Source organism: Rana temporaria, chromosome 5 (assembly GCF_905171775.1).
Source record: "Rana temporaria chromosome 5, aRanTem1.1, whole genome shotgun sequence".
Classification (NCBI taxonomy): Eukaryota; Metazoa; Chordata; class Amphibia; order Anura; family Ranidae; genus Rana; species Rana temporaria.
In genome coordinates, this window is record NC_053493.1 from 305348414 (window position 1) to 305608071 (window position 259658).

Here is a 259658-nt window from a genome sequence, read left to right on the forward strand (position 1 = left end):
TATGAGAGCGTCTTGTAGCGTCCTACACAAGTCGGTCCGACTTTAAAAAATGCTCCCTGTACTACTTTTGGTCCTACATTGATCCTACTTCAGGCCCATTGAATATCATTGAAGTCGGACCAAAGTAGGAGCCTGTTCATGAAAGTAGGATGGATGTAGGACCAATGTAGGATCAATGTAGGACCAATGTAGCAGAGCAAAGTAGGATGAAAGTAGTGTAGTAGTGTGAACCCAGCCTGAGGCTGGGTTCACACTACTACACTACTTTCATCCTACTTTGCTCTGCTACATTGGTCCTACACTGATCCTACATTGGTCCTACATTGATCCTACATTGGTCCTACATCCATCCTACTTTCATGAACAGGATACTACTTTGATCCGACTTTGTGATAGTCTGACTTGTTCTTTGACCAATCAAAACAATCCCAGAGTGAGATAAATTCCTTTTACTGCTGCTGTAATCACAAGTCGGATGTCAAAAGTCGGATGGTTAGGACAAGGCTCCTACTTTGGTCCGACTTCAATGATATTCAATGGGCTGAAGTAGGATCAATGTAGGACCAAAGTAGTACACCTTAGGCTGGGTTCACACTTGTCCGACAACGGTCCTACATTGGGAGCTCATGTAGCATGACGTGTGAAAATCAATGTTTCCCTATGAGAGCCGTCTTAACTGGTCCTACACAAGTCGGTCCGACTTTGAAAATGCTCCCTGTACTACTTTGGTCCTACATTGATCCTACTTCAGCCCATTGAATATCATTGAAGTAGGACCAAAGTAGGAGCCTTTTCCTAACCATCCGACTTTTGACATCCGACTTGTGATTACAGCAGCAGTAAAAGGAATTTATCTCACTCTGGGATTGTTTTGATTGGTCAAAGAACAAGTCAGACTATCACAAAGTCGGATCAAAGTAGTATCCTGTTCATGAAAGTAGGATGGATGTAGGACCAATGTAGGATAAATGTAGGACCAATGTAGGATCAGTGTAGGACCAATGTAGCAGAGCAAAGTAGGATGAAAGTAGTGTAGTAGTGTGAACCCAGCCTTAGGCTGGGTTCACACTACTACACTACTTTCATCCTACTTTGCTCTGTGTTCAATGTTTCCCTATGAGAGCGTCTTGTAGCGTCCTACACAAGTCGGTCCGACTTTGAAAATGCTCCCTGTACTACTTTTGGTCCTACATTGATCCTACTTCAGGCCCATTGAATATCATTGAAGTCGGACCAAAGTAGTATCCTGTTCATGAAAGTAGGATGGATGTAGGACCAATGTAGGATAAATGTAGGACCAATGTAGCAGAGCAAAGTAGGATGAAAGTAGTGTAGTAGTGTGAACCCAGCCTAAGGCCCAAGAAATCTGTTTGGGTCCAGAGTGGTGTTTCCAGGGGCTACAAGCTTGAGTTTTGTACACATGGAATAGGCCAGGTCAGTCATTGCCCCCCCCCCCTTCTATCAGGAGTCCTTTTGGCCTCTGTGGACATCAGAGATGCTTACTTATGCTGTATGCAATTTTCGGTTAAAGAACCAGTTCATGAAAACCCTGTCAGCCAATGGATGGTTCAGACTCTGAAAAGATTTGGATGGATCCTCAAGCTTTGGAATCCATCACTGGACACAACTAATTTATTGGAGTACATGGGCCTGATATTGGATATGGTGCTGTCCAGGATCTTTCTCCACTAGGACAACCTTCTGTCTCTCCATTCAAGTGCTAATACCCTTCGGTCCCATCATCAGCCTTCAATTTGTACCTGCACGAGGATCTTGGGCCTGATGGTGGCCTCTTTCAAAGCAGTACCATACACCAAGTGTTAACCCAGAACATTGCAGCTTAACATTCTAGCTGCTTAGGACAAACAAACTCAGTCCTTAGACCCTCTTCCTAGAGTGGTCGGTTTTTAATTCAGTGCTTGAGTTAGGGAAACTCTTTTTTCCTAAATATGTGGAAAATTTCACATGATGGATGTCAGCCTGTTGGTATAAGAAGTCCAGGATGCCTTCTCAGTGCAGGGAACTTAGTTGGAGGAGGAAGCTTGACTTCCCATCAACATCCTGAAACTCATGGCAATTTAGTTGTCCCTGCAATGCTCAACTGTGCGTTCTACCAATTTAAATATAGTTTGACAATGTCACAATAGTGCTTCTCAATCGCTTCTCAATAACATGGCCATTGAAATGCAGGTATTAAGGGATTTGAGCCTATTAAATTTGGTCATCCCTACGATCATAAAGTCTAGGATGTTGTCTCCCTGCAAAGTCTACCATTGCAGCTGGAGGACCTCCTTTGTGCTGTGCAAATCTAGGAAATAGCACCCTAGTAAGTACTCCATGAGGCACATCCTGTTCTTTCTTTGGACTGGTCTGGACCAAAATCTGGCCTTAATTATCATTTAGGGGAAAATCTCAGCCTTGGCTGTTCTGTTTCAAAGATTGTTGGCCTCTCGCTACTTGGATAAGGCTTTTGTGCAGGGTGTTGCATACATTGTTCCCCCTTAGTGATAGTGATAGTCCCCTTTCTGATCTGATTTTTTTCTATTTGCTTTCATGCTTTGTGTGGTCTTATCATGTAAAGAGCCTATCCCAGTGTTTGACAAGAATAAAGTTGTTCTATGGCCCAAGCCCCCCTTTCTCCCTAAGGAAGGCGGTTTTCTCCTTCCACCTTAACTCGTACATTATCCTTCTCTTCTTATGTCCAGTTCAGAAACATCCCAAGGAAGTTTCTCTCCACTGTCTCAACACGGTATGTGCTGTGAGGATCTGCTTCTCGGCTACGATCTCGTTTCTAAAAATCTGATTTTCTCTTTGTCCTTTTTGAAGGTTCCTTTAGGGAGTCCCTGCTTCTTGGTGCACCATTGCTAGGTGGATTAAACAGGTCATCATTTGAGCCTATGAAAGAGTTAGGGTGCACTCTACTAGCTCTGTTAGTATTTTGTGGTCTTTTCAGTATCAGGCATTGGTTTCTCAGGTTTGCAAGGCTGACACTTGGTCTTCTATTCACACCTCTGCTAAATGTTACCAGGTGGATGTTTAGGCCTCCTCTGGTGCCAATGTCATGTATAGTGAGCTACAAATAGCACTGAGTTTTGTCAAGCCCTTCCTTAAACTGTTGTTACTTGAACCTGTAAGCATTTGTTTGCTGGAGGTGTGGCTTGGAGTCCATGAGAGTGGCTGCTTGATCCCATAGCTCCGGCTTCATACAACTATCCTGCAGGCATCCTGCCCTCGATCCTCTACCAAAAGGCACTGTTTTGCTCCTAAGGATGGTGGGCACCCGGTCCAGGCATGATGCTGAACAAATACGGGCCCCCTGAGCTCCAATCCGTGGTGGAGAAACTGGCCCAGATTAAGAGACAAGATGCCACCGATCCTCCAGCAGTGCACGAGGCCCACTCCATCTGCAGCACAGTAATCTTATCAGGGGGTGAGTGGCTCTGTTTCTGCTGTTTTCCGCACTCAGGCTGTACCCTCTGAATCCTTTGAATCCCTGGCCTACTCAGAGGACTCTGCATCCCCGACCCCCCCCCCCCCCTCCACTGCTGAGCCTACCCTGGCTGAGATCCTGGTAGCCATTAAGGATGTTAAGTTTTCCCTCACTATACAGATGGAGAGTATCCATATTGATTTCTCCCAAAGCTCACTTTTGCTCCATTGTTTTTTTTTTATCCCCTCACCCCCAGGTATTATTAGCTTTCTTCCATTTTTTCAGCGGAGGTCACTTTTGCACTATTGACAAATCTGATGGGAGCCCTTAACAGCAATACCCTTTGAACTGCTTACAGATTATCACTATTGTGCCCCCTGCACTTATCCCTGTGTGTGCCTTTTAGTCTCAGTTTTCTTTCAGATTCCATAACATTTGTGAGCCCATATGGAACTGCCACTTCCCCCGGTACCAGTAGGTGGTGAGGCCACAGGGCATCTTACTCCCTCTCAAGACTGTTGCTGAGGGGTGTATGTTTTTGTTTCGGGATCCAATGCTCACTGTGTTGGGGTTAGTAGAGCAGGGGGGGTGGGTGGGATGTGGTAGGGATGTTTAATTTGGCGGTCTTCTCGCAGGTTCTAGATGCTGAGAATGGCTGGCCTCTTTGGTGTTTGGTTGGTAAGTTTGCTCCTATGAAACATTGCCTTTTGCTGCTGCTGCATTCCTCTTATAGACAGTATCATGGTAAATATTATCTGTGGTATGCTGCATTGTATTCAATTTTTCCAACTTCTCCCGCAGGGTCTCGATTTTGGTGCCGAAGTCCCTCCCGACTGAGACTTTGCTTGTGAGGTCAGATCCTGCGGGTCGATTTGTTATACTTACCCTCTGCATAGCTTCCATAATTCTTACGCTAGTGAACATCTATATTCCTCCACCGTTTTCTCCAGAGGTTCTCTCCCATCTGTCGCTAATGTTACTATCCAGATCCCCAGGTCCCCTGCTCTTTGTAGGCGATTTCAATGCTGTACTCGACCCTACGGTGGTCCACTTGTGGGGTGGGGGCAGGTTCTACCCCTCCTTTGTTGACTGGACCCAGGTATTTGCCCTTACGGAGCTGTGGTGTTGAAAGCATCCGGATGACAGACAGTTTTCCTGTCATTCGGACTGATTCCATACTATGTATCGCATAGATATGGCATTCGCCCCGGTGGATGTACTCCCACTGGTTCATTCAAGTACGTACCTGCCCAGAGGGATTTTGGATCATGCCCCTTTGCTGGTGGGTCTCCTCTTCCTGTCAAAAACGGGCCCTCGGGTCTGGAGATGGAATTCCCACTGGCTTGAGGATGAGATTGTATAGACAGAGTGCCAGAAGGAACGAATACTGGAGACTGAACCAGGGTACCACTGGATTCGGCAATGCCCAGGATGCTTCCAAGGCAGTGCTGAGAGGTACCTTAATGTCAATTACTGGTATCCTGCGTAAAAATAACCAGCAGCGCACTGAGGAACTAGAACAGGCTTTGGGGAAGGCAGAGGCTGAGTACTCTAAACAGCCTTCTGCGACCACGTTGGCCCCATGGCTTCATAGTCGCAGGGAATACGAACTTTGTTTACTAGATCTCACTAAAAAACGTATGCTCGATGTCACACAGAAGACCTTTGAACATGGCAACAAAGCTGGTCGCCTACTCGCATATCTTACCAGATCTGACTGTGCCCCTATCTCTATCCCCAGGATATTAGTTTTAGGGAATACGATTAGTGATGTCCCTCAGGATATAGCAGAGGCCTTTCTCTCTTTTTATCAGGACCTTTATACCTCCAGAGCTGACTACTCAGAGACACAACTTGATGATTATTTAGGCCAAGTATCACTCCCTCGATTGACGGACCAGGTTCGGGGGGGAATTGGATGAGCCGCTGTCTGTGGAAGAACTTTCACTTGCGATTTCACAGATGCCGGCTTGTAAGACACCAGGTTTGGACGGGTTTCCAGTAGAATGGTATAAGCAATTTCAACAACTCCTTGGCCCTATTTTGCTCAAAATGTATACTGCGGCATTGAAGAAAGGAGTACTTCCCCTTTCAATGAGGGAGGCGCTAATTATCTTACTTCTTAAACCTAGAAGATATCCGCTGAAATGCGACTCCTATTGGCCGATATATCTTATCAATGTCGATACCAAAATTCCGGCTAAGGCTATGGCAAATCGTCTGAACAGGGTGATTGCTAGGTTGGTGGGGAGTGATCAGGGTGGTTTCATACCGGGTCGATTGACCAGGATGAACATTCGCAGATTGTTCCACAACTTGACGTTTACGCATGACTGTCCGCCAACCCGGGTTGTGGTGTCCCTAGACACCTGCAAGGCCTTTGACAGTGTGGAATGGCCATACCTGTTTTGGGTCTTGCAGTTGTATGGCTTTGGCCCCCGGCTGATAGCCTGGATCCGACTCCTCTATACCATGTCACTCGCCTGTATTCGCATTAACTCACAGAATACTGATGCTTTTCAGATTAACTGGGGAACCAGACAGGGCTGCCCTTTATTGCCCCTTCTGTTTGCCCTGGCCATGGAGCCCCTTGCTATTCGGATCCGTAATTCCCCACTCCTTCGTGGATTGCCCATAAATGGTATAGAGGAGTGGATTTCTCTATGCGGAAGATACACTGGTTTACTTGACAGACTCTCAGGACTCGCTCACTAACTTGTTAACCACAGTGACTACCTTTGGGGACTTCTCCGGATTCCGAGTGAATTGGGAGAAAGCCACCTTCTTCCCCATAGACCATACTTTTACTCCTTGGGGAGATGCAGTCTAGAATACTGCAGTCACTGAGAAGCAATTGATGTCAGCTGTGATGTATTTCAGTTATCTTGCAAACCTGGCCTTATAGTGGGTCCTGCAAGACAGGGTTGATGACCACTGCCCTAGACAACTCGCTGGTGACTCCTGACCTAGAAAAACTCTTGCGATCCTCGGACCGAACTAAACTTATCTCTACTTATTACTTAGCTCTGGCGGTGGATTCCAACCCTAGATTTAAGGCGTCACAACGAAAATGGGACTCCCTGGATATCTCTATGACGGAGGATGACTGGTCCGAATTCTGTGACACTTTTAAGGCTTCTGTTATATTCTCCAGGGACAGGATAATCCAAATAAAAATCTTCCACCAATCGCACCTAACCCCGGTTAAGATGCACAAAATGGGCATATTATCCTTGGCTGAGTGCTTTCGGGATGTGGACATACTGCTGACTTCATATATTGCTTTTGGAGTTGCCCCATAGTGAGGGATTTTTGGAGGAGTGTAGGCTCCTTTCTCTCTTCAGTGCTGGGGCTTATCAACATATTCAACCCCAAGAATTGGCTCCTAGGGGTCTTTGGTGATCTCACTGTTCCCTCCCAGGTCAAATGGTTACTCCTATATTTTTATGCTAAAAAATCAATTTTATTGACTTGGAGGGGAGCAGCAACCCCAACAAGGGGACTGTGGTAGAAATTGGTTAACAAAGCCCTCCCACTTTACAAACTCACCTTTGAGATCCGCAAGAGGAAGAAAACATTTCATAACATCTGGGTCAGGTGGCTGGCTAGCTCCCTGACCCTGTCCCCTATACTGCCATGAAGGGAATAGACCAGTCGCAACATACCTTATACCATATTAACACTTGTATGCAGTTTCACAGGCTAGGATTATCCTACTTGTATACTTTGAGTGATGTACTTTGTCTTTCTATTATACTGTTTAAACGGATGTGCAGATCTTCTTTTGTTTAGACTGATGTAGGAGCAAGCTGTATGTTTTGATTTGTATGTGACGAACCTTGCTAGGTCCTGTCGCACTGTTTTTGTCTGTGTGTTAAAAAAATCCAATAAAAATATCTTAAAAAAAAAAAAAAGCATTTGTTTGCTGTCCACCCCCTGGGACATTTCCAACCCATCTCTCCACCTCCACCAATCGGGAAACGCTTTACACTTACTCAGTGACTGCAAAGTGTTCTCTGATCGTCACAAACACAAAAAATCTCCTGTGCTTAGGAGTGGGCCCGTACAATGTCAGTAGGCTATACTTCCATCCTCGCTTGTATGGATAAACCTTGTCTTGCTGCCCTCTTAACACTGGGGGAGTCTGGAACAACTGGAACCACAAAAAGAAAGAGAGAATGCACAGACCTAGTGCATTATCCTAAAACCATTGCTTTATTAATATAAAAAGTGGTAAGTGTTATACTCACAAGATGACAAATTTAAAGCAGGGGTTCACCCCAACAAAAAAAATGTTAACATTACATTTAGCATACTAAGCATAGTAAGGGCATTTACTTTCGGCAGGTCTTTTTTTTTTTCTCCGTACATACCTTTTATATTCTGATTTTGTCCAGGGCTTCCGGGTTCCGATGACTGCGGGACTGGGCGTTCCTATCCTTCGGTTCGATGATTGACGGCTTGTGAAACAGGTCCCCTGTCGCACAACGCGCGTCACCAGATTTCCGGAAATAGCCGAGCTGCAAAAAGTCGGCACTATACGGCGCCTGCGCAGTCAGCTCTACACAGCGGGCGCAGGCGCCTTATAGTGCTGACTCGCAACTCGGCTATTTCCGGAAATCTGGTGATTTTTTTTATTAAAGGACTTGTCCCAAGCTGTGTGTGTGTGTGTTTTTTTTACCATTTTGTCACTTTTTTGGCTGAAATGGTATGGGTACAATGTACCCCTTACCAATTCACATGGGGGGGGGGCGGGATCTGGGGGTCCCCTTTGTAAAAGGGGGCTTCCAGATTCCGATAAGCCCCCCGCCCGCAGACCCCCACAACCACTGAGGGGTTGTGGAGATGAGGCCCTTGTCCCCATCAACATGGGGACATCTTCCCCATGTTAAGGGCATGTGGCCAGGTATGGTTCAGGAGGGGGGGCGCTCTCTCACCCCCCTCTTTTTCTGTGGCCTGCCAGGTTGCCTGTTCGGATAAGGGTCTGGTATGGATTTTTGGGGGAAAGAGCTTGATATGAAATTTTGGGGGGACCCGCACGCATTTTTATTTCCGGGGTTCCCCTTAATATTCATACCAGACCCAAAGGGCCTGGTAATAGACTGGGGGGGGGGGGACCCATGCCATTCTTTTCAATTACTTTTATCTGTATTGCCGGGACCCGACAATTCATTATAGCCGCAAGTTATTTTAAATGACTTTTTTACCTTTAGAAATGTCATTTTGTGCAGGGACTGTTATAAACACGGGAAACATGCGCTACTTTACAGTCATACAATAGACACCCCCCCCCGGTATGAAATTTAAAGGAATATTTCACTTTTATTGTTTCACTTTAAGAATTATTAAAATCACTGCTCCCGAAAAAACGTTTTTAAAACTTTTTTTTTGCATTGATACAGACCCAGGTCTCCAAACACTTGTTATGACAATAACTTGCATAATAACCTTTAAAATTTGCACTTTTGATTTCTCCCATAGACTTTTAAAGGGTGTTCTGTGGCTTTCGAATTTGCTGCGAACACCCCAAATTTTTTGCTATTCGGCGAACGAGCAAATAGCCAATGTTCGAGTCGAACTTATGTTCAACCCAAACATAAAGCTCATCCCTAATGTGCAACATCTAAATCTATTAGCCTGATGAGAACTGGAGTGAGTTCTGGTGATGTCACTACTGTCCTGCTTGTTGTTCCCTTGCTGGACTGGACGCTGTACCTGAGGCCAGGATCTCTCCATTTTTCTGGATCCATGCTTCCCCCATCTCCTCTGCAGCTTCTTGAATCTTACCCCACCAGTCACCAATGGGAAAGGAGACACAATGCAGCGCCTTCTGAGCGTAGCAGGTGTATTTAATATTGGAAATTTTTGTTAAAACATATAGATAACCTACTCACATGTCTGATGTAGGTAAAAGTCGGCCGGATGTAAAGTCGGCAGCAACAGCAGCACACAGTGGAGACCTGTACCGCGCACTTCAGTTCCGAGGGCGCCTTTGGTTCCTATCGCCGCTGCAGTACGGACCAGGACAAACGTATGCCAGCATGAGGACTCGTCTTCTCCGGGACCCCCGCGGATGAAACCTGTACAATTGATTATGCTTTTACCTACATCAGACATGTGAGTAGGTTATCTATATGTTTTAACAAAAATTTCCAATATTAAATACACCTGCTACGCTCAGAAGGCGCTGCATTGTGTCTCCTTTTTTGTTGTTCTACAGATTGCTTCATCTGTCAGCTGGCAGCCATCTAAGCAAGGCATCTTTTGGTTATTTAGTGCTGTGGACATTTTATGGATGGACTATAGTAATTCCATATGAGCACTATATTTCACTTTTGGATACTAACTCAAAACTTGTTTGAGAGTTCTATAGTTCCCATCTCCTATCCTTTGTTTATTGTTTAAAGAGACATTTATAGGGAGTGCGCTTGATATTATGTTTTTTGTCCAGTCACCAATGGGGCAGCTCTAATATAAAACAGGGAATCTTTGCTTCTCCGCTAAGATGATCATGACCACAAAGAGATGTGGTGTGAAACATACCATGATATGTCTTTAATGGGGGAAAATAATCATCTGCAAGGAGCCTACAGCTAATACTTATACTGCAGTTTAGTTCTTTGTCCCCTTCTTCCCTATTTTTTTTTTTTTAGGTACAACTTCCAGGTACAACTTCCACAATGCAGGTCTTCTTTTATTTAGAAGCTTGGGTGTTGGGTGTCATAAGCCTAGAGGGAAAAACACCTTCTCTGTTAAGCTGCATAATTTGTTTTAATTTCTCCCATTTTTTTCCAAAGCTTTGCAGCAAAGGGTAAATAAAATTTCATGTTAAATTGTTTGTGAGGTAGGCAAAATTCACCCTGTGTTCTGGCACAAGATTAGAGCAGGATTTAGATGTTCTTAATTGTAGCTATTACTGCACTGGGCTAAGAGGCTGGTGTGAGGCAAAGCAGAGCGTTTTCTTCCTCAGGCAATGTTAAAAAAGCCAATTAAAATCCGGAACACATACAATTAGCTCTGGTGGAGGCCGAACAGGGCCATATGAGCAGCAATGTAAATAATCTCAAATAACTAAAGTGACAAGAGGGCAGTATTAATTCAGTCAAGTGGCATTTTGTCCTTGGGTAACTGCCAGTAAGACTGGTTCATTCTAGCAGATCAATCTGCAGCATGAATTAACCAGTGTAAATCTAGTCTAATAGGAATTCTTACATCATACGACAGTAATCTTACCAATTCTCTTTCATGCATTGCCAGGGATATAGACAGTAGTTAGAAACACATACAGTTGTGCTCACAAGTTTACATAACCTGACAGAATTTATGATTTCTTGGCCATTTTCAGAGAATATGAATAACACAAAAACTTTTCTTTCACTCATGGTTAGTGTTTGGCTGGAGCCATTTATTGTCAATCAACTGTGTTTACTCTTTTTAAATCATAATGGCACAAGAAACTACCCAAATGACCCTGATGAAAAGTTTACACCCTAGTTCTTAATATTGTGTATTGCGCCCTTTATAACATCAATGACAGCTTGAAGTATTTGTGGATGAGGCCCTTTATCTTCTCTCATGGTAAAGCTGCCCATTCCTCTTGGCAAAAGCCTCCAGTTCCTGTAAATTCTTGGGCGGTCTTGCATGACCTGCATGTTTGAGATCTCCCCAGAGTGGCTCAATGATATTGACGTCAGAGACTGAGATGGCCATTGCAGAACCTTCACTTTATTCTGCTGTAGCCAATGACAGGTCAACTTGGCCTTGTGTTTTGGATCATTGTCATGTTGGAATGTCCAAGAGCCTCCCATGCGCAGCTTGCTGGCTGATGAATGCAAATGTTCCTCCAGTATTTTTTGATAACATATTGCATTCATCTTGCCATCAATTTTGACGAGTTTTCCACATGCCCAAAACATCAGCAACCCATCTTCGTGTTTCACAGTAGGAATGGTGTACCTTTTTATCATAGGCCTTGTTGACACCTCTCCAAATGAAGCGTTTATGGTTGTTGGCAAAAAGCTAAATTTTGGTCTCATCACTCCAAATGACTTTGTGCCAGAAGGTTTGAGGCTTGTCTCTGTGCTGTTTGGCGTATTGTAAGCGGGATACTTTGTGGCATTTGTGTAATAATGGCTTTTTTATGGCAACTCGACCATGCAGTGCCTCCTTATTGTGCATCTTGAAACAGCCACACCACATGTTTTCAGAATGTCCTGTATTTCACCTAAAGATATTTGTGGGTTTTTCTTTGCATCTCAAACTATTTTCCTGGCAGTTGTGGCTGAAATTTTAGTTGCTCTACCTGACCGTGGTTTGGTTTCAATAGAAACCCTCATTTTCCACTTTTTGATTAAAGTTTGAACACTGCTGATTGGCATTCTCAATTCCTTGGATATCTTTTTATATCCCTTTCCTGTTTTATACAGTTCAACTACATTTTCCCGCAGGTCCTTTGACATTTTTTTGCTTTTCCCATGACTCAGAATCCAGAAACATCAGTGCAGCACTGGATGAAAGATGCAAGGGTCTGTCAGGAGCCCCGAAAGGTATTGACCTTTTATACACACACACTAATTACAAGCAAACAGATCACAAGTGAGGATGGTTACCTTTAATAGCCATTCCAACCCCTTTGTGTCAACTTGTGTACATGTTATTGGTGCCAAAATCACCAGGGTATGTAAACCTTTGATCAGTGTCATTTGGGTAGTTTCTGTTGTCATTATGATTTAAAAAGACTAAACACAGTTGATTGATAAAAAAAAAAAATGGTTTCAACCAAACACTAACCATGAGTGAAAGAAAAGTTTTTGTGTTATCAATCATATTCTCTGAAAAATGTCCAAGACATCATAAATTCTGCCAGGGTATGTAAACTTATGAGCACAACTGTAGAATTTGCTACCTATCATTCTATATGTTAGTTTAAACACTAAAATCTCATCTAAGCTTTAAGGTGTTATTGTAATTTTCAATAAGCTAAAATCTGCAGCTTTATTAAAATAATACCTGATGATCCTGAAGGTACTGAAGGGACTTGCTCAGGCAATTGTTTCCCAATTGTTTGTAATGGGATTTAGGCTGTTTATTATCATTATTAAACATTTTTAAGTGTACATCTAATGTGCTTTTTATCATTGTGATGATCTATTTCTATATCTTTTCTGGATGTTGCAAGGCACAGTAGCGTTCAGTGTAATTGTGGAACTTGTGCTTTTTTCCCTTATGACAAGTGAAAGTTGGGGTACAGCTGAGCAACATTTTATTTGAACCTGGGTGAATATGTTCCATTACTGGTTTGTTGTTGCAGTATTTTTACAATGAGGGGGTACATCTGTTAACTATCTTACCTGTTATATAATTTTCGTATAATAGTCTGAACACTGCATAAAACATTGTATGCAAACAAGTTAATTATTTCAAAAGCATTAATGAATGCCTAGAAAAAAACAGATAAACATCATTTAGTGGCACCCTTTAGGCATATAAGAGATAAACTGGCATACATTAGTGAATGCTAAATTTAAACAAAATGTGTTTTAACTGAAAATTAGATGGGCATGATACAAATAGATCTCCTGTCAGCTAGTCGGATAGGCATTGCAGAGAAGGGAGACGCTTCATACATTTGTTTATACATAATTATAGGGACAATGTATGGAGGCAGGGATCGCTTGGTGTTACCCACTGATTTGGAGCTTCATTGAAGGCTCTGGATAGCTCCTGTCCCGAAACTATGGCCCTCCAGTTGCTCAGGAACTACAATTCCCATCATGCTTAGTCATATCTGTGAATGTCAGTTTTGCAATGCCTCATGGGATGTGTAGTTCTGCAACAGCTGGAGGGCCTTAGTTTGGAGATCCCTGTTCTACAGCATGATTACGGTCACATTCGACTATTGGAACTCAGTTGCCATTACCTATCTGTTTAAATACAACTTGTAACTTCAAATCCAGATTGACATTGGGCCGGCGTCCATCTGCACTCCCACTCTGACAGTTGCCTCACCTACTCTCCTCATGGGATCTCTCCATCTGAGTAAAAACAATTTATGACCATACTTACCTCTATCCTATACCCCTGACAAAGGTGTTCAACCAGAAACGCGTCGGTACCGAGGATTATTATCTACTGGAGAGTATTATTGTCATTCCATATAAATTGTTGTATTTTGTTTTCTGTTGTTTTTGTCACATGTACACGTTGTTAAACGCTTGACGTTTTTTTAATACTGATCATTTTGTCTGATCTGTAATTTTTATGTAATAATAAAAAAAAAAAATTCATAACATATCAGTGTATGTGGCCTTTAAAGTCCCATTGAAGGGGGATTTTTCCTTTATATATATATATATATATATATATATATATATATATATATATATATATATATATATATATCCCTAGGTTCTATATATCCCAGGGATGTGGCTCCTACACTGTTAAAACCTGATATGGTGAAACCCACATTTTTCTCTCCATATAGAGTTAGAGACCTTTTTGACACATATGAATAATAATAATAATAATAATAATAATTATGGCCTTAAATTTACAGCTGCGTCTAGTCTGGAGACAATCAATTATTTGGATCTCACTTTAGTTAAAAACAAGAATAGAATTGGCACCGAAACCGTTTTTAAGGTAACAGATAGAAATGGTTTTGTGCCAACCACCAGTTTCCATCACCCACAATGGCTAGGAGCGGCCCCCAAAGGCCAATACATGCGAGTCTGGTGCAATTGTGATAATCTAATTGATTTTCACACACAAGCAGAAATACTTATCAACATATTTCAGGAGAAAGGGTACTCTCACAATACCCTTATCAAAATCAAAAATCAAGTTCTCAATATGGATAGGGAATCATTACTGACCACTGTGGCAGAGCAAGGCTCTGTCCCTATGAAAATGGGGTTAAAGTGGACACAGAGTAGAGCTACAAAGCGTAAATTTGAAACAGAGAAAACTGCTCTGGCAGTTTTCTCAGATCTTGCTATTTCTGCATGGGGCTCTGTTGTTTGGAGATCCTTTAGAGTATTAGGTGGGACGGGATCTCTAACCCTGTGTCTGGGTCTTGTGGACAGCCAGCAGGGTGTGTGCCCAGGTGCACACAGCCCATATAACGAGGGGCTGGTGAGAGCAGAAGGGGAAGGAAGGTGGAGTTGGAGCAGTGGCTGGTGGGGGAGAGTCTCTGTGTGAGGATAGATGCTGTGTGTATTAAGAAGTTCAAAGCTGTGTGTGTTGAAGGGCTTCAAGCTGTGTGCATCCAAGGAGCCAGAAGCTGTGTGCTTTGATGGGCTTGAAGCTGTGTGCATTTAAGGAGCCCAAAGACTGTATGCACCCAAGACCGTGGGCCTGGAAGATCTGGTGGTTTGAGGGACCAGTACCTATAGCAGTAGTGCTGTTGAAGAGTAGCCAGGTGGGCTTGCATTTTCAGTTATGTTTGAATGATGTCTAAACCCCTGTGTGGGATTCCTAAGTGGACTTTTGTATTTTTTTCATTTAATAAACGTGGGCTCCCAGGCCCTTAACTATAAATGCATTTCTGGACTCACTACATAAAAATGCATCTATCACTGAGCTGAACAATCCGATATGTCACACCACTAAGACAAAAGTCCCCTTCCGAGGAGATGTAGCCTTTGTCTCAGGCTTTCATTTTTTACATTTTGGCCTATCTTGCCAAAAGACAAAGACCTCCAAACTACACTACCTGCTAGACCAAAATGTATTTATAGGAGAGCACTGGGACTGAGGAACATCATTGCACCCAATGTCCCAGACCCTCCTAAAAAGCCCCTTACTTTTCTTGATGGCTCAGGTTTTCACTATTGCACACGGTGTAAAGCATGCTGCACCACAAAAAGACTGGGAAAGAAAATCAGTAAGTTTCAATCTAATGTCACCCAACAAGAGTACACTATTAAACCTCTGATAACCTGCTATTCCAAATATGTGACATATGTGTTGGAGTGCCCTTGTTTCCTTCAATATGTGGGCAGGACCACACATGAACTAAGGGTATGAATCAATGAACATGTGGCAAATATCTCCAAAGGTTTTTTGAATCACAGTGTTTCAAGACATTTCTATCTGTGCCACAATCGAGATCCCCCTACTTACTTTTTATGGAATAGATAGAATCACCCAACATTGGAGAGGCACTGACCTTAAAAAAGCTATCTCCCAAAATGAAACCCAGTGGCTGTATCGTTTGAATACAATGGGCCCCAGGGATTAAATATTGAATTAGATTTAAATTGTTTCCCGACCAATGATTAATTCCAGTCAAATTAGTCTTCCACCATTTTCATTTTAGTTTTTTGTTTGTAGACATTTCCCCTAATGGAGTGACATATATATGGAGTTGGCAATTGTTATTCATGTTATTCCATGATATATTTTATGAATCCAGTATACTATGCAGAAAATTTGATGCATAATCCTTTTTCATTGCCATTGCGGTAATGGATTAGTAAAGCAATCCAATCAGCTGGCGGGATCATGTCAGATGTTGATTTGGATCCGCTGGCCGGGATACAGTATTTGGAAGGAAGGGTGTTAATGGTTATTAAAGCTAAACTGTGGGCGCTCATCACATTTGTGAGTGGCCCCAGGTCCATTAATCAGGTACTCCAAATGCCAGCTTGTTACATGTTAGGTCAACTTTCAGTGTGGCTATGTTTTATTGACCTGATAGCTTCCTGCCCAATAAATGACCACTTCCCTTTAGCTTCCTGTTGATTGCCAAATGGAAAATGCGGCCTCATCAATTAACAGGTACTGTATGTAAGGGACAGTAATAGTATTGAGACCAGAAAGCTGTGTAGTCAAATGTCAAGAATTTCAGGTAGTCCAGGGATAAACTGAGCCAGTAAACAAGGTAGCTGGTCCTAGGGTCTGTGTTGAAGGGCTTCAATTAACAAAAGCAGAGTGCATTTAAAGAAGTTGTAAAGGAAAAATGTTTTTGCCTAAAATTAATGTCTGCAAGGTAGACATACAGAATAGTGTAATGATTCTGTTAAAAAACGAGTAAATACCTATTAAATTCCTTCATCTATATCACCTCCGGCGTTCTAGTTTCCGTTCTCTCATTCACTTCCTGGTTTGCGGCGCTTGTTCATGTAAGAACTACATTTCCCAGTATGCATTGCGGCATGACCAGTAATTCACACCTCCTTGAAGTCTCTAACACGTAGAGAGCGTCCTTCCGCACAGATGTAGTTCCCAGGAGGGGGTGATCACGTCACTGACCACTGCAGTAAAGCCTCCCTTCACGGTGGTGAGTAGCAATCAGACAAGCAATAAGTGAACAGAACAGAGAAGAAATAGAGCAACTTCTGAGCAAAAACGAACAATGAGGAAGTGAAAAGAGGAATTTCTGCAGGTAAAGGATGCTTATTATGAAAAAAATGTTTTTCCTTTACAACCCCTTTAACATTGGTTTGAAATTATTCCGAGATCATTCAGGTTTGTTTTTTTGCAGGCACAGTTGACTGGCATTTGTCATGCCTCTGTTGCTTTTGTATTCCCATAGACCTGTAGGAGGAGGGAACCAAAAAATGAACCAAAGCCCATTGACACAGCCCCCTGTGGAGCTGAGGTCAATGTAGAAGGCAAAAAGTGGCCACGTTACCTTTTTTCAGTTTTGGTGAGCATTAGCAACTTCAAGCCTAATTTATGGTTTCCAAAACAAATATAGAAATAAAATCAATGGGCTAGATTCAGAGAGAATTTACGCCGGCGTATCTATAGATACGCCACGTAAATTCAAATCTGCGCCGGCGTATCTTCTTTCTGTATTCAGAAAGCAAGATACGCCGACATTAGCCTAAGATACGACTGGCATAAGTCTCTTACGCCGTTGTATCTTAGGGTGCATTCTCATGCTGGGCGCTAGGTGGCTCTCCCATAGTTTTCGGCGTAGATTATGCAAATTACCTAGTTACGCCGATTCACAAACGTACGTGCGCCCGGCGGTAGTTCTTTACGTTGTTTGTGTAAGTCGTTTTCTGTGTAACGTTGCTCCTGCTATTAGGAGGCGCAGCCAATGTTAAGTATGGACGTCGTTCCCGCTTCGAAATTTGAATTTTTTACGTTGTTTGCGTAAGTCGTTCGCGAATAGGACTGGACGTAATTTACGTTCACGTTGAAATTAATACGTCGTTGCGGCGTACTTGAGAGCAATGGACACTGGGATATGTACACGGACAGTGCATGCGCCGTTCGTAAAACACGTCAATCACGTCAGGTCATAACACATTAGCATAAAACACGCCCCCCCTTCCACATTTGAATTACGCGGGCTTACGCAGGCCCCATTTACGGTACGCCGCCACAACTTACGGAGCAAGTGCTTTGTGAATACTGCATTTGCTCCTGTAAGTTGCGTCGGCGTAGCGTAAATACAATACGCTGCGCCGCCGTAACTAGGCGCGCAGGTACCTGAATCTACCCCAATGTGTTTTATGTCTTCTGTCTTTTTTTTTTTCTAAAGCTTCCCCAGCAGAAACATCCACATTCAGCAGGAAGCTGCACATAAAGACCACTGTGCTATTGGTAAAGCTGGCCATACACATTTTTGAAAGAATATTTGTATGAATAATCTGTACATCTGAACATTAATTCTAAAATCCTGAGTAGATTCTCCCTTGACTTTTTGTTATTCTTTTACATTTGAATTTGGAATAAATGTAATTTCCCCAATGAAGATAATGTTCACAGGTAGAAATTCATTTGTGCAAAATTTTCTATCCTCCTTCGAATTTTCTTGTCACTATGATTAAAAATCGAACAAACATTCTAATAACAAAAAAATCGAACTAAATTCTACCATTGGAAGGCAGCTTAGGGCCTCATGTAGACAGGACGTTAAAAACGCAGCTTTAAGAGGCATTTTGTCAAATTTAACGACTGCTAAGGTGTAATGTATTACATTTCTGTCTCTGAATTTAGATATGCTTTAAAGACCCTCCCGAATGCTTTAAATGCTGTATTCCATTGAAAGATTTTTTTTAATATCTATATTGATTATTCCAGACATTCAGAGCTGTCTTGTGCAACATGCCCTGTGTTGTCTAATTAGCCCTATAACTATCTTGGTAAAAAGGAATTATAAATAGGTGTGGGTTCTAATAGTTCAGCAAAATAAATCTGGGAGGGCTGACACTACTTGGTCCACAAAAGTGCTTTGTGTTTTCAGCCCACAACAGGCTCATTGAAATTATTCGATCTACCATACCGCATTGCATTATACGATATGGTGTCATATAGTGCGATGACGTGTGCATTTTTCCTCCTACAAAAAGGAGGTTGCTTTATTATTTTTTTCAGTTTTTTTCGTTGTATTATGATTTTTGTACATTGCTTTCAATATGATGTTTTGTATTGTGGTAATTGTTTATTATTAATTTTTCAACAACTGAAATTTTAATAGCATTACCCAAGCTACTCATCTGTGAATTTTTTCATATTGGAAGCAAAGAATGGAACACAGGGATCCAATCACATCTGTTTTGAATGAATTATGTTAAGTGACCATGTGATATATCTTTTTGTATATTATTGTGTTGGTGATTGCATTCTGAATGGTTTAAAAATGAAGACCACCAGCAGTGTAAACCGCTTCACCGTTTTCCCATCATTGCTTTTTTTCTCATAATTTTATCTCCTCAAAATGTTCTACTTTTACATTATAGGAGTGCTGCCATCCTATTTTTGTGTATCCATCTCCTGTAATGTGTTTGCAGTCTCTGACCATCTCTTATATCATGTCCACTCAGTCTCTGCCCATCTCCTGCATCATGGCCGCACAGTCTCTGACCATCTCCTGTATCATGTCTGCACAGTCTCTGAACATCTCTTGTATCATGTTCTCCCAGTCTCAGACCATCTCCTGTATCATATCCACAGTCTCAGACCATCTCCTTTATCATGTCTGCACAGTCTCTGAACATCTCTTGTATCATGTTCTCCCAGTCTCTGACCATCTCCTGTATTATATCCGCACAGTCTCTGATCATCTTCTGTATCATGGCCACACAGTCCCTGAACATCTCTTGTATCATATTTTCCCAGTCTCTGACCATCTCCTGTATTATATCCGCACAGTCTCTGATCATCTTCTCTATCATGGCCACACAGTCCCTGACCATCTCCTGTATCATGTCTGCAGTCTCTGGGGCAAGCCTACAAAGGAGTCAAGAGTGTGAGTGCTGCCAGGACATGGGTCATGGCAGGATTTAGACGTGCGTGAAATGCAGAGAGGAGAATATAGGATGAAACCAGAGCCGCCAAGCTGGAGCCCAGAGAAGACCGTCTGACTGAACCCTGCATGGTGCTCCTGAGAGGAAGGTCAGTGACGGGGCTGCAAGGCCAGTCTCAGGGGGGATCACTGATGTAAAGGAGAGTGAATATGGTAAGGTATCAGGACCCCCCTTAACTTACTGCATTAACTCTGCAGAAAGTGGTCTGTGGTCACCAGAGTCCCTCCACATCATAGTTCCCATTCCCCTTGCACTGTAAGGAGGGATCCTGCAGACTCTGATGTAAGGGGGAACACTGTGCTGGCTAGGTTACATTAACCTGATCTTTATGTAAATGTAGAAATATGTTATTTGACTTTTGTTGCTAGTAACAGCCGCACACATTATATATGTTTGTGTGCGTGTAATTATATATATATATATATATATATATATACACACATATACATACATATATACACACACCCTCCCTATGTTTAAGGATCTTTCATTTAACCACTTAAGACCCAGACCATTATGCAAACCTGGCCAGTTTTTGCGATTCGGCACTGCGTCGCTTTAACCGACAATTGCGCGGTCGGTTAAAGCTATGTGGCTCCCAAACACAATTGGCGTCCTTTTTTTCCCACAAATAGAGCTTTCTTTTGGTGGTATTTGATCACCTCTGCAGTTTTTATTTTTTGCGCTATAAGCAAAAATTTTTAAAAAAATTCAATATTTTTTACTTTTTGCTATAATAAATATCCCCAAAAAATATATTAAAAAAAACGTTTTTTCCCTCAATACGCCAATACGTAATCTTCTACATATTTTTGGTAAAAAAAAAAAAAAAATCGCAATAAGAGTTTGATTGGTTTGCGCAAAAGTTATAGTGTTTACAAAATAGGGGATCATTTTATGGCATATTTATTAATATTTTTTTTTACTAGGTAATAGCCAGCGATCAGCGATTTGTTACGTGACTGCGACATTATGGCGGACACATCGGACACATTTTTGGGACCATTGTCATTTTCACAGCGAGAAGTGCTATAAAAATGCACTGATTACTGTAAAAATGACAATGGCAGTGAATGAGTTAACCACTAGTGGGCGCTAAGGGGTTAAGTGTGCCCTAAGGGAGTGATTCTTACTGTAGGGGGGCGTGGCGTCACTGATCGTCGTTCCCTATATCAGGGAACAGGCGATCAGTGTCACTGCCACACAGAAGAACGGGGAAGGTGTGTTTACCCACATCTCTCCCCGTTTTTCAGCTCCTGTGACTGATCGCGGGACACCGGCGGCGATCGGGGGTGCGGTCACAGAGCTTCGGACAAGGTTGCGTGCGCGCGCGACCCACGCCTGGGCTCTTAAAGGCAACGTATCTGTACGTGCCTGTGCCATTCTGCCGACGTATGTCCTTAAGTGGTTAAGAAGAATTGATTAAAGAGAATTAAAGAAACTGAATTCATAGTTCAAAGGATTTAAGGCTCTTAATATATGCAATTTATACAGTTATTTTCTATCACTTGAATTATTTTTCCCATTATGGGCGTGAGTGGGGCCTCATGCCCAAGTTTTGCCTAAGGCCTCACAAAGTTTAGAGCCGCCTCTGCCTAGGTTCTAACTGAAAAGACACTCTGGGAGTTTTGACTGCATTACATGGTTAAATTAAGTTGAGTGGGTGTTGGCAAAAAAATCTGAGGATACTACATGTATACTGCCAAGACACCCGCTTCCTACACAAAGAGGAATCTTTGCAGCAAAATCCAATGACTGCATATTTGACTTCAGTTTGCGTTAAAAATCGCAACTCAGCTGCCAATTTTTATCTCCTCCAAACCACAAGTGTAAACTAGATCTAAAGATGAGATCCAATGAAGTTTTCATAGTGTTCACCCCCAAGTATAAAGGCATAATTTTTTTCTTTTTCGTTTTCGATAGAGGGAATAGGGATTAGAACACTTGTCAGCTTTTGTTTCCATCTGTTCCACTGGTAAAGAGATTCACCCTCTCTATTTGTCCTTTTTACCATTATTATTGAAAGTGAAAGAAAACTCAAATTTTTGGGTTGTCCCCAGAAAAGTAGTACAGGGGAAAGCTTCCAATGGGGACACTAGTTCTGGTGATCTGGGGTCCCCAAAGAATTCCCTTATTTTTTTGAGATTTTTCTCCCTCTCTTCCTGTTTGGCTATGGGACAGGAAGTAAAGGTAAATCTCTGCAATAGGACACAGATGGCGGAAAAAAAACAACTGATGGGTTATAACCCTCCATTGCTCTATCCAAAATGGAAAAAAAAATAAAAAAATTTGCCCATAGATTCACTTTAAAGTACAGTATATCTAACCCCAATAACAATTTTATATATATCAAAGCTTACCAGTCCTTAGGTGTGCGGCTGTGTTAGTACATTAACTGGGGTGAAAACACTGTTACTCTATAGATACAGTACAATAAGGTCAGAAAGTGTTTTCAACCGATAAATCTGCCAGAAACAGAGGGGGGCTCGAATAAGGAAATCTTTACAGCCATAACATCTAATGACCAAGGCCAAGTTCACCTTTACAGAAAAAAAATATGCATTTATTATATTTTTCTACAGGAGCCTTTAAAGCATTGCACTCACGATCTGTGGATCGCTGGTGCAATGTCAAGCTCCTGTAAACATGTCCTCCGGCTTTCTGGCCCATACCTCTGTACAGGCTCTCTGTTTGAAAGCTTGAGGAAGTGTCAGAGGATTACGAGGGCACTCGTCGGCGCCCTCACAGTTCATTGAGAACTACAAGCCAACTACTGTGGTGGAAGATGGGACTAGTTTCTTCATTCAACGATTTTAAATGTGACAGCGACTGCACGAGAGAAGTACTCCTTCCACTGTCACAGGGAAAGGAATGAGGGGGGTTAGAGGGGCAGTTGCTGGAACATGTTACACCCTAAACATGGAAAAAAGAAATGATCCTGGACTGTCGCACTCTGATAGGCTATGAATAAGCATCTATCTATGATGTGAAACATGTCAGCTTTTTTGTCCCCTGTGTCCACTTTCTACCATTGATTGCAGTGTTGCATGAATTTTTGGATGTCACACAGCTTTGGATTTTATCCTTTATTTTTGTTTAAATAAATCGCCTATCAGAGTGCGGCAGTCCAGGATCCTTTCTTTTTTCCACAGATCAGCGCAGAGTCTGCACATGTCAGTACTACAAGTCGGGAGCACAGTATAGGTCGCAGGGCTTGGAGCGGTACTCTTTTCCATTGTACCCTAAACATGGGTGTATAATGTTTCAATGGTTAACTTCGCCTTTAAATTTTTGTTTTTGGGTTTAGATATGCTTTAAATTGGGTGGCACTGCTAAACAGATAATTTGTGGTCTCAGGGACACAGCCAAAGTTATGAGTAGGGTATAACCTAGAACTGATAGAAAAAGATAACAGCCTATCAGAATTTCATCACCATGTTTACTAAAAATTATGTATTCCAAATATGATCCCATTAAAAATTCCAAAGGCATAACTTATGAGCAGATTACAAATGGAAGCAGTGTAAAAACAAAGAGGTCTGTAAGGTGAGGAACAGCTTGACAATAGATACACAACCATAGACAATTATACAGCTGTATGAATCTAAAATGTGTATATTTTAGTTGCCAAAACACTTCCCAAGTCTTTGTACACATGAAAATGAAAAAGTGAATTCGAGATTTAAGCACGCACATAAAATAACCAGGTCACTTTCTTGACATAAAGCAAGATTTGGGGAAGATTAATAAATATGAATAACATGGCACAGATCTCCACTTAGTATGAATACAGTATTGTTTCAAAGTGCACCAACCAATATCTGCTTGTACTTTACTGAAAGTGCTTGAAGTTCACAAAGCTGGAAAAAGGCAGACTTAGGAGGGATACTAATAAGAAAATGCTGATGAATAAGAGTGATGTTACCCACAGCAACCATTTAACAATCTATTTAATAATCTGATCAATCTTGCCATTGGCTCTATAGACAACTTATAGTGATTTCTCTGATCTCAAGACTCCAATTTTAGGAAAGTAGCTGTTATGTTACTAGGGTAGGAAAAATACAAGGGGTCTTCAAAAAGTTTCCGCAGGGTTTTATATTTATTAGAGTTTAAAAAAAAAGTGCGGAAATCTTTTTGACGAAACCTTGTAATTTTGTCTTTAGTTTTTGGAACACACATTTACTTTTTTTTTGGTTCAAACCAGCCTTCACGTGCACAGCACATGCAGCTGACAATAATTATACATCAATATGAAAAGCAGCAATACTACCTGCAACCTAAAGGCCGGTACACACGATAAGAAAATCGGAAGTAACATTTCGTATGACGAACGATCGGCCGATTATTTGATCGTTGCTTGCGACAGACGATTTTTTGGGCTATAAAACCCTGAAGGTGCAGGTTAAAACATTTTCATCGTACATCAATACAACATCCGAGTTAGTACCATTTTCGGGCAAAAAATTAAATATACATTACAAAACTCAACACATTACATTACTTCCAGAGTTCTATTCCATCATATGAGAATTTTCATAAGTTGAGTAACCTCTTCACTTCCAATAGGAGACTAGCATGCAACAAAATATGGACGATTATTCATCCGAAAATCTGATCGTGTGTACAAGGCTTTAGGCTCCGTTCACACCTATGTTTTTAATGCTTTTTGCAGAAACGCACTATATTACCATGGTTTCCTAAAGTACACACTCACATCTTTGCTTCTTTTTTTTTTAAGCTGCTGCGTTTTTGGAAAGAGTCAGGGACTTTGTTAAACACACAAAAAAAGGTGCATTTTTGGTTCAAGAGACTTCAATGAAGAAGCTGCAGAAAAGCATGTACTGTAGTGTGTTTTTGCTGGGAATTGTGTTTATTAATCCACCACCCAACAACAAATTGGCCAAAAAAAAAAAAGCATACAAAAATGCAAATTGCATCAAAAACCCACAAAAAAAAATGTGTAAAGAATGTGTGTGCAAAAAAAGTGCAAAATGCACCACAAAAAAGCACTGCAGAAACTGATCAAAGGGAAATTGTGTAGGTGTGAGCCAAGCCTTACCTTTTTTTTAAGGAATATTCAATTAAGGCAATACTGCAAGTCACATCACCAGTGCACATATACCCTTTGTAGGTACATGCCCAACTCACAGTGGAGACCTGGCTTCTTTTTAGGTGATGCGTACCAGCTGATGGCCCTTACTGCAAGCAAAACAGAATAGGAAAAATAGTCGGAATATGAACCAGTGTATTACAGGTAAAAAGAGCAATGTCTTATCTGAAGCAGCTAATTGTCTTCCATGTCTCTTGCTACTTTCAAATGGTTATAGGCTGATCCCACTAGGTTACCGCACATTACTGCTCTTTGTGTGGAACTGTTAATGAACCAGAAAGTGCTTCAGCCACCAAGTGCTTGCCTCCGACATAGAGATCTACAAAAAGGAGTGCAACACTGGCAAATTAAAAACAAAAAATTGTGTGCGCCAATTGTACCAGGTATATAAAATATGATGCAATATTCCATAAATAACCTCTTCTACATCTACAGCTTAGATCAACAATGTGTACAGAATGTGAGTGAGAATAGAAGACAAGCTCATATCTGGCAATATGATTTGTAGAAAACACAGGAAGGAAGCCCTTGAATGAGGGGGAAAGGGGGACTCTTATTAACACCATTATACACACAGTGTGCAAAAGGACTGCTCATTTGTTCTTGGAAAAGCTTAGTAATCCGTTTATCTCTGGATATTTGGAACAATGATGTGTGCACACAACATTTACTAAAGGCAAATAGACTCTGCAAGTTTAGTTGCTCCAAAGCTCAGTAATCAAAGCCCCGTACACACAATCGGACCTAAATTCACATCGGAATTCCGACAGAGGAAAAGAGAACATGTTCTCTATGTAAACTCTGATGGAATTACTCCGATGGGGCATACACATGGTCGGAACGTCCGATGGGAAAAATGGAAATGCCGATCGTGTGTACGGAGCTTAAAGGGTCACTAAAGGAATTTTTTTTTTTAGCTAAATAGCTTCCTTTACCTTACTGCAGTCCAGGTTTCATGTCCTCATTGTTCATTTTTGCTTTGATGTTGCTGTAATTCCTCTCTGTTCTGGACACTTCCTGGTTGTCTGTTTCCTGATCACCACAGTACTGGGAGATTTCTCACTGTGGTGACTAATCAAGGAGGTGTGATTACTGTGTGTCAGCACCAATCCAGTTTCGTTTTACAAAGCATCACTGCCCTCTATTGGCTCTTTGTCTCTGTACATCAGAGAACCAGGAAACAACAGCAAAAACAAAACTAAACTGTAGGTACATTAAAGGATTGGTTTTTATCTATTTGTAATCATTTTTAAAGGGAATCAGTTAACTATTATGTCTCTATACCCTGTAAACAGTCATTTCAGCTAAAAAAATGTTTTCCTTTAGTGACCCTTTAAGTAAACAGAAGTTCTGCTGACTTCCATCATCCAATCATGTGCAAGCACAAATGCTGTTTGTTTCCATTTTCCTTGCACGTGAGTGGGTATTCTTTGCAAAGTGAAGCTTTACCTCATTTACTAAGTTCAGGAGCAACTACACTTTGCAAAGTGCACAGTCTTTTTGCCTTTAGTAAATCAATTCCTATGTGTTTAAAGTCAACCAGCTGCCTACACACTGCGACTGATTTATGAAAGCTGCAGAAAAAAAAGCCCAAAAATAACCATATTCCAAGTTTCATTTTTCCAGTGCATGCTATAAGACAAGTAGGAAAAATGATGCCGTTTTCTACAGGCATAAATGGAAATTGTTCCTGTTCTCATAAGTCCACCCTACAGCATAAGATATTTATAAAAGTGGTGCAGAGTAAATCAGGCACTTAAAGCGGACCTTCAGCCATTTTTTGCATCTTTCCATCTATAAAATATGTTCTGCCCTTGTTGTTTTAACTTTAGATAGTAAATCTGCCAGTATAAATCCCTTATACAGCCCACTTCCTCTTTCTTGTCTGTAAAAAGTCCTAGGCTTATGACATCATGCACAGTGAGTTTGCCAGGAAGGGAGGAGGAGTCATACAAGGGCCAATGAGAGCTGCAGGGCTGGAGGTGTGCCTCTGTGTAAATCCAGGAAGTTAACAGGCAGCTGCTTCAGCTGCCCACAGTTAAAATGGCTGCAGCCAGACTTAGTGGAGGGAGATTCCTGCATCATTTTTGGCAGGTGCAGAATCATTGTATATAAAAAATAATATGCAAAGTGGTTGAAGGGAAGCTTCAGAATGGCGAAGATGATTTTATTACAAATAACTCTTTAACCACTTAAGGACCGTCGCACGCACTTTTACGTTAACAGAATGGCACGGCTGTAAAAATGGGACGTGTGTGTATATATACACGTCACCTTTAATTTGCCCGCCGTGCGACCCCGTCACAAGCTCCGTGACCGCGCCCGCAGACTCTATGTCCACCGGTGTCCCACAATCGGGTCACAGAGCTAAAGAACGGGGAGATGTTAGTGTATATACATCTCCCCGTTCTGCCTAGTGACATGTCACTGATCGTCTGTTCCCTGTCATCGGGAAAAGCGATCAGTGACGTGTCACGGCAAGCCACGCCCCCTAACACTTAGAATCACTCACTAGGTCACACTTAACCCTTCAGCTCCCACTACAGGTTAACCCCTTCACTGCCAGTGTAATTTTTACAGTAATCAGTGCATTTTATAGCACGATCGCTGTAAAAATGACAATGGTCCCAAAATGGTGTCAAAAGTGTCTGATGTGTCCGCCAAAATGTCGCAGTCTCAATAAAAATCGCTGATCGCCGCCATTACTAGTAAAAAAAAAAAAATATTAATAAAAATGCCACAAAACTATCCCCTATTTTGTAGACGCTATAACTTTTGTGCAAACTAATCAATTAACGCTTATTGCGATTTTTTTTTTACCCAAAATATGTAGAAAACATATCGACCTAAACTGAGGAAAACATTTTTGATATATTTTTTGGGGATATTTATTATAGCAAAAGGTATAAATTATTGCTTCAAATTGTCGCTCTATTTTTGTTTATAACGCAAAAAATAAAAACCGCTGAGGTGATCAAATACCACCAAAAGAAAGCTCTATTTGTGGGAAAAAAGGACATCAATTTTGTTTGGGAGCCACATCGCACGTGCAATTGTCAGTTAAAGCGACGCAGTGCTGAATCGCAAAAAGTGGCCTGGTCTTTGGCCAGCGAAATGGTCCGGGGCTGAGGTGGTTAACCAGTTCAGATCTAGCTGCAAGTCATTCATATACAGCAGGGATAAGCAATTAGCGGACCTCCAGCTGTTGCCAAACTACAAGTCCCATCATGCCTCTGCCTCTGGGTGTCATGCTTGATGCTTTCAGAGTCTCGCTATGCCTCATGGGACTTGTAGTTTGGCAACATCTGGAGGTCCGCTAATTGCTTATCCCTGATATACAGTATATTTTTCCCAATTTTATATTTCATTTTTGAACTTCTGCACCTCCAGGGGCTCATTTACATTGGCAAGGTCATTTATAGAGCATTTCTAAATGCAAATAAATGCATGTTTTTAAATGGTATAGTTTAACACTGTGCGTTCACCTGTATTTAGTGCGTTCAGTTTAGCTGTGTTTAGAGAAAATGGAATGCTGTGCATCCTGAGGCTGAATGCATCCAAGTGCATTTAAAAGAAGATCCTGATTTGGGTATATTTTGTTTGCTCCCCAGATAATAGATTCTGCCTTAAAAAAAAAAAACTCTAGAAGCCAGTGATTGTAGCCAAGTTGGTAATCAATGAAGTTTCTGCATAAATTTGTAACAGACTTTTTTCCTACACCAAACGGCTGTATATTAAAAATTGGTGGAAATCAGTAAATCCTGAGCGCCACAGAAGGGAGTACAAAGGCAGCTACAAGCACATGTTAAATTACAAATGTTCCTTTTAGCACTTGGCTAGGCAAATTTGTACAGATGTTGGGAGCCAGTGTAACTATATACCAACCTCTAGGAACATGTTACACCACCTAAATTAAAGGGGTGGTTCCCCCTAAAACAAATTTCTAACAATACATTCGTAAGACCCGTTACACTGCGGGTAGGCTGGCTTTTGTTTTTTTAGTACATACCTCGATATCGGCGTTTCGTCCCTTGGCGGTGGGCGTTCCTAGTTGATTGACGTTCCTCCGACGGGCGCATACTGCGTGTCACGACTTTCCGACAGAAGCCGAACGTCATTGCGCAGGCGCCGTATAGAGTCGGCTCTATACAGCGCCTGCGCAGCGACGTTCGGCTTCTTTCGGAAAGTCGTGACGTCATGTATGTGCCCGTCGGAGGAACGTCAATCAACTAGGAACGCCCCCCGCCAAGAGATGAAACGCCGATATCGAGGTATGTACTAAAAAAACAAAACAAAAGCCAGCCTACCTGCAGTGTAACGGGTCTTACGAATGTATTGTTAGAAATTTGTTTTAGGGGGAACCACCCCAGTAAGCTGTAAACCAACAGTGGACAGTGAGTGCAGCATGTCCTGGGTCTCGGAGTGCCTTATAGTAAGTAGTGGATACCAATGAGCCAGCTTGGAATGGTACATTGGATAAAACATTTTAAATAAATGAACTATTCTTCTGCAAAAATATAAAACAATATAGCAGAATATGCGACATGCAACTGGGAAATGCACATAGTTCTCATATCTACCAACCTTTTATTTACAAAACTTTTCAGACTACATCTGCGGGAGAACTGTGGGCTTGAAATTGCCAGCCTCTATGTTATCAGTGCCTGAAATATTAAATGATGGTATTGCCCTACGGCTACCAATCAACTTTCAGATTCCAGTCCAGGTTTGAATCTGGCCTGACGTTGGCAGCTAAGGAGCCACAGAAACCGTATAAATCACTGGCAGAGCGCTAAACCAAATATATATTTAAAAAAAAGTTTACCAACATTGTCAAAAAGTTTAGCAAAAATCTATGAATTTCGGCAATGTTTGTGTTGACCTGGGGGGTATGAAAGGTAAGGGATGAAGAATGACTGGCTGAGAGCTCCTGCTTGGGGACTACTGCTATAGAGTGACACAAAGATGTTTTTTCTTTTCTTTTCCACACTTAACAAATGGGTTCAACATGAAAGTAGAACTTAGGCTGGCTGTGCAGGGGAAGCCAGTGATTAATCGCTAGTGGTTACAGCAGCCACTTGCAATAATTGGACACAAATCTAGTTGTACCCAAGGTGATCGATTAATCAACTTCTTACATTCAGCCTGCCCATTAATGGTTCAAAGCCTGGCCGGTTCCTGCTGAACCAGCAGAAATTCGAACCGTGTATGGCCGGTCTAAAGGAAAAACGTTTTTTGGAAAAAGTTAGGGAGGGTTATAAATAGAGGTGCACCGAATGGAAATTTTGGTACCGAAAATGCAGGATGCACTTGGCCAAAAAACAAAATTGACAGTTTAAAAAATAAATAAATAATAATAATAATAATAAAAAAAAAATATTTGTATATATATAAATCGACTTTTTTATCACCATCATAAAATTAAATGCAGGTGAATTTATGGTCAGCAATCATTGCCATTTATTGTCAGAAATTATTATTAGCGGAAGAAAAGCTCAAGAAAAATGTATCCCTTTACATTCTAATGTGTGTCTTCAGAATGGTCTGTTGTGCTTCTTTTGTTATATTAAAAATCCAGCTTGCTGCATTTTTGGTCAGTTAAAAAAACTGCACCAGAAATGCACTGAAAACGCAGCAAGAGCATAAAAAAAGCAACCTGGGCACGTGTGTTATTGATGTGGTTTTTGAGTCACATGACCTATGAAAAACACACCATAAGCACAGTTAAATTGCAGAAAAATCGGGACTAAAATCACGTGCGTTTTCGGTGCATTTCCAGCCAAAAATTTGCAGCCAATATGTTTTGAAAATTCAGTGCATCTCTAGTTATAAACCCTGCCAGTCTATTTGCCATCTGTGTCCTTTTGGGGAGAGTTCCCCTTACTTCCTCTCTCAAGTGAGGGAAACCTGGGGTGTCACCAGATCTAGTGCCCCCTACTGGAAGATTTCCTCTATTACTGTTCTGATGTCAACCCGATTTGGGGATTTTCTTTCACTTTCAGTGATAACAGTAAACAGGACAAATATAGAGGATGAATCTCCCGCATGAGGACACAGCTCAGCAATAAAAACGGACAGGTGTTCTATTCCCTCTCCACTCTGTCCAAAACTAAAAAGAAAAAGTTACATTTTAACTTGTCAGCCAACTTTTTACACACATTCCGGGGGAAAACGTTTAGTCACTTTATAGTGGGCAAAGAAGACCCATCAGAAATACAGCAGTTCCAGCTTCGAAGTGCTAAGCATTAAATCTTCCATACGCAGCCTGATTAGAGAACCTTTTTTTTTTTGCTTTTAGAGAAAAAGGTTTCACAACCTCACCATAAAGATCAGATACAGATCAAAATATTGTTCCAGCTAAATTAATGTGTATGCCAACCCAAAACATTTTTTAGGTCTAGATAATAGTATGTAAGGATTACTACTCTGAGGGACTCCATTAGAAAGATTACCACCAACGTGCCAACATTTTCTGCAGACAGGAGGGAGGAAAATTCTGCAACAGAAATCCAAAATCAGGGGTTCTAGTCTTTCCCATGCTACTAAAAAGTGTGACATTTCTGTCTGTGTTTCTATTGAAGAGTTCCCATCATTGCCTGGTAAAAGGTAGTCAGCAGGGCAGTAAGTGAGGGGAAATCTCGCATGTCCCCGGTTAGCAGAACCAAAACCCAACACAAGTTCTAATCTTTCCCCGTGCTATTCAAAAGTTTTGGCTTGACCTACACTTTAAATGAGCTTAAAAAAGTACAAATATATTAACCACCTGTACATTGCCAATAATCATTTCTACCTTAGGAAACCCAGAAATACAAATAAGAACATCTACAAAGACTGGAAATTAAACATTTTCACTCATTATTAAATAATTGGGTATTTTACTGCTTTGTGTATGTCCGGGATAATAAAACCCCAAACACACTCAGTACTTCTCTGAAAAGCATGCACAAACCCTTATGCGTTTTGTCTGTTGATCCTCCCAGAAATCCAGTGGGCTCCTAGCTTCCTTTAATGAGCTGCCTCTGCTGCACTCAATCCCAAGCAGTGCGGTGTCAGCCTTGCTGACGTTCCTCTCCGCTGAACTACAAAGCTCTCCTCCTCTCATCTTCATAGCACATAGGGGAGGAATTCCTAGTGTAACAAGAGAGAACTCAGGCATTCTGGCAGGATCAGCAGGTATAGTTGTGGCAAGAGATGGAACATGGGGAACTGTGCATTTATTGCAGAGATGCACTTTTTTTACTTTGCCTAGACATACACTTTAAACAAGTGAGTAATTGCAGTAAAATGCCAACAATGCCCACAGTTGTTTGCTTTATATACCCATGGTAGTCTCCTGGCATTGTGGAATGTAAAGCCAGTAAACATAATGGGCCTGTTTATAAAAGATAACACATGGAAATTTGGGGTGTTGCCCATAGCAGCCAATTAGATTCCAGCTATCATGTTTCCATTACCAGATGGAAAATAAAAAGCAGACGTCACATTAGCTTCTATGTGTGGCATCACAGTCTTTTGTTCTAAGTTCATACAGTTCTCAGGCTACTATGACACTGTTCTGTTTTAAATGCAGCAGAAAATGAATATAGTGGTTTTTCTTTGCCATGAGCCTCTCAAATCTTAGAAGGATATTTTCTGTGGCTAAATCTCTGTAATGCAAAGAATAAAAACATGAACATAAAACTTATGGTATATTATCTAATGTACAGCATCAGTTGTGAATAATGTGTAGTTATTACAGTACCCTTTCATAATGTTATGGGCTATTTTTTTTTTTTTATTATTATTTCTACATTTTTATGTCCTGTAGTAGCCGTCCTGCTGTGTGTTCCTGATGTTGCTGTGTAAATAACAGCATTTGATGTCTTTTGAGGTGACGGAAATGTCTTAGTATCTGCGTTGATTCTGGAACCTGTGTCCCAGATGCACAGAAATTGTCCCATTTTGCATAAGAAAAGTGTCTCTGCTCAGTCTAAGGGCTCCTGCTTTATTCGAATAACAGAAGAAGGTGCGCGTGATGTCCTTTTCAGTTCTCGTCTCAGTACATATTCACTAAACTGAGAAGAGTCAACTCCTCCACCGCAGGAGCCCACAATCTCAAATCCTCGCTGCTGCAACCTTTCCAGCACCTGCAAGTGAAAAGAGAGAAAAGTACTATAGTTTTATACCACAAAATCACCATCACAAAGATAGAAATAATTTTGTTATGTTTTGGTTTTAAAGTAGAGCTCCATGTTTACAATGACTTTAAAGCGGAAGTTCACCTAAGAAGGGAAGTTCCACTTTTCCTCCTCCCCCTCCTCTCCCACCTTTGGATGTTTTTATTCTGGGAGTGGGTACCTATTTATAAGAGGAACCTTCTCCCACTTCTGTGGAAGTCCACCCCCACACCTCCAGGAACCTCCTGGGGCACATCACCATCCCAGGAAGGGGTCATTCAGGAAGTGCAGCATGACTTGTCCATGCGCAGTAGGGTGCCGCGGTTGTGAAGCCACAGGAAGTAACAGCTGGCTTGTCACAAGCTAGAAGGTGGCACCAGGAACCTGAGGACTGGTGAAGTACTGGCCTGGATGGTGGATAAAGCTGATCCCTGGGCTAGTAATTGTCTTTTAATTAAATGTCAGCAGCTACAGATATTTTTTTTTACTGATCTGAGCTCCTCTTTAAATAGTTTCTTTAATTTAAGCTGGCCCAAAATAACTATTTCCATTACTAACTGATTTGACTGTTTTGTCTGCTGTACTATACTGTGGTAGCTTCTGCAGCAATACGGGTGACTTTGTGCCTACTGCTAAACCAAATCGAGGCAGCCTAAAAGCTTCTTAGCCATTCAGGGGGAGCCTTGCATTTTTATTAATGAATACAAGGCTTCCTCTGATTAGCTGAGGTAGCAATCGTAACATCGTCCACCTGTCCCTCCACCTCGGCCAATCAGAGCAAGACTTGTATTTACAGATAAACTTTAAAGGGGCTGTAAAGATACAATTTTTTTCCCTAAATAGCTTCCTTTACCTCAGTGCAGTCCTCCTTCACTTACCTCATCCTTCCATTTTGCTTTTAAATGACCTTATTTCTTCTGAGAAATCCTCACTTCCTGTTCTTCTGTCTGTAACTCCACACAGTAATGCAAGGCTTTCTCCCTGGTGTGGAGTGTCGTGCTCGCCCCCTCCCTTGGACTAAAGGAGAGTCAGAATGCTTTCTACATTGCAGATAGAGAAAGGAGCTGTGTGTTAGTGGGCATCCTGACTCTCCTGTAGTCCAAGGGAGGGGGCGAGCATGACACTCCACACCAGGGAGAAAGCCTTGCATTACTGTGTGGAGTTACAGACAGAAGAACAGGAAGTGAGGATTTCTCAGAAGAAAGAAGGACATTTAAAACCAAAATTGAAGGATGAGGTAAGTGAAGGACTACACTAAGGTAAAGGAAGCTATTTAGGGGGAAAAATTGTACCTTTACAACCCCTTTAATGGAAGCAAGTGTAAACCTGTGAATTACACTATGGCAGCTTGCCCCTAGCACCCTTGTAGTCTCTTCTATGTCACTCTTCACTGAGGGCCAAAAAGACACCCAGCATCCTGCAGAAAGCGAAATGTGTCATGTTCATTTCTCTTTTAACCTGGCACATTATAGTTTCTGTAGAATGCTGAATGTCCCTCTTGACCATCATAAGCTCCATTTATTGTTCACAATCAGTGCAACATTTCGAAGCACTAAGCCCCGTCAAAACTGTGACACTGTACCATGCAGGTCTCCCGCAGACCTGTCAGTGTATCTGTGTGCCTGTACATCATACAACCAAGCATACACAATGACAGGAAGACTCAATGAACTACCACAGTGCTCCACAGCCAAAGGCTGTCGGGACTGTAGTTTTGCATTCACAGAGGTTTTTTTTAAACTGTGACCGCTAGCCTGCATAATTACACATATGCTCAGAATGTGGGGAAAAACAATTTGATTTAAACATTCCCAAGTATCATATCTGCAAAAAAGGGTGTATTTGGTGGATTTTGGAGGCATTTTAGGGCCATTTTTCTTCATACTCCCCTAAATTTGACATACAGATCCTGTGATGTACTAAAGGCAAGTTTGAATTGTCAGCAGACTTGGGTCTAACCTGCACAAATGTTTAAAAGTGTACCAATGACTTAGAATGGAGAAAGATGTATAGACCCTTGTTAACCACCGAAAGCAAATTATAAGACATACAACTCCTTAAATATTCATGGCTAAATGGATATTTATATTTTCTTACCTGAACAGAGTTGAGGTGGCAGTATCCATTGAGTGGAAATCTAATAACATGTGTGGAGTCATGGTTCCAGCCCGCATTGACAGAATTACACATCACGTCACCAATTTCAGGAAAAACTTCCTCTATTAGAGACTTTTCTCCACTCAGTGTAATCCTTTCTCCAAGATCCGGAGCCACCCTGACGACCAGACACTCGCAAGGCCTGGAGAAACGGCATGCCTCTCTGTCCTGCTTCCATCGCTCCAACTCCAGAAGCATTGGCTGAAGCTGGAAGTACTTGGCTTCTTCATACAGGAGAGTGTAATCCTGGAACAATATGTTGATTAAAAAAAAATGAAAAATAAAAAAAATCAACTCAAATTAAAATCACATTATGACTGTAGGTTCAGCATATAAAATATGTCAGTCTGGCATCAACAGCAAGTTCAACCAAATGTAATTAAATAAAATATATAAAAGAAGTATTAAGCACATTTTACAAAAGGTCGTTTTTGCACATTTTGTCACAAAAATCAAAACCTACCCATGTACCCATGTTCCAACCTAAAACGCCTCCAGTTGATATACTGGAAACCATTTTGTTCACAGTGTACATTCAGGACAACAGTGGCAGCACCCTGAACACACTGTACACCAGGGGTGCCCAACCTTTTGAAGAGCGAGGGCCACTTAAGCGAATTGGTAACCGGTCGCGGGCCACAATGAGCAGAACGGGAGGATGACAGGTCCGTGTCCATGGAAACAGCCCACTCTAATCTATGGGCCCTCAGATCTGATCCGCACAGACGGAAGGGGGCAGATCCCTTTCTATTTTTTTATTTTTTTTTAGGTAGGGGAGTGTAAACAGACACAAGCCTGTTTACATATGCTGCTTCATAGAGGTAAAAATTGAGTCCGATTGGGTCAGATCGATCATGTGAAAGGGGCCTAAGGCTGCTTTCACACTGATGCTCCGCAGACACTTGCTTTCTCTACCAGCAACTTCACTCACAAAACTGCTGCTCTGGGATGGCGGTTCGGCAACCCCTGATTTGGGCTTGCCAATCTGCCATCCCAGAGCAGGAGGTCGAAGGCCATATTAGAGGGCTCCGTGGGCCACTGGTTGGGCACCCCTGCTGAACACAGAAATCCTTGTGTGACTCCAGAGTTTCAGCAAGTCAAAATCTAAAAACTATTACCTCCAAATCTGATTTTGAGTCCTATAGTATGCAGGGGGATTTCTATCAAGGCAATATAATAACTGTTACATACTTATACGAGAAGTAGTTCAAAATAATTGTTTAGATTGTCTTAAAAGGATCTAAAATATGCCTGGAAGTCTGCCATTATAGACCTTAAAACATCTATCACCTGGCTGTCATGTTAAACCTGTAGCTTCATAACTTAACCACTGACCCTACAAGTGTAGCAGAAAAACTTTCCTCATGTGCATACTTGTCCTGGGTCAGTGAGTTACAAAGTATTGGGCCCCTTTCAGACGGATCGGACTCCACCCTGATCAGGAGAGGATACACTACTGATTGGAGCAGAGCAGGCGGTTGAGGCATTTATGTCCAGGGAGGGCTCTGTTTGTTTACTACCACCTGTCCATAGGAGCAAATGGACCATCCATTGAGGTCCAACTGAAAAACTGACAGGCGGACCTGATAAGACCCACCATGTGAAAGGGGCCTTAAAACCAACAGCCAGAGTTTGAAATGGAACAAATTGTCAGCTATGGCCCTGTATTTTTTTCAGTATCCCGCTTGATTAAAGACCATCCTTTCATACCTGTCTGGAGTACAGCTTTGCATCCTTCCTTGACCCAACAAAAACTCTACCCCAAGGAAGCCATATTTAGACACGTCATGCCTACTTTTATTAAGCCCCGCTCTTCCACAGTAGTGAGGGTGAAAATTAGGGCCGAAACAACTAATCGATTATGAAATTAATCGATTAATTACCCAGTAACATAAGGGGGTTTAAAAAAACAGCCCTTCATAGTACAAAAAGAGCAAATCGCTACTGTAAGTATTACTTTCACTGTCCCACAGTACAAAATGAACCACTTACAGTAGCGATTTGCTTTTTGTACTAAGTTTAGTTTTTTTAACCCTATTATGTTACTAAACATCTCAGGCCTGGGTCACATCTCAGTTTTTTTTGTGCTTTTTGCAGAAACGCACTACAGTTCATTTACATGGTTTCCTATGGAGCACGTTCACATCCATGATTTTTTCAGCTGCTGCATATTTGGAAAGGGTCAAGGACTTTTTTTAATGCAAAACTATGTTGTTTCGTTTTTTCGGTTCAATAAACTTCAATTGAGAAGCTGCAGAAAAACATGTAATGTGTTTACATGTAATGTGTTTTTGCAGAAATTTGTGTTTTTTATCTGCCAAACAAATTGGCCAAAAAATATGTAAAAATGTAAATCGCTGCAAAACCACCTTTTTGTTTTGTTTTTTTAAGGTTATTAACCGATTAATCGAAAACAACAATTGACCAACTAATCGATTATGAAAATAATCGTTAGTTGCAGCCCCCCTAGTGAAAATAGACTGACGGCACTTGTATACAATACAGGCTGAGCGTTGCAGAACTATACACACATGCTGATATTAAAAAGATCCTAAAACGAAAAAGCCCATTTGTATTAAAGTTTGTGTCCAGCCAAAAATATTTTTTGATAGAATGGGAAAGGATTAGAACCTCTGGAGGGTCTTACTGCTATCTCAGGCTCAGTCAGAGAGATGTACCCTCTTTTAGGTCCTGGGACAACAAGATTTGGGCTTGCTTTGATAACATCCATTTGAGGGGCTTCTGAGATGATTCAAAATTCATTGACCAGTACATACGACTTGCAGTTGACCTGCTTTTCACCATATACTTATATAGGTCTGCAAACGTTTAAAGCAAAAAAAAGCCCACTGACCCAGGCCCTAAAAACGTATTTCCACTTTTGCTGTCAAATTTAAGACAACCTCACTATATATGGGTTGTGTGTTCCCATTCACACAGCATACCCCCCCCCCCCAAAAAAAAATATATTTTTTACATTTTAGGGGTTTCTAAGGAGAAAGTCATGGCTTTTTCTAAGAAATTCTGGAGAGTCTCACAGTGGCTCTGTCTGTCCCCACACAGAAAAATAACTATACTTCACTACCATACAATGCAGGAGAGCGCTTTCTACCTTTTTAGGACAGTGTTCCAATCTTAAAGCTGATAATAAAGAACTGCAAACACATTACAGTCAAGGTTCATTATGTTAAACATTACTCCTCAGCCCCCTCCTAAACAGTATAAAGCAGGAAGAATATCTCAGGATGTTTAACCCTTTCATCATGATGGAGGGTAAAACAAATCCTAACTCCTGAATACAATTTTGCACTTTTGACACGCGTTGGCAAAACTATATATCACAACTATTTCATACTACAGTAAAACCTTGGATTGCGAGCATATTTCGTTACAGAAACATGCTTGTAATCCAAAGCACTTGTATATCAAAGCATTTTTTTTACAGGGTATAAAATAGAAGAGAGGCACCTCTGAGTGTAGCAATAAGTTTCTAAATGTTGTGCCTTCATTAAATGTAACCATATTGCTACACTTAGAGGCTCCTCTCTTCTTTTTTTATACTCAGTTGTGACATGACACTACTCTTATATCAAGACATAGCTTGTATATCAAGGCAAACTTTATTAAAACATTTTTCTCATATTGCAAAACGCTCTCAAACCAAGTTACTCTCAAACCAAGGTTTTACTGTACTTGTATCCAGGTGAATTATGCCTTCCCTTTTTTTTTTGTAAGGACAAATCAGCCTTTCATTTGGTGGTAAATGTTAATGAATATCATCTGAATTTTATGTATTTATGTATTACCACCATAGAATAACCCAAAATAAAATTCTCCAGCTCCAGATGATCGCAGCAATAAATACATATGTGTAGATTATTTGTTGTTTGTACCCGTAGTAGAGCCCAGAAAACATAGTGCCCATTTTTCTTGTTTTTAATCCTATCTAAAACATACGAGCACCAATGCGAATTAACACTAGCCCTGACCTAGATCAAATCTTGATCTAGCTACTTTTTCTTTATTTTTTAAATATTATTTTTACACACACTACTATGTTTACATTTCTCTCTTCTAGCAAGGAGAAATAGATACAATGTAACTTAAGAAAAAGGGAAAAAATATATAGGGGTGTGCTGTACAGTGACTAATCACTGTGAAAGCCACTCAGAGGCTATAACAGCAATCAGGTGATCAAGAACTCTCCGCCCCCCCCCCTCCCAATCATTGGTATGAGGCTCAGGGCCCTCAGAGAGAGCCTGGTCTCTATGCTGGGAGCCACTGTGCAGAACAAAACACAGCTATGTATAAATGTGGCCTCGCTCATAGACCTTCTGTGGGGCCGCATTTATGTGTACAGTCTGCGTTAATGAGTTAAGTAAAAAGCACTTAAAAGGGTAACCAACTAATTTTAAGTTATGCTATGCTAATAGAAACATGTAATAAATATAAACAAGGTAGAATTTCAAATAAACTTTGAGTGTTGTTTCTCTCTGGTGCTTCATTCCTCTGTTATCAGCATAAGCCACTTCTGAGAAGTTTTCCCCGACACATGAGATACATTTGTGACAGGAGGGAGCTCAGAACGCAGCTAGTCTATTCAGAACACAGCTCTGTATCCTTCCTTCACTCCGGTTTGCTGTGTGGAAGGGGGTGTGTACCTTTCCTCCAATCAGCTCTCACACACTATAACGGTAGTCTCCCCCCTACTTCTCTATGCTACTAACAGATGGAGAAGGATTTTAACACGATTCTACCCTTTTAAAAGGGGTGTGGGGAAGAGAAGACTGCAGATAAACGAGTAAAACTTATGTAAGAGCATTTGTTTAATCTCTGTGTATCATCTAAGGCCAGTCACTTCACTGGGTATATGAGAGAGTTCACAACCACTTTAATGTACATTTTTTTAAGTTTTAATGTTTCATTTTTGATAGACCTGTGTATATACTAGGGATTGGCCGATTATCGGCGACCGATATCAGCATTTTCTGAAAAATTGGTATCAGTCTCAAACTAGACAGATTACTTCAAGGGATTTTACCAGGGTGATGCATGCATCACCCTGGTACCGTTGTTTACAGCGGACGGCCGGACAGCCGCTCGGCGGTTATTACAAGCAACGGGAGGGGATGTGCCGCCGCCTTCCGCTGCTCGCCCGGGCTCTTGCATCCCAACGGGAGGCCCGAGTAACAATCCAGCACATCCGCGGCTGGCCGAAGACCCAAAAAAAGCTGATGCTTCTTTCGGGTCTCGGATCTAGTAATCCGGAAGCAACGTCATGACATCACTTCCCAGATTACTGGCATCTTAAAAGGTGCCAGTTTAAAAAAAAAAAAAATATTCAAAAATGCTGATCTTGATGTTTTGAATACTTTGAAATGCAGAGGAGGGGTTGGGGATCTTATAGACCCCCAATTCCCCCAAAAAAGCATACCTGTCAATGCCTATACCTGTCACAAGGGATGTTTACATTCCTTGTGACAGCAATAACAGTGATTAAAAAAAAAAAATATGTAAAATGACAGTGTAATTTTTTTTTTAAATGTATAAAATATTGGCCAAAAATATCGTCCATCAGCAGGAGAGGTAGCCGAAATATCGGTATCGTATCGGCATAAAAAAAAGGATATCGGTTGATCCCTAGTATATACAGTGGACAATAAAATGCCAGCTAAGGTTCTAGTCTTCTCCTAATCTACTCAACTAATAAAATAATTTTATTTCAGGTTCAGGTTTGCGTCGCTATTGCAGATTTTCACTCACATCCTGTCTTGTGAAACAATTTAAATCAGAACAGTAAATGGGGGGAATTCTTTCTAATAGAGCCCCAGATAGTCAGATAGTAGGGGCAGGGGGATTATTCCGCTTCGCTGTCCCTAAGATCAAAATAAATAAAACTATGGCTGGATGTACACTCTTGATTTTTAACCATATGCTTAAAAGAAGGAAGTACTGATAGTAAGGAGAAAGGTTACTCACTTTAAAATCATCAGAGATGAGGAGTTTTGATGTACGTAAAAAGTTCAATATATAACGAAACATTTGGCCATCTCTATCGATAAAGTAATGCTGCTTTAAACTGTCCAAAACAATGGGCTCTGTTCCATCGAATAGCCTCCCGATTCTGCAGAGATAATAAAAATGTATTCAAATCAACCAAAACAATTATGTCTGCAGACAAAATGATGTGATGAAGCATTAAAAAAAAAAAAAAAAAAAAAAAAAAAGAAGAAGGTGTATACTTATAAAGCCACAGTGAATTATGACATTCACCAAATATCCACTGCAGGTGAATCTTCCTGGTACATGTATTTTAAATTACAACAAATGATTAACCATCTAGGAATATTTGGTGAATGTCACATTTACTGCTTGGCATCTAGCACATTTAGGGGCATATTTACAATTTTTCTAGCATACCAAGATAAAGCGAGAGAAAGGCATGAAAGGCCAGCTAGAACATGAACCGACTCATGACACCATTTTAGGCTCATTTGTCCACTGGGTGTCACTGTTCACGTAAGATCAATAGACTGGGGAAGAGAATGCACTATAGCAGAGATATGCAATTAGCGGACCTCCAGCTGTTGCAAAACTACAAGTCCCATCATGCCTCTGCCTCTGGGTGTCATGCTCGTGGCTTTAAGAGTCTTTCTATGCCTCATGGGATTTGTAGTTCTGCAACAGCTGGAGGTCCGCTAATTGCTTATCCCCGCACTATAGTGTATATTCGCATAGAGACGTTAACAGGTCTAAAGATTAAGCAAGTTAAAGAAAATAATAGGGTTCTGTTACAGAAAGTGCAAATATACCAGTCTGACGTTTTATCTTAAAGTAGACCGCTTAAAAAAAAATTCACTCTTTGCATCGACCAAGTGACATGTCATTAACAAATTACTCTGAGTAAAACAAGTTCCTGTTTCTTTGCCATAATTAAAATAAAAATGCTTTTGGACACACTCACTTGGCCTAAAGTTGGAGGCAAAACACCATAGGATCTTTGGTTATAGGGGCATTGTGTGCATTTCAGATGACACTGCTCAATGTTTTCAATCAAGCAAACCCAGCCAGGTAGAATGAAGAAATGGTACTGAGGTAAGGGCAATGACAAAGCTCTACAATACTAGGCAGGAAGCAGAGCCTGCACATATAATACAACCCCAATATTTTAATTGTATTTATTTATTTTAGTGTTTGGCAGAAGCCATTTATTATAAATCAACTGTAACCATCCTCATCTGTTTGTTTGTAATTAGTGTTTGTGTATAAAAGGTCAATGAGTTTCTGGACTCCTGACAGACCCTTGCATTTTTCATCCAGTGCTGCACTGATGTTTCGGGGTTCTAAGTCATGGGGAGAGCAAAATAATTGTCCAAGGATCTGTGGGAAAAGGTAGTTGAACTGTATAAAACAGGAAAGGGATATAAAAAGATATCCAAGAAATTGAGAATGCCAATTGGCAGTGTTCAAACTCAAATCAAGAAGTGGAAAATGAGGGGTTGTGTTGAAACCAAACCACGGTCAGGTGGACCAACTAAAATTAGCATGTTATCAGGCCAAAATATTACAATTTATCATTACAAAGGCAATTTGTAGACCGATTTTACTGGACTGTAAAGACCTCTAAATTGGCTGTAAATGTTGATTTATTATTTGAGCCATTCTAAACCAGATATCATGTATTGGTAATACAGAAAGCTAAACAAGAACTTTGAAAAATTACACCTTTATTAAGGCGTAGCTCCGCCGTTTAAAAAAATATTAAAAGCCAGCAGCTACAAATACTGCAGCTGCTGACTTTTTATATTGGGACACTTACCTGTCCTGGAGTCCAGCGACGTCTGCAGCAGAAGATGAGCGATCGTTCGTCTATCTGCTGCCCCCACCGCCATCCTCAGTGAGGGAATCAGGAAGTGAAGCACTCAGGCTTCACTGCCCGATTCCCTACGGCGCATGCGTGTGTTGCGCAGCGCCGCCCTTACTGGTCCCTGCTGTGTTCTGGGAGCGGAGTGTTTCCCAGAACACAACGGGTGGGGCGGGAAGTGACACACTACCTGCAGACTCCCCGCAGCGAGGACTCCTGGAAGTGGGTGCAAATACCTGTCTTTGACAGGTATCTGCACCCCCCCCTAAAAGGTGTCAAATGTGACACCGGAGGAGGGGAGGGTTCCGATGAGTGGAAGTTCCACTTTAGGGTGGAGCTCCGCTTTAAGTTCTATATTCTTTCTTTTTTTCACATTGTCAGTTGAGCATCACAACACTCCACATGTAATTTTTTATTAACAGTAGAGAAATGTACTGCAAAATAATGTAGGGTAAGGTAAAACTATTCTTTTTGCCTAGCTCTATAAAACGGGTCCTCATATTCTTCATTAACAAATAAGCAAACTGAAACCTGCACCGTGTAGACACTGCAATTACAGGACAATGCCATCCAAATTCCTTCATACTGTGCCACAGAGATGTTCTTGTTATCACGTCACATTACTGCGATTAACACAGGCCTTGGTAATGAATTGTAGACTTTATTAAACAATGTCATTGCGGGCACTCAGGTGGGCAAATATCATCGATAAATGGCTAGACACAGCATGCCTTTCTACACCAACCAAGCAATGTTGTTTTCTGCGTCTGAACAAACACTACGTACAGGGCTTAAAAATACTGACATTTTCTTGGTTCAAGCCAGAAAGCATGAGATGCCACTTCGGACTTTTATAGTAAAAATAAACATGTAATAAAACATATATTAAACACTGATACCTAATGCCTAGTACACACAATGTTCTCCTTGTGGGGAGAGCCGTCGCCACCAGAACACAGAGATTACTGCTAGTGACTATAATAGCCGCTTACACTAATCGCATGTAAAATCTGACAAGCTGGTTATACCCAGGATGATCAATTGATCATTTTGGGTACAGCCTGCCCATACATGGTTCAAATCTCAGCTGGTCCCTGTTGAACCAGCCATGATTCAAACCATCTATGGCTGGCTTAAGCCATTGTTTTCTTCAATTATTATCCCTTTAAATGAATCCGTTAATCTTGCAAGCTCCCTGATGAAGAATGAATTTCTACTGCAGTTCCAACAGTGCTTGCTGGTCACTGCTAAAGCAGCTTAAACAATGCTTCTCCAAGGCCCCTTACACACAAGGCAGACTTCATTCGAGTCCACCTGCTTTGCAGGGAATTTGTCCGCTGATGCTGAGCAGGCAGATGGCTGGTCCCCTCCATTTATGCACAGACACAGACACAGCCCACGCTCCTCTATGGGCTGTCAGATGTAAATCCCTATCCTGTTTTAGCGGATAGGATCGGATGTTGGCAGGTGTCAACAGACACCTGTACATTGACACCCACCGTTCCATAGGAGGAGACTGGAGATTGCGTTCGGCATCGTCTAAAAAACAGACAGCTGGACATGATCGGTCCGCTAGTGTGAAAAGGTGCCCACGTTACCAGCAGAGCCTAGGAGGTGGCATTTTGTTAAGTGTAGCCATGTCATTTACTTTAACCCTTTTACTGCCAGGTTGGTACGGCATACAAACCCACTGTACTGCTTCCAGCTGGCCAACACCCTAGTACCCCAGCACCTACCAATTAGCACCCCCGCCAGCACCAATCTGTGGTGGCTCTGCAATACCAACATTCCTTCTAGGTCTCGTCTGACAGCAATTGCATGGGAGCCACAGCCTAAGGGGTTAATCCATGCCACTGAGACTTCTCCAGCACCAGCTGATTGACACCCTCTGCCAGCACCGATCTGCTGTGGCTCCCGGCTGTTGTGACCCCCCCCCCCTGGTGCCCCCCACGGCCTCCCCATGCAATGCTGCTGGCTGGCTTTCTGTCAGAATGGAGAGTGGGAGTTTACCAGCCCCTTTTCTTTCCTGAATGAACAAAGTGTGATTGATAGCGATCACTCTTCATCACTGACACATAGTAAACAGTGTTTACTATGTCAGTTTATGAATGAATAGGAGTCGCTGTACAAACTCCCATCTATTCATCTACAGGGCAACTCAGGCTGCAGAGAAAGAGACTGTCTTTAGTCCCTTTACTTTGTCTCAAAAAAAAAAAAAAAGAAGGAGAGACATAAGGAGTCTGTTTAGACCCCCTGGTGTTCCTCCCCCATAAAAGAAATAAAAAATGAAAAGTGAAAAAGGTATACCTGTAAAAAAATAAAGGAATAAAAATAAACCCAGTAAAGAGTAGATTTAGACATGCATCTAAATCTCCCTTACCTCTGAAGCCCAATCTACATTCGGATCACGCTCCAGAGGCTACTGACAGAGTGAGGAAGTCAACGCTTCCTCACTGCCTGTTTTGACTCCATGTTTGCTGACAAATGAACGGCAATCGAAGGGTGTATGCTTTAGTACACCCCATATGAATGAGGCCTTAGTAGGAATTTAGCAAGGGTTTTGTAAGTTATGCTGTGTTTATGTGTGCAAATAGTTTTTTTTTTTTTGTCATGAAAATATATTGCATGGCATAAAAAAAAATCAGGAGGACCTTCTTTTTATTCTACAGCTCGTGTGCTTTCAGAAAACATATGAAAGCTGTAAGTGAAAAATTAAAACCTCCAGATTTTTTTAAGAAATGTTTGCGTATGTTCGATTTTCACCATTTCACAAAAAGGCGCAATTTAAAATGTACAAACATTTGTTATTTATTAACTTAACACAGGTTTAGCTTTCATATTTAAAAGGAATTTAGCAGTAATTTTGTAAAATTTGCAGCGAAAAGGTTAATGCATCAAACTTCCTCTTTGGCTTCTCCTTCAGCATGGTTGGCCTCCCTTTAAGGAAAGTAAAGTAGACAGAAGAACAAGAACAGCAACTCTAGCACTCATTTTATGAATGGATACGTGAGTAATTCATAATTTGGGATACAATCTAGGGATGCACCGAAATTTCGGGCGCCGAAACATCTAAAAGACAATTATTGCCAATATTTGAGCCGCCCTTGTGCCGTCCATTACGGGTGTGTCTTTCAGACGTGCCATGCCACAGTCCTCTCCTCTCTTCTCCTCCTCCTTGCGGCAATCTCTGTGTGTCACGGAGCTTAATTACACAGGCCGCAGTAACAACGTCCCGCCTACTGTGACAGACGGCACACTGATCCAATGGTGGGACATTGAATCAGTGTGACGTGATCACAGGAGGTGGGACATTGTTACTGCGGCCTGTGTTAAGCTCCGTGACACACGGAGATCGCCGTGAGAAGGGAGGGAACTGGCAAGCTGCATGACGTGCACTGGCAGGCTGCACAACAGGAACTGGCAAGCTGCATGACGGAAACTGGCAAGCTGCACGACAGCCACAGTTGAGGCTGCATCTGAGGGGCACAGGTGAGACTGCATCTGAGGGGCACAGGTGAGGCTGCATCTGAGGGGCACACGCAAGCTGCATGACGGGCATTGGTAAGGTTCATGATGGACACAGGCAGGCTGCATCTGACAGGAACTGGTGAGGCTGCATTGATCTCTTGTATCATGTCTGCAGTCTCTGACCATCTCCTGTACCATGTCCCAAGTCTGACCACCTCCTGTAGCGTGTCCCTAGTCTCTGACCATCTCCTGTACCATGTCCCCAGTCTCTGACCATCTATTTTTTGGTATCGGCCATTTTCGGTATCAGTTTTGATTTTCAGCCTAGTGTATTTTTCATTTTCATTATCAGTTTCGGCAACAAAAAACCCATTCGGTGCACCCCTAATGCAATCCTCTTCTTTAACCACATCCCACCCGGCCACTGCATATATACGGCCGGGTGGGTGCTCTCTCCCGAGTGGACGTTCAGGAATATCCCTCGGAAGGAGGGACACCCAGACACGGCGCATCTCCAATCGGCAGGAGGGCTTTGTGATTGGCTCTCCTGATCACATGACGGCCGTGTCCAATCATAGTCATTATGTAATGTAAATAGAGAACCAGTGCTAGGAGAGGAGAGCGGATCGCTGCAGCTGGCTGGTGATCGGTGTGTATGAGCTGTTTTACATGAGCATTTGCGTACATATGTCCGTGATCACACAAACCAATTATTTTAAACTTAACTGGATTTTTTTTACCAAAAAGACATGTAGCAGAATACATTTTTGGCTTACATTTATGCCAAAATTAGATTTTATTAGATTTCTTTTAAAATGGAAGAAGAAAATATAGTTTTTTTCCAAATTTCCGCAATTTTTTTTGCCTATATCGGAAAAAATTAAAAATGAAGTGGTGAATAAATACCACCAAAAGAAAGCTTTATTTGTGCAAACAATACAATAAAAATGTAATTTGGGTACAGTGTAGCATGACCGCGCAATTGTCACTGAAAGCTGAAAATTGGTCTGGGAAGGAAGGGGGTAAAAGTGCCCAGTATTGAAGTGGTTAAAGTTATGAAGTCTCAAGTGATATTTTATTTTAATGCAAACAAATAGTCTTTTCCCATTTTTGTACTGCACAACACATATAAAATAAAGTTACCTCTGAGGCCGATCCCACATGCGGAGCGCTGCTCCCAACAGTAAAAAAATAGGATTTTTTGTACTCACCGTAAAATCCTTTTCTCTGAAGTCCATGGACGGACACAGCTCCTTAAATCTTGACAAGTGGGTTATGTTCCCTGTTTACAGGAGAGGACTAGGCAGAAACATGTTAAATAGTTAAATACATGTTACATTAACAGAGTTGAACAGCCCCGCCCAGGGGGCGGTCCCTCCAGACATAACCCTCCTCACTGCAGCTTGCAGCCTCAGTTCGTAACAAGCAGTACAAACCTAAAAAGGAGGGGTGGGAGCTGTGTCCGTCCATGGACTTCAGAGAAAAGGATTTTACGGTGAGTACAAAAAATCCTATTTTCTCTTATCGTCCATGGACGGACACAGCTCCTTAAATCTTGACAAGTGGGACGTCCCCAAGCAGTGTCAAAAAACGAGGGGTGGGAAATATATCAGTAAAAACAATTTTAACTTCACCCCAAAACAAGCAGAGCTCCTCAACGGAGGAGGTGCAACTTTAAACAGCCGCCGGCAAAAACTAGCGGCTGAAAAAAACATCATAAGATGCACTCACAGCAACCATGTAAATTCTGGAAAAAGCGTGAACGGACGAGCAAATCGCCGCCTCGCACACCTGTGAGACCGACGCATGATGTCGGGAAAAAAAAAAAAAAAAAAACCCAGGAAGCACCAATTGCCCTGGTCGAAAGTGCCGTGACCGGAAAAGGGGGGCCCGCCCTTAGGAGCATAGGCCTGTATGACGGCCTGCCCGTTCCACCGAGAAATGGTGGTCGACGAGACCGCCAGGCCCTTTTGTGGACCAGACACCGACACAAAAGAGAGTCAGAAGCTCCGAAATGGAGCCGTAGTAGGCTGGTATACCCGCAAAGCGCGTACCACGCCTAAAGTATGAAAGGCCGAAACCTCCTTCGGAAGAAGGGAAGGTCGCGGGCGCACCATCACCTAATCCTTATGGGGGATCAAGCATGGCGGCTTGCAAGACAAGACCGCCAACTCAGAAACCCCTCTAACAGAGGTAAAGGCCACTAAAGGGGCCACCTTCTGAGATAGTGTCAAGAGAAAATCTCTCTGATGTTTCCAAAAGGAAGGTTCCTGAAGAACCGAGAGCACCAGAGTCAAAACTCATGGGGGAAGAGATGGGCCAAGAGGGGAAAGTATATGACAAACCCCTTGCACACAAAAAAAGGGGACCCACCAGGGAACGGGCCGCAAAAAGGCCACTAAAAACACAGCCAAGGCTGAAATCTGCCCCCAAACGGTGCTTTAAGCAATTTTTAGATCCAATCCAAGCTTTAAAAACAGCAGGACCCTGGACATTGAAAGTACGCCCGTGGACGTCACTCCATCCCTTCGCACCAAGAGAGGTGCGACGGTAGATCCTCCGGAAGAAGACTACGGTGCCCTGTTGAGATGACCGAGTCAGACAGACCCTGGTCACCTAAAGTCTGGCTTCCAATAACCATGTTAAGCAAGTCAGTGACTGTACAACAGGAGGAAGTATGGGACCTTGAGACAGGAACCTCCTGCCCTGGCAATCGCCAGGGTGCCTCCGCTACCAGGCGCCCGATATCAGCGTACCAAGGACGCCGAGATTAATCTGGAGCGATTAGAATCATCGGGATCTCCTCAGCATCCACTCTGTGGAGCGGCCGAGGAAGCAACTACCATGGAGGAATGGCAAAAAATCACCGATACAGACAACACAGGGCCACCAGCGCGACTGACGCGTCTGTACAAGATCACTAGACCTGGCCACTAACTGACACCCTTGCGGCGGAGACAAGCTGCCAGGAGATCCATGCCATGTGAGGCTCACCTCCTGCAAGGGAGCCGAAACACCCCAAAGCACAAAGACCAGTCGCCCTGGTCCAGCATCTGGCGACTCCAGTAGTCTGCCTGCCGGCATACCTGATGGTAGACTGAAGCCACGGCCGTGGCGTTGTCCGGCTGAAACCAGATTGGTCGACCACAAGGAGAAGCATAGCCTGATCGCCTAAAATAGTAGGACAATGAACAGTAGACAGCACCTGGTATTCCCAGGCGGTCTTCCACCAGGCACTAGCCAGGCCCGACCCTGGGTAGCTACCGAGACCAGACACATTCAAGGAGGTGTGGTCATAGGTCCACGCAAGTCCAGCGACTCAGGGCCGACTGGACCCCCCAGTTTTGTGAACCTCCAGGTTCACAACCCGTGAGCTGGCATTCGTCGTAAACACCGACCACTGGAAGGAAGGAACAACTTCCCGGACCGAAGAGTCGGGAATCTCTGTCACCAACTCAGAGAGACTCTGACTAGGTGGCGCACAGGAATCTAATGATTTCAGAGACAAGAGATTTTTACCACCTGGACAGTAGTTCCACTGGAAAACCAGGGTGTGGAACTGGGCATACAGTACCACCTTGAAGGAGGCTACCCACAGACCCTGAACCAGCAGGCGCCCGGAGAGAAGACCGATTGCGTGATGCCAATACCTTCTCCGCAGACTGAAGAGTCTGCAATTTCTCCAGGGGAAGAAGGACCTTTGCCACTGAGGAGTCTGGATCAACACTAGATACTCCAACGCTGAGTCGGAACCTAGCATGCCCATAATTTGAACCCTGGGTCGCACACATGTAGGGCAGGCTTGCTGCCACTGAGCTACACTTTCTGGCCTAAACGTCTAACATCCACCCGAATCTTCGGAGGGTCTGAATGGGAATAACCCATCCACTAGGTCGGAGACAGAAGCTGCTCTCAGAAGAAAGTCGTCAAAGTAGCCAATGAGGCAAAGCCTCGCTGACCCAACAAAATTCAAATAAGTGCGAGCTCCTAGCTGAAAACCCATGGTGCTGACGCCAGATCAAAAGGGAGGGCCACAGGCTGACAGAGACCCTTCTCTCATCACGAAGCACAGAAAAAAACACTGTGACATGTGCAAAACGGGACATGCATGTATGCGTCCCTGATGTCCGAGGACGTCAGGACATCCCCCGGATGAAGCGCAGCTACCACCGAACAAATGGATTCCATGCGGAACTACCCGACGTTCACAAAGGTATTTAGGGCCTGAGGCCCATAGAAAACCCCAAAACTCTCGTCCTGCAGGAAAGGTAAAATTACCTTGCAGCTTAGCAAATCCCACACTGCCCAAGGCAGACCGACGTGCCGGGAGGGGAAGACACAAGGACAGAACTTTGTTCTGTGGATAGGAGGAAACCCTATCTAGTACTCCGAAGAGACCACCTCGCAGACCCACTAATCGGAGAGCAGGGAGGTTTCACTGAATTGTGAACCTGCAAGCCGCCCCTCCCACCTAGAGACAGGGAGGGAAGGCTATATACATTGGCAGGATTTGGGTGCCGGCGTGATCGGCTTATGCACCCAGGGACAGATTAGTCCCCCAGCTGGGCCTTTGACGGCCTGGGAGGGTTGCCCCTAAATAATACACACACATAGTGTGTATGTATATTATGTAGGTGTATGCACACATGTCTTTGGAGGAAACCGGAGTACCCGGAGGAAACCCACACAGACACAGGGAGCGACAATGCAAGCTCCAGGCAGATTGGAGATTCGAACCAATGACTCTTTTGCTGCCAAGTAATGGAGTTAAGCACTACACCACCGTGTGCATAAAACCATTCTGAAACAGACGCCCTGGATAACAAGGGCGCAGCATTCAATGAAGCATCACAGACCTATATGAGGCCCTGGACCAGCTGGTCCGCTAGGCTAATAACCTCAGGAGAGAGTCGGTGCTCCTCCACTGTCTGGTGCAAAATGCTCACTCTGTGAGTTGTATACAGCACTAGGGGTCAGGACTACTCCAAGATGGCCGCCGAGCGTTCAGAACGCGGCCACAGGAAAAAGGCCAGCACAATGTAAGCTGCGCCATAGCGTGGCTACGACAAAATGGGCGCCAATGGGAGTTTTCAATGTAATTGAAAAATCTCCCAAAAAAAAAATAGCGCCAGCGACCACTGAGACCCCAGTGTAGTGGCCACAATAGGCCGCAAGCCAGACCCCAGCATGGTAAACATGGAACGGGTCAGTACTTCGGATCTTCTATCAGTCAGATCCATACAAGTAGGGGTTCCCGCCCGGCGGTGAGGGACTACAAAAGCCCTCAGTGGCTTTTCTCATTCCGCATCTCAGAAATTATCAAAGAAGGGCACAGAAGGAAAAAACCTACACAGCGGTCTGATTTGTGTGATCCAAAAAAGACCGAGCCCTCAGCGGAAACCCAGCTGCACTATGCAGCTTAGGAGAGTCCCTTGCAGCAGTAAAAAGCGCACCCATAAATGCCTTATTCTGCCTTTTTTTTTTTTTTTTTTTCAACTAGGTACCTAGTCCATGGCTCCATAACAGAGCATTCCCCAGGGGATAACGGGGGAAGGGGGCACTCTTTTACCGCCCGCCCGCAGTCCACCCCCACCCTGGCACAAACTGTGTCCAGGACTACAATAAAAACTCTGTGGGAATCACAGGTGCTAACACCTGCTGCCACCACCAGCATGTGGGGAAGGACCCAGATACTGACTCCAATATTTACATATAGTGTGTATTATAATATGCACACCTGTCCATACAAATAGACAAAAGCTCCTAGAGCCCTATTCAGGGCCTCTCACCCACTTGCTGCGCTGACCAGGGGTAACCAGGGGACTCCCTCAGGAGGAGACTGCACAGCGCTGCCTGTGAGGAAAAGAACCGTGAGGTAACTTTTGCAGGGACCTGTGTTTAAACAGGAAAAGCCTCATAGGGCTGTTTTATTTAAGGACAAGTCACAGATACAGCATAAAAAGCAAAACCGTTACAGGTGTCACCAATCAGTCAGCGTCTGCTGAAGTATAATCATAAACATCTGTGCTCATCACAGGGCTTTTTACCTCACAGGAAAGCCCAATACAAAAAAGAAAAAGCACAGGCCAGATAACACAGTCCCCTCAGGAAGGCCCCCTCCCCCCTGACAGCGGCAATGTTAGCAATGCAGCAAGGGAAAGGAGCAGGGAAGTAAGGGGAAGGGACCCCCGAACCCCAGGAATGCCCAGCCTTACCAACCCACCGAAGCAGGAGGGACTGTACTTACCCGTCCAAGCGAGGACTCGCTGACGCATTCCTGACAGAACTACAACCGCAATGGAGGTAGCTGTCGGCCCGGTCCACTGTGATTGAGACAACACCACAGCTCAGTCATATGTGGACCTCGGAGCAAAGCTCACCGGCCACCTCAGGAGTCATGAGGTATGGCGTGGCAGACCAAGCCTCTTTGCAAAGGTGTGCCCACGCTTGCTGGTCGGACTGAGTAGACTACAAGGATCTATAATATCCAGCCTGTCTCTCAGCCAACAGTTGAAAGAAGATTCTTCAAGAAAAAGTAAAGTAAAATAAAATAAAATTTCTCCTCAGGGCGCTGGGCCCAAAGGGAGCCATACGTCCTTCTCCTTTGCTAGGCAGAACGAAACTGAGGCTGCAAGCTGCAGTGAGGAGGGTTATGTCTGGAGGGACCGCCCCCTGGGCGGGGCTGTTCAACTCTGTTAATGTAACATGTATTTAACTATTTAACATGTTTCTGCCTAGTCCTCTCCTGTAAACAGGGAACATAACCCACTTGTCAAGATTTAAGGAGCTGTGTCCGTCCATGGACGATAAGAGAAAACATGCTTTTGTTCATGTCAGAGAGCACAGCTTTACATTTACTTCCAGGCCTGCTGCTGTTATGAGAGCTGAATCTCGTTCTTGTATCTTCTCCCTTTGTCCACTTACAGAACATCTTGCATTCTGTAACGCATTCACAAAATACATGGCGTTCTGTGACTGGACAAAGAAAGAGGAGAAGCAGATAAAACAACATTAGCTGTAGCTCTCATAGACGCAACACGTCAGAAAGCCCCGGCAAAAGCTGTACTATCTGGTATATTTTTTTAGAATAGAACATAAATAAGAAAATACTTTTTGTCTGGATTTCTGCTTTAATGTATTTAACCTTACAGCAGACTGTTCTATGTAAAGGGAAATCCTCGAAAGACTTCAACCACTGTCTTTTTTTTTTGAAGGTGGAACTAAAAATTCTATAAAAATAAAAAAATATTGCTGTCCTTTATTGCAGAACCAACTCTGTGGCCCGGATTCACAAAGACTTACGCCGACGTATCTGTATATACGCCGCGTAAGTCCACGGATTCACAGTACAAGATACGCCTGAATTTTGGCTTCCTATGACCGGCGTAAGTCTCCTACGCCGTTGTATCTTGGGTGCATATTTACGCTGGCCGCTAGGGGCGCTTCCATTGATTTACGCATCGAATATGCAAATGATCTAGATACGCCGATTCACGAATGTACTTGCACCCATAGCAGTAAGCTACGCCGTTTACGTAAGGCGTACGTCCGGTGTAAAAAGTCGTGTCGTGTATTGACGTCGGAACTGCCGTTGGATTTTACGTTGTTTGCGCAAGTCGTACGTGAATGGGGTTGGGCGTAGGTTACGTTCACGTCGTTGCCATTGAGCCGTCGTATCTTAGGGCGTTAATTTGAAGTGATTCTGAGCATGCGCGAATGCGCCATTCGTTTGGGAATTTATTTACATGGGGTCACAGCTAATTTTAGTACAACACGCCCACTACCTTCCTAATTTGAATTAGGCGGGCTTACACCGGCCCATTTACGCTACGCCGCCGTAACTTAGGGAGCAAGTGCTTTGTGAATACTGTACTTGCCTCTCTATGTTACATCGGCGTAGCGCATAAGAGATGAGCTACGCCCACACAGAGATACGCTGCTCTCTGTGAATCTGGGCCTGTGTCTCTTCTGCAATTAACACGGCTCCTCTTTTTGGCCTGTTTCTTTTTATTGGACACTGAGCTCATGCGTGCATTCATGCCTTTGGTGCTGGGATAAATGAACTCCTAGGAATATGCATAGGAGCTAAATCACCCTGGGCAAAAACGGACAAATCCCCTAATGCTGTAGAAGACCAGGCAAAGGTATCAGCAGTGGTGATAGAGCACCAAAGAATAATAGGTATGTCACATCGCCAGAAGGGGTGCTTTTGCAGGCAAGTCTACTATAATGTAAAAATATGATCTGTACACATGTATATTATGGCAAAAGCCCTGGGGACCCTCAGCGGAGTTTAATTTTGCTTTAAATGTCAGCTGCAAGGATTATTCAAATTACCAAACAAGAATAATTACATATGCAGTTACAGATGCATTTACAAAATCGATCCTACTATGTAAAGATGGCTTGAAAAAAAACTCCAGACTAACAGCTGGATTTTTTGTGCAAAAGATTTTTTTAAACAAATTTTTAACATTCTACCTACCTCACCACTGTTCTTTGGACTGCTAGCGAGCAGCAGAGCCCACCTAAGTACCCCCTCCTCCTATCAGTTTAAATAGTAAGGCATCCTTACTGCAAGCCTTACTTCTATTTTCAGGTAGGATAGAACCAATTTCTGTCCAGATTTTACATATTTGCCAGGAGAAGTCATGTGATATGCATTTTACAGCTTCTGACATTTTTATTTAGCCAATAGAAAGCACTAGGGGGATGAGCAGGGGGGGGGGGGGGGGGGGGTAGAGGTAGAGAGCTGCTGCTTGAGCAGAAAACGCACATCAAAAAGATTGTAAAACGCTCAAGTCACGCATTTTCAGGAGTCTTTATTAAAGTCTTTGGGGCCAAAATCATCTGTAATCTGCCAAAAAGAAGCTCATGTACTTTTTTGGAGCGACAGGCTTTTAGCTTTAGGCGACAGAACACTCAGATGTGAACAGGGGCCATTGAAATGTACAGGATTTGACTTGTTGAGCATTTTAGAGCCCGAAAAGCTTCAAGCAGAAAATCGCTCAGGTGTGAATGGGACCTTAGAGCCTTTGCAGGAAATACAGCATTCCTGGAAAAAAAAAAGTGTTTTGGAATGGGAGGCAAGGGGGTAGGTATTCTAGCAAATAACGTCACAAAAAAAAGGTAAACATTTTCATACAGACAGACTATATTTTGCCTGACAAACAGTACATAAAGTACCAACGTTTGCCTTTCTGTGAAATGCACTTGCATTCATAAAATCTTTCTGGGTATCTCTTAGGTTTCTAGCAAAGACCGGTTCTCTTCACAGGGACTGGATTCATAAAGATCTTCTGAACTTCTAAATGTACTATTTGTTTTTTGCCCCTACGTAAGGGCCACAATGGAAAGAAGAAATTAAGACACGGCACTAGACCTACATAGGAGACGCACTAAACTATGAGAATCCGGAATTATATGATTGTACAAGGTTACCTAGGAAATCTAGCTTTGGTAGATTACAAAATTAAAATTGCAAATCAAAAACAGACTCATCAAGGAACATACTGCAAAATAAACTGTATGACAAAGGCAATATCCAAGTATTTTGAAAGCAAACTGGTGTGAATGGGCCCTACATCCTAGATATTTCTTGATAAAAACTTTAAATTAAACAAAACCCCAAAATTGATGTGAGCACATTCTTATATAACTTCCCATGTTCTGTGTAGACTAAACTAAGTAAACTAATATTAATGCGTTATAAAGCTACACTGCCCAGCTGTATACTCCCTAAAAACCTGTTTGCTCTAGTCACAACTCACCAGAATGCACGGAGTAATCAAATTAATATATGCCTACGATTCCATGAATTCATTATACCTTGGTGTGTGCCAAATTCCATCATTCAAAAGACGATCATTTAGAACAAATGTATTTAAATGGAAAATATGGTTTAAAGTTTTAGAAATATTTTTCATGTTCTGAACCCCGCCCCCCCAATCTATCCATCCCCACATATGCACATGGACTATCATCAAACATTTGGAATCATAAAAACACAAGATGACAAATGTTCTACATGACTATTTTTACTTAAAATTACCAACTGTTACCTTTTGTTTCACAAGCGATTGCAAATCCGCATTTTCAATTGTTATTTCTCTAGTGTCCGAATGGTATACTCAATGATTAAATAATATCTGCCTATTGCATTAAATCTTTGGAATTCTGTTAGTATTGCTGAAAACAACAAGTAAATGGTCTACATTTGGAATGTAAAGTGTTGTTATTCCAAAAAAAACTTGGGGTTATTTATTATTTCAGACTGCCAAACAAAGGTTTCATACACACAGTTGTCCACTGCTATGAGGAAAGAAAATGACAAGTCTGATCCAACAAGCAGAAGAAGGACAAGATGTACAATTGCACAAGTGAAAGTACATCAAACTCTGCAGGTTGTGAAACAGACACTTTCAATGACCTGTTTGGCGCTTCAAAAAGGAGAAGTATAACCAATGCTCTTTTGGCCCTACTTCTCCTATGGATCACAGGAGTGGAGTTAGCCGTCCCCCCCAACCCAGCCCAGTACTCCAGTGAGCACTGGAGGGGCAGAACAGAGAGACCATGACTGACAGTCACCAGCATATGCTGGAAGTTGTAAGACTGGAACAAGTATTATAGACAGAGATGTCTAAAACAAGGAAGAGAACACATGCGAGTATGCTGATCTCAGGTCCTCATGCCTAATGAAAAGCATTGTATAGAAATAATAAACCAAAAACATTACCTCTCTATTTTACAACATGATGTCATAACCTGTGGTCAGAACTTGTTTGTTGCAAGTCTTACCATGGAGCAGAACAACGATTTAATGCTTGCGTCTATATTTAGTAGTCAGGGCGGGGTGCTTTAAAAAAACGTTTATTTTAAAAACCGTCAAATTTTGTAATTTAAAAAAATAACCAAAAAATTTCCCTTCAAGAGCTATGGGCGGAAGTGACGTTTTGATGTCGCTTCCGCCCTACTATGGTACGGAGACGGGTGGGGGCCATCTTCCCCTCACTCATCTCCACACCCAGCCATGGACAGGTCCCGATCGCCTCCGGTAAGTGGCAGAGGGCATGGGAGACCGGCAGGAGGTGGGCCCCTCTCCTGCCGCCGATAATGGTGACCTTGCGGCAAATCCACTGCAGAGACCAACATTGTCGTAAACCAGACTGCCCACTGAAGACATGGATACCTGGGTAATGCCATAACAGATATATCTATGTTTAAAGTGCATATATATTTATTGTTGGGTGGGGGGGGGGGGGGAGTAGGATTTTCATGGTACCTTCATAGGACAGAAGGAGGTGTAGAAACCGTCAAGGGTTTTTTTTCTGTGGTTTCTTCTTTTTGTATTGTGCAATTAATATTTAAGAAAAAACTTTTTTGTATACAATAACATTTCTTGTTTTTTTAAAAACAATTCTTTTGTATGTCCCATGATGGTACCGTGAAAATCCTACTGCCTCAACTCTCCTACAATTTCTTCTGACAATATTTGGGATGTGGGTACCTGTATATTAGTATAACCCTTACTGAGCAACAATCTAACTTCAAATTAAATAAAGCAAGAAGATTGTACAGTGTCAATATATTGACTTTCCCTCCCAATGTAATGCAACCACAGAAAATAAAAAAAGTTTAAATCTGAAAATTTTAGCCCGAGATTCTCAGTTCTGTAAACAGGCTTCTTTGATAAAGATGATAGGGGGACAGCTAAACATGTGAAATTGAAACTACAGTATCATCTACTGATGATTAAATCTGAAAAATCTTTATATGCAAATGTGTATTTAATTTTTAGATTAAAAAAAAAAAACACACAGCTCTCCCCCATACAATATTTTTCTCCATAGGCCAATATGCTAATTATCTAAATATAATGCTATGTGATTAATTATATACGTTTCAGCCTATTAAGAAAAAAGTGGATGGGGTGTGGGGCTACTAAGGGCCAGACCTCATTGGTGATCGTCTCATCTGAAAACACTGTAGGTCAATAAGATTTCCCCATATCAGTTTACGTGGAATATTTCTACATTTTAGGACACTATCTGACTTCTATCTTTCTTATGTACAGGCCTTCTTTAAAATGTTTTCAAAGGATGGCCACCCAGTGAATCAAGTTCGCTAGCATTGGTACAATATTTGCAAACATTGTGCAAGCTTGAGAATCACAAAATTCAAGTGTGTAATACTTCCAAGGAATAGCACTGAATCCTTTCTACAATGAAAAGGACCGTCTTTCATATCAGGTTTGCTATCTAAAATATTCTGGGTGGCAAGATGCAAGAAATAGTGTCCTATTTTCTACACCCAGTTTATGAGGACGGTCTGCAGCATACATTATTTTCTACTGGCAAGCTCTGGCGCTTGCTATTGTTAAAGATTAAATAGTACCCAGTCTAGTATGAATTGTTTACTGTAGGATTATGAAACGTTCGGTAATTATATGTGAGCACACGTGACCTCACCTCAGAAACACTCAGCCCTGCCGCTGCCTGTGAAGAATGCAAGAGTCACTTGAGGACACCTAGCAGAGCTCTGACTAGTTGTGTGCCGATCGCTCAGCTTACAGGCACCCACAAGTGACTTAACAATTTGTTTTCAGCTTGGCTGGTACAACACACCTCTTCCAAAACACATAGTACATACTGATTATTTTTACAAAGATAGACAAGACAGCCCAATTAATATGGTAAATAGGACATTCAGAAATTTAAACATGATAAGGGTTAGTAAAGGGCATAAAAAGAGATGAATAGAAAATCCTTTTCTAACAGGCACAAGCCCAGCTTATAAAGACATAAAGCTCCTGCGGAGCTCCGCAAAGTATGTTGCAGCACATGGCTCTCTGCAACACAACCAGGGCTGATCCGCCCTATAGGCTCATTATGCAAGCCGCTTAGGGCCCCGCAAAGCTGCGGAGGGCCCCCCAAATTACTAGAGGCCCTGCCTAGTGAGAAGTCATTTTCGACCCCTCACCCCGCTTCTCAACTCGCTGGCTGCATGGGAGAAGAGGTAAGAAGTCAGCACCCCCGTTTCTCACTTTAATGTTAGATGTGTCATTTCCGACAGTAGAACACCCCCTCTCCCCGCTTCTCAACGTTAATCTTCAATGTGACATGTCACTGTCGGCAGCGTCCCCTGTTCCCCCGCTTCTCAACTTTAATGTGACATGTCATTTTGCTTAGGGCCCCAGGGAGGTCAGGATCGGCACTGAACACAATCCTGTGTGAACGGGCGTAAAGATGGCCAAACACAGCCTAGTATTGCTAATGATGAGCATTTAGCAGAGGCTGCATAGAAGTGTTAACTCCCAAAAAAAGTGGTCATCATTTCACTACAGAAAAGGCAGTCTATCCTCCATTAGGTGCGTTTTCTGCAATATAAGTTCATCCTAAATGAGAAGAAAAATCCCAGCTTGCTTGATTACAACATGATCCTAACAAGAAAAGCAAATCCCCCAAATTGTAACTTTCCTGTTTAGAGATCTGCCCATGTATGACCATGCTAAAATAATAGCAGTAGTATCAGAGGGGAGTCCACTAACAATAGACGAACACTACCTACTGTATAGGACATGGGTGTTATGCTTGTAACTGTCAGCCTTGCAATGCCTCATGGGACTTGTAGTTCCACAACAGCAGGAGAGCCACAGGTTGAGAACCAATAGTATAGGATACCATACTTCTAATGCACCAATCTACCATTATTGAAAGCTCCATAAAGAGGACCCTATACTCACATATCCAGAGGAAGGCAAAAAAAAATAAAAAATCATGGTACAATTTTCACTAGCGGGGAAAAATTAATTGATGATCCCCTAGCATGGGTGCTCAACCTGTGGCCCTCCAGCTGTTGCGGAACTACAAGTCCCATGATGCATCACAAGGTTGACAGTTACAAGTTTGACTCCCAAAGGCTGCAGCATGATGGGACTTGTAGTTCCGCAACAGCTGGAAGGCCACAGGATGAGCACCCATGCAAGGCAAACAGATAATCCCTGTATTAACAATCTCTGGTATTATTATTTATTACGATCAATATCTAGTTATAATTTATGCATTTTGGAATACGCCCAGCTTTTCTTTTTTTTGTGTGAAATAAAAATGGTAACTGGGTAGGGGGAAACAAGCTTTAAGAGCAGGCTGGCTCAGGGACAAGCTTTAAGAGTGGGATGGCCCAGAGACAAGCTTTGGGAGCGGGCTGGCCCAGGGACAAGCTTTGGGAGCGGGCTGGCCCAGGGACAAGCTTTGGGAGCGGGCTGGCCCAAGGACAAGCTTGGGGAGCAGGCTGGCCCAGGGACAAGCTTGGGGAGCGGGCTGGCCCAGGGACAAGCTTGGGGAGCGGGCTGGCCCAGGGACAAGCTTTAAGAGTGGGATTGCCCAGAGACCTGAGATGGGCTTTAAGAGCGGGCTGGCCCAGAAATGGGCTTTAAGAGCAGGCTGTCACAGAGATGGGCTTTAAGAGCAGGCTGTCACAGAGATAGGCTTTAAGAGCGGGCTGGCCCAGAGACAGGCTTTAAGAGCGGGCTGGCCCAGAGATAGGCTTTAGGAGCGGGCTGGCCCAGAGAAAGGCTTTAAGAGCGGGCTGGCCCAGAGATAGGCTTTAAGAGCGGGCTGGCCCAGAGATGGGCTTTAAGAGCGGGCTGGCCCAGAGATAGGCTTTAAGAGCGGGCTGGCCCAGAGATAGGCTTTAGGAGCGGGCTGGCCCAGAGACAGGCTTTATGAGCGGGCTGGCCCAGAGACAGGCTTTAGGAGCGGGCTGGCCCAGAGATAGGCTTTAGGAGCGGGCTGGCCCAGGAACAGGCTTTAAGAGTGGCTACAAAGTTGCTCACTGAGTCCCATGGTCAGTTTTACGGCATCTAGTATCTTTCATGTTAAATGTTCACCTATCCTTTTCAATGAGCTTGGATTCTAGTTCCGCTTTGCTGTTACAAATTTGTCATTTGCCTTAAGATTTCCCTTTGAAATTTCAATAATCATCAACCAACCTAGTTTGCTTCATTTTTGCAGTTATGTTGGTAATTCAGTTGCCGGTAATTCGTATGGTGTTTCCGGTATTTGCTCTTCCTTAATAAATTGTGTTCTATCAAAATATAGTGTGCAAGTGTGTATTTGGGTGGCTGAACCTGTATAAGCAATTTCAATATTTATTTTACTTTTAACTGCCTTATGATTGGCGGTTCTCACAAGCATAGAAAATTCCTTACTTAAAGAAATACACAAGGGGAAATTATATCAAAACACGCTCTTCAAAGCATAATGAAAACGGTTATGTTCTTGTGTACCTCACAAGTGTTTACCCAGGTATGGCCAACAACGTATTTCATAACAAAGAAGACAGTAATTTTTAAATTCTCCCCAGTGACACCCTGCAGGGAAACATTTGAAAGGAGTGAAAGCAACAAAGCTTATTTTATAGTGAGGTTGTGCGATTTTGTGTTCTTTTTACAGCATAATATTCAAAAGGATCTTATTACTTTGTATAAAAACCGACTGTTTATCTGTATTATTGGATTCAGGTGCAACAGAGGTAAGTTATCAAACAATTCACAGCATTTACATCCCAATATCAATCATAAAATTATGAGCCCTTTTGGACACTGTTCTTATTCCAAGTTTTCTTTTTTATTATTGCTACTATAGCCATTGTATATCAATACAAAGTTCTGGACTCAACTGCACAGATCCATAAGAACTACAGTAATAATTGTACAGGTAACCCGTTCACATCTAAATTATTCACTGGGAGAACACAGCGATTCCTGATGAACCGGTCGAGATTCTGTCTATGGCCAGATTTAGAGTCATTGTTTATGCAAGTCACATTTTATGTGTTTGTTCTTTCATATTTCTGTTTTACTAACAGTAGAGATTTGTAGATTAGTCACTACAATAACCCTAATACTGCTTGCCAACTGTTTAGAAAAGATATCAGCTGCACTCGAAGAGCATTGTTTTCAATGGGCGGTCTACTTCAATGCACATTGTGAGGAAAAACAGTAAAGTAAGTTGTGCAGCACTGCAACGCAAGAAGCAAAGCCTGAGTATGCAATGAGCAAATTACATATTATACATATACAGATATAAGAGCATGCAAGGGTTGTGTTTGCCTCCATAGGGAAGCACAGGTGTTGCATGCATCCCCATGCAGGCAGTCCCATTCATGTTAATTGGGACGCAGTGTCTACACAGACACAGCTACTGCTCCCAATTTGACAGCATTGTGGATGCGGGTCCCCGAATGCAGATAGTGTGTGTTAGGGGACCCACACCTGCATGATTGTGAATCATCTGTGCAGGCAAACACAGTAATTGCACGCACACTTAAAAGAGAAGTATGGGGTTGTTTTTTCCCAGAATCATACTTACCTGGGTGGATGCAGCATCAGTCTGATGCTGCATCTATCCCCCCGGTGCCTCTACACTGAGAACCTAGCGATCGAACACTGCCAATCACTCGGTTTGGACAGATCCGTGAGCTTAGCTGCTGACTCAGTCACAGTGCTCAGCTCAGGCTCTTAGCGGCATGCTGAGAGGCTGAGCCGGGTGATGGTCCAGACACCTGGCGGATCCCCGACTTCCATTGTCGTGGTGACACGGACCCTGGACAAACTTCTGTGACATCAGAGAGCAGACTTCAGCCCGCTCTCTGCTAAAAACGTGTCACAGGAGTGCAAAACGAACTGCACTCCTGTGATCCACAGGACAAGTACAGGCAAACAAGCTTTAAGTAGACCTGTGTGAACAATGCCTAAAGCCAGGTATACATCAACCAGTGGGCTGAATGAAAAAAACATAACAAAACGCAGAGCTCCACATACGCAAAAGCAATGTGGATGCAGGGATCTCTCCTGCTGCACTATTGTATTCCTTCCCTATTAGAATACACAGATCAGCTCTACAGCTATTGGCTACAAGCACTGATGCTGGTTTTCAAGCATGACCATTTGAGAGAAGCCAGTTGTTAGACTGGCTTCTGCTGAACAGACAGCGGTACACACATGCTGAAATTCTGCGGATTACTGCTGTTAATGCTTTACATGTATACCTAAAAAAATAAAAATAAATGTATATATATATATATATATTATATTTGGGCACCCCAGGTAAAAATTTGTATTAATGTGCATAACGAAGCCAAGGAAAGATGGAAAAATCTCCAAAAGGCATCAAATTACAGATTAGACATTCTTATAATATGTCAACAAAAGTTAGATTTTATTTCCATCATTTACACTTTCAAAATGACAGAAAACAAAAAAATTGCGTCTGCAAAAGTTTGGGCACCCGGCAGAGTTAATATCTTGTACTGCCCCCTTTGGCAAGTATCACAGCTTGTAAACGCTTTTTGTAGCCAGCCAAGAGTCTTTCAATTCTTGTTTGAGGTATCTTTGCCCATTATTCCTTACAAAAGTCTTCCAGTTCTTTGAGATGTCTGGGCTGTCTGTCACACACTGCTCTTTTAAGGTCTATCCATAGATTTTCAATTATGTTGAGGTCAGGAGATTGTGAAGGCCATGGCAAAGCCTTCAGTTTACGCCTCTTGATGTAATCCCCCATGGATTTTGAGGTGTGTTTAGAATCATTATCCATTTGTAGAAGCTATCCTCTCTTTAACTTCAGCTTTTTCACAGATGGCATCAAGTTATCATCCAAAATTTACTGAAATTTTATTGAATCCATTTTTCCTTCTACTCGTGAAATGTTCCCTGTGCCACTGGCTGCAATACAACCCCAAAGCATGATTGATCCACCCCCATGCCTTACAGTTGGACAGAGGTTCTTTTCATTAAATTCTGTGCCCTTTCTTCTCCAAACGTACCTTTGCTCATTCCGGCCAAAAAGTTCTATTTTAACCTCATCGGTCCACAGAACTTGTTTCCAAAATGCATCAGGCTTGTCTATATGTTCATTTGCAAAGGTCAAACGCTGATTTTTGTGGTGAGGACGTTGAAGAGGTTTTTTTCTGATGACTCTTCCATGAAGACCATATTTGTGCAAGTATCTCTTTATAGTGGAATAGTGTACCACAACTCCAGTGTCTGCCAGATCGTTCTGGAGGGATCGTGCAGTCAAACGTGGGTTTTGAATTGCTTTTCTCACAATCCTGCGAGCTGTTCTGTCTGATATTTTTCTTGGTCTTCCAGATCTTGCTTTAATTTCCACTGTTCCTGATGACTGCCATTTCTTAATTACATTCCGAACAGAGGATATTGACATCTGAAAACGCTTTGCTATCTTCTTATAGCCTTCTCCAGCTTTGTGAGCGTCAACTATTTTCAGTTTCAGTTTTCTAGACAACTGCTTAGAAGAACCCATGGTGCTGATTGTTGGGGCAAGGTCAGATGAGTCTGGGCATTTAAAACCTTTGAGATTGACATCACCTGGTCTTCCCAGACGATGACTGAGAACAATCCATGACACTGGCAGGTCTCAGCTTTGCAAAGGGGGCAGTGCATGCTATAAATTCTGACCAAACTTTTGCAGACACCATTTTTTTGTTTTCTGTCATTTTGAAAGTGTAAATGATGGAAATAAAATCAAACTTTTTTGACATATTATAAGAATGTCTAATCTGTAATTTGATGCCTTTTGGCGATTTTTCCATCTTTCCTTGGCTTCGTTATGCACATTAATACAAATTTTTACATGGGGTGCAGAAACTTTCGATCCCCATTGTATATATTATATATAATATAATATTATATACTACCTTTAAAACGGTTATTGCTGCAAAAGGCAGCTTAACAAATGATTACATTGTGAGGATTCAATGTGTAAGGCTTGTTCTAACAAAATACAATACCGCATTATAAAAGCATTCAGAAATCTGCTATGTGACACTACCCATATCCCAACAAAGAAAAAACGAATACATATAACTTTGCAGTGCAGACTGTAATCCAATGTGATCTTCCATTTTGGCTTCCAAGCTTTAGTTGGCAGTATTCTTTTGTGGGTATTGAAGAAAGCCATGCTATGTTGCAAACACATCACTTACCACTACCACCTTTATTATTTCACATGTATAGAGATGTCATAAGCTTTTTGGGCATCATGTCCATTGAGTTGCTTTAATCTGTATAGATGAACATTTTTTTTTTTCCCTATCTGCCCGTTTACACCACAACCCTATGTGCGGGTGGGTTATGATACTGCAGCATGATATGGTGCATAGAGCTAAATAAAAGTGGTGCATAGAGCTAAATAAAAGTGTAATTTTGGTATACTTCAATAAAAATAAAAAATAAAAAGGAGTGAATAGTAAACGATGCAATACACTCTAACAATGCATCACGCTGACTCTCTCTACACTAGCCATACACACGGGACGAATGTCGGCAGGTTTTTATTGAACCGGCCGATGTCACCCGACATTCAGCCCGTGTGTACTAGGCCTTGTACATGGTACACCAGCACTCACAGGTTTTAGTGTGCAGGTTGGTGTGAAAAGCCTGGCATATTTATAACATAATCAAATGTTTTACTCCAGCCGATTTATTTATATTGGGCACCGCTGTAATTATGTACAGTACAGAGCAGTCAGTCCTACCAAAAGAAAATCTTTCAGCTGCTCCTAGCTCATATATTATGGTTATCTCTAGGCTATCAAGCATGTCGTGAAGAAGCTTTATTTTTAAATAAGGAGTAGTAGTCCCTATAAATTACATGAATAACTTCATACTGGAGCAACTGTCGGTTTCTGGGGGGGATGTTCTCGGGGTCACTCCTCCTGAAGGTAAAAGTTGGGCAAGTACATCTGCAAAGACACTGCCTTCCCTCAAGACGTGTGACATGGGGGCACTCTGGGAGCAAGAGATGGACGAGACACCGCACCCCGCCACAAGGCACTGCACAATGGATGACATTTTGTTTGGCAGTATGCAACTGAAGGTGCAACTCTCTAAATAGACAGTCAGACTTTGTTATGATAAAACAGCTTTAAAGTTGTCTCAGAAGTATATTATTCTTCACATCAGGCTTACAATTAACAAGTCCATATAACCAATGCTACTGGAGTGCATGTGCAGATCATTTGATCTCACAGGGAGGTGAAAACAAGTTCATTAGTAGAAATGTACATTCTCTAGCCAACCATTGTCCAAGGAGAGTACAAGCTTTACAGTCTATTACTCTACCAGAATAAAAATAATAATTCAACAACATTCCTAACAGGTCAGCACAATGTAAAAATCCAGCGGCTAATTAGCCACTAGGATGGCTTTTACATAAAAGCTGTCCGCCAGCTGAAAAAAAAGAAAACATACCACTTAAAGCTACATGACATACATGTACGTGATTTGGCATAAAGTGGTTCAATGCAACACATTTAGGTACCTGAATATATCAACCCTGTGCACTAGGAGCCAATCAGGTTATGATGCAATGGCCATGTACTGAACGAAAACATGAACAAAGTGAGCCACACTGCTGTAGGCTGCATTCACACCTGAGTGTAGCGACTTTGATGCATTTTTATTTGAGAGTTGTTGAGTGTACAAGCGTTTTAGAAACATATTGGTATTTTACAGCGTCAGTCGTTTTTGTTTAGCCAATAGAAAGCACTAGGGAAAAAAAATTAGGGATGGAGAGCTGCTGTTTGAGCAGAATACGTGCGACAAAACGCTCAAAAAATGTCACGCATTTTCAGGCGTTTCTATTGAAGTTTCCTGATGTGAAGTTTCCTGATGACGTGTACAACACAAAATGCATAGAGGCTGCTTGTCCGTCACTTGCTGACATCCTTTCCGGTCCTATTGGTTTCCATATCCCCTGGCTTTGAAACAAACGCTGTTGTGGCCGTCAGGACGGCGTGCAGAGGTACCTAGGCTGTCTATGTTGGTGCTAGCATTTAGCACTTTCTAATGTGAGTGGGCAGCTGTTAAACCTACCTGCATATATCACCGCTATTAAGCTCATTACACTATAAACCTTCTTATGTTTTTTTTCCAGAGTATGATTGCCTAAAAGATTTCTGAGAATAATGAACCATCATCTCCTACATTGCTGGTTATAGGGAACCACTGCCCCTTTAGGGGTTTCAGTCAATGAGTGGTGGTGAGTTTGAACTTCCCATGCATGGTTTGGAGGTGGACCATCATTTGTTTTATCTCTACCATTATCTATCTCAGTAGATTGGACTTATCTTGGTTTGTGCAAGATTTATTAAAATTGTTCAAATTTTTTTATGAATAATTGGTTGAAAGATATGAACCATTAAGATCCGAAGGTATTATTTATAATAGTAGGTGCACATTAATTATCCTTATATGAGGTAGCGCATACACCCTTATTATTCTAAAGTGGTTCACTCACTTTTAAAAGGGGCGGCTTCACTCATTTATTATTTAGTCATTGGTTGGCACCATTTCTTGTCCCTTTATATCACAGTTTCTATTGAAGTCTATAGGGTCAAAAATGCTTGTAATCTGCCAAAAGGAAGCTCATGTACCTTTTTGAGCAACAGGTGTTTTGCTTCAGGCGACAAAATTCTCATATGTGAACAGGGGCCATTAAAATGAATGGGATTTTACTTGTCAAGCATTTTGGAGCTACCAGGTCCAAGCAGAAAATCGCTTAGGTGTGAACGGGGCCTTAATGTTATCAGTATGTTGCCGCTGTTCCTTCACAGTCCAGTTATTACTCTGGGGAAGGGGGAGTGACCAAGTTGTGATATTGCATTGGAGGTCAACAAACCGACTGTACTTTCTGGATAACAAGACTGGCTGTTAAGAATTATTAGGGCTCGTTTACACTTGTGGCCAGTAGAAACAGACAGAAACAGACAGACCCCCCAGCCCCCCAAGCAACTAAAGGCAGCTGGACAGAGTTATACATATGCAGCGGAAGTAATTTTTTGTTGCCAGGGCAAAACGTATCCCTCTTTGTTAAGTTTAGTGGGCAGGACTACTGCCCAAATGGGGCCCAATCAAGCGTACAGTGCTTGGGGCACGGCATTTGCAAGGGTAAAATAGGCAGCGAAAGGGAGGCATATCGCCTCTTCCCTGCCTGTCAAATGCACCCTAGATCGCATTTTAGATGAGTGACAAGGGTCACCATTCTTCTAAACTCGGCCTAAGGAAAAGCAGTTTCTGCCTCCCTCTCTCGTCATCTCCATTACATATGGGTAAGGTGTTTTGTAGTTTACAGATAATGGCTTGAATTCAGCTAATGTGTAAAATTCAGTTCTATATACAGGAACTTAAAAGGGCAAAGGAGTTCTAGCAGGATCAGTAACTATATGAGCTGAGAAAATCCAAGAAGACCAATGTAGCCACCACATTCTAAGATTAGTAGGTTGCAATACATTCAATTTTACTTCTTGCAAAGGAAGAAACGTATATGGACAGCCGCACTCCAGTAAGTCTAAAAAAGACGTGCCCTTTATTGGGTAAAAAGAAAATGCACTACAAAAAACAGCATACAGTGGGAAATAAACAGCTGACGCGTTTCACATTGAACATCAATGCTTAGTCTTAGCTATGACTAAGCATTGAGGGTCAATGTGAAACGCGTCAGCTGTTTATTTCCGACTGTATGCTGTTTTTTGTAGTGCATTTTCTTTTTACCCAATAAAGGGCACGCCTTTTTTAGACTTACTGGAGTGCGGCTGTCCATATACGTTTCTTCCTTTGCATGCTCTGTGCATTGCCAGCACCCGTTGGTTCCTGAGTGGACAGTGATTGCCTTAGGTGCGCTCACCTGGAGCGGCAGTTTTTCCTATCAATTTTACTTCTTGGCTTAAGTAAACTTTATATCCGAGTCTTCATAAGAATGATATTTAATTTTTACACAGTTACTGCCTAGCAGAATCACAAGCGCCCTTACACCTGTCAAGGATTCAAGTGGTGAGATATCCCTGCCAGAATTCTTAATTATGTCAAACTTCTAAGGTTGTTTAAAATCTAAAACAATGATGTTTTCTTCAAAAGACTTCCCATAATGTATCAAAGAAAAAAGGAGGTAGTCAAAGTGAGAGAAGACAATATGGCTTACTACAAGGAGGGGAGAGGCATGAAGTACTAATAAGAAGCTAAATGGTGTTGTGTGTTAACCCTCTGGTGCCCACCCAAAACCAGAAGTGGTTGAAAATGGCCTATAAAATATAAAATGACACTCCACGGAGTTATATGTACCTTGTAACATCACGCTCTGTTCCTTAGTCCTAATATTTTATCAAAGGTTATATGTCATTTAGGAGGCTGATAGCCCCTCACGCAGAATATTTTATATTATATATATATAATATTATATTATATTATATTATACACACACACACACACACATACACCAAAACCCAGTTTATTCATACATCTTAAAAATGAATCTATAGATAAATAAGAATTAACAGAAGCGGAGTGTAGATACAAATTTCCAGTATCGGCTTTTGTTACAATAAAAGTGCTACTTCTAACAGTATACCTCATCCATGTCAACTATGAGGGGTCTTAATTGACCATCACTTTTCACGATGGAGACGTACACCTCTGTGGGGCAGAAACACATTTTAAAGCATCATTTTTTATAATTGCATTGACTGTTTCTGTTGCTCTAAGACAGGAAGGGTTTTCATTTGTTATCTAAGCTGTAGGGCTTCCATGTCTACTGTTGACGTTTAGGGAGGAAAGAGGAAAAAAAATCAATGATGTAGTAACTGTGAGGACTTGGCCTGAAAATTTTAGTTGTAAAAGTTTTCCACAGCCGCCACATTAAGTAGGACATTAAAGCTACGATGGACCTGCATATAAAAACACATACACATTCCAAAACTTTTCTCTATTCAGCAAAAACTGAATTCATTTGAATGAAACCCCTTTTATTTAATGACTTTGCTGGCTGTCAGGTTTAGTGGTTGAAAGAGCGTTACACAGGCATCAGGACTGCTTTTCATGGCAAGATATCAATTCTGTGCAACATGAAAAGGATGAATAACGGTTTAACATAAAGGATATGTGCATAACAACTTTGATTATTTGATGAATTAGAATAAACTAGCAGGTAATGAAAGTTTTATGAAAAATGTGTAAACCACACACACACTACTGTTCAATGTGATTACAGGTTAGACACAGCATGATGCAACGTTCACTTTATACTGTCCACCAAAAGTAAGGGGATAAAGTGAAAGTAAACCCTTCTATCGTTCACAGCCAAGGAAGCTGCCATCTTTGCCTCCGTTTAATCTTTGACTGCCATGATGCTGCACATGTGATCTGTTATGACTCCAGCCATTGGATGGTTTGACAATTTGGTTGAGAGCACAACCAATAGGAGTGTTCCATTTCCGACACGTGTCGGAAATAAAACTGTTTAATGAATGGGTTTACTTCTGCTTTAAAGCGGTTGTATAACCGCATTTTTTTTTTTTTTTACACCTGAAAGGCAAAAGGCATAATGAGCTAGTATGCACCGCATAGTAGCTCATTATGAAATACTTACCTTGGAACGAGGTGTGTAGAACTCACCTGGTCCATGCCGAGCGAGATGTCATCTTGCCTCGGCGTGTCTTCCGGGTATCGCCGCTCCAGCGCTGTGATTGGCTGGAGCGGAGATGTCGTCACTCCCGCGCATGCGCGCGGGAGACTTCATTCCGGCAAGGTCCGGCAGCTGCCGGGCCTCTAGCCGAGGATCCCCGCTGCGCATGCGCCGCTGCAGTCAGCGGCGCATTGCGAGGGGAATATCTCCTAAACCGTACAGGTATTCTTTATACCTACAGGTAAGCCTTTACTACCACTTTAAGTAAAAGGGTTCATCTGCACAGTAAAGATAGTTTAACCTTGGGTAGGCTGGAATTTATCAAGGATATTTCCCCACCTGGAGATTTCACACACATCCTGTAGTGTTATTTACAGAATAAAAATAAATACATGAAATCCAATGGGGAAGAAGTTGGTCATTTGGGACCCCTTTTTAAGGGTCCCAACAGCTGCGAAGACCCCAAAAGATATAAAAAAAACTCTGGGTGACAAGTCTAATGCCTCGTACACACAAGTGTTTATTCCATCGGATAATAAACCACCGGTTTTCCCGAAAGAATTCCTCTCAGCCTGCCTTGCATATACACTCAGACAAAAGTCTGCCCGTCCAAAGCGCGGTGACGTACAACACGTACGACAGCACTATAAAGGGGAAGTTCTATTCCAACGGCGTCAGCCTTTGGGCTGCTTTTGCTGATCCTTGCATTAGTAAAAGTTTGGTAAGAGACGATTGGCGCTTTTCAGCATGACGAATGTGCCATCTCCATTACGAATGTGCCATCTCCATTACGAAAGCCAGTTTTACCAGAAAGAGCGCTCCTGTCTCATACTTGATTCTGAGCATGCACGGTTTTCTGCCCTTCGGAAAACCATACAGGCGAAAGGTTTTCCCGCCAGGATTTTTTCCCGACGGAAAAAAGGAAATCCTGCTCTCTTTTTTTGTCTGGCAGTTTTCCCGTCTGAAAAAATGCGATGGAGCATACACACGGCCGGGATTCCCGACGAAAAGCTCTCATAGCAGTTTTCCCGTCGGAAAAAGCGCGTGTGTGTACGGGGCATAAAATCTACCAACTAAAATTTTCGTTTAGGAACTGAACCTTTAAAAAGGGATTCTATGAACCTTTTATGTTCATACACACATCGCGTCTGTCTACTTTAATTAAAGCCTCAGTGAAGAGTATATAAACCCAATCCAATCATTTAATATATTGCAGCTCAGCAGTACATAGATGTGGCAGCTGCATTTGTTTTTACTATTCAGGCTAAAAATATTTTTAGCAAGCACAGAAATTGCTGTTTCATCCTGATAGAAATGCAATGTCCTCGTCACAAACACTTTAACTCTGAAATAACATGTAAGGCTTTTAAAATGATGCCTATGGACAAATTTGGTACCAAAAGTTGTCACTGTATGATGGGCATGGGCGCAATTTTAAGGCTTGACATGTGGAGTATCCATTTAATCACGGCCTCTCATGTTTTATGTTTTACAAAAAAATTAAGTGATATATTGTGTTAACTTTACTGTAATCTTTACTAAAATCATATCACGTGTGTTAATATCATGTGACATAAAAAGATTGCACTGCCACCATTTTATTCTCCATAGTCTTTGGGGTTTTAACCAATCTTCAGGCCTAAAATGTGCATTCTAACATGTGTATGTTAACAGAAAAAATACTCTAGTAGACAAGTGGTTAAGCAGCACAACATGACATACATTTAACCCCTTAAAACAATTATGCATGTTGAGTTTTGGTGTGTAGTGTCAATCAATCATATATTTCCATAGTAGGGCAATGCATCTTTCCTTGTACTACAAACACTGGGCTAGATTCACGTAGGGGGACGCAATTTTGTGAAGGCGTAGCGTATCCTATTTACGCTACGCCTCCGCAACTTAGACGGGCAAGTGCAGTATTCACAAAGCACTTGCTCCGTAAGTTGCGGCGGCGTAGCGTAAATCTCCCGGCGTAAGCGCGCCGAATTCAAATTGTCAAGAGGTGGGCGTGTTTTATGTAAATAAAAAACATGACCCCACGTAAATGACGTTTCTCACGAACGGCGCATGCGCCGGCCGTGAACATATCCCAGTGCGCATGCTCCTAATCACGTCGCAAATAGTCAATGCTTTCGTCGTGAACGTAATTTACGCAAAGCCCTATTCGCGAACGACTTACGCAAACATTGGCTATGCCTCATATAGCAGGAGTAACGTTACGCCGGAAAAAGCCTTACGCAAACGACGCAAAAAAATCCGCCGGGCGCACGTACGTTTCTGAATCGGCGTATCCAGCTCATTTGTATATTCTACGCTGATGCGCCACCTAGCGGCCAGCGTAAATATGCAACTAAGATACGACAGCGTAAGAGACTTACGCCAGTCGGATCTTAGCCTAATTTCGGCGTATCTTGCTTTCTGAATACAGAAAGAAGATACGCCGGCGCAGATTTTAATTTACGGCGTAAATTCTTTCTGAATCTAGCCCACTGTAGGTAAAAGTCCTGTTTAGGTTTAACAGGGTTTATTCCCAGAATTCCCCTTTAAAGCTTTGTCAATTTATGTATGGCCAATCCCCAAGAAAAGGCCCCCACAAAAAGTAATATGGATAAGCTTTCTGCAGAAATAGAATATTTTCCCATAAGCAGAATATATTTGCATACAGTGCTTTACAAATCTTCATAAGATCTATGAGAATAGCTTAAAGACAAAAACACAGCTGAAAAGAAATGAGATCCACGCCAATGTTTAGTTGTTGAACAATAAGATGCGGGGCCAGTGTTAATGGCATACAATGACTACAAAAGTTCCAGGGAAAACATTTTGCTGGAAATTCTGGGAAGGAATCTGAGAAACTGGCATATTTGTGTCTGAGCGGTATACACACCCTGAAAATTGCCCAAGGCTCAAAGCAACTGAAAAGATCCAAGTACATTTCATTGTGCAATAGGTGCCAGCCTATAAAGTAAGGGCAGCCAAAGCTTTTATTTTCTATCAGTTGGCTTTCTCTGCCATTTTATGTTATGGGTGACCATCAATTGTAATAGCTAAAGCTACAGGTGAAAACATTTCAATCCTGACCATTTTGCCAAGTTTGCTTGAAAATGTTGTTTTTATGAGCGGAATATAATGCTGAGCAATCTCTATCAGTTGGGAGGCACCTGTAATTTGCTCTCTGGCAGCAAGATGGTTGTATGTATGTAAATTACTTAATTGTCATCAGCAGCCTTGCTATATGGCTATTAAAAATTTAGAACCTGCTCTATTTTTTCTCAAAGTTTTTCACGTCGTCGTTTTTCTTGTCGTGAAAAATGGTCGTGTGTAGGCTTTAACGACGAGGAAAAATGTGTGCATGCTCAGAAGTTATGAGAAGGGAAATTTGCATAACCAGCCCAAAGGGTGGCGCCATTCGAACGGAACTTCCCCTTTATAGTGCCGTTGTACGTCACCGTGCTTTGCTCGAGCATTTTTTTTCACGATCGTGTGTATGCAAGGCAGGCTTGACAAGAATCACGTAGAGAAAAACTTTGTTTTTTTCCATAACATTAAAAACGGTCGTGTGTAAGCGGCATTAGGATCTGACTTGTGAGACCCAAAGTCACAGGACATGTGACATGCCATGCATCTGTAGGAGAGCCGTTCCAATTGACACTACTAAAGTTACTGTAGCTTCAGAAAAGTCTTTCTTCGGATGGCGAGCAGTGGGAGGAGGCCCTACAGGCGGTACCAATCTGCTCTCTGAATGTGTCCCATAAAGTGTCGCAATTGTACCTACTGCTGAGGGTGTATTACATCCCCCATAGACTGTTTGCTATGGAGCTGCGGCCCACCCCACTATGTACCAGGTGTAAAAGGGATCATGGTGACTTGATTCACCTATTGTGGAGATGCCCGAAGCTTCACCCTTATTGGAAGGGGGTAGTGGACACCATTAACAGGGTGTTCCAGATCTCATTGCCTACTGACCCAAAACATTGTCTGCTCCTTATATTGGAAGAGTTGGAATGGGAAGAAGGTACTAGAGTCTAGGTCTCTAGGACTAGGTCTCTATTCTTGGCTCGCAAGCTTATAATGTCTCATTGGATATCGGAGGAGTCTCCTAGTCTGAAAGAGTGGATCAATACAATGGGGGATATGCGCCGGAAAGGAGAAAGTGATATACCAACATAGAGGGTGCTCCCAGAGGTTTGAGAGGCTTTGGGGGATCGGGGCTGGATGTACCGGGCTTGGCCCCGGTGGACCTGGTCACGGGTAGATTGCTGGGCCTGAGTACTTGAACATGGTGTTTAGATCGCAACTGGGCCTCATCTGCAGGATATGGTGGTCCTTTACGGTGGGAGTTGGAGGCTGGGCAGGGCCAGGAATGGCTAATAACATGTATAAGGTTGGTGCAGTGGTATGGTTTATTTTGCCTGAATTTGTATCGGATTGTTATGTTTTGTAGCCTCGATGTATGTTTATTTTTACTTGTGCTTCAATAAACTTATTTCTGGATAAAAAAAGAAAAGTCTTTCTTCCCTACTTTGACACGACTTCAATGCCAGAGAGTGTAAAGCTGGCCATACACCTATAGATTAGCTGCAGATTTTCTATGGTTAGATGGAAAAAGTGCAACAGATTTCTCCATGTACGCTAAACTGTGTGGATGGAGAAATCTCCCACTGGGCCAAGCTTCAGTATCTTGCTAGTCGGCCCCGATGGCTCTCAACCTAAACAATGCCTGCACCCAATCAGAATATTCAGGTATTCTGAGAGCAAGCGGGGCCGACTAGCAAGATATGGAAGCTTGGGTCAGTAACTCAGGAAGCCTAGAGGTCTAGATGTCCTGGGATCAGTTCTAACTGTCAACGGCTACACAAATAGCATTTTCAGGAGAGTCCGCAATGGCAGTTAAAGGGGAGTTCCACCCACAATTTCACTTTTTAAATATAAATACCCCTGTAATACACAAGCTTAATGTATTCCAGTAAAGTTAGTCTGTAAACTAAGGTCCGTTTTGTTAGGTTGTTACAGCATTTAGATTGTTTATAATCTAGAAATAGACCGTGGCCATCTTAAGTGTGGGCATCATGAAGCCAGACTGTATGACTTCCTGGATTTCAGCTTTGCATATCTCGCACATGCTCAGTGCACAAGCAATGTAATAGGTTTCAGTCAGGTTTGCAAGGACTACTGGGAAACATGATGCCTATCCCAGAAACCTTTGCAAATAGCCTAGGCAAATAAGGAGGAGGAAGTAATGAAGGACTACAAAATAAAGGTATTTACAAGCAACAAATTAAATAAAAATTGTCCATTCTGAACACTATGAGATTAGAGCATGCAGCACAGACAAACATAAAAAAATGGGTGGAACTCCACTTTAATGTATTTCTTTCAAACTTTTTAGACTCTTTTGGTTCAACAATTTTTATTAAGTTTAGTGAACATAACAAAAAAAAAAAAAAAAGCACAAGGGTCGTCCACGCAGGGGCTACATAAGGAGCATGAAAGGTATGAAAACACAGAAATGTGCCAATGGAAAACAATCAAGCAAGGCAATACATCAGGTGAGCAGCCCATATGAGGAAACTCCTATGCCTAGTTCCGTATAATTAAAACAATTATTTAGCAGATTTATTTTGTGGTACATATGCAACCCCCACCCAAGTCTGACTGGAAAAATTCTGCTCTCAATCTTTAATTAAACACTTTACCACTGCCAGCAGAAACCCTTTTATTTACCACACTTCCCCAACAAGTTCAGCATCCTTACCTGGATTCTGGGTATTTTGTTAGTGTCGCCAAACTGCTTGTGTACATGTGACCACCAACATCAATGTGAACTGGCGCATTGGATTTAGTGAGCTGAGCTGGGGTAGGAATGCCTTGATTGTTCAGAGGAGAAGCAGGTGATCTGGTGATCATAGGTCTGGACATGTTGGGTCGAGTGTCCTGGGAAAATAAATTTTAAATACATTTAATGTATAATCACATCTAACGAAGTGCCAACACTCCTACAAAAGGAAACAAAGAAAGTCCGTCCCAAGTGGGCCTGCAAGAATCTAACTATTCAGTCTTAAAATTAGAAAATCTTCACTGAGAGAAATACATAGTCAGCGAATCTGAGCAGAAAAGACAGGCATAGCTTGTCGTCTCTTGTTGAGAGCCTGTGACAGCCCCTTGGCTGTATTAAAGCAAAACAAAAAGTATTAATACTCACCTGTCCTACATGCCTTCGCTAGCATCTTCTTCTGAGTGCTAGTCTTCTGGACTCTTCATTGGCTGGCATGGGATGACGTCACTCTTGCACATGCGCAGGAGTCAATCACCGCAGCACACAGACACCGGTATGGCACTCTAATCTGAGATGCGTAGCTCAGTTTACCAACGCCGAAGAAGACCGTGAGCAGGCAGGTAGGGGCATTTTATTGCAGAAGAGACATTGCAAATGCCTGCCTTTAGTTCTGCTTAAACCCCTGATGCACTGGAACATTACAGCAGTTGGTACAGACTCTTGACTCTGCTGCTTCTTTATTTTCCAATTAGTAGGCTGGAAGGGTCTTTTTGACCATCCTTATGTTGCTGTTGCACCAAAGCTCAATTGTCAGGCTATGCTGTCTGGCAGGGGTGCCTGGATCACAAGACTGGCTAAATAAATATACAAATCTTTCAACTGATAAAATAGTTCCTATATAAGTAGTTCAACTGTGCCTGGGTTTCACTTTATTTTCCAATATGAATGCAATACTGTATATGCCAGGGGTCTTGAATTAAAATTCAAGGAGGTCCGATCACTAAAAAAAAATTTGGGTCGAGGTCCAAATCTCAAGTCCCCATTTGTCCCCATCACAGTGCCCCTTTACATTAGGGGTCCCCATCATGGTGCTAATTTACATCAGGCATTCCCGTCAGAATGCCTCCTTACATCAGAGGCCCCCTTAACATAAAATAAGGGTCACGCTGATGCGCACATTTTATGTTAAGGGAAACGCTAATGGACACATTTTATATTATGAGCACTCTGATGGGCACAACAAAACGTGCCCCTTAATTCAAAATGTGCCCATCAGTGTTGCTCATAAAATATGCCCATCAGCGTGACCCTTAACATAAAATAAGGGTCACGCTGATGGGCACCTGTTATTTTAAGGGGCACTCTGATGGGAACATTTTATTTTAAGGGGCATGCTAATGGGTATATTTTTAATGTGCACACTGGTGGGCACATTTTATGTTAAGGGACACTCTAATGGGCACAACAAAATGTGTCCATCGGTGTGCCCCTTAACAAAATATGCCTATCAGTGTGCACATTAAAAATATACCCATCAGTGTGACCCTTAAAATAAAATGTGTCCATCAGAGTGCCCCTTAAAACAAAATTGTCCATCAGAGTGCCCCTTAACATAAAAAAAATATGCCCAGCAGTAAATACCAGCTAACATGTGGCCCACATACCTTGAATGAGGGCACAACAGAAGGGGCAGAAGCTGCAAGATAAGGAGACAGGACCCGGGAACCGCGAGTAGCAGGGGGCGGGTTGCACCCGTGACGTCACGCCCCTACTAGCAAGAAGAGTCAGGACCAATTGTCTCGTCAGAACACCGGGAATCGCAAGCAGCAGGGGGGCGGGTCGCACACGTGATGTCACGCCCCTACTTGCGGCTATGCAAGCTTTTCATCTCAGACCTGAGGTGAGGAGCGGGGAGCCGGCGCACACACGCACGCAGCGTCACTGGGGTAAACTTGCGGTCCCAGCAAACAAACAGCTGCGGACATTAATGATTATACTGGCAGCCTGGCGGTCCGGGCAGAAGCGGCACTCGGTCCGGACTCGGACCGCCATTTAGTGACAGCTGGTATATGCAATACAGATTAATTTTTACCCTTTGGAATCTGTGAAGACTGATCTTTGTATACACCTAGACTAATTCTCAAGGTGACCTTTACCAAAGCAAACTAGACCACTGAAAGCACTATGGGATACCACTATCAAATGCTATGAAAAGTCTGATGTACAGCTCTCACTGTCATACCACACAGCCCTGTGGGGAAAAACATTTATCTAGAGATTAATTTAAGCAAGGAGCAGTAAAAATGGATCAAAATAAAAAAAATCCCCCAAAAATCGCTGAAGGCGTGTAGTCTAATCATACACTAATATGGGAGAGTTGGGAGACAATGAATGTTTAACAAGAACATAGACGGAATAATGTCATAGAACTCCATCTGAGGGTACATGTGGGGGTCCAAAGACATGACAAAATAACTTAGATTCTAAAGCCCTGTACACACGATCGGTCTGTCCGATGAAAACACACTGATGGACTGTTTTCATCGGACAAACCGATCGTGTGTGGGCCCCATCGGTCTTTTTTCCATCAGTGAAAAAAAGTAGAACATGTTTTAAATTTTCCTATGGAAAAAAAAAACGATAGAAAAAAACGATCGTCTTTGTGGAAATCCACGCATGCTCAGAATCAAGTCGACGCATGCTCGGAAGTATTGAACTTCATTTTTCTCAGCACGTCGTAGTGTTTTACGTCACCGCGTTTTGGCACAGTCGGATTTTTGACTGATGGTGTGCAAGCAAGATTGATGAAAGTCAGCTTCATCCCTTATCCAACGAAAAAATCCATCGGATATCCGATTGTGTGTACGCGGCTTAAGTGCCAAACAAAAACCTACCGATTGGCATGATTCTAAGGCCCCTTTCACACTGGGGCAGAGGCGCATTGCGGGCAGTATTAACGCGGTTTCCCATTGTTTTAAATGGGAAGGAGCGGTAAACACCCCGCTCCAAAGATGCTGCTTGCAGGATATTTTTTTCTCTCCTGCCAGCGCATCGCTAAAGGGGCCTTAATGGGCTCAGTGTGAAAGGGCCCTTAATGGGCTCAGTGTGAAAGGGCCCTTAATGGGCTCAGTGTGAAAGGGGCCTTAATGGGAGATCCTGCTTGCATGACTTTTGGAACATCCCAGCATATAGAAATATGTGAATACCAAGGGGGGTATGAAACGTATGACAGGAGAAAACATTCTTATTTCCCATTCCCTTTCAATACATCCAAGCACCTTTTTCCAACTGATCTTTATACAACAATAATACCAATAGAAAAATAAAAAAGTAAAACTTGCGCTCAGTGTAGACTGCAGCACTCACAAATGTCTGAATACAGGACATAAAAAATTACGGTAAATAAAACAAAAATAAGTGTGTGTGCCTCCCCTTTAAAATTTGATCAGGAAGTGAAACAAAACCAAAACCCATAAATATGAATAAAAGCAAAGCGTAAATACATATATGAGCCGATTAAAAGTCCACCAGTGACTCCAGGGGCTTTAAGTGACACACAAACGCATACAAGTGCTTCCAGTGTTCTGGACCTCTACATGTGATCAGAAACTTTCCGATCATGTGACCGCCAATCACATGATCAGAAACCCCGCCCTGTCTCCTGGCATCAGAAACCTCTTAAAGGGCCAGAAGGTGCCAGTGATAAGGAGTTAAAAAGCATTGCACCAACATGTTCAGTGGGAACAAACAGCAAGACCCTTTTCACACTGGGTTTTTTTTCAATCGCTTTTAGGTTAAAAATAAAAAAATAAAAATAACGCACAGAGTTAGGGGTTAGGATTAACATCCCCAAAATTGCCGCTTATTACCCCTACAACGCAGGTTTCTTCCTGATAACAAAAATATTATATACTGTATGTAGACTATATCATTTTGTATGCGATAAAACACTAAAAACTTGAGAAAGCCAGGGATACCAGGAAAATGTCAGGTAAAAGCTTGGTGCACGTAGACGTGTTAATTAAAGCACTAAAATAACCTGAATGCAATTCCTATATGGAACGTATATCCTGTTTTGCACTTTAAGAGCCGGTTCACACTGGGGGCGGCACGACTTCGGGGGCAAGGCGTCCTGAAGACGACTTCAGAGGCAACTTGCAAAATGACTTCTGTATAGAAGTCAATGCAAGTCGCCCCCAAAGTCGTACAAGAACCTTTTTCTAAGTCGTAGCGACTTGCGTCGCTCCTATTAGAACGGTTCTATTGAATAGAATGGGACGCGACTTGTCAGGCGGCTGGGTCGCCCCAGTGTGAACTGGCTCTAAGAATCTAAGGAAGGAACATCTTTGACCAGGGTCCTGGATATTCAATTAGCAAAAACCGTGTCCCTGGAAGAGCTGATTAGGGAAAGGATTAGGGATGGGATGACTGGTTTGTCCCAGGGATGGGATGACTGGTTTGCCCCAGGGATGGGATGGCTGATTTGCCCCAGGGATGGGATGGCTGGTTTGCCCCAGGGATGGGATGACTGGTTTGCCCCAGGGATGGGATGACTGGTTTGTCCCAGGGATGGGATGACTGGTTTGCCCCAGGGATGGGATGACTGGTTTGTCCCAGGGATGGGATAACTGGTTTGTCCCAGGGATGGGATGCTTGGTTTGTCCCAGGGATGGGATGGCTGGTTTGTCCCAGGGATGGGATGGCTGGTTTGTCCCAGGGATGGGATGGCTGGTTTGCCCCAGGGATGGGATGGCTGGTTTGCCCCAGGGATGGCTGGGGGATGGCTGGTTTGTCCCAGGGATGGGATGGCTGGTTTGTCCCAGGGATGGGATGACTGGTTTGTCCCAGGGATGGGATGGCTGGTTTGTCCCAGGGATGGGATGGCTGGTTTGTCCCAGGGATTGGATGACTGGTTTGTCCCAGGGATGGGATGGCTGGTTTGTCCCAGGGATGGGATGGCTGGTTTGTCCCAGGGATGGGATGACTGGTTTGCCCCAGGGATGGGATGACTGGTTTGCCCCAGGGATGGGATGGCTGGTTTGTCCCAGGGATGGGATGACTGGTTTGTTCCAGGGATGGGATGGCTGGTTTGTCCCAGGGATGGGATGACTGGTTTGTCCCAGGGATGGGATGACTGGTTTGTCCCAGGGATGGGATGACTGGTTTGTCCCAGGGATGGGATGACTGGTTTGTCCCAGGGATGGGATGACTGGTTTGTCCCAGGGATGGGATGACTGGTTTGTCCCAGGGATGGGATGGCTGGTTTGTCCCAGGGATGGGATGGCTGGTTTGTCCCAGGGATGGGATGGCTGGTTTGTCCCAGGGATGGGATGGCTGGTTTGTCCCAGGGATGGGATGGCTGGTTTGTCCCAGGGATGGGATGACTGGTGGGATGGCTGGTTTGTCCCAGGGATGGGATGACTGGTTTGTCCCAGGGATGGGATGGCTGCTTTGTCCCAGGGATGGGATGGCTGCTTTGTCCCAGGGATGGGATGACTGGTTTGTCCCAGGGATGGGATGACTGGTTTGTCCCAGGGATGGGATGACTGGTTTGTCCCAGGGATGGGATGACTGGTTTGTCCCAGGGATGGGATGGCTGGTTTGTCCCAGGGATGGGATTGGCTGCTTTGTCCCAGGGATGGGATGGCTGGTTTGTCCCAGGGATGGGATGGCTGGTTTATCCCAGGGATGGGATGACTGGTTTGTCCCAGGGATGGGATGACTGGTTTGTCCCAGGGATGAGATGACTGGTTTGTCCCAGGGATGAGATGACTGGTTTGTCCCAGGGATGAGATGACTGGTTTGTCCCAGGGATTGGATGACTGGTTTGTCCCAGGGATGGGATGACTGGTTTGTCCCAGGGATGGGATGGCTGGTTTGTCCTAGGGATTGGGATGGCTGGTTTGTCCCAGGGATGGGATGACTGGTTTGTCCCAGGGATGAGATGACTGGTTTGTCCCAGGGATGAGATGACTGGTTTGTCCCAGGGATGGGATGACTGGTTTGTCCCAGGGATGGGATGACTGGTTTGTCCTAGGGATTGGATGACTGGTTTGTCCCAGGGAGGGGATGACTGGTTTGTCCCAGGGATGAGATGACTGGTTTGTCCTAGGGATGGGATGGCTGGTTTGTCCTAGGGATGGGATGGCTGGTTTGTCCCAGGGATGGGATGACTGGTTTGTCCTAGGGATGGGATGGCTGGTTTGTCCCAGGGATGGGATGGCTGGTTTGTCCCAGGGATGAGATGACTGGTTTGTCCCAGGGATGGGATGGCTGGTTTGTCCCAGGGATGAGATGACTGGTTTGTCCTAGGGATGGGATGGCTGGTTTGTCCCAGGGATGGGATGGCTGGTTTGTCCCAGGGATGGGATGGCTGGTTTATCCCAGGGATGGGATGGCTGGTTTGTCCCAGGGATGGGATGACTGGTTTGTCACAGGGATGGGATGACTGGGCGTGCACCGGTGAATCTGGCTAAATTCATCATTTGGCAAGAACTCCTTAAACTAGATGAGACATAAATGCATGAGTCATTTGCTTGGTTATAATTAAATCTAGATATCTGGGGAATCTTTGGAAAAGACTTTGCATTACCTTAAATACATTTTAAGGTGCCAAGTAAGGATACTGGTTAAAGTCTGCTGGCCAGGCGAATAGATCATTGTGCTATGAGGGGGTCTTTGAATGCCAACGCAGGGTTTTATAACCACAAAGAACCTGGCTGTATTTGTTTGGTGTTGAATTGTATAATAAAATCATATACAGTTTTTTAATAGGAGAAAGAAACCTGATATGTAGTAAGGATAAGGTGGTATGTTCTTCCTTTGGCATAGTAATTACTATGCATTAAACCACTAGTCTGCTTTCACAGGAATTCCCATCAAAAAGGTTTGTTGGAAACCCTTATGCAAAGGGGAAAACAACCAAGTTGGTAATCCTACCCAAAATAATCTCCGAAAAAGGTGGCCCAATACAAAAAGATGTAGGCAGAGATAAGATGGACGGCTTTAATAAGAATGGGAATTTAGGCAGTAACCATATCAGACTCAGCAAAGCAGACACAAACCATTAAAAGTACATCTAAAACCAAGAACAAAAAAATGTAAATATTCAGCTTGCTAGTACTTAGAGGTGGTGGCTGCATTTGTTTTCTGGTTTCAGCCCTTTTCTTCTCCTTTTACGTCCAGGCAGTAACATTTCCTGCCCTGGTGTGACAATACTAACTCCCTGTACTGTAGAGGTAGGAGCAGTATTGTCACCCTAGGAGACTACAGAAGACCACCCCCTTTCTTCATCGCCATAACATAGGGGAGAGTTCAGAAATTCTCAGTGCCGCAGAAGAGATTAGAGACACTCTGCCAACTGATATTTTTCGTATTTGTAGTGTTTGTAACCACTTCACCCTGGTTGGATGTCCATGGATGTCCTTGAATTTCAGTTGTAACACCAGGATGATGCCTGCAGCTACAGCCATCATCCTGGTATTTTTTTTCTTTACCACCGATTCCCTTTTATGTAAAGGCCATCCTAGCACAAATTACCCGCTGATTTGCTTTTACAGGCAGCAGGACAGGAAAGGAATTAAAAAAAATAAAATAATAACACTTTTTTTTTTTTTTTAAGTGTAGCCCCCCCCCCACCCTGCAAATGCGAATGCATACGTAGATTGTGCTCACATATGTAAACTTTGTTCACACCACACACGTGAAGTATCGCCACAAACATTATAGTGAGAATAATTCTAGCACTAGACCTCCTATGCAACTGTAAACTGTAACCTGTAAAATGCATAAAGCGTCGCCTACGGAGGTTTTTAACATTTTAAAGCGTGACATGTTATTTATTTACTCGCCATAACAATACCTTTATAAAATAAATAAATAAAAAATGGGTTATATATTGTGTTTTTTGCATTAAAATTCAGTGTATATTTTACAAAAAAGAAAAAAGTTGTTTGAAAAATTGCTGGGCAAATATCGTGTAAAATTCCAGAATTGTAGTTAAAGAGGCACAACATGCGGGAATGCGCATGCATTGAAGGGATTTACTGAATTCTTTATTTTGCCCATACATATATATATATATATATATATATATATATATATATATATATATATATATATATATATATATATATATATATATATATATATTTATATTTATATTTATATTACACACACTCTCGCTTGAATATGTTTTTTTTTTTTTTTCACAAGAATATTTTTTTAATGTTTCCTTCTGCTACCATTGTTATATTTCATAGAAACAAAACATTTTCCATACAGTGACTGCCTACATGCGTCTTGTGGTGCCCTTTCCATGCACACAGTTCATCCAAGCACAAGTGCACCAAGTAATGTATTAGAGATCTGTGTTGGCACTAATTGGCCTCTTGAGAAATAAGGACAAGGGCATATCGTTCTCAATTACATCTGATCCTGGAGTGCAAGCAGATAATGCAAGGCTAGGAAAACAACAGGCGTTAATTGATGTAATAAGAGGGTCTTAGAATCATTTCCCACTCTGTGTAGAAGACTGATAAGAAATAAATCCTGCAGTAAAAGGCAGAATCCACCCCTGCAGGAATCAATCATTTCAAGACAGAACGGACACAATTGCAGCACAGCTTGATTTGCAGGGTTTCATTCTTGGCACAAATCACCAAGTGACAGATCAATAGGACTCACTTACAAATGGCACATACACACAGACAGCTTGCCTGTGATTTGGAGGTTACTCTGTAATACACACTAAAGTGTGCCTTGCAGACTCCACACCACAAAGATACAACTTAGCTGGAAATCCTGCTATAAAGAACATGGGGTGGAAACTAAAGAAAGCCCAGAACCAGGCATGCTGTGCTAGAATAATAATAGAGCGCCAATATAAAGAGATATTAAAAGTATCCCCTACGACATTCCACACTATTCCTAACCTTCCCTGCTTACTTTCATGTACTTACTGTATTTGTTCTAAAATAATATACAGACTGCATTAGGTATGGCGGCTTGTCACAACCCAAACACACAATACTGTTGTGGATGCACTTAGTTTTCAGAATCGGGACAGTTCACTTTAGAGATTAATGTACTGATGTTGGTTTGCAGCCCCCCCCCCCCCCCCATAGATGCTGTGTGGCTTTTAATATAAAGGACACTTGCCTGTCCAGGGATCCAGCGCAGTCCTCACTGGGCTTCGAGTGTAATGCACTTTATCTCACAGTCTTCTGGGACCTGTGATGTGTCCCAGAAGGCTGCGGGTGAAGGCGAACTTCCGCTTAGATTGCCACGGCGATCTTGAAAGTGGCTGTCAAAACCAGGTGCCCACCCCCACCCCACAAAATAGGTGCCAAATGTGGCAGAGCAAGGGGGAGGCAAACAAGCATAACTTCCCTTCCGGGTAAAGTCCAGTTTTAAACAGGCCATAGATGGAATTTTTTTTTCCATTTAGCCAACAAACTGATTCCTCCTTCCACACAAGTGAGGTAGATAGCTGAATCCCCCCTACATTGTGACCTGACAGCAGTGACTCTCCTGTACACACGATCGGTTTGTCCAATGAAAACAGACCGACAAACTGTTTTCATTGGTCAAACCGATCGTGTGTGGACCCCATCGGTTTGTTTTCCATCAGTTAAAAAAAATAGAACATGTTTTACACTTTGAACTTTCTTTTTCTCTGCACGTGGTAGTGTTTTACGTCACCGCGTTTGGACACGGTCATATTTTTGACTGATGGTGTGTAGTCAAGTGTGATGAAAGTCGGCTTCAATCAAATATCTGAAGAAAAACTCCATTGGATTAGATTCCATCAGATATCCGATCGTGTGTACAAGTCTTTAGGCTGGGTTCACACTACTACACTACTTTCATCCTACTTTGCTCTGCTACATTGGTCCTACATTTATCCTACATTGGTCCTACATCCATCCTACTTTCATGAACAGGATACTACTTTGGTCCGACTTCAATGATATTTAATGGGTTGAAGTAGGATCAATGTAGGACCAAAAGTAGTACAGGGAGCATTTTCAAAGTCGGACCGACTTGTGTAGGACGCTACAAGACGCTCTCATAGGGAAACATTGAACACAGAGCAAAGTAGGATGAAAGTAGTGTAGTAGTGTGAACCCAGCCTTAGGGTTCTTTTTCATGGACTTTCCAATCAGGTCCACCTGTCCAATTGAATTCCATCTGAAGCTCCATGCAAGTCTATGAGCAGGTGAATGTAAAATTGACAAGTGTCCATTTACATTCACCTACCTCTGAGCCTGCTCAGGTCAGTAAAGAAAAATGGCAAAGAACTGCATCCTTCTCCATATTCTGGACCTAAACATGACAGATCAGAGGTAGCCTGCCCCCCCCCCCCCCCCAAGGAGCCTTTACAGGTCCAAAAACATCTGATCAAAAATAATGAACAGGATCTATTGTTTAAAAAAATAAAATAATGACCAGGCACAAACTTCACAAAAATAATATCCATCCCATTCTGCTCCAATTTAGCTGGGAACGTGAAGCACGGCTGTGCATAAGGACCCTCAAGCAGCCACAGATTGAGTGGAAAAGCCTGTGCCCTGCCAGAAGCTGCAGAGAAAGATTCAGGCTGAAGGAGGAAAATTTCAGACTTGTAACTGCAGTCAGCAAAGCTCCTTTTCCCTGCCGATTGGACCGCTCTCTGTGTCAGACCTCTGCAAAGACTCATCTGCCTTTCCAGAGAGCAAGGGTCCCAATCAAGAGCATGCTGCAAGATCACAAGCTTTGTTATTCAAGGTCACTAAGCTCATTAAAACTCCCAGATGTCAGATCAGAAGCTTGTGAATGCAGCCCTGTAAATTACTGTACCCTTTTAAGGCACACTGTCATGAAAAATACTGTATTCTGATAAAGGCAGGTGAAATACTTGGGCATTTACATTTTTCTACAGATCTACATACAAACCAGGCTGACCAGTAATATGGGATGACACAAACTACCTGTCATAACATGGTATAAACATAAATGGGAGACGTTTAACTGCCCAGAGATTTTGTATTTCTACCCATCCTGGGATTTACCCAACCCTGGCAGACATCACAGCCAATTTGCTGACTTTTTTTTCCTTCTGTGGTAAAGTGTGGTCACCTCCCAGCCTGTGATTGGGCAAGGAAGTACATTGATGATGTCATTTCTCAGCTTTCTCGCTTTCTTTCATCATTGTCATCACATACTGCTACAGACGTGATTGGTCCCTAGCATTGGTGTGCACAGCCTATTGCATTAGGGTGTGCACCCCAGAGCACAAACACACGTGTATATATATCAGCAGAGCAGTAGACGGAGTCAGTAGAGCAGGAATTGGTGTCAGTTGGGTAGTGGACGGTGTCAGTAGTTTTTATTTTTCTTATTTTTTTACAATTTTATTTTTGTAATCATTTTTTTTACAATTTTATTTTTGTAATCATTTTTTTACAATATAAACAGAGACAAAGGGATTGAGGATAGAGCTTCCCCAGTTCCTTTGTCTGCAACCTCAGCTGCACTGGACAGTGAATGAATGAGAAGTCCTTCCTGTTCATACACTGGCCCAGATTCAGGTAGAATCGCGCAATATTTGCGTGGGCAAAGAGCAAATATTGCGCTTTGCCCGCGATTCCCGGAGCAGTTGCTCCGTAAATTGCGCGGGCGATATGCTAAATAGCCCTGCGTAAGGGCGCCTAATGTAAATGATCCCGCCGGGGGCGGGAATCATTTAAATTAGGCGCGCTCCCGCGCCGAGCGAACAGCGCATGCTCCGTCGGGAAACTTTCCCGGCGTGCATTGCGGCAAATGACGTCGCAAGGACGTCATTTGCTTCTAAGTGAACGTGAATGGCATCCAGCGCCATTCACGGTTCACTTACGTAAACGACGTGAAATTTAAATTTCACGAGCGGGAAGCGCAGCTATACTTTAGCATTGGCTGCGCCTGCTATTAGCAGGAGCAGCCTTATGCTAAAGTGGCCGTACGGAAACTCCGTACCTTGCGTGCGCAGGGCCCGTGCAACTTTTGTGAATCAGTGGTAGTATGCAATTTGCATACTATACGCCGATCACAATGGCCTCGCCCCCTTGCGGCCAACGCAAGAATGCAGCCTGGGATGTGAAGGCATAAGGAGGCTTATGTCTGTCACATCCTAGGCTGCAGTCGGTGTAACAAGGTTCCTGAATCAGGAGCACTCGTTACACCGGAGCAAGTAAGCCCTTGCGCCGCGCAACATATGGTTGCGCGGGCGCAAGTGCTTCTTGAATCTGGGCCACTGTGTTCTGTCATTCATCCATCCTGAATCATCGCCCACAGCAGCCAGTGGGAGAGGAGATAAGGGAAGCTGTCAGCACTGCAAGGGAAAGACAGGGGATCCCAGGAAGCAGGGGGAATCTGCACCACAGAGGATGATTATGGTGTGCCCAGGCACACCCAGCAAACACTGTGCGCACGCCTATGGTCCCTAGTGTCCCCCCTTTTGCCAGTCTTGATATCACTGTAAAGAGGATTATAGTATATGTATAGAAGGACAAATTCAGATACTTACACAAGCTGCTATTAAAATACATGAAATGATTCTATGAAGGCATTACTACAAAAAATGTTGCTGCGTCGTCTCAATTACCCCTGGGAGGTATGAATACAGCATGTGAAATAAAATATAAACAAAGGACTTTATTTACTCAATCACATACAATTATCAGAACACAATATTTTTTAGTAGACTCCTAATGTTCTTTATGGCAATACGTAATGCAATATTTACCGCCATAAGATTTTCCTAATGGTATTATGTTGGAATCTAGCGTGTAAGGCACACATTCATTTAATAGTGCATTTGACAAATAGTTCTGAATCCAGTAGCTGGCAATTCAGATAGAAATAATCAGTTGATACAAAACCCAGAGTGGCGGCTGGGAAATACCTGGATTGAAGTGTATTGTGAGCATTATTAGTACTGCTGGAGAAATAAGCAATCAATAAATGATTACAGCCGGGCATTTCTTCTGCTCATAAATCCTGTATAACTTCTAGAAACTTATTGGAAAAGGCCTCTGGCTTTAAGCCCTAAAATCAATGCAATCCATTAGATATCCGCATTTCACCAGCTCACGCTTCAATTGCCCAGCTAAGAATTACTATCAGAGAAGATTCATTTTCTCTCACGTAGTTCCATGGTAGGTGTCAGTGATACTTTTTGTTGGACAATTTAGAATGCAGTGGACCTGGTTGTGTTTGAATTTAGTGTGCTTGTGTTAGTATAGGTGCCTGCGTAACATTGTAGCGTTATCTGTGGTTTACACAGAGCTGCCCCATGTGACAGTATGGGGAACCTGAGTAGCCAACCACCACGCATCAGCACGGTCACATGGAAGAAAGGGGAGTGGTCACAGACTCTTCCATACACCTGGAGTATTTGTGTTTACACCAGGAGGAAGATCAGTGGGCAAAAGGGGAGTATGTGCTGCTAGTAGGACCACTATTAAAGGGGTTGTAAAGGTTTGCTTTTTATTTTCTAAATAGGTTCCTTTAAGCCATTGCAGGCATCCTCAAACTACGGCCTTCCAGCTGTTGTGGAACTACACATCCCATGAGGCATTGTAAAACTCTGATATTCACAGACATGACTAGGCATGATGGGAATTGTAGTTCCTGAACAACTGGAGGGCCGTAGTTTGAAGACCCATGAGCTAGTGCATTGTTGGTTCACTTACCTTTTCCTTCAATTTCCCTTCTAAATGTTTTTTTTCTTTGTCTGAATTTCTCACTTCCTGTTCCTCCTCAGTAAGCTGTTCTGGCTGACTAACCCCCAGTCAGAACATGGGGGCAAGCTTACTGAGGAGAAACAGGAAGTGAGAAATTCAGACAGACAAAGAAAAAAACATTTAGAAGGAAAGTCGAAAGAAAAAAAGGTAAGAGAACCAACAATGCACTAGCTTAAAGGAACCTATTTAGAAAATAAAAAAACAAACCTTTACAACCCCTTAAGAACCTGTTGCATTCCCTTAATGTAAAAAGCACAAGGTTGCATTAAACTTGGTGAAGTTGTCCTTTAAAGAGGAGTTCCACCCAAATTTGGAACTTCCTCTTAACCCACTCCTCTCCCCCTTACATGCCACATTTGGCATGTAATTTTTTTGGGGGGGAGTGGGGGCTTCAGCACGAGTGATACATGAAAAAAATTCCCACTACTAGCGCTACACCATAAGGACAATAAAACACAGTGTTCTGTGTAGTAAAAAAGATGCAAAAACCCTCCCGTGCAGCTGTCAATCACCTGAGAACATGGGCAAAGAACTGAAACAAAAAATACAGCGCTCAAGGATGGAGTACGAATCACTTTATAGTCTTGAAGTAATGCAAAATATACATGAACTTCATGTATATTTTGCATTACTTCAAGACTATAAAGTGATTCGTACTCCATCCTTGAGCGCTGTATTTTTTGTTTCGCTTCAGCACGAGTGGGACTTCCTGTCCCACTTCCTCCTTCCTGTAGGCGACTAAGCTTAATCGCCTTCAGGAAGTGGCTGCTGTAGGCGATCGCCTAGGACACGTCACAGGTCCTAGGCGATCTCCTGGCCAATTACACGGCGCGGCGCCGGGCCGCGCCGCTCGCGCATGCGCAGTGCCGCTTGCGCATGCGCAGTGGGTGCCCGGCCGTGAAGCCGAAACCTATCACGGCCGGGTGCCCACACTGAAGATGAAGAGGCCGGCCGGGGAGGGGGGGGAGAGGAGCGGAGCCCCGGCCAGCGCGTCGCTGGAGCAGGTAAGTGCCTGTTTATTAAAAGCCAGCAGCTACACTTTTTGTTGCTGCTGACTTTTAATAAACATACAAATGGCTGGAACTCCCCTTTAAGAAATCCCTCCCACAGAGTACAGCCCACCTTGGATAAGATTTACTATCCTCCAACAAAGTGTTGGCCAGCTCATCTTCGTGCTGCACATGTGCCCTGCAGCGCCTGATTATTCCTATTGGAAAACCAAACTTGGAGGGACCACTGATGTAAGTGCGGTATGAAGAGGAGCTGGTTGGAAGCTTGCTGGAGGAAAGATGAGAAAAGGTAAGTATTATTTTAGATGTGTGTGTTTGTGTGTGTGTTGATTAACTGGTTCCCGACCATGTCACGCAGATATACTGCGGCACAATGGCTCTCCTGGGCGAAATCCCATGTGTGTGTTTAAATGCACAAATCCCTGTGCTGTCAGAGGAGAGGAGCCATATTGCTTGTTCCTACTAAGAAGGAAAAACTATTAGGTAGATTCACAAAGAGTTAGGTCGGCTTATCTACAGATAAGCCGACCTAACTCTGAATCTAAGCCAACCTATGTTTAAGTGTATTCTCTAACAGAGATACACTTAAACATATCTAAGATTGCAATGTTTTGGCTTACCGCTAGGTGGCGCTTCCATTGCGGCCGGCGTAGATGTAAATGAGCATTTACGGCGTTTTCTGAACGAACGCGAGCCCGCCGCAGTCGATTAACGTAGTTTCCGTACGCGATAGGCCGCCTAAAGTTATTCCACCTATGAGGTGGAATAACAATGTTAAGTATGGCCGCCGTTCCCGCCGCGAGGTTCGAATTTTTTTACGTCGTTTGCGCAAGTCGTCCAAGAATCGGGATTTACGTCATTTACATACGCGTCAAAATCAATAGGCCAGTACAGCCTACTTAGCCGCAATGCGCACTGGGAAATGTAGTCGCTCGGCGCATGCGCAGTGTCAAAAAACGTGAGGTCAAGCATCATTTCAATACAACACGCCCCCCTCCAAGTCATTTGAATTAGGCGCGCTTACGCCCGCTCGTTTTAGGCTACGCCGCCGAAAATTAGCAGGTAAGTGGTTTAAGAATCATTACTAGCCTAACTAATTTACGGCGGTGTAGCCTAAAAAGACTAGGCCGCCCTAAAGTTAGGCGCCCCTACGTGAATCTACCTATATATGTCTCCTTTCCTTGTCAATCCTATCCCCATACAATTAAAACACACTGAGGGAACACACAATTAACCCCTTGATCACCCCCCTAGTGTTAACTCCTTCCCTGCCAGTGTCATTTACACAGTAATCAGTGCATTTTTATAGCACTGTTCGCTGTATAAATGCCAATCGTCCCAAAAAAAGTGTCAAAAGTCTCCAATCTGTCCGTTGCAATGTCACAGTACCAAAAAAAAAAAAAACGCAGATCACCGCCGATACTAGTAAAAAAAATTAAATAATACAAAATGCCATACATTTTTCCATAGTTTGTAGACGCTATAACATTTGCGCAAACCAATCAATATACGCTTATTGCTAATTTTTTTTACCAAAAATATGAAGAAGAATATATATTGGCCTAAACTGATGTTTTTCCGCGCAGTTGTCAGTTAAAGTGACGCGGTGCCAAATTGTAAAAAAGTGCTCTGGTCAAGAAGGGGGTAAAATCTTCTGGGGCTGAAGTGGTTAAAAGGACAAAGTCGCTAAAAGTGATGTTGTTCTTTAGGGGAAAAATGTGTAGACTACCACTGCCAAATCCCATAATTTGTGAAAGGAGGAGAAAGTAGGAAGGAAGGAAGGAAAAAGTTGATTTCATTTACTGCTTTTTTATATAATTATTTTCTTTAATGTATTTTTTCAAGATTTTCTATCTAGATACACACACACACACACACATATATATATATATATATATATATATATATATATATATATATATATATATATATACACACACACACACACACACATACCGTACATATATATACACACACACACACATCTATATATATAAAACTCAACGTGTGTATGTATGTTCCAGCATCACGTCCAAACGGCTAAAGATATTAACATGAAACGTGGCACACATGTTACTTCTATGTCAGCAACAAACATAGGATAGGTGGTTTAACCCTTACCCACCCCCATTTGCCATGGTCGGGGTTTTCCTTTAAAGTCCCATTCAACTCTATGGGAAATACATGTTACTTCATAACTTCCAAACGGCTGTACATATTTCGATAACACTTGGTCACATGTTACTTATATGTCCACTTAAACTATAGGATAGTTAATTTATCCCTTAACTACCCCCATTTGTGAGGGTCGGGGTTTTTGTTTAAAGTCCCATGCAAATCAATGGGAAATGTATGTTCCCACATAACTTCTGTACGCCTGGAGATATTTCAATAATACCTGGTACACATATTACTTATATGCCAAATAAAAATATATGACAGTTAAATTAACCCTTACCTACACCCTTATATAAAAGATGGGTATATTTATATTACTATGATTTTCCTCCCCAAAAGGTTAAGATAGGAAGAGCGGGCAACGCCGGGTATTCAGCTAGTTACATATATACACACACATACATACATACATACATATACACACGCATTTTTATATATATATATATATATATATATATATATATATATATATATATATATATATATATATATATATATATATATATATATACACACACACACACACACACAAATATATACACTGGGGTAGATCTGCCTGTATGTGTTGTATTAAGACACAAATGAATCTTTACCATCCTTCTGCCGACATTACACCTGCTGACCTTTTTGCAATTAATCATTTGTTGCCAATTGAGCAAGTTGCTAGTCGGAGGAGGATCACTAATCATGTGCTAGACATGTGTGTCTATATATATTCATCATTTTATGTGTGCTGTGAATAAGGCTTATCGCCGAAACGCGTCTGCTTCTTTTTGTACTAACTGGCATTATTTACCATAGACAACAGTTGCCAGCTGTTTCGTCATTCCGATGAGTACATTCACTTATTGCGTGTTCTGCATGAGAGAAAATATTGAGAGAAATATCGAGACAATCACTGTCCACCTGAAAATACTCGTTTCCTGGCTATTATGCTGACCCAATGACTTTAATACCATCTTCCATCTACAAGGTTACATGGTAGCGATAAACAGAACTGAAATTCTGATCCACGCTCCACATTCTTACTTATTGGATAGAATATCGCTATGGGGACATTCACCCTCACTACTTGTTCTGGAGATACCTGGTTTTGTAGATAAACAGAATGTCACTGGGGCTGAAAAGTAGTAAAATTTGCCCAACGGCAACACAGAGAACAATGAGAATCTAAACACATTTTTTATAGGGCCCTATAGAACATATACTGTGCAAAGAAAAGGAAATGACATTTCCTTTTGGAAAGTCTCCCAGACGTTGGGACACATCATCAAGGTGTGTATGAGGAGGGTAAAGCCACCTAGGCATAAGTATCGAGCGAGATGTAAATCAGTTCTTACTAAAGTCAAACTGTCACGATTCCCAAGGGTGGGGCCATTTTTTTATATAAAAAAGGAGGGCCGAAGCAAGCAATAGAAAGGATTTAGAAACGTGACGCTCCCTTCTAGACTGTAAGCTCTAATGAGCAGGGCCCTCTGATCCCTCCTGTATTGAATTGTATTGTGACTGTACGGTCTTCCCTGATGTTGTAAAGCGCTGTGCAAACTGTTGGCGCTATATAAATCCTGTATAATAATAAAAAGATAAAACAATATTTCTTCTTTTGGATATAGTTGGGAAGAGTTAACGTCCCTACCGGGTTCTTTTTTTGCCACATCACACAACTGTCCCCACATGTATAGATACTAGCCGAGGTGCACAGAAATCCTCTGCAGCTCAACCAATGGGAAAGAAGTATGAATATTTTGAGGTTTTTTTCCTGCGCTAAAGCCAGAAATATCTTCCTGGTCCCATCTTCCCTCCTACATTGCCTCAAAATAATGAAACCCAAGACCTGATTGTAAAATAAAATATTTTAGATAAGCCAGCATGTCTTGCCACATTCTAAAATCTACAGTAAAGGAAATGCGCTACAATAAGTGTTAAAAAATATGAATATGAATCAAATTAAATGTACGGTAAGCAAATTTTTTTGGAAAGAGTTCAAAATATTTATTCCATCTGTCGCAATGACGACTGTCACTAAGCCCCGGTTCACACTATACCTTGTACCGTATATACTTGAATGTAAGCCAAGGTACCTACTTTTACCCCATAAAACTGGGAAAACGTATTGACTCGAGTATAAGCCTAGGGTGAGAATGCAGCAGGGGGTCAACAATGCCCATTTGCACGCCTCACTGTGCCAAACCTCACTGTGCCCATTGCCACCTCACTGTGCCCATTGTAGCCTCCCTGTGCCCGAGTCGGTGTACCTGAAATGCTTGACAGGCTGCGGGCGTCCATGCATTGTATAAAAGTCCCGGTCTCCTGGTCCCGTTCCAGGATAGGCGTTTCCCAGCAGCCTATCACAGAGGTCTTCTCATCCTCGGACAAGAGAACGTCCGTGATAGGCAAAACACTGCTGTGTCTGCTGGGAAATGCCCATCACGGAAGGGACCAGGGGGAAGCCGCGACTTTTAAACAATAGACGCTCGCAGCCCTTCAGGTACACTGACTCCAGTATAAGCAGAGGGGTGTATTTTCAGCCCTAAAAAAGGGCTGAAAAACTTGGCTTATACTCAATCGGACAGTAACCGCACTGCAGTCCTGTGAAATTCAAATACGATTCAGTGTGGTGCGATCTGAGCCCATCCATTTTGAATGGGCTCAAATCACACAAAATAAGTACAGGTATCTTTTTTGAAGCCAAACTGCAACTGGATCGTAAGGTAACAGTACCATACATTCTGGTGCAGGCAAATCGCTCTGTGTTTGGGGTGTGGTTAACTTTGTATTGACAACTGCAGTGGATCGCAAACACAGAGCGATTGCAGTACGGTGCAGGAAACACGCAGGGATCCTGCATATCAATTTTGCCCTAGAATAAAATTGAGGGGGGAAAAAAAAAAAAAAAACATTGGTGAATATTGGATACACTTTATGCTGCTTTCACATTGAGTTTTTCCAAGCGCTTTTGCGTAAAAAAATGTGCATGTAAATCTCCAGAAAAACGCTTCCCTTTTTAAATCAATGAATGTCTTCACACTGGGGAGGTGTCATTCCATTGTGGTGAAAAAATGTTTGCTTGCAGCATTTTTGGCAAGTTAAAACAAAAACCACACCAAAAACGCACCTTCCCATTGAAAGCAATGGAAAACGCAATGCGTTTTTGGTGCAGCTTTTGTCCTTTAAAAACCGCACTGCAAACGCAATAAAATTGCAGCAAAATGTGTTTAGGCTACTTTCACACTGATTCACTGCAAAAAGAATGATTAGCAAACACCTGTTTGTGAAAACAAATAAATTATCACAGACAGTATCCTATTGTTCTTATTGCAAGTGCACTTATACGGTTACAATCTCCTCCAGCACCTGTAAAATGAAACAGGCGGAATCAATTGGAGCCACTGAAACTGGAAGACACAATGGCAGTAGTGTCATACCTCCAGGAGTTTCAGCTTTACAGGCTACAATTTACAAAATACTGAATCAACCAAAAGTCTAGCCTGCCCAAATTAGAAGATCTTACCAACTCTCAAACACTGGCTTCTAGTTAAAGTGGTTCTAAAGCCAAGACATCATTCCCTGCATTAAAGTAAAAAAGGTCCCAGTAGCAGAATTGCCCCTTCACCGCCTTAAATACTTACCAGAGTTCTCACTCGATCCAGCACTGTGTCCATCTGTAGCGGCTCTCTCCCGGTGACTTGTCGTTAAGGTTCCCCTATCGAAATGGTTCCTGTAAGGACTGCGCAGGCGCAATCCTTGCCGACAGAAATCTCCGAACCTCGGCCGGAATCCAGACTCATTCCTTAACATCCCTGTGGATTGAAGGATGTTAAAAAAAAGAGCCAGGAGGCCGAGCGAGCCGTCCGAGCGAAGCGAGGACGTGAGGCCGACTGGCCACTTTACTCAAATTCCACGTCGCCCTGGATGCTGGCCGAGGTTCGGAGATTTCTGCCGGCAAGGATTGTGCCTGCGCAGTCCTTATAGGACCATCTCGTTAGCCAGAACCATATCGTCAGATCACCTGCATTCACAAGACAGAGAGGCAGCAGTGTGCGCCATTAGCTCCTGCTGCTGTCAATCAAACCCTGTGAACACAGCGGGGGGGAGGAGCCATACTGTGTGTGTCTTTGGATGAACACAGCCCAGCTCAGGAGCGAGCCCATACTTCTGTCCCCATAGTACGCACCTTGCTATGGCGACAGACACTGAAGAGGAGGAGAGGGGAGTGCTGGCGGGGGACCCCAGAAGAGGAAGATCAGGGCTGCTCTGTGCAATTCAACTGCACGTTGCAGGTAAGAATAACATGTTTGTAATTTTAGGGGACAAAAATCCTTTATAACCGCTTTAAAGGAGTTGTAAAGGAAACATTTTTTTTGCCTAAAATTAATGTCTGCAAGGTAGACAGACAGAATAGTGTAATGTATCGGTTAAAAAAAAACGAGTAAATACCTATTAAATTCCTTCATCTATATCACCTCTGGCATTCTAGTTTCTGTTCTCTCATTCACTTCCTGGTTTGCGGCACTCGTTCATGTAATAACTACATTTCCCACTATGCATTGCGGCACGCCCAGTAATTCACACCTCCTTGAAGTCTCTAACACGTAGAGAGCGTCCTGCCGCACAGATGTAGTTCCCAGGAGGGGGTGAGCACGTTACTGACCACCACAGTAAAGCCTCCCTTCACGGTGGTCAGTAAAATCAGACAAGCAGGAAGTGAACAGAACAGAGAAGAAATAGAGCAACTTCTGAGCAAAAACGAACAACGAGGAAGTGAAAAGAGGAATGTCTGCAGGTAAAGGATGCTTATTATGAAAAAAAAAAATTTCCTTTACAACCGCTTTAAGCTTTATACAATTTCTTTGATTTCTTCCTGCCCACTAAACATTTTTTTTTTTTATCAAATAGCCTATAACATGGCAAAGGCAACTGTTTGCATTTCAGACACTGATTGAAGAGACCTCATCTAACCTCTGTGGGTGTGTTTAAATGGTTATAAACATATGAATTGAAAAAATGAACAAAAGCATGTGCTTTTATAGTGTGTACTTGCCTCAGTCTATAGCACATTGCATAGAACCGGTCTGCTCATTCCTTCCCCCACAATCTGCAAAAGTCACTTCTGACGGTTTATCCGGACACCATGCAATCCTTGGTGCCATTAAAGTCCATGCTTTAACCTTACAGAAGGCTCCTATATGACAGGTTTGTGTTGTGCTTAAAAAATATAATTTGGGGGCTGATTATCATCGAACTTACAACTGTGCATGGGCCGCGTTTGCCCACTTGGGGATGCTCAGGTGTGCCATACATTCTTGGGGAGGCAGTCACATTCATGTCAATTGGGAGGCAGCGGCTACATAGACACTTCTTCTAAATTGAGTTGCAAAATAAGCGTTTGATCCCCAAGCAAAACATGACTTAGTACTTGGTGGAGAAACCCTTGCTGGCAAGCACAGAGGTAAGACGGTTCTTGTAGTTGGTTATAAGGTTTACACACATCTCAGAAGGGATTTTGGTCCACTCTTCTTTACAGATCTTCTCTAAATCCTTTAGGTTTCTTGGCTGTTGCTTGTCAACTCAAAGCTTCAGCTCCCTCCATTTTCTATAGGATTAAGGTCTGGAAACTGGCTAGGCCACTCCATGACCTTAATGTGCTTCTTCTTGAGCCACTCCTTTGTTCCCTTATGGTATGTTTTGGGTCATTTTCATGCTGGAAGACCCATCTTTAGTGTTCTAGCTGAGGGAAGAAGGTTCTCATCCAAGATTTTTCAATATATGGCCCAATCCATTGGCCCCTCAATGCAGCAATATAGAAAGATCACTCCAAAGAGTGGATTTCCTCTGGTGAGACTTTCACTGATGCTATAGCTCCACACAAGGGTAACACTACTCTCTAGTACCTCAATGCAGCAAAGTCAGCCAGTACCTTTCGCAAAGAAATAGCCCCAAAGCAATGTTTCCACCTCTGTGCTTGACTGTAGGGATGATGTTCTTAGGAGTCATAGTCAGCATTTTTCTTCCTCCAAACACGGCGAGTCGTGTTAATGCCAAACAGCTCCATTTTGGTCTCATCTGACCACAGCACTTTCTCCCAATCCTTCTCTGAATAATTTAGATCAGGGATCCTCAAACTACAGCCCTCCAGCTGTTGTGGAACTACACATCCCATGAGGCATTGTAACACACTGACATTCACAGACATGACTAGGCATGATGGGAATTGAACAACTGGAGGGCCTTAGTTTGAAGACCCCTGATTTAGATGTTCATTGACAGACTTCAGAAGGGCCTGTACATGCGCCTTCTTGAGGAGGGGGACCTTGCGGGCGCTGCAGGGTTTCAGTCCATGACGGCATATTGTGTTACCAGTGGTTTGTTTGGCGACTGTGGTCCCAACTGCCTGGAGATTATTCACAAGCTCCTCCCATGTAGTTCTGGGCTGATCCCTCACTTTTCTCATGACCATCCTTACCCCATGAGGCGACATCTTGCATGGAGCTCCAGACCGAGGGCGATTGATGGTTAGTTTGTATTTCTTCCATATGTAAATAAACACTCCAACAGTTGTCTCCTTCTCCACAAGCTTCTTGCCGATGGTCTTGTAGCCCATCCCAGCCTTGTGCAGGTCTACAATCTTGTCTCTGATGTCCTTTGACAGCTCTTTTGTCTTGCCTGTGATGGTGGGGTATGAGTGGAAGAAAGATTCTGTGGACAGGTGTCTTCTATACACATAACGAGTTGTCATTAGAAGCACCTTCTTAAATTCACAGGACTAATCTGTGTACCACATGAGCAAATATCGTAGCCAGTCTGTGGGGGCGAGAATTATTGTTGGTTGGTAGGGGATCAAATACGTATTTTACTCACTGAACTGCAACTCAATTTATAACATTTGTATCGTCGTTTTTTTCTGGATTTTTGGTTGATATTCTGTCTCTTTCATTTAAAATGCACCTATGATAACAATTATAGACCCTTAATTTCTTTGTAAGTGGGCAAAGTTACAAAATCTGAAGGGGATCAAATATCCCCCCCTCCCCCCACTAATTATATATATATATATATTTTTTTTTTTTTAACTGTCCATTTTGGTTTCCAGACTAGTACGTCCAAAATTTTCATTTCAGTGCACCACTAACAAATGTTTATACACACACACACACACTCTCTACCTTCTCCGAATACAATGCCTCTCTCCTGAGACTGCAGTAAGCTCTATGCAAACCACCCTGTCACTGACATTTACAATACTGTTAGAGTATCTAAGGCCAAGAATGAAAACGTAATGCAATGCAGCTACCAATCCTTATGCCGCGTACACACCATCACTTTATGTGATGAAAAAAAATGACGTTTTTAAAAACGTCACTTTAATTGACCGTGTGTGGGGGAAAACGTCGTTTTATGTCTTCTAAAAAACGACCAAAAAAAATTGAAGCATGGTTCAATTTTATGTGTCGTTTTTCAAAACGTCAACTTTTACTTCACAGAAATTGACCGTGTGTAGTAAAAAACGTCTTTTAAAACGACGTTTTTTCACCCGCGCCTGCCCAGAAGCTACTTATGAAGCGAGCTTCAATGGAAAAAGTGGTGAGAACGTAACCTCGCTTTGCTAGAACATTGTGAGAAAAACGATGGTGTGTAGGCAACTTCGTCCTTGAAAATTGAAGTTTCAAAAACGTCATTTTTTACTTCACAGAAAATGTCGTTTTTTTTCATCACATAAAGTGATGGTGTGTACGGGGCATTAGATGTGATTTCTGCATTAGGTTTTCATTCACTGGAGTTTTACATCTTTATCTTCCCCTGTTGATTCTTCCAGTAACACACTTTCTGTCCTAGGGCCACCAGGCTCAAAGCACTGTATTTATGTCAGCAAAGGCAAAGAACACAGAATGTTATCAGCTCACAAGGTTTCTGGCAGGATCAACTGGTATTTATCAAAAATATATATTTTTAAAAATGGCTTTGAATTATATTTTGAAAACAGACCTTCCAGACCGTCACTGAGAAGAATGCACTCCTGCAACAGACTTGGGAGTTGTAGGATTTTCAGCGCCCAGTTCTCCCAGTACACAGCAGTGACACACAAGAGTTCTAAGCCAGGACCAAGGTGGGTAATCTCTTTTTTTGGAACATCTTTATTTTCAAAGGTTTTTTGTTTTTTGTTTTAAATGCAGTAATTTTTTGGTAGCAGGGGGCTGGCAGAAAAACAGACTTACATCTTTTGTGGAAGGTCCGCTTTAAACAGACCAAAAAGGATCAATAAAAATAAGTTCATTGTTAGACATTACAAAGATTTCATGATAATGTATTTATTGGCGTATAACACTTTTTTACCCTGAAAATAGGGGGTAAACTGTGCCTGCGTGTTATATGCAGAGGGCTGTGGAAAGTTTTTTTTCCTGAAACTTCCCTCTTAGGCTTCATTTCCACTGGCGTTTTTACAGCCACTTGTGTTAGCCTTTTTTACAGCTTAAAAACGCCTGTCCATGTTTATTTTGTTAAAAAAAAAACGCGGTAGCGTTTTCGTACGTTTTTGAGCGTTTAACGTCTGGTGTTTTTACAGCTCTACTCTGGAGCTTCAGAACGCCCTGGTCCTGCGTTTTTTTTACAGCTCAAAAACGCCTATGCCATTTGAAGCTCAAAAACGCCTATAGAATAACATGGACAGGCCTTTTTACGCTGTAAAAACCGCTCAGAAAAGTGGCTGTAAAAACGTCAGTGGAAATGAAGCCTTAAAGTTAGGGTGCATGTTATACGCCTGTGCGTGTTATAGGCCGATAAATACGATAATTCTAATCGCCATTTGCCCTGTAAATGTAATGCCCTGTACACACGATCGGATTTCCCGTCAGAATAAACTCTGACCGTTTTTTCCCACGGAATTCCGCTCAAGCTGTCTTGCATACACACGGACACACCAAATGCCAACCATCGAAAACGCGGTGACGTACAACACTAGCCTAGAATAATATAATGAACTTCAATGCTTCCGAGCATGTGTCAAATTGTTGCCCAGCATGCGTGTTTTTTTCTTCGTCGGAATTCCATACAGAGGAACGGAATTTTCGGTAGAATTTTTTTCCGGCGGAAAAAAGTGAACATGTTCCCTTTCCAAGTCCGTCGGAATTTCTGATGGAAAAAGTCCGATGGGGCACAAACACGGTCCGAATATGCGATGAAAAAATTCCGTCAGACTTTTTCCATTGGAAATTCCGATCGTGTGTACGCGGCATTACGGTAATTAAGACATCTGTACTCACCACCAACTAGTGAGCTCTTACTGCAAAAACATATCTACGGGGCTTAAAGCATCGGTTCCACAGCTGCAAAACAAAACAAACACACACACTAAACACAACAGCAAGCTATGCACAAGAGAATTGAAGCAAAGTTCTGGGACAAAAAAAAAAAAAAAGCTCAGCAGGAAAGGAGGGAGAACTCGGGGGCTCCACCAGATACACACTGCAGCCTGAATTGTATGAACTTAGTATAAGGCTTGAGTGTATAGTGATACCCGCTTCCAATCATAAAAGAGTGTCTTTGGCTTTAATAATTTCACAAGCTAATAAAACAAAACAGTCAAAATGCCTTCTATGCTCATACTCATTTTATTTATTTTTCTTTACAGGTACTTGCCGTATATAGTGCCATCAATTTACATTTATACTACATTGTACAGTAGTATAAAAGAGCTTACAATCTAAGGTCCCTAACTCACATTCATACATACACATACTAGGGCCAATTTAGACAGGAGCCAATTAATCTACCAGGATGTCTTAGGAGTGTATAAGGAAACCCACACGGGCACACGGAGAACCTGCCATACTTGTTTTGGGTCAGTGACTCCTAATGTGTCATCATCCCAGCAAAGCAACTATCATTTATTGAAGAGTTCAGTTAAGGTAATGTGCGAGGGGAAAAATATTACACAAGTGAAGATCATCTTGAAGTGGAGCTTTAGGTACTGTCTGACTTTTTTTATTTGCATCAACAGTTATTTTTTTCAGGACAAGCTTTCAAGGGTCTCTTAGGATCCAAACAGTACTGAAGAGGGCCGAGTCCAAAAAGCTTGTCCTGAAAGATTAACTGTTAGAAAACAGACATCACAGACAGTACTAAGCTGTGTTGTTGCAAATGTACCAATACAGCTACAAGCACCTTAAAGCGGAGTTCCACCCTAAAAACGAACTTTCTATTAACAGCTTGACTTTAATGTTAAAAAAAAAAAAAAAAACTTTTACTCACTTCTATCTGGCTGTTACAAGGCAGATTTCGTAATCTGCCTAGTTCCTGGTTCTAGGTGGTTCAACGTCCTGAGACCCCATTGCCTCCTGGGAAATGATGACACTCATTTCCCAGGAGTCTCTGGGCATTACTGTGCCTAAAAAAAAATCGCCCAGCATGCACCTCTCCCTGAAAACCAGGAAGAAAAAGGAACTGGGCTTCACATGCCCACACATATGATGGAGGATATAAGCCAAGTGTTTGCAATGATTTCTGGAATGATTGGGGAGCTATTAATATGTTTTAGGGACTACTTAATGTGATTAATTTTAGCTTGCAAAAATTATGCCCGGAACCCCGCTTTAAGGCCTTTCACACGGGCAATCCGATCTGGTCAGCCTGTCAGTTTTTCAGGCGGACCTGATCAGACCCTCCAGTCTCCTCTATAGATCTGATCCTGTCCGCCAAAAACAGACGGATGGTGGTCCTATTCCCCATCCGTCTGGTAGATCGGATGAGACGGCATCATATGGAAATGTTCAGGTGGTCCGTTTCCATCCCGTTTGCCCCAAAGAAGAGAGTGGGACTGTGTCCTTATGCAGAGCAGACATGAACCTGTCACCCGCCTGCTCAGCAGAGATATCCTCCGCTGAGCAAGCAGATCCTACTTTATGGAGGCACCCATGTGAAAGGGGCCTTATGTGAACCGAAAAAAAAACATAAATGTACTACAGTGGATAAAAAAGAAAAGTCTAGACACCCCTGTTAAAATGTCAGGTTTCTGTGATGCAAAGTAAAAAAAAAAAAAAAAAAAAGACAAAAAGATAAAATTATTTCAGAACTTATTCCACATTTATTGTAACCTATAAACTGTACAACTCAATTGAAAAACAAAACTGAAATCTTTTAAGGTGGGGAGTAAAGATAAAAAAAACAATGTGGTTGCATAAGTGTGCACGCCAAATCGCATGAATGTGGACCAGGGCTAAAACTCATGTAAAATAGTAATCAGTACACACCTGACATTTAAAGTGCCTCTGATTAATCCCAAATAAAATTTTGCTGTTCTAGTAGGTCTTTCCTGACATTTTCTTAGTCGCATCATACAGCAAAAGCCATGATCCGCAGAGAGCTTCCAAAAGCATCAGAGGGATCTCATTGGTAATGCCTCGTACACACGATCTGATTATCATACGACGTATCGTTCGCATTTTGTTGCATAAAAATAATATCGAATACAACAGTGCAAAATGTGGAAAAGTACGATTTTTGTCTCATGATTCTAGAAAAACCTTCCGGTGTGCGTAACTACGTATCTGAAATGATGTCAAATGTGTGACCCTTGTATCCTTCTGGTTTATTTTCGCGTTTCCGATCATACGTGGTATTCGTCTATCGATTTTTAGCGGTGGCATACTGTACTGATTAAACGATTTTTCGTACGATGGGCTGTAATCCGAGCAAAGTTTTCGCGTTTGTCCCTTTGGATTTTGTTGGACGGACTGTCATGATCGGCTGTCGAAATCTGTGTACTATTGATCAGATTATTGAACAATCAATCTGAAAGCGATTTTTATCATCTGATAATCGGATTGTGTATACGAGGCATAAATGGTATCAGTCAAGAATAGGGTACAAAAGAATTTCCAATCAATATTGGCACAAAACTTTCAGGCTTCTGCTAGAAAGCTAAACACTCAGCATGACGGCGACCCAAAGCATACATACAAATCAACAAAGGAATGGCTTCACCAGAAGATTACAGTTTTGGAATGGTCCAGCCAGAGCCCAGACCTGAATTTAATTGAAAATCTGTGGGTGACCTGAAGAGTGCTGTGCCTAGGAGATGCCCTCACAATCTGACCGGTTTGGAGTGGAGTGTTTTTGCAAAGAAGAAGAGTGGACAAATATTGTCAAATCAAGATGTACCCTAAAAGACTGAGTGCTGTAAAAAAACAAAAATCAAAAAGTGCTTCAATAAAAGTAATAGTTTAAGGGTGTGCACACTTATGCAACCATGTTGTTTTATTTTTATTTCCTTCCACCTAAAATATTTTACTTTGTTGTTCAACTGAGTTGTACAGTTTATAGGCCACATTAAAAGGTGGAAAAAGTTATGAAATTATTTATCTTCGTCTCATTTTTTTACATCACAGAAACCTGACATTTTAAGTGGGGTGTGTAGACTTTTTATATCCACTGTATATTGCAGCTCATCGGTCCTTAGATGTGGTGGCTGCATTTGTTATCTTTTTATAGGCTTTGGTGATTCAGGCAGTAATGCATTTGCAGTCTTATGCCGCGTACACGCAACCATTTTTCGGGTTGAAACAAAATGACATATTTTTTTTTTATGTCATTAAAAACGATTGTGTGTGGGCTCCAGAGCATTTTTCACGGTGTAAAAAATGTCCATTAAAAAATTTAGAACATGCTCTAATTTTTCACGTAGTTTTTAACATCGTAAAAAATGGTCGTGTGTAGGCTTTAACGATGTGAAAAAAACACGCATGCTCAGAAGCAAGTTATGAGACGGGAGCGCTCGTTCTGGTAAAACTACTGTTCATAATGGAGATAGCACATTCATCACGCTGTAACAGACTGAAAAGCGTGAATCGTCTTTTACTAACACAAAATCAGCCCCAAGGGTGGCGCAATCCGCTTTATAGTGCCGTCGTACGTGTTGTACGTCACCGCGCTTTGCTAGAGCATTTTTTTTGTTCACGTTTGTGTGTAGGCAAGGCCGGTTTAACAATAATCAGCGTGAAAAAAACTTTGTTTTTTCTAGACCATTAAAAATGTCATTTTTTACATCCCGAAAAACGGTCGTGTGTACGTGGCATTAAATCTCATTCACACGGCAAAAATGTTCCAGCTGTGGCTGGACCGACAGGCGATATAGCGGTTCCTGAACAAAACAATGACAGGCTGCCAGCAGTTACAGCGGTCCGGTAATGCTTGGAACTCCATAGGGAGGATTTCCTGTAATTAGGGACAAATAATTGCTCAGAGGCACATGCTGCTTGTGGCCAGGAGCAATCATCTGTTCCCAACCACCACTGTCCCTAGTAGAGATGTGCTTGGGCTCATCACTATCCAAACCTGCACCTTTTTTTACTACAATGCAAGGTGAGAATGACTGGGCACAGTGGAAGTTTGGAGCTTGGCTATGGCTGAATATGGAGGACACCCAAGCTCATATCTAGTCCCTAGCCCCTTATATATTGTCAAAATGGGCAGCGTTAGATGGACTACACACAACTGACCAACACATTTAGGTACCCGTAGTTCTAAACGCTCAAGTTTTTTTACCTTCATGTATTCTATGCATGAAGGTAAAAAAAATAAAAAATAAATGTTCTCTGTGCAGCAGCCCCATTCCCCAACACTTATCTGATCCCCATGGCGACTTTCCACTCCATTGGATCCATGCAACCCCTCCACTGATTCTCCGATATGTAAATATGCCACCAATCATGTTGTTCTCTTTGTCGCTCCTGTCCCTATAGGACTTAATCCTTTTCTGCCTGTTCATGCACAGCTATCCATGGGAATACACATTGGTTGTTGTCTGTGCCGTTGACATACACCATTCACTGTCTCCACATTTACCTATCCCATTGTTTGGAGAGAAAAAAAGTGGTCACCGCTGCTTGCTATGCCCCGGAAACATGCGCACCATTTCCAGCTGACTGTCAGCATGATGATGAATTGACACCCCCCCCCCCGCCCCCCGTTTGCAGCTCTTCAGCTTTCTATTGCCATTGGTTGCCACAGATTGGGCATTGATACTGATAGTGCCACCCTGTCACCACATCCAGTTCTATTTTCACCCACTTTATCCCTTAATTGTTATGACACGATGTGTTGAAGTATGCATGCATGGATACACGGTTTAGATTTAAACAAAGTTGTCATTTTGGATGCTGGAAACTGGAGGGATTTTTTCTATTTTGGTCTGTATTTCCATAACATGTATTTTTCTATTTTTTTTTACTTTTGGTGTCTTGCTAATTTGACTACTATTTCCCAGTGGCTCCCATACCTGGCTCGTTTGACTTTTTTCCTTTCTTTGGCACAGTCCACAATTCTATATGCTTTTCTAGTTGCCATAAAGCCGCATGTCTATTCGACAGTGAATGGGTAAGTATTTAATAGCATTATGTATTTGATTGGTTCTAGTTTTTTTTGTAGTGTTTAATTGTTTGCATCAAACCTTCAACTTCCACTATTAGGCATCATGCACACTGGACGTTAAAATAACATTCTAAAAACGCCAGAAGCTTTGCAGTGAGTTTTTTCAATGGATCAAAAACTGAGCGATGTTTTTGAGCCTTTATCGACATGTATCAGCCCTGGAGCATTTTCACAGCTGAAAAACGCCTCTCAGAACCCACTCGTTTTGGGGGTACACTTGAAATTGCACTTGGAAGTGCAGTCGCTGTAAATCTGAGGGGTAGATCTGAAATGAGGGGAAGCTCTGCTGATTTTTTTATCCAATAATGTGCAAGCTAAAATGCTGTTTTTTTATTTTCCTTGCATGTCTCCCTCGGATCTACAGAGACTGCACTTCCAAGTGAACTTTCACTATTTACCATATTTATCGAAGTATAACACGCACCCTAACTTTAAGGCCACTTTCACACTGACATGCTGCCATACCGCCTGAAAAAATTTGTGCCCTGCAGGCTTCAATGTGAAAGCCCGAAGGCTTTCACACTGAAGCGGTGCGCTAGCAGGACCGCTCTAAAAGTGCTGCTAGCCGCATCTTTGGAGCGGTATAGGAGCGGTGTTTACCGCTCCTACCCATTGAAATCAATGGAAAACCCGCGGTAATACTGTCCGCAATGCGCCTCTACAGGGGGATAAAGCCGCACAGCTAGTGGCTGAAGATCGCGCTAAATACGATGGTATAGCGGCACTAAAAATCGCGTTCCCGGTCCCGCCCAGGGACCGCCTCTGCGACTTCTCTTCTCGCCTTAGGTGACTCCTCCCTTTAGGCGATCTCCCGGGACACGTCCCAGGAGATCGTCTGTCCACTCACAGAGCGCAGCGTGACTCGAGCATGCGCAGTGAGTGCCCGGCCATGAAACCGAAAGCTGTCACGGCCGGGTGCCCACACTATGAATGGAGGCGTCGGCCAGAGAGGGGGGGGCGGAGCTCCGGGCGGCCGCACCGCTGGACCATGGAGCAGGTGAGTGACTGTTTATTAAAAGTCAGCAGCTACACTTTTTGTAGCTGCGGACTTAATAAACACTAAAAATCTGGAACTCCACTTTAATGACTATAGAAAAAAAAAACGTCTACAGCCAAAAACAGCTGCTGTAAAAACGTCAACAAACTTCCAGTGTGCATAAGGCCTTAAAAAAAAAAAAGTTGATTGGTTATAGCAAGCTGAAAAATTAACAGTTTTACTGGCAAGATAAAACAAACTATGTTACGGGGAACGCAGAAAAACAAAGACTGTTGTGTTAATGTCAGATTGCATCATATGTCACGTTGATACATAAACTGTCAGTAGTGGAACTCTACAGACAGCTAGGATCTCCTCCTCAGGCATGTAAGGAGTTAAGCACACTGCATCTAGTTATACAAAAGACACTGCTTCTATAACAAGATGTTCAGCTCACATTCAGGAAAACGCAGGCCAATCATTTGCTGTCGTTTCTTCAGGCTCAAGAGTTGCCCGAGGGAAGGAATTTGACGTCAGAAGGAAAAGATCAACAACAACTACAGTCATTGACCTCTGATGTCAAATGAGGTGAACAGTAAACCTCAGTGAACCGTCACGTGTTCACAGCCTGTCCAATCAGGAGGCGGGAAGGAGAAGGCATACATGACTAGCCACAGAACAGTGTGTGACGGTAGTTTGCCTAGTGCAGCAACAATTAGACATGTATGGATCATGGAAGAACGTGTACATAATACACCGCACAGCACACGCGCCTAAACCTTCATATTCTAGGATTGAGCTGTTGTAGCGTCTACTGCCAGCTGGGAGGATTGCTGGGTCCAAGCCAGGGACAGCAACATCCCAAAACCAGTTATTAGCTTATTATACAGGAATATTCAGGACTGAACATGCTCGCTATTATTTCTCAGAACAGTGCTACTGTGTAAACTCTGTCCTCAGGATCCCCACAGCACGCATGTTTAAAGGTTAACACTGACATATTACATTATTATAGATAGAAAGCTGTGATCCTGACCGTCCCCTTCCTGTTCTTCCCTGACCACGCTGACCACACATGCATTCCATCCGCAGTGTAGTCAGCCTGCGTCTTTGCCTCATTGCAGGGGATCTTCCCAACCCCAGAAGAAAAACTCAGTTTCCAGGCGCTTTGCACACTTTTATCAAAATACAGAAGCATTATAGAGCTGTTGGAATGGAAAAGATTTGCTAGCCTGCTTATTATTAGTATACTTCGCATAAGCTTTAAGGATATCCATGCTGAGGCACGAGAGTCATCTGAGGACACAGGCTGTTGGATCCTCACCAGGTGATTACACTGGAATAGCTTTCAAAGCGAGTTAACAACCTATCGCCTGCCTCACCTGCTGCTGTGCTACAAATCCCAAACCAGATCACTGGAAACATACAAATATATAAACATATCACACACACATATAATACAGTATATGTGTGTAATTGATGCAGTTTCCCATAGCAACCTGTCAGGTTTTACACTCCAGACAGAAAAACAGTGACAGCTTAGCACATATTGCTCCAGCCTCAGTGAGCCCATCATTAGGGTTACTAAGCACACAATGGGGCTGATTTCCAAACGTGTAGAAAGAGGTCCTAGTAGTTTTATGTAGATTTGAGTGCTGGTTCACACTGATGCAGTGCGAGAAATCGCATGCGATTCCGACACGAAGCACCCTGCATTCCTGTTCAAATCGCATGCAATTCTTTGCAGTGCGATTTGAGCCCATTCATTTTGCATGACTCAAAACGCACTACATTCGCACGAAGAAAAAAAAAAGGTGCATGCACATTTTTTTTCCCGCACTGGAATCGCCCATGTGATCTGCACTGCTTTTTGTGACCTATTTTAAGGGTGTTATTAGCTTGACATTGACACCCGCAGCGGTTCGCCTGAACAGAGTGCGATTGTAACGAGGTGCGGGAAACGCACAGGAATCTCTGCCAATCCCACACTGCATCAGTGTGAACCAGAACTCAATGGACCCTTTGTCTTTCACAACAAATTGCAGTGTATAGACATGAAGAACCCATATAGAGAATAATGGGATTTCTACTTGACCTGTATGGTCATTCAGCAAAAGTGCAAATGAGGCCACTTGTGCGTTTCAATGGCCATAATAGATGGAATTATTATTTATTTTTGCTCAGCCAGGAGGCCGAAAACAAACCGATTCCTCCATTCACACAATCAAGATTTAGCCTAGGTCCACACTGATGCGGGTTTGAAAGCTGAACTGGCAATGCAGTCCGACTTCAAAGGCGATTTGACAAATCGCCAAAAGTAGTACAGGAACTACTTTTGGGAATCAGTGCGGCGTCACAAAGTCTGTGTCGCATTGATTCAGACGGTGCCATTGCCGGCAATAGCTGCCAATTTGGCATGCGATTTGACATGCCAAATCGGCCCAATGTGAACCAGGGCTAATAAAGAAAACCTTATTGCTGAGACACTGTAATCTGACATGAGGGACTCGCCGCTGTCAGAATACACTAAACGGGCTGCCCCCCCCCCAACAAGCCTGTTTGATTGGGATCGGCCACACATGGATGGAAGCAGCTGAATTTCGATCAATCTATGGCAAGCATTAGTTCACATACACACAGGGCAGTTTCCATATGATGCATGTATTACACAGGAACTGTAGAGTTTGAGAATATCATGCCCCCCGCAGTGGAATCGGATCGCATGGAATCCGCAATCTGATTCCTGTCCGAATCCACTGTTCGCACTGCTATCTGTGAACCGATCTGGGGGTGTCATTAACATTGTATTGACACCCACAGCGGTTCGTAATGCAGTGTGGGAGAGATACGATGCAGGAATCGCTCTGGCTCCCGCATCGCTATAGTGCGAACCCAGGCTTAAAGCTTCAGCAAAGCTTGCTGAAAGCTCTGCAAATGCTCTGCCAAAGCTCGCTGTTCACATTGCTCTTATACAAGCTGAAACCTGTGTAAACAGGCCTTAGATACTCAAAATTGAATTACAAAAATATCATCTATTGCCCACAGTAACCAGAAAGTCACCAACCAATTCAATACCCTTCTCCTCATCAGTCAATATACATATATGTTCAGCTTTTCAAGAAAATGATACGTAAACTTCAGAAATAAGATCTTTTCACATAAATGTTCATCTCCCAATTATCAGCTTTCCTCTACTACTGCATGAATAATATAGAATTAGCAGCCACTTAAGGAAAAATATTACACTATTTGAACTCCAAGTAAGATAAAATACAGCATACAGCCTGTGAACTTTCACAGCGTGACATAACGCTTTTCTACCATTTGTCTGCACTAAGTGCTTACTAGCTGGCCATACTCCATAGTGCTTCTACACAAACAATCCACTCTTAACAAGCTATCCATACCATTTGCTTTGTAGATCTGAAACAAATGGACTCAAATGAGAAAAGCCACTTTACAAACTCTTTATCTTGCCACTCAGACAGGTTCTGGTGTGATATGGCTGCGATTACACAGATCTGTCAAATCAAGGTCCACATGAAAAGTCCAGCAAAAGAAATCTCCTGATTGAAAATACTGGTCTAAGATGAGCAGCAGCTTCAATCCAACCTTCCAACTGAGCGAGCACACGGTGCCAACGACTCCAGATACAATCAGATATACTCAGCTGCTGCCTGTATCTGTGTTAGGGTGCCGCCAAACATATCAAGAGGGCCAGCTCAGGCACAAGAGGCAAAGAAAGCTGCTAAGAGACTGGCTTTTACTACATTGCTTGATATATTTAGGGCCTTTTATTTCAGTTTATTTAAACCCAAATCACCGCTATTTATGGGGTTGAAGAAGAGCTGCACTCCTCTGTGATCCACCCTGAAAAAGTAAGTGACTGTTTTGTCTACAGATGTAGTTCTCAACCCTGTCCTCAAGTACCCCCAACAAGCCATGTTTTGGGAATTTCTCTTAGGCCCCTTTCACACTTGTCCCACGATTTGGGACTGCAAAGTAGCATGACAAGTTGTTCCTCATGATTTCCAATGGCAACCATTCATGTTTGTGCCGACTTCAAAGTAGTCCCGGCACTACTTTGGTCTGACTTTAATGCAAGTTCAGGTTCATAGACCTCAAGTCTCCTTAAAATTGCATGACTTTGAAGTCGTGATAGTGTGAAAGGGGCCTTTGATAAAATAGCTGTCCAAAATACCAAGCCATTGACTCTGATTTAAAGCAAGTGTGCAAGGTAAAAGGAAAACCTGCAAACATGGCCTGTTGGGGGTTCTTGGGGACAGGGTTGAGAACCACAGTAGGGATGAGCTCCGGCGTGTTCGCACACTCCATGTGCAGAGCAAGCCAGGAAGTCGGCATGGCGCTGCGCTAATCACAGGCAGGGAGACATTGTCCCGATGCTCGGCTGCAGAGATCGGGAAATGTCTCACTGCCTGTGTATAGCGCAGCCTGTGATTAGTGTGCGAACATGCCGAAGCTCATCCCTACTCTACAGCAGTGGTCACCAACCTTGTCCTCAGGGCCCGCTAACAGGCCAGGTTTGCAAGATAACTGAAATACATCACAGGTGATATCATTTGCTGCTCAGTGACTGCAGTATTCTAGTCTGCATCTCCCCAAGGTAATACATAAAACCTGGCCTGTTAGTGGGCCCCGGGGACAGGGTTGATGACCACCACTCTACAGCACCCTGAACCAGTTAGTTACTACATTAGGTTTGAAAACTGAAGCATGCAATTGCTTTTCTTCACCAATGAGCCTTAGGCCTGGTTCACACTATTCTATACCAATATAACCTTTGCACTTTACTGTGCTTAAATGTGTCCAGCTTTACTGCAGCCTATTGTTTTTTATTGAGCCCCAATGCATCAAGAAGCTCCTGCTGTATTTCTTTTACCACAGTACACTGCAACCCACATCATCGTGGGATGCGTCTTCCCTAGAGATGAGCTTGGGTGTCCTCCAAACTCCAGAACTTTGTTTTACTCCAATGAGCACTCCCATCCACAGCTGATGTAAACAAAGGGGCAGGCTGCAGGGGAAGAGATGCCTGCAACTCATTAGAGTAAAAAAAAGCAAAAGTTTGAAGTCCCGCTAGAGATGAGTTTGGGGATGCCTGAGTTTATCTCTAGTCTTCAGGTGCAATCCAAAATCAACAGCAATTCCCCTACACCTCATGTTGCAGTGTTCTGTGGTAAAATGCTAGGTGTGAATGGGCCCCAAGGCTACTTTCACACTGCTCCGTTGCAAAAAAATTGTAAAAATGCATACAGGCATACCCCGCTTTAAGTACACTCACTTTACATACACTCGCGAGTAAGGACATACCCGCGAGTGTATGTAAAGTGCCTGTACAGACATTTTGCAGCCACAATAGAAGGAGCTAAAGCTCAGAGAGCATAGCCCGTCCTGTTCCAGTGTGCCCCTGACACCCACAATACGGTCCCTGAGACCTTAACTACAGCTCCTGACACCCCCCACTATAGCCCCTGACCCCCTACTACACCCTAGAAGTGAAAAAATATATTGTTTCACTTTAAGTACATTTTCGTTTTACATACATGCTCTGGTCCCATTGTGTACTTAAAAGTGGGGTATGCCTGTATGCACTGTTGCCATGTTTCTGGTGTGTTCTGCACTTCTGAAAAAGGGCATGTATCTTCAAAAACGCAACCACAGGTGTGTTTTGATGCATTTTTCATTCATTTTAAGTTGGGAGGTGTCTTCTGTTTTTCTTCCACTTTTGCGTATTAAAAAAAAAATCAGTGTGAAAGCAGCCTTAAAGCATAGCTCCACCCTAAAGTGGAACTCCCGCTGATCGGAACCCCCCCCCCCCCCTCCAGTGTCACATTTGACACCTTTCAGGGGGAGGGGGGGTGCAGATGCCTGTCTAAAGACAGGTATTTGCACCCACTTCCGGCCACACAGTCTTGGGTAAACTGCGGGCATGACATCACCCCCCCGTTGTGTTCTGGGAACACTCGGCTCCCAGTACACAGCGGGAGCCAATCGGCAGGCGTAGCGCGACTCACGCATGCGCCATAGGGAACCGGGCAGTGAAGCCAGAGTGCTTCACTGCCTAGTTCCCTCATCGAGGATGGCGGGGGTTCAGCAGAGTGACGAGCGATCGCTCATCCTCTGCTGCGGACGGCGCTGGACTCCAGGACAGGTAAGTTTACTAATATTAAAAGTCAGCAGCTGCAGTATTTGTAGCTGCTGGCTTTTAATATTTTTTTTTTCATCGGACATCCGCTTTAAAGTGGCTGTTAACCCACAGGGTTATCCTCTTGGTTGATTCATGTAATATCCCCCCTGTGACTGTGCGTTATAAAAAATGCAGCCATATATCTGTTTAGAGCGCAGATCGGTGCTCATGTGACCCGCCAGCTCTCTCTCTCGGCCTGACAGCTACTGTGGGCGGGGCCATGGATCCCCCGCTCACGTCAGTTAGGAGGGGAGGAGGAGAGAGCCGTCCCGCTCACTGCAGCTGTCGTGCGAGAGAGCTGGCGGGTCACGTAAGTGCCGATCTGTGCTCTGTAAACAGGTATATAGCTGCAATTTTTTTTATAAAGCACAGTCACAGCCGAGAGGATGATGTAAATTTAACCCCAATTCCAGCAGCAGGAGTGGAGGGGGTGGTCACGGACACAGAGCTGACAGGCAGGGAAGGGAGGGGGAGAGGGTGGAGAATAGCACAGAGGAGAGACCGGAGACACAGCAGATAACGGAGGCACATAAACTGACCCCGGTGTCAGGGCTCGGCAGCACAAGCACTGTGTTGTATAACATGCTTTAAAGCAGGGATATGCAATTAGCGGACCTCCAGCTGTTGCAAAACTACAAGTCCTATCATGCCTCTGGCTGTCAGAGTCTTGCGATACCTCATGGGACTTGTAGTTCTGCAACAGCTGGAGGTCCGCTAATTGCATATCCCTGCTTTAAAAGGAACAGGATCTTTATTTGATTTTTTTGTAAGGTTAACAAACACTTTAAGGTATTCTGCTGCTCCCATATGAGATATGTAAATGAAAATTAAAGTAGAACTTGAGTAAAACTTTTTTTTTCACTCTGGAAAAGTAAGGGAGTATAGCCCCTGTCAGTTGTTTAGTTATTTTTTTGCCATCAACGTTCCATTGGAGAGATCTCAAATCCAATTTCTCCCATAGCCAAAACAGGAAGTGAGAGAAAATCCCTCTGAGGTCATGTAATCCCTACCATAGATGCGAGTGAACACTTCTCTAGGTCAGTCTCCCATCTTCAGCTAACACACAGAGCAGGTGCTGGCCCCATCCATCATGGATTCCAATGAGCAAAAAAGAATTCTGGTGGGCTGCACATCCAGAAAAATCACCTTTATTGCAGTAAGTCCATAAAAACATGTCAAAAAACACAAATAGAGGGGAACAGCATCACCAGGTTTCGCACACCCTTACTGCTTAGTCATAGCTCACTAAGCTATGAATAAGCACTAATGCTGGCCATACACTCCACGAAAAATCGTCCGAACGAACTTTCAAAAAACGAACGTTCGGTCGTGAGCGCAAATGATATTGCCATCATGTAATGACCGATAAATCATTCAGTGGACATGAATTTAAAAAAATTGGTTCGTTTTTTTTACATATACCTAGTGCAGAAAGTTCGGACGGGAAACGCATTAACCTTCCGATTTATCGTTCGCTCGGCAGAAAATTTCCAAACTTGTCCTTGTCCCCGATTATCGATTTTGTGCCCATTAACTGTTTGAAAAACGAACGGACTGTCTGAACGACCGAATTTCGGCCGAATTTTCGAATAGTTTATGGCCAGCATTAGGGAGCGTAAAATGCGTTAGTGGTGATGCTATTCCCGTCTATTTGTGTTTTTGGACATGTCTTTATAAACTGGCTGAAATAAAGGTGATTTTACTGGACATGCGGCCAACCAGAATTATTTTTTGCTCACGGAATCCCTAGTTGTCACCCGAACTAGTGTCCCCATTGGTAGATTTCCACAATATTACTGTTTTGGAGACAACCCACAATTCAGAATTTTCTTTCGCCTTCAATGATAATTGTACATATAAGAAATATAGAAGGTGAATCTGGGGACAGAGACAGCAAAAAAACCTGACAGTTGTTCTAATCCCTCTCCACCCTATCCAAAACTAAAATGTTTTGCATTTCGTTACACTTTAGTGATCCTAAAATTTGCATTCTATACAATAAGGCACACAGCCAAATCGGCCATGGTGCAGTAAGTAACTTGCAGACGATTGCAACCAAGGACCCAAATTTGTGTGGAGAATCAATACAAAGAAGCTTATATCCAAGGATAATCATCTGTCGCTAACAACTCCCTATGTGATTACTTCCAAACGCTGGCAGGCAGCTGCTGTCTCTGTCAGCCTGTCATTGCTTTGTACAGGCTTCCTGACAGCGGCTGTCCGCACACACTGTGGGGCTCCGGTTGCAGCTTTCCACAAATTACTTTCTGTATCAAGGTTGATTTTGCCATATGATTGGGGTCTAAATTCAAACAAAATCTGCATTTTTTTACTCTATCTATGGAATCCTTTTCTCTGGATTTAATAAAGTGGCTGTATGATTAGTTCTAGTTATGATTATAGGGGTCAATCAATTGCAAACACGTGCACATCTCTCCATCGTCTTCTGTGAAACAGTAGTAAAATAAAGCACAGCAGTACAAGCTGGAACACCTGCATGCTTTGGTATGGGCCTATATTAGAGATCGAAAAAAATAATCTCTTTGGGCAAAACTTGCTACTTAGAGGTTGTTTTTCGATGGTAGTTAGGCGATTAGTCCCATAAGTTTGGGTGCACTGTCCATCCTGCGCATGCGCACCTGTCTCAAACGTTTGGTTTACACATTGCCACTGTAATGGCAATGTGACTGTAAAGTAAATGAATACATACTATAGCACCAGGATGTAAATGGCAATGTTTTCTCTGCCATTACTATGCCTCTGTGTAAATGAGGCGCACCTACTGTATAGGCAACAACACTCTAGTGCAGGGTTTCTCAACCAGAGTTCCTCCAGAGTTTGCTAGGGGTTCTAGGAGCAATGAGAAATGTCTGCCTCTCAGATAAGTTCCCATTGATCGTTTTAGCTACCTGTAATGCCGCGTACACACCCTCACTTTATGTGATGAAAAAAAACAATGTTTTTAAAAACGTCACTTTAAATGACCGTGTGTGGGGGAATATGTCTTGTCTTGTGAAAAACGACCCAAAAAAATTTAAGCATGCTTCAATTTTATGTGTTGTTTTTAAAAACGTCGTTTTTTACTTCACAGAAATTGACCGTGTGTAGCAAAAAACGTTGTTTAAAACGACGTTTTTACACCCGTGCATGCCCAGAAGCTAGTTATGAAGCGAGCTTCAATGGAAAAATATGGTGAACGTAACCTCGCTTTGCTAGAACATTGTGAAAAAACTATGGTGTGTAGGCAACTTCGTTTTTTACTTCACAGAAAATGTCGTTTTTTTTCATCACATAAAGTGATGGTGTGTACGGGGCATTAGGCCTGGTTCACACCTATGTAATTTGCAGTTGGTCCCTTGCCCTTTCCATAAAATGCACAAATGTGAACGTAACCCATAGAAAACCATGTTAAATGGACTGTAGTGTAGGCCTTCGAGGGTAATTCTTCCCTGTGATCACAAGTGTAAGGAGCATTCTTCCCACTATCACACTAACGTATCATGAGTTGTAGCCATAGTAATGTTTAGCAGGGGTTCCCTAAGGCCCCTTTCACACTGGGCAGATCAGTAATGATCCGCCCCGTGAACCTTCGCTTGCTCAGCGGGGATCGCTCCGTTGATCCCTGCTGAGCCGGCGGATGACAGGGCGGTCCCCGCACACTGTGCAGGGACCGCCCTGTCTTTTCTCTGCTCTCCCCTATGGGGGGGATCGGATGAACACGGACCGTCTGTCTGTGTTCACCCGATCCGCCAGACGGATGGAAGAGTAGGTTTTTCCTCCGTCACACTTTGGCGGATCGGATGTCACCGCTGACATCCGCGGCTCCATAGAGGAGCACAGAGCGCCCGTTCAGATCCGCCTAAAAAAGCAGGCGGCCCGTGTGAAAGAGCCCTTAGACCAAAAAGTTATTTCAATGGTTCCTTTGTGTTGAAAAGGGCTGAGAAAGAAATTTGGTTTACATGTTGCTGCTACTAGGAAAACATGTAAACTAAATGATTCCCACTAGAGTGCAGGATTGGTGGCAAGGGTCGGGATGTGCCCCGACCTAAAATGGCGGTGCAGAAAAGATGAGGCACTGGAAATTTTTACAAGATTGCAAAATAAAGTAATGCCCCGTACACACGATTGGAATTCCCGTTGGGATAAACTCTGATGGATTTTTCTGAAGGAATTCCGTTCAAGCTGTCTTGCATACACACTGTCACACCAAATTCCGACCGTCCAAAACACGGTGACGTACAACACTACGACGAGCCGAGAAAAATGAAGTTTAATGCTTCCGAGCATGCGTTGACTTGATTCTGAACATACGTGTTTTTTTTCTCCGTCGGAGTTCCATACAGACGAACGGAACATGTTCTCTTTCGAAGTCCGTCGGAATTTCCGATGGAAAAACTCTGATGGGTCACACACACGGTCGGAATATCTGATGAAAAAATTCCGTCTGACTTTTATCGTGTGTACAAGGCATAAGCCTACATGGACAGCTAAGTATTTATTTATTACTTGCCATGTAATAACATTTCTAACTGTCCATTTTTTTCAGGATTTAAGGGACGTTCCTTCTTAAGCTATTTATCTTTTACTCTCTCTTACTCAACACAACAGAGAAGAAGAGAGGCGAGTGGGGTATAGATCGCTCAATCATCCTACTGAAAGTCCCTGGTGTGGCAACTCACAATAAAAGTAATGTGATACAAAGGAAGAGATCGCTCTCATGAGATTTGAAATAAATGCTGCAATGTAATAGTGTTTCAGAAACTATTAGCGATTGAACTCCTCTCTACACCATAGACTTGAATGGCAGCAGGAGACTAATTGCTCATTTAGGAAATTCTTGGGTGATTTTATCCCTTTAAATATATCCCATGAGACCAATCTCATGCAATATATATCTCCTGGATGCCAAATAATCACCTGCACTGGTACAAGAAAGGAAGTTTTGCACTAGGAGATTTGTTTCAGTCTCCGATGTGCATTCAGTCTGATCACTAAACATCACTGACTGAGCCAGTGATGTGGCTGAGTCAGTGGTTGAGTCAGTGACTGAGGAAGTGTTATGCCCCGTACACATGACCGGTTTTCCTGTCGGAAAAACTGCGATGAGAGCTTTTCGTCGGGAATCCCGCTCCATCTGACTTTTTCCCACAGGAAAACTGCCGGGAAAAAAAAAAAAGAGAGAGAGCAGGAAAACCGTTCGTCTGTATGCTTTTCCGACGGGAAAAAAACATGCATGCTCAGAAACAATTCGACGCATGCTCGGATACATAGAACTTTATTTTGTTGGCTCGTTGTAGTCTTTTACGTCACCGCGTTCTTGGTAGTCAAAAGTTCACCGGACTTGTGTGACCGTGTGTATGCAAGGCAGGCTTGAGAGGATTTCCGTTGGGAAAACCATCGTTTTTTTTTCCCGACGGGAAAACCAGTCTTGTGTATGGGGCATTTGAGTTCTAAATGAGGGCAGGTGGTCTGGAAATGTTACTGGGAAATGAAATGATTGTTGCACTGTTTAGCAATGTGCATGGAATGATATTCTACAATACTGAGAGAAATGTACAAGCTTCCATTACTCATCTTCTTCTACTAAGAATATTAGCATTCTGCTTTGATATCATCCAAGTTACTGACTTTGGATAGTACATAAGGTAGCCATAGAGGTCTCAATTTTCAATCGACGCGCCATCATTCACCAGCTAGAAGAAAGTAATCAGACTTTGTTTTTGGAAAACTAAAGCTAAAGAAGTAACAACCCAGAAATCGCTGACCAGGATTTTAAAAATCTTCCATAGAAATGAAAGTTTTTCTGTCAAAATGTGTGCAATTTGGTTAACTCTAACCAGGGAACTGATATTGTAACCGATGTGCACAAAAGAAAAACATACAAATGTGACTGAAAATTTCCTACACCTACTAAAAAAAAAACAGTGCAGGAATACCGAGTATATAATGATTTTGTAACTTTTTCCCCTGGGAATCTCAGAGTGACTACAATTTTGTTTTGCCTTTCTTGTCATAATCCAGCCACTTAATTACAGAGAAGATGCCCTTATTTAGGCCCAGCCACGTGTGGTGGGTAAGACCTGGACTAATTCCAGGAGCCTGGTAATCCAGATAGAGATGAAGTCCGGCCTTTTCTCATTGTTACTGGAAGTACGTATTCCCTGACCCCTCACACTTTCCATCTTCTTCCTGCATTCTATTGTCACACATTTGCTCTTCTCTTCCCCATTTCTATTCATATGACATTCATGTGAACAGTCTTTCATCTACAGATCATAGGAAAAACATGAGAGCCGGTTCACACTGGGGCGACCCATTCGCCTGACAAGTCGCATCCCATTCTATTCAATAGAACCGTTCTAATAGGAGCGACGCAAGTCGCTCCGACTTAGAAAACGGTTCTTGTACGACTTTGGGGGTAACTCGGGGCGACTTGCATTGACTTCTGTACAGAAGGAATTTTGCAAGTCGCCCCTGAAGTCGTGCCGCCCCAGTGTGAACTGGCTCTAACTGTTTCTTACCAAAAAAACAAACAGAGGAAAGACAGAAACAAAAATACGCACAAAAAAACAACAAACAAACAAACAAAAAACTCAACTAATCAATGAGAAATGTTTAGCATGTCCCAGCAAATGTTCTCATTTAGCACAGTACTGTTTTCTTAGATAATATTTTTCTAGTATGAATGTAGGGATGGCATGTACACGTCCGCTCTAAGGATCTATCAACAGGTCATTCACAACTTCACATGTATGACCTAAGTGATCGGCTTCAGGGAAACTGGAAATAAACGGGATATTTTATCATACACAAATCTGGCAAGAGTTTGTATCAATACTGTACATTGTTTATTTCAAGCGGAGGTCCACTTTTAAAAAGCCAGCCGCTACAAATACTGCAGCTGCTGACTTTTAGGCTGGATTCACACCTATGCGAATTGAGTGTGGCTTAAACCGCATCTAATACGCAGAACATTTCTAAATACATTGTTTTCAATGAGGTTGGCTCACATATGTGCGATGCATTCGCACTGTGCATTGCAGAAAAAACGTGTGCGTATTTTAGGCATTGCGGGGCGGCTCAGGTGCGAATTCATTCCCATTATCTTCTATGGGTACGCAGCTGATTCGCAGATGTGTTAATTTCTCTTCAGGGTTTGTCTCATTCAGCTCAATACACTTCCCACCTCCCCTCTCCCAGGTCTCCAAATTCGCAGCTAATCTGCAGCTAAAACGCAGTGGATCTGCTGAACACTTCTCTTATCTCTCTGCAGAGATAAGAGAGCTGAAATTCGCACCGCACTAGTGTGATTCCGGCCTTAAAAAATGAACACTTACCTGTCCAGCGCGCCTGCGATGTCGGCAGCCGTGGCCCGAGCAATCGCCATCCTCGGTGAGGGAATCAGGAAGTGAAGCGCTGCGGCTTTACTGCCCGGTTCCCTACTGCGCAAGCGGAGCGGCGCATCCTCACTGGTCCCCGCGAAGACAGCAGAGGGGGGGGAGTGGCCTTAGACAGGTATCTGCACCCCCTCCCCCCTGAAAGGTGCCAAATGTGACACCGGGAGGGTCCAAGCACAAGTTCATTTTTTGGGTGGAACTCCGCTTTCAGTTCTATAGAGGAACCAGGATACCTATACGAGTATTACATTTGGGGCTTGTTCACACCGGAAGTGCTGAGCTGCAGTAATCAGCACTGATCAATGCCAGCTCAACATAAGGACACAAATAAATCAATTGTTCTCTATTTGCCCATGACATTTATCCTGCAAGGCTAGTTAAAAACACCTGAACATATTCCAAAAAAATATGGGGGTTTGGTCACACTATATGCTCATATAGTGCTAAGCCCACTTACTGCAACAAAGCACTATATGACCATATTTGCCCTGTTTACACCGTACCTGTGTGGTGCTGCGCATTGTGTAAAAACGCAGCATGTCTGCATTTTTCTGCAGTGTGATTCAGATCACCACATGTCAATGCACCCGCAACACTCTGTAGTATACATTTAAAAGTAGTGTCATTTTGTAACATTTCAATAAAAAAAAAAAAAGGTAAACCGTGTAATGTGTCATAACACGCGACACAGCGCACGCCAGTGTGCACTGTATGGAGCCTAGATTCGGGGGCTGGTGTAAATGGACTGTCACTGACACTAGTCTTTTGAAGCTTTTCTGCAGACCAAAATAGACAGTGACTAATGATACCAACATAAACTACTGAAAGACTGACTGATCATTCAAGTGCTTTTCATTTCATCACTAATGTATTATTTATTATAATATCATTATAACAAGCTAATTCAAAAACAGTCGTGACAGGTTCTCATTTCATTGCTTGATCTACAGTATATGGAGAACACGAATATAATGAGGAATGTGAACCATGATATGTATGAAGATTTTTTTTTTTACGGTTACAACACTGTGGGGGTTATTTACTAAAGGCAAACTTTGCACTACAAGTGCCCTGCAAGTGCAGTTGCTGTAAATCTGAGGGGAAGTTCTGCTGATTGTATCCAATCATGTGCAAGCAAAAATGCTGTTTTTTATTTTCCTTGCATGTCCCCCTCAGATCTACAGTGACTGCACTTCCAAGTGCACTTGTAGTGAAAAGTGGATTTGCCTTTAGTAAAAAAAAAAACCCATGGGGCACATTTATAAAGCAGTGAATGTAACTGTCATCAAACATTCACTGATGGTGAACCACTGTCTTTAAAACACATTCACCAAGAAGATAATTTAGCAGTGATGAACTGTTTTAGAAATATGCCCCCAAAAATAAATAAGCCAGGTTCCACTTTGTACACAAGAATTATTAAACCATAGAAGGGGCCTACAACCTGGAGCAACCCAGATGTCTTTCTCAGTTACCTGCTGATCAGAATTGCCCAGTGACCCATTTTTGGCAGCCTGAAATACATGGCATTAGATGGCCATTGGTGCCATCTGCTAACAGGGGAAGCGGGTCAGATGGGACATGTTGGTTGTAAATCTGTTCTATTTCCCCAAGAGTTAGGGGCCCATTTACACATGGTGTGTTGGGACTTCACTGGGCTGTTGGCTTTGTTTACATTTGGCCAAGTAGCAATGCAGTAATGTGTGATAAAAGGGGTACAGCATGCAGAACTTTTTTAGCGCAGTGTGGTGGGATGCAATCCACTACATCCCACCACAGTCATTAGAAGTGCACGAAACGTCACTTTGTGACATTTTTATAACGTTTCAAAAGAAAAAAAAAGTAGCTGCTGTGCAATGTGCTATTGGCAGAGCAAGCACCACAGCCTTCATTCTGTACACCAGTGGCTGAGTTTTAACACAGTTGTTGGTGTGAACATCCCCTTAGGCAGTGCTGGGTGCTACCTACCTGCTCTTTCCTCCTATACCCTCCACTCCGTTATACATGCATGTTCGGCTCAGCCAAGCATGCACATTTGGGGAACCGCTGACCATCAGATATGTCTTCAGGCGGCACAATCTGACCACCCAATATCTCTAAGCCACACAGACACCCTTTATTTCTTATATGAAGCAAACATCAGGCAATCTTACAGGGATGTTATCTACTCCAATATAACAGGAAAGCCATTCACCTGATCACAAATGTGATACTTTTTATCTTTGGGTCTGAAACATTCATTCCACACAATTAAAGCGGAGTTCCAGACACATTTTTTTTTTTTTTTAAGTCAAACACTGTAGCTGCTGACTTTTAATAAGGACACTTACCTGTCCAGGGAGTCCATGATGTCGGCCCCTCACGAGGCCGATCCGTCCATCAGATCGGGTGCAGGCGCCGCCATTCTAACTAAGGGAAACTGGCAGTGGAGATTTGTAGCTTCACCGCCGGTTTCCTACTGCGCATGCGCGTGTTTCGTGGCACTTTGTGAATAGCCAGCTTGTCTTCCCAGAAGACAGCAGGTTGGGGGGGGGGGGGGGGCCCTCGCCACACAAGAGGACATAATATCCTGCGCCACGGCCTGGGTACATTTAGTACTTCCAAAAAGGTAAAAATGTTAGATATCCAAAGACGAGGGGTGGTCTTTAGTTTATGACCACCTCTTAAAAGTAGGTGAAACTCCGCTTTAAGAAATGACAGATTTGATTAAAGCGGAGGTTCACCCTAAAAAACATCTATATACTATTACATCCAGCATACTTCCGACACCTACAGTATGCTAAACAGTGAGGATGTTGGCACATCTTACCATTTTTACCACTATTCTAAAAGAGGCTATACTCTCCCCTTTTCAATCATCTACAGTATGCTGTTTTTTTGTTTTTTTTTGCCGTACATACTGTTTTATTGTTTTTCCCCCCCCGGCTTCTGGCTCCCGTGGGAGTGGGCGTTCCTATTCAGAGGTTAGATGATTGACGTCTGGTGAAAAACTTCCCCTGGCGCATAAGGCGCGTCACGAGTTTTCCGTAAGTAGCTGAACTGCGAGTCGGCTGTATATGGCGCCAGCGCAGTCAGCTCTACACGGCGGGTGCAGGCGCCCTACAGTGCCGTATAGAGCCGACTCGCAGTTCGGCTACTTACGGAAAACTGGTGACGCGCCTTATGCGCCAGGAGAAGTTTTTCACCAGACGTCAATCATCTAACCTCTGAATAGGAACGCCCACTCCCGCGGGAGCCAGAACCCGGGGGGAAAATAACAATAAAGCGGTATGTACGGCAAAAAAAAAACAACAGCATACTGTACATGTCGGAAGTATGCTGGATGCAATGGTATATAATTGTTTTAGGGTGAACCTCCGCTTTAAGTTTGGATTCTCTACCACGACCTTTCACTTTAATTTTGGTGAAAAACATAATTTCTTGATGGAACTCTATTCAATTTCACACGCTTATGGAAGGATGCCTACGACTGCGCATGTGTGACCTCATAATGACATTGTCACGGAATTTTTAAAATGTAATTAAGAAACAAAACTCAAGATTAGTTCATGATAAAAGTAAAAAATTGGGGGAATCTGGTGTAGAGGGAAGTACCGGTATAGTCATCACCATCAGGCCACACCAAGCTCTACACCTAGGGGGTTATTTACGAAAGGAAAATCTACTTTGCACTTGAAATTGCACTGAAAGTGCAGTCACTGAAGATCCGAGGGGGACATGCAAGGAAAATAAAAAAAAGCATTTTAGCTTTACACATGATTGGATAATAAAATCAGCAGAGCTTCCCCTCATTTCAGATCTACCCCTCAGATTTACAGCGACTGCACTTCCAAGTGCACTTTCAGTCCAATTTCAAGTGTACTGTGCACTTGTAGTGCAAAGTGGATTTGCCTTTGGTAAATGTCTTCTATATTTATGTGGGCAGTGGATGTAGATCGGTAGGTTGTAGTATCGCCCTTGCTATGTCGGTTATCTTATCTATCAAATACTGAAAATGTTTCCTATTCTTCTTTAATGTAAAAGAATACATGGCAGCACAGCTCTGTTCTTTGTAGATTGTCTTACCTCAAGTGTACTTGGAGCTTTGCTGTCACATATTTACTTCACATACATAACTCATTGGCCCTCTCTGTGTTCTGTATTGTCAGGTCTAATGGTATACAATAATCACACTTTGATGTGTAAAGTTGCTTTGCAGTGTATTTGAATCCCCCATTCTCTAGCAAAGTTTTGCCCGTCACTTAGGCTGACATTACACAGGTGATTTATTTGCAATAATTAGCCCCACCCCTTCTTTTCTTGTAGCGATTTTCTCATATATCATTTTATACGGAATCGCCAACTCTTCCATCTGTAAGGACTGCTTTTACACTAGCAAGCGGGTGCATTTCAGTTTTGACAACCCTTTCATCTCACTGGGCTGCCAAAGTCACATAGGAATGTGCAAAAACGGGTGCAGGTGCAACTTGTACACCAACCTGCATGGCACGGTGGTACTTTGTGGTCTAGTGGCTGCAAACGCTGCGTTTCCACTCGCATCTAGCAAGGGCAGCGCATTGCTATGTGGTGCAGGAAACACGCTTTCCCGCAGAGCACACTGGTGTAAAGCTATTTGTTGCTCTCCAATTATTATTTAGCAGCATTTTGTGTCAGTGTGAAAATCGCCAGCAACAAACACTCTACATTCACCTCTATGGCTTAGACACCAATTACTGTAAGAGAACAATTCATAGCAGAGCGATCCAATGCTGTAGCACTATCACCAGCGACTCAACCCCCTAACTCCGTGGTGTCCAAAGTGCGGCCCAAAAGGTCTTTGCTTGCCTTTATCCGGCCATTGAGGCACCATTCCATCCATTGACACTAATGATGGGGCACTATTTCTTACACTGACACCAGTGTTGGGGCACCATTCCTCCCACAGACATTAAGAATGGGACACTATTCCTACCTTAAATACCAACAATGGGGCACTATTCCTCCCCTAAATACCAACAATGGGGCACTATTCCTCCCCTAAATACCAACAATGGGGCACTATTCCTCCCCTAAATACCAACAATGGGGCACTATTCCTCTCCTAAACAACAATGGTGGGGCATTGTTTACTCCAACTGACAACTGTGCTTTCTACTCCTCACTAGCTACAGTATGGCCCCCCTAAATCCTAAATTGCAGTTAACTGGCCCTTTGCTTGGGAAGTTTGGGGACCCTTGCTCTAGCTCGGGGGTGTCAAACTGGCGGCCCTCCAGCTGTTGCGAAACTACAAGTCCCATGAGGCATTGCAAAGCTGACAGTTACAAGCATGACTCCGGCAGGCAGAGGCACAATGAGACCTGTAGTTCTGCAACAGCTGGAGGGCCACCAGTTGGAGACCCCTGCTCTAGCTACAAATCCCTGTTATTCTCTAACAATAGCGGTCTGTACCAATGTCTACTTTCTACTACAAAATCACCTGTGTGACACCGGCCTTCAGCCTGCAACAATCTGGTTGTGCAGCCTCTGTAATTTCTAACAACTAAGTAGTGCCAGGGCCTGCCTGATTGGATACATGTTAACTGGACAGTTTAGGTAGGTCCCCATATTACAGTTTTGTTAAATCCAAGGCCCCTGTCACATGGGCACCCACAGCTCCATCTCCGCAGAGAATCCATGGACTGATCCTCTGCTGCGCCAGGTCTGAACAGAAACAAATGTCACATATGTGACACCCGTGCCCATTCTAATTTTCCTCCATGTTGTGATGGAGGAAAAAGAGACCCATGTAATCCTTCTAGGTGGCAAGATATAAGCAGATGTGTATCTACCTCTATCTTCCCACACCTGGTGAAGTCAAAAAAGGTGGACCTGGATGCAAACTTATTGAGTTCAGTTCAAGAAACCTAAACAGACCTGGATGTGGGCTGATATAGGCAGACGTCTGCCCACTTAGATCTGGGCACCCATGGGGATACATTACAGTCCATTTTTTGATCCGTGTAATCACAGGTCAAATGTGGACTGCCATAGCGGCCATGTGAAAAGCGATTACAGTATGTGACCCTTGGGGCTCATGCACAGGGGTGGTTTTGCCCTTACAGTGCACATACCCAGCGTTTGTGGGTGCAAGGGGGGCACAAGTGCAGCATATAGGCCACTGCCAGCAAGCCTGGTAATATCAATGACAGGCTGAAATACACGGTGGATGGACACTGTTTCTGGGGGGGTACTTGTTTAGAGGGTCGTATGCCCCAAAGAATTCCTGCATTTGGGGCATACATCCCTGAACACATACAGCCCTAAATGCGACTTACCTGGGTGCCCAAAAATGCTGGGTTTTTACTGGCGAAACCACCTGTGTGCATGAGCCCTTAGCTATCTATAGCCCCAAGAAGCAAAAGCTGGATTACCTGTACAGGGGACATCAGTGAAGGGGAAGTGACAGCAGGTGAGGCGGCTAGCACCATGTGGCCATTGGTGTCGGGGCAGGATGGTTGATGGTCACTCTTGACAGACACTACCAGGACACAGTCTGAAGGCTCTGCAGATCGCACACAGAGTCTCTTTGGAGAAGGGGGTTCCCCAGCCATGTACATGGCCTGTCCAGAGTCATACAATGGTCTCTTGGTGGCCTCGCTCTTCGGCTCGAGCAGCCCCCCTCCTCCATTGGCCTTGGGCAGAATGAAGGGGTTGGGGGCGGCAGGCCTGTGCCGGGCACCGTTGACCGCTTCAGAGAAGTAGGGCGGCCCCAGCTTGGTGCCTATACCAGCGATGCTGTTGAGGGTGGCCACAGACACGGCCCCGATGCAGTGGTTGGTGTACGTCTTGGACAGCTTGGCGGCCTTAGACAACATCTGCATGCGGGTGCCCAGCAGGTTCTTCCCAATGGCCTTGTTCTCGTACCAGGTGACGTCGGCCTCGTTGCAGTGGTCCCGGGGTCTCTGGAAGAAGGCCTTGCACAGGGGGTTGCGCTTGGCCAGGTACTTAACGAAGCTGGCGTAGGGGCAGAACTCTGTGCCAGTCTCGTACATGCGCGGGAGGTTCTCCTCGTCCCCCTCGGTGCCGGTCCGCTTCTTCCCCCAGGAGGATGACGAAGACGAAGAGGAGGAGCGAGACTTGTGGTACGGCCCCAGCGCTTTGAAGTAGACGAATCGGCGTCCGTCCTCGTCCATGGCCAGGCCGAAGGAGTCCTCCTCCAGCTCTCGCTGGTTCTCACGACCCCGGGTGCAAAAGTACATACAGGTCTCGAACCAGACCTTGTTGAGGAGGCCAAAGGGGGACGAGGCGCTGAAGACACAAGATGTGTAGAGCTTCCTCAGGTCCTGCCGGGTGATGGCCTGCTTTTGCACCACCGGCCCCGCACCCTGCTCCTCCAACTTGCGGATGACAGCGGCCAGGGTGAGGTTGGCAGAGCGTAGTTCGGGGTCCTTGGTAAGGTCCAAGGTGCGGCAGTAGGGTGGCTCGTTCAGGTAGCGGTTGAGGGAAGAGCGGATGCTGATGAGGGAAGACTTGCTGTAGAGCTGGCCGCTCTTAGACCTGGCCTCGGCGTAGAAGGAGCGTAGTACCCGGCACAGCGCCTCCTTGTCCATACTCTCGAAGTCCGGGCAATGCGCCTTCTCGCTCAGGTACTCGCGGAAGATGCGCACGGCGTAGCGGGTGGCCAGCCGCGTGTTCTCACTCAGACGGGCTCTCTCCGGCCGCTCCGAGGACGGCGAACTCCCGCCACAGATCACTCCACCACCGCCGCCTCCTCCTCCCCCTCCGTCCTCCCCGGGCCGCAACTGCAGCACCATACCGGAGCAAGGAGGCTGAGAGATGACAGCGGGCCCCCGGGAGTGAGCATAGGGGGAGCCCAGGAGAGCCCCTTCATCCCACTCCAGGTCCTCCTCATCATCATCATCATCGTCCTCCAGCAGCAGCAGCTCATCGTCCTCCTCCTCCTCCTCTTCATCATCCCCTGTGATGATCCGCACCTCCTGGATCTCATCCTCCTCCTCATCTTCCTCCTCTTCTTCTTCCCCGGCACTGCCAGGCTGTAGCCGGTGCTGGGCGCTCCGTGCCAGGGGTTCGCTGTCCGCCGTGCCCGGGTTACAGTCCCCGCTGCCAGGCATCCTCGCCATGTTTCCTGTGTGTGTCTCCCCGGCTCCGTGCTCTGTACAGGCTGTGCCGCCCGCCTCTCTCTTGTCTCTGCCAGTCCCCGGACCCGGGCGCATGCGCTATATTGGACCAACACTGGCTGCCTGTAATGACCTTCACAGACAGGGAGGGGGGCGGCTCAGGAGAGAGAGAGGGAGAGAGAGATACCAGCTACAATGGACGGGATGTGTGCCCTCTATAGAGGAGCCTGGATCATCATCATCATCATCCTACACAGGGATAGATGGCACTGATCTCAGCTACACGCCCAATCCATACCTACCTACCTCCCACAATCACACCTCCTTCATACTACTCATCCAGCCTGCCCATACTAATCATACTCATCACAAGTCCTACCATACAACACACATCATCATCATACTCATCACAAGTCCTACCACACATCACTCACATCATCATCATACTCATCCAGCCTGCCCATACTCATCGTCCTACCATACAACACTCACATCATACTCATCACAAGTCCTACCATACAACACTCACATCATACTCATCTTCTACTCATCACAAGACCTACCATACAACACTCACATCATACTCATCATCTACTCATCACAAGTCCTACCATACAACACTCACATCATACTCATCATCTACTCATCACAAGTCCTACCGTACAACACTCACATCATACTCATCATCTACTCATCACAAGTCCTACCATACAACACTCACATCATACTCATCATCTACTCATCACAAGTCCTACCATACAACACTCACATCATACTCATCATCTACTCATCACAAGTCCTACCATACAACACTCACATCATACTCATCATCTACTCATCACAAGTCCTACCATCCAACACTCACATCATACTCATCATCTACTCATCACAAGTCCTACCATACAACACTCACATCATACTCATCATCTACTCATCACAAGTCCTACCATCCAACACTCACATCATACTCATCACAAGTCCTACCACACAACATTCACTTCATCATCATACTCATCACAAGTCCTACCATACAACACTCACATCATCATCATACTCATCACAAGTCCTACCGTACAACACTCACATCATACTCATACTCATCACAAGTCCTACCGTACAACACTCACATCATACTCATCACAAGTCCTACCATACAACACTCACATCATACTCATCTTCTACTCATCACAAGACCTACCACACAACACTCACATCATACTCATCATCTACTCATCACAAGTCCTACCATACAACACTCACATCATACTCATCACAAGTCCTACCACACAACACTCACTTCATCATCATACTCATCACAAGTCCTACCATACAAGTTACAACACTCACTTCATCATCATACTCATCACAAGTCCTACCGTACAACACTCACATCATACTCATCATCTACTCATCACAAGTCCTACCGTACAACACTCACATCATACTCATCACAAGTCCTACCATACAACACTCACTTCATCATCATACTCATCACAAGTCCTACCATACAACACTCACATCATCATCATACTCATCACAAGTCCTACCATACAACACTCACATCATACTCATCATCTACTCATCACAAGTCCTACCGTACAACACTCACATCATACTCATCACAAGTCCTACCATACAACACTCACATCATACTCATCATATACTCATCACAAGTCCTACCATACAACACTCACATCATACTCATCATATACTCATCACAAGTCCTACCATACAACACTCACATCATACTCATCATATACTCATCACAAGTCCTACCATACAACACTCACATCATACTCATCACAAGTCCTACCATACAACACTCACATCATCATCATACTCATCACAAGTCCTACCACACAACACTCACTTCATCATCATACTCATCACAAGTCCTACCGTACAACACTCACATCATACTCATCACAAGTCCTACCACACAACACTCACTTCATCATCATACTCATCACAAGTCCTACCACACAACACTCATTTCATCATCATACTCATCACAAGTCCTACCATACAACACTCACATCATACTCATCATATACTCATCACAAGTCCTACCATACAACACTCACTTCATCATCATACTCATCCTCTACTCATCACAAGTCCTACCATACAACACTCACTTCATCATAATACTCATCCTCTACTTCTCAGAAGTCCTACCATACAACACTCACATCATCATCATACTCATCCTCTACTCCTCACAAGTCCTGCATTACAACACCCCCATAATCATCATTATACTCATCCTCTACTCCTCACAAGTCCTGCCATACAACACTCCCATCATACTCATCCTCTACTCCCCCAAGTCCTACCATCCAACACTCACATCACCATACTCCTCCTCTATTAATCAAAAGTCCTACCATACAACACTCACTACATCATCATCATACTCACCCTCTACTCCTCACAAGTCCTACCATCCAACACTCACATCATACTCATCCTCTACTCCTCACAGGTCCTACCATCCAACACTCACATCATCATCATACTCATCCTCTACTCCTCACAAGTCCTGCATTACAACACCCCCATCATCATCATACTCATCCTCTACTCTTCACAAGTCCTACCATACAACACTCCCATCATCATCATACTCACCCTTTACTCCGCACAAATCCTACCATGCAACACTCACTTCATCATACTCATCCTCTACTCCTCACAAGTCTCGCCATACAACACTCCCATCATCCTCTACTCCACACAAGTCCTACCATACAACACTCACATCATACTCATCATCTACTCATCACAAGTCCTACCATCCAGCACTCACACCATACTCATCCTCTACTCCTCAAAAGTTCTGCCATACAACACTCCCATCATCCTCATTCTCTACTCCTCACAAGTCCTGCCATCCAACACTCACATCATCATCCTCATACTCATCATCATCCTCATCCTCTACTCCTCACAAGTCCTACCATACAACACTCCCATCATCCTCATCCTCTACTCTACTCCTCACAAGTCATGCAATCTAACACTCACATCCTCATCATCCTCATACTCTACTCCTCACAAGTCCTGAAATCATCCTCATCATCACTTCCTCCATCAGCCCTGCACTCCTTTTTTGTCATCATTTCTTGGAAAATGAAGAAATTAACCATTTGCCTACCAGGAACTTTCACCCCTTTCCTGCTTAGGCCAATTTTCAGCTTTCAGCACTGTCACACTTTAGGTGACAATTGCGATGTTACGCAACACTGTACTCATGTGACATTTTTGGTATTTAATCACCGCTGCGTTTTTAATTTTTTTGATGAACAAAAAAGGCTGATAGGTGACACTGATGACGAGGCACTGATTAGCAGCACTGATATGTGGCACTGGTGGGCACTAACTAGCAGTACTGATAGGTGACACTGGTGGGCACTGATTAGTAGCACTGGTGGGCACTGATTAGCAGCACTGATATGTGGCACTGGTGGGCACTAACTAGCAGTACTGATAGGTGACACTGGTGGGCACTGATTAGTAGCACTGGTGGGCACTGATTAGTAGCACTGGTGGGCACTGATTAGTAGCACTGGTGGGCAAATATTGGGACCAATGTCCCTTTAACGGTTTTATTCCTTTCTCTTAACGCTGTTAGCGTCTGTTTACATTGTGTGATCACCTGTCATTGGCTGACAGCTGATCACGTGTTAAAGGGTCGCTGTGATTGTCACTTTTCCCCCGATCTATGATCAGCCGAGTCCAAAGGACTCAGCGATCACAGAGCATACCACAAGGCAGCACGAGAGCATGTCCATGGACGCCATCCTGGCACTGTAAGCCCATGCTGAAGGTGTGTTTTAGCTAAAGCTAAAACTTTTATTTTATTTTTTATTGGAGGGATGTCTTCCCTGGCACAGAGACATTTTAAGATTTCTTCTAGCAGTGCATTACATTGCTATAAGCAAGCATTTTACTGAATAAAACTGATTTTATTAGCTGTGATTGGCCAGAGCTAATCACATGGTACAAATGGGCTGTGATTGGCCCTGTCTGTACCATGTGATCACACTGACCAAACACAGCTAGCAGCACAATTGTGCACATTGGATGGCATGAAAGGAAGCCATCCATTGTTTCCAACTGTCATGTGACCAGGTGTGGGAGGTCTGCCTAGCCTATAATAAAATGACAGCTGGGCGGGAATCTTGTCAATCCGGGTAGACGTAAACTGGTTAAATAATTAAAATAATAAAAAAAAAAAAAATGTATCAGTACTTGGGGCCAGATTCATAAAGAACTGCGGCGGCGGCGTAACGTATCGTCTTTACGTTACACCGCCGCAAGTTTTCAGCGCAAGCGCCTGATTCACCAAGCACTTGCGTGTAAACTTACGGCGGTGTAATGTAAAGCCGTCTGGCGCAAGCCCGCCTAATTCAAATGGGGCGTGTACCATTTAAATTAGGCGCGTTCCCGCGCCGAACGTTCTGCGCATGCTCCGTGTGAAAATTTCCCAACGTGCATTGCGCGAAATGATGTCGCCCGACGTAACGTACTTTAGTATTCCCGGACGTCTTACGCAAAAAAAAAAAATTGAAATTCGACGCGGGAACAACGGCCATACTTTAACATGGCTCGTCTAAAGTTAAGCCATGAAATAGCAGGCCTAACTTTGCGACAGAAAAAACCGACTAGCGATGACGTAACGAACGCGCGTACCCTCGTGGATCGCCGTAAAAGCTAATTTGCATACCCAACGCTGGAAAACGACGCGAACTCCACCCAGCGGCGGCTGAAGTATTGCATCGTAAGATCCGAAGGCGTACGAAGCCGTAAGCCTGTCGGATCTTAGCCAAAAGCCGTCGTATCTTTTTTGTGAATTACAAATAAAGATACGACGCTGCAAATTTGAAAATACGCCGGAGTATCAGTAGATACTCCGGCATATTTCCTCTGTGAATCTGGCCCATGGTTCTTTTCTTATCACTGCTGTACACTGTCGTATTTTCCCACCTCTGCCCACAAATCACTCCATTGAAGGTGCAGTTCAATAAACATTAAAGCAAATCTTACCCCTTATAATCTATAACAAACCTGACTGATCTTGTTTTTGGTTTGTTATACAGTTTGAGTTATTGCGTTGCACCTTTCAATGCAGTGATTTCTGTATGGAGGAGATTTTATTCCAGGGCAGGGCTGGGCAGGAAGAGCGGCTGCCCTGGGTAATGTAGTGTCATGTGAGGTGGGGGGGGGGCACCGAGAGGGGATTTGGGGCAAGGGGATTTATGTTGGGAGGCAGCAGGAGGTAAGGATTGTTGTTAGTGATTTGGAGGAATTTGTGTTGGGAGGAGGGGGGGATTTGTGGGGTTTGTGCTAGAAGAGGTGATTTGGTAAAAGGGAAGGGGACTTGTGCTAGGAGGGGAATTTTTCTTTTTAGGGGGGGGGGGGGTTTGTGCTAGCAAGGATGATTGAGGGGTATTTGTGCTAAAAGGGGGGAATTGTGTGTGTGGGGGGCTATTTGTGCTAAAAGGGGGGAATTGTGTGTGTGTGTGGGGCTATTTGTGCTAGGAGGGGGAATTGTGTGTGGGGGGAGCCATTTGTGCTAGGAGGGGGATTGTGTGTGTGTGTGGGGGGGGGTGGGCTATTTGTGCTAGGAGGGGGAATTGTGTGTGGGGGGAGCCATTTGTGCTAGGAGGGGGATTGTGTGTGTGTGGGGGGGGTGGTGGGCTATTTGTGCTAGGAGGGGGAATTGTGTGTGGGGGGAGCCATTTGTGGTAGGAGGGGGATTGTGTGTGTGTGGGGTGGTGGGCTATTTGTGCTAGAAGGGGGAATGAAGGAGGGATTTGTGCTGTGAAGGGGGGAATTTGTAGGGTGGGGTTTTTATTTTTATATTTGGAGGGGTCATTTGTCCTTTTTGCTGACATTTAATGCTCATACATCTTGGGGGGGGGGGGGGTGCAGTTTGGCATGTTTGCCCTGGGTACGATCAGCTTTTTTTCCAGGCAGGCAGAAAATTGTCGGCTGAACAGTAACTGTAGCCATTTGGATACAGGGACTGTTCAGCAGAGATGAGTTCAGGCGTGTTCAGATCCTAGTTTGAACCTACCTGTACTATCCTGCCAAGAAACTGTCACTGCATCTTGCCAGTCATAAGCGGCCCAGGTAATCCCTCCCCTGCAGCTGCACATATACAAGGCAGAACTGTGACTCTAACCAATTGGATGCAGGGACTGTTCAGCAGGGATGAATTCAGGTGTGTTCAGATCCTAGTCCAAACCTACCTGAGCTATCCTGCCAAAAATCTGTCTCTGTGTCCCACCAATCATACATATCCTGCCATTCATAAGTAGCCAGGGCAATCTCTGCCCCACAGTTGCAAGTGTACAAGGTAGAACAGTGACTTTAACCAATTGGATGTAGGGACTGTTCAGCAGGGATGAATTCAGGTGTGTTCAGATCCTAGTCCAACATGAATAAGATCCTTCTCCCCCCTATTTCGGCCAGTTTTTGAACCGATTCATTGCTAAAATTACAATTGCTCCATAGCTATAGTTCATATCATAATTATATCCGGTTCCATTTATATCACAATATTCTATAATATTTTATATGAGTTCAAATGCAATAGACTAACATGATTGGTTTGACTATAACCTGCTTTAATGATTCCTTTAATATTCCTCATAGGATCTACAAATATTTATTGGATTTGTCTATGTTTCAAATACTCTCTTATTACATGATACCATTTTTATTTTTCTATAATCTTTTATTGTCAATTGTATCTACTGTTTTCTCTTTACTTTAAACCCAATAAACTAATTTGACAAAAAACCTGAGCTATCCTGCCAGAAATCTGTCTCTGTGTCCCACCAATCATACGCATCCCGCCATTCATAAGTAGCCAGGGCAATCTCTGCCCCACAGTTGCAAGTGTACAAGGTAGAACAGTGACTTTAACCAATTGGATGTAAGGACTGTTCAGTAGGGATGAGTTCATACATGTTCAGATACTATTCCAAACCCACCTAAGCTGACACTGTGTCCCGCCATTCATAAGTAGCCAAGGCAATCCCAATCCCAACAGGTGTGTAGGTGGATTGCCTCAGCAACTTATGATTAGGGGTCCACCATACCTCCCAACTTTCTGAGATGGGAATGAGGGACACCTATCAGCAAAAGTATGCAGGCATAGGACACACCCCTTGCCATGCCCCCTTAAAGGAGAATTGTACAAAAAAATAAGATTTGTTTAAACCCACAAGTGCTTTTTTTCCATTACTATTCCCTTATATTGGCTTTTTGAATTTACAAATGCAGCAATTTAGAAATCAGATGAAAGGTTTAGGGCTGGAAAACACTTTTTGATAGATAAAAAGTGCATTTTATATATGTAGCGCCTGGTTCCTTTAGGTACCGGTGCTATTTAAATTTAGAGGGAGATCAGAGTGTAGTTAAACTCTGATCCAAATTGTTATGTGCAAACCAGGGTCTCTGTCTCAGCTTGGCTGTGCTGTGGGCTTATTCTGTTGTGCTGGGGTGTTCTTCCCACTCCTGTGCAGTAGGTGGCAGCAGTGGAGTCAAAGTTTGGGTATTTTTTTCCCAGCAGCCAATCAGGAGGGTTTGGCCTCACTGTGCATGCTGGGGGAGGGTATTTATGGGGCAGGCGCCATTGGTTCTGGGTTCTCCTTCGTCCAGTGTGGCACCCACCTTTAGGGTGGCCACATCACGGCGCCCCGGCGTTATGGCCTACCTGGCCGGGGCGTGCGTGCCACATGGTGTTCCTGGTTCCTGGGCCACATTGGCCTGGAACATCTGAACAGTGACGGGGACCCAGTGAGCGACTGGGTTTCCACCTTTGAGGATCCCAAGCGGTAGTGCTGTACGGTGGGGAGTCCGTCTGAGGAGCGCCATTGAGTGGCTGGCGGTCCAAAAGGGCCTCGACAAACCACCAGGGATCAAGGTAGCCGGACACTGAAGGATTGATCACATGTTAGTCGGTACCTGGGCGACAAGTTGAAGGAGACCCATGCGTAATTCACCTAAGGAGGATCTCCTCCGTAACTACAAATAAGAGAGGGCATGTGGCAGAGGTGTCTCCCTGACGTTCACCAAGGAGGGTCTGTGGCAGAGACATTTCCTCAAGTTCAAGTTCACCAAGGAGGGTCTGTGGCAGAGACATTTCCTCAAGTTCACTAAGGAGGGTCTGTGGCAGGGACTTTATCCTACAAATGTTCGAGTGATACTCCGGCTGCCAGGTCAGTGAGAGAGGCCTGTCCGAGTACACTAATCCCACTCCGGCGGGAGTGATGCAGAGAAGTGTTACGCTTAGGAGCAGGACTGTTTCCCTATCATTACGCCTGAATTTGCTATTCTCCTTTCTTCCTTCAACTTTACTTTCCTCACCACAAGTTTATTGTTTTTACCCGGCTGGGTAATAAAGAGCACAGCAAAGAGCACCTGTTGCGGACATTCCTTTACTTCTACTAAATGCATCATGCACCCCTAGGAATTCGGAAGAGCCACGAGGTAAATGTGCCACCCAAAACAACCAGCAGCTCCTTCGGGGGTAGTGCTACATGTACATCTATATAGATCAGACCAAAATGAGGGACAAATGAGGAGGAATGAGGGACAGAGGGGCATTGCTCCAAATCAGTGACAATCCCTCCAAATCAGGGACTGTTGGGAGGTATGGGTCCACAGTGATGGCTTCCTGGTGGGATAGCTCAGGTAGGTTCAGACTAAGATCTGAACACACCTACAGTCATCCCTGCTGAACAGTCCCTGGATCCAGTTGGTTACAGTCACTGTTCTGCCCTGTATATGTGCGGCTGCAGGGCAGAGATTGCCTTGGCTGCTTATGTCTGGCAAGATGCAGTGACAATTTCTTGGGAGGATAATACAGGAGGGTTCAAACTAGGATTCAAACATGCCTAAACTCATCCCTGGCTTCGACACCGTGTTGGCCCGGAGCAATTGATCTGCCACTTGGGGACTCAGTAATCAACTGGGTCCCACCTAAGAAGGTCCTGGGTCGTCTGTCCAGTCGGAGGAGGCCGTACAGTGGAGAGTCTGCCTGAGGAGTACCAAGAGAGGCTGGTGTTCCGATAGGGGAATGACTATCCATTGGGGACCAGGGGAACCGGACACTGAAAGGCTGGATGTTGGCTGCCCGTTAGTCGGTACCCTAATTCAAAACTACCTGAAGGAGATCCAGGTGCCAAGTCTGCTAAGGAGGATTATCTCCGCTGTTCTTTTACCAGGAGGGTCTGTGGCAGAGACTTTTTCCTAAGGTTCGAGTGACATTCTGGCTGCCAGGCCGGTGAGAGAGGCCTGTCCAGGTGCACTATACCCACTCAGGCAGGAGTGGTGAAAGAGACATTACATGTGGGAGCAGGACTGTTTCCCTATTTCTCACATCTGGATTCGCTATGTTCATTTCTTCTAAACCTCTACTCTTCACCAAGTTTTATTGTTTTTACCCGGCTGGGTAATAAAAAGCACAGAAAAAGACACCTGTCGTGGACATTCTGTTACTACAACTTTCACCAATCACCCCTAGACATCAGAGAAACACAAGGTAACATCCTGCCCAAAACAAACCAGCAGCTTCTTCGGGGGTAGTGCTACACTAGGTTCCAGGACATTTATCAACATTCAAAATTCTTCTGATAACCAGGTCCCTTGAACTGACAGCATGTCCAAGACTCCCCCACCATGACAGGCTAGCATCCATCATCAGCATTTTCCATTACATTATTAAGAAAAAGGATTTCCCTGACTCCATCGCAGGGCTGAAATGCCAGCACTGGTCTTGGTGTGCAGGCAAATGGGGCTATCCAAGCCCATTTATCCAATGCTGTCAGGATGTTGAGTTGCAACACTCTTAAGTGGAACCGAGCATACAGAATACAACCCAAACACCATCAAGCAAAAGCAGATAAAGGGCCTTCGACTGGGTTCACACTACTGAGAGTGGTTGCAGGTGCAGGACAGCAGGTAAATTGTACCTGTTCCCCCATCTGCAACCACCAGCAGCCAAAACACGGGTCAACTTTTTTAGATTAAGAACCCAGTCAAATTTGCAAAGTCTGTAGCACATTGGTCTTGCAATCTTCCTCCGCCATACTTCCATCCTTCCCAATACCCCAGTATAGGTGCCCCCATGCTCCAAGAACAGCCCACACTGGGGCTAGCACCTTCGTGAAGACTCTTGGTCTTCAATTTAAAATCCTTCAATTTGAAAATCCTGTTACCTCGTCACAAAGCACAGATAGCACTAATGAGGCTGAAAAATGGGGATGTGGAGGTGACAGATTCCATAGGGAACTTTTGAACATGTAGAAACTTGAAGCGGGAAGGAGGCAAGTTGTAGAACTCCAGACACTAGTAAAAAACTGAGGCAATGCTGGGAGTGGGTAGGGTTATGCAGGGCTGGGTCAAGCTTTGCTATTTGTCAGTGCCCAATTACCTGGAGGCAGGGCTAAACTCTGAGAATGAACTCTCCCGTGTCATGTAATGTACGATTAAGAAATTTAAACTGTAGACACAGTCATCAATCTGACTGAAAATTTCATATAGCTTCCCTTTTTTTTTCCATTTACAGTACAGAAACACTCAGTGTCATGGGTTACAGTACATGCAACAGTAATATGATACAAGCGTGTTATATACATAAGAAGAAGCAAGATATACGTTTCCAAATTAAAGCCAGTAACTCAAAGTTTAAAGTGTCACTAAACCCACATCAAAAAAACTATCAATAAATGGTGTATTACATGCAGTTCACATTCATTCAGTCACTATGGGATTCACTTTCTGTATTCTGCAAAATACCTGGTTGATCCTGCTGTTCTCTATTTCCCCATTATGTCTCCAATGCAGTTTGGATATTTTACAGAGCAGTGTTGGCAGTTCTGCACATGCTCAGTTTCAGTGAGTTTCTATGCCGAACATTTCCTCGATATCACATCTGAACAGTCCATGTGACTATAGAGTCACACATGTGGGTGTATACACAGAGGTAAATGGCAGCCCACTCCCTTCCTCCTCCTCCATGCCCACAAACCATCTAAACACAATGGGGGCAGATATTACCTGTAGATTGATGGAGATTTTACCTCCCTGTTCTTCTAAGAGACAGGCTGGAAGGGCATGACACAGCTTGTGACTGTCAGAAATCTGTCCACATGTGTTATTGCCCAAAAAAATAAGTAAAACAAGTATATTTGTATGACAATTTAAAACAGTATATTGATATTTATTATTTGTTTTTACTTTGTATCCCAAGAGCCAGTTCACACAGGGGCGACTTGTCTGGCGACTCAGCCGCCTGACAAGTCGTCTCCACTCTATTCAATAGAACCGTTCTAATAGGAGCGACGCAAGTTGACTTAGAAAAAGGTTCTTGTACGACTTTGGGGGCGACTCGGGGTGACTTGCATTGACTTCAATCCAGAAGTCATTTTGCAGGTCGCCTCTGAAGTCGTCTTGAGATCGCCTTGCCGAGTCACCCCCAAGTCATGCCGTCCCTGTGTGAACTGGCTCTAAAGGTTGTTTTTTTTGTTTTTGTTTTTGCTGTGACCAGCAACAGAGGACTAGAAGCTCCTCCTGCTTATGTTTCCCTGCAGACAGGCTGAGAGAGAGCTGTATCATGTGACTGTTGTGTATCGATTAGGAAAAGGGTACTTAATATAGACTGTATTTGTCGGCGTATAAGACGACCTTTTACACTTAAAATATGGCTCAAAAAAGGGAGGTCGTCTTATACCCCGGATGCAGACTGCGGGCGTCCATTTTTTAAAAGCTGAGCCTCCTCCTCATGGTGTTCTGTGATAGGCGGAACACTCTGTTTCCAAAAAGAGCGTGTGCTTAGTGTTCCGCCTATCACGGACATCGTCTCTTCCTCGGCCTCAGACAAGAGGACGTCTGTGATAGGCGGAACACAGAACACAGGCTCTTCTGGGAAACTGAGTGTTCCACCCATCACGTAACAGCACGAGGAGGAGGCGTGGCTTTTAAAAAATGGACGCCCGCAGTCTGACTCACTCTGCCAGGCATAATGAAGATTGGCGAATTGAGGTGAGGCAATGGCACAGTGAGGTGAGGTGAGGCAATGGCACGGTGAGGTGAGGCAATGGCACAGTGAGATAATGGCACAGTAAGGTGAGGTGAGGCAATGGCACAGTGAGGTGAGGCAATGGCACAGTGAGGTGAGGCAATGGCACAGTGAGGGGGGGGAAGGGGGTCGTCTTTGGCCTCGTACACACGACTAAAACATGTCTGCTGAAACTGGTCCGACGGACCAGTTTCAGCAGACATGTTCGGTCGTGTGTACGGCCGACCGGACAATTGTCCGGCGGATCGGACAGGTTTCCAGCGGACAAATGTTTCTTAGCATGCTAAGAAACACGTCCACTGGAAGCCTGTCCGTCGGACATGTTCGGTCGTCTGTACGGACTCACCGGACATGTCCGCTCGGCCGAAAGCCCTTGCATGCGTTGAAGTGATTCGACGCATGCGTGGAAGCATTTACCTTCCAGGGTCGCGCACGTCGCCGCGTCATCGTCGCGGCGCGGCTACGTCACCGCGTATCCTGTCCGCCCGGATTTCTGTTTGATGGTGTGTACAACCATCAGACAGAAATCTCCGAGCGGACATGTCCGATGAAAACGGTCCGCAGACCGTTTTCATCAGACATGTCCCCTCGTGTGTACGGGGCTTTATACGGCGAGTATATCCCAAAACCAACATTTTAGCTGGAAAAATAGGGGTTCGTCTTATACGCCCAGTCGCCTTATACGCTGGCAAATACGGTTTATTTTTTAATGAAAATAATTACAGTGCCATCGTACAGAAATAGAAGGGACAATGTTAATTAAAAAGTGTGTGTGTTTAGTATCACTTTAACATGTGTAGGTAGTTACTTACTATTAGAGATGTACAACCTGTGGGTCTGGACTGCAAACAGAGTTTTTCAAATATTACGTTAGGTTTACTATAGAGCGTATTTACTTTGTTAAGTCAATGTTCATTTAGCTTAGTGAACGAGGTAAAGTTGTGTTAATTTTTATTTATCCGAACATGCGCAAGCAAAAATCCTGTTTTTTTTGTTTGTTTTTTTATGTACATTGCACAGTTGGGTATGCAAAGTAAACATAATTTTACCCTATTTACTAAACTAAGCCAAGTAGACAGAATTTATTCCTTTAGTAAATCAACCCAATTTCTATAAAACTGCAGAAGGGAATGAAACAAGACATGGTACTGATTTACCTAAAGAATAGATATTCACAAGTTATTGTACACTCAGCAAAGTGAATGTTAGTAAATAAGGCAAAGAGGTGTTCATTCTGAACATCCAATCACGTGGAAGGAATATTAAAAAACAGGAATTTACTATCATCAGGCACTGAACCCTTGAACCCTCCAGTAAGTTTCAGCACTAGAGCACAAACTAGTAAAGCTGTTTGCAAGTTTTTTAATACATGTACTTTGGCTGCCATTTTGGGTAAGCCTGGTATACAGTAATAAAAGTACATTTCAGGGAAAGCTTTCACCTTATTGCCTTATGGGGGATCTGGCTTCTTGGCTGCATGTGTAAAATAGCTCAGTTTTGGTCACTCATCCTACAGTGTTAGTGGGCAGAACCAAGCACTAAGGCTGGGTTTACACCATGCAAATTGGATGCAGGATCACCTCATCCAATTCCCAATAGCAGGAGATTTTGACTGGCTCACATATCTCTTTTGTGCGTCTTTTGGCCTGTTTCAGGTGTGAATTGAGCCCACAATTCTGTCTGAAATTGGACCCTAAACTGTGAACCAGCATGTACCCCTGCTGTGAGACTGATCCGTCTTACGTGTGAACTGGGCATAAGAAGGCTATCCTTCCTATTCAAAGCCCTAGCCAACTGATAGACAAAAAAAGTTCACTATGCTGTATTTATGGTTCTACCCCAACTCTGCCTACAAAAAAAAAACATGCATGAAATCAATACTTTCTTGGTCACCGGTCCTGAACAAGCATACAGATTAGAAATCCACACATTTGGTGGGAATGCTCCCTGATTCAATCATTCTGGCAAAAGGTACATGATGTGACAACAGCAGTTTCTTCGCTCCCCCTGGAGTTCTCACCAGCACAATATCTTCTTCATTTATCAAAGATTAACAAAAAGCGGTATCGCGACTCGATATCGATACATATGATCAATGCCGCTAGACTATGTGTTCCTGTACATTGGAGAGCCACAATGCCACCCACTATCAAAGAATGGATGGCACGCATTGACCATATTGCAGCGATAGAGGAATTGATAGGCATTGCACATGACAAGATTTCCAAATATACTCCTGTCTGGAATGCGTGGTTCGAATTTCGGAACACCACGGAGTACCAAATCCTTATACGGAATACGGGCTGATTGAGAACCTGACGGATGTCAGGTCTGTGATACTGCCACTTTGTGGCCCTGTTGAAGTGAAGTAGACAGTGAGGGTAATGGAACCCCCCCACCAACCTCCTTTTACAAATATATATTTTCAAGAAAACACCCCCCCCCCCCACTTTTTTTTTTTTTCTTCTCTCTCCTTCTCTCCCTCTTTCCGTTTCCTTTTCTTTCTCTCTCTTTTCCTCCTCCTCTTTTCACCTATTGAAGCTGGATGTGGGGAGTGGACGGGGTCTCCACTGGTAGGCCCCCTCCCCCTTCCCACTTGAATTAAGAGGAACGAAATAACGAATAGGAGATGTAGACCAATAGACAGGGTTGTCAGGTTAACTGTGGTCTCTGGGAGTCCACGGAAGCCCTTTTTATTGGGAACGATTAGATATGTTACCCCTGAGCCACTTTACTGTACATCTTCTTCAGGTACGGGGTATGGTAGAGATGTCTCATAAAGATTTTGTGAATGTTCTCTGATACATGCCTTGCATACCTAAAATGTACCTTTAATCCTCCTGTAAACGTTTTGTTACATATCCTCTTGTAAAAATTGGGCTTTTCTATGCGTTGCCCTCTGAGGCTATGTTTGTACCATTGTATTTGCCTTTCTTTTTCAATAAAATCTTCATGGATTAAAAAAAAAAAAAGAAATCCAAAGGGTTGATTTACTAAAACTGGACAGAGCAAAATCGGATGCAGCTGTGCAAAGAAACCAATCAGCTTCCAGGTTTTAGCCCTGGTTCACACTGGGCTGCGGGAGTGAAGCCGTGCGAGTTCAGCTGAACTCGCACGATTTCACTCCTGCCGGCAGTCCCGATTTCGGCCGCGATTTAAGAGACATCTGTGCAGGTTTCTGCACAGATGTCTATGTAAATCGCGGCCCGAAATCGCAAAAGGTAGTACAGGAACTACTTTTTGAAATCGGTGCAGCGCCGCAGATGCGGCGTCGCACCGATTAGGACAGTGTCATTGCCGACAATTGGCGGCAAATGCCACCGATTTGAGATGCGATTTCACATGTGAAATCGCATCTTAAATCGAAGGAAATCGTACCCAGTGTGAACCTGGGCTCATTGTCAAAGGTTAATCTTGGTCTGTTTCTTTAGTTATCCAAAAGAAGTTCTGGTGGAGCATCAGACCCAAGGCTAAATGTAATCAAGTATGTTTTCCAGCTCCAGAAGGCAGCTCCCTAACATATGGGGTATCCCTAAGGGTCCCTAGCAGTGGCAGCTCTATTTTTTGGGGGGGCCCTTAAACAAACCACCTGCCACCCAATCCCCCCGTTCAGTCTGTCAGTCAACCCCCCCATCCCATTTAGTCGGTCGGCAAACCTGCACTCGCCCCATCTAGGCCGCTGGCCTGCGTCTCCTCCTCAGTGTCTCCTGCTAGACGTCTCCTGCTTGGCGGCTTCCCCTGTCTTTCCTCCTCCGTGGTGGCCAATGCGATCACTTCTCCTTTCGGCCAGTCGGGACCCGCTTCCTGATTGGCTGAGAGGAGAATAATAATTCGCTATGGTCACACAACTGGGTGGGCTCAGGACGCAGTGCTCTGTGCCCCGAGCCCACCCTTTTTTTGTAAGCCAATTAGACCCTCATTCTCTAATAATGTGCTTAAAAACAAACAAAAAAAACCCCTTTAAAATCCTAGCATCCGGTGACCTGCATGTAGATTAGGGACCGGGCGCATGGATTAGGGGGGCAACGCCCCTGTGCCCCATATGGACGGCCGCCACTGGTCCTTAGTCCAAAAAATACAAAGGATGAGAGCGCCACAAATTTGTAACCAGTCTGCTGTAGATTAAAGATCAGAAAAAAAAAGGATTTTTTTATGGAAGGTTAAAATGAAGCAGTCTGAGGCTAATGCCGCGTACACACGATTGGAAATTCCCATAAGAAAACCGTGGATATTTTCTGACGGAATTTTGTGTCAAACTTGTGCATACACACGGTCACACAAATCTTGTCGGAAATTCCGACCGCCAAGAACGCGGTGACGTACAACAAGCCGAGATCAATGAAGTTCAATGGCAGTTCAGCTCTTCTGCTTGATTCTGAGCATGTGTGTTTTTTTTGCGCGTTGGAATTTCATACAGATGAGCGGATTTTCCGATAGGAACTTTTTCCGTCTGAAAAATAGAGAACCTGCTCTCAATCTTTTGTGGGCGGAAAATTCTGACAGCAAATGTCCGATGGAGCATACACACGGTCGGAATTTCTGACCAAAAGCTTACATCGGACTTTTCTTGTTGGAATTTCCGATCGTGTGTACGCGGCATAAGTCGCAGGCCTGAAAACGTCCTTTTTTTTCTGCAGGGTGAAACGGTACCCAAAAATGTAATGTGTAGGACAAGCTACTGGATTCTGATCACATTAACTGGCTATTAGAGGTTGCAGCACATAGTACATAATCCTGAAATAAAAATTTTAATAGAGACTTCGCAATACTTAAAAAAAAATAAAAAACACTGAGAGAAAATACAAGTTGGCTATTCTATTGTTCTGATGGCTTTAGTACTTAACCACTTAAGCCCCGGACCATATTGTTGCCCAAAGACCCAAGGTGTTTTTACAGTTTGGGACTGCGTCGCTTTAACAGACAATTGCGCGGTCGTGCGACGTGGCTCCCAAACAAAATTGGCGTCCTTTTTTCCCCACAAATAGAGCTTTCTTTTGGTGGTATTTGATCACCTCGGCGGTTTTTATTTTTTGCGCTATAAACAAAAATAGAGCGACAATTTTGAAAAAAATGCAATATTTTTAACTTTTTGCTATAATAAATATCCCCCAAAAACATTTTTTTTTTTCCTCAGTTTAGGCCGATACGTATTCTTGTACCTATTTTTGGTAAAAAAAAACGCAATAAGCGTTTATCGATTGGTTTGCGCAAAATTTATAGCGTTTACAAAATAGGGGATAGTTTTATTGCATTTTTATAAATTTTTTTTTTTTTTACTACTAATGGCGGCGATCAGCGATTTTTTTCGTGACTGCGACATTATGGCGGACACTTCGGACAATTTTGACACATTTTTGGGATTTTTGTCATTTTCACAGCAAAAAATGCATTTAAATTGCATTCTTTATTGTGAAAATGACAGTTGCAGTTTGGGAGTTAACCACAGGGGGCACTGTAGGATTTGGTGTACACTGTGTGTGTGTTTACAACTGTAGGGGGGTGTGGCTGTAGGAATGACGTCATCGATCGAGTCTCCCTATATAAGGGAGCACTCGATCGATGCAGCGCCATAGTGAAGCACGGGGAAGCCGTGTTTACATACGGCTCTCCCCGTTCTTCAGCTCCGGGGAGCGATCGCGACGGAGCGGCTAGAAACAAATAGCCGCACCGTCGTCCCGGATCGCTCCCGAGGGGACCCGACCGCCGCAAGTCGCGGGGGGGGTCCCGATCGGACCCCCGACCCACGTCTAGGCAGGGACGTACAGGTACGCCAATGTGCCTGTACGTGCCATTCTGCCGACGTATATGTACATGCGGCGGTCGGGAAGGGGTTAAACACTGGCCTGGAACAAATACGCAAATCAGGGGCTCTCCTATAGCATGCTGAATAGGTGTTCTGAGATTGTGACTGAGGCCCGGATTCACGTAGCACTTACGCCGGCGTATCTCGATATACGCCGCGTAAGTGTAAATGTGCGCCGTCGTATCTGTGCGCCGTGCCCACAGAACTAGATACGCCTGAAAATAGGCTTCTTCTGACCGACGTAAGTTTCCTACACCGTCGTATCGTGGGCGCATATTTACGCTGGCCGCAAGGGGCGCTCCCATTGATTTACGATTCGAATATACAAATGAGTAAGATATGCCGATTCACAAACGTACTTGCACCCGGCGCATTAATATACGCGGTTTATGTAAGTCGTACGTCCGGCGTAAAGTTACGACTCATATAGCAGGTGTAAGTCAGCACCCTCAATGCAAATGGCTGCACCAGGGAACACAGCCGTCGTTTTTTACGTTGTTTACGTAGTATGTGAATAGGGCTGGGCGTAGGTTACGTCCACGGGACGGCGCATGCGCCGTTCGTTCGGCCCATCATTTGCATGGGGTCACGCTTCATTTAAATGGATCACGCCCACTTCCACCTACTTTGAATTAGGCTGGCTTACGCCTACGAATTTACGTTACGCCGGCGCAACGTTGGGAGCAAGTGCTTTGTGAATACTGTGCTCGCCGTTCTACGTCGGCGTAGCGTATATTCGATACGCTACCCCAGTATAACTATGCACTTCTACTATTTTAAGTTTTTTCCATGATTATTTTGCATTGTGTTACATACCTCTTCAGCATTTGAGGTTTATTTGGACACTATATTGTTTGGCACATTATTTAGTTTGCCACTTGCACAATATTTTGCACTTTGCACCTATTATTGCTTTTATGCTTGTGCGTTTTTATACTTTTGCATATAATTTTATCAACAGCTCAGCACTACTTTTTATATTCATCAGAGGATGATCGTTCTTGGAACAAAGGCACAGAAATATGGTGAACTCAGGGCCAACATTTCCCTACAAAAAAAAAAAAAAATCTTGCGTCTTTCACTCCTTTTTTTCCCCTTATGCACCCAACCCTTTTGCCATTCTCTCCTTCCCTCCACCCCCTACGCCATAGGGCTGTCTCTCCTTGCTCAGCTCTGGATTACTACTAATGGCGGCGATCAGCGATTTTTTTCGTGACTGCGACATTATGGCGGACACTTCGGACAATTTTGACACATTTTTGGGATTTTTGTCATTTTCACAGCAAAAAATGCATTTAAATTGCATTCTTTATTGTGAAAATGACAGTTGCAGTTTGGGAGTTAACCACAGGGGGCACTGTAGGATTTGGTGTACACTGTGTGTGTGTTTACAACTGTAGGGGGGTGTGGCTGTAGGAATGACGTCATCGATCGAGTCTCCCTATATAAGGGAGCACTCGATCGATGCAGCGCCATAGTGAAGCACGGGGAAGCCGTGTTTACATACGGCTCTCCCCGTTCTTCAGCTCCGGGGAGCGATCGCGACGGAGCGGCTAGAAACAAATAGCCGCACCGTCGTCCCGGATCGCTCCCCGAGGGGACCCGACCGCCGCAAGTCGCGGGGGGGGTCCCGATCGGACCCCCGACCCACGTCTAGGCAGGGACGTACAGGTACGCCAATGTGCCTGTACGTGCCATTCTGCCGACGTATATGTACATGCGGCGGTCGGGAAGGGGTTAAACACTGGCCTGGAACAAATACGCAAATCAGGGGCTCTCCTATAGCATGCTGAATAGGTGTTCTGAGATTGTGACTGAGGCCCGGATTCACGTAGCACTTACGCCGGCGTATCTCGATATACGCCGCGTAAGTGTAAATGTGCGCCGTCGTATCTGTGCGCCGTGCCCACAGAACTAGATACGCCTGAAAATAGGCTTCTTCTGACCGACGTAAGTTTCCTACGCCGTCGTATCGTGGGCGCATATTTACGCTGGCCGCAAGGGGCGCTCCCATTGATTTACGATTCGAATATACAAATGAGTAAGATATGCCGATTCACAAACGTACTTGCACCCGGCGCATTAATATACGCGGTTTATGTAAGTCGTACGTCCGGCGTAAAGTTACGACTCATATAGCAGGTGTAAGTCAGCACCCTCAATGCAAATGGCTGCACCAGGGAACACAGCCGTCGTTTTTTACGTTGTTTACGTAGTATGTGAATAGGGCTGGGCGTAGGTTACGTCCACGGGACGGCGCATGCGCCGTTCGTTCGGCCCATCATTTGCATGGGGTCACGCTTCATTTAAATGGATCACGCCCACTTCCACCTACTTTGAATTAGGCTGGCTTACGCCTACGAATTTACGTTACGCCGGCGCAACGTTGGGAGCAAGTGCTTTGTGAATACTGTGCTCGCCGTTCTACGTCGGCGTAGCGTATATTCGATACGCTACCCCAGTATAACTATGCACTTCTACTATTTTAAGTTTTTTCCATGATTATTTTGCATTGTGTTACATACCTCTTCAGCATTTGAGGTTTATTTGGACACTATATTGTTTGGCACATTATTTAGTTTGCCACTTGCACAATATTTTGCACTTTGCACCTATTATTGCTTTTATGCTTGTGCGTTTTTATACTTTTGCATATAATTTTATCAACAGCTCAGCACTACTTTTTATATTCATCAGAGGATGATCGTTCTTGGAACAAAGGCACAGAAATATGGTGAACTCAGGGCCAACATTTCCCTACAAAAAAAAAAAAAAATCTTGCGTCTTTCACTCCTTTTTTTCCCCTTATGCACCCAACCCTTTTGCCATTCTCTCCTTCCCTCCACCCCCTACGCCATAGGGCTGTCTCTCCTTGCTCAGCTCTGGATTACTACTAATGGCGGCGATCAGCGATTTTTTTCGTGACTGCGACATTATGGCGGACACTTCGGACAATTTTGACACATTTTTGGGATTTTTGTCATTTTCACAGCAAAAAATGCATTTAAATTGCATTCTTTATTGTGAAAATGACAGTTGCAGTTTGGGAGTTAACCACAGGGGGCACTGTAGGATTTGGTGTACACTGTGTGTGTGTTTACAACTGTAGGGGGGTGTGGCTGTAGGAATGACGTCATCGATCGAGTCTCCCTATATAAGGGAGCACTCGATCGATGCAGCGCCATAGTGAAGCACGGGGAAGCCGTGTTTACATACGGCTCTCCCCGTTCTTCAGCTCCGGGGAGCGATCGCGACGGAGCGGCTAGAAACAAATAGCCGCACCGTCGTCCCGGATCGCTCCCCGAGGGGACCCGACCGCCGCAAGTCGCGGGGGGGGTCCCGATCGGACCCCCGACCCACGTCTAGGCAGGGACGTACAGGTACGCCAATGTGCCTGTACGTGCCATTCTGCCGACGTATATGTACATGCGGCGGTCGGGAAGGGGTTAAACACTGGCCTGGAACAAATACGCAAATCAGGGGCTCTCCTATAGCATGCTGAATAGGTGTTCTGAGATTGTGACTGAGGCCCGGATTCACGTAGCACTTACGCCGGCGTATCTCGATATACGCCGCGTAAGTGTAAATGTGCGCCGTCGTATCTGTGCGCCGTGCCCACAGAACTAGATACGCCTGAAAATAGGCTTCTTCTGACCGACGTAAGTTTCCTACGCCGTCGTATCGTGGGCGCATATTTACGCTGGCCGCAAGGGGCGCTCCCATTGATTTACGATTCGAATATACAAATGAGTAAGATATGCCGATTCACAAACGTACTTGCACCCGGCGCATTAATATACGCGGTTTATGTAAGTCGTACGTCCGGCGTAAAGTTACGACTCATATAGCAGGTGTAAGTCAGCACCCTCAATGCAAATGGCTGCACCAGGGAACACAGCCGTCGTTTTTTACGTTGTTTACGTAGTATGTGAATAGGGCTGGGCGTAGGTTACGTCCACGGGACGGCGCATGCGCCGTTCGTTCGGCCCATCATTTGCATGGGGTCACGCTTCATTTAAATGGATCACGCCCACTTCCACCTACTTTGAATTAGGCTGGCTTACGCCTACGAATTTACGTTACGCCGGCGCAACGTTGGGAGCAAGTGCTTTGTGAATACTGTGCTCGCCGTTCTACGTCGGCGTAGCGTATATTCGATACGCTACCCCAGTATAACTATGCACTTCTACTATTTTAAGTTTTTTCCATGATTATTTTGCATTGTGTTACATACCTCTTCAGCATTTGAGGTTTATTTGGACACTATATTGTTTGGCACATTATTTAGTTTGCCACTTGCACAATATTTTGCACTTTGCACCTATTATTGCTTTTATGCTTGTGCGTTTTTATACTTTTGCATATAATTTTATCAACAGCTCAGCACTACTTTTTATATTCATCAGAGGATGATCGTTCTTGGAACAAAGGCACAGAAATATGGTGAACTCAGGGCCAACATTTCCCTACAAAAAAAAAAAAAAATCTTGCGTCTTTCACTCCTTTTTTTCCCCTTATGCACCCAACCCTTTTGCCATTCTCTCCTTCCCTCCACCCCCTACGCCATAGGGCTGTCTCTCCTTGCTCAGCTCTGGGCTCAACATAGTCAATAATCAGGACCGTCTTTACCGCAGGGCAAAAGGGGCAGCTGCCCAGGGTTAGTCATTGTTGGGGGGCCCAAACAGATGCCCCTTTAATGCTGCAGTGTCTGCCAGGGTCCCCTCCGGCGCTTCTCAGTTCCGTCACTTGGAAATGCGGAAGCGCTGCCTCTGTATTTACAATTCCTCTCTCCACGGCCACTCAAACCCCTCCCTCCTCTATACATCGATCTAGCTACACCAGTGCCACGCTATACAAGCGCCGAACACTATAGGACAAGAGGAGGGAGGGGCGGGGGAATATATACAAGCGCTGAACACTATAGGACAACAGAGGAGGGAGGGGCGGGAATCTACACAGAGAGAAGCTCCTCCGGAGTGGCAGCCTGCACGGACACACTGTGAGTACTCTGCAGCTCCACTCTGACATTTTCTAGGAGGTAGGAGAGGAACTGGGGGGAACTCTGAACTGGGGAAGAGAGCTTTGTACTGTAGAAGGGGGAGATGCACACAGCACTGCACACCCCATACACATGCACCCATCCGCTCTGCACTCCACGCACAGCGCACCCCTCCGCCCTGCACTCCACGCACAGCACACCCCTCCGCCCTGCACTCCACGCACAGCACACCCCACGGCCTGCACTCCGCGCACAGCGTACCCCTCTGGCCTGCACTCCACGCACAGCACACCCCACCGCCCTGCACTCCGCGCACAGCGTACCACTCTGGCCTGCACTCCACGCACAGCGCACCCCTCAGCCCTGCACTCCATGCACAGAGCACCCCTCAGCCCTGCACTCCATGTGCAGCCTCTAGCAACCAATTTGTGAGCGGTAATGATGTGCAGTAACCTCTAGCAACCAATCAGTGAGTGGTAAGGATGTGCAGTAACCTCTAGCAACCAATCAGTGAGCAGTATTAATGTGCAGTTACCCTTAACAACCAATCAGCAAGCAGAAATTGTGTTCTGTAAGTTCGAGCTAATCACTGAGCCGTAATGTGTGCTGTAACCTCTAGCAACCAATCGCTGTCTGATCTGCTGCAATGAACTGATTTTGAGTATAGCTGCTATTTATTGTATGTCTTAGAGTGAAGGCTTTGGGGGGGGGCCCAAAAAAATGTTTGCCCAGGGCCCAATAAATATTAAAGACGGCCCTGCCAATAATATATAGTGAGGGAGACCGGACCCAAGGCAAAACCATGGACCAGAAGGTTCAGTTATCTAGTTGGATACAACCTTTTCTTTCCCTTTCCCGTCCCCTACTTCCCTTCCATAACTTGGTTCTACTTAGATTGCAAGCTCTAATGAGTAGGGCTCTCTGATTCCTCCTGTAGTAATTGTATTGTAATTGTACTGTCTGCCCTCATCTTGTAAAGCACTGCATAAACCGTCAGTGTTATATATATATATATATACACACACACAGTATATATATGCACAGCACTGCATAAAACTGTCAGTGCTGTATAAGTACATAAATAAATAAATGCACGCTTGGTGTTTGCAGTATTTCCAGTAGTTTCCAGTAGTTCACACCAGTGCGGTCAGTTCCAGAGCCTTCAACAAAAGTACAACCTGCTGCATTATTTTAATCTGCAATGTAAAATCACCAGAAAGCATTTTGTGACGAAACGCGTAGGGATGATGTCACTGCATTTGCACAGGTCCCCTTATCTCTTTTTTGGGAATTTCATCTGATGGAGTCCATCCATGAGTGGCGGGCCATCAACATCTTGATTTCAGTGGGGGATTAAAGGCCTTGGCTGGGTAAAATTGCCACAAGCGAGATAGACCTTCTATAATAGGATGTCTAAGAAACTGGTAAGCGTCAAATTTATTGGGTGGAGGTTTTTCCCTAGGAACTCACACCTCACTTTGGGGATTAGTAGTACACCAAGGGATTGTTTTTTACACCACTGTATGGACTTTCTGTTTTTTCAGTTTCACTGTTTCATTTATATGTCCCAATTTTTAGCACAGCTTTATTTTTTGATTATACTTTTGCTGTGTTTGTCTCACAGAATTAGTTGCTGCAAGTCTATTTGCGTATTGTGTATTTCCTTTTTGGATAGCGCAATATATATTATATACCATCCAGTTGTTACTTTACAGTTTGGGTGGGTGGCTGTGGGGCAATAAAACAGCAGCTCAACCATCTGTTTTTACTGACCACCATATAAAAGGGACAATATCACATAATGTGATAATCATTAGTGAATCCCCCCCCCCTCGTTTAATAACATGGGCCACACTTAGATAAGGCAGCTACGTTCTTATACAACTGAATTTCTTCAGAAGGCTTACTAGAGACCAAAGCTTTTTGTGACCGATTAGCCAAACGTGGGTGATTTTTTTCTAAACCAAATACACAGTGATCTGGGTCATCCCCTTATGAAATCAGGTCACATAGCACATTAAAAATGATTATGAGTCTTCCTGCCTCTTCATAATGGCAGAAATTACCAAACGCTCACAGGCCATGTAAGTCACACGGCCTAGAGGCACAGTTACTTTGGAGCCCTGTAGTAGGAAAGCCAATCCAGAACTCTGATCAGCAGTAGTGTTGAGCAGAATATGCCATATTCGATTTCGCGATATATCTCGAATATATATTCGAATATTCGAGATATATTCGCTAAATTCGAATATTCGTGATATTTTATCGAAATTAATTGAATGCGATTTTTCGCTATTGCGAATGCGAAAATAATTGCGATTTTTTAATAACTGCGGTAGGAGCGCTCTGATTGGCTTAGAATATTCGTGATATTTTATCGAAATATCGCAACATGCGAATGCGATATTTATTGCGCAATTTCGAGATATGCTGGAGGAGCGCTCTGATTGGCTCAGAATATTCGTGATATTTTATCGAAATATCGCAACATGCGAATGCGATATTTATTGCGCAATTTCGAGATATGCTGGAGGAGCGCTCTGATTGGCTCAGAATATTCGTGATATTTTATCGAAATATCGCAACATGCGAATGCGATATTTATTGCGCAATTTCGAGATATGCTGGAGGAGCGCTCTGATTGGCTCAGAATATTCGTGATATTTTATCGAAATATCGCAACATGCGATTGCGATATTTATTGCGCAATTTCGAGATATGCTGGAGGAGCGCTCTGATTGGCTCAGAATATTCCTGATATTTTATCGAAATATCGCAACATGCGAATGCGATATTTATTGCGCAATTTCGAGATATGCTGGAGGAGCGCTCTGATTGGCTCAGAATATTCCTGATATTTTATCGAAATATCGCAACATGCGAATGCGAAATTTATTGCAGATATTTCGAAAACTGCTGTAGCAGCACTCTGAAATCGAATATGTATGATATTTTAACCAAAATACATATTGCGATTGCGATTTTTCGATCGCGCATGCGCAATTGCGCGAACAACACGCGACCATTTCCTGGAGCCAGTTTCCCAATATTACAGCAACATGGTGGGAAGCAATTTCTCAAAGTCTGAGGAAAAGTTGCTGATTTGTGTAAGTATTTTGACCACTGTTATTTCATCATCTTCAACTGCATTTAAGTCTAGTTTAAAAGTTAGTATATATGATCATATATTAGTATTTCACAAAAAATGTGTCTCCTGCTTTTACAAAACTACAAGTCCCAGCATGCCTGGACAGCTGCAGACACCCTGGTTGGCAAATGTGTATTTAGGCACTTTTCCTTGTTATTTAGCATAATGAATTTAAAATTTTTTTGGACATAGGACGTATGCGAACGTCCTGACTTCAGTGTCCTCAAGGCCCAAGGACGTTCGAATACATATTGCCCTTTAGATGTTGCAGAACTACAACTTCCAGCATGCCTGGGAATGCTGGCACTTCTAGTATTGTAAGTTCTGCAGGCCCACATTTTTCAGGCCTTTATGCACGGGTCTCTAAACTGTGGCACCCTAGATGCAGCAAAAGTAAAATTCTTAGCATGCACTGACAGACCGTGGCTGATGGGAGTAGTAGTTTTGCAACAGCTGGAGGTGGACTGGTCTTGAAACCCAGAGTTAGGTAACAAACCCGTAGTGTTTTGCAACCATTCTGCCTCCAGCTGGTTATTTTCTGTTGAAAAGCCTGTGGCGTGCAAAACACAACCCAAAAACTCCACCCGGTGCAAGGAAAAATTTGCACACACCTAAAGAGTGACATCACAAAAAACTGCGACGGTTGCATACGTCAGTGGTCCTCCGAAAAGGTCCCGTCTCTGACCCCCCGGGGCGTTAGGCTCCTAGGCTCCTGACAGGGAAAAGAGTTACTGTGGTCCATACAGCCGAAGCCATATGGACCCATCTCGGTCCAAGCAGCGCAATCAACACGCGAACAACACGCGACCATTTCCTGGAGCCTTGCCAGTTTCCAACTTATGATCGCAGCGCAATCACACAGCAACATGGTTGGAAGCAATTTCACTAAGTCTGAGGAAAAGTTGCTGATTTGTGTAAGTATTTTGACCACTGTTATTTCATCATCTTCAACTGCATTTAAGTCTAGTTTAAAAGTTAGTATATATGATCAGATATTAGTATTTAACCAAAAATGTGTCTCCTGCTTTTACAAAACTACAAGTCCCAGCCCAGCCCAGCATTTAAGTCTAGTTTAAAAGTTAGTATATATGATCATATATTAGTATTTCACAAAAAATGTGTCTCCTGCTTTTACAAAACTACAAGTCCCAGCATGCCTGGACAGCTGCAGACACCCTGGTTGGCAAATGTGTATATTGGCACTTTTCCTTGTTATTTAGCATAATGAATTTAAAATTTTTTTGGACATAGGACGTATGCGAACGTCCTGACTTCAGTGTCCTCAAGGCCCAAGGACGTTCGAATACATATTGCCCTTTAGATGTTGCAGAACTACAACTTCCAGCATGCCTGGGAATGCTGGCACTTCTAGTATTGTAAGTTCTGCAGGCCCCCATTTTTCAGGCCTTTATGCACGGGTCTCTAAACTGTGGCACCCTAAATGCAGCAAAAGTAAAATTCTTAGCATGCACTGACAGACCGTGGCTGATGGGAGTAGTAGTTTTGCAACAGCTGGAGGTGGACTGGTCTTGAAACCCAGAGTTAAGTAACAAACACGTAGTGTTTTGCAACCATTCTGCCTCCAGCTGTTTTTTTCCTGTTGAAAAGCCTGTGGCGTGCAAAACACAACCCAAAAACTCCACCCGGATGCAGTGAAAAATGTGCACACACCTAAAGAGTGACATCACAAAAAACTGCGACTGGTACATACGTCAGTGGTCCTCCGAAAAAGGTCCCGTCTCTGACCCCCCGGGGCGTTAGGCTCCTGACAGGGAAAAGAGTTAGCAACGCATATCTCCCCTATACGTGTATCCTGTGTTGTTAATAATATATTCATAATTATGCAAATGATAATGGCTGCTATATTTATGCAAAAAAGGTGGCGACCGAAATGGCAGGATATAAAATCTTTCATGTTACCCCTGTCATTGATTAATAAGGCGAGAATGCTTCCAATTGTTGAATAGCATACATTTACGTCATATATCCATAAGGCTGTCAACAGAAGTATTACAATATACTTTGTTCTTCATCTTGCAGAAGTTCCTGGAAACAGGATATGATGACCTGCGGCGGCAGCCACAGAAAAGGGCTGTGGTCAGCGCCCTAATCGCTGACTTTGGCGGCCAACATGACCACAAGGCCATTGTTAAGAAGTGGTCTGACCTCAAGAGGCGCCAAATGGGTAATGTCAGACGTCTTCGGGCTAAATATCATCCAGGTAAGTTATTGTTGACAGTTATGTTTTTTTTAAAAAAAGTGTATTTTGTGCGTGAACTCGAAAGAGAGAGGAGCCGGCCTGCAGGAGTTGGGAGGCCTCCCCCAGAGGCAATCTGCCACCTTTCTCCATGCCCCGGTTGGCAATGGCGGGTGTGAGGGGGTCCTCCCAACCCAACCTCGCATAGCACACCCACCAGTGGCGGGGCTGAGACCACCAAACTCAATTCACAGGTAGCCGAGAGCGGGATCCGAACCCCTAGCTGCAGAGGTGAATCAGTTGTCAGTGCAGTGGCAATCGCGTGGAGCCACCGCAGCTCCTTTGGTGACAGTTATGTAAGGTCATATGTAATTCATGTAAGGTCAGATGTTGTTAACCAAGATGCCATGTTGTGCTAACATATATCACCACCGGCCAAGGTATTCATAGTACTGTTGAAAAAAGACATGGGGCAGCAGACAGGAACACAGAAGTTATGTGGGAACATAATTTTCCCATTGCTTTGCATGGGACTTTAAAGAAAAACCCCGACCATGGCAAGTGGGGGTGGGTAAGGTTTAAACCACCTATCCTATGTTTGTGGCTGACATATAAGTAACCTGTGTGCCAAGTTTCATATAAATATCTTTAGCCGTTTGTACGTGATGCTGGAACATACATACATACATACATACATACATACATTTATGCACACACACACGTTGAGTTTTATATATATAGATTACCACTAAATTCCTGTGTTAGGAGTGGGGTTGTTATAGTAATCCCGTGTGCTCCATCAGGCCCTTTTTTTAACATGAGATGGTCTGAACAAAACAAAGGAGACAAAAACAGCTCATTTTAACATGGTTGCATCCCAGCTCACGCTCAGTCCCCTGTAGTGCCCACAAGACCCTTTAATATAACATTGTCCCATTGGTTAACTGTCTATATAAATCAATTTGTATTCATATACAATACAGCACAGTACACAGAATTTGCATACGTCATTAGAAAACATTTTTATAATATATGAACATTGTGTTATTATAGGAGCTCCAATGCCAGTTGTCCGCGCCAAGCGCAGAAGGCGCCAGGCCGATGAGGAGGAGGAGGAGGATGCGGCAGAGGAGGATGCGGCAGAGGAGGACATGGATGAGGAGGAGCAGCCAGGGCCCTCCCACTCCCCAACCCCAGCTCCTGTTGAGGAGCAAGCTGAGGAGATTCCCCCCCCCACCACCCCAACTTCTCAAGCGGAAGAGCAGGAGGAAGAGAGCGTTCCTGTGAGCCTCGCTCAGGAAGGTAAATATGTGCACAATGATTAATAACATTTCAACAACAAAATGTAGATATAAAAATGGACAACATATAAAGCGCACCTGTCAGATTGTAGAACCATAATATGGTATTGATGCTAGAAGTATACAGGTAGTGCATAATTATTAGGCAAGTTGTATTTTTTGAGGATTCATTTTATTATTGAACAACAACCATGTTCTCAATGAACCCCAAAAACTCATTAATATCAAAGCTGAATTTTTTTGGAAGTAGTTTTTAGTTTGTTTTTAGTGTTAGTTATTTTCGGGGGATATCTGTGTGTGCAGGTGACTACTATTACTGTGCAGAATTATTAGGCAACTTAACCAAAAAATAAATAGATACCCTTTTCAATGATTTATTTTTAACAGTGAAACCAATATAACATCTCAACATTCACAAATACACATTTCTGACATTTAAAAACAAAACAAAAACAAATCAGTGACCAATATAGCCACCTTTATTTGCAAGGACACTCGAAAGCCTGACATCCATGGATTCTGTCAGTGTTTTGATCTGTTCACCATCAACATTGCGTGCAGCAGCAACCACAGCCTCCCAGACACTGTTCAGAGAGGTGTACTGTTTTCCCTCCTTGTAAATCCCACATTTGATGATGGACCACAGGTTCTCAATGGGGTTCAGATCAGGTGAACAAGGAGGCCATGTCATTACTTTTTTTTATTTAATACCCTTTCTTGCCAGCCACGCTGTGGAGTACTTTGACACGTGTGATGGAGCATTGTCCTGCATGAAAATCATGTTTTTCTTGAAGGATGGTGACTTTTTCCTGTACCACTGCTTGAAGAAGGTCTCTTCCATAATCTGGCAGTAGGACTGGGAGTTCAGCTTGACTCCATCCTCAATCCGAAAAGGCCCCACAAGCTCATCTTTGATGATACCACCCCAAACCAGTACTCCACCACCACCTTGCTGGCGTCTGAGTCGGACTGGAGCTCCCTGCACTTTACCAATCCAGCCACGGGCTCTTCCATCTGGCCCATCAAGACTCACTCTCATTTCAGCAGTCCATAAAACCTTAGAAAAATCTTTCTTGAGATATTTATTGGCACAGTCTTGACGTTGCAGCTTGTGTGTCTTGTTCAGTGGTCGTCGTCTTTCAGCCTTTCTTACCTTGGCCATGTCTCTGGGTATTGCACACCTTGTGCTTTTGGGCACCCCAGTGATGTTGCAGCTCTGAAATATGGCCAATCTGGTGGCAAGTGGCATCTTGGCAGCTGCACGCTTGACTTTTCTCAGTTCATGGTCAGTTATTTTGCGCCTTTTTTTTTCCACACACTTCTTTTGACCCTGTTGACTATTTTGAATGAAACGCTTGATTTTTCGATGATCACGCTTCAGAAGATTTGCAATTTTAAGAGTGCTGCATCCCTCTGCTAGATATCTCTCTATTTTGGACTTTTCAGAGTCTCTCAAGTCCTTCTTTTAGACCATTTTGCCAAAGGAAAGGAAGTTGACTAATAATTATGCACACCTTATATAGGGTGTTGATGTCATTAGACCACACACCTTCTCATTACAGAGATGTACATTACCTAATATGCCTAATTGGTAGTAGGCTTTCGAGCCTATACAGCTTGGAGTGAGACAACATGCATAAAGAGCATGATGTGGTCCAATTACTCATTTGCCTAATAATTCTGCACTCCCTGTATGTGTTAGACACACAACAAATGTATAGACATGATAATGATTGATTAATAAGCAAAAAAAATATTTTATGTATTTGTTAACGGTCTTTGTAATCAAATTGTTTTTTCTTATATCATAACAGCTGTAAAAGAGATTATGCAGAGACAAGCAGCAATAACGAAAAGGCAAGAATTAATTATTGCTAACCAGAGGAAAATGTGCTATTTAGCCAATCAAAACAAGCAACTGGAGGAGCAACAAATGAGAGAAATGCGTGAATTGGAAAAATTGCAAAAGCGCATGAGCCAATCACTTTGATTTTTTTTTTATAATAAAAAATATTATTTTTTGGAAATGTTTCATTTCTTTTTGAGATAGATTTTTAGGTTTTTCAACACATCTAACTTCACATCGAACAAATCAACATCAACACATCTAACTTCATAATAAGCAACAACATTTTATACTATTAATTTATTTAACACAAACCTAGGACAAACTAAAGCACACGGACACAGACACGACGAACACAAAATAAACTGTTGAAAAATGAACATAACAAAAGCAACAATATATATATATATATATATATATATATATATATATATATATATACCGAGAGAGAGAGAGAGCAAGAAAGAGAGAGAGAATGCAGATGAGCTCTTGCAGACAGCCCAATGGTTGCAGTATAAATGCCGCAAAACAGGGTTTAACATAAGGTTCATTGTTATAGTTACACTTGCTGTTTAGATCCGGTCTGGTAGCTTGTAGCGGAGGCTGTTGGTGGATCCGCTGTGCCAGAGAGGTCATGAAGCTTTACTCAGCATGGAGGCAGCAGCAGTAGTATTAAAATATAATGTAACTAGACAATGCATTTCCTGAGGAAAATGCGAGTGGGAATGCTGAATAGCTTAATTGCTGAGCCCCTTGCCAAAGACATTCACCATAACCACTACACTATCTTTAGGACACACAGCTTCTTTCTCTATCTGCAAAGTATAGAGTATGCTGACTTCCTGGTCGCCCCTCCCCCCTCAAGAGGTTTCCCCTCCCCCCCAGGTCAGTGAGGAGGAATATTGCACTGAGGTCAGGAAAGTTATTTATGGAAAGAAATAACATTACAAACGCTTTTAATTCACAGATCAAATACATGATTTAAGCCTCCAAACAAAGCTTAATAAATCCTCAACCGTACATGCGATCGATACAACGACTACACCGTTTGAAATACACGGCCCTTGTGAACGCATCGATATGAAATTTATGTTGATAAACTTAAAAATGTGACATAGGTGTATTGACTGAGCAGCAGAAGCAGCAGTAGTAGTATTAGCAGTAGTAGTTGATACAGAGTCAGATATAGGGTGTGAAATAACTGCTGACATAGGTGTCTTGACTGGGCAGCAGCAGCAGCAGAAGCAGCAGTAGTAGTATTAGCAGTAGTAGTTGATACAGAGTCATATCACTTGGGCAGGAGGTGCCATGATGAACAGCAGTGGTAATAAGAGTATATAGGGTGTGAAATAACTGCTGACATAGGTGTCTTGACTGAGCAGCAGCAGTAGTAGTATTAGCAGTAGTAGTTGATACAGAGTCATATCACTTGGGCAGGAGGTGCCATCATGAACAGCAGTAGGAATAGGAGTATATAGAGTGTCAAATAACTGCTGACATAGGTGTCTTGACTGGGCAGCAGCAGCAGAAGCAGCAGTAGTATTAACAGTAGTAGTTGATACAGAGTCATATCACATGGGCAGGAGGTGCCATGATGAACAGCAGTAGGAATAGGAGTATATAGAGTGTCAAATAACTGCTGACATAGGTGTCTTGACTGGGCAGCAGCAGCAGAAGCAGCAGTAGTATTAACAGTAGTAGTTGATACAGAGTCATATCACATGGGCAGGAGGTGCCATGATGAACAGCAGTAGGAATAGGAGTATATAGAGTGTCAAATAACTGCTGACATAGGTGTCTTGACTGGGCAGCAGCAGCAGAAGCAGCAGTAGTATTAACAGTAGTAGTTGATACAGAGTCATATCACATGGGCAGGAGGTGCCATGATGAACAGCAGTGGTAATAAGAGTATATAGGGTGTGAAATAACTGCTGACATAGGTGTCTTGACTGAGCAGCAGCAGTAGTAGTATTAGCAGTAGTAGTTGATACAGAGTCATATCACTTGGGCAGGAGGTGCCATGATGAACAGCAGTGGTAATAAGAGTATATAGGGTGTGAAATAACTGCTGACATAGGTGTCTTGACTGAGCAGCAGCAGTAGTAGTATTAGCAGTAGTAGTTGATACAGAGTCATATCACTTGGGCAGGAGGTGCCATCATGAACAGCAGTAGGAATAGGAGTATATAGAGTGTCAAATAACTGCTGACATAGGTGTCTTGACTGGGCAGCAGCAGCAGAAGCAGCAGTAGTATTAACAGTAGTAGTTGATACAGAGTCATATCACATGGGCAGGAGGTGCCATGATGAACAGCAGTGGTAATAAGAGTATATAGGGTGTGAAATAACTGCTGACATAGGTGTCTTGACTGAGCAGCAGCAGTAGTAGTATTAGCAGTAGTAGTTGATACAGAGTCATATCACTTGGGCAGGAGGTGCCATGATGAACAGCAGTGGTAATAAGAGTATATAGGGTGTGAAATAACTGCTGACATAGGTGTCTTGACTGAGCAGCAGCAGTAGTAGTATTAGCAGTAGTAGTTGATACAGAGTCATATCACTTGGGCAGGAGGTGCCATCATGAACAGCAGTAGGAATAGGAGTATATAGAGTGTCAAATAACTGCTGACATAGGTGTCTTGACTGGGCAGCAGCAGCAGAAGCAGCAGTAGTATTAACAGTAGTAGTTGATACAGAGTCATATCACATGGGCAGGAGGTGCCATGATGAACAGCAGTAGGAATAGGAGTATATAGAGTGTCAAATAACTGCTGACATAGGTGTCTTGACTGGGCAGCAGCAGCAGAAGCAGCAGTAGTATTAACAGTAGTAGTTGATACAGAGTCATATCACATGGGCAGGAGGTGCCATGATGAACAGCAGTAGGAATAGGAGTATATAGAGTGTCAAATAACTGCTGACATAGGTGTCTTGACTGGGCAGCAGCAGCAGAAGCAGCAGTAGTATTAACAGTAGTAGTTGATACAGAGTCATATCACATGGGCAGGAGGTGCCATGATGAACAGCAGTAGGAATAGGAGTATATAGAGTGTCAAATAACTGCTGACATAGGTGTCTTGACTGGGCAGCAGCAGCAGAAGCAGCAGTAGTAGTATTAACAGTAGTAGTTGATACAGAGTCATATCACATGGGCAGGAGTTGCCATGATGTACAGCAGTCTTAATAAGAGTATATAGGGTGTGAAATAACTGCTGACATAATTGTCTTGACTGATCCAAAGGAGTCATGGGAGAAAATCATGTGGTCAGATGAGACTATAATATAATTTTTTGATCATAATTTCACTAACCGTGTTCGGAGGAAGAATAATGATGAGTACCATGCCAAGAACGCCATCCCTAATGTGAAGCATGGGGGTGGTAGCATCATGCTTTGGTGGTGTTTTTCTGCACATGGGACAGGGTGACTGCACTGTATTAAGGAGAGGATGACCGGGGCCATGTATTGCAAGATTTTGGGCAACAACCTGCTTCCCTGAGTTAGAGCTTTGAAGATGGGTCGAGGCTGGGTCTTCCAACATGAGAATGACCCAAAGCACACAGCCAGGATAACCAAGGATTGGCTCTGTAAGGAGCATATCAAGGTTCTGGCGTGGCCTAGCCAGTCTCCAGACCTAAACCCAATAGAGAATCTTTGGAGGGAGCTCAAACTCCGTGTTTCTCAGCGATAGCCCAGAAACATGACTGATGTAGAGAAGATCTGTGTGGAGGAGTGGGCCAAAATCCCTCCTCCAGTGTGTGCAAAGCTGGTGTAAAACTACAAGAAATTTTTGACCGCTGTAATTGCAAAGAAAGCCTACTGTACCAAATATTAACATTGATTTTCTCTGATGTTGAAATAGTTATATTCAGCACTGTAAATACATCAGGTCCGGGGCTTCATCAGGGAATGCATGGCAAGGGACCCTTCAGCGCCCTGAACCGACGACGGGTGCCAGAAAGTCACCGCCGATCCAGGACTCATTCATCTTTATGAATGTGAGTCTGTCCACGGACTCTGTGGACAGACGGGTCCTCTTGTCCGTGACCACCCCACCTGCCGCGCTGAATGTCCGCTCAGATAGTACGCTGGAGGGGGGGCAAGACAATAACTCCAGCGCATACTGAGCGAGCTCGCGGCAGGTGTCCAATCTGGCAACCCAGTACTCCATGGGGTCGTCGGTGCTCATACTGTCAGAAGCACCGACGGACGCCATGTAGTCTGCCACCATGTGGGCCAGCCGCTGGTGGTGACTGCTGCTGCTGCTGCTGGTGGTGGTACTGGGTCGCTCGGTTTGGAAGAACATCCTCATCTCTTCCATTAGGTCCCCTGCTCGGCTGCAGCTGGGTGCAGCCACCTGCTGGGTGAGATGAGGGGGGACAACTGGAGGCCGGGGAGTTGCCTGCTCCAACCGTCTGACAATGGCTGCCTGCAGTTCCTCCATCCGGTGCTGCCTCCGGCTGGCTGGGATGAACTGCTCCAGTTTCCCCTTGCACCTGGGATCCAAAAGGGTGGCCATCCAGAAATCATCCCTCGTCTTGATGGTCTTAACCCGGGGGTCCCTCCTGAGGCATCTGAGCATGTGGGCAGCCATGGGGAAGAGCACAGCCCGCTGTGACTCCTCAATGCTGGCCAGGTTAATGAGGTGCGACTCTTCTTCCCTGAGGCGCTGCTGGTCAAACTCAGACATGCCCAACCCCCGGACTATCGGTGCCCCCAACACCGGCTCTCCCTCCTGACCAGGCCCTGACTCCGGGACGACACCAGCAACCACCTCCTCCTCCTCTTCATCATCATCCTCCTCCTCCTCCTCCTCCTCCTGGTCCTGGCCCTGGTCTCGGTGGAGCATTGCTGACTCCTCCTGCTCCACCAAGGCACTCTCCCCAGCCTCGAGCAGGCGATCTAGTGTCCTCTCCAGCATGAACAGTATTGGCAGCACGCTATTGAGGCCAATTTGCTCACTGCTGACCATCTTGGTCGCCTGCTCGAAGGAGGACAACACTTGGCAGACCTGGTTTATCTGCCCCCACTGCGCACAGGCGATGAAAGGGAGTTGTGGTGAAGCCCTCTGAGTGCCTAGTTCCATCAGGTACTCCCTCACCGCCCTTTGCTGCTCCCACAACCTCTTCAGCATGTGGAGGGTGGAGTTCCACCGCGTCACACTGTCCACAATCAGCCTGTGAAGGGGCAGATTGTACTTCCGCTGCAATTTGGACAGGGACGCGGTAGCGGTTGGGGAGCGCCTGAAGTGGCTGGCAATCCTACGCGCCTTTGCCACAATGTCACTCAACCCTGGATAAGTGCGCAGGAACTTCTGCACCACCAGGTTGAGGACATGTGCCAGACAGGGCACGTGCGTCAGACTGCCAGCATGGAGGGCGGCGAGTAGGTTGCTGCCGTTATCGCAGACAACCATACCTGGCTGGAGCCTTCGGGGTGTCAGCCACTTCTGGACCTGAGCTTGAAGTGCTTTCAGCACTTCTTCTGCAGTGTGTCTCCGGTCCCCTAAACTAACAAGCTGGAGCACGGCCTGACAGCGCACGTGCCCCACACTTGAGTAGCTACGGGGGCGCTTGCTGGGAGGCTCAGCAGCTGCGGAGACAGTGGCTTGAGGGAGACCAGCAGTTCTCCCCTGGACACCCCGGGGCGGCACCACAAGATCGGTTGCCGACGATCCCTCACCGACGCCTCGGAGGGAAACCCAATGGGCCGTGAAGCTGATGTAGCGTCCCTGCCCATGCCTGCTGGTCCAGCCATCCATTGTCAGATGAACCCTGTCGCTGACAGCGTGATCCAGCGACAGGGTTACATTCTGAACAATGTGCTGGTGTAGGGCAGGGACACCAGTCCTGGCAAAGAAATGGCGGCTGGGGACACGCCATTGGGGTTGGGCCTGCTCCAACATCTGCCTGAAGGGGTTGCTGTCAACTATGTTGAAGGGCAGCAGATGTTGGGCAATAACCCTTGCCAGGAGCCCATTGAGGGAACGCACACGTCGGTCTCCAGGGGGGAAGGGAGTGGTGCGGTCAAAGGCGTCTGAAATCGACGCCTGGCGCCGGACGGCAGTGCGGGACACAGACGTGGAGGGTGCTGTGGAAGTAGAGGTCTGGCTGCCGGTACCAGTACCTCTACTAGAGGGAGCGGGGGGGCATGACCTGCTGGAAACAGATGAAGATGTGGCAGGGGCTGCTGTACCCTGCTCACTTGTGGTGGTGGCGCTGCTACCACCACCACGCTTCATCTCCTCATACAACGCCCAGTGGTTTATCCTGAGGTGCTGGTTCAGGGCTGTGGTACCCACCCGAGCCAAACACTTCCCTCTCTTCACCCTCACTTTACAAATCCGGCAGATGGCCACGGTAGGGTTGTCTGCCACCAGGGTAAAGAAATTCCAGACAGGTGACTTCAGCACCGCCCTCCTGTCAGATGGGGTGACGCTTACTTGCACCTGCTGGGATTCGGTGCGCACAGGTGGAGCTGCCTGCTGCTGCTGCTGCTGCTGCTGCTGCTCCTCCTCCTGACACCTCCTGCTGCCATCACCAGTGGAGACCCTGACGATGGTCTCCCTGGTGGTGACCTGGCGCACCGTTTCACCAGGGTGCCTACCTTCCCCGTCGTCACTGACGTAGTGAGCCGACGCGTCAGATGGCAACCATGATGGGTCACCCTCTTCGCCCCCAGAGATGTCAGACCAAGGGCTGAGATGTGTTGGTCTGAGGGAACCACGTGACATGGAGCCTCTAGCCTGGCTCCGCTGTCCCCTCACCCACGCCTGGGTCTGACTAGGTGCTGCTGTTTCCTGCACCAAAACAGCAGCACCAGTTTGAAGGGATGTCTCTGGGATACTGCCAGCAGGTATCCCATCCTCCTCATCCATCCCTTCAAAAAGGTCCTGACCATCAGGACAGAGCTGGAGGTCTGCCTGATGCATGGCCTCCCCCAAGAGATCCCTATCACTGTCGCTGTCGAACAGTAAGATGCTGGACTCTTGGGGGCTGGGGGGGGGTAGTACAGGCAACGGTGTAATGGTGGTACTACTGTGAGTCGGGACCGACGACTCAGTGGCACTGCTGTGCCCCATGTAGTCCACCACTACTTGAGCCTGAGATGGCAATATCGGGCGGCTGCCCGATGGGAAGAACTCCCGGATCAGGCGTACTCCCCTTGCACCCGATCCTCTACCACTAGTAGGGGCACGAGAGGTACCCCGTGCTGGCAGCGATCCAGCACTGGGAGTAACTCCCCTACCCCTACTGCCACGGCCACGGATGCCGCTCATAATTGCTGATATGTGTGTGGGGGGGTTAAACTTTATTGGGGGGGAAAATGTGAACAAAATGTGTTTTTGTGTTTTTTTTACAAGACAGGCACGCAGACAAAGACGTACACAGACAGCTACTAAACTATAAGAAAAGTAGTACACCAGACAAGGACTACAAAATTAAAGAAAAAAAAAAAAAGCACTAAACAAACACTAACTTTTTTTTTTTTTTTTTTTTTTAAACACAAAACACAGACACTAAACACACACTAAGCTAAGCTAGATGAAATAAATGTACACTAACAGTGTGTACACTTACTACACAAAATTTAACTAAACTGAACACAAAACTTAGCTTTTATAAAAGCTCTTTAGGGAAAACTAAACAAAATTTGAACTGAGATGCCTATCAAATATCACTGAACAGTGAACCTGCAAGATCTGACAGTAACACAAGATGAACAAAACTTAGCTTTTAGAAAAGCTCTTTTATAAAGCTCAGATCAATATGTGTTCTGAAATCTCTTGCAAATATAACTGAACAGGGAGGATTGCAGGATCAAACAGTAACACAAATGAAAAAAACAGCACAAAACAGCACAAAACGTAGCTTTGAAAAAAGCTCTTGGGTCTATTGCTTTGAAAAAAGCAGTTGATATACTGGAAAAGATCCACTGGAATCACTAAATAGCAATGCTGGTGATGATCTAAATCAATCAAGAACAAAGACACAGGAAACCAGGAAACCAGGAACACAGAAACAGCCTCCACACTCTATAGCAAGCTTCTGAATCTGCAATGAAATGGTGCTGGGAGTGAGCTTATATAATGTCCATGCAGGCAGGTTCCTATTGGTTGCTAACCTGTGACGAGTGTGGAAGGAGAACTCTGATTGGCTCTGATGCAAAAGGGCGGAGCAAATAATCGCGCAATATTCCTATTGCCGAATATTCGCATTGCGAATATTCGGCAATATAAAATGATCGCTTCAGCTACTCGGCCCAATGGCTCTAATCATACCAGCAATGCTTTCAGACGTCTATGGAGATCACTAGGATGTGATCTGTTTTAAAAATGAAACTGTAAAAATCGCTCTGATGCGGAAGATCGGGGCGAGGAAAATAATCGCGCGATATTGCGTTTGCCGAATAATCGCATTGCGATCTTTCTGGAAAATTCAATGAACGCTTCAGCTACTCGGCCCAGGGTCTCTAATTATACCAGCAATGCTTTTAGACGTCGATGGAGATATCTAGGATGTGATCTGATTCAAAAAAAAAATTGTAAAAAATCGAATATTCGGAATTGCGAATATTCACCGCGAATTTCGAAATATAGCGCGATTTCTCGAATATGCTATATTCGAGTCGAATATTCGCAATGCGAATATTCGTGAGCAACACTAATCAGCAGCAGGTACACTGCTAAGACTCATTACATTTCTTAAAGAACTCCAGTACAATAAAAATTTTACAAGCTGCAAAATAAATATCACCACTTTTCTTCTCAGATCGGTGAGGGTATCGGTCACACTACAAAATAAAAGTTGTATTACAGATGCATGGCTGTTATTATAGTGGACTTAATTAGCTTTTTTTTTTTTTTGCAGGCTAGCTATATTTGATGCATAACAATAGATTCTCAGAGAGCACAGATTTCAGATTGAGCTACTGAACTATGTAAGCTGTATTTTTTTTAGCAGAAGGTCAAAACATTTGAAAATGTAAAAAGAAGCCTAAATCAGCTGACTCAAAAGAAGAACCAAAAATATTAATATACATTATTTATCTAATAATTAGAAAAAATGTACACAGTCACTACACATTTATGTTCTATACCTTCTCACTAGCCAACAAGGCCACTCATCACAGCGCTTTAGCTGTATATTACTCTGGGTCTACCGATCATTTTGACATTCACTGAAGATAAACATTTTCATCCATGCTCCAGCCATGCCCATCCATGCTCTAGACATGTCCATCCATGCCCATCCATGCTCTAGCCATTCCCAGCTAGGCTCCAGCCATGCTCTAGCCATGCCCATGCATGCTCCATCCCTACTCCAGCCATGGCCATCCATGCTCCAGACATGCCCAGCCATGCTCCATCCATGCCCCAGCCATGCTCCATCCATGCCCCCAGCCATGCTCCATCCATGCCCCAGTCATGCTCCATATATACCCAGCCATGCTCCTTCCATGCCCATCCATACTCATATATGGCCAGTGTACAGGACGCCATGGCTGGGTCCTGGAAGGACGTTATATTTCCCCTCTGTTTGGACTGTGGTGCCTTTAAGGGAACGGAAAGGGTTAATGCACCTGCCCAAGGAAGTAGTTTAAAGCAGACAGGAAGTGCAGGTGAGTGTGAAGGAGTGTAGGAGAGTCTATGCATGGTGAATGGTGGACAAGGAAAGCTGTGGAAGCTATGAAAAGCTGTGAAAGGACTTGGCAGTGTGTTGCCTGAAAGCCTGCTACTGAAGGACTTACCTGCAAGGACTATTTAACTGCGATAGCAGTTCTGAGCTGTACAAGTCGGTGAGACTGTTATTTCCTTTGTTTTTGCTGCTGCTAAGCCATTTAAGTTTAATAAACCTTAGTTTTGATTTAAAAAGCCTGTGTCCTGCGATCAAGCTGGTCCCCCAAACATTACACTGGTGCTCGAATGCGGGCAGGACAGAATAACAGGCATAAGAAGAGAAAAAAAAAAACTTTTTTTCTTTTTGCATTGGACTTTATATTGAACTGACATTTAAAGAGACAGTACATTGAATTTATGTCCTGGGTTAAAGCTGCACAAACATTGAAAGTTGAAGCAATGGAGGAGCTAATTAAACAGCTGACCTTGGCTAACATGCAAGCGCAGACTCGCAATGAGGAAGCTAATCAGCGCTTAGCAGCCCAGCTGGAGGCACAACAAACTTACCACAAAGAGGCGCTGGCTCTGCAGCAAGAAAATACTCGCCTGTTGGCGGCCCAGCAAGCGACGCAGCAAGGGGTTATGCAGGCTCAGGTGACGGCTTTAAAGGAAGCAGTGCAGCAGCTGTCTCAGGTTCGGGAACAAGCGGCTGTTGCCCCTGGCAACCAGGTGACTGTGAGGGCAAGCCATTTTCTACAGAAATTATCCCTGAGCGATGATGTAGAGGCATTTCTTGCTACATTTGAGAGGACAGCGGAGAGAGAAGGATGGTCTCAGGACCAGTTGGCCGGCCTCATTGCTCCTTTTCTCACTGGAGATCCTCAAAAAGCCTACTTTGACCTGCCACCAGATGATGCTAAAGACTATCAAAAGTTAAAGGCAGAAATTCTGGCTCGTCTGGGGGTGACTACGGCCGTTCGGGCCCAACGTGTACACCAATGGAAATATCATCCAGATCGGCCACCCCGGTCTCAAATGCACGACCTAGTGCAACTAGTAAAAAAATGGCTGCAGCCTGAGGTGTTGTCTGGCCCCCAAATCGTGGAGCTGGTCGTGCTGGACCGATACCTGAGGTCCCTGCCAGATGACCTTCAACGGTGGGTCAGCCATGGAGACCCCAAAACAGCAAACCTCCTTGTTGAGATGGTGGAACGATATACAGTGGTGGAGGACCTGCTCGGACCTACCAAGCGCATAGGGCCCAGTCTGCCACGGCCTGTTCGACCAACTGCTGCCCTTCGAAAGGATGTTCCAAGGAGCCCTGGGACAAACACCCCGGAAGGCCAAGAGTCACTCCCGGTACCTCCTCAGCGTTCTGTTCCTGTTCGGAGAGGAGGGGATGTACAATGTTGGCGATGTCATTCCTGGGGTCATACCCGGACACACTGCCCACTGCAAGAGGAGCCCATGGAATGCGGGGTTCTTCGGAGGGGGTCTTTTTGTGCCCATAAAGTGTGCACCACACACCTCGACCTGGATGAGGAAAAGTTTGAGTGTGAAGTCCAAGTGAACCACCTCCCTGCCCGGGCTTTGTTGGACTCTGGAAGCATGGTAACCCTGGTTCATCCTAGAGTGATTGGGAAGATCGGTCCGGTAAGAAAAACTTTACGGGTGGTATGCATTCACGGGGACACTAGAGAGTACCCGCTCATCACGTTGTCTATCGCCTCAGCATGTGGCACTGTTACTCAAGAGGTGGGGGTGGTAAAGAACTTGGTGCATGATGTTATAATAGGACGAGACTGTCCATTGTTTACAAAACTGTGGGAACAAGGAGAACAGTTCAGAGACTGGGGAGAAACTAGCCCCCCTGTTCCTGCTGCTGAGAGGGATAACCCTGAACTGCCAAATGTTAATGTGGACCCAGATGAGGAAAATGCTAATGATTGGGTTAATGGTGATGAAAGTAGTGTTGATACTATTGAGAATGTCAAGATATGTGGTCCACAGACCTATCAAAACCCTAAGGGGGAGGAGCCTTCCCCACTTCGGGCAATGCTGGGGGAAGAGGATGAGGAAGTGGCCTCTACCCCTGCGCTGCCGGATTTGGGTGTTCCCCAGGGGGCATTTGGGACTGCTCAGATGCAGGACCCCACTTTGGCCCATGCACGGGAACAAGTTGTAGTAGTAAATGGGGTTCCCCAAGAGCCAGGTGCGAATGAGAGGTGGCCACACTTTGCAATATATAATGAATTGCTGTATCGGGTTACCAAGGAGAGAGAAAATGTGGTAGAGCAATTGTTGGTACCCCAACAATATAGACGAAAGGTTCTGGACCTGGCCCATAACGATGTGTTAGGGGGACACCTGGGAGTTGAAAAAACGGAGGCACGGATCACCGACCGGTTTTACTGGCCAGGTCTGAAAGCAGAGGTAAAGAGATACTGTACCTCTTGTCCGACCTGTCAGTTGACCGCTCCGGTGACTCATTTTCGGAGCCCTTTGGTCCCTCTGCCCATAATTGAGGTCCCATTCGAGAGGATAGCCATGGATATAGTGGGTCCCTTGGTAAAGTCAGCTCGAGGTCACTCCTACATATTGGTGATTCTTGACTATGCCACCCGATATCCTGAGGCGCTACCCCTGCGGAATACCTCCTCAAAGGCCATTGCCCGGGAATTATTCCAGATGTTTACACGGACTGGTTTCCCCAAGGAAATACTCACAGACCAGGGTACCCCGTTTATGTCAAGGGTTATGGCCGATGTGTGTAAGCTGTTCCGGATTAAACAGCTACGCACATCGGTCTACCATCCCCAAACGGACGGGTTGGTGGAACGCTTTAATAAGACCCTTAAATCTATGCTCAAGAAAGTGGTACAAAGGGATGGGAAAGATTGGGACTGCCTGTTACCAGCTCTCCTGTTTGCTATCCGGGAAGTGCCCCAGGCCTCCACGGGTTTTTCGCCCTTTGAGTTGGTATATGGGCGGAGACCTCGCGGACTTCTTGACGTGGTTAAAGAGGAGTGGGAAAGTGAACCTGTTCAGCATAAGAGTGTCCTGGAATATGTCTCCCAAATGCAGGAAAGGATCCAAACCGTGATGCCGCTAGTCAAAGAGCATTTGCAAAAAGCCCAGGAGGCTCAACGACAGGTCTATAACAGGGCTGCTAAAATAAGGCACTTCCAAGTGGGGGATCGAGTAGCGGTGCTAATTCCCACTGTGGAAAGTAAGTTCTTAGCCAGGTGGCAAGGACCCTTTGAAGTTGTGGAAAAAGTGGGAGAGGTCAATTATAGAGTCCACCAGCCAGGCAAGAGGAAACCGTATCAGATATATCATGTCAACTTGTTAAAGCCCTGGACAGACAGGGAACCGGTGACCTCCCTGGCTAGTGCAAGGCTTGAGCCACAGGTTGGGGTGGAGAGTGTCCAAGTAGCAAATACCCTATCTAAATACCAAAGTCAGCAGGCAAAGGAGTTCTTGCAGAGAAATAAAGAGAAGTTTTCAGACTTGCCAGGGCTAACTAGTATCATAGAGCATGATATTATCACGGAACCTGGAGTCAAAGTTTTTGTCAGGCCCTACCGCATCCCAGAGGCTCAAAGGAAGGCCGTTTCAGAGGAAGTAAAGAAGATGCTGGACCTGGAGATCATTGAGGAATCGCAGAGTGAGTGGTCGAGCCCGATTGTGTTGGTACCAAAGCCCAACGGGACTCTGCGATTCTGCAATGATTTCCGGAAGCTTAATGAAGTTTCACGGTTTGATGCCTACCCCATGCCCCGGGTAGATGAACTTATTGAGAGACTAGGTCCAGCTAGGTATATCACAACGTTAGACCTTACCAAGGGGTATTGGCAAATCCCATTAACTAAGGCTGCTAAAAAGAAAACTGCTTTTTCTACTCCAGAGGGGAGTTTTCAGTACAAAAGAATGCCTTTTGGACTGCAAACTGCTCCAGCCACGTTCCAGCGAGCAATGGATAGGATTTTACGACCTCATCGGGAGTATGCCTCAGTGTACTTGGACGACATAGTCATTTTTAGCAGAGACTGGGAGTCACACTTGCCCAAAGTCCAGGCAGTACTGGACTCTCTCTGGAAAGAGGGGTTTACAATAAACCCTGAAAAATGTGCTTTGGGAATGGAGGAGGTGAAATACCTGGGCTATATTGTGGGTAGAGGGGTGGTGAAACCTCAGGTCAGCAAGGTAGAGGCTATAAAGAGTTGGCCCCGCCCCCTCACAAAAAAGCAGGTACGTGCATTCCTGGGCATGGTGGGATACTACAGGAGGTTCGTACCCAACTTTGCCACATTGGCGGCTCCATTGACCGATCTGACTAAGGGCCGGAAATCGGTCATGGTGGAGTGGAATGCAGACGCTGAGAAGGCTTTTTTGGAGCTCAAGTCAGCACTGTGCCAACACCCTGTCTTGATAGCGCCCAATTTTTCTGAAGAGTTCATTGTCCAAACTGATGCTTCCGATGTAGGATTGGGAGCTGTATTATCACAGGTTGTTCATGGTGAGGAGCACCCAGTAGTCTTCCTCAGTAGGAAGTTGACACCAGCGGAGAAAAACTACGCTATTATTGAAAGAGAGTGTCTGGCCATTAAGTGGGCTCTGGAGTCCCTCAGATATTACCTCTTGGGGAGGAAATTTAGGTTAATTTCTGATCATGCCCCTTTAACGTGGCTGAGGCAAGGTAAAGGGACTAATGCCAGGATTACCAGGTGGTTCCTGGCGCTCCAAGAGTTTAAGTTTATAGTGGAGCATAGGCCCGGGAGACTGCATCAAAATGCAGATGCCCTCTCCCGAGTCCATTGTTTGAGCTCCACTGTTGCCTCCACCTCCTTGGCGTTGGGGCACAGGGGGGGGATATGTACAGGACGCCATGGCTGGGTCCTGGAAGGACGTTATATTTCCCCTCTGTTTGGACTGTGGTGCCTTTAAGGGAACGGAAAGGGTTAATGCACCTGCCCAAGGAAGTAGTTTAAAGCAGACAGGAAGTGCAGGTGAGTGTGAAGGAGTGTAGGAGAGTCTATGCATGGTGAATGGTGGACAAGGAAAGCTGTGGAAGCTATGAAAAGCTGTGAAAGGACTTGGCAGTGTGTTGCCTGAAAGCCTGCTACTGAAGGACTTACCTGCAAGGACTATTTAACTGCGATAGCAGTTCTGAGCTGTACAAGTCGGTGAGACTGTTATTTCCTTTGTTTTTGCTGCTGCTAAGCCATTTAAGTTTAATAAACCTTAGTTTTGATTTAAAAAGCCTGTGTCCTGCGATCAAGCTGGTCCCCCAAACATTACACCAGCCATACTCATTCATGACCAGCCATTCTATCCATCCCCATCTGTGCTCATTCATGGCTCATCCGTGCCCATCCTTGGCAATTCAATGCTCATCCATGCCACATCTGTCCTCATCCATGCCTCATCCATGCCACATCAGTGCTCATATGTGCTACATCATTGATCATCCGTGTGACATCAGTGATCATCCATGCCACATCAATGCTCATCCATGCCACATCCATGCCACATCAGTGCTAATCTGTGCCACATTCATGCCACATCAGTACTCATCCCTGCCACATTCATGACACATCAGTACTCATCAATGCCACATCAGTTCTAATCTGTGCCACATCCATGCCACTACAGTGCCCATTAGTGCCACTACAGTGCCCATCATTGTCTCACAAAAGTGTAATAGGCAGTCAAATTAGATGTGTAATTTTTATTTTATTTCCACATTTTCCAAAATCTTGTGGAAAAACAATTCATGTCCAAAAGACTCATTATGCCTAATAGATTATATGTTGGGGTGTTTGCTTTACAAAAAGTGGTCATTTTTTGGGGCTTTTCCATTGTCCTGGTGTTCCAGGACCTTCAAAATTGGAGGTAGTCAGGAAATTATATGTGTAATTTATGTCCCTAGAACACCTGATGGTGCTCCCTGCATGTTGGGCCTCTGTATGTGGCCAGGCTGTGTAAAAGTCTCACAAGTCTCACACTCAGGAGGAGTAATAGAATGTATTTTGGGGTGTAATTGGAAGTATGCATATACTGTGTGTGAGAAAAAAACGTGTTAATATGACAATTTTGTGAAAACAAATCTTAATTTTGCAAAGAATTGTGGGGAAAAATTACTTAAAAAAACTCACCATGCCTCCTAATAAATACCTTGGAATGTCTACTTTCCCAAAAAGGAAAAAAATGTTCTGTCCTAAACAAACTAACTAAACAACAAACAAGTTCAACTTTATAGTGTATTTGCAGTGTTTATTGTTACATTTTCTTTGTTATGTGAATCAGGACTAAAAAAGTAATTTTCAGTCCGAAAATTATGAACTATTGCATATTAATAGTTTTTCATTTCAAGCAAACAGATGAAGCTTGGGCTCCTTTGTTAGGAGTTTATCAGTCTATTTATAGCAGATTTATAAAAAATTGAACAAAAGACGGTTGTTTACAGATCTGCAGCTGAAATGTACACATACAACTTTATGAGAGTGAGAAGTGAGTCCCATCCCTGCTTGCTCCCCATAGACATGGCAGTATGGCTATGAGAGATAGAAAGTCTGAAGGAAAACATCTTCTGCTGTATGCTCTCTTCAGAAAAACAATACTGTTCTGTTAATCAAATCTGTGTCAGAAGTACACTTTTCAGTATTGTTGGGTGCGGAAATGGCCACAGGCTGGAAACCGTAGACAATCGGAGTGAAGAAATGTCACCAGCAAACCAAAGATTCCTCAAATGGTCCAAAGCATTATTTTAATTATCACATAGTAAACATATGGAAATGATGGCAGAATACAATGTCCTGGCAGGGGGATTCCTCCATTCATCTTGTATGTGTGGATGAAGGAATTTGGTTTTGTTTTTTTTGTTTTTTTTAGCCTTTTGGCAGAACGAAAAAAATCATACAATTCATAAATCATAATTGCCTGCCTTCCTATTTTATTATTATTATTTATGGCAATTTCAAGATGATAGAAAAGCGCTTAAACAATGATGTTCCTGTTTCATGCTTCTTGGAGTGCAGGGGGACCAAGAGGAATTTGCAATGAAAGATGTCCCTGATTCAGTAGCAGTACTTTAGTTTAACAGGGCTAGCCAGAGTAGACACCCCCCCCCATCAATGACTATGCCCTATATGGATGAACATAACAATGGTGACCGTCAGACCAAGGATGGATGAATCTGCAGAAGATAAGTTCTTAGCACTATGCAGAGAGTTGTGTCAATGAAAACACTGGTTTATATTTAAAAAAAAATGATACGCTCATATGCATAATTACTAAACCGCAAGTTCTTTCTAAATCCTGCTTTAACTTGCGGCAGACCTCCGCAATGTCTCCTGGGAACAATGCCAAAAGCTCCCAGGAGACATTGCGGCATCGAGGAAGTGACGGAATACCCGCACACTACCTGATGAATCCATATACAGGAAGCGGCCAGTAACATAAAGGATTACTAAGGTTCACCTGCCCCTGACAGTGACTCGAGCTGGGCATCGCCGCTTAGTGATGGATTGGCTCGGGTGGCTCGGCTGCTCTCGGCTGCTCTAGTCCTGCAAAGGGAACTGCGTTTCTGCTGTGAAAAAAGTGCAGGAACTCCGTTCCCACGCGTTCCCGCAGGACTTGAGCCCTGTTTATATTCATACATCTATGCACATAGCGACTTCCTAATAAATATGGAATATAATGGCTAGAATTAAAGTGGTTCTCCTCAAAATGTCAGGGCTCTCAGTACATGCTGCTGCTGCTGCTAATTTACATCCCTTTGTTCCTATGCAAAACTGGCAGGGGAGTAAAGATTGTGGTAAAAACCCCTATGTTTGTAACCACTACACCCCTATGCAGGGATACATCTGCTCACATTCCAAGCATCACAGAAGAAAAAAAATCCACTGATAACCCATGAACGTTGACCCTCGTTTATTATCCTAATGATAAAACAACTTATCTTTGTGAGCAGCTTTACCTATTTTTTGTGCATTCCAATCAAGTAACAGGTACAGTTTGCTACAAATGAGAGTAAACTTAAAGTGGAACCTTAGGCAACAAAAAAATAAATATTTTTTCATTTTGGATACAGCAAGTGAGGGTTATAACCCCTGTCAGATTTGTTTTCACCATCTGTGTCCCATCGGTGAGATTTTCCTTCACTTCCTGTCCCATAACCAAACAGGAAGTGAGAAGAAATACCTGCAAATTAAAGGAAATATTGGGGACCTCCAGGTCACCAGAACTAGTGTACCCATTGGAAGATTTCCCCTCTATTACTTTTCTGGGGACAACCCAAAATCTGGGTTTGTTTTACTTTCACTTTCAATGACAATAGTGAACAGGACAAATAGAGAATCTCCCCAATGTGGGTACAGACAGCAATAAAAACGACTAGGTGTTCTGATCCCTCTCCACTCTATCCAAAAATCCCCCCCAAAAAGGTTTGCCATTAGTTATACTTTAACTGCTTCATCTCTGAAAGGTTTACACTCTTTTATGACCAGAGGAAGTCACAAGTAGTAATGAAACTAATAGAAGGGGCTTGAGGGGCTGACGTGAGGGGAACTTGGAAGCAACCAAGGAAGAGAGAGTCAGTGTAAAGGCCCGTAAACACAATCCAATTTTATGGTCATAATTGTCTAATGGATGTGTTGTGTTTGATAATCCGACCGTGTGTATGCTCCATCAGACAATTGTTGGCGGAATTAACGACAACAAATGTTGGCTGTTCATGCTCACCAACTGTCGGGCAATAAATCTGTTACATCGGTTTATCCGATCGTGTGTACACAAATCCATCCAACTAAAATCCAAAGTACAAACACGCATGCTCAGAACCAATGTTAAACATCAGATAACAATAGCAGAAGTTGCCCAAAGGGTGGTGGTAAAGAGCTGAAAAAACACATGGTTTTGTTAATGCTGTAAATGTTGTGCCGTGTGTATGCGGAAGTTCACGGCCAACGGCCAAAATCCACGGAAAGGTACGATGGAAGTCTGATCGTGTGTATGAGGCTTAAAGGACGGGGGAATGCTGATTACCGGGGCTACAGAGGCAGTTTTGAGGTGATACATTTGTCCCAGCACTTGTGGAAATGCACATTAAGGCTTGGTTTTAATCTGGAAAATGTGAGTGATACTTGTTTTATGTTTTATACAAATAAATCCTTTTAAAAACGGTAAAACACTATTGCAAGATTTGTTATTTTGCATGTGGGCAATGTGAGTGGGGATCAATGGTAAACAATATGGAAGGAGCACACCCTGTGATGTGAGACACCTGAGCTATAAGAAGGAGAAAGATTCATAGAAGCTAATCAGAGGATTGTCTGTGATCTACGGCGCCACCGATATTAAGCCTATAGGGCGAGGGCACAACTGGTGATGGTGACACAAGGATATCTGTATATGCACAGGATGTGAAGATATTACTTTCAATGATATTGATATCACAAATCGCAAAATGGACTGTTTGTTGCACTACTATTGGAATCTATAAGGACACCGTGTGGAATAAGAAGCACATTACACTTTATTATCAGTCTATTGCATAAATTGTTTTGATTTTTGTATTATTAATTTACAGCATATTGCACTAATATATATATATGTATGTATGTATGTATATATATATATATATATATATATAAGTTTATACTCTTTGTATATGCACATTGGGTATTAATAAAAAAAAAACATGCACTGTACTAATGACACTGGCTGGGAAGGGATTAATATCAGGGGTGATTAAAGGGTTAAATGTATGCCTAGCTAGTGACTTTGTGTACTGTGGGGAGGTGCTTTTACTAGGGGGAAGACATGGATCTATGTCTGTGCTTTGCAGGAACACAGGATCCGTGCCCTCCCTACTGACAGAACAGCAATCTGCCTTGTTTACATAGGCAGATCGCCGTTCTGTCTGTGTACTGAAGGATCGGCGGATGTCGGCAGACATCGAGTGCGCCGTACCCGCTGATCTGCATAGAATCATAGTGGGTGTGGGTTGCCAGCGGCTCGCATGCACGCCCCCAGACCCGGGAAGTGGGTGATTCTGCACACAGCTGCTGCCCTGTAGCAGTAAAACTGCTAGAAGGTGGTCGTCAACAAGTTAAACAACAGTGCCTCAATGCTCATACAGAAAGATATACTGTACTAGTTTCTTAAATATAACATAAATATACATGTATCATACACACCTGAAAGATTATTCCATTTTCTGTTTTACATGCCGTACTATTCATCTCTATGCAAGATACTGTAAAACATAGCTAATTACTGCTAAAATGCACACAAGGTCAAAAAATAGGTAGGTACCACTGGCCCCCTTCCCCATTTTTTTCCCCCATCCCTGCTCCTCCTTAGAGCTCTTTCACCCCCCCCCCCCCTTTTTTTCTTCTTTTTCTTCTGTTTTTTTTTTATTATTTAATTACAGCATATGTTCACACTTTATAATGAAAGTCATGACTTTGATTTGGGTAAATTTAACTTTTTATATAGTTAGTCATTAGATTCTCCATGTTATGGTGAAATCAAACTTCTCAATTGTAAATGGTAAATCATTTTGTCTCTCTGAGTCTGGTTGGATCTCGCTATGACATGGAGTACTTTGCACTCATGGGCCCGGATTCACAAAGCACTTACGCCGACGTATCTCGAGATACGCCGCGTAAGTGTAAGTATGCGCCGTCGTATCTATGCACCGTGCCCATAAACTGAGATACGCCTTAAAATAGGCTTCATCCGACCGACGTAACTTTCCTACGCTGGCGTATCGTGGGCGCATATTTACGCTGTGCGCATTTGCCGCTCCCATACATTTCCTATGCACATATGCAAATGTGGGTGAAACGCCGATTCACGAACGTACTTGCGCCCGGCACATAATATACGCTGTTTGTGTAAGTCGTACGTCCGGCGTAAAGTTATTCCCCATATAGGAGGCGCAACTCATGCAAAGGTATGGACCAGGGAACACAAACCGTCGTATCTTTTGTCGTTTACGTTGTACGTGAATATGACTAGGCGTAGGTTACGTTCACGTCGTAGGCAGTGATCCGTTGTATCTTAGGGAGTAGTTCCGACGTGATTCTGAGCATGCACACTGGGATGCGGCCACGGGACGGCGCATGCGCTATTCATTTTAAGTACTTCTATGGCGCTTGCCCCATCATTTGCATGGGGTCAAGCCTCATTAGCATGGCTCACTCCCACTTCCACCTACGCTGGCTTACGCCGAGGAAACCCAGCGTATCTTTAAGCGAGTGGGAGAAAGTGCTTTGTGAATCCAGTGCTTGCCTCTGTGCGCTGCGTCGGCGTATCGTATATTAGATACGCTACGCCCGCATAAATATGCGTCGATGTTTGTGAATCCGGGCCATTATTTTCTTATTCTTAAATTGAAAATATGTTACACTGCCTCTTTTTGTATAAATCCATGCTTCGACACTGTATTTTAATACCGCCATTCAATATGCTGTGATTGCTATTATTCCTTGATTTGATTTAAAATAAAATCTTTAAAAGAAAAAAAAAATAGGTAGGGTCTAAATGGGGAAAAAAAAGGTGCATCTTAATTAATGTTATTTTACATGAATTAAATTTTACGTTTATAAACTTTTTATTAGGGCTGTTACTGATCAAAATGTTTTTGTTCGATTAATCGTTTTTTTTTTAAATCGATTAATCGACTAATTTTGATTAATTACAACGCACATACAGATCCAACTACTTTTAGCTGATCTCCTTGCAGGCTGATTCCCAGTGCAGCTACCAACAACTGGAAAAATGGAGAGCAGGATACAAAAAACACACAAAGGCAGCGCTCAATGGGAATAGCATTTAACTTTTATAGTCTTCAAGTAGGTAACCAAATAAATATTGCACTGGAGATAAAATTGATGTAGCTACATAAACTGTAACAATGGTGCGTGTAATACAAAATGGTACCAAAAGCAGTCATAAAAACATGTAGCTAAGTATGATACTGGTATAAAAATGTGTACAACGATACCACTGCTGAATCCAGATGAGGAGAGGTTAACATCAGTCCATCGGCATGTAGATGTCCCATGAAGGGAACTATCACAACTCCCAGTGGATGGATGTAGAATCCCAGGTTGATAGAGGGAAGTGTAACAGCCCTTGCATGTGGCAGATAGTAAGGTCCCGCCGGCATGCAGATATGAAGGCACAACAAAGGAGCCTATTAGATGGACACGGCAATCCCCACCGGTGTCCGTGACGTTACTGGATCTCCGACGGAACTCCCTGAAGGCCCAATCAAAAGAATTTTAATCGATCGAAAAGATTTTGATCGATCAAAAAAATTAAAGATTAATCGATTAATTAAAAGTTAATTTGCACAGCCCTACTTTTTATAGATGATTATTTATTTAAAAATATTTGTGCATACTGGGGTGTATCCAAGAGCCCAGCACTAGCTCTGCATTAGTTTACTGTTAAAGGAGTTGTAAATTATTTTTTTTTTCACTTTAATGCGATCTATGCATTAAGGTGAAAAAACATCTGGTGTTGCCAGCCCCCTCCGAGCCCCCGTTTTACTTACCTGACCCGTTGAAAGTCCCGCACGCTCCCGATATCCTCTTTGCCGCTCAGCCTGGCCGCTAGATTGGCTAGAGTGGATGGATTGAGAGCAGCGCAGCCATTGGCTGGCGCTGCTGTCAATCACATTCAGTGACACGGCGCGCCGAGGGGCGGGGCCAAGTGATACAGTGAGCGGCTATGGCCGCACGCTGTATCACGGGAGCGTGCCCGCAATTACTGACCACCATGCGAGCTCTCGCATGACTGTGGTGAGTAATTGCGGGGAGGACCAGAGACAGCCGCCGAGGGACCCCAGAAGACGTTGATCGGGGCGACTCTGTGCAAAACGAACTGCACAGTGGAGGTAAGTATACCATGATTGTTATTTTAAAAGGAAAACATTTTTTTCCTATACAAATGCTTTAAAAACGCGGACAATGTGTCCTTCCTCTGAGACATTCAGCTGGCTCTGTGTGGCCTGCGATGCTGTTTCAGATGTCTAAAACCTTACAATCCTGCAAAAGGTTAAAGTATTACTAAATACTAATGCCTTATTTTTTTTTATTTTTTGTATGATTTTATCAAAGAAAGTCCAGTCTTTGTGTATAGTCTGCTTCCTTGAATGTTTGTATTTTTGTTTAGCTGGCCAGTCACACAGCCCCTACCCCCCCTCTCCTGTTTGTGGGTTTCCAGGTAGTCACTCCTAAAGGAGACACCTGTGTGTGCTGTTTGTCAGGGCTGTGTGCGTCCATTGACACTTAGGCCTTGTACACACGATCAGTCCAAACCAGGGATGGACTGGCCATAGGGACTACAGGGAGTTTCCCGTTGGGCCGATGGCTCAGTGGGCCGTTTTTTAAAACAAAGATGCTGCTTGGAGGACTTTTTTTAACGCCCTGGCAGTGCCCCAGTGTGAAAGCACTCAGGCTTTCACACTGGGACTGCAGCGGAAGCATTTTTCAGTCACTTTACAGGCGATATTTTTAGCCCAAAAGCGCCTAAAAACGCCTTAGTGTAAAAAGGGGTCCTACACTCACCCCCTCTCTTTTACACTCACTCTCTTTTTCTTACACTCACCCCCCTCTTTCACCCCCTTTCCCTCAACCCTCCCTCTCTCTCTCTCACCCTTTCATGATATACAATAATGGATGTAGGGGCCTTTTGGTAAGCGTGATTTTTCGCGGGGGGGTGGGGGCAGCATTTTATTGAATTAAAGTGGGCCGGTCTGGATGAAGTCCAGGGCCAAATTTTTGTCCCAGTCCAGCCCTGGTCCAAACTGATAAAAACGGACTGAAGGCTGAAGTCTGATGGTCTGATGGACTGATGGTCTGATGTGCCTACACACCATCAGTTCAAAATCAGATCGAGTCCAACGCGGTGACGTAAAACACAACGACGTGCTAAAAAAACGAAGTTCAATGCTTCCAAGCATGCGTCGACTTGATTCTGAGCATGCGCAGGTTTTGAACCGATGCTTTTGCGTACTAACCATCGGTTTTGACCGATCGGTCATCAGTCCATCAGTCCGATATTAAAGCAAGTTTTAAAACTTTGGTCTGAAGGACAAAAGTCTGATGGGCCATACACATGGTAGGTTTGGACTGATGAAACTGAACTTCAGTCCGTTTTCATCAGTTTGGACTGATCGTGTGTACAAGGCCTCAGAGCATCCATCAAGCCATGCCCCTTTAAGATGAAGGCACTCAAAGGGTAAATAGATCTTGAGTGTTGAACTCGTATAAATCTAGCAGTGAACATTGCAATGTCATCGATATCAGTTTTAGTGCTCCGAGCTAGGCTCTCTAATTGATCTCTATGAAGTGTATACATGCACCTGCGCAGTGGAGCAAAATATGTGGGAAAACAATTGAGAGTTAAGATAGGTAATTACATGTAAACCCTTACCTTGTAAAACAACCCATTGAATTTACAATAGAAATGAAAGGCGAAGAGGGGCGAGTCCCCCTCCTCAAGAAGGCACATGTATAGTCATGAAGAAAAGATGATCCACACTCTGGTCGTTGCTCTTAAAAATTAGTAGTGTTTATTAACAAGCCACAGTGGACGAACGCAAATAGGAATGGTTGACGCGTTTCAGCCTATAAGGCCTTAGTTATAACCCCATAACATGTATAGTCATGCCAATGAACGTCTAAATAATTCAGAGAAGAATTGGAAAAAGTGCTGTGGTCAGATGAGACCAGAATTGAGCGATTTGGCATTAACTCGACTCGCCGTGTTTGGAGGAAGAAAAATACCACCCCTGCAGTCAAACACAGAGGTGAAAACATGATGCTTTGGGGCTGTTTCTCTGCTAAAGGAACAGACCGACTTTGCCTCATTGAGGGAACAATGGACAGGTCCATGTATTGAAAAATCTTGGATGAGAACCTTCTTTCCTCAGCCAGAACATTTAAAGATGGGTGGTGGATGGGTCTTCCAGCATGACGATGACCCAAAACATACCACCAAGGCAACAAAGTAGTGTCTCAAGAAGAAGCACATTAAGGTCATGGAGTGGCCTAGTCAGTCTTCAGACCGTAATCCTATAGAAAATTTATGAAGGGAGTTGAAACTTTGACTTGCCAAGTGGCAGCCAAGAAACCTTAAGAATTTAGAGAAGATCTGTAAAGAAGAGTGGACCAAAATCCCCCCTGAGATGTGTGTAAACCTGGTAACCAACTACAAGAAAATGTCTTACCTTGCCAACAAGGGTTTATCCACCAAGTCGTGTTTTGCTATTTATCTGCCTATAGCGTGCACCGGCATATTGCGCGCACCCCTAATCTAGAAGGGAAATTCCTGGAAAAAAATGAATTACTTACAGTTTTGGTGTCTTGCCCGGCATCCATCGGCAGCCTTGTTCGGTTCGGCGTCCGTTTGCGGCCATGCGCAGGGTCTGTCCAGCCTTCCTCGCGGCGTCCGTCCAGGTGTCCTTCTGCGGCTTCCTCGCAGTGTCCGTCCAGGTGTCCGTCTGCGGGGTCCATCCAGTCCTCCATCCGCACGTTGCTTGGGGTTGCGGCGGTGTTAGTTTTTGAATTAGGTGCCGAGCTGAGAGGAGCCGGATTTCCTGTTTGTTCGGCTCCTCTCGGGTGGCTGCGGGCGTAGCCGAGTGTGCAGTACACTCGGGCTCGGCTCGGCTCTAGGCTGCGGCGCTTGGCGCCTAATTCAAGAAACCAAACACTGCTGCAACAGTATCTGCGTATATCGTGCACCCACGATTTCCCCCTGATTTTAAGGGGAAAAAAGTGCGCGGTATACGCCGATAAATACGGTATTTTACTCACTGAACTGCAACTTCATTTATAACATTTGTGTCATGTTTTCTTTCTGGATTTTTGGTTGATATTCTGTCTCTATCATTTAAAATACACCTATGATAAAAATTATAAACCCTTCATTTCTTTGTAAGTGGGCAAACTTACAAAATCTGCCGGGGATCAAATAATTATCTTCCCCACTGTATCCCAAAGAGCTAGAGGACACAGAGGTCAATTATTTAAGGCTTTTCCATTTTCAGTAAAAAGTCTACAACTTTTTAATTTAACAATTTGTAAAAATCTAATTGGAGATAAAAACATATCATTGTGTAAATGGCAACATTTGGAATACAATTCTGAACAATAATTAATAATAAGGAAGAAGACAAAACACAGACTAGATATTTCTAACCAACACTGTTAACATTACTATGTACAATACATTAGTCTATTTCAAACTTGTATCATAGAAAGTTATGAATTCCATCACGACATCCCCATTGGCTGATAAATGGACAGTCCTGTAATTGTACTTGTTCTTTCAATTTTGATAGTAATTGTTATTGTATGTGTAAACTTTATATTCCCTGTGGGTCAGTGCCATTACATGGACTCCAATATATCCAAGCTTAGCTGTAGGCTTCTTGTGTTCATGAAACAATGGTCTGAAAGACCAAGAGCCCTGTGCAGTGACACTTCTGCAATGTAGAAATTCAAGCATCGAGAGCAACTAAATAGCAAATATACATCTTGTATAAGAAGATTTTTAGAGCGCGCATGAGCCCTGGGACTTGCTGAGAAATGTTACAGTGTTCCAAACAATATTTGGCAGAGTCCCCGAATAACTAACATGCACTGTGGACCTAATTACCAACTGCAGCCCCAGTAAGCAACAAACATTTTGCAAAATCCACAATGAATTTGTAATGTTACAACTTTTACAGACTGCTTTTCAATTGTGTGCCAAGAAAAAGTATGTAACTATAGGAACACGGAATTATATGAACAATGTTATTTTTTTTAAGAAAATGTCTATTGTATGGTATCGCTGAGAATAAACTCAACAAACCAACATTTGAGTTCATATTAGTATACGATAATCCAAAATGCTTAAAGGTTAAGTTCACCTTTGTTCATTTTTTTTTCTAAATTCCAATTCCCCAATGTACCAATATAGCATTTATCACTTAACCACTTAAACCCCGGACCTTTAGGCAGCTAAATGCCCAGACCAGATTTTGCGATTCGGCACTACGTCGCTTTAACAGACAATTGCGCGGTCGTGCGACGTGGCTCCCAAACAAAATTGGCGTCCTTTTTTCCCCACAAATAGAGCTTTCTTTTGGTGGTATTTGATCATCTCTGTGGTTTTTATTTTTTGCGCTATAAACAAAAATAGAGCGACAATTTTGAAAAAAATGCAATATTTTTTACTTTTTGCTATAATAAATATCCCCCCCAAAACATATCTAAAAACATTTTTTTTCCTCAGTTTAGGCCGATACGTATTCGTTTACCTATTTTTGGTAAAAAAAATCGCAATAAGCGTTTATCGATTGGTTTGCGCAAAATTTATAGCGTTTACAAAATAGGGGATAGTTTTATTGCATTTTTATTAATTATTTTTTTTTTACTACTAATGGCGGCGATCAGCGATTTTTTTCGTGACTGCGACATTATGGCGGACGCTTCGGACAATTTTGACACATTTTTGGGACCACTGTCATTTTCACAGCAAAAAATGCATTTAAATTGCATTGTTTATTGTGAAAATGACAGTTGCAGTTTGGGAGTTAACCACAGGGGCGCTGTAGGAGTTAGTGTTCACTTAGTGTGTGTTTAAAACTGTAGGGGTGTGTGGCTGTAGGACTGACGTCATCGATCGAGTCTCCCTTATATAAGGGATTACTCGATCGATACGCCGCCACAGTGAAGCACGGGGAAGCCGTGTTTACATACGGCTCTCCCCGTTCTTCAGCTCCGGGGAGCGATCGCGACGGAGCGGCTATAAACGTATAGCCGCGCCGTCGTCCCGGATCGCTCCCCGAGGGGATCCGACCGCTGTATGTAGCGGGGGGGGGGTCCCGATCGGACCCCCGACCCACGTCTAGGCAGGCACGTACAGGTACGTTGATGTGTCTGTCCGTGCCATTCTGCCGACGTATATCTACATGAGGTGGTCGGGAAGTGGTTAAGTTCACCTTTGTTCACTTCTTTTTTCTAAATTCCAATTCCCCAATGTACCAATTAAGCATTTATCACTTAAGGACCGGGTCTATTTTTCAGACTTGGTGTTTACAAGTTAAAATCTTTTTTTTTTTTTTTGCTAGAAAATTACTTGGAACCCCCAAACATTATATATTTTTTTCAGACACCCTAGAGAATAAAATGGCAGTGATACCTCACATGTGTGGTTTGAACACTGTTTTCATATGCGGCGTGACTTATGTATGCGTTCGCTTCTGAACACGAGCTCGGCGGGACAGGGCGCTTTCAATTTTTCCTTTTTCTTTCTTATTAATTTTACTTTTTATTTTGACACTGTCTTTAAAAAAAAAAAAAATTGAGTCACTTTTATTCCTATTACAAGGAATGTAGACATCCCTTGTAATAGACAGGACCTCTTAAATATGAGATCTGGGGTACATCCCTTGTAATAGACAGGGTCTCTTAATTGTGAGATCTGGGGTCAAAAAGACCTCAGATCTAACATTTACACAAAAATGCAAAAATACAAATAAAAAAAATGAAATGTAATTTCTTTGCAAAAAAAAAAAAAAAAATGGACCCTTTAAGACCATTGGGCGGAAGTGACATTTAATATCACTTCCTCCATCCAATGGCGCGGAGTGGGGGCCATCTTTCCCTCACTCTGCATCCAGCCTGTGAGGGGCGAGAACCTGCTATTGACGGCTTCGGTAAGCGGCAGAGACCACCGGAGTGCACCCACCCCCAATTAAAAGTGATCTCACGGCGAATCTCACTTTTGTGTGAACCTCCGCTTTAAGTGCCCGTTCACACTACTGCGACTTGGGATCTGACTTGTGTCGCCCCAAGTCACCCGACATGAGAAATTACATTAACGTGAATGAGAACCGTCTTAATGGACACTACTGAAGTCGCTCCGACTTCAGAAAAGGTTCCTGTACTACTTCAAGGCGACTTCTAGGTGACTTGTACCCATTGATTTCAATGGAGGCCGCCTCGAAAGTCGGATCAGTTCTTAGGCAGACCCCTCCCTCCCACAGAGCTGATTATTGTTTGATTGGCCACTGGCAAAGTTGCCTGTCCAGGAGGCGACTTGAAGTTGCCTCGAAGTTGCCTCAAGCTGCCTCGCTGACTTTCATGTCGCTGTAGTGTGAATCGGCACTAAGGAACCCTGCCCAAGCACCGAATTGTATTTCTCCTTATTCTGGCATCCCTAGACAAAACAAGCACTTTTTGCAGCCATTGGCCATCATGCGATTTGCTCCATGGACTGAAGTGATGCATGCGCATTGCGCAGACATGTTTTTTTTACTCTTGAAGAGCAAGCAGGACACCACATGCAAAAAAACTAGCGCTGTTACTGATCAAAATTTTTGTGTTCGACTAATCGTTTATTTTTTAATCGATTAATCGACTCATTTAGATTAATTATAACGCACATACAGATCCAACTACTCCTTGCAGGCTGATTCCCAGTGCAGCTACCGACCACTGGAAAAATGGATAGCAGGATACAAAAAAACACACAAAGGCAGCGCTCGATGGGAATAGCATTAAAACTTTCATAGTCTTCAAGTAGGTATCAAAATAAATATTGCACTGGAGATAAAATCGATGTAGCTACATAAACTGTAAAAATGGTACAAGTAATACCAAACGGTAGCAAAAGCAGTCATAAAAACATGTAGCTAAGTATGATACTGGTATAAAAATGTGTACAACGATGCCACTGCTGAATCCAGATGAGGTGGGGTTAACATCAGTCCGTCGGCATGTAGATGTCCCGTGAAGGGAACTATCACAACTCCCAGTGGATGGCTGTAGAATCCCAGGTTGATAGAGGGAAGTGATAGAGGGAAGTAATAGAGGGAAGTGATAGAGGGAAGTGATAGAGGGAAGTGATAGAGGGAAGCGATAGAGGGAAGTGATAGAGGGAAGTGTAACAGCCCTTGCGTGTGGCAGATAGTAAGGTCCCGCCGGCATGCAGATATCTGGGCACAGCAAAGGAGACCTTCAGATGGACACGGCAAGCCCCACTGGTGTCCGTGACGTTACCGGATCTCCGACGGAACTCCCTGAAGGCCCAGAAGCCGGCAGAGAGGTGAGTACCAATCAAAAGAATTTTAAATCGATCAAAAAGATTTTGATCGATCAAAAATTTAAAGATTAATCGATGAATTAAAAGTTCATTTCCACAGCCCTAAAAAAAAAAAACACTTCTAACATTGTACATTGTAAGCGCTTAGAAATGTCTCCTTCTGGTTCTCCATAATAGCATAATCCCCACCTACATTTGGCTTTAAAACTGGAGTTTGATTCAGTTATGGCCAGCACTATTTAATTAGGAAGTGCACGTGTGGTAACCCATAGCAACCTGTATTCAAATAACTGTATTCAGAGCAGTTATGAGAAGATCTGTAGGTTTTCTGCACCTCCTTGCACATTCTCTTGGATCTTTGCACTGCTTTATTCAATAAACTCAATAAGCTTGTTGGGGTTTCTCTTCCGTCACATCATTTTGAAGCTTGTTTTCTAAGTGCAAAGTCCAATAACCCTGCAGCAATTAGGCTTTCACTGGTGTGAACTCAGTAAAGTTAATTTTTACTGATTGCGAAGGCTTACTGAACATTTATTACAGCAGTATTAAATAAGCTTAATGATAAATGTGACCCATAACAAAACTAATAAGAGGTAAACGGCTATTGTAAGACTGTGGTTTGCTACTGCTGCCTAGCAGAGCTGTGTAATGATAGTGTATCACTTCTTCAGCAAGATCCGCTAGACAAGAATACTCAGCTGGTAGTTCCAAATTTTGTATTTCTTTTTGCAGTTTATTGAATTATGCATATTTTTATATCATTGATTTTTTTATTGTATTATTAAATGTATTACAAAATCTATGATTTATTTTTTTAAAGCATTGTTAAACTAATAAATAAATGTATTAATATATTTTTTATTAAGGTCATGTCCCATTAGCGGCACTGCTAAAGAAAACATTCACCTGTCTCTATGGTGTTGCTCCCTCACTGTCTGAAACTCTACAGAACCTTGCTCACCAGGGTGGAAGCAGCAACAGACCGACACATCACTGGTTCAGCCAGCAAGTGAGCAATGCAATGGCAGCAGGTCAGTGCTTTCTCTGCTCTCTTAGGGCCAGATTCTCCAATAATCTGCGGCGGCCTCGCGTAAGCTATTTACACTACGCCGCCGACACTTACTGGAGCAAGTGCCGTATTCCTCAAGCACTTGCTCCGTAGCTTGCGGAGGCGTAGTGTAAAAGGCCCGGCGTATCCCCACGTATTTCAAAGGGGGCGGCTTATATTTAAATTAAGCGCCCTCCCGTTTCGATCGAACTGCGCATGCGCCAGGCTAAAAATAGCCCAGTGCGCATGCTCCAGTTCTCGGCGGAAAACGTCAATGACGCCGACGTGTGCGTCATTGACGTAAAGTCGTATTCAAGAACGACTTAGGAAAACGACGTACCCGACGGGAAAAGACGACGCGGACCCGACGCCATACTTAACATGGCATACGTGGGACTGGCGTAAGGTTACCCCTCATATAGCAGGGGTAACCTTACGCTTACGCAAACGACGTAAGCAACGGTTACGCGACGCGATTTCGTTCGGGAATCGGCGTATCAGGCTCATTTGCATAAACAAATGAGACCTGAATGTAAACGCCACCTAGCGGCCGGCGACGAATTACATTTAAGATCCGACAGTGTAAGTGACTTACACATGTCGGATCTTAAGCGTATCTATGCGAAAATGATTCTAGGAATCACTCGCATAGATACGCGGGTCAAAAAAGAAAGATACGACGGAGTTTCCTGAGATACTCCGTCGTAACTCTTCTGAGAATATGGCCCACAGTGAACTGACAAGTTGCAGCCAGCAATAGGATTGCTAGTGTGACATGGCACACAATACAGTAAAACTAACTTGGATATACACTATGGCCCGGATTCACATACATTGGCGCATATTTATGCCGGCGTAGCGTATCTAATATACGCTACGCCGACGTCGCGCAGAGAGGCAAGCACCGAATTCTCAAAGCACTTGCCTCCCAAACTGCGCTGGGTTCCCTCGGCGTAAGCCGTCATAGGTGGAAGTGGGCGTGAGTCATGCTAATGAGGCGTGACCCCATGCTAATGATGGGCCAAGCGCCATAGAAGTACTTAAAATGAACGACGCATTCGCGGTCCCGTGGCCGCATCCCAGTGCGCAAGCTCAGAATCACGTCGGAACAACTGCCTAAGATACGTCGAATCACTGCCTACGACGTGAACGTAGCCTACGCCTAGTCATATTCACATACAACGTAAACGACAAAAGATACGACTGCTTGTGTTCCCTGGTCCATACCTTTGCATGAGTTGCGCCTCCTATATGGGGAATAACTTTACGCCGGACGTACGACTTACGCGAACCGCGTATATAATGCGCCGGGCGCAACTACGCTCCCTCATTTGCATATGTGCATAGAAAATCAATGGGAGCGGAAAATGCGCCCATCGTAAATATGCGCCCACGATACGACGGCGTAGGCAAGTTACGTCGGTCGTAGGAAGCCTATTTTTAGGCGTAACTCAGATTGTGGGCACGGCGCACAGATACGATGGCGCATAGATAGACTTACGCGGCGTATCTCAAGATACGTCGGCGTAAGTGCTTTGTGAATCCGGGCCTATATTACCAAAAGTATTGGGACACCTGCTTTTACACGCACATGAACTTTAATGGCATCCCAGTTTTAGTCCGTAGGGTACAATATTGAGTTGGCCCACCCTTTGCAGCTATAACAGCTTCAACTCTTCTGGGAAGGCTGTCCACAAGGTTTAGGAGCGTGTCTATGGGAATGTTTAACCATTCTCCCAGAAGAGTTGAAGCTGTTATAGCTGCAAAGGATGGGCCAATTCAATATTCAATCCTATGGACTAAGACTGGGATGCCATTAAAGTTCATGCACGTGTAAAGGCAGGTGTCCCAATACTTTTGCTAATATAAGGCCAGATCCACATAGCGAGTACGCCGGCGTATCTTTAGTTTGAATCCTCAAACCAAGATACGACGGCTTCTGGGTTTGATCCGACAGGTGTACGGCTTTGTACGCCTTCGGATCGTAGGTGCAATACTTTGGCGCCCGCTGGGTGGAGTTTGCATAGTTTTCCGCGTCGAGTATGCAAATTAGCTTTTTCCGACAATCCACGAACGTACGCGCGGCCGTTGCATTCTCTTAAGTCGTCTCTAGTCGGCTTTTTCCGGCTTATAGTTAAAGCTGCTATTTTGCGGCGTATAGATAGACTTGCCATGTTAAAGTATGGCCGTCGTTCCCGCGTCGAAATTTAAATTTTTTTTTTTCCGTAAGTCGTCTGTGAATAGGGATGGATGTAAGTCACGTCTAAGTTAAAAAAATTACGTTGTTGCGACGTCATTTCGCGCAAAGCACGGCGGGAAATTTCGAAACGGAGCATGCGCAGTTCAATCGACGTGGGGACGCGCTTCATTTAAATGAATCACGCCCCCTACCCGCCGATTTGAATTCCGCCGCCAGAAATACACTACGCCGCCGTAACTTACGGCGCGAAATCTTCCTGGATTTGACTTAAAGCCAGGTAAGATACGGCGGCGTAGCGTATGTCTGATACGCTGCGCCTATCCAATTATATGTGGATCTGGCCCATAGTGTACATGAATCAGTGTTCCTTTAAAGGAAAAACATTGCTTTATGTTAAAGTCATTGGCTCCCACTGCTGTCAGTCAAATGCTGTGATGAGGGAGCAGGGGGCGGGTCCGAGCTGCCTGTTTTGCGTCAATAGATGTTGACAGGGTAGCTTGGGTGTGGGCCTCCATTGAAAGTAGATGTCCGTGGGGACACTTTCTGAAGAGAAGGGGCCTGGATCGCCGGGGGGGGGGGGGGGGGGGGACCACAGAAGAAGAGAATCGGCATTGCACAGCAAAAGCATTGCACATAGCAGGTAAGTATGGCATGCGTGTTATTTTAATTTAAAAAAGGAAGGTTTAATATCACTTTAGCGTTCAAAAATTCAATTCTCTTTATATTTTTTCAATTCTTTTAATTAGACATAAAATACTGCATTTTATATTTACCAATTGCACTCAGCAGGTGGCAAGCTTTATGTAAGACAGATACTCCTTGAAGGCTCTGTCTGCAGCTGCTGCGCTAAAAATGGAAAGCTAAGTAACTCAAATGAAGGAAACCTTTCTCTCTCTCAATCTCATATCTTAATAATCAGTTTGGATTATTCTTTCATCTTCACCTGGATCATCAGGTGAAAATAAAAAAAGAAAGCCTAAAAAAAGAAAATAAATGCAGTCATCACATCTTATGCCGCAAACACAGTGTCTCAATTGTTTGATGTGAGCTTGTTGTCGGAAAATCCGACCCTTGTATGCTCCATTGGACATTTGCTGTCGGAATTTCCGACAAAAAATAATAGAGAGCTGGTTCTCAAATTTTCAGACAACAATGGTTGTTGTCGGAAATTCCGACCGTGTGTACACAATTCAACGCTCAAACATTTTACGCATGCTCGGAATCATTGAACTTCGTTTTTCTTGACTCGTCGTAGTGTTGTACGTCACCGCGTTCTTGACGTTCGGAATTTCCAACAACATTTCTGTGACCGTGTGTATGCAAGACAAGTTTGAGCAAACAATCCGTCGGAAAAAAATCCACGGTATTGTTGTCGGAATGTCCGATCGTGTGTACGCGGCATAAGAGCTAGTAATTTTTTTGCTTTTGGGTTTATTACCGCTCTAATGCTGCTCACACACGACGCATTTTCGGGTTCTAAAAAATTAAGTTTTTAAGGGTCTAGAAAAAACAAAGGGCCAGATTCACAGCAGAAATACGCCGGCGTATCTACTGATACGCCGGCATATTTTCAAATTTGCCGCGTCGTATCTTGATTTGGGATCCTCAAACCAAGATACGACGGCTTTTGGCATAGATCCGACAGGCGTACGGCTTTGTACGCCTTCGGATTGTAGGTGTAATTCTCTGGCGGCCGCTGGGTGGAGTTTGTGTCGTTTTCCAGCGTCGGGTATGCAAATTAGCTGTTTACGGCGATCCACGAAGGTACGCGCGTTCGTCGCATTCTCTTACATCGTCGCTAGTCGGTTTTTCCTGTCGCAATCTTAAGCCTGCTATTTCATGGCTTAGATTTAGACCAGCCATGTTAAAGTATGGCCGTCGTTCCCGCGTCGAATTTCCAATTTTTTTTTTTTGCGTAAGACGTCTGGGAATGCGAAAGTACGTTACGCACGTCGCCATTCAAAAAACACGTCGGGGCGCCGTAATTTCGCGCAAAGCACGGCGGGAAATTTTCACACGGAGCATGCGCAGAGCGTTCGGCGCAGGAGCGCGCCTAATTTAAATGGTACACGCCCCATTTGAATTAGGGGGGCTTGCCCTGGGACGGCTTTACGTTACACCGCCGTAAGTTTACACGCAAGTGCTTGGTGAATCAGGCACTTGCGCTGAAAAGTTGCGGCGGTGTAACGTAAATGAGTTACGTTACGCCGCAGCGCAGGTACATGAATCTGGCCCAAAGTTTTTTTCAACCCGATCATTTAAACGGCCTTGCCTACACTCGATCGTGAAAAAAAAAATGCTCTAGCAAAGCGCGGTGAGGTACAACACATACAACGGCACTATAAAGGGGAAGTTCCATTCGGATGACGCCACCCTTTGGGCTGCTTTAGCTGATTTTGTGTTAGTAAAAGACGATTCACGCTTTTCTGTTGGTTACAGCGTGATGAATGTGCTTACTCCATTATGAACGCTAGTTTTACCAGAACGAGCGCTCCCGTCTCATAACTTGCTTCTGAGCCTGCGCGTTTTTATCACATCGTTAAAGCCCACACACGACCATTGTTTACAACCTTAAAGCGGAGGTTCACCCAAAAATCAACTTTCTGCCATTAGATCCAGCATACTGCTGAGATCTGCAGTATGCTGTTTTTTTTTTTTTTTTGTACTTATCGTTTATCAGCCGTTGTTATCCGGCTCAGAGCGGGGATTTCTGTGGGGAATAGGCGTTCCTAAGCCAAGCGTATTTGATTGACAGGCTGCTAAAGCGCGTCACACCTTTCTGAAAATACCCGAAGTCACACTCGGGTGTTTACAGCGCCTGCGCCTGCCATGTAGAGCTGACTGCGCAGGCGCCGTAAACACTCGAGTGTCACTTTGAGTATTTTCGGAAGGCGTGACGCGCTTTAGCAGCCTGTCAATCAACTCCGCTTGGCTTAGGAACGCCTATACCCAGAAGGAATCCCCGCTCGGAGCCGGATAACAAAGGCTGATAAAACGATAAGTACAAAAAAAAACAGCATACTGCAGATGTCAGCAGTATGCTGGATCTAATGGCAGAAAGTTGATTTTTGTGAGAAACCCAGCTTTAAAAACCACAACGTTAAAAACGTTGTGAAAAAATAGAGCATGTTCGGAAAAAAAAATTTTTAGAACCCGAAAAATGCTCTGAAGCCCACACACGATCGTTTTTAATGACATTAAAAAAAACGTCATTTTTTAGAACCCGAAAAACGGACGTGTGTACGCGGCATAACTCTTTTGCTGTAACAAGACAAACATTTTAGGTGATTCTCTAAAGAAAGAAAAAAAAATCCGTACACACAAGGCTACAGCTTTGTAACTGCGGCGTACTGACAATGAAATACCTCTATTAACCTCATATGTACTTACTATATGTGGACTGGCAATCTTTCAATTCTGGCACTTGCCATACAGGCAGGTTTTTGCGATAATATTGTGAATTGATCTAAGCTCCTGTAAACCCGGTTCTAATAAAACTGTACATTTTGCTGCATTTAATAGAAGGCTCTCCTCTTGGCCAGTGCCAGTACTGAGTTGGCAGTGGTCCCAGTACATAAGCATTATTGCTCCTTTAGGCTTTGCAAAGTGTGATCACACACTAAAATGTGGGCTGCTGCGTATTATGTGTCAGGACTGCTTTGTACTTCCAGTTTTACATGGATTCTTAGTATTTGATAAGAAAGGCTATTTTAGAATTATTTGTCCTTATGCATTATGTCAATAGACCAAAATAACACGGCATACACAAAAAAAAATAAAAAAATACATCTCCCTTGGGGAGTTTCAACTTCACAGCTGGTTTCCTTTAGCAACTTCAAGTCGTCTTATATCAGTAATGCTGGAGAGAAACAGTTGTGATCGCCGCAGTTCCAGTTTTGTGCCCGGGCACACAGTCTGTGTCCTCCAAGCCTGGATCTGTAGCGCTCAGGCATAACCGTTCTCACCCTTTTTCTGAACGGCAAAGATCATGTTAAGGCAATACAAGACCTTTCTCTCTTTTCCCCGGGAGCTGTAGAAACACATCTGTATCCAAAACTGATAGAGAAAGCCTTACATTATCTTTTTTTTAACATTTTGTAGATAAACAATCTCTCTTATTATTTACAAGGCTTTCCAATATCTGCTAGAAGGATTAAAGCTGTACTTCAGGATAAGCAAATATTGTATAAATACAATAGGCATATGCATTCTTACTGTGCCTTTTAGGCCGGGTACACACGGGCAAACATGTACGATGAAACCGGTCCGTCAGACCGTTTTCTTTTTTATAAATTCTTTATTTATTTCAAAAGTTACGTTTACAGGATATTACATTTCGATATTATCAAAAATTTGGGAGAGCGATGGATACAGACCTCTTCTTCCACCTCCCCCTTTTATCCTATTTTCGTAATACTTTCCATTTTCCTCTCTATCTTTCTATATTTTATTACCCACTATCCCTCCACCCCTTACCCACCCGCCCAAAAAAAGACCGTTTTCACCGTACATGTCTGCCCGGGGACTTCTGTACGATGGCTGTACTAACCATCGCACAGAAGTCCGCGCGTAAACAATACGCGGGGCGTGCCCGCGCTGTCGCCGCGACGATGACGCGGCGACGTGTACGGTAGGTCTGTACAGACGACCATACATGTCCGAGCGGGCAGGATTCCAGCGGACGGTTTTAAAACAAGTCCAGGAATATTTGCCCGCTGGGAAAAGGCCCGGCAGGGAAATGTTTGCTGGAATTCTGCCCGCTCGCGCCTACACACGACCGAACATGTATGCTGAAACTGGTCCGCGGACCAGTTTCAGCATACATGTTTGGTCGTGTGTATGGGGCCTTAGGGGCATTTTATGAAATCGGTGGGCCTGTGTGCAAGACCATAAATTGGGCCCCATTGCTTGAATAAAAAAATATGATTTGCATAGTGAAGAGCCACAGTGAAAAGCATGCATGTCTTTCATTGGGCCAGGGACGTTGCTAGGATTGTTAAAGCCCTGGGGCACCTTTGGGCACGCCAAGTAGAAGAGTAATGCAGGGCCCGTAGCACACTGCAGCAATCAGTGGGTATGGTCAAATTATTAATAGTGAGAGTCAGTCCCCTAGTATAATCCTCCAACAGGTCAATCTGTTCCCCAGTATAATCCCCTCCAGGTCAGTCTGTCCCCCAGTACAATTCCCTCTATATCAGGGGTGTCCAAACTTTTTTGAAAGAGGGCTAGATTTGATGAAGTGAACGTGCGCGAGGGTCGACCAATTTGCCTGACATTCTTTGAACCATTAAAATTCGGTGTAAGTGTGTTCGTCCGAGCAACTAATACACTGCCCAAAAAGAATTATCCTACCTTTGTGGCTGTGTGTAGTGAATATATATATATATATCTCCTCTTTGGCCCCCAACAAATCCCAGAGCTCCGCTCAGGGTAAGGGTGAGCTCAGGTTGTAAAAAATATGTATTTTCTCTTCTTTATCCCCTGAGAAATCTGGCCTTTATCGCTTCTGTGGCCCCCAAGCTCCACTCAGCGCAAGGATTAGCTATTTTTATTTTTTAGTTATTTTTATGTAATTTTCCCTTATTTGCCCTTATCTCTTCTGTGGCCCCCAAGCTCCACTCAGCGCAAGGATTAGCTATTTTTATTTTTTAGTTATTTTTATGTAATTTTCCCTTATTTGCCCTTATCTCTTCTGTGGCCCCCAAGCTCTGATCAGGGCAAGGATGAGCTTGCTTTTTTAAATTCTTATATATATTTAAATATTCACTTTACAGTAGTAAACTTATCTTCTTATCTTATCCCCTGAGAAGTCGTCGAGTGTCTTTCACTGCAAGGATGACCTCGGGTGAGCCCGCTAGGACGCTGAGAGCGCGCAGCACCGTAGCCAATCACCGCCCCCCAATCACAGGCACTGAGACACAGAGCTCTGCAGATGTGGACCGGGGAATGACTCAGTGTCAGTTATTGGCGATGCACGCTGTCAGCTTCCCAACAGGCTTTGGAACACGCCCCAGCAACATCCAGCATATATATATATTTAAACCAAACTCATCCTTACCCTGTGCGGAGCTTGGGGGCCACAAAAGTGCGAGAAGCAAATTGCAAGTGGGGGCCCTATAAAACTGCGCCGTGGGCCCCAACTGGCCCGCGGACCGGACTTTGGACATGCCTGCTCTATATATAGTTTTTCCCCCTCCCGCCAGGTCAGTCTGCCCCCCAGTATAATCCTCCCCCCCTACAAGGTCAATCTGTCCACCAATATAATCCTCCCAGGTCAGTCTGTTGCCCAGTATAATCCTTCCTTCTCAGTTAATCTGTCCCCCAGTATACTCCTCCCCCCAGGTCAATCTTCCCACCAGTATAATCCCGCCAGGTCAGTCTGTCCCACAGTACAATCCTTCTCCCCTTTTAAGGTCAATCTGTCCACCAGTATAATCCCCCCAGGTCTGTCTGTTGCCCAGTATAATAGTATAAGAGACTTACGCCGGTCGGATCTAATAGAAATCTATGCGTAACTGATTCTAAGAATCAGGCGCATAGATACGACCGCTCAGACTCAGAGATACGACGGCGTATCTCCTTTGAGAATCTGGGCCTTAGTGTATCTAAATCTGCTAGTCCATCTTACACTCACCTCCACCCAGATTAACAATGCTGCTATTCAAAGGTGCCCTATCTGCTCCTTCATCTACAGTGGGGGCACTCTAATACAGGAGGTGTGTTCCTGGACAGATTACCAGGTTATAACAGGGGGAATGCCTAAAGAAAGAAAATGAATGCAGTCACCTCATCTAACAATTGGTAAACTGCAAAATATTACATCTTTGGCTTTGGGTTTAATGCCACTTTTATTGCGGGTTCACACTAGCAGGATGCGGAAACCAGTGCTTTTCCAGTCGCATAGGACTCGCAGGCAGTTCACACTGCCCTATGCCAACCACTGTGGGTGTCAATAGAAAGTTAATGACACCCCCGGATCAGTTCGCATATGGCAGTGTGAACTGTGAAATTATGCAAAAATTGGACCGCATGGGTCTGAGCACCCATGCGATCTGATTCCAGCGCGGACCAAAAAAAAAAAGACCCTGCACAATTTTGGTGCGAATGCGATGCAAATTCAGCCATACAATCTGTATGGCTGAATTCACATCACACAGACATCGCATGTGATCTGCACAGCAGTTCAGTGTGAATCACATGCAATGTCTGACATCACACTGGTGTGTACCCAGACTAAAAGAATAGTAGGGTAGTCCTTAGCTAACTTTATAGCATACCCTCTTCAGCTTTCAAGGTTGCACCCATCTCCTGTACAATTCCCCCTTTGGCACCAGTAGCCCCTCACTACTCCCTATTCCCCTTCGCCACTTCTCCCAGCATCATCCTGCCACCAGGGCCATCTTAATAGCATAATGGGCCCCATGGCAAAATAATGCACTGGGGCCCCTACCAGCTTGCCCAAATTTACACACCTACTTTCAAGAAATAAAGTATAAATAGTTCATAGAACTAAACATATAGGGCCGGATTCACAAAGAGTTACGCCGGCGTATCAGTAGATACGCCGATGTAACTCGGAATCTAAGCCTGTCGTAAGTTTAAGTGTATGCTCAAACTGAGATACACTTAAACCTAGCTAAGATACGACGGCCTACGCCGTCGTATCTTAGGGTGCAATTTTTCCGCTGGCCGCTAGGTGGTGCTTCCGTTGATTTCGGCGTAGAATATGTAAATTACTAGATACGCCGATTCACGAACGTACGCTTGCCTGTCACAGTAAAGATACGCAGTTTCCGTAAGAGATACGCCGCATAAAGATAAAGCTGCCCCCTAGGTGGCGTAGCCAATGTTAAGTATGGCCGTCGTTCCCGCTTCGAAATTTGAAAATTTTACATTGTTTGCATAACTCGTCCGTGAATGGGGCTGGACGTAATTTACGTTCACGTCTAAACCAATGACGTCCTTGCGGCGTACTTTGGAGCAATGCACACTGGGAAATTCCCACGGACGGCGCATGTGCCGTTTCGGGAAAAACGTCAATCACGTTGGGTCACCAATTATTAACATAAAACACGCCCCCTCATCCTCATTTGAATTAGGCGCGCTTAAGCCGGCCCTGTTTACGCTACGCCGCCGTAACTTAGGAGGCAAGTGCTTTGTGAATACAGCACTTGCCTCTCTGACTTTTGGCGGTGTAGCGTAAATACGATACGCTGCGCTGCCGTAACAATGTGCAGATCTACCTGAATCCGGCCCATATTCATTAGTACTTTCAATAAAATCGATTTTACAAAAGGAAAACATTCCTTAGATCTAAGACTAGTCAACACAAAGGGCACAGTGCAGGGGGTAATGCAGAAGGGCACAGTACATGGGGGGGGGGGGGGGGTCAGGAGGGCACAATACTGGGATCAGGAGGGCACAGTATAGGTTCTGGGACACGACCATATCGGGACAGTTAAGTAAAAAGCATGACTGTCCCAGCAAATCCGGGACAGTTGACAAGTATGATGTAATGCACAATTATTGTGGGGCCCCCGTGTACCTGGGGCCCCTGGGCAGTGCCTTGCATTAAGATGGCCCTGCCTGCCACTCTTCTTTTACACAAATTAATTCATTTTAATTTAGGCTGCTCCCTATTTAAAAGAACAACCCACTTCTGCACACTCATTTCTAATATTGCTTTTAATATTATTTTATGAATTGTGTGCCTTTTGCACATTGTCTTCAAGCCCACCAATTATAGTTTAATTTATTTTCTTCTCTTTTATTTCACATCCCCGAGTTTCAAAGTAATTTGACAAGCTACTTATGTAGTGGGGAATAGTGTGTGCCTACCAAATGATTCCCATAGGCCTGCTTGTAGCAGGGAGGTTTTATTTACAAACTCTAGGATTTTATTGACTGCATAGCAGCAAAATAAAAATGATTTTGCATAACATGAATGCATGCAAAATTGTTCTGTTCCAGAAGATGCACTTTTAGGATGTTAAGCTGAGCTTTAATAAAGTAATAGGTTTTATGACTTTATGAGAAAAAAAAAACAACAGCAGTGTGTGTCCCGTGCTATTCTGTACTGTATTCCACAGCTCCCCAATACTATGCCTATTATACAGAAATCAGGACTCACTATCCTATGCATGAAACAACACAATTATTCACATATACAGGGCTGGTGCTACCACTAGGCAAACTAGGCAGCCGTCTGGGGCGCACTGCTGCCTAAGGTGCCCGGCCAATGGAGTTCTTACTCTCTTATCTTCGCAGAAAGCAAATAAGTCTCAGCATCAGCAGGCAGCCGCCAATCAGTTCGCACATCGGGGTTTATTTACTTAAAATGGAGGTTCACCCGGAAATAAAAAATGTTACCCTTAGATTCCTGCTCATTTTGTCTAGGGGAATCGGCTAGTTGTTTTAAAATCGAAGCTGTACTTACCGTTGTAGAGAGCGATCTTCTCTGCCGCTTCCGGGTATGGGCTGCAGGACTGGGCGTTCCTATTTTGATTGACAGTCTTCCGAAAGGCTTCCGATGGTCGCATCCATCGCTTCACGATTTTCCGAAAGTAGCCGAACGTCGGCGCGCAGGCGCAGTATAGAGCCGCACCCCCTTCGGCTTCTTTCGGCTACTCGTGACGCGATGGATGCGACCGTCGGAAGCATGTCGGAAGACTGTCAATCAAAATAGGAATGCCCAGTCCCGAAGACCCATACCCGGAAGAGGCGGCGAAGATTCGCTCTCTACAACGGTAAGTACAGCTTCGATTTTAAAACAACTAGCCGATTCCCCTAGACAAAATGAGCATGAATCTATGGGTAAAAATTTTTTTATGGGTGAACTCCCGCTTTAAGGCAAATCCACTGTACACTACATAGATTGATAGGCACTGGTAGGCTGCATTGATGGGTGCTGGTGAGGTTGCATTGATTTGCACTGGAAGGCTGTATTGATGGGCGCTGGTAGGCTGCATTTGATGGGCGCTGGTAGGCTGCATTTGATGGGCGCTTCATTAAAAAGGTGGGGTATACATGGGCAGAACAAAGGGGGTGGAGCCAGGGAGGCGGCAAAATTAGGTTTTGCCTAAGGTGTCAAAAATCCTTGCACCAGCCCTGTGTGTGTATGTGTGTGTGTGTGCATATATATATATATATATATATATATATATATATATATATATATATATATATATATATATATATATATATATATGCTTTTACCTGGCCCTTAGGGCAGTAGTCCTCCCACTGGTACAAAACACTATTACTCCCACTGATACCAACAATGAGGCATTACTCTTCCTACTAAAACCAATGTTGGGGTTCTATTCCTCTCACTGACACCAACAATAAGGCAATAATCTTCCTACTGACACCAATGATGGGGTGCTATTCCACACACTGACACCAGCGATTGGGCATTATTACTCCCACCGAACCCAACATCTGGCCCTCGTAAAGTCTGAGGGACAGTAAACTGGCCCTTTGTTTGGAAAGTTTAGAGACCCCTGGCTTAGAAACACTTTAAAAGATAAAAGAGACCTGTACATTTAGAGGGGTTGTAAAGGTTCGTCTTTTATTTTCTAAATAGGTTCCTTTAAGCTAGTGCATTGTTGGTTCACTTACCTTTTCCTTCAATTTCCCTTCTAAATGTTTTTTTTCTTTGTTTGAATTTCTCACTTCCTGTTTCTCCTCAGTAAGCTTTCCACCATCATCCAAGTGGTGGAAAGTCATTTAGAACAGTTTACTGAACACCTTACTGAGGAGGAACAGGAAGTGAGAAATCCAGACAAAGAAAACAAAGAAAAAAAAACATTTAGAAGGGAAATGGAAGGAAAAGGTAAGTGAACCAACAATGCACTAGCTTAAAGGAACCTATTTAGAAAATAAAAAACAAACCTTTACAACCCCTTTAAGATTGTTGTTCATAAGAAGCATCAGCTGATGCAAACATCAGGATAACCCACCTAATATTGAGTAGTTTCCCCTTTTACTACCAAAACAGCCCCTTTTGCCACAAAAAACAGCCCTGATCATTCGCAGCTTTGACACAACTAGACCTGTATGTATGCTGGGTTATCTGGCACCAAGCCATCTGTAGCAGATCCTTGAAGTCCTGTAAGTTTCTAGGTGGGGCCTCCATGGATTGGACTTGATTTTCCAGCACATTCCACAGATGCTCAATCGATGGAGATCTGGTGAATTTGAAGGTCAAGTCAACAACTCAAACTCGTCGTGTTCCTCAAACCATTCTTGAACCATCTTTGCAGTGTTGCAAAGGGCATTTTCCTGCTGAAAGGGGCCACTGTCATCAGGGAATATCATTTTCATGAAGGGGTGTACTTGGTCAGCAACAATGTTCAGGTAGGTGGTACATGTCAAAGTAACATCCACATGAATGGCAGGACCAAGGTTTGCCAGCAGAACATTGAGCTCAAAGCATCACACTGCCTCCAATGTCTTGCCTTCCTTCTCTAGTGCATCTTGGTGGCATCTCTTCCCCAGGTAAGTAATACTAATGCACCACATGATGTAAAAGAAAATGTGATTTGTCAGATCAGGCCACCTTCTTCCATTGCTCTGTGGTCCAGTTCTGAAACTAACTTGCCCATTGTAGGCACATTTGGCTGTGGACACGGGTCATCACGGGCACCCTAAAAAAAGTCTGCGGCTTTGCAACCCCATACACAAAAAACGGCAATGCCTATTTTTTCTGCATTTAACACACTTCAGAGACAACATGTTCCCTAGCTGCCTAATATATCCTACTGACTTTCAGGTGCCATTGAGTAGCAAAGTGTCTTAAAGGGAGCCTGGAAAAATACTGTGCAGGATTTACACATCTCCCAGGCTCCTCTCGTACACTTTTAAAGAGCTCTGATCATCTGTCCAGTTCAGGCTTTGCACCTCTTCCTTTTGGCATTTTAGGATCACCTAAAACTCAGTGGGGCAGATTCACGTACAGCCGCGTAACTTTGCCCGGGCGTAACGTATCTGATTTACGTTACGCCGCTGCAACTTACACGGGCAAGTGCTGTATTCTCAAAGCACTTGCTCCGTAAGTTGCAGCGGCGTAGCGTAAATCGGCCGGCATAAGCCTGCCTAATTCAAATGTGGAAGGGGGGGGCGTGTTTTATGTTAAACTACTGTGACCCGACGTGATTGACGTTTTTGCGGAACGGTGCATGCGCCGTCCGTGGAATTTCCCAGTGTGCATTGCTCCAAAGTACGCCTCAAGGACGTCATTGGTTTCGACGTGAACGTAAATGACGTCCAGCCCCATTCACGGACGACTTACGCAAACGACGTAACTTTTTTAAATTTCGTCGCGGGAACGACGGCCATACTTAACATTGGCTGCGCCTCATATAGCAAGGGCAACTATACGCCGGGTAAAGCCTAATGTAAATGTCGTAACTTTACTGCGTCGGCCGCGCGTACGTTCGGGAATTCGCGTATCTAGCTAATTTGCATACTCGATGCGGAATTTGACGGAAGCGCCACCTAGCGGTAAAAAAAAAAATACAGTTTAGATCCGACGGCGTAAGAGACTTACGCCTGTCGGATCTAATGGATATCTATGTGTAACTGATTCTAAGAATCAGTTGCATAGATACGACGGAGCAACGCAGAAATACGACAGGGCGTATCTGGAGATACGCCGGCGTATCTGGAGATACGCCGTCGTATCTCGGTTGTGAATCTGGGCCAGTCAGTGTCCTAAAGCCTAGGGAGCAGACAGGTTGTGTGTGTGTAAGAGCTGAAGGTTGCAAAACGCAAAAAAAACTGTGGACGCCAAGCATTATTATGCCTTGTACACACAATGAGAATATCGGATGAATGATTGTCTAAAGTTACTAAAATTCTCATACAACAGAATACAACTTAAGGAGTGATGTAATGTGTTGTATTGTATTGCAAGGTATTCTTTATTTTCAGAGCATGCGTGGTCTTGGTCTTTAGACTAATACTGTACTGATTAAATGAAAATTCTTTGTTCTGGTATTGTACGAGAAATATTTTAGCGCTAAGGAGGGGGACGGGAAGCTGATGAGTCATCAGCTGTCAGCGGAATTCTCTGCTGACAGCTGAATGTAAAAAAATTGCAGACAAAAATAAAAAAAACACAAAAAAAACGGCGTGGCCCCCCCCCCCCCAGTTCCATACCAGGCCCTTCAGATCTGGGTTGGATTTGGAGGGGACCCCTCACACCAAAATTTAAAATGGCGTGGGGGCCCCCAGAAGTCCACACCAGACCCTTATCTGAGCATATAGCCTGGCAGGTCAGGAAAAGGAAGGGGACGAGCGAGCAGGAAGAAGACAGCGCGCAGGAGAGGAGGCATCGGCAGTGGCGGCGGCAGGAGAAGACAGCGGTGGGTGAGAAGGCACAGGGAGAGACGGCAGGAGAAGGCGGTGGCGGGAAGAGATGGCAGCTGAGAGGAAGGCACCGGGAGAAGACAGAGCTATTAATAAAGGAATTGTCAAAAACCGGATCTTGTTTTTTTGTTTCACTGCCTTTTTGCTGAATGGGTAGGGGTAGTATGTACCCGATACCTATTCACATGGGGGAGGGGATTACAATAAGCACTATATACAGCGCTTCTACGCTGCCCTAAAGATGCTGCTTGCAGGACTTTTTTTCCCCCTGTCCTGCAAGTGCACAGACCCAATGTAGAAGCACTTGGGCTTTCACACTGGGGTGGCATGAGAGGCAGTTTTCAGGTGCTTTACAGGCGCTATTTTTTAAAACGCTTGAAAATTGCCTCAGTTTGAAAGGGGTCTTATAGTACCATTAGTGCCCTCTAGTGGCTATACTGTGGTATGTTCGCCATTCGCACATTCTTGACTTGCAAAGAATTTAAAGCGGGAGTTCACCCGAAAAATTTTTTTTAACATAAGATTGATGCTCATTTTGTCTAGGGGAATCGGCTAGTTTTTTTTAAATCGAAGCAGTACTTACCGTTTTAGAGAGCGATCTTCTCCGTCGCTTCCGGGTATGGTCTTCGGAACTGGGCGTTCCTATTTGATTGACAGGCTTCTGACGGTCGCATACATCGCGTCACAAGTAGCCGAAAGAAGCCGAACGTTGGTGCGGCTCTATACGGCGCCTGCGCACCGACGTTCGGCTACTTTCGGAAAATCGTGACGCGATAGATGCGACCGTCGGAAGCCTGTCAATCAAATAGGAACGCCCAGTCCCGCAGCCCATACCCGGAAGCGGCGGAGAAAATCGCTCTCCAAAACGGTAAGTACTGCTTCGATTTTAAAAAAACTAGCCGATTCTCCTTGACAAAATGAGCATCAATCTCATGTTAAAAATTTTGTTTTCGGGTGAACCTCCACTTTAAAGCCTGAGAACATTTGATTTTGCCCAATTTGCACAAAACTAATTTATATGTAGTTTCAATGGATGATAAACACACCCCCATATACAGTATAAGTCTTGGGTAGAGGAATAAGGCTTATATTGAGTGTCAGGGTCAGGGTCATTATCTGGGTGTTCAGGTAGGGTACAAAAAAAATGAAAAATGTACCCTATTGCTTAATGGCCCTGTTATGAATATAAACAACAAATAGCACTCACTTTCGTGGGTTTTCTCACGCACGTCAGCGGTAGGTGAATTTATTTGTTTTATGGGGTTAAGGGCCATGGTAATGGTATAAAATCATACAGCTTAATGTATTAAAATTTTTTTTTTAACTATTTTGGCCAGATTTCATGTATTAGCAAAAAAATCATCAGATATCCATTAACATTTAACCCCCATGAGGGTCCTGAATAAAAACACAATTTAAATTTCACCTGAGGTGCCTCGTGATTGCATACTTTTAACGGATGCCGTAACTGAAAAAAGGTTGAAAAACTCTGAATTAGTACATAATACTTTACTATAGAGCTAGAATTATTCTGGCATAAATCGGATTGCTTTTCAGGTCATGTATAATACTATGAAATTTTAAAATGGATGTATGACAAATCCATAAAGAACCTGACACATACATACTGCACTTACATCTCTCTTATATCCAAATGCAGCTCTTCTATACTGGAACATTAGTCTAAACAAAAGATCACACTCCAACATTTTAGATGTAACAGGGCCCTCTAGAGTGAGAGAACATTCTGTCTTGTGCCCCAGGCACAATTAATACACCAAAGTTACTGCAGCAGATTTGAAAAAAGTGCAGCTTTCATTTCAGCAAGTCTATTCCATAGTGATTAAAAAATGAAAATCATGTATGTTAACATAAAAGCAGTTAATTAAGCACTTTCATCTTTCAAACGGCAAGCAGTAGGAAGAAAATCATTTTTTAACAAACAGAAATTATACTAATGAAAAATGCAACGAAATTCACACTTTAAACTCGAGGAGAAAAACTGGAAGATTTAAAAACGGGTATTTGGATAAACAATGTAGAATTATAATGAGGAATACACGATCACAGTCTCAGAAAAAATAAATAAAAAAATACCAGTGATCGAAAAAGAAAGCATGATATTAGAATTGGCTAGATGTGGAAATCATTCAATTTAAATAATGTTAAAGGGGTTGTAAAGGTACAATTTTTTTCCCCGAAATAGCTTCCTTTACCTTAGTGCAGTCCTCCTTCACTTACCTCATCCTTCCATTTTGCTTTTAAATGCCCTTATTTCTTCTGAGAAATCCTCACTTCCTGTTCTTCTGTCTGTAACTCCACACAGTAATGCAAGGCTTTCTCCCTGGTGTGGAGTGTTGTGCTCGACCCCTACCCTGGAATACAGGACAGTCAGGACGCCCACTAACACACAGCTCCTCCAACTATCTGCAACGTAGAGAGCATCCTGACTCTCCTGTTGTCCACGGGAGGGGGCGAGCACGACACTCCACACCAGGGAGAAAGCCTCGCATTACTGTGTGTAGTTACAGACAGAAGAACAGGAAGTGATGATTTCTCAGAAGAAATAAGGACATTTAAAAACAAAAATGGAAGGATGAGGTAAGTGAAGGAGGACTGCACTAAGGTAAAGAAAGCTATTTAGGAAAAGAAAATTGCACCTTTACAACCCCTTTGGCCGCGTACACACCATCGGTCCAAACCGATGAAAACGGACCGAAGTCCAGTTTCATCGGTCCAAACCGACCGTGTGTACGGCCCATTGGACTTTTGTCCTTCAGACCAAAGTTTTAGAACTTGCTTTAAAACCGAACCGATGGACGGCTGACCATAGGTCAAAACCGATGGTTAGTACAGAAAGCATCGGTTCAAAACCCACGCATGCTCAGAATCAAGTCGACGCATGCAACTTCGTTTTTTTCAGCACGTCGTGTGTTTTACGTCACCGCGTTCTGACCCGATCGGGTTTTGAACTGATGGTGTGTACGCACAGCAGACCATCGGTCTGCTTCAGCGGTGAACCAATGAAAATGGTCCGTCGGACCATTCTCATCGGATGGATTGACCGTGTGTACGCAGCCTTTAACCTTCTTTCATTGGGGGAAACGCTACACGCAGAGCTGGCCCTGACACCCTTTCAAATGCTGTGTCTGGGTCTTTTTCTACTTCATCTCTATGATGGCCACCACAGCCTATTAACACCAAGTATGGAGAAGCTTCTATTTCATCTCCTTTTAGACCTGCACAGAGAATGTACATTTCTCATTTTTTTCCATAAGGACTTGGCAATTAGAAATCATAGATTTTTTTGTTAGATAGGCCACTAAATGTAATATAATTGTAACTTATTTTTCAATAAGCATTAATGTATTCAAAACCTAGTTTCTGGGTATAACTTGTAACTATATACGTAGACTAGCAGCATGTTTGCTTGTTACACATGCAGACTTCTTGCTTACTAGACCTTAGTAGGACTGCCAGGGCCAGTGCTACCACTAGGCAAACTAGACAGCCGTCAAAACTAGGCAACATTATGTTTTTTATATCTATGCACAAATAATTTGCCCTTCATTTCTATTTTAAATTGAACAATTACTTAAAAGCGGAGTTCCACCCAAAAATGGAACTTCCGCTTTTTGGAATTCTCCCCCCCTCCGGTGTCACATTTGGCACCTTTCAGGGGGCAGGAGGGAGCAGATACCTGTGTAATCCAGGTATTTGCTCCCACTTCCGGGCATAGATCACCACGGTGACCTACGCCACGTCCGGTGCCTACTCCCCCCCCCCCCCGCTGTCTTCTGGGGGACACACATGTCCCAGAAGACAGCAGGGACCAGTGGGATCGCACAGCACGACTCGCGCATTCACAGTAGGGAAACCAGGAAGTGAAGCTGCAAGGTTTCACGTCCTGATTCCCTTACCGAAGATGGCAACGGCAGCACCTGAGAGCCAATGGAGAGATCGGCTTTGGGTAGTTTATGGGTATAACTTGTAACTATATGCGTAGACTACGCCACGTCCATTGCCTACTCCCCCTCGCTGTCTTCTGGGGGACACACGTGTCCCAGAAGACAGCAGAGACCAGTGGGATCGCACAGCTCGACTCGCGCATTCACAGTAGGGAAACCAGGAAGTAAAGCTGCAAGGCTTCACTTCCTGATTCCCTTACCGAAGATGGCAACGGCAGCACCCGAGAGCCAAGGGAGAGATCGGCTTTGGGTGCTGACATCGCGGGCGCCCAGGACAGGTAAGCGTCCATATATTAAAAGTCAGCAGCTGCAGTATTTGTAGCTGCTGACTTTTAATATATTTTTTTCTAGTTCTTGAAGTTCTCTCCTGATATGTTTTATCCTTCAGACCTTTCGCCATTTTTGTTACTTGTCTCTGCACTCGTTCTATCTTATCAATATCTTTCTGTAAGTGAGGTCTCCAGAACTGGACACAGTATTCTAAATGAGGCCTCATTAAAGGCCTCATAGGGGAATCAGGATCTCCTTCCTCCTGCTGCTGATCCCCCTAGTAATTCATCCTAGTATTGTATTCGCTTGTCCCACTGCCTGGTCACACTGTTTGCTAATTTTGCAATCATTTTTATTTATTTTTTGCAAATTGTGGATTATGCATGTAAGCTTTCTTTTACAATAATTAACTCAACAGCTGTAATAAACATATATTCCAGTTTCCACTAAAGCCCAGCTATAGATCCTCTGGGGAAGCTCTGTCTGCAATATTCACCTTCAATCCAGAGCTGCTCCTGGTAGTATCTTTTGTTTGCCACAAGATGTCTCCTGTCTTAAAGCGGGAGTTCACCCATACATTTTTTTTTACCCTTAGATGGATGCTCATTTTGTCTAGGGGAATCGGCTAGTTGTTTTAAAATCCGAGCAGTACTTACCGTTGTAGAGAGCAATCTTCTCCGCCGCTTCCGGGTATGGGTCTTCGGGACTGGGCGTTCCTTCTTGATTGACAGTCTTCCGACAGGCTTCCGACGGTCGCATCCATCGCGTCACGAGTAGCCGAAAGAAGCCGAACGTCGGTGCGGCTCTATACTGCACCTGCGCACCGACGTTCGGCTACTTTCGGAAAATCGTGACGCGATGGATGCGACCATCGGAAGCCTTTCGGAAGACTGTCAATCAAAATAAGAACGCCCAGTCCCGCCGCCCATACCCGGAAGCGGCGGAGAAGATCGCTCTCTAAAAAGGTAAGTACAGCTTCGATTTAAAAAAAACTAGCCGATTCCCCTAGACTAAATGAGCATCAATCTAAGGTTAAAAATAGCAATTTCCGGGTAAACCTCCACGTTAATGAATGTGAGTGCATGGCATTATGGTTTTCCCCCTGCACATATAGGCAGAAGGTAATAGTAATTTCCTGATAACTGACCACCATTGGGTCAGCCAGAAGACATCAGAAAAAGGTAAGTAAAAAAAGAATAAAAAAAAAAAGCATACAATACCACTGGGGGTGGGGGAGTTGCGTTGGGGGAGCCTTTTTTATTCACAAAAAGGTTTTCATCTTTGTACTGGGGAAATGTTATATGATCAGGTTGGATACAAATGATACAATTCCTGAAGTTGTTCTTTAAATAAAACCCCAGCTTGTTTATAGCTACTGTTGGTCTCATTAACAACATTGACACTGAAATCAATGGGATTTGAAAGCTGCCTAGAAGAAAATATTGTGGTTATGGATTGTTCTTTTACACAGGCGTCAAAAAAACAGAAAGGCAACACTAACTGCTGTGAAGGTAAAAGTGTTCATTTTGAATTTGCTGAAACAACCCAAGCATATTTGCCAGTATCGCTTCTTTGCCAAACGCTTGATTGAAGCCTGGACAAAATGTTTTGGGGAAAAATGTATGCCAAGTTTGTCAGTACTAAAAAAATGTTAAGACTTTATCAGAAGTTGGCTTGAAAGTTAGAAGTCATGGAAATAATTGCGCTACCCACACAAACTGCCCTATGGTGAGGGGGGTGGAGTTCAATGGGATGGAGATTTGGGGGTAGATTCAGATAGATTTGCGGATCTTTAGATCTGCATAATCTATCTGATTTACGATCCGCCGGCGCAAGTTTTAGAGGCTAGTGCTGTATTTAGAAAGCACTTACCTCAATACTTGCGGCGGCGTATCGTAAATCCCCCGGCGGAATTCAAATTCCGCGGCTAGGGGGAGTTTACTATTTAAATCACGCGCGTCCCCGCGCCGATCTAACTGCGCCAATGCGCCGCCGGCTAAATTTCCCAGTGTGCATTGCTCCAAATGACGTCGCTAGGACGTCATTGGTTTCGGCGTGAGCGTAACTTGCGTTCAGCCGTATTCTGAATCGACTTACGCAAACGACGTAAAAATTCAAAACTCGGCGCGGGAACGACGGCCATACTTAACATAGGATACCCCTCACATAGCAGGGGTAACTATACGCCAGAAAAAGCCGAACGCAAGCGACGTAAAAAAAAAAGCGTACAAAAAACAAAACGCCACCTAGCGGCCAGTGGGAGATTGCAGCCTAAGATCCGACGGTGTAAGTCACTTACACCTGTCGGATCTTAGGGAGATCTATGCGGAACCTGATTCTATGAATCAGCCGCATAGATCCGACCGTCGCAACTCAGAGATACGACGGCGTATCAGGAGATACGCCGTCGTATCTCTCTCTGAATTCGGGCCAATGATCCAACGGAAGGTGTAAATTTATAGAAAGTGTGGGAAAAAAAACTGAATTTTTTTAAAGTGGTTTTGGTGTGCTGTTCTGTAAAGGCTGCCCCCCTCTCCCTTTTTAGCACAAATCTTCTCCATCACAACCCCCCCACCCAGAAAAAAACTTCTTACACTTCCACCACAAGCCCCTTTCTTCCAATTACCTGCTCTAGTAAAAATTATCTTCCCCTGAAAATACCCCAGCATAAAATCCCCAAATAAACCCTTTCAGTACAAATCCTTCTCCCTATAGGCACACACCACCCACATAAAATCCATCTCCCCTTCTAACGTACCCCCCCCCCCCATTCCTCTTTCCAGCATAAATCCTCTTCTTCTCCTAGCACAATACCTCTTCCTCCCCAAAAATGTCCCCCTCTTGTAAAAATGATCATCCCCTGAGCACAAATCCACTTCTTCCACCTCTCAGCTCCCCCTCCCTGCAACACAAATCAAACGCAAATCCCTCCTCCCAATCCCTCCTTTTTGCACAATCTAGACAACCAGGGGGTCTAGAGCAGACTTTTTCAACCACTGTGCCAGGCATCTTGGGGGGCCTTCAGGTTTCATCAGGGGTGCCTTGGCAAAATGCCTACAAATTGCCCAAAAATTGTATATAAGCTAGCAGGTGGACCAAGCCTGCCTTTTTAGTTACACAAAGTCACAAGCTTTTATTGTGCACAATTGCAACCTTCCAGCCATCGGTGTCTTAACAACTAATGACATCATCAATTGATAAGGATTACGTCAGGTGCCTGCATGGCATCTTGGTTTGCCCACCTCCTGTCCCTCTCCATTAGCAATGGGCTTACATTACCCGAGTGAGCAAGAGAAATATGGCACTACTAGTCAAGTACCACTGTGCAAAGGTGTATATGCTTTGGAAGAATATGTCACGTTGGGTGTCCTGCATGTGTGGATGTTGCTATGTTACATAAAACTATTATGCCTCGTTTCCACTGAGCGGAACGGTTCGGGTCGGTACAGTTTGGAACGGTTAGAATGGTCCGGTCTATTCTGGTGAGCATTTCCACTGCAAGTCGGACCGTCAGGGGCCATACAGGGTTTAGAAAAAATGCCTAGTGTGTCCACCAATCATTGGAATGTATTGTATCTCCGCCCTAACCGAACCGTTCCATTTTCTATGGCCCAACATCTGAAGCAGGACCCAGAATGGTGCGGTACGGGGCGGTTTTATGGCACACTTTCATAATGAAAACACCCAAAATAGCGTACCATTCCGAACTGATCCGCTCAGTGGAAACGAGACATTAGTTTCATTTTTTAAATTTTAGAATGGGGTGCCTCGAGATTGTACATATTTTTAAAGGGTGTCTTGACTGACAAAAGGTTGAGAAACACTTCTGGGAGTCCGGCCGTGACGTCACCGCGGGGCTCCCTCCTCATCCTCCTCCCCTGGCCGCCAGGCTAATAGGAGAGAGGAGCGGGCCTCGCGCATGCGCAGTATAGTGTAGCCGTAAGGCTACACTGCCGGGTTCCCTTACCCGCAATGGCGACGGCAGCATCCGACAGCTGATGGAAAACATCAGCTGCGGTGCCGACTTTGAGGGATTGCAGGACAGGTAAGTCTACATTTATTAAAAGTCAACAGCTGCAGTATGTAACACCCCTTTAACAAAAGTGATGAAAGTGAGAATCAGATGGCACTGCTGAGAGTAATCTGTGGAGGAGCAGGTGGTCTCAGTCTGTTGCTGGGCATCGTTCTCATACATTTCTACCTACACACGCAGTTGATAGGTGACTGGCACTAACAACCGTACTGGGTGCCTCCCTGCTCCACATTATAACAGTGTGCCCGGGTCTTGTGTCCCTTCTGCCCTATCCTTGTCCCAGCCCTGATCCCACAAGATCCTTCCCAACCAGACATCAGCATTCTTTTGCTAGGAAAGAAATCAAGGTATTAATGTTCATATGAGGCACGGGGACAAGTGGAATTCTGTAGTCCAGCAGGCAGGACTGATAATGCTGTTTAGGCACTATGCTGTATGTTCAAACAAGATCAGAGAAGCACTGTTTTTTAAAGGGATAATACATGGGGGAATGTACATTTTTTTAGAGAGGTGTACTTCATAAGTTTTTTTAATTTTGCCCTAACGTGTACACTGCAAGCAAGACTGTTGGCACTATAAGGTAGACAGATGGCACCAGGAATATCAGTAAGGGCATGGCGGGAGCTTATCAGCTGGTGAGTGGTAGTACATTGTAGAGAACAGAACAGAAGTGATGTTGGAAACTGTTTCATATACTATACTGTGAAGATGAGGCATCCTAAAGGAGGATAACACTGTCATCTAAGGCTGACCACAGACAATAGGAAATGTTTGCTAATCCAGGCATCAATGGTTGGATCAGGAAACATTTGCAAGCTTAAAAACTACTTTACAACCACTTCCAGCATGCCTTGGGTGAATTAGAGAGCAAAATTGATTGTTGAATTCAAACTTGCATGCTTGTTAAAAAATATTTTGTTAGAAAGAGTTCTCTGTAGTAGTGCAGTCAGATCCTATACAGCTTCTTGCATAAACAGTAGGAGAATCTTCTCTCTGCAGCCTGATATGTGTTTCTTCATCTTTTTTTTTTTTTACTATATCATCAATCAGGTTTAAACTTCCAAGGGGAGGTTTGATCTGAAGGTAGCTTGTAAACCATCTCATTAACTAACACATTGAGAAATCTTGCTCCCTGTAAGTGATGCAGCCTGTAGTGGGTGTGTTTGTGTGTATTACAGAAAGCCAAGTATATAATTGGTTCCCAGGTGACCTGATTAATAAAAAAAGGGATTAAATAGACAGGTTCTCTTTAGCTACGTCTAGACAAAACTTGAGCACCGGACAAATGGCAGTACTTTTGGTAAGCATTTAAAAGCTGTAATGTCAATGCTAACAGGATTATACCTTAAACAGAACTCTATGAAACTATATTAAAGTGGTTGTAAACCCCTAAAATGAAAAATGAACAAAGTATATCCTATAAAGTGCATCTGTCTCAACCCAAAGTGTGATATCTGTCTGCTCTGTCATTCCTCTGCTATCTGCACTTCTGAAAATCTATGCCAACACCAAGCAATGTTTGGAGACGTTCCCCATTCCCCCCAGAAAACAGCATGTGATTGACAGCCTCAGCTGTGCATGTTTCCCTATGAGACTCTGTAAAGGAGGGGGGGCACCTTCACTCCTTTCTGGTGGAGACTACACTTAGCGCTCTGCTCTATGTGGGGTGTGATCAGTAGTGTATTTAGGTTTTGTGCTGCCCTAGGCCTGACTAAACTTGTGCACCCCCTAATTTAAATATGATGCACCCCTTCCTGTCAAGGCCACACCCTTTGCTGTTTAAGACCCGCCCTGAAATTTTTGAGTGGGGACACTAGTTTGGAGGGCCTGGGGGCAATGGATTTCCTTAATTTGCATAGATTTCCTCTCACTTCCTGTTTGGCTATGGGGCAGAAAGTGAAGGGAAATCTCTGCAATAGGACAGGGATGGTAATAAGTAAACTGACAGGGGTTATAACCCTCCCTTACTCTATCCAAAATAAATAAATAATTGTGTTGCCCAGGGTTCTACTTTAAGCACAAATTTCTGATAATTTTATGGAGAGGACAAAGAATATATAACAATGCCAGAGGGTGGAGCAGAAACATATAGCACAGTGAGGAAGGTTTGTGGTCCAAGATGTTAGGACAGTCAAAATTATAAGCGGCGCCCCCCCCCCCCCCACAGTTATGGAATGCCAGCCGCTTGCATACCAAAAGCAGTGCAGCGATTTATGGGGCGCTAGACTGATTTGCCTAACAGTGTAGCGCAAGCCGGCGGGGACTCTTTTCGGACTGTCCCCCTGCAAAGTGCTGCCCTAGGCCTGGGGCTTGTTGGCCTAGGCCAGGATACAGCGTTGGGTGTGATATCAGATCCCCACCCCCTGCTTTTGGAAGCTCAGAAATGTTCGGAAATTCTTTAATTAAAGATTTAACGAAAATATACACAATACAACCTATTCCATAATGTCAAGGTCCTCTACAGTTTTAAAAATTATGTATAAAAAATTAAGTCTGGACTGCAGTATCCACCCCCCTACTATTAAACACCTAAATAAATTCTGGTGCAACCAACTGCCTTCAGGTGGTGGACAGAGATGCTCTCTAGTTATGTCTAGACAAAAACAGAATCATCGAACAAATGGCAGGTATTCAAAAACTTTACTGTCAGTGTTGACTGGATTGTACCTTAACCATACCTCTCTATTGATTTTAAAAACCTAGAAAATAGAAATAATGTTATGAAAGAATTAAAGAAAATTTGCAAATAAAATTGTATTATCAAGGTGTTCAAAAACATAGATATTTCATGCTGGAAATCTGTAAAGCCTGTGATTGCCTCTGGAATCAGAAACAGCCAACGGCTATGATATGTTTGCCTGCAGGAAATGAGTAAACTGCGGGTATATCTATGGGTTGATGAAGATGCCTTCCCTTATGTATCAACACAACCTGCTATCTATCTATCCTTTCTCACTTCTCCCTCTGAGGACTTCTTGTTTATTTGCACATACTCCTGACAACCTCAGGGAAGCCCTCGGAAAAAAGGCATGGTCTAACCAAGTAGGAAAAGCAACACTTTAATTATAAACATGCACACCTTCTTTAAAGTGAACATGTACTTTGGCAAAACCAGGAAAAGTAACAGATGTGCTTTATTGGAAGCACGGTAGGCTGGCTTTACCCACATTATGACCCAAGAGACCTGTATTGTGTGCCACTCAGGCTCACTGAAGATGGTATGAATCCTTAAATTCCCTCGATGGGAGTGCTGGTAAGGAGGGAGCCCGTCCCACCTCCTAAGATAGCTCAGTATGAAGGAAGATGTCCCAGTGACTGAACATCCATATCGTTCCAAGTAGCAAGTGGCAACCTCAGCCTGGACTCGCGTTTCGATCCGCCCCTTGGAGCTTAGTCATGGGGATGGAGATCCCAGGCACGTGGGGGAGTTTTTATGCATCACCCGCTGTCACATTTAGTATATTTTAACCCCGGTGTGAATGGACCCAATTTTTTTTGGTGCAACCAACTGTTGCTTAATTAGTTAAGTGGAGTCCACCAGTGTGTATTAAAACTTTCAAATACACATGCAGGAAACAGATCAAAAGAAATTACACTGTGATGACCAAGAAGCTATCAAAACGTGCCTGGTATAAACTTCTACACAAACACTAGGGGAACAAATCTCAAACTGTAACAGCTCTGCTGTAGCAGCCAGGGAATGACAACTCTGAAACCGGAAGTCATGAAATCATTGTTGCTTCCAACTTAGTCACAGAGGAGATTGAGAAACAGATATTCCTCCATCTTCTTAGGCCTCGTATACACGACCGGACTGGTCCGCGGACCAGTTTCCGCGGACATGTCCGACCGTGTGTAGGGCCTAGCGGACAGTTTTCCAGGCCTAGCGGACAGGTTTCCAGTGGACAAAAGTTTCTTAGCATGCTAAGAAACTTGTCCGCTGGAAACATGTCCGATGGTTAGTACGACTCATCGGACATGTTCGCTGGTTATGACGTATAACCAGCGGCCCGAAATCCCGCGCATGCGTCGAATTGATTCGACGCATGCGTGGAAGGATTGAACTCGCGTGTTAGAGAACGTCGGTGTCTTATACGTCACCGCGTTCTCTGTCCGCGGGGATTTTGGTCTGATGGTGTGTACACACATCAGACCAAAAGCTCCGCAGACCGTTTTCATCGGACATGTCTGCTCGTGTGTACAAGGCCTAAGTGTTTAACCAGCCTGGCCTTTTACTATGGTTCTGACCTCCTCGGAGGAACGGGAGAGCCTGGGAACCACTGCGGTCATTAGCTTGTTATAACAACTTGCTGAAAGGATGTTTATATACGTACGGCGCTCATCAAGTGGTTAAACATTCCCAAGAACTTTGTTAAATCTGTTATATGTTATATGTTAAACAAAAAAAAAAAGATTATTGCACAAACGTCTGAAGGAGGCGCCTACCAAAATGTTCCTTTATTTCATGTCCCAAAGCCACAACAGTAATGCCCCGTACACACGTGCAGGATTTCTGTCGGGAATCCCGAGGGGAAAGCCGAGAACCTGCTCGGTCAGTCTTTCCCCTACACACGAGAGGTTTTCCCCGACAGGAAAACTGCGATGGAGCTTTGGTCGGGAATCCCGGCCGTGTGTGTATGCTCCATCACAGTTTGTCCCATAGGAAAACTGCCAAAAAACACTGGGCAAAAGTCTGTCGGTTTTCCCGGCGGGAAAAAAGAGAGCTGGTTCTCTTTTTTTGTCTGGTGGTTTTTGGGCAGTTTTCCCATCGGAAAAACTGCGAGGAGCATACACACGGCCAGGATTCCCAGCCAAAAGCTCTCCTCGCAGTTTTCCCATCAGGAGAACCGGCCGTGTGTACGAAGCTTAAGTGAGAGGAATTTTTTTCAAAGTGGAACAAATCCCTCATAGTCACCAGAACCAGTGTTCCTATTGGAAGATTTCCCGGCTATCCCTATTCTCGTGGCCATTCAAATTTTGGGATTTTCTCTCACGTTTGGTAATAATGGTCATCAGGACATATACGGTAGAGAGGATGAATCTCCCTAATATTGACACAGACCACAAAAAAAACCTGGCAGGGGATCTAATCCCTCTCCACTCTATTCAAAACTAAAAATAATGTTTGCCTTTAGGGTATACTTTAATCCCTATTATAGGGTTTTTATTGTTCTCTGTATCCCTGTTGCAGAAATGTCACCTAACTTCTAACCTCTGTCATTGGAACAAGAAGTGAGGTTAAGGAGGGAGCATTAAAACCTGACAAAGGGTCTTAACCTTCTATACACTAGCCAAAACAGCAACAAAAAAACTAGTGTCTGTAGTCTCACTTTCAATATAGGTTACATGGAATAAATGCTCAAATGTCCGATTTCAAGGATACTGAACATTTTTCCCATTATGAGCTTTATGATACGGCCACATCAGAAGATCAGCACAACGTTCTGTATGACAAGACTCGAATGTTTGGGCTTCAAATCTAAAGAATGGCAGTTGTCATGAGTTTTAGAAACAGTATGCTAAAGGTAGCATTTTGTTTTTAGTGTGTAATCTGAAAAGATTACATTGTAACAATAAATGTAACAATAGCACACTGAGTTTATAAATAGTGGAGACACAGTGTAGTATATAATGCCTGATAAACCTTGGTGACCATTGCCTGGGTACAGATCTCATACAGATTTATATGTCACCTCCTATTGCCGTTCCTATAACATATGCACTTTTAAGTCACGGTGTGATCTGTACTCATTGGTGTAAATTGGCTGATCACACAAATGAAAAAGCCACAAATAACCCTTGGCATTGTTACCGGCCATTTTCCTTTATGTATTGAATTCCATCAAGTAATTAAACCCCCACTCCAGGCAAGAAAATAAAATAAAAAATTCTGTGCAACCTCCCTGCCCATACATGGATCGAAATTCGGCCGGTCACTGCTAAACCAGCCACATTTTGATCCATGTACGGCTTGCTTTATTCTAAGTGAGCCTTACAAACCCATCCAGTGTGACCAGGGTGCACCTACCTAGCCTAGGTGATTGTGGGGTCTATTTATCAATGTTTTCCCTTAAAGTGGTTGTATAGTGTTTTTTTTTTTTACTTTACCTTTACGGTTTAGGAGATATTCCCCTCGCAATGAGCCGCTGACTGCAGCGGTGCATGCGCACAGGGGATTCTCGGCTAAAGGCCCGGCAGACGCCGGACCTTGCAGAAAATAAGTCTCCCACGCGTGTGCGCGGGAGTGATGACATCGCGGCTCCAGCCACTCACAGCGCTGGAGCCTCGATACCCAGAAGACACACCAAGGCAACATGTCAGCTACCAGGTGAGTTACCAATGCCTTGTTCTAAGGTAAGTATTTCATAATGAGCTAGTATGCGGTGCATACTAGCTCATTATGCCTTTTGCCTTACAGGTAACAAAAAAATAAAACATTTTGACTATACAACCGTTTTAAAGTGTTACTAAACCCAGGGCCCTGCATTCACTATATTTGGTCTCCCACAGTACACAGAACATGGAAATGCAGCAGTATACTTCTATTAGTGTCTGGCCTAGCACTGGTTAAAGTGTGTAGGAGGAGTTATCATTTTTCCTCTGACTGTCCTGTGAGGCTGCATGACCCCTAACCATCTGTCTGGACAGTGCTGATTGGCTGTGTGTACCCTCCAAAAAAAACAACAAAAAAAACTCTTTAGCAATACACACCAAACTGAGAAATTTCAGAGTGCCTCCAAAGGCTATGAATGTGAATGTACAATACACAGTATCTCACAAAAGTGAGGACACCTCTCACATTTTTGTAAATATTTATTATATCTTTTCATGTAAAGTAGTGGGTGTACAGCTTGTATAACAGTGTCTATTTTCTATCCCCCTTAAAATAACTCAACACACAACCATTAATGTCTAAACCGTTGGCAACAAAAGTGAGTACACCCCTAAGTGAAAATGTCAGAAATTGGTCCCAATTAGCCATTTTCCCTTGTTGCTCTAAATAAAGATGGCATAGGATATACGAAGATTGCCAAGACCCTGAAACTGAGCTGCAGCATGGTAGGGGATGGGGGGTATTTATGCTGTGGGGATTTAGGGGATGGAGGGCACAAAGACTTGTGCTGGGAGGGGGGTTTCATCAGGGGGGCCAATTTGTACTGGGAGATAAGGGGATTTATGCATAGGGGGTAAGCATACCGATTAGTGCCCAATTTTTATTTGGGGGGGGGGGATTTTTTCTGATGCATTTTGCTCATACCCCGGTACTGGGGTGATTCTATGTATTCTGAAAGACCATGACAACATTATATAAGCGAAACAAACATATAGTACAGAGATAAGAAAACACAAACTGTAAATACAAATACATAAATAAATAAATAACTTTAATAGAAGGAGATATGATTGTGTCCCATGCTATAGAAACATTATGTTTACATACACTGATACAAACAGACAACTTGTGATGAAAGCACCTGATTTTAGATACCTACACATAGTAGTTTCACCTTGACCACTTGCCGGCCATCTAACTTAAATATAAGGTGGCAAGGTGGCACTGCCGCGCTGGATCACGTACCTAGTATGTGATCCGACACTTCTGGGTTGGGGGCGTGCTGCCGGTGGCCCGCTCCCTCCGTGATTATACACAGCCAGAGCTGATCGATATCAACCCGCACCTGCCAATCATCCAGCAAAGAGGCAGAACGACAGTCTTCCTAAGTAAACAAGGCAGATCATTGTTCTGTCAGTAGGGAAGGCTTGGATCCTGTGCTCCGGCAAAGCAGGGACATGGATCTATGCCTTTCTCTAGTAAAAGCACCTTGTACGCTGTAAAAAAAACACTGGCTAGTCACACAGTTAAGCCTTGGATTGCCCCTGATGTTAACCCCTTCCCAGCCAGTGTCAATAGTACAGTGACAGTGCAGATTTTTAGCACTGATCACTGCATTAGTGTCACTGGTCCCCCATTGCAATATCGCAGTTACGCTATAAGTCGCTGATTGCTGCCATTACTAGTAAAAAAAAAAATATCCCATCATTTCATTTATGTACAGCGTTGCATGACAGTGCAATTGTCAGGTAAAGTAACTGTATTTGTAGTGTGCTGTATTGCAAAAAATGGCTGACCATGAAGGAGGGGGGGGGGTCAACCTTCCGAAGGGCAAGCGGAATGGGGCATGGCAGACGTAATGGTGTGATTCTATATATTATGAAAAATGCTGCAGACCATGACATCATTACAGAGGAGGGGAGATGATTTCTTTTGGTGGGGGGCATTTGTGCTGGGGGGATTTTGGGGGTGGAGGGGCCAAAGATTTGTGCTGGTAGACAAGAGTTTATCAGGGGGGGCGATTTGTACTGGAAGGAGGTGGAATTTATGCTTAGGTGGTAAGCATGCAGATTAGTACCCATTTTTTTTTTTTGTGGTGGAGCATTGGTGCTGGGAGCATTTAGGGGATGGAAGGGCCAAAGATGTGTGCTGGGAATTTCATCAGGGCAGGCGATTTGTACTGCGAGGAGAGGGAATTTGTGCTTAGGGGGTATGTATGCAGATTAGTGCCCATTTTTTTTGTGGTGGGGCATTTGTGCTGGAGGGGAATTTAGGGGTTGGAGGGGCAAAATATTTGTGCTGGGGGGCCGATTTGTACTGAGAAGAGAGGGAATTTGTGCTTAGGGGGTATGCACACAGACTTTTTATTTGGGGGGTGAGGGTGGCTGATACATAATGCTCATACCCTAGCAAAAAAATAGTCATGAAGGGGCTAAATCTTCCAGAGGGCAAGTGGACTTGGCATGGGGCAGATGTAATGTGGGTGATTCTATGTATTCTGAAAGATGTTACAGATCATGACAACATTATATAAGACAGTGATGACGAACCTTAGCATCCCAGATGTTTGGGAACTACATTTCCCATGATGCTCACCTACACTGCAGTGTAGGTGAGCATCATGGGAAATATAGTTCCAAAACATCTGGGGTGCCAAGGTTCGCCATCACTAATATAAGAGAAACAAATAGTACAGAGATTATAAAACACAAACTGTAAATACAAATAAATTAAAAAACTTTAATGCTTAGGGGGTAAGCACACAGATTAGTGCCCATTTTTTATTTGGTGGTGGTGGGGGGGGGGGGGTTGCTGATGCTGATTTTGCTCATACCCCAGTACTGGGGTAATTCTATGTATTCTAAAAGATGCTGCAAACCGTGACAACATTATATAAGTGAAACAAACAAATAGAACAGAGATCATAAAACACAAACAAATAAATAAATAAAAAAACTTTAATGCTTAGGCCCCTTTCACACTGCGGCGGGAGGTGCGGTGGCGGCGCTATACCGTTGCAATAACCGCGGAATTGCGGCTGTATTCGCCCGCTAGCGGTGTGGTTTTAACCCCCGCTAGCGGCCGAAAAAGGGTTAATACCTCCCGCAATGCACCTCTGCAGAGGCGCATTGCTGGCGGTATAGCCGCGGTGTCCCATTGTTTTCAATGGGAAGGAGCGGTAAACACACCGCTCCAAAGATGCTGCTAGCAGGACTTTTGGAGCGGTCCCGCCAGCACATCCCCTCATAGTGAAAGCAGGAGGTTTTCAGGCGGTAGTTAGGTGCTAAAACGCCTAAAAAACTCCTCAGTGTGAAAAGTCTTCTTAGGGGGTAAGCATACAGATTAGTGCCCAATTTTTATTTGGTGAGAGGGGGAGGGGTATATTTCCTGATGCATTTTGCTCATATCCTGGTACTGGGTTAATTCTATATATTCTGAAAGATGCTGCAGACCGTGACAACATTATATAAGCGAAAACAAACAAATAGTACAGAGATCATAAAACACAAACTGTAAACACAAATAAATAAATAAAAAACTTTAATAGAAGGAGATATGATTGTGTCCCATGCTATAGCAACATTATGTTTACATACACTGATACAAACGGACAATTGGGATGACAGCAACTCATTCTGGATACCTACACACAGTAGTTTCTCCTTAATAATTATACATATATATATATATATATATATATATATATATATATATATATATATATATGTGTGAATATATATATATATATATATATATGTATGTGTGTGTGTGTGCGCGTGTATGTATACATGTGTGTGTGTATATGTATGTACCGTATTTATCGGCGTATAACACGCACCCTAACTTTAAGAGGGACGTTTCAGGAAAAAAACTTTCCAACTCCCCCTGCGTATAACACGCAGGCACAGTTTACCCTCTATTTTGAGGGTAAAAAAGTGAGGGTTATATGCCAATAAATACAGTATGTATATATATATATATATATATATATATATATATATATATATATATGTGTGCGTGTGTATATATATATATATATATATATATATATATATATACACACGAACACACACACATAGATATGTGTAAATATATAAATATGTGTGTGTGAGTGTGTGTGTATATATATATATATATAAATATGTGTGTGAGTATATACATATATATATACTGTACAGCTAATTAAGAAAAAAGGCGACCCAGGAAAGAACTCCCATCCCCTGCAAGTTGAACACACAGATGCCAGGCAGACAGGGCACTGCCATGACTTTGATGTATCTCCCAGCAGACAGGCACCCACCGCCCTCTACAGTCCCCTGCAGGAAGTGCAGCCTCCATTCCCCCCATACACACACATACACACACACACACACACACAGGCGGCCCGTCGGTGTTGTCTGGTCTGCGGTGAAATGTAATAAAGACGGCCATTAACCCTTTGTAGGGAGGAGGGGGGCCGCCAGCACACCTCCCCGGAAGAGCCGTCCAGCCGCCTGCCAACAGGGAAAAGCCCCCTTTATACCCCCCGGGCACAATCTGCAGCAAGACAATGGCGTCCTTCAGAGAAAGAGATGAGAGGCTAGAGGTGAGATGGGAGGAGGAAAGTTGGAGAGCTGTTCCAGCACAGACATCGGCCACACACACACACACAGACAGCATGGATCTGATAGACACAACACAGCGATCACAGCACCGGACATCATCCCACCATGACTCCAGATCGGTCCCCCCGACCCCTCCAATCCCGACACACACACACACCGATCGCTGCCTTTCCCCATCTGAGTGCAGCAAGGAAGTGCTGACGATGAAAGGAGAGGAGGAAAAAAAAAAAAGAAGATTATCCAGGAACCTGGCACATGCGTAAAAGCAAGTTGCGCCCTAAAGTCCCCAGCCATAGCAAATAATAGCAAAGCTGAAAGCGTCAGATCTTACCTGAAACATGAAAAAGCCAAAGTGTGGGCTGCCAACTTCCCCCTTTCTCTCCTTTATTTTCTGCCCTCTTTTATTTCTTTCTCTTCCTCCTGATTTCTTCTAGCGATCTGCTCTGCTCGCTACACCAGAGAGAAATGCAATAGCTTGGCTAAGGTAGAGAGAACAAAATACAGAGAATAGTTGCTCCAGGGCTTTGAAACCCCTCAAGGCAAGGATCAGGATACAATTAGCTCATGCCTCTACCTCCAAGTCTAAATCAATCTCCAGAATAAAAATGAAATGAAATTAGCCTGGCTCACCAGCAGATAGACCCCTTTCTTTTCTTTTTTCTTTTTTGACAATATGACATATAGATATATATATCTTTTTTTTATGTTGTTTAGCATGTAGCATGTATTGTTCCTGCTTTTATTTCCTCTCTCACAGTCTCCAGCCTCCAACTTGCTTATTACTCTCCTCTTGCACAGAAAAGCTGATTTTAATCGTTGTGATTAGTTTTGATGTAAGGTTTCCCCAGGCGATTTCTGCAAATGGATGGAGTGTTTCTTGCCAGAAGAGAGAAAAGCAGCAGATGATGATAATTATAAGGATTGTTGGTTGTTTCTTTTTTTTTTATTATTTGTATTTAGATGTACGCGTCTCTCGTTCCGCTTGCCCAAAGTTGACCTGACATTGTCACCGGACTAAGGTCGTGCAACTTGTTGATAAGGATCACCCGCTGTCTCATCAAGGCAAGTGTGACGGTTTGGCACGTTTCACCATATATATTTATTTATATAGATATATAGATATCCATTTTTTATTCCTCTGGCTTGGTGACGTATAGAAAAATAAGCACAAGGAAGCTGATTTACCCCAATCAAGTCTGAATCGCTGCCTCGGGCTAAGGCACAAACTCATTTCAAATGTTCAACCATGCAGAATTACAAAAGAGATTGAAGAAGTTCCATGCATTTTGTCCTGATTATTTCCGAACATCAAAAAATATCAGGGGATACGTACACATCAATACTGGTAGAGATTACAGTGAAGCTAAGTTTTCCTGAAGACAAGGCATGCTTCTTTGTACTGAAACCTTCCAATGCTGGGCTGAATATACTGCAGGCTTTTATGCCACTCGGAATCTGCCATCCAATACCCATATTGAGAGAAGTATTTAGGCAAGCTGGGCGTATGACAAAAAAAAAATGGCCATGAAAGAGACCCTGGGCCAGATTCACGTAGCCCGGGCGCAGCGTAACGTAACCGATTTATGTTACACCGCCGCAAATTTTCTGTCTAAGTGCCCGATCCACAAAGCACTTATCTGGAAATTTGCGGCGGTGTATCGTAAATCCGTCCAGCACAAGGCGGGCCAATTCAAATGGGGCGGGTACCATTTAAATTAGGCGGACATACTGCGCATGCTCCCGACGCAAATTTCCCGACGTGCTTTGCGCGAAATTACGACGTGCCAACGTTTTGTAAATCGCAACGTGAAAAAAAGACTTGCGCCGGGAAAAAGTTTTTTTTTTTAAAATATTCAAAAGCGACGCGGGAAAGACGGGTATACTTTTACATGGTGGAGTAATTTTCCACTTTGTAAAAGGTGCCCTATCTTTGCAACGGCAAACTAACACTCGCGGCGACGTAACGACGGGAAAAAGCTTCGTGGATCGCCGTAACTCCTAATTTGCATACCCGACGCTGGTTTACGACACAAACTCCCCCCAGCGGCGGCCGCGGTACTGCATCCTAAGATCCGACAGTGTAAAACTATTACACCTGTCGGATCTTAGGGATATCTATGCGTAACTGATTCTATGAATCAGTCGCATAGATAGAAACAGGGATACAACGGCGTATCAGGAGAAATGCAGTCGTATCCCTTTTGTGAATCTGGCCCCCTGTAGCCAGATCATTTATTTCAACAAAGATCTTCCTAAAAGATTTATTTGGTCATTTAATGCATTTGAAAGATTTTGTTAACAGTGGTCTCCAAACTGTTGCTCAATGGCCCTTTGCTTGCCTTTATCTGGCCCTTGGGGCACTATTTTAATTTACTGATACCAACAATGGGACATACTTCCCCCTCACTGACACCAATGAAGGGGCAGAATTCCCCCCAATGATAGTTCCTGAACAACTGGAGGGCCAAAGTTTGGAGACCTCTGACATAGACGATGGGGCACAATTCCTCCCAATGACACCAACAATGGAACTTAATGACAATATCGATGGGGCATGATTCCTCCCAATGACACAAAGAATGGTGCCGAATGACAATATCGATGGGGCATGATTCCTCCCAATGACACCAAGAATGGAGCCTAATGACAATATCGATGGGGCATGATTCCCCTCAATGACAGCAACGATAGGGCACAATTCCTCTCACGGCACCAAAGATGGGGCACTATTTCTCCCACTGATACCAAAGATGAGGCATTGTTTATTCCCACTGATGTCAGGACCTTTTCTACTTGCAATGGCCACAGTCTGGCCCTCCTTAAAGCGGGGGTTCACCCTAAAAACACATTTCTAACATTAGAGCCAGCATACTAAGGAAATTTACTGTATGCAGGTCTTTTTTTTTTTTCCTCCGTACATACCATTATATTCTGATTTTATCCAGGGCTTCCGGGTTCTAATGACTGCGGGACTGGGCGTTCCTATCCCTGCCTCAGGGTTCTGATGACTGCAGGACTGGGCGTTCCTATTCTTGGATTACATGATTGACGGCTTGTGAAACAGTTCCCCTGTCGCACAACGCGCTTCACCAGATTTCCGGAAATAGCCGAGCTGCGAGTCGGCACTATACGGCGCCCTTCGCAGTCAGCTCTACACGGCGGGCGCAGCTGCGACTCGCAGCTCGGCTATTTCCGGAACCAGTCATCAGAACCCGGAAGCCCTGGACAAAAAACAATATAACAATGGTATGTACTGAGAAAAAAAATGACCTGCATACAGTAAATATCCTTAGTATGCTGGATGTAATGTTAACATTTTTTTTTGGGTGAACCCCCGCTTTAAGGTAAGTCTGAAGGACAGTTAAATGGCCCTTTATTTACAAAGTTCAGAGACCCCTGCTGTAGAAGTCTTTGTGTACAATTGCAAAAGCTTTCAGACTAATGCTGGGCTCCACCATTTTGGATGTGATGTCAGCAGCCCCTCATCCTCTTGGCTCCAGCATATCCCTTACTTGGATGGTGGCTAAGAGTACCAGTATATAGAAGGTCTCTTTCATGCAGAAGCACCTGGTGAACTGTTCTCTTGCCCCAGTAGGCTCCAAGATGTCTCTCAAGTGACACTCTATAACAGGGGTCTATAAAATTTCTAAAAAAAGGGTTAGTTTACTGTCCTTCGGACTTTGGGGGGCCGGACTGTGGCCAGTGTGAGTAAAAAAACTCCCTTACGTTAATGGGAGTAAAAAATACCCCATCTTTGGATTAGTGGGAGGAATGGTGCCCTGTTTTTGCTATCAGGGGAGGGAATAGAGTCTCATTATTAATATTAGGGGAGGGAATCGTGCCCCATTGTTAATAATGCCTCTTCCTTAAAGTGGATGTAAACCCACTCTCATCCTTTCTAAACTACTGCCATAGTTCTTATCTATAAGGATATACATGCCTCCTGCATGTATCCTTACCTGTCTTACCCCTCTGTCTGTTATAAGAACTGAAAAACTGCAGATTCTGTGGGTGGATCTGTTGTCTGGAGCTCTGTGGGTGGAGTCGTGATGTCAGTAGACTCCACACCCTCCTCTACACTCCCCTTGTCAACATGCATTTTTTCCTGTGTATTCCTTACACTAAATTCTGCTATGATCACAAACATCCAGTCTAAATCCAGAAAAAGTAACCACATGACTTCAGAAAGGGAGTGGGGGTGGGAATTAAAAAATAATACCTGTCTCCAGGCTTGTGCATGAGATATGTAAATAACCTGTCACTCACAGCAAGGGGGCGGAACGGACTAAGGTTTTTCTCTGTAAGTCCGTTTTATTTCACTGATCAATAAAAGAGGATTTCTCAGAGCTGGATTAACTCTGTGTGGCAAAGCTGGGCACAGATGATAGGAAATCTTATACTTTATATTGTGACATAAAAAAAAAAAGTTTTCGGGTTTACATTCACTTTAAGCTTAGTACACACAATAAGATTATTGGACAGATGGTCGTCTGTTTTTTTTTTTTGCATGCTAGTCTCCATATCGAAAACGATTAGGTTATTAAAGTACAAAAATTCTCATACGACAAAATAAAAGTTTGCAAGTGATGTAATGTATTCCTATTGTATTTTTGGATGACAACTGTACTGATTAAATGAAAATCGTACAATCTGGTATCGTAAAGAAAAATATTTGTGTTTGTCCTTTGGAAAATTTCGGACAAAAGCTGTGTACTAACGCTCAGATTATTGTACAATCGCTTGGAAAGCAGTATTTTTTGTTCTATATTCTGATCGTGTGTACAGGGCTTTAGTGTCAGTGGCAGGAATTATGCCTTGTAAACCAAAACCCATATGATGGGTGAATGCAGACATTCATAGATGTATATAAGTGGACTTAAAGGTATAAGACAGAGATGCTTTGTATTTATCAGTCTATATTGAGGTGGAACACGCTTTTCTCTGGAGATCAATGGAGAAGAACGCTGCCACTGGCGGAATACTCAACAGCCCACCTTTGTAAAAGTTTCTCTGTTACTAAGGCCGCGTACACACGATCAGTCCATCAGATGAGAACGGTCCGAAGGACCGTTTTCATCGGTTCACCGCTGAAGCAGACTGATGGTCTGAGGTGCGTACACACCATTGTTTTAAAAAAAAACGATCGGGTCAGAACGCGATGACGTAAAACACACGACGTGCTGAAAAAAACTGTGTTTAATGCTTCCAAGCATGCGTCGATTTGATTCTGAGCATGCGCGAGTTTTGAACTGATGCTTTTGTGTACTAACCATCGGTTTTGACCTATCGGTCAGCCGTCCATCGGTTCGATTTTAAAGCAAGTTCTCTTTTTTTGGACCGAAGGACAAAAGACAGATGGGGCGTATACACGTGCGATTTTTGACCGATGAAACTGAACTTCAGTCCGTTTTCATCGGTTTGGACCGACCATGTGTATGAGGCCTAAGAGTGACATAACAGGAACAGTGATTGTATAACAGATTTTTAAATAGAACAATAAAGTACAGAAAGATGGTTGAAACATACTTGTAACGCAATAGAGAAGCATACCGCCCCTGACGGTATACTCAGCCCACCTCTGCAAACATTGCTCTGTGCACTAAGGATAACATAACAGTAATCATGTAGTGGATTTTACATGAAACATTAGAGGATACGTTCACATTTGTAACATGTTACACCTTTATTTGGGGTGTAACATGTTACAGTTCAGCACCTCCGCCCCCCCAGGATCTTATTCCTGCACCCGCTGTCACAATTTATAAACAGGCCCACGCAGCTCCATCATTCACTCACTGAATGAACTACAAGTATCGTCAGCCATTGCAGCAGACGAACAACGAGTGCGCTGTTTGGGTTCCTTTAGGTCACCATGTAGGGTAGATGGGGTGGTTGGTCATCATGTCCTTCACATTTCCCTCCTCGTTGGGCGCCAAGCAAGGGTCACATGAGAGGTCCGCCCCTGGGTGGGTTTTTCTGGGCTACACTATTCACTTTGGATAGGGTCACTGTCTTACACAGGGGGGTACCTTTACTGGAACTGTTGACTGATCTCTAATAAATTCTTTCAATGTTACTGTACATCACCACAGTCACTTTTGCATTTAGGAGGGACACACAGAGACAGTGTCCTCTCTTCACCTGTCCAGCGTATCACTGCTACCTCATTTACAGTAATGGTATGGAGTTTCGCCGTGCACCTAGCGTGACGCCATGCGTGCACTTCACTTAACTCTTTCTTTTCTGCACACAGGCTGAGGGCCTCGGTGATGCAGATCTGCTCCCATTGCTATAGGAGACAGATCGCTGCTGAAGGAATGCCGACAAAATCTCACTGCAAGCATCTATCTCACCTGTCACATGAACATGCTTGCTAGGGAGACCTTCATTACCCTTGGTAACTACTGTATCTTCACACTGTATGAACTTCTATACCATTATCTTCATACTCTGATGTGTTTAGTAACCCGAGCTGGAACTATACGTGATGGTTACTTGAATTATACCCCTTATCCTTGAGTAACTTCAGACCAGGCAAAGGCAACGTTTCAAATGCTTTACTTAAATAAATTAACATGACATATACAGACCACAGTCCAAAATAAAGCACAGTCATTTCCCTATCATCCCTAGTCCCTAACTCAGGCTTGTGGCTTCCCCAGCATACCTGCATAGGAAAGAGTCCATGCGGGTTATTTCAATGGATTGTTTTGAACTCCGACCTCTGCATGGCACTGGAAATCAAGTCTCTGGCATCGGCAACACCTTAGTAGGACAGAACCAACCAGAACTAAGCCAGGCAGAGAGCCCTAGGGTCTGGGCCTCTGTCCTTCTTAAAGCACACAGGACTAGGGGTGGGGGGTCGTGCCCAAAGAAACCCGCCAAGATAAACCTGGGAAACGCAATCAAAGTGGTTTTAAAGGCAGAAGGTTTTTCTTAATTAATTTATGCATTGAGATAAAAAACCTTCTGTGTGCAGCAGCCCCCCTAATACTTACCTGAGCAGCTTCTCATGCCAGTGGCTCCCGCTGCTGTCAATCAAAGTCAGTGAGCCAATGAGGAGAGAGAGCGGGCAGGGCCGAGCCACAGCTCTATGTCAGAATGGACATACAGAGCAATGGCTCAGGATGGGTGCTGAGGGAGGGAGGGGCCAGGAGCACCAACGAGGGACCTGAGAGAAGATGGATCTAGGCTGCCCTGTGCAAAACCATTACACAGAGCAGGTAAGTATGACATGTTTGTTATTAAAAAAAAAAAAAATGCCTTAATATCACTTTAACTTGCACCTTCCCAACTTGGGCAACTTTAATCACTACCTGTCTACAATCAATAGACACAAGACAATCTTTGCCCTATTCATTTGATAATGATTGAATCAGGAAATTATTGCGTGACTATGACCACAATATGATTTCTGAAGACACCGCCTGGATGGCCAGCCTCAGAGATGATCTACTGTTCTGAATAGATTTTTCTGAATGATTACTCTACGGTCTTCGGGTAAATACTGGCACCTGGGGTTTTTATAACAGAGCAGAGAAATCTGTATGAAGTCAAGGGACAGTTGTCACTGACCCCCCATCCACAAACAGGTGTTTTAGGGATAAGAAGTGAGAGGAATCCAATCTTTGGCAGTTTGGGACAACTCTCATGCCCTGTACACACGATCGGTTTGTCTGATGAAAACGGACCGATGGACCGTTTTCATCGGACGAACCGATCGTGTGTGGGCCCCATTGTTTTTTTTCCCATCGGTGAAAAAAAAATAGAACCTGTTTTAAATTCTTCTTATGGTTAAAAAAACGATAGAAAAAAACAATCGTCTGTTGGGAAATCCATCGGTCAAAAATCCATGCATGCTCAGAATCAAGTCGACGCATGCTCGGAAGCATTGAACTTCATTTTTCTCAGCACGTCGTTGTGTTTTACGTCACCGCGTTGGACACGATCCGATTTTTAACCGATGGTGTGTAGGCAAGACTGATGAAAGTCAGCTTCGTCGGATATCTGATAAAAAATCCATCGGTCTGTTTTCATCAGACAAACCGATCGTGTGTACAGGGCATCAGTGGGTCAGTGGGGATGGCAATCCTCTCTCAAAAACTGATGAACGATTTGACTTAAAGTATAACTAAAGGTAAAACTTTTTTTGGATTGAATAGAATGGAGATGCATTAGAACGCCTGTCAATTTTTTTTGCTATCTGTGCCCCCGTTAAGGAGATTCACCCTCTCTATTTGTCCCTTTTACCATTATCATTGAATGTGAAAGCAAAAGAAAATCCCAAATTTTGGGTTATCCCAGAAAAGTAATAGAAGGGAAATCTTCCAATAGGGACACTAGTTCTGGTGACCGGGGGGTCCCCAAAAATTTCCCTTTATTTGCAGGGATTTCCTCTCACTTCCTGTTTGGATATGGGACAGGAAACAAAGGAAAATCTCCAAAATGGCACACAGATGGTGAATAAAAAAAGTGATATCCCTCCCATGCTCCATCCAAAATGAATTTTTTTTTTGCCTATAGTTTTACTTTCAGTTCCATGGTAACACAATAAGACATAAAATAAATAATATAAACATATTTAGATCTTTAGATTTTTACAACATAGTCTTAAAATAAATACAGTGGCAGAAGCCCGGGGGGCTGTGAGGCTGCTCAGTGACAGAAGTTTTTTCACCTTAATGCATAGGATGTATACACTGCTCCTCCACCACCCCTGCCCATTGAAATGAATGGGCACCGCTGCCAAAGCACCTGCAGTGCGTGTCGTCAACGCCGCTTTTTGGGCGTATGTAACCCGCTCTTCAGCCACTAGTGGGGGTAAAAAGCAATGAATGGAACAGTGTGTAATTGGAGGGCCGGTTGAAGATCAAAAATCATTTAACTGCAGCTGAGAAAAGTGAGTTCACCGAACTGGCCTTTGTGTCTGGCAGGGTTACCTGGAACACACAATTGGCTGAACAGAAATATGAATCTTTTAACAGGCTAGACATCTCACTGTGTATAGCTGCTTGCCTAGAGTTCTGCTTTTACAGTGTTATAATAGGCTAAATATACAGTCAAACTACATACAATGTACAGTACGTGTATATTGTCTTATCTGAAAAAAGTGAGTCCTTCTAGTGCAATGTACAATACAGGTCAAATGGGCCTTTCCCCTATTTTACTAAAGTTTACGAATATTCATCTCTGCTTTTAGTGGTTCTAAAGGTAAAATGTTTTTTTACCATAATGCATTCCCTGCATTAAGGTGAAAAACATTTTGCCATTTGCTGTGCCCTTCTCCCTCCCCAAATACATACCTAATTCCTATATTAATCCAGCGATGTGCCCGTCTGCCAGTCTTCTTTCCTTTCTCTCTGCTCACGTGCTTGGCTGAGAACAGTGAGAGCCATTGGATCCTGCTGCAGTCAGTAAAATCCTGTGAGCAGTGAGTGGGAGGGGTGGGTCTGAGTCACCCTATGTGTGTCAATGGACGCACACAGACCAGTCTGGGATTAAGTCCACACGTCTGCCCCCATAGCATGCGTTTGCTATGGGGCAGACACAGAAGAGGTGGAGCCAAGATCAATGACAGGGGACAGCAGAAGAAGAGGTTCGGGGCTACTCTGTGCTCTTAACAGGGCAGCCATCAGGAATTATGGGGCCTCTTACACAGCTTCAGGAATGGGCCCCCTGGAGAAGAACCGGGGGGGGAGGGGGTGCTGCCGCCTGAAATGGAATGGAGAAGCGGGGAGGCTGCCACGAATTGAGAAGCGGGGGGCCTTTACAAAAAAATAAGAAATAAAGAAAAATATATATAAAAAAGTGGGTAGCCATCTGGGGCCCTGGGGTCCTCTGTCTGGGCCCTTTAATAAAAAGAAAAATATATATATATAAAAAAATATATATTTAAATGTATTTATTTTAAAAAAAGGGGGTTGCCATCTGGGGACCTCTGGGCCCTTTAAAAAAATACATATATATATATATATATATATATATATATATATATATATATATATACACACACCATTTTTTTTTTTTAAGAAAAATAAATTACAAAAAAAGGGGGGTTGCCATCCAGGACCTCTGGGCCCTTTAATAAAAAAAATAAACCTCTGGGCCCTTTAATAAAAAATAAATAAATATAAAAACAATAAAAATAAACATTTATAACAAAAAAAAGGGGGGGGGTTGCCATCCAGGGCCCTGGGGACCTCTGGGCCCTTTAATAAAAAAAGGGGGTTTGCCACATGAGGCCCTGGGGACCTCTGAGCCCTTTAATAATAAAAAAAAATATATATATATATATATATATATATATATATATATATATATATATATATATATATATATAAATAAAAATATATTTAAAGAAAATATATTTTTTTTATAAAAAAGGGGGGTTGTCAACCAGGGCCCTGCACACTGACGATTAAGGCTCAGATATAGGAGATGTCTTTTTAGTATTTATTGCTAAATATATTTAACAGGGGAGGCGTTTAGGGTCACAAGATACTATGCTATTAAGCAATCAATAAGAGTTCAGACTTCCTAGTAGAAAATCCCTACAGGAGCAGCATACACTACAGTCCCACATCAGCGCTTATTCATAATGTCACCCAACATCCACAGGTATATCCTTTTGTGAGGGAGATAAAAGATCCTTGTCCAGACCAGATCCTCAGGACAGTGCCCTCCAGCAAAAAGTCAATTAGCAATCTCATCCAGGCCATCAGCCCAGCCCCTGCTGAGGCCCAGACGGCAATCTCTAGTCTCAGTAGCTCCCTTTTAGGGGTAGCATCCCAAGGAGAACTGCAACCTTGCCTGTAGAGGAAAGAATACTCTGCTCAGGCCACCCAAACATTTATTACCTTCCCAGCCACCTTCTGGATGCCTCCTTCCAGGAATCGGCTGGAGCATGATAAATATTTATGCTAGCTTTTTGAATCTCCCTGCCCTATATTCTGGAAACTTCTTCCAAAAGCAGATGAGAAAAATCAAACACACAGCTCAGAAACCCTGAACAGAACAAAAACTATCAAATGCTGCTCCACTGATTACAGTGAAGCCACAAACAACATTTGAGCTACCAGCCTAACTAATGAAGGATGATACATATGTTTATTATTTTAATGTAGCGCCCCCTTTACTTTCAGAAAGGACACTACGCTAAAGTTAGTGGGAAAATGAGAGAGATAAGTTGCTCTCATTCTTAATTGTGTTAAATTTGGCTGTCGCCAAACCTGGATTGTCCTGTGGGTCAGTCTGTGCGTCCAGAGATATGGTCTCATCTCTGGACGGCAGATGGCGCCAGAGGGATCCAGGCGGAGTCACTTCTTCCCAGCAACCAATGAGAGGAGTTGGGCCTCGCTGTGCATGCTGGGGAGGGGTATTTCTGTGGCGGAGGCCGTTGTTCTGGGTTCTTCACGGGTTCCTGGTTCCGTTTGGGTTTGCGCACGTCGCGGGCCCCACCATTATGGCCTACCTGGCCTGGGGTCACGCGCTACATGGAGTTCCAGACTCTGGGTCCTCCTGGCCTGGAGCAACTGATGCTACCAAGGGGCCCCAGTGACTTACTGGGTCCCCACTTCTACTGAGGAGATCCCAGGCTGTATGCTATTCGGTGGGGGATCGGCTTGAGAACCCGGAGGCAGATTATACAAAAGGGCTTGAACGAACCATCAGGGATCTGGTGACCGGACAGTGACAGGTACACTTGCACTGTCAACCGGTGACCCTGACGTAATTTACTAGGAGGATTTGCTCTGCTGTTCAAAGTAAATCTTGCACTAGGCCTGTGGCAGAGGCCCCAATCTTCAATCAGAGCCAGGTCTGTGGCAGAGACTTGTTCCTCCCAGCAACCTAAAGTGACACTCCGGCTGCCAGGCCTGTGGCAGGGGTCTGTACGGAGGCACTTCACCCACTCTGGCTGGAGTGGCGACGTATCAATGCAGCTACAGAATAGCAGGATTGCTTTTCTCTATCCAAAGCCTGATACTGCAGAGTTCCTTTATTTCATCAACCTTTTCTGTCTACCTCAAGTTGATGTTGGTCATGTTGGACCAAGGAAATAAAGCATTCAGAAAACTTCACCTGCAGACTGGACATTCAATTACTGCTCTACTCACTACCTCCACCCCTAGACATCACATAGAGGTAACGTAATACGCCGATCCCAAATCAATCAGCTGCTCCTGAGGGGGTAGCGCTACATTAACAAAGTTAATAATAATTGAAATCACTTGATATTTCTTAATTTACTTTCTTGAGTCCACTACCTTGTTTCCTTGAAGCTATTGATGGTGTAGCCCTGGTCGCACTCATGCCTCTTGAGAAAGCAGTGTCATTAGTGCCTTCAGGGAGATCTTGTACCTATTCTGCGAGATATTGTGAGACTTTGAGGTATTGTTGTACTGTGAATGCGCATGCATAATATGGAGCCGTATTATGTAATGTGCTTCATTTCGCACATGCGGATTGATTAGGACCTGACCCTAGAAAGGATTTTTAAAATGGTGGTATGGGAGTGAGGGCATCAGAGAGGCACCATAAAAGGGATTAAAGGAGATGAAGAGGCAGCATGGAGGTAGGTAGTTGTACTTATTTATGTTTTTGGTCGTCAAATTTTTCTATAAAATGGGGGGTCCCTTTAAGTCTGATCAGTAAATGGTGATGCCTCTTTTGGTGCCAATTTGCAGTCGATAAAAGAAGGCTACCACAAAGATAAATTGAGGTACTATATACTGTAAATTATATTAAAAGAATGTTTAAGCTTTTGGGAATTTTGGATGCCTGTGTCCTCTATGGACTCTATCTTCCGACCCCTTCATCCCTGCTATGTCCTGTAGTGATGTAAGGCGTAGAGGAGGACAGAAACACTGGTCACCAGAGATACAAGTATATTGCCTCTACTACTGCAAGGAACTTCCGCTGGATTTTTTTAGAGTTTGACAGGGTCACTTGATATAATGATTAGTTAATGAATGCATAAATGGTGTTAAATGAGGATATTTTAGATCAGCCTCCACTAAATACTGAAAGCTTAGTATAGTGCAACAATTCCTACCATTAATATATCACAAACGGTATGCGGACGAGGCCTACTCACCCTACTTGTGGAGACTGCGGTCACATGAAAGTTTAACATTAAAGGCAGTCCCCTGACTTAAAGATGAGTCGTGTCACTGTGTGCTGTAATAAAAGTATAGAGCTCCCTTAAAAAGTGCTGTCCTATGTCACTACATTAGGAGGTACCCTCCTCACCAGTAGTGTTGAGCAGAATATGCCATATTCGATTTCGCGATATATCTCGAATATATATTCGAATATTCGAGATATATTCGCTAAATTCGAATATTCGTGATATTTTATCGAAATTAATTGATTGCGATTTTTCGCTATTGCGAATGCGAAAATAATTGCGATTTTTTTAATAACTGCGGTAGGAGCGCTCTGATTGGCTTAGAATATTCGTGATATTTTATCGAAATATCGCAACATGCGAATGCGATATTTATTGCGGAATTTCGAGATATGCTGGAGGAGCGCTCTGATTGGCTCAGAATATTCGTGATATTTTATCGAAATATCGCAACATGCGAATGCGATATTTATTGCGGAATTTCGAGATATGCTGGAGGAGCGCTCTGATTGGCTCAGAATATTCGTGATATTTTATCGAAATATCGCAACATGCGAATGCGATATTTATTGCGGAATTTCGAGATATGCTGGAGGAGCGCTCTGATTGGCTCAGAATATTCGTGATATTTTATCGAAATATCGCAACATGCGAATGCGATATTTATTGCGCAATTTCGAGATATGCTGGAGGAGCGCTCTGATTGGCTCAGAATATTCCTGATATTTTATCGAAATATCGCAACATGCGAATGCGAAATTGATTGCAGATATTTCGAAAACTGCTGTAGCAGCACTCTGAAATCGAATATGTATGATATTTTAACCAAAAAACATATTGCGATTGCGATTTTTCGATCGCGCATGCGCAATTGCGCGAACAACACGCGACCATTTCCTGGAGCCTTGCCAGTTTCCAACTTATGATCGCAGCGCAATCACACAGCAACATGGTGGGAAGCAATTTCACAAAGTCTGAGGAAAAGTTGCTGATTTGTGTAAGTATTTTGACCACTGTTATTTCATCATCTTCAACTGCATTTTAGTCTAGTTTAAAAGTTAGTATATATGATCAGATATTAGTATTTCACAAAAAATGTGTCTCCTGCTTTTACAAAACTACAAGTCCCAGCATGCCTGGACAGCTGCAGACACCCTGGTTGGCAAATGTGTATTTAGGCACTTTTCCTTGTTATTTAGCATAATGAATTTAACATTTTTTTGGACATAGGACGTATGCGAACGTCCTGACTTCAGTGTCCTCAAGGCCCAAGGACGTTCGAATACATATTGCCCTTTAGATGTTGCAGAACTACAACTTCCAGCATGCCTGGGAATGCTGGCACTTCTAGTATTGTAAGTTCTGCAGGCCCCCGTTTTTCAGGCCTTTATGCACGGGTCTCTAAACTGTGGCACCCTAGATGCAGCAAAAGTAAAATTCTTAGCATGCACTAACAGACCGTGGCTGATGGGAGTAGTAGTTTTGCAACAGCTGGAGGTGGACTGGTCTTGAAACCCAGAGTTAGGTAACAAACCCGTAGTGTTTTGCAACCATCCTGCCTCCAGCTGTTTTTTTCCTGTTGAAAAGCCTGTGGCGTGCAAAACACAACCCAAAAACTCCACCCGGATGCAGTGAAAAATGTGCACACACCTAAAGAGTGACATCACAAAAAACTGCGACGGGTACATACGTCAGTGATCCTCCGAAAAGGTCCCGTCTCTGACCCCCCGGGGCGTTAGGCTCCTGACAGGGAAAAGAGTTACTGTGGTCCATACAGCCGAAGCCATATGGACCCATCTCGGTCCAAGCAGCGCAATCAACACGCGAACAACACGCGACCATTTCCTGGACCCTTGCCAGTTTCCAACTTTTTGATCGCAACGCAATCGCAGAGCAAGATGGTTGGAAGTAATTTCACTGTATCTGAGGAAAATTTGCTGATTTGTGTAAGTATTTCGACCACTGTTATTTCATTATCTTCAACTGCATTTCAGTCTAGTTTAAAAGTTAGTATATATGATCAGATATTAGTATTTCACAAAAAATGTGTCTCCTGCTTTTCCAAAACTACAAGTCCCAGCATGCCTGGACAGCTGCAGACACCCTGGTTGGCAAATGTGTATTTAGGCACTTTTCCTTGTTATTTAGCATAATGAATTTAACATTTTTTTGGACATAGGACGTATGCGAACGTCCTGACTTCAGTGTCCTCAAGGCCCAAGGACGTTCGAATACATATTGCCCTTTAGATGTTGCAGAACTACAACTTCCAGCATGCCTGGGAATGCTGGCACTTCTAGTATTGTAAGTTCTGCAGGCCCCCGTTTTTCAGGCCTTTATGCACGGGTCTCTAAACTGTGGCACCCTAGATGCAGCAAAAGTAAAATTCTTAGCATGCACTGACAGACCGTGGCTGATGGGAGTAGTAGTTTTGCAACAGCTGGAGGTGGACTGGTCTTGAAACCCAGAGTTAGGTAACAAACCCGTAGTGTTTTGCAACCATCCTGCCTCCAGCTGTTTTTTTCCTGTTGAAAAGCCTGTGGCGTGCAAAACACAACCCAAAAACTCCACCCGGATGCAGTGAAAAATGTGCACACACCTAAAGAGTGACATCACAAAAAACTGCGACGGGTACATACGTCAGTGGCCCTCCGAAAAGGTCCCGTCTCTGACCCCCGGGGCGTTAGGCTCCTGACAGGGAAAAGAGTTAGCAACGCATATCTCCTCTATACGTGTATCCTGTGTTGTTAATAATATATTCATAATTATGCAAATGATAATGGCTGCTATATTTATGCAAAAAAGGTGGCGACCGAAATGGCAGGATATAAAATCTGTCATGTTACCCCTGTCATTGATTAATAAGGCGAGAATGCTTCCAATTGTTGAATAGCATACATTTACGTCATATATCCATAAGGCTGTCAACAGAAGTATTACAATATACTTTGTTCTTCATCTTGCAGAAGTTCCTGGAAACAGGATACGATAAGCTGCGGAGGCAGCCAGAGAAAAGGGCTGTGGTCAGCGCCCTAATCGCTGACTTTGGCGGCCAACACGACCACAATGTAATTGTGAAGAAGTGGTCTGACCTGAAGAGGCGCCAAATGGATGAGGTCAGACGTCTTCGGGCTAAATATCATCCAGGTAAGTTATTGTTGACAGTTATGTTTTTTTTTTAAAAAGTGTATTTTGTGCGTGAACTCGAAAGAGAGAGGAGCCGGCCTGCAGGAGTTGGGAGGCCTCCCCCAGAGGCAATCTGCCACCTTTCTCCATGCCCCGGTTGGCAATGGCGGGTGTGAGGGGGTCCTCCCAACCCAACCTCGCATAGCACACCCACCAGGGGCGGGGCTGAGACCACCAAACTCAATTCACAGGTAGCCGAGAGCGGGATCCGAACCCCTAGCTGCAGAGGTGAATCACTTGTCAGTGCAGTGGCAATCGCGTGGAGCCACCGCAGCTCCTTTGGTGACAGTTATGTAAGGTCATATGTAATTCATGTAAGGTCAGATGTTGTTAACCAAGATGCCATGTTGTGCTAACATATATCACCACCAGCCAAGGTATTCATAGTACTGTTGAAAAAAGACATGGGACAGCAGACAGGAACACAGAAGTTATGTGGGAACATAATTTTCCCATTGCTTTGCACCATGTTTGTGGCTGACATATAAGTAACCTGTGTGCCAAGTTTCATATAAATATCTTTAGCCGTTTGTACGTGATGCTGGAACATACATACATACATACATACATACATACATACATTTATGCACAAACACACACGTTGAGTTTTATATATATAGATTACCACTAAATTCCTGTGTTAGGAGTGGGGTTGTTATAGTAATCCCGTGTGCTCCATCAGGCCCTTTTTTTAACATGAGATGGTCTGAACAAAACAAAGTAGACAAAAACAGCTCATTTTAACATGGTTGCATCCCAGCTCACGCTCAGTCCCCTGTAGTGCCCACAAGACCCTTTAATATAACATTGTCCCATTGGTTAACTGTCTATATAAATCAATTTGTATTCATATACAATACAGCAGAGTACACAGAATTTGCATACGTCATTAGAAAACATTTTTATAATATATGAACATTGTGTTATTATAGGAGCTCCAATGCCAGTTGTCCGCGCCAAGCGCAGAAGGCGCCAGGCCGATGAGGAGGAGGAGGAGGATGCGGCAGAGGAGGATGCGGCAGAGGAGGAGATGCATGAGGAGGAGCAGCCAGGGCCCTCCCACTCCCCAACCCCAGCTCCTGTTGAGGAGCAAGCTGAGGAGCTTCCCCCCCCCACCACCCCAACTTCTCAAGCAGAAGAGCAGGAGGAAGAGAGCGGTCCTGTGAGCCTCATTCAGGAAGGTAAATATGTGCACAATGATTAATAACATTTCAACAACAAAATGTAGATATAAAAATGGACAACATATAAAGCGCACCTGTCAGATTGTAGAACCATAATATGGTATTGATGCTAGAAGTATACAGGTAGTGCATAATTATTAGGCAAGTTGTATTTTTTGAGCATTCATTTTATTATTGAACAACAACCATGTTCTCAATGAACCCCAAAAACTCATTAATATCAAAGCTGAATTTTTTTGGAAGTATTTTTTAGTTTGTTTTTAGTGTTAGTTATTTTCGGGGGATATCTGTGTGTGCAGGTGACTACTATTACTGTGCAGAATTATTAGGCAACTTAACCAAAAAATAAATAGATAGCCATTTCAATGATTTATTTTTAACAGTGAAACCAATATAACATCTCAACATTCACAAATACACATTTCTGACATTTAAAAACAAAACAAAAACAAATCAGTGACCAATATAGCCACCTTTCTTTGCAAGGACACTCAAAAGCCTGACATCCATGGATTCTGTCAGTGTTTTGATCTGTTCACCATCAACATTGCGTGCAGCAGCAACCACAGCCTCCCAGACACTGTTCAGAGAGGTGTACTGTTTTCCCTCCTTGTAAATCCCACATTTGATGATGGACCACAGGTTCTCAATGGGGTTCAGATCAGGTGAACAAGGAGGCCATGTCATTACTTTTTTTTATTTAATACCCTTTCTTGCCAGCCACGCTGTGGAGTACTTTGACACGTGTGATGGAGCATTGTCCTGCATGAAAATCATGTTTTTCTTGAAGGATGGTGACTTTTTCCTGTACCACTGCTTGAAGAAGGTCTCTTCCATTATCTGGCAGTAGGACTGGGAGTTGAGCTTGACTCCATCCTCAATCCGAAAAGGCCCCACAAGCTCATCTTTGATGATACCAGCCCAAACCAGTACTCCACCACCACCTTGCTGGCGTCTGAGTTGGACTGGAGCTCCCTGCCCTTTACCAATCCAGCCACGGGCTCTTCCATCTGGCCCATCAAGACTCACTCTCATTTCAGCAGTCCATAAAACCTTAGAAAAATCTTTCTTGAGATATTTATTGGCACAGTCTTGACGTTGCAGCTTGTGTGTCTTGTTCAGTGGTCATCGTCTTTCAGCCTTTCTTACCTTGGCCATGTCTCTGAGTATTGCACACCTTGTGCTTTTGGGCACCCCAGTGATGTTGCAGCTCTGAAATATGGCCAATCTTGTGGCAAGTGGCATCTTGGCAGCTGCACGCTTAACTTTTCTCAGTTCATGGGCAGTTATTTTGCACCTTTGTTTTTCCACACGCTTCTTTTGTTTGATGATCACGCTTCAGAAGCTTTGCAACTTTAAGAGTGCTGCATCCCTCTGCTAGATATCTCTCTATTTTGGACTTTTCAGAGTCTGTCAAATCCTTCTTTTGGCCAATTTTGCCAAAGAAAAGGAAATTGACTAATAATTATGCACACCTGATATAGAGTGTTGATGTCATTAGACCACACACCTTCTCATTACAGAGATGTACATTACCTAATATGCCTAATCTGTAGTAGGCTTTCGAGCCTATACAGCTTGGAGTAAGACAACATGCATAAAGAGGATGATGTGGTCCAAATACTCATTTGCCTAATAATTCTGCACTCCCGGGATGTGTTAGACACATAACAAGTGTATACACATGATAATGATTGATTAATAAGCAAAAAAAAATATTTATTTATTTGGTAACGTTATTTGAAATCCAAATGTTTTTTTATTATATCCTAAAAGCATCAAGAGATATGAGGAGGCAAAATATACTCATCGAAAAGACGCACCAGAAGATCCTTCAGAACCAGCGGAAGATGAGCTACCTCACCCAACAAAATGCTCTGCTAGAGCAGCAGCTATCGGGTCAGATTGCGGAAATGCACCGCATTCAGAAACGGATTGAGAGCTATATTTAAATTTATTTTTGTATTAAAAAAACTTATTTTTTGGAAATGTTTCATTTCTTTTTGAGATAGAGTTGTAGGTTTTTCAACACATCTAACTTCACATCAAACAAATCAACATCAACACATTTAACTTCATAATAAGCAAAAACATTTTATACTATTATTTTATTTAACATTAACCTAGGACAAACTAAAGCACACGACACAGACACGACGAACACAAAATAAACTGTTGAAAAATGAACATAACAAAAGCAACAATATATATATATATATACAAAGAGAGAGAGAGGGAGAGCAAGAAAGAGAGAGAATGCAGATGAGCTCTTGCAGTCAGCCCAATGGTTGCAGTATAAATGCCGCAAAACAGGGTTTAACATAAGGTTCATTGTTATAGTTACACTTGCTGTTTAGATCCGGTCTGGTAGTCCGGTCTGGTAGCTTGTAGCGGAGGCTGTTGGTGGATCCGCTGTGCCAGAAAGGTCATGAAGCTTTACTCAGCATGGAGGCAGCAGCAGGAGTATTAAAATCTAATATAACTAGACAATGCATTTCCTGAGGAAAATGCGAGTGGGAATGCTGAATAGCTTAATTGGTGAGCCCCTTGCCAAAGACATTCACCATAACCACTACACTATCTTTAGGACACACAGCTTCTTTCTCTATCTGCAAAGTATAGAGTATGCTGACTTCCTGGTCGCCCCTCCCCCCTCAATAGGTTTCCCCTCCCCCCCAGGTCAGTGAGGAGGAATATTGCACTGAGGTCAGGAAAGTTATTTATGGAAAGAAATAACATTACAAACGCTTTTAATTCACAGATCTAATACATGATTTAAGCCTCCAAACAAAGCTTAATAAATCCTCAAACGTACATGCAATTGATACAACGACTACACCGTTTGAAATACACGGCCCTTGTAAACGCATCGATATGAAATTTATGTAGATAAACTTAAAAATGTGGCCATGTCTGCGATTTAGAAAAGAGCGTCTTTGTGAGTTCTGCAGCAACATTTTTTAGATAATTTCACATGAGAGTCTATGAGACATAATTTCTGGCTGTTGCTCCAATAATTAAAACTAAAATACGTATCGCAGAATTGGTCACATTGCCATAAACCAGACAAGCATAGCTACGTTTTGATATAAAAATTGTGTATGAAAAGTAGATCTTGTGGGCGTGAGACCAATTTGTTTCCCCTTTTTGTAAAGATATTTTTAATTACAAAGATCTCCAATGTTAAGGTCACATGACAGACTCTAAATCCCCTCCATAGGATTACATTATAACCTATTGCATTTTTGTGAAAAATTCGCAAAACGTAAATTGCGTTTTCACCAAAAAATTGTAAACGATAACGATCTGAAAAGTCATAGCCGGATAGCTAAATATTTTGTGACCGCTTTAAAGTTTTTTCAGTGTCTGTAAGTGAAAGTATGAAGTAGCTGAAACTTTTGGCATGGCATGTGAATTCAAAGGGGAAAAGGATGTTCTCATTGACTTCAATGTTTAAAAAAAGGGTCTAAAAGATTAAAATTTATAAAAGTGTAAAAAGTAGAAAAAAACTTGAAGAAGTCCCATCATTAGCTGAACGAGACGAACATTTTTACAGTTGAATGGTCTCAATAGCTGAAAGTATGCCGAAGTTACGCAGAACCAAAAAACGTAAGGAATAATAAGATTACTAAATTTACGGATATCAATACTGGAAATGTTTATTAAAGCCTTCACACTAATTAAGATTAATACATTTACGGGTATCCATACTAGGAATGCTTATTAAAGCATTCCCACTAAGTATCACACAGGCATGATTTACAAGCAGTAGTGGTAATAGTAATACATAGCATAAAAACACTTGGTGAATACTTTACAGCATCAGTAGTGGTCATAGTAGTCAATAGTGTACCAAAAAATTGGGACACAGGTGTCTTGACTGAGCTGTAATAGTAGTAGTAGACATTGACAATACAGTGTCAAATCACTCGGGCAAGAGGTGCCATGATGAACAGCAGTCTTAATAAGAGTATATAGGGTGTGAAATAACTGCTGACATAGGTGTCTTGACTGGGCAGCAGAAGCAGCAGTAGTAGTATTAACAGTAGTAGTTGATACAGAGTCATATCACATGGGCAGGAGGTGCCATGATGAACAGCAGTAGGAATAGGAGTATATAGAGTGTCAAATAACTGCTGACATAGGTGTCTTGACTGGGCAGCAGCAGCAGAAGCAGCAGTAGTAGTATTAACAGTAGTAGTTGATACAGAGTCATATCACATGGGCAGGAGGTGCCATCATGAACAGCAGTAGGAATAGGAGTATATAGAGTGTCAAATAACTGCTGACATAGGTGTCTTGACTGGGCAGCAGCAGCAGAAGCAGCAGTAGTATTAACAGTAGTAGTTGATACAGAGTCATATCACATGGGCAGGAGGTGCCATGATGAACAGCAGTAGGAATAAGAGTATATAGAGTGTTAAACAACTGCTGACATAGGTGTATTGACTGGGCGGCAGCAGCAGCTGAAGCAGCAGTAGTAGTATTAACAGTAGTAGTTGATACAGAGTCATATCACATGGGCAGGAGTTGCCATGATGTACAGCAGTCTTAATAAGAGTATATAGAGTGTGAAATAACTGCTGACATAGGTGTATTGACTGGGCGGCAGCAGCAGCAGAAGCAGCAGTAGTAGTATTAACAGTAGTAGTTGATACAGAGTCATATCACATGGGCAGGAGGTGCCATGATGAACAGCAGTAGGAATAAGAGTATATAGAGTGTTAAACAACTGCTGACATAGGTGTATTGACTGGGCGGCAGCAGCAGCTGAAGCAGCAGCAGTAGTAGTATTAACAGTAGTAGTTGATACAGAGTCATATCACATGGGCAGGAGTTGCCATGATGTACAGCAGTCTTAATAAGAGTATATAGGGTGTGAAATAACTGCTGACATAATTGTCTTGACTGATCCAAAGGAGTCATGGGAGAAAATCATGTGGTCAGATGAGACTATAATATAATTTTTTGATCATAATTTCACTAACCGTGTTCGGAGGAAGAATAATGATGAGTACCATGCCAAGAACGCCATCACTAATGTGAAGCATGGGGGTGGTAGCATCATGCTTTGGTGGTGTTTTTCTGCACATGGGACAGGGTGACTGCACTGTATTAAGGAGAGGATGACCGGGGCCATGTATTGCAAGATTTTGGGCAACAACCTCCTTCCCTGAGTTAGAGCTTTGAAGATGGGTCGAGGCTGGGTCTTCCAACATGAGAATGACCCAAAGCACACAGCCAGGATAACCAAGGATTGGCTCTGTAAGGAGCATATCAAGGTTCTAGCGTGGCCTAGCCAGTCTCCAGACCTAAACCCAATAGAGAATCTTTGGAGGGAGCTCAAACTCCGTGTTTCTCAGCGATAGCCCAGAAACATGACTGATGTAGAGAAGATCTGTGTGGAGGAGTGGGCCAAAATCCCTCCTCCAGTGTGTGCAAAGCTGGTGTAAAACTACAAGAAATGTTTGACCGCTGTAATTGCAAAGAAAGCCTACTGTACCAAATATTAACATTGATTTTCTCTGATGTTGAAATAGTTATATTCAGCACTGTAAATACATCAGGTCCGGGGCTTCATCAGGGAATGCATGGCAAGGGACCCTTCAGCGCCCTGAACCGACGACGGGTGCCAGAAAGTCACCGCCGATCCAGGACTCATTCATCTTTATGAATGTGAGTCTGTCCACGGAGTCTGTGGACAGACGGGTCCTCTTGTCCGTGACCACCCCACCTGCCGCGCTGAATGTCCGCTCAGATAGTACGCTGGAGGGGGGGCAAGACAATAACTCCAGCGCATACTGAGCGAGCTCGCGGCAGGTGTCCAATCTGGCAACCCAGTACTCCATGGGGTCGTCGGTGCTCATACTGTCAGAAGCACCGACGGACGCCATGTAGTCTGCCACCATGTGGGCCAGCCGCTGGTGGTGACTGCTGCTGCTGCTGCTGGTGGTGGTACTGGGTCGCTCGGTTTGGAAGAACATCCTCATCTCTTCCATTAGGTCCCCTGCTCGGCTGCAGCTGGGTGCAGCCACCTGCTGGGTGAGATGAGGGGGGACAACTGGAGGCCGGGGAGTTGCCTGCTCCAACCGTCTGACAATGGCTGCCTGCAGTTCCTCCATCCGGTGCTGCCTCCGGCTGGCTGGGATGAACTGCTCCAGTTTCCCCTTGCACCTGGGATCCAAAAGGGTGGCCATCCAGAAATCATCCCTCGTCTTGATGGTCTTAACCCGGGGGTCCCTCCTGAGGCATCTCAGCATGTGGGCAGCCATGGGGAAGAGCACAGCCCGCTGTGACTCCTCAATGCTGGCCAGGTGAATGAGGTGCGACTCTTCATCCCTGAGGCGCTGCTGGTCAAACTCAGACGTGCCCAACCCCCGGACTATCGGTGCCCCCAACACCGGCTCTCCCTCCTGACCAGGCCCTGACTCCGGGACGACACCAGCAACCACCTCCTCCTCCTCTTCATCATCATCATACTCCTCCTCCTCCTCCTCCTCGTCCTGGCCCTGGTCTCGGTGGAGCATTGCTGACTCCTCCTGCTCCACCAAGGCACTCTCCCCAGCCTCGAGCAGGCGATCTAGTGTCCTCTCCAGCATGAACAGTATTGGCAGCACGCTATTGAGGCCAATTTGCTCACTGCTGACCATCTTGGTCGCCTGCTCGAAGGAGGACAACACTTGGCAGACCTGGTTTATCTGCCCCCACTGCGCACAGGCGATGAAAGGGAGTTGTGGTGAAGCCCTCTCAGTGCCTAGTTCCATCAGGTACTCCCTCACCTCCCTTTGCTGCTCCCACAACCTCTTCAGCATGTGGAGGGTGGAGTTCCACCGCGTCACACTGTCCACAATCAGCCTGTGAAGGGGCAGATTGTACTTCCGCTGCAATTTGGACAGGGACGCGGTAGCGGTTGGGGAGCGCCTGAAGTGGCTGGCAATCCTACGCGCCTTTGCCACAATGTCACTCAACCCTGGATAAGTGCGCAGGAACTTCTGCACCACCAGGTTGAGGACATGTGCCAGACAGGGCACGTGCGTCAGACTGCCAGCATGTAGGGCGGCGAGTAGGTTGCTGCCGTTATCGCAGACAACCATACCTGGCTGGAGCCTTCGGGGTGTCAGCCACTTCTGGACCTGAGCTTGAAGTGCTTTCAGCACTTCTTCTCCAGTGTGTCTCCGGTCCCCTAAACTAACAAGCTGGAGCACGGCCTGACAGCGCACGTGCCCCACACTTGAGTAGCTACGGGGGCGCTTGCTGGGAGGCTCAGCAGCTGCGGAGACAGTGGCTTGAGGGAGACCAGCAGTTCTCCCCTGGACACCCCGGGGCGGCACCACAAGATCGGTTGCCGACGATCCCTCACCGACGCCTCGGAGGGAAACCCAATGGGCCGTGAAGCTGATGTAGCGTCCCTGCCCATGCCTGCTGGTCCAGCCATCCATTGTCAGATGAACCCTGTCGCTGACAGCGTGATCCAGCGACAGGGTTACATTCTGCACAATGTGCTGGTGTAGGGCAGGGACACCAGTCCTGGCAAAGAAATGGCGGCTGGGGACACGCCATTGGGGTTGGGCCTGCTCCAACATCTGCCTGAAGGGGTTGCTGTCAACTATGTTGAAGGGCAGCAGATGTTGGGCAATAACCCTTGCCAGGAGCCCATTGAGGGAACGCACACGTCGGTCTCCAGGGGGGAAGGGAGTGGTGCGGTCAAAGGCGTCTGAAATCGACGCCTGGCGCCGGACGGCAGTGCGGGACACAGACGTGGAGGGTGCTGTGGAAGTAGAGGTCTGGCTGCCGGTACCAGTACCTCTACTAGAGGGAGCGGGGGGGCATGACCTGCTGGAAACAGATGAAGATGTGGCAGGGGCTGCTGTACCCTGCTCACTTGTGGTGGTGGCGCTGCTACCACCACCACGCTTCATCTCGTCATACAACGCCCAGTGGTTTATCCTCAGGTGCTGGTTCAGGGCTGTGGTACCCACCCGAGCCAAACACTTCCCTCTCTTCACCCTCACTTTACAAATCCGGCAGATGGCCACGGTAGGGTTGTCTGCCACCAGGGTAAAGAAATTCCAGACAGGTGACTTCAGCACCGCCCTCCTGTCAGATGGGGTGACGCTTACTTGCACCTGCTGGGACTCGGTGCGCACAGGTGGAGCTGCCTGCTGCTGCTGCTGCTGCTCCTCCTCCTGACACCTCCTGCTGCCATCACCAGTGGAGACCCTGACGATGGTCTCCCTGGTGGTGACCTGGCGCACCGTTTCACCAGGGTGCCTACCTTCCCCGTCGTCACTGACGTAGTGAGCCGACGCGTCAGATGGCAACCATGATGGGTCACCCTCTTCGCCCCCAGAGATGTCAGACCAAGGGCTGAGATGTGTTGGTCTGAGGGAACCACGTGACATGGAGCCTCTAGCCTGGCTCCGCTGTCCCCTCACCCACGCCTGGGTCTGACTAGGTGCTGCTGTTTCCTGCACCAAAACAGCAGCACCAGTTTGAAGGGATGTCTCTGGGATACTGCCAGCAGGTATCCCATCCTCCTCATCCATCCCTTCAAAAAGGTCCTGACCATCAGGACAGAGCTGGAGGTCTGCCTGATGCATGGCCTCCCCCAAGAGATCCCTCTCACTGTCGCTGTCGAACAGTAAGATGCTGGACTCTTGGGGGCTGGGGGGGGGTAGTACAGGCACCGGTGTAATGGTGGTACTACTGTGAGTCGGGACCGACGACTCAGTGGCACTGCTGTGCCCCATGTAGTCCACCACTACTTCAGCCTGAGATGGCAATATCGGGCGGCTGCCCGATGGGAAGAACTCCCGGATCAGGCGTACTCCCCTTGCACCCGATCCTCTACCACTAGTAGGGGCACGAGAGGTACCCCGTGCTGGCAGCGATCCAGCACTGGGAGTAACTCCCCTACCCCTGCTGCCACGGCCACGGATGCCGCTCATTATTGCTAATATGTGTGTGGGGGGGGTAAACTTTATTGGGGGGGGTAAATGTGAACAAAATGTGTTTTTGTGTATTTTTTACAAGACAGGCACGCAGACAAAGACGTACACAGACAGCTACTAAACTATAAGAAAAGTAGTACACCAGACAAGGACTACAAAATTAAAGAAAAAAAAAAAAGCACTAAACAAACACTAACTTTTTTTTTTTTTTTTTTTTTTAAACACAAAACACAGACACTAAACACACACTAAGCTAAGCTAGATGAAATAAATGTACACTAACAGTGTGTACACTTACTACACAAAATTTAACTAAACTGAACACAAAACTTAGCTTTTATAAAAGCTCTTTAGGGAAAACTAAACAAAATGTGAACTGAGAGGCCTATCAAATATCACTGAACAGCGAACCTGCAAGATCTAACAGTAACACAAGATGAACAAAACTTAGCTTTTAGAAAAGCTCTTTTATAAAGCTCAGCAAAATGTGTTCTGAAATCTCTTGCAAATATAACTGAACAGCGAGGATTGCAGGATCAAACAGTAACACAAATGAAAAAAACAGCACAAAACAGCACAAAACGTAGCTTTGAAAAAAGCTCTTGGGTCTATTGCTTTGAAAAAAGCAGTTGATATACTGGAAAAGATCCACTGGAATCACTAAATAGCAATGCTGGTGATGATCTAAATCAATCAAGAACAAAGACACAGGAAACCAGGAACACAGAAACAGCCTCCACACTCTATAGCCAGCTTCTGAATCTGCAATGAAATGGTGCTGGGAGTGAGCTTATATAATGTCCATGCAGGCAGGTTCCTATTGGTTGCTAACCTGTGACGAGTGTGGAAGGAGAACTCTGATTGGCTCTGATGCAAAAGGGCGGAGCAAATAATCGCGCAATATTCCTATTGCCGAATATTCGCATTGCGAATATTCGGCAATATAAAATGATCGCTTCAGCTACTCGGCCCAATGGCTCTAATCATACCAGCAATGCTTTCAGACGTCTATGGAGATCACTAGGATGTGATCTGTTTTAAAAATGAAACTGTAAAAATCGCTCTGATGCGGAAGATCGGGGCGAGGAAAATAATCGCGCGATATTGCGTTTGCCGAATAATCGCATTGCGATCTTTCTGGAAAATTCAATGAACGCTTCAGCTACTCGGCCCAGGGTCTCTAATGATACCAGCAATGCTTTTAGACGTCGATGGAGATATTTAGGATGTGATCTGATTAAAAAAAAAAATTGTAAAAAATCGAATATTCGGAATTGCGAATATTCACCGCGAATTTCGAAATATAGCGCGATTTCTCGAATATGCTATATTCGAGTCGAATATTCGCAATGCGAATATTCGTGAGCAACACTACTCACCAGTCCAGCGTACCTCTGTTACCTCACTCCCGGGGTAGGGTTGGCATTGGTTGCTGCCCATCCCTCCAAAATATTGAGCACCAGCTGCCACTGACACAGACCTCATGCGCACACTTAGTACCTCTTCCACTCTTGTACCCTGTGACCAGGCCATGGATTGACGCGGGTCCGGTTCCGGCTGCTGCTGGAAACTGACTGCTGGGGAGGGAGCCAGAGCATTGACTGAGTAGACCTTTGTAGTAACTGAGCTTCATACCTCACATGTGCTTTACTAACCCAAGATCTTTTCATATTCCAGCAACCATCATGTGCCTCTTTAAATAACTTCAGAGCAGGCTTAGAACAGTTGATGAAACCTTACTGTAAGAATTTCTGGCAAAACAGTTCAACATGAACAGTGTCCATATCAGTGGCGGCTGGTGCTCAAAATTTTTGGGGGGGCGCAAAGGAAAAAAAAAAATTGCAGTCTCACTGTGCCCAAACGCAGCCACTGTTACATGCCATCAAACGCAGCCACTGTTACATGCCATCAAACGCAGCCACTGTGCCATCAATTTGCACCACTGTGCCATGCCATCAAATGCAGCCACTGTGCCATCAATTTGCACCACTGTGCCATGCCATCAAATGCAGCCACTGTGCCATCAATTCGCACCACTGTGCCATGCCATTAAACGCAGTCACTGTGCCATGCCATCAAATGCAGTCACTGTGCCATCAATTCGCACCACTGTGCCATGCCATTAAACGCAGTCACTGTGCCATGCCATCAAATGCAGTCACTGTGCCATCAATTTGCACCACTGTGCCATGCCATTAAACACAGTCACTGTGCCATCCATTGTCACCACTGTGCCATGCCATTAAACGCAGCCACTGTGCCATACATTGTCACCACTGTGCCATGCCATTAAACGCAGTCACTGTGCCATCCATTGTCACCACTGTGCCATGCCATTAAACGCAGCCACTGTGCCATACATTGTCACCACTGTGCCATGCCATTAAACGCAGCCACTGTGCCATCCTTTGTCACCACTGTGCCATACATTGTCACCACTGTGCCATGCCATTAAACGCAGCCACTGTGCCATACATTGTCACCACTGTGCCATGCCATTAAACTCAGCCACTGTGCCATCCTTTGTCACCACTGTGCCATACATTGTCACCACTGTGCCATGCCATTAAACGCAGCCACTGTGCCATCCATTGTCACCACTGTGCCATGCATTGTCACCACTGTGCCATGCCATTAAACGCAGCCACTGTGCCATACATTGTCACCACTGTGCCATACATTGTCACCACTGTGCCCTTTAATGGTCGCCGCTGTGCCAATTGTCCCCACTTTGCCCTGTAAATTGCTTTCTTCCCCCCCCAGCCCGGCACTTACCTTTACTGGTTTTAGGCATCCACATCCCACGATGTCTTCTCCCGCCCTCGATGACTGACAGGCGTCTCAGCCAATCAGGTTACTGGTAGCCAGAACCGGCCAACCTGATTGGCTGAGGCGCCTGTCATCTTATTCAAGGGGCGTACAGTCTGTGCGCTCCGAGAATAAGCTTCCAGGACCCGAGGGCTGTATTGGGAAAGCCTATCAGAGCCGCTGGCTTTGATAGACATTTCCCTACAGCCAACCAGCTGGCGTTATTCAGATGGCCGGACATTGAGCGCCGACCATCTGAATAACAGCGGCAGCGGCGAAAATAACATAGATTCGTGCAATGCATGAATCTATGTTATTTGACTCAGTGGCGGTGAGAGCCAGAGGGGGCGGCGCTCCAGCGCCCTCTATGGACGAACCGCCACTGGATATCCTGACCCTAACTACTGCTGATTGGCTGCCCAGGCATACCTCTACAAGGTAGTTGTCCATCATGTGCTGGTTGATCTCCGGATCCTTTGGACCTGCAAAGCGCAGCAGTCCCTCTCCACAGAAGTCACAGCATGTTCTGCTAGTGCGGCTGGTCCAAACAAAATGGCCCAAACCCAGCCTTCCCCCAAAATTATACTACCAGTCGGTTGACTGGATCCCAAGAGCCCAGGAACTGCAGCACAAGCATTAACTCTCTCCCCCCCCCCCCCAGACTGGGCCAACCACTAACTAAAATCAACATACCTGTAGGCAACATTCCTACTGGTAGGTCAGATCTCACCATTCAGACAACAAGATGTGACGACAATGCTGTCAGCCTCCTTAATGGTCCAAGCTCAGTATCGATTTTGGTACTGCTGGAAAGTTGTGTATTATAGGCCTTGGAGATATATTCATGAGTTTATAGTCATGGTGCATAAGGGGGTCACTGATTGGCTTTGTGGGTGTAAGCCTTCTATATGTAATTAAAAAAAAAAAAAAAGAGTCCATTACTTGGTCACACAAGCCTTCTGACTTTATATTGTGAGGGATGGAGAGAACACAGGTCGGCTGAACTACGGAAAGCACAGAGAGGAGAGAGAGCAGATTCAGATACATTTTTGTGGGTTAATAAAATGACTAGGTATGGTTCGGTATGGTAGCAGAGTTGCACTTTAATTATGGTATTCATAAATAGAGATGATTTAAAGGATCACTAAAGGAATTTTTTTTTTTAGCTAAATAGCTTCCTTTACCTTAATGCAGTGCTGTTTTCATGTCCTCATTGTTCGTTTTTGCTCTAAAGTTGCTGTAATTCTGCTGTGATCTCCACACTTCCTGGTTGTCTGTTTCCTTATAACCACAGTACTGGGAGCTTTTCACGGTGGTCTAAGCTGTCATTACTGTGTGTCTAAAACTCCTCATAACCAATCAGATTCATTTTAAAAACAAAACACTGCCCTGGATTTGTTTGTTTTTGTTCTGTGGGTCTCTTTACTTCACAAAAACATGAAACCAGTTTAAAACCGAAAGTGAAACTAGAGGCACATTATATGATTGAATTTAATCTATTTTTAATCATTTTTAAAAGGAATCAGTTAACTTTTATGTCTCTATACCCTGTAAACAGTAATTTCAGCAAAAATGTTGTTTTCCTTTAGTGACCCTTTAATACAGCTTGCCTTCATTTTGGTCTCACTCTTCTTTTCAAGCATGTGGTGCTGTACTTGTCAGTCAGTATTTTTTTTCTGACTGAGGTGTCTAGCGCAGGCAGAGGGACAAGATGTTCCCTAGTAGTTATATGTATATACATTTTTCTGTACCGACCAACACAGCTTTCAGGCCGTTATTAAGTTAATGGAAAACAGTTAATGGAGACATAGCAGCACAGAAACACTCTAGATTAGATTAGAAGCAGTAAATAAGTATGTGGGTGCCCCTCTTACCTGTCTTTCAGCTGTTAGTGGGGTGTCTTCCAGGGCACAGAGAAGTTGTAAGTTGCTAGTGTAGCACTATCCTAGTATACAATGCCAGGTGAATCTAGTTTTTCGCTCCTTTCTGTAATCAAGGGAGCAATAATTGTTTGTTCTGGCTTGTTCTTGCTGCTAACACTGTTCTTATACAAGCTGAAGCCCTCGTGAAATAAGCCCTAAAGAAACATTAAAGTTTTATTTTAAACAAAAACCAACATGTTCTACTTACCTGCTTTGTGCAATGGTATTGCACAGAGCAGTCCAGATCCTCCTCTTATCGGGTCCCACGCCGGCGCTCCTGGCTCCTCCCTCCTGCCGAGTGTTTCCAAAGCAAGCAGCTTGCTGTGGGGGCACCCAAGCCGGACTGCTGCCGAGCCACGGCTCTGTGTGTCTATTCACACATGGAGCCATGACCCCCCACCATTTCCTGATTCGCTCACTGCCTGTGATTGACAGCAGTTGGATTCAATGGCTCCCACTGCTGCCAAAAGCCAATAAGGAGTGTGAGTCCCTGGAGAGGCAAGGCTCCTGTGGACATTGCTGGATTGAGAGGGGGCTCAGGTAAGTATTAGGGGAAGGGGTCTAGGGGGACTGCTGCACACAGAAGTTTTTTTACCACATGATCGGCTGTGTCCAATCACAGCTGATCACGGATGTAACCACAAGCCAGCTTGCGTGAATAGGACTTTGTCACTGATAATCAAGAAAATTGCCACCAATACTTCCAATCAGTGCTCATCAGTGATGTCCATCAGTGACTCCAATCAGTGCCCATCAGTGTCTCCTCAT

The 259658-nt window shown here is 44.0% G+C and overlaps 1 protein-coding gene across 3 annotated transcripts; it reads right to left on the reverse strand.

Annotated features, from left to right (window-relative positions):
- Positions 1-31090: 31090 nt before the first annotated feature.
- Positions 31091-228185, reverse strand: KCTD1 (potassium channel tetramerization domain containing 1). 3 transcript variants are annotated; one of them, XM_040354098.1, is made up of 5 exons: positions 228045-228185; positions 76691-76869; positions 41104-41248; positions 35065-35370; positions 31091-32937 (listed from the first exon to the last, which is right to left on the reverse strand). In XM_040354098.1, the coding sequence occupies exons 1-5, from the start codon at positions 228051-228053 to the stop codon at positions 32776-32778; spliced, it is 801 nt and encodes a 266-aa protein (XP_040210032.1). In that variant the 5' UTR covers positions 228054-228185; the 3' UTR covers positions 31091-32775. The 3 variants fall into 3 exon arrangements, with proteins under 3 accessions (XP_040210032.1, XP_040210031.1, XP_040210033.1); XM_040354097.1 differs by lacking the exon at positions 228045-228185 and adding an exon at positions 129054-131507; XM_040354099.1 differs by lacking the exon at positions 228045-228185 and adding an exon at positions 112467-113018.
- Between the last annotated feature and the right edge of the window lie 31473 nt (positions 228186-259658).

Coding starts and splice junctions, on each gene's coding strand:
- KCTD1 (XM_040354097.1), bottom strand. CDS start 130,856: ATGCGCCCGGGTCCGGGGACTGGCAGAGACAAGAGAGAGGCGGGCGGC. Junction 41,249..76,690: donor ACAAAATACCCAGAATCCAG/GTAAGGATGCTG, acceptor TTATCTCTGCAG/AATCGGGAGGCTATTCGATG. Junction 32,938..35,064: donor GCCACCTCAACTCTGTTCAG/GTAAGAAAATAT, acceptor TTTCACTTGCAG/GTGCTGGAAAGGTTGCAGCA.